At 35.1% G+C, this 288358-nt stretch overlaps 1 protein-coding gene and 2 non-coding genes across 3 annotated transcripts; 1 reads left to right on the top strand and 2 right to left on the bottom strand.

The window, feature by feature from the left end:
• Window positions 1–47538: 47538 nt before the first annotated feature.
• Gycalpha99B (guanylate cyclase 1 soluble subunit alpha 2) lies at window positions 47539–177774 on the bottom strand. The gene is made up of 15 exons (XM_073089532.1): window positions 177595–177774; window positions 128647–128931; window positions 96333–96406; window positions 94885–94967; window positions 92519–92679; window positions 91390–91601; window positions 90758–90936; window positions 74813–74991; window positions 60200–60379; window positions 57723–57861; window positions 54919–55085; window positions 53441–53584; window positions 52803–52957; window positions 50166–50307; window positions 47539–47907 (listed from the first exon to the last, which is right to left on the bottom strand). The coding sequence occupies exons 2-15, from the start codon at window positions 128839–128841 to the stop codon at window positions 47830–47832; spliced, it is 2088 nt and encodes a 695-aa protein (XP_072945633.1). The 5' UTR covers window positions 128842–128931; window positions 177595–177774; the 3' UTR covers window positions 47539–47829.
• Window positions 135858–135929, top strand: TRNAQ-CUG (transfer RNA glutamine (anticodon CUG)). The gene has a single exon. It is a non-coding gene; the product is annotated as a tRNA-Gln (tRNA).
• A 16606-nt stretch (window positions 177775–194380) lies between the features above and the next one.
• Window positions 194381–194452, bottom strand: TRNAW-CCA (transfer RNA tryptophan (anticodon CCA)). The gene has a single exon. It is a non-coding gene; the product is annotated as a tRNA-Trp (tRNA).
• Window positions 194453–288358: the final 93906 nt, after the last annotated feature.

The raw sequence follows: 288358 nt of genomic DNA, 5'->3' as shown, positions 1-288358 counted from the left end.
TAGTGCCGTAAAAGTCCCACATAACCCAGCGTCACTCCCATGGAGTCGGGAACCTTATACGGATAAAAACTTTTTTTGGTTCTAAGATATTTTCCATTTAGTTGGCAGTGAGGCGGTGGAAAGCACAGAGTTTTGGGTTTGATCTTTGACCAAGTAAACATCTTTATGGTTATTAAAAGTATTTTTGGTTTGAATTATTACGTACCTACTGGTTTTTGTGTCCATGGTACTTTTGACATTGAATATTCTGATCTTAATCTAGATCTGATATATTCATAACTATATATACATATATAAACTTCATTTTATTCTCCTTTCTTATATGGCCCGTTGTTAATAATCGATCTATCCAATGTTTTGTTTACCAAAGATCTTTATTTTAAAATTTCTTCATAATCATTGTCAAATTTCAATATTCGGTAGTAAAAATGGATAGATTGGTTAATAATAACGGGCGTATTAACTGCCTAGATTTAAGAGATTATAAGAGATGACTATTTCTAAGAGATGAAAGATATATCTCGCAACTTTTATAAAACCTAACAATATTGTGTAGAGCTTTTAATACAACAGGTAGAGGGGAAGTAAAAAGTTTTGTTTCAAATGTATTTGTGGGCGTTGCGGTTTCCATAGCTTCACCTTTGTAATATCACACACAGAAGGTCCTATTGCAAAGCTAATTGTTATAAGTTCTTACAATAATCTTGTCTGTTTATATTTTGCATTAGAATCAGTTTTATAATTGGTAATTAACACTTTTTCTAGCGCAGAGATTGTTTTTTTTTTATAATTTATATATATATTTTTTTATAATATAGGAGTAGCAAACGAGCATGCAGTCCACCTGATGGTAAGTGGCTACTGCCCAGATAGGATTAGATATTCCTACCTAAGGTCGGCCACAGATGCGCCGCTACCCCTGAGGACTAAGCTGGTACGCCTCGGATAAGAATGTCTCCCTTACCACACCTTTCAAACCAGAACACAGCAGCGCTTAATACTGCTGTTATGAGGTAGAAATAGGTGTGGAATAGTCGAACCATAAAGGGTTCTACTACCCTAAAAGCGAACCTTTAGTACCTTTAGCGTGTTGATGATGATGAACCGATTTTTGATCGGATTTCACGCAAAAGTAACTTAACGAGTAAAATAGCTGCCTTAGACTCGAACCCAAACTTTTAAATTTTACGGTAGAAATTTGTACAAGGCTATCATGGACATAATAGTACTTTCTGAGTATTAAGTGTAATATGTCTTGAAGTATGTAGGAACATAAAATTAGACCGAGCAAGTTCTTGATCTAGATAAGAAGCGGGGAAGCTGTTACTATATTAAAGTTTAAAATCTCATCGTCGTCTCTCTTAGGCGGCTTGCACACTATTACTAAACTGGACTGTAACATTAGTTTGGGGTTAATCGTTCCTTTGTCAACGATTGTTATTGTATCGTTAAGTTCTTTGTATTTAATATTTGATTAGAAGAAATAATGCTTTCCTTATTCATAATCTCCATCAGAGATTTTAAAAGCGAGGAGTCCTCCGAAACGGTGCTGCTTTCAGGCTCAGTCCAGGGCCAGTCAATCCTGGCCCATCCTACACCTTCAAGTGTTAACAACAGCATGCGACCACACATGTTTCTCTTCGCAAAGTCGCTGACGGGCTGGTTCGGACTCACTTTTGCTGGAAACCCGGAAGGCGCCCTGAAGTCGCCGATTATGACAGGCAGGGGATACCGTAGCTCTATTTTGATTCCGACAGTATAGAGCATAAATTAGATATTTGTCTGGCCAATTTTAGTTTGACTGAGAAACCTGCAAGTCATACTAATCTAACCTCGCCACAGGCCAAAGGTGCAACAAAGTTCTGCAATATCACATTACCTTTGATTCTACACGTGCTACTTTCGTTCTAACCCTTACTTTCCAATCTTTTCGTATGTGTGTTACGTTGTACCGCAAAAAGGAACTTTTTAAATTTAAAATGAGATTTGTTTGGAGCGCCATTTTCGAATCACTGTGCGGTGAAGAGTTTCAAATTAAATCTGTGCCGTGTACTGAAATAAATTATAACTTTGTGCGTGTTTCATAAGTCTGTATGGTATTGTTGTTTGTAAACGTCTTTTAGTTAGCTTGCATTAATTTATTTGACATGAAGTGGTTGAAGTTTAAACGTAGAATCCTTCGATCGACTTTATGACACCGTATATGAATTTCTTCCTAATAGCCTTAGAAATGAGACACTAAATGCAGCAGTGACTTCGCTATTGTTCTAATTGTTGATGAGGTAAAAACTTATCCACGGTTTTCCTACTTCGTCTTCAGGGCTTACAACGTTTATGGGACCGACTTTAGGTAGGACTTTTGTCCTATTTGTGCTTGTAACAGTAAGACTCGATTGGGGATGTAACCTCTTTCTAGCGTGAAGCAGTTCTTCCGTTTCGTCGGAAGAGTGTGGAAACAGGCTGACTTACTTATCTGGAAACCATCTTAGTATTCAGGATGGCAAGTGGGATAACGCAAGGCGTAACTGGCTTCAAATAAAATCTCTATTCCATATTGAATTGGCGGTAGTGGCATCATACTATCAAGTGGAATGCTTGCTAGTAAGATGCCACGCTAGCTTCATTTGCTATTTCAACCTTAGATATAAAAGTCTGCCACTTTGTATACGCTTTAGTAAGGAGCTTCTATTTAACTAAGTGGGTACACAATTCGCAGAACACCATCAGCAATGCGGCAGGTTATATGAATCCTGGCCATGCGCCAATGGCAAGTATCAATATTGCATGACAAACGATTATGATTTTAAGATTGGCTTTTGAGATACATAAATGTTACCGACATATAGAAGATATGGTTAGTTGGACCTCTCGATCGCGTGCCTGAGGTTCGAAACAAGATTCTGATTTATGAAAAATTCTGTGTGTGTTTTAACACTTTCTAAATTTATTATCACTTGCTTTCACGGTGAAAAATAAATTCGTAAGGAAACCTGCTGGCTTAAGTTCTTAAAAAATGTTCTCAAAGGTTTATGAAGTTTACTTATTCGCTCTTGACCAGTGTAGTGGATTATGCCCTAAACTATAAAGAGATCTGAGTCCAGTAGTGAGAAAATAAACCGTAGATGATTACAATTTTGTTTGTTATTTTCATAATTAAACCACTCGGCTATTTCAATATTAATACGCCTACACGAAACGAGTAATTTAGACAACGTTAATTAATTAAATTATGAAATATAATTTGATTAGACCATTATGTTATGGATGTTAACTTTCCTAAATTCAAAATTATTATAATCTATATTCGTATCACTATTATAAAATAAGGCTATTTAAAAGTTAACGTCAAAATCTGAAAGGTCATCATAAATGTTGATGATTGTATGACTGTCATTTTTCATTATCGACTTCTAAAAAGTTAAGTTACGTATATTGTTTTTTTATATAAGGCGATATCTTTTAGAATTTCGTGTTCGATTTCAAAAAACAACAAGCAATACCGGAGTAATTTCTTAGAAATCACTAAGTAAAGATGTAACAATTGTACTACAGCTATTATTATTGTATTCCCTGTGTATGATAACGGATATTGTAAAATACAAATGTTAAGGACATTTTGTTAGTTTATTTTTATCGCTGTTAAGCTTACAATCGTATTGTAAAAAGTGCGGAGAAATATCGTTTCATAAGTAAATGATCTAAAAATTACATATTTTTTATATTTTTCAAACTCGAAAATAGATGACACTGACAATTTCAATTATCAAAACTGGTTACATTTTCTTGTTAGGTGTGAGTAATCTTTACTAATCTATGGGTATAAGATATAACTAATTAATATCACTAATACTTACCCATAACCTTACATTATAAAACCGTATAACCTGTTAAATAAGTTTCCGCAGTAAATCATTGAATTCCTACTCGTATATAGATTTTAAATGCTACTAGCGAAAACTAAACTTAGTTCAACAGTTTTAGATAACTAGAACACATAGCACCTGGTGCCTGCAAATTCCAGGTCATATATACGGCTGAATAAGTTAGTTCTAAAATGTATTTGTCTCAGGTGTCGCAGTTAGTAGAGAAGTTATGGAAAGGAATCTTTTAGAAACCCATAATTTATAGATAAGATAGATGCATTTATAATGTAGAACCGAACGTGGTTCGAGTTTGGGGGTATTTCTACGTCATCCACCCGTACAATCATATTTGGATTATGTATTACGTTTTCTTTTAAAATTATAATCCTTACTAATATTATATATCCGAAAGTAACTCTGTCTGTCTGTCTGTCTGGTTGTCTCTTCTTCACGCCTAAACCACTGAACCGATTTTAATGAAATTTTGTATTTTTATCCCGGAAATCCCACGGATACTAGGGATGGCGATCTAAGATCGATTAATCGGAGAATCGATCTTTTGGACCAAAAATCGATTATTTTAATCGATATTAGTAAGGATTGAATCTTAAACTATGCATTGTAACCTGATGATCTTTAGCAAAGTTATTGTCCATGAGCTCACGAAGGATTCAGAGTTGGTACGACCAATTTTCGCCAGATGGCGTCACTGTCATTCCAATGAATGTCATTTCAGTTTTATGTATTTTAGTATGTCATATTATTTTCTTTTAAACGCGGGCGAAGCCGCGGGCAAATAATATAGTAGATAATAATGAAAAGTTTGACTGCTTAATAATACAGTTTATATCATTCCTTCAATTTAGAATAATGAAACGACACCTTATACCTATTATATTATTATGTTAAAATTTCTAAATCTTAATCTTAAAGTTTGAGCTTTAAAGCGTGCCAAAGAATTATATATACATTCATTCATACACCTACAAAACATTACCCTCCCCAATCGGGTAAAACAACATTTTCTTTTCTAATTTGCCTTTATGACCCATAAATAAATTGAAAATCAAATATTATTTCGACTATCATTTCGACATTGAGCAAATTAATATCAATTATTGTCGATCGCTTATATTACAGTTACTGTCAGGTTAATCTAAATTTCACTTCAGATCAACAATTGAAACACGATCGTTGATCTGATGAGCTGAAGGTTGTATTCGAAAGGACTATTCTGGATGCAGAGAACATTTTTTTAACGATAATACGAATTTGGTTTATTATTTAGAAGCAGAAAAACGAATTTGATGTCATCACTTCGTTTACCTGTTTCTTATGGTAAAAACATATTTTCATACGAATATAAAAGTATTATAAAAGTTTTATAGACTGTAACATGAAAATCTGCCTGATGTAATGCACAGAAAACCTGTTAGTAGTTGTTGAGATCATTTGTTAGTTGTAAAATCGGCCCTAATGGGGGAATTTGCTTGCTTCCAAAATATTAAATGTTTTCTGCGCTAAATAAGCAATGTATATTAATGTATAAGGTGGAGCTAACAATATAAAAATGACTTTTAGGTTTAAACCATTAGCCCACATATCAGTCTACAGTCAACCCATTACTGTCCCATAGCTGGGCTCTTCTAAAAGTGAGGTTTAGGGCATTCGGCCGCGCTAAGTGCGGATAAGAAGACTTCACACATCCTTCAGATTTTTATTTTAATAATTCTTAGGTGTACAGTTTTCTTCACATTTTCCTTCACCAACAACTGACTCACTCAGACAAAAACAAAACCAATACCGCAGATATATTAAGAAAACCTCTACCTCTCCCTTCTGTTAATGTTTAGCTTATAAATAAAACGTTATAATTGAGAAACTTCCAGAATAATACAGCCGTTTCGAAAGGTGTATTATTTCAGTTGGTTAAGTTTAATTTGCGAATTAGTTCGGTTTCCCTATAACTTAAGCTATCGGCGAAATTAATTAAAACTGGAGTATCATACCGAGTTAAAGGGATGCCAATTTAACTTTTACAAAGTTTTTGTTGGGCTTATTGTAAATGATTAGCAGTTTTATTGTTGTGTTTTGATATTCTTTAGGTATTCCTTGGGTAAATTTTCGATTCAATCTAACTTTTGTAATCGACTAGTCTAGATTAATCAACGGTATAATATGACTTAGGGTGGTAACACACGAGCGTCATTGACTTTTTACAAGAGCGAAAGTTCATATCAAAGCTATTGCCACTGTTTTTGTCAACGACCGTTGCCTTCATTCACCGACGAGAGGCGTAGCGACATTCGACGACTTTCGTCGACTTGGACTATTGCACGTATAACAGTTCCCTTAAACTTATCTTTGTACTATAATTACGTATATAATAATTTATATTATACCAGCTGACCCGGCAAACGTTGTGTTGCCATATAAATAAAAAAAAAATTAAGGGTGAACAACCCTTATCACTTACGGATTTGAAAAATAGATAGAATATTTGAAACTGCGATGGTAGCGATGTCTGTCGAATCCAATGTGAAACATTCCAAAATTACTTACAAATTAAAAATTAATTAAAAAAACCTTTTCCCACGGACTAAATTGTGAATCTAAACCATTCTCAAGTCTTGAACCTTAAACACCAAATTTTAGGACAACAAGTTTAGGAGGAGTTCAGTGACATACACACGCACATAAGAAATATATATATAAAGATGTAGTGAAAAACCTAACGTTTAAATATTTTGTATTTATTCACATTAAACCTCCATAATAGTGACTGTAAAGTATTACTCTATGTTATTTCCAGTTTTATCTATCGTGTTGTGTGTGATGTTTTTGAACCATTTCTTTATAAATGCTTAAAGTTCTTATTTTGCCGTATGTAAGCTTACATTTCTTATTCATCCTGTGGCATACATGACTCTTCTCCAATACTTTTAGGGGACGCATAGTAGGTATTACATACTACAAATGAAGCGTCAATTTATTTTCTAAATTACCTACAAACTTTAACAAGAAAACACTTTCATTGTTTTTACTTTGACCCGAATACAGTATCGTAAGACTTAACGTTTACGTGTTGAAAAACAATTTGATCTTCTAACGGACATACCTTAGTGAATTTTTCATAATATTACGGATAGCGAGCATAAACTTTTAATGAAAAATCTTTATAATGAAACTCCCTTCGCATATCGTGTTTAGGGAGGCATAAAAATGTGTACTGTAAGTTTGTTTTAACATTTCGAAAAGAAATATGCTGGGCCGTGATTATTTTTGATGGTTCCTTCAAGTAAGTCTTATTTATCGAGGTCCCGTAAATTACGGTAAAAAATTACAAAAGTTGTATCATAAAAATAAAAACACTTACTTCCAAAAAATATAGTAGGAACCTTATCTGTAAGCATCCAAAAAGAATTAATATGTTTTTGGAAATTGGCCATAGATTCTTTGCTAATCCTGATATTGTTTAATTAAAATTAAATGATTCATAAGTTTCTTTTCTTTACACTTTGTTTTAAGTTTTAAATGTGAGTAGTAATGTTATTATGTACATTGACAAGGGCATGACAGGACCACAATTTAATGCGGTAATACGACTAAAAAAAGTTTGGAAAATCCAAAAGTGCACGACTCATAATGCTCATTTAATTATGAAATATAAAAAAAAAAAAACTTAAGTTGTTCAAAATTAATTGCCGAAAAAACAGCTGTAGTAGGAAGAAAGTACTGCACAAGCGCCCCTGGTGGAATAAATGTACATAATATCTATAGATATATACAGTCTTGTAGTTTTCGTTTTTTATTAATTGCAATTAAACGACACTGAATTAATTAATCACTCGCATTCAGTGACCTACAATCGTCGATTAGAATTTTTTAAAAAAATATTTAACTCGAATGATGGATTTTTTCACAAGTTACAGTGTTTTCAGGTTTCACACATGACGGACAGGAAAATTTTTTGACCTATTTTGGTGTTTTTTTCCAATTCTATTGCAGTAAATCAATTTTTAAAAAGTATGGAATTAATCTCCATTAAATTATCTCGACAATAGTATGCAAAATATCTTGATTCCGTGAACTATCAAGGCTATAATAATAAAAATAGCTGCCAAAATGAAGCGAAAAAAATTTTTCGATCGTAAAGCACTCTCTGATGCTTCGCATCATGAGTCGTGCAATATTTGCAAGTCTATGTAATTGTAAATTTGCCTAATTTCATCTGAGGTCTAATGATATAGTTGTAAAGAGATTCTGTGTACCTAATTTCGTCTGCGATCTAAAGATTAAATTGTAATTCCTCATATAATCTGCCTGACAGCACCCTCTGCTCTAGTACATTTAGTATGAGTTTTTTTACGTTCGATTCCGTCGATGGATATCGTCCATACACATCTAGAAGGTGGTAGAACCCTTTGTGGTTCGACCCCGATGGCACCACCGGCACACCTATTTCTGCCTCATAACATAGCAGCGCTTAACGCTGCTATGTTCTAGTTTAAAGGGTGTGGTAAGGGAGACATACTTTTCCGAGGCGGTCCAGCTAGTCCTCAGGGGTAGTGGCGCATCTGTGACCGACTTCAGGTAGGAATACCTAATCCTATCTGGGGTTGATTACAAATGTCCATGGGCGGCAGTAGCCAGTTACCATCAGGTGGACTGCATGCTTGACTGCTACTCCAATATTATAAAAAAAAATTACATGCCTCTCGTGGATTGTTTAGGGACTAACATTTTTCATTGTAATGTACCGGAGATCAAGCTGTCAAGCTGTCGATTCGATTGATCGAGTGCTCGATTGAAAAGTCACGAGGGTACAGAGCGCAACTGCTGTTCTAATGTAGAAATAATGGCTACAATAATGTAGTGTAGTGGAAGAAATGTAAGTATTTAAGGAAAAGTTGTAGCATGGGTTCCCTCACGATATTTTCTTTCTCAGTGCAATAATGTTGTTGGCACTATTTATAAAAGCTGTTTTGTGACATGATATAAAAATTAGGCTATCTGAAAACTATGTCTCTTAAGTTATTTAAAGTGTTCATTGCTTAAAATAAAACTACTAGTGTTATTTTCTTTACATGTATGTCAGCCATTGTTCTCAATGGCATTAAACTTAAATATAAATGATACTTTCCTATATCACTTCAAAAACCTTAAAGAAATATAATAGCTCTATGGCGCATAAAACACAGGTAACAAAGAATCCTGCAGATACAATAAATTTTTTAATCTAGCTCGAGATAAAAGCCTTTTCCTGGAAAGTGCAGTTATCTTCTAAACGTAAACTGAGTTATGTCGATCTGTGTAATGTATAGATGAGATTTATATTGAATCTGTGCAATATTAGCTTTGAAACTTGTTATAAGTTATGTATATTTGGCCACAATTTGACCTCACATCTTCCCCCGAATAGAGAAGACTGAAGCATATTCCCAAGGTTGGGAGAATCACTTGTAGTTCTACGCCAGAGACAATAGTTACCCCCATTCCTATTTCTCCTTTATAACAGCAGTGTTAAGCGCTGCTCACCTGGGTGGAGCCCGACAACAACTCGCTAAGAGGACTCCGGTTGCGTTCCTTTGGAGATCCCGGAGTCCTCTACGCAGCGCCGAGGATAGCCACCGGTGGGGTTTTAGTACGGTAAGAGTTCCACATAAACCAGTATCTCTCCCACGGCACCGGGAACCTTTTGAGTGTTTCCCCCTCGTGAACAAAAAAAAAGCACTGTCGTATTTTGGTTTCCGGGTTGTGGTAGGGAAAATACGACTCTCAAGATACTTTTCAACTTAGTCCTCAAAAGTAGTAACGCATCTGTAGTTGACCTAAGATGGAATCCTATCCTATGTAAATGTAGAATTCTAACTGAGATTAATCTGAGATTAATAACAGCTCAGGGGCAGCAAACCACCTTATGAAGAGTATACATTAACATATGTGTTATAAATTACAAGATTAAAGAAGTAACTAAGGTGGCCGTCCTCAACGCTTGTTGGAGAACTCCGGGATCTCCGAGGGAACACAACCGGAGTCCTCCAAGCGCGATGCCCCGATCGGACTCTGCCCTGGGGGAGCACTTTTGGCCCCTCCCACACCATCTGGTGTTTACGGCGGTACCACACATACCGTCGTCCTTCCCGGGGTTGCTTGCTGGACGGTTCGAGCTCCCACTCTTGCCGCCCGCAACCCCGGAAGCCCCCTTTTAGTCGCCTCTTACGACAGGCAGGGGATACCGACCATAACCATACCTACCAACATCAAAAACTTTACAATGAAGTGAGAAATTCATTTATCATTCTTTACAGAAATTATGAAGTGAAATTACTTTCTTGTAATTAATGTTATACAAGAGGGCTTCGGCTCACTAAATTGGAAACTAAATTGAAGTTTTACTTGATAAATTACTTTGTAACACGCGAACAATATGATATAGAAGTATTATAAAGTCTTCTTAAATGTTATTAATTAAACGAAAATTAATATGGCAGGACAATAAAACTTCGAGGAGGAATGGATAAGTATTTTTTTAGGACTAGCAGACGAGCATGCAGTCCACCTGATGGAAAGTGTACTGCCGCCCAGGAACATCTGTAATCTACCTCAAATAAGATTAGATATTCCTACCTAAAGTCGACCACAGATGCGCCGCTACTGGGGACTAAGCTGGAACGTCTCGGAAAAGTATGTCTCCTTTAGTTGTAAAGGTGTAGACCTTTCAATCCAGTACACAACAGCGCTTAACACTGCTGTTATGAGGCAGAAATAGGTGTGGCGGTGATGCCGCCGGAGTCGGCTAACAAAGGATTCATCAACCACCTTCAAACAGTATTGTAAATGTTAAGTGGGGCATTCCTTAAGCAACTAAAAATAGAAAATATTCGCTCACCTAGGAAAACGCATACAAATTCAATTACAGCGTAGAATGAAAAGAGGCGGGTATTTACGGCGTAAAGCAGGTAAAGCTTTTTTTCCAAGATTGCCACTTTGTATGAAAAGTCACGCTTTGAAAACTGGAAAAAAGTTGACGTTATTTCTTTCAAATGCAAACGAAAGATGTTGATATTTCAATAAAATTAATTGTATAATTTTTTTATTTTTGTTCTTGGTGAAAACTATCCTTAGTGTTAACCTTTTAACCAGCGAACCTTAAGTTCAGGTTAAATTAAGATTTGACTTTTTGGCCTGTTAGTCTGTTTATACCAAAAAGCCAAAAGAAGTTTCCGATTTTGTATAGGAAAATATTTTTTGTTTGCTACGGTATATGTCTAACAGTTTAAATATCGATGGATATGTCCATGCCTATTATTAATAATCAATCTATCCGATTATCGTATTTTGATAATTTTACGCAGAATTTGTCAAATGTTGATGTTAGTTGAAAAACAATGGATAGATCGATTATTAAAAATGGGCAATAAACGGGGCATAATGCCGCTGGAAACCTTAAACACGATTGTCTACTCTGTATATAAAAGACTTCTCACATAGCAATAATCAGATACTCTCTTTAAACGATACTGTAATATTCGAAGGGTCCATACGTGCTGGAGCTGTAAATGTGCCACAAATGAACGCACTTTGAGAATAACTGGAAAATATGTAGGGTTGCCAACTATTAGAAAAAAGTTTAGATAATATTTTTTTGTGTTCATTCTAAAATAAGCGAGCACCGATATAATAGTGAGAAACTACGACTAAAGTATAAGAAAGGACCTGTTTTTGAGTATTTAGAAATAATTAGAAAATTATGGCTTGTGGGGTTGGTTACTCTTGCAAAAGTACAAAAAAACATAAAGCTAGCTTAACTAAATTTGATAAATATTTTTAACTATTTTTGCTAAAAATAACAAACAACTTTAAATATACACATGATACGACATCATGTCAAAGGTTATTTATACTAAGTTTCAACAAAACAGTCGCGTAAAAAACTCATTCTAACGCCGACAGTAACACAGGAACTAACAGTGAACGAGTTGCAGTTGTAATCTGTTCCAGTACTAGTTCCCGTTCCATATACTAGTTAATTGCTGTTCGAACTATTGTAGGATCCGATCTGCGCACATAAATTACCGATTGGCCATAGAGTATGTAATGAGCCCGACAGTACAATAAAAATCTTAAGTGAAACATTAAAACACTCATACTCGTATTAAGCTAATACTATTTGGAATGTAAAGGCGTGCACAAAGATCTTTTTTTACAAATACAATTTTGTACAATAAAAGCGTGCCTAAAATTCATGAAAATTGTAAATTATTTTTACTTAGAATAACACACAACCATAAACATGCACATGATATGAGCTGACATGCAAATGATAAAGATTCCAATAAAACAGTCGTGTATGAAACTCATTATATATACCGACTGTAACACACAGGAACAGTGAATGAATTGCAGTCACTAAATTACTCTCTTAATCTTTAACAAGACAAACAAAATAAATGTAACAGTACATTATGTTAAAAGTAAGTATGTGATTAACTAAAGAGGCGTTGAAAACGTTTAAATTGTGGTTCTCGTATTATAAAGGTCGTAGGCCTAAGTAAAAGGTTTCATAAAGTGCCACCGCAGAAGTGATTTATTAGCATAGTTTTAGCTAACTAGCGCAAAATTTGTTTAAATTAAGTAATTTACGTGAGTGCGGTTGACTACTTTAAAGCAACAAAATTAAAACTTGTGTAAATGATAGATATAAAAACATAAATTAAGTATTCCCTCGGATCAGAATAATGAACAAAAATGTAAAGTTTAATTCTAAAATACATGAATAAATTATGTATTAAACAAACAGAGATTTAATAAAAAACTTTAATTTATATCTACGATAAAATACGCACTCAGAAATATTGACTTCGAAAACTAATTAACACAGAATTTGGTTTAAAGTATTACTGAGTCCGAAGATTGTTGTCTTTTTTATTTAAAACTAGCTGACCCGGCAAACATTGTGTTGCCATATAAATAAAAAAAAAAAATAAGGATGAACAACCCTAAATAAATAAATAAACCCTTATCACTTAGGGGTATGAAAAATAGATAGTAACCGATTTTCAGACCTACTGAATATACATATAAAATTTGGTGAAAATCGGTAAAGCCGATTCGGAATAGTACGGTAACTAACATTGTGACACAAGAATTTTATATGTAAGATTATTTGATACACCTTGCCTCGAAGCCAAATATTTTTTGTAACTAAATTATATAAGGACAGCTTAAATCCAATTAGGTAGATAATATGGCATATCATAAAAATCACCTCTGTCATTACTATACTCTATGGGCCACCCGTTCTGTTTCCGGCTTAAGAGTTTGTGGGAAGTGTTACCAATTCAACGTTAAATTATTAATTTTCATACATACTCTTTATTTCATGCACTCATGCAAACAAAATGAGCATAAAGTTTTTATTTTACTGCAGAGGGGAATGTTTTTCGAACGTATGTATGTAGATAAGAGAATGTCTCATTCTTTGGCACGCTCTACAGCTCAAGTGGCTTGATGGGTTTTAACACATGAGGTTTCGTGGGATTCGTATAAATTGTGGGAGTAATATAGGCTACACGACTTCCCTTTTCAATTATTTTTAAGTAGTTTACATAATATAATTGTTTTATAATGTAGTGTGCAATGAAGAATCTCAGATATGCATAAAATAGCTCCAATAAGAGTCTGACAGATTTTATGTATATCTGACAGCTATTAAAAAAGTTCTTATGGGTTCGCGAAGTGCAATTAGCATTGCATTTTAGCCAGCACGGTGCACTATAGCCTAATCCCTCTCGTTCTGAGAACCCGTGCCCAGCAGTGAGCCAGTAAAGGGTTGATGATGACGACATAACGGTAATAATGTGACGACATCATTCACAGTTGCAATAAAGCTTATCTAGGTTGATTAATCCGAAACAATTGGGCTAATGTGTCGAACGTTACAATCCACAGTACATGTCCATTATATTTAACTGAAACCGCAGCCCGCATAATTAACTGCAATTTCCATTAGGCGAATAATCGCCTGTACTTTTTTTTTTTTTTTTTTTTTTTTTTTTTATATATAACCTAACGATAAGGCAGACGGGCTACCTGATGGAAAGCAGTCACCGTCGCCTATGGACATTTGCAACACCAGAGGAGTCGCCAATGCATCGCCGGCTTTGAAGGAGAGCTCTTTTTACACCCCTCTTGAAGAGCCCCATGTCATAGTCCTGAGGGAATACCTCAGGAGGAAGTTCATTCCACATTTTGCACGTACGCGGCAAAAATGAACGTTCAAACCGAACCGTGGAGGACCGCCACGGGTCCAGTTGATGTGGATGGAACTTCATCCTTCGGCGAGTGGTGCGATGAAGGAAAGGCGACGTGGGCACCAGATCAAACAGTTCCTCCGAACACTCACCATTGTAAAGCCGGTAGAACGCGCAGAGGGAACCTATGTCCCTCCGCAGGCTTAAGGGTTCTAACCGATCAGAGATCGCTGGGTCATCGACGATTCGCACCGCGCGTTTCTGTACGGAGTCAAGTGGGTTAAGCTGGTATTGTGGTGCCCCTGCCCAGAGATGCGAGCAGTACTCCATGTGGGGCCTCACTTGCGCTTTATAAAGCAGAAGGAGTTGCCCCCCAGTGAAGTACTCCTTGGCTCTGTTCAGGACACCCAATTTCTTTGAAGCCAACTTGGCTTTAACTTCCAAATGACCCCGATACTGCACGTCAGACGAGATGTCAACTCCCAGGATCTCTACACTTTTATCAATGGTGAGCGAGGTATTTTGGAACTTAGGCGCTATGACGAATGGGGTTTTTTTAGCGGTATTGTACTGTCCATTGATTATTTTTTTTCTTAAATTTGATTAATTTATCAGTTAATCGGTGTGTACTTGTGTAGCTATGTATCGGTATGTGACTTCATATACCGATATATAGCTATATATTACGATACATAACTACAAAAATGAAGAGGTTTTCAATACAGATTTATTGAGATGTATTGAAAACCTGTTCCTTGTTTTAGTTTGTTAAACTAGTAATTATTGTAAATAGATTCAACTGCATTAAAATAATTATCAAAAAAGTAAATTAGTGTTACCTACGTTACATTTTCGCGGAACTAACGACACCTGTTTTAAATATGTCAAGGTTTGAGCCGCAGGACATGAAAAGAATAAGACATACATACACAGACATTTACCCTTCGTGGCTGGTAATATAATACGGTTCATAACGGTAGTAATGTTCAAAATAGTATTCACAACGCTATGACAGTTACAATAAAGCTTATCTAGCTTGATGAATCCGAAACAATTGGAGTAATGTGTCGAACGTTACAATCCACAGTACATGTCCATTATATTTAAATGAAACCGCAGCCCGCATAATTAACTGCAATTTCCATTAGGCGAATAATCGCCTGTACTGTCCATTGATTAAACTTTCCGCTCACTGTTTATCATTTAATCGACGTGTAGCTATGTATTGGTATGTCTTGATATACAAATATAGAAATGCATTGAAATCCTCCTATTTTTCATATATCTCGTAATTAAAAAAAAGTTTGCATGTAAAAGTTATATTTCTGTAGCGTCATAAGTATTTTAAAAATTTCTCAAGAAAAACTACTCTATATTATGTTTAAAGTTATATTTTGGAGCTCTCCATATTCTTCATCATAGAATTACCTGAATTAGAAGTGAAATCTATATTTATAATTTTGATCTATATTAATCTCCTTGGTGTCTAGTAATTGCTATCCGAAGACCTAATTAGAATATGTCATACTAAAGCATATTCTTTACCACGCCCTGCAAACCTGAACGCAGCAATGATAAACACGTTGTAAGGCAGAAAAAGTAGTATCGATGGTACATCCGGAGTCGATTCACAAAGAGTTACCTTCAAAATATCATAAAAAAAAGAACATTAGACGACATTATACCATTTCCCATTAAATCAAGGGTATCATTATATCATTGCCTCAACAGTGCCGCTAAATTACAGCAATTTCCATTAATGACGAAATTATCACCCCTATACCGCCCATTGTCCATAAACTGAATTAATTTTCGTGACGTCACTGAGCATGTATTGATGTCATTATTACTTCAGCCACGGGATTTAATAAAGCTTTTTAACTTGTTATGATTATTCATGTATGAAATTAATTTGAATGGTTTAAATTTTAATACTGTGAAGCGCTTTGTCTGAAATTAATTTGAATGATACGGGATGCGTGACGCGGATGATAATGTTAAATTGGAACGACGCATATATTTTTATTAACTTAATAACTTAATAATGTAACTTAAAAAAAAAGGGAAAAAATACCTGATGGAAAGTGGTATTCGTCTGTAAACATTTGTAATGCTAAAGATTAAGTTTAAGGCTTATCAATGCATGAAACGATGCGCAAAACCATGTGATTGTAATACAAATTATTTCAATCAACAAGTACAATACGATACAAAAGGCTTAATTGTACACCAAATAATAGATAACAAATAATGGAATACACACGTGAGGTACGCCTGGGAGTAAGGTAAAATAGTAATAACAATTATTGCATATAGCAGTGATAGCCTAGTGGTTAAGAAACGCGGCCTCCCGATCGAGAGGTCCGAGGTTCAAATCCCAGGCACGCACCTCTGATTTTCAAATTTATGTGCGTATTAGAAATTAATTATCACTTGCTTAAACGGTGAAGGAAAACATCGTGAGGAAACCTGCATACCTGAGAGATTTATAAAAAAAATCAATCTCAAAGGTATGTGAAGTCTACCAAGACGCACTTGGCCAGCGCGGTAGACTATGGCCTAATCCTTCTCATTCTGAGGGGAGACCCGTGCCCAGCAGTGGGACAGTAATGGGTTGATGATGAATTATTGCACTGTGAGTGTATCGCGTTTATCAAATTTCAAACAATATATAAATTCAAAACTATTCGAGCCATATTGGTTAATATTAACTAATAAAATGCCTGTTCAGAATTTTGGCGGTGAGAGTAAATATTTTTAGTATCTCTAGATTAACATACGAGTACAATACACTAAGAGAAATATTAAAGTGTGCAAGAACCATATAAATCTTTACTTACGAGGATGTAAGTTAAAAGGTTGAGAAATCAGCCACTGTGCGCCTTCGTCGTCAACCCATGACCGTCCCACTGCTGGGCAAAGGTCTCCTCTCAGGATGAGAATGGTTTTAGGCCATACTCCACCGCGCTTCCCAAGTGCGAATTGATAGACTTCACACACCATTCAGACTTTTATCACTAGGATTTTTTTCACTGCTTTTTATTTGGTCTCAATTTCTACGAATATTTAAGTGCTTATATGATTTTAGACTAATATTATCGTGGAATCCAGATATTTTAATTTGTAACGGGTACTCACGATACGCGGTTTATTTATTTTGTTTTTCCGATATTTCGATTCAGTTGCATTGATCGCAGTCACAGCGAAACTGCGGTGGCGGGAGAAACCGTTGACAAGTACTAGTGGTAGATTAGTCTATCTACCCTACGTCTTGTTTGTTTTTCTTTTTTAGGTTCCATATCACGACACACATCACTAACTATATCTTGACGCACCGAACGTTGCACTCATTCTGATTTGGGTATTTTGCGTGGCAATATAAGTTAAATATTACACTACATAGCAAAAATAAACTAAGTTTTTTATTGTTTGAAAAGTAAATGCCTCATAAAATACTATTTTGATAAAATCTGTCTTAGAACGGTGTCAATTTACGAAGGCGCGTATACAACGCTTTTTCTACTTTATTTTCTTGGTGATAAAGACGAAGTTTAGCGTCATCGTGGATTGAATAAACTTTCTTTACGACTGCTTTGCCATTGGAAAGGGCAATCGATGGAAACCATAAAACTTACGCACAAAAGGCGTGCGATCGTATGTGAAATAGGCTCGCGCGCCCCTACTATTTATATCTTTTTTGTAATATTAATATTATATTTTTAAAAGGTATCTTCTATTTTTTGGGGGTAAGTTGATTTTTCATTGCTAGCTGTATAGTTAAGTTAATTGTTAATCTTCTTAATTAATAAAAAAAATAACAGAATTAAAAATATTTATAAAAACTATTCAGTGTCTTACACCCTTGTAAAATAACACAGTTTAATATTCTTTTTTTGTGATTTTACCTTTATTAAAAAGAAAACTTAAATATCGAAATTAAGCAGTATAGATTTCATTAAACTATTAATTGAATATTTTGCAAGAAAAAAACTAAATTACTATACGGTAGCAATTACTTTTTCAACAATTTAAACATGATTTACTGAAATGAAATATTTTTTTTTTTGTATGGGTCTACGGTGGCACTTACAAATTAAAACTAGTGCTTGTAGCAATAAGATAGTCTTAACTGAAGTAATTCATATTTTAAACAACTTTTCTCGACTTATACCCACACCTTGAAATTACAGATTTTTTACTTATTTCTGACATAAAATATAATGTAAGGATTAAGCACTTAAATGTAATCGCCTGAAGATATTTGGGATTCCACCTGGACCCTTGGGTACTGTATCCAGAATCCTATTAATACGCATCGGTGCTCCGCTCAAAGAGAACCGTATTCAAATACTCGTATGTAGATAACATGAGCTTGACTGTCTTGTAATCCGAACAGTTTTTCGTAATGTAGTTTATATAAAATTGTGGTTAAAAATACAGAGTTCATCAGTGAATGTTTGCTAATATTTAAAAAGAATATAAAGTTTTTTTTTAATATAATATAGGAGTAACAGACGAGCATGCAGTCCACCGAATGGTACGTGGCTGCTGCCGCCCATGGACATCTGTAATCAACTCCACATAGAATTAGTTATTCTTACCTGAGGTCGGCCACAAATGCACCGCTACCCCTGAGGACTAAGCTGGAACGCCTCGAAAATAATGTCTCCCTTACCACACTCTTCAGACACAGCAGCGTTTAATACTGCTGTTATGAGGTAGGAATCGGTGTGGCGGTGGTGCCGCCGCAATCAAACCGTAAAGAGTTCTACCACCTTTAAATGAATGTTTATTATTTTGCGAAAAGAATATCAAATATAACAAAGTTACATAATAACGTTATTCTAAATGTTACATATATTTTACTTGAATCAAGCGTGTGTTTATCCCGCGAAGCATTTTTGGCTTTGACACCCGAATACCCAACAGTATCCCAATAATGCGCATCGTCGCCGCCCACCCATAGGGAGCTCTATATTTAATGTGTGCATATCTCGCGGAAATGGGTCAGCTGAGAGTGGGCCGTCTTGGATCATAGTTTCAGTCTTGTAATCTAGAAGGATTATAAGTCTTCATTTTAACGACGGTTTTTAAATATTTTCAGGGTAATTTATTTTATTATAAAATATATCAATTCCTGTATAACCCTCGGTCGATGAACCAAAGTATTATCAAAATTAGTTTAGTTTCCTGAGAAATTAAATATACACGATGTCTTGTAATTCCACATCACCAACATAGGCTTCAGCGGGAACATATCCCAACGCGAGGCATTTTTGGCTTTGACACCCTAATTAATAGAAAATAAAACGACGTTATTTGTTCGACATCCAAAGGCAGAAGAAGTTTTTATTCAAAGAGTAATAACAGAGACAAGTAGAGTGACAAACGTTCACAGATTATAACAGATACAATTGTTTATTTGATGTTGCCATTAAATATTCTAACACCCCAACTACAGCAAATAAACGAATATACTAAATGACTAAACATTTTTTATTAACCATCTATCTGACTAATTCCCATACTTTCAATACATTTATAATGCTTACTGCCACAAAGAGCTTTTGTTAATATATCAGCAGGCATAGCTGTTGATGGCAAATATTCCAGACTAATAAATTTATCATTTACTACATCTTTTATAAAATGGTATCTAATGTCAATATGTTTGCTTTTTCTATGATGGACATAATTTGCAACCAACTTATTCTGATACTTAACTTATACTGTTGATTCTCCACCATCACTTTAAATTCCTTGAAATACTTGAATACTTCACTTTTTGCTTTGAGAAAATAAACAAAGGCCATTCGGGAATAGTCGTCAACAAGAATAAGGAAATATCTTGTTCCTCCTATTGAAGTTGTCTCCATAGGTCCACAAACATCAGCATGTATTATATCCAAGACCTTGCTACTTCGTGTTCCTACATGACCAAATGGTGAGCGAGCTTGTTTTCCTTCACAACATACTGTACATGTACTTTTGTTAATTATTGATTTATTACTGTATGATAATCCTGTAACTGCTCCTTCTTTCATCACATTCAAGTCTTTCATATTCAGATGGCCCATTCTTCTATGCCACACATCACTGCTTGCTGCCGAAGAACAAGTAAACAAACAATGTTTGTATTCCAAAATCAACTTGTAAACACCATCAATTAAATCCGCCACAGCAACTAATTCCTTGTTTTTATTGTAAATATTGCAGCTTTTCTCATTGAATTCCACTCTGTTACCGTTTTTAATCAATTGACTAATGGATATTAAGTTCGTAGTAAGGTTAGGTACACACAACACTTCTTTCAATGTAACCTCATATTTACAGTTTGGTGTGACAGTCACGATGTCCACATCACCCGAACATAAAACTGGCATAGCACTCTGATTAGCTGCTATAATCTCCTTAATGCTAGGTGTGGTTACTGTATTCCGTATCACGTTTTCATCGTGCGTCATATGAGCACTCGCTCCACTGTCCAAATACCACTCGTGTTTTCCGTATTTTCCACTCAGAAAAACAGCTGAGAATGCGTGTGTTTTCTTTATTTTATCCGAAAAACGATTATTAAACTGATTTTCACGGTTGTTTGATTGATTACATTGGTTTTTGTAGTGTCCAAACTGTTTACAACGATAACATTTTATATTCGTCTTGTCAGATTTGTTGACATTTCTGTTCATAGACATTCCACCGCCATGATGATTTTTGCCTTCATTTTTAACAGAGCTGCCAACTTTAGAATGTTGCTGTCGACTATTTTGCCCTCTACTTAAAAATGCATTTCCGGTTTCACAATCATCGCCCGCCATATCAATGAGTTTTGATTTTATGACATCCGCAGTAATGGCGATTCCGGAATGTTCGATTGCCATTATCATTGGCATGTATTTTTCAGGTAATCCTGCTAGCATCAAACAGCCAATCCACTCATCGTTCACGGAAAAACCTGTTCCAGATAATTTCTGTCCCGTCTCAATTATTTGTGTAATATAACTTGTCATCGATTCACAGCTGTCTAGCCGAATCGAAATTAAATTACGTAGCAATGTTATTCTGCGGGAGAACCCAGAATCATCGAACATAGTTTGTAGCTTCTTCCATAAGTTTTTAGATGATGTAGCTTCCTTTATGTGAACATACAGTGAGGGATCTATTGTTAAGATCAGTTTTGCTTTTGCTTTAGCATCATCCCCGATCGTATCTGCTGTGGGCTCTGATTTTATGGAATTAACCATGCCCTCTAAAATAAGCAAATTCTCCACTGCAAAAGCCCATTCGTGATAATTTTCGCGTCCCTTTAACTTGGGAACGTTTGTCAGGAACGAATTTGAAGCCATCTTTGTAACGGCTAACGCGGCAAGGTATCGCGTCACAAAAAATACTTTTTTGCACTTATTTTTGATCTCCTGAGCACTGATCTCCTAAATACCTATGCTAGCTACCTGACGAACACTTGCAACTAAAACCTAATGGGCATAACTGGGCCCATAACCTAATAGAAAATAAAACGACGTTATTTGTTCGACATCCAAAGGCAGAAGAAGTTTTTATTCAAAGAGTAATAACAGAGACAAGTAGAGTGACAAACGTTCACAGATTATAACAGATACAATTGTTTATTCGATGTTGCCATTAAATATTCTAACACTAATACCCAACAGTTTCCCATTAATGCACATCGTCACCGCCTACCCATTGGGAGCTCTATATCTAATGTGTGCACATCGCACGGAAATGGGTTAGCTGAGAGTGGGCCATCTTGGATTATAGTTTATAATCCAGAAGTATTATAAGTCTACATTTTTACGAAGGTTTTTAAATATTTTCAGAATATAGCCCAATTTTTCTCAGTCTGAGATGTCGCCCACGCCCAGCAGTAGGATAGTAATGCGTTGACGACGATAACGTGAAACCATTTTATATTATCAGTAATAAATAATAGGATTAGCAGTAAATTCGTGTCCCATTATCCTTAGTAAGTAATGAAAATAATTCTTAGAAATTTTATCACATTCACATAAAAATGTGAATGAATTCATGAATTAATACTTTTTCTTGAATAAATACAAGAAGGGAATACTCATGCTTACGAGTGTATCAAATGACTAAGACTTTTGTGGGCGTGAACCAAACAGTTTATTTATAGAATGCGATTTAAAACTTCAAGTGTTAAAGCAAAAATTTCACTTTAAAGCATAATAAAGATAATCGGATAGGTGACTGCAGTAGTAGCTTTTGATGTATGGCTGTGCTTTGGAAGGTACGTCAGGCAAATCCGGATTGTCATTATTAGATAGGATTCGGCCACAAGTGCGCCGTTACCCTAAGCTGAAATGCCTCGGAAAAGTATTTTCCCTTACCACACCTTTCAAAAGAAACACTTCAGCGCATAAAACTGCATTATTAGGCAAAATAAGCGCCTAGATATCTCATCCAGATAGAATTAAAAGCAATAAAAGCTGCATGAGAGCAAATATAGAGCAGACGATCCAGAATAAGATGCAAGGCCTCGCGCCTAATATACCCATATTGATTTTCAAGTCGCTCCGCTGTTAGTTACGAAGGTTCAGTATATTTATATTTGTCTTAGAATTTATCGTTATATAGAGATGTGTTTGGACATCTGAAATCAACTTCAGATGAGACAAGAGTCCAACCTGAGGTCAGCAGATGTGTGCTACCCCTGAGGATTAAATTGGAACACCTCAGACAATTATAATATCTTCCTTATCACATTCTCTAAAGCGCAACACATCAGCGCTTAATACGGCTGTTGGCTTAATAGGATGGGTGGTGGCGCATCCAGAGACGAACCACAAAGGGTTCTACCATGTCCTATGTATTTAAAATTATAATATAATATTGATCTAATATTTAATTATAAATGTAATATTTATCAATCCAACATGGTGACCGTATGAAACGAAATGAAAGGTTTTTACGATAAGTTTAGAATACTGCCCAACTGCAGTCCTATATATTCAATCTCTTTAAAGGCATTTTCCTCATCTACACTCTTGTCTAACCTAAACTAACCTAACTCTCATCTCCCTTTATATAAGCCCAAGTTTCGAAGCGTTTAAGACAACTTAAATTAACTTCCAACGCATTTATATCATTTTTTCAGTATCATAGGCTCAAGTGACAACGGTACCCTAAGAGACAGAGACCCAAACCCTACTTACAAAGAACGAATAATGCCCTTAATGAATAAGATCTTTGACTGTTGTTTCGTAAGCTTGTAATACTTGTTGACAAGTTTATTAATGGTGAGCTATTCGTTCGAAGCTTCATTGACATTAAAGAAAAACATGTTTTGTACTTTACCTTTTCGTTACTCAAATTTATAATGATGAGAAAGATGAAATGGGTACTTTTTGTAGATTTAAAGTTACTATAGATTCTTATAAGGTATCTTGTAAAGTATGGTAAGGGAGAGACTTACACGAGATTTTTTTAGCCCTCGGGTGTAGCAACGGATTTGTTTTGACATCAGGTAGGATTTTGTCTTATTTGGAGTCAATTGACATTTGAACTGATGCGGTTATGCTGCAGTCCATCCAGGGAGTAAGGTTGCCACCATCGAGAAAGGACGTATTCTTGTCTGTTGTTACCACTTTGGCAAAGGGAGATCTTTCGCCGGACTAAGTGATCATGCCCGGGGAGCGGCCGTGCTCCTACAGTCTCAGTTCGGAACTTGTATATATACAAGATGTTGAAAAAACTTCGATAGCGTGATTCAGAATACTCGTGGCGCTATTAACGAGTAGCGGGAATTTCCCACCAATAGGTGACGTAAACTATTAATAACCAGTAATTATGTATTCGGTACACGAATCAGTGTAATGTGTGTAACAATAGGCATTTATTTCTATATACTTATAGGTGCTTATACATAAATATACTCAATTAGTTAACTGAATTCGCTATCATAAACTTAGAAATTCCATAATGCTTCATTATAATTATCTCTTATGAGATAATCTCGTCGGGATTCCATTGATTATACTGTATTAGTAAGTAGGCATTAATATTCAAAGCCCTTTTGACCATTTCAAGCGTATTATGCCTCTGTTAATTAATACTATATTAATCAGTTTTAGTATATAGGCTCATTTTGTTCATATTAATGATGTTTAACTTAAGATGTAAAATTATTTCTTGTTATAATATTTTTGAATTCATTATGTTTATCCTGATATCACCAATATTACAGTAATAATAATTTTTCATCCGTGCCGAAACTCGATTTAAAAATGTCTGTCTTCGTTAGTAATTTCCGAAACGTCATATTAAAATTTTGAATTTATTCCGTTTTATATTATAGTATTTCGGCCAAACGAAATACTAAACAGGTGTAATTTTAGGAGTTTCCATAATTATTGTATTAACAATAATGTCTAGTAAACTTATAAATATTTAGCACCACCTTTGTGATTTAGTAATCTAAATATAGGTACTTATAAAGTAACTTTAGTTATACATATATTATCCATATCTATTTTTTAAATATTGTTTATAATAAGCAGGTTCTAAAGCTCTAATCTTTTTTCAACAAGTTTTGGCGCCCAACGTGGGACTCTAAGTTATTATTTTATCCAATTTGTGTAAACGGAAATGTACAAAAATAACGATTTATTAGAATCCGCATTTCTAATCAAAACGAGCTTGACAAAGAATTTGAATAGAAAATTTATTCCAACAATAAATTGAACGCCATTAAATAAAAATACAGATTTGCATTCCTAATGAAGCGATTTCTTCGACTTAATTTTGTTTGGATGCTCAAAATTTTGCCACGAGATTTATTTTCCTTTACACGCATAGCCTTTCTAATGGCACTTGATTGAAATGAAATTGAAAAAGAATATTGCCTTAGGATGTGGTGGAGACCTTAGAGATAATCAGCAAAAAAGTTATACCGTTGATAAGAAAACTTTCACGGAATAGCGGACGTTATTACGTTATAGACAAGCGTCAAAATGGCCTGTAGACTATTAAAATTAGGTGGGAATTAATGTCTGAGGTGCTCTTGAAGATTTTTCATCACAATTATCATTCGTTTAATTTCGACGCGACATTACTTTGGGATCGTGGGGCTCTTTCGTGCATACATTTACAATTATAGTGGATTTTATCTTTATTTTAGTGTCGTTTTTAATATATAACGAAAATATTTTTGTACGTAATAATATGCTTTTGAAACCACAATGATAGTAGAACTGGGGGGTTACTACCCTCTCTTCTAACAACATTATTTTAATTATATATTGATATTTCGTACCACAACCTCGTTAAAGTAAGATTGTTTTTATAATATTACAATAAACAGTTTTGTATTATGTCGGTCGAAATTATTCATTCTTTTTGTTTGCACGAAATTTAATGTTTTACGCAAAATATGTCAATTTCAGTTGATTTCATACAGTGGTTAAGCGAAAAATGAATAATTCACTTCACAGAAATAAAACAAAATTATTCTAGGGAGGTACAAGAAAAGGTAATGTTGATGCAGTATTGAAATAAAACTTTCCTGAACTATGGTGGTTTTAAAAAAATGGTGGTAGGCTCTCTGTCCTGTTCTTAATAGGCTCAAATCATACTGATTTATTCTTATTTACCGAGGCCTTCTAACTTAGTCCTCAAGATAGTAACGTATCTGTGGCTGACCTCAGGCAGAACTCTAATCTTATATTATATTTGATTGCCTTCTTCCTTATTTGTTAAGCCTTCTTTATTTTTATTATTTATATATTATTATGTTAATATGTTAAATTATTTTAAAGGTACGTTTAGGTATAGCAATTTTTTATCGAGACGACCATGGCGTGGCCGATTCAAATATGTAGGTTACATACATACTTTCTTCATTACATCTCTCTTTGTCAAAAATTATTTCAATATCGCTTTATTAATTCTTGCAACATTAATGAGATAAATTATCGATACAAAGCTCAATGAATTGTTTAATTTTTATCGGTTGAAATTAAGAGGCATATTTTATTCACGATACGAAATGTATTCGGCTACAAATTTCATCAAAAAGCAGAATTATTAATGCATAATAATTTAATTTTATCCCATTCACAGTGCGGTTTCGAGAACTAAACGTGTATTAAATTTGCACGAATTGTATGATCATTGATCATAATTAATTAAATTGTTTCAACGTTATTTAAATGAGGTAGATTCCTTTTCCTATTATATTATTGAAATAGCTAAAGAGCATGCAGTCCATCTTATAGTAAGTATTCGCTGAAGATCATATACATCTGTAACCAATTCTATAACAGGGGTTCTAGGTGAAGCCGATCACAAATGCGTTGCCACTTCTAAGTACTAAGCTGATCACTTCATACGCAATTCATTTGATATCCACATCGTTCCACTAAAAGGCAAGACCTTTTTTTTATGCGATATGCGACCACACAAACCGCTGTCCTTCCCGGGGTCGCTCGCTGGACGGTTTGAGCTCCCACTCTTGCCGCCCGCATCCCTGGAAGCCCCTTTTAATCACCTCTTACGACAGGCAGGGGTTACCATAGCCCTATTCTGGTCCCGGTACTACAGGGACAAAGAGGCACGACCTCCTCACGCTAGAAATAGGTCTGGCGTTGGTACCTGCCCGGTCGATCAATGGTTCTATCATAAAAAAGAAATAAGATCTTCTTCCAACCCTGAACCTGTTATTTGGAGTCGGGCCTCCTCACATTAATATGGCAAACATTTCTGTTTTAGGTCGCCTTTACTGACCAGTTTAAAGGCGGGCAGCCTCTACCTCTCTTCTCTTCTGGTGGGTTTAATACAATATTTACCACATGGTTTGAAGCAGAAATAAGAAAAAACATCTCTATGATATTTGTAATATTATTTGACACTGATTATGAATCAACATATTTATAACCAATAATACTTTAGTATCAAATATTTCTTATATCAATCTATAATAACTGTAAATGTGTACGTTTGGTTAGTTATACATTTAAATTATTGTATACAAATTTTATTTGAACAACCGTTAAAAATCTATTTATGAGAAGAACTATTTACACTACACGATATGAGTATAACCACATGTTTGTATTGACCTCGCAATACGGTAGCGGATGCTATCAACAGAATATAAGTTTCAGAGGATAAATGATAGTTAAAGTGTTTCGTAATTACGGTACACATTAAGGTATACTATAATGATTTTTTAATTAAAACCTAAAGATATTATCTATAATACAAGTGTATAATTTCAGGTTGCTGGTTTTAACCGAAATGTAATTTTGAACTATATAAGAGTAGCAGACGAGCATGCAGTCCACCTGATGGTAAGTGGCTACTGCCGCCCATGGGCATCTGTAATCAACCCCTGATAGGATCAGATATTCCTACCTGAGGTCGGCCATAGATGGGCCGCTACCCCTGAGGACTAAGATGAACGCCTCGGAAAAGTCTGTCTCCCTTACCACACCCTTCAAAACGGAACACAGCAGCGCCCAACGCTGCTGTTATTAGGAAGAAATAGGTGTGGCGGTGGTGCCGCTGGAGTCGAACCACAAAGGGTTCTACCACTAGTGCACTAGTGTTAATAATGCAGGTGAAAAAGTATATAGATACCGTTGAGTGGTGCCGTCTGCTTCCCTTGGCGACCGGTCGTCCGTAATGCAACACACACACTCGCGTCCTCCGAATAGGTCCCGAAACCCTCCGAAAATATGCATATAATATTTATAGCCTGTCCCGCGACGAATTCCGAGTGTCTGTATATCGAATGACATGACACAAACATCGAATTATAAATTTTGAATTTACTCTTTATTTATATTAGTAGATATTTTAGCCAGTCCGAAATACTGAACAACAAGTAAACTTCGAGATATGGAAAGCATATTAGAAAGTCGCATACCGATGCGAATTTCAGTACTCCTGTTAAAAGAAAGTTATACAGGACCGATGGTTCATGTTGACAATAGAACAACGTAGTTGACGCTCCAGGTCTCCTCCTATTGTCTTGCAGACAAATGATGACAAAATGCCAGAAAATTAGAAGATCAATAATATATGTAAGAAGAACATTCATGTAAACCAATATAGAAAGGTTCCTATACACATTTTCTTAGAAACAATATTAAATGTGGTAAACATAATTAAAATATATTAATTATCCATACACTGTTAATACCAAATTCCTCATCATAATGCCATGTAAAATTTCGGAGAACACTCGAATATATTGAATTATTTTCATACAGCGATCCGTAAAATATTATCCAATAGTCAATAAAGTATTACAAGCATAAACTTAACAATCCAATCCAGAATTGAACGTCCATTTCGCTTGAAACTTGTTCGATTTTATTCAGAACAGTTTATTTATATGCAAAGTAAAGGCTTAGTTATATTGTGTACTTCTTTGGATTCAGATCTGAGTATAGTCCGCATAGTGGTGTAGAGTATTTCTAAATATACTTTTTGAAATCCTGTGTGTGTCAGAATAGAATTACTTGTTTAAACATAAACAAAACTTTTGTAAGTAAATCTGAATGCTTTTGCTATGAATCAAATCGTAATCGTGAAGGAACCTCTACGTCCAATGACTATTTATCAAATTTTCGAAGGTGTATGAAGTCTACCAAATAAGACTTCACATTTGACCAGACTATTGAAAAATAGCCTTAAAATTTCTCAATTTGGAAGGCGATCTATGCAGCAGCATGACAATACACGACACAGTTATAGGTGTAGTTTTAAGTATTTTCTTCTTGGCGTTCTTTAATCACACTTGTTGATAAGACATGATTTAAATAAGGAAATTGAAACCAATAGTTTCAATTTTAGAAATTTTATTTTATTTTCTGTCACTTGTGTAATCAAAACAAATCAAACGACAACACACATGAGACAAAGTTGAAGCTACTGAACATTCCAAGGTATTGGACATACATAGATAATTTCGAAATCATTTACTTCTTTCTGTCGCACCCACGTAACAATTCGTCGTAAAGCTGATAGTGTGGAAGACGTCCTACAAAATACAATAACCTATTTCCCTAAGATTTACTAGTTTTGTTCCGTTGTCTCGAGTAGTGTAAAAGACCGGTTTCAGTTGCAAAAGTTCATCACATTTGGCTCTTTTAATGGAAAAACTTTAAAGAAGTTTTGAAATATAGCTCCGTTTATAACATTAAAAATGGTGGAAGAACTACTATAGAAAATGGGATTGCTTTACACCGATTTCGAAAAAGCAGGAGGTACTATGTTTGTCCCTGTAGTTCCGGGACCAGAATAGGGCTACGGTATCCCCTGCCTGTCGTAAGAGGCGACTAAAAGGGGCTTCTGGGGTTGCGGGCGGCAAGAGTGTTAGCTCGAACCGCCCGGCCAGCGACCCCGGGAAGGACGGCGGTATGTGTGGTCACATACCGTCGTGCCCACCAGACGGTGTGGCGAGCGTCACGCTCACCTGGACGGAGCCCGATGGGGCAACGCGCCAAGAAGACTCCGGTTGCGTTCCTCTGGAGATCCCGGAGTCCTCTACGCAGCGTCGGCCACTGGGGGGTTTTAGTGCGGTAAGAATCCCACATAACCCCGTGCCGCTCCCACGGCATAGGATACCTTTTGAAGGTTTCCCCCTCGTAAAAAAAAGAGGAGGTACTATGTCTAACTGTTTGTATTTTAAGTCTTAGTTTATATGTATATAATTTCACTACGGAAAATAATGTCTTTCAAACTTTTGTAATAAGTGTGTCTCATTCTTTAGCACGCCCTGCAGCCTATACAACTTGATGAATTTTAACATTATGAGTCGTTACCTTGGTCTAAATAGTGGCAGTCAATTTTATCGGGGTTATATTTTTAAGCAATGTTTTTTTTGTTTTTATAATACACTTTTTTTTGTTATTTTAAGACAATAATTGAAATCGTTGCTTATCTAAAAAAACATCTTGAATGACAATTACATTTAACCCTTCAACTTTTCAAGCTTATAAACCATTAATCAAATTAAAATGGGATATCTTTAACCAAATTCAAATTGAATTTTAAGGAATTTCAAAAGAGCTTTTTAATAATCTCTAAGCTCGGGCACAGATGCTTAAATCTTTGAAAAGTAAATTGAAAGGCTTCCTTTAAAAGTTTTGTTCGTGGGACAATATGGCCGGATTCTTCGCAATACCTATTTCCTGACTATCGTAATAGTATAGCGCGCTTTGTTCTCATCTGATTATATAAAATTATAGTTAAGTATGTATTGCGATGTTTTCTTTATGAATGAGACTAGTTAAAGATAGTTAGTTAGTTAGTAGTAGTAAAGATAGTTAGTGAGTTAGTTAGTTAGTTAAAGTCATACTAAAATTAACTAAAATTCATTTTTACTTTAAAGGCAGCATGCACTACTACAGTCAGACATGACTGCTAATGCTAACTGGAGTAGTGAAGGTGTAGGCTAAAACATCAAACACGTTGTGATGTCACGTCGTGAAAATCTACGACGTACCTACATCGTAAAAAATCTCGATTTCGTTAAAATTCGTGATGCAAATCTGCGTTATTTCATTTATTATTTAAATCCTAAATATAGTTAATTTATTTAATTAAACCTCCTATAATAGTTATTTCAAAGCGAAGGGAACTTCGTTCCAATCGGGTGTCCCACATGTGACAACCCCGACATTTTTTTTTCAGCGAGAACTCCGTCAATAATGTCTATTCATTTACTTCAATCATGATTGATGGAAATTATTTCAAAAATAATAAAAAATGTCATACGTTACACCGTCGTGATTCTTTTCTACGCATGTCGTAAATTTCCACGACTCGACGCGATGTCATATATATTTTAACCCTGTTGCGATGGTGCCCCAATAACCCAACGTTATAAAGTCTACAATGTAAAAATGACATAAATGGATATTTTACCTTTGTCCATAAATTTAAGTGCTCACCCTGGTCATATATACCACATTACGTTTTTAAGGAGTTATTAAACGGTTTGAAGGCAAACATGTTTATGAAAAGCGTAATAGCATAAACACTTTAAGCAGCGTCCAATTGACCGGGTAACAAGCACTCAACTTTAAACCGTAAATACTTGTCAATAAAGATTGTATAACGTGCCTTAGTGAAACGAAAAAGAGTATTGGAGAGTTTATGGGTTATAAAAAAGGTAAATGGTTTAATGTTTTTGCATGAATTATCGAGTTCGACGTTATCGTTGAAAACAAAACCCTTTGTTTGGTCCCTTTTTAGGTCGCGCTACTGAGCAAGTCTTTCAAAATGGGGAAACGCTGGTAGAGAGTAATCCATGTATTTTCTTTTCTTAAAATATAGAACTAGCATACGATGATGCAGTTCATCTGGTAACTGGCCATTGTTGCTCATGGACATCTGTAATCAACCCAAGATAAGATTAGTCTTACCTGAAGAAAACCTTTGGAACAAGGAACGACTTAGTAGCCATTTCGCATTTTCTTCAGACCACAAAGTTTAGAAACGGATATCTAATATAAGCTAAATATGCCATCCAAAGCACGATGTATGCGAAGCCACTATCGGTAACCCATTCAACTTCCGACGGGATCTGATCCCTTAGTAAAAACGGTTTCAATATACACAGATTTGCAGAATAAGCGCTCTTCTACTCCTACTATATTCATCTGGTACATAAATCTTTTCAGGCAATAAATCAGGTAGCTTAGAAAAAGCCACAAAACCTGTTACAGCTTAGTGGCAGAAATATGGTAATTGGATAGTTTGTATCGGGTGAAATTTGCATGTAAAAGTGGCATCTTTGTTAACTTCAGCGCGGAACAAAGGAATATGAAATTAGGTTTAGACATCGAAGGGTGCTGTTTTATTTATTGCTTAAGTTGCTTTAACAGTAGCAGTGATAGCCGAGTGGTTAAGAAACTCGGGCTCTCGATCGAGGGATTTGAGGTTCAAATCCCAGGCACGCACCAATCACCACGATTGGACCGTCCTGATCAGCTCCGAACTTGAACTAGCCTCAAGCGGAATGATTTTTGGCCGCCCTACATTACATTACATTTGGACCGCGCACCGATCCCTTGTCGCTTTAACCTGTCATTAAAGGTAATGGACTAACACATAATTAACATAATAATTATAAGTGAATGGAGTACTTAGAAGAAGGATTTTTTACCATTGTCGCTCTTGTTTTAATTATCTTAATCAATCAATTGTTACTCCACTGTTGGACACGGGTCTTAGACGAGAGGGATTTAATACATAGACAACTGTCCTAGCGAAGGATAGTTCCGTGAACTTTGTTTTTTTATAAAGGAACAATATAGGTATACTGCGAGTAATTTAAAATGAATCAAATTAGTTGTAATTGGATAACTGCGCATTAGCCTATAAAACTAGTCAACTAATAGACACCAGTACGCTAAAAGACATTTATTCCTCGAGGACTTCAACTGAAAATATAGTCGCGAATATAATAACTTGCGATAACAGCATACCGTGACACACGACTTTAGTAACACTTAGCTAATTGTGTTCCTCGTATTTACTGGAAGTGCTAATTATTATAAATTCGTTCATTGTCCTCGTAACTAAAATTCGTTGTAACTTTTATAAATTGCGACAGAAATATTAAAATATCAATAAAAAAAATTACGATATTAAGCTGCCAAACGATTGGATCGACCGATTGGTAGCTCTATTAGCTCCAGGGGAACCTAAACCACTGTCGCGGGGCGCAGGATTTGCTCCATCAATGCCTCGTAGACTGTTCGGTTTCTTTGGCTGTGGTGGCGAAGCCCTATAGAGTTCCGGAGCATCCGCGGTGGGTAGGAGACGATGCGCAGTCCGTAGCCGTGTACTGGGCGGGCGGAGAGGGAGATCCCCCGTGCTCCAGACTTCACTCCGAGCGGGGTATAGTCGCAGTGGAGTGGGGTCCCTTGGCGGTGTTAGGGTGCTATGTCTCCCCGAATTGCACCTTGGCGGCATTCGAGACGTTCCTGGACCGTGTGGCATACTGTGTTCGGTCCTGTCTTCCCCGACCGGTATTCGTGATGGGCGATTTTAACGCCCACTCGAGGGTTTGGGGAAACAGACGAGACAGTGTCAAGGGAAGGGCAACGCTCGAATGGGCAGCTGGGCTCGACCTACGTCTGCTGAATCGTGGCTCGGTCAGCACGTGCGTGCGGTGGCAGGGAGAGTCGGTCGTAGACCTTTCGTGGGCGACTCTTTCTGCCGAGCGCTTGGTCACGGGCTGGAGGGTGGCCGACGACCTAGTCACGTTGTCTGACCATCGCCACATATTGGTGGACGTAGTGTTACGGCTTCCGGCTGCGGATGTCCGCCGTACAAACGACCAGCCGCGTCGATGGGCAATGAAGCGGCTCAACCGAGACCTGCTCGTCGCTGCTGCTCATGTCGTGGACTGGTCATGCACCGCCGAGGTGGATGACCGGCTCGATCCCGAACGGGAGGCGATCCGGATCAGGGATGACATGGCGGCCATCTGCGATTCCGCGATGCCGCGTGTCAGACCTGGCTGGAGGCGCCCTGTGTACTGGTGGACGGAGTACATCGCACGGCTGCGTGCAGCCTGCCTGCGCGCCAGACGTCAGTACACTCGGGCTCGACGACGCCGGTCATCCAGCGCCGCGGAAAGGGAGGAGAAGTACGTGGAGTACCGGGCCGCAACAACACTGCTTCAGGGCGCAATCGCCGAAAGCAAGGCCCGGAACTGGAGCGCACTCGTGGAGGGGCTAGACCGGGACCCATGGGGACGCCCGTATAGGATGGTTCTCGGCAAGCTACGTCCATGGGTGCCTCCGCTCACGGAAACTCTCGACCCGCTTTTCGTGGACACAGTGGTGGACAGCTTGTTTCCAGGAACCACTGACGAAACGGGTTCTCCCGCCGCGACGCCGGATCTCCCTGAATGGTCGGACGACCTGACGGTCACCAGTTGCGAGCTCGACGGAGCAATCAGGCGCATGGCGAGGCGAAACACTGCTCCGGGGCCGGACGGAATCCCAGGTCAGGCTTGGGTCTTGGCGCTGACAGTACTGGGGGGGAGGCTGCAAAACTTGTACACCGCCTGCTTCCGTTATGGACGGTTTCCATCGGTATGGAGGCAGGCGCGGCTGGTGCTGTTGCACAAGTGGGGCAAGCCTCGGGACTCCCCATCAGCGTACAGACCCATCTGTCTGTTGGATGAGGTGGGCAAACTATTCGAGAGGATCATTTCCACTCGAATTAATCAGCACTTAGCGTGCCACGGCCCGGACCTCTCCGAAAACCAGTTCGGCTTCCGGCAGCGACGTTCGACGGTGGACGCCATCCTTCGAGTCCGAACGCTCTCAGAGCAGGCCATATCCCAGGGTAGAGTAGTCTTGGCGTTAAGCCTAGACATAGTCAACGCTTTCAACTCTCTACCCTGGAGAGCGATTATGGAGGGCCTGTCCGTCCACCAAGTACCTTCATATTTAAGGGAGGTTTTAAAGGCCTACTTGTCGGACAGGCGTATCCGCTTCCCAGGTCGCTATGGGAGCGTTCACGGGAGGAACGTCATGCGCGGGGTACCGCAGGGTTCGGTACTGGGCCCACTACTGTGGAATATCGCGTACGACGCAGTGCTGAGAACGATGCTCCCACCAGGAGTAAGCATCGTCTGCTATGCCGATGACACCCTCGTTCTCGCTGAGGGGGTGTCGTTTTCGAGAACGGCTCGGCTAGCGGAACTCGGAGTGGCACGCGTCATAGCGAAGATCCGCGGGTTGGGCCTACAGGTAGCGTCCCAGAAAACCGAGGCGATATGGTTCCACGGCCGTAGGCCGAGAGTCGAGCCAGCTGAGACCTCAGTGCGCGTCGGGGAAACGGATGTCCGGATAGGCAGGTACATGAAGTACCTTGGCCTAATACTGGACAGCCGCTGGTGCTTTGACGAGCACTTCGACCGTCTCGTCCCCCGAATCCATAAGGTAGCGGGTGCTATGCATAGACTGCTGCCGAATCTCGGGGGACCAAGGGAAGAAGTCCGCCGCCTCTACGCGGGTGTGATACGCTCGATTGCGCTCTACGGTGCGCCGGTATGGTCGGACAAATTGTCTGCCAGCCGACGCCGTGCGCGGAAACTGAACTCCGCGCAACGTACAATCGCAATCAGAGTCGCCCGGGGGTATCGTACCATATCGTATGAGGCGGCGACAGTCCTGGGGCGGTGTCCGCCCCTGGACATTCTGGCGGATATGGACGCACGGGTCTTCCATAAGATCCGCGTCCTCCGTCAGAGGACGGAACCCTTCGACGAAGAGACGATCGGAGCGCTTCGGAGGAGAGCCAGATGGCGCGCTCTGAGGTGCTGGCGCGAACGGCTTCAGGAGCCTAGGAGCATACGCCAAAGGGTGGTTGACGCTATCCTACCGAACTTTCGGGCCTGGCTGAAGAGCAGGGGTAGAGTGACCTACCGCCTTACTCAGATACTCACCGGACATGGCTGTTTCGGTGAGTATCTGAACAGGATACAGAGGGAGGAGACGGCCCAGTGCTATCATTGCGGGCACGACGAGGATTCCGCACAGCACACGCTGCAGTACTGCCCAGCGTGGGAGTCGCAGCGGCGGATCCTCGTCGAAAAAGTGGGACCGGATCTCTCTCCGTCGGCCATCGTCGGGGCGATGGTTCAGCGTAGCGAAGCCTGGGACGGCATGATCACCTTCTGCGATGCAGTCATGTCCGCGAAGGAAGACGCCGAACGAGCAAGGGAGCGCGCTGAACCCGCTCGGAGGAGGAGTCGCCGCGGGCGTACGTAAAGGCCCCAGGCGCTGTGTCCCTGTAGTTTCGGGACCAGAATAGGGCTACGGTATCCCCTGCCTGTCGTAAGAGGCGACTAAAAGGGGGCTTCCGGGGTTGCGGGCGGCAAGAGTGGGTAGCTCGAACCGCCCGGTAAGCGACCCCGGGAAGGGCGGCGGTATGTGTGGTCGCATACCGTCGTACGCACCAGACGGTGTGGCGAGCGTCAAGCTCACCTGGGCAGAGCCCGACGGGGCAACGCGCTAAGAGGACTCCGGTTGCGTTCCTTTGGAGATCCCGGAGCCCTCAACGCAGCGCCGAGGACGGCCACCGGGGGGGTTTTAGTGCGGTAAAAATCCCACATAACCCTGCGTCGCTCCCACGGCGCCGGGTACCTTTTGAAGGTTTCCCCCTCGTAAACAAAAAAAAAAAAAAAAAAAAAAAAAAACTCTATTAGACATGGTCGAGCATGTAGCTCACTTGATGGTAAGTTTCCATGGAAGCGGAAGTATTGAATGAACTATAAACAATAAGTTTGGGGGCCATACCTGAGGTCAGCCATAGATATTATAGACGGTTTTACCTCATACCATTGTTTTAATCACAGAACGGACGAGTCAAACCATGGAGTTTCTCATCTTTGAATACATTTTAGTAATTATATTATTTCTCCCTGTTTATTTATTTATTTTTATTGCAAAATACACACACAACTTACAACGAAATATAAGAGATATGTGCCCTGAGAGGGCGTCGCAAAATACTAGAGAGCAGCATTACATACATATTTTTCAGGTACATTACATTTGGCATATTGTCAGGTTACATTACATTACATACGTTACATAGGACGACGTTTACTATACTAATACTATTTCTTAGGTCGGATTGTATCGAAATTCCGTTTAAAATTTGCGTTAAGTTTAATTATAACAATAACTTTGACGATAGCGATGGAGGAGTGGAGGATAGCGTCATTTGTTTCATTGTGTCATAACAATTTTTAGGTGACGTTGTCAGATACGGAAGTTGACAAAAACAAAAGCTTTAAAAGATCGTCCTGTTAACGTTGAGGATTAGTTATATTGTCTACTTTTTTTTAATAATATAGGAGTAGTAGATGAGCATACAGTCCACCTGATAATAAGTGGCTACTGCCGCCCATGGACATCTGTAATCAACCCGAGATAGGATTAGATATTCCTACCTGAGGTCGGCCACAGACGCGCCGCTACTCCTAAGAATTAAACTGGAACGCCTCGGAAAAGTCTGTCTCCCTTACCACACCCTACAAAACAGAACACAGCAGCGCCTAACACTACTGGTATTAGGTAGAAACAGGTGTGTCGGTGGTGGTGCCGGAGTCGAACCACAAAGGGTTCTACCACCTTCAGTCAGTTGTTAACCGTATCTAACTAATAGTGCAACTCAGGAATTGTTTAACCTTCTGCAGCTGAGGTGGTAGTCTGTCAGACACCGCTAACCGAAAAAACGTTACCATTTTGGAATGCAGCATGATGTTGTGGTGTCTCGCTCAGTACCTTCCTAACATGGTTCGTGCTACGCGATAGTCGCGGCTAGACGATCACACCATGCTTACTTTTCGTGTTACGAGGTGTTAGTGTCTCACAGACGTAAGTACAGCAATAAATACTGGATTCTTATAGACGCCACATCAGCAAGACCATGTTTATTCCCTTGTGTCTATAATACGTGTCCACAGTAGATCAACAAAATTTCCTAAGTATCTTAGACGTAACGTCATTTTCATTACGTTAAGACATTTGTTTATTCCAAGGGATTCGGGAATGATTCCCGGCAGGAACAAACACGAAAAAATTACAATGTTTGTTTATAAGTTTGAGCGTGTCGTATGTATGTTATTTACACTTTATTTACAAAAAAAAACTTGTACGTGTATCCGTGCTGGATGTACTAAGTTTAGGGCTATTTGGTGGTGTGTATAAGTGATCGAACATTTATTTTATATTTTTCCTTTTGGAGATGTTCAACCAAAAAGATCAAATGAAAACTATCTAAAATGAAAACCCGAATACCATTGCGATTGCTACGATTATAGAGCAAAAGTAGTTATGACGGTTCTACCTTTATTAAATTTGTCACTTGATGGAATCATTTATTTAATTTTCTACATACATTAAATGTTAACTATAAACTAAAAATGGACTTATTTACAAAATATATACAAGAAAATTATAAATAAAATAAGCCATCTAAAATTGCCGTGTGAGGCATCGACATATCTGACATGATCTTTTTCATGTCAGATGACCATGGACCCATTGTCTCTAAAGCAAGCGCCGCAAACAAGTAATTGTCTAATAAATTACTATATTTACGACGCTTGAGAGTCTGGGCATGGTCGGCTGCAGCCCCCGCTTTCACTGAAGTATTAGCTAGGTGAGAGGGGGCTAAAGTATCAACGCATCGGGGGCTAAAATATCAGGGTCGTCCGAGACTCCATGGAACTAGAGTGATTCCATCAGGTCCCTTGCCATCGTCTCTAAAAAGACCTGGGGGTTCTAAAGTCGTCACTTGATTAAAAATATTAAAAAATACTATTATAGGTAATTCTAGCATATAAAGAGATTTAATAAAACTTTAGATACTTTGAAAAAAATGTTTACAAAAAGCTTCCAGGAACTCTGAACTAAGTCTAAACACAAACTTGTCTGCAACAAAAACTATTAAAGTGAGGAAAATACATAAGCAAGAGTAACTACTTGGCACGGATAAGAGATTAGTGTGTAAGCTATTGGTTTCGCAAAGTTTCAGCTGCAATAAAACAGGCAATCTCGAGGGAATTGTCTCCGAGCACCTAGAAATTCTGTACGAAGTCGGAACATAAACTTCGCCCGTAACAACGCTATTAAAGTACACGCTCAAGAAGGGATGGCGATTCTTTCAAAAAAATATCGATTCTTGAACCAAACTGTAATAAATCGATTCACAAAAAATCGAGGCCCTAAGAATCGATTCCCCAAAAATCTATCTTCGATCTTTTCAGCTAAAGATGGCGAAGATATACAGGTTATCAAACAAGCACTGAAATAAGTATCCGTCATCAAAAAATGTCTATAACACATTGAACCTACTTCGAAAACATAGACTTTCGATTTTCTAGGATGAAAAATCGATCCATTGAATCGATGCATTATTGGAGATCGATTATTTGTGATTTGTGCCCAAAAGATCGATTCTTCGATTATTCGATCTCAGATCGCCATCCCTATGCTCAAGTATAAGTGCTTGGCACCAACAAGATTGCACATTTTGCGATTTACATATTAAACGTTCTACCGTCTTGCCTCCGAAAGGAATTTTTACCTTCATTTTGTATGTATTTATTGGGGTAACGTACATAAAAATCCTGATTGAGCAATGTATATTGAACGAAACAAGTTATGAGGATGAAGTATGAAAGAAAAAAAGAGATTTTTCTACGCATTTTTTACGTTCAAAAAATTAAATGAAAAAAGTCAGGAGAAAGTGACCAGCTCTTTCAGGTGTTTCGAAATTAAGTTGTTTATTTTTAAAGTTTTGTATCTTTCGTAACACCAAATATATTATCACAACAATGAAAGTGTAATAAAATTGAATTATATATCAAAAATAGTTTCAATTAGATGCAGAGCCTTGTGATAAATTACACGTGATGTAACTATTAGGACAATGAATATTACAATTTTTCGTTAGCTCAAGTGTTTTGTAAAAGAATCTATAATAGTATGTTAGCTAAGGTTGTTAGTAATTGGCGTTGACATACAAAAGTGAAGGATTTTAAAAGGAATGCTATAATATTTTTAGCTTAACGTACTTACTACGGTAGGTATTTTTGATGAAACACGCGTGTAACTTTGTAACACATAATACTCACGGCTGTAATGTTACCGATTTATAACATTACACGAACAACTACACGAGTTTGTTAAACAATTTCTTGGCAACCCAGTGCCATATGAAATAATGCATATATGGTAAATAGAACCAGTGCATTGATTTAAATATTCGACCTCGTATTTAATACCTTAAATTATTTGTTAAAAGTTGGCTCGATTCCAAAATAATGGACAATTCAATTCCAACATATAAGTCTCTGACTTCAGTTTACTCTTTTCTTGCCAATTTCTCGTTTAACCTAGATTTTCTGTTAGTTAAAAATACTTATTGCTTTTAAATAACTTTAAATTTATACAAAAGAGATATAGCAAATAAGCAGTTCAAATCATGCAGTGCTGCCCATGGACATCAGTAATCAACCCCAGATAAGATTTGGTTCCTACCCAAGGTCGGCCACAAATGCGCCGCTGAGAAAACAGCGGTTTCTTGTATGGCGACTCCCACTTACCTATTTTCAAGTTTTTTATTTTTAGTATTTGTTTTTATACATACTCTGTATAAGTTTCAAGTGTCTGTCTATTAGAGATTAAGGTGAGGTCCTGTAGCAGATGGAGAAACGAAAAGATAGCGGAGGCTTAGTAATAGGGTTCCGTTTTTCCTTTGGATACGAAACCCTAAAACGTGTTTCCAAGACCTCATCGTCTTAATCAAAACTATGCCAATGTGACTGCTTTTATTAAAATAATCCACTCATGCATTTAGACAAACGTTTCTGGCGCCTAAAACCAGCGGTTGGACCGTTTGGACTCGCTCCAATTTGGAGGTTCCAAGTTATTTGGACCTTTACTTTATACGCCAACAATAAAGACAAGATTGTGGACCTTCCGCCAGAGGCGAGGTTACGTCTGACCCATTTATTTTGTTTTATTGGTTTTACAAAACGGACCGAAGTGGGACAACGAAATACTTTCGAACCCTTAAAAATACAGTGTGTTGTCACGGACAACAAACTAGCCTTTATGATACAATTTTGATCTAATTTAGCACAACTATGATTGTAAGAGTTATGACCAAAATATGAGTAGATAAAACCACCAACCTTGCCTTCCAAGTCGATCTGCAGACTCGAATCGTGTCAGGCTAGCACGGCTAGTCCACGTGGAAAACAGGAGCGAGAGGGCACGTACAGAACGTCTGTAGGTTCCCGCCGAGCGCAGGACGACGACTGGTCGCACAGAGCGACACTGACAAGACAACTTTGGTGGAATAATTCCATCTACCCACCTAAAGTTGACGTTAATTTTATATTCAGCTGTGATGAATTCAATGCGATGTACACCATGATTCGAATCGGATACATGTAAATATGTCACTGTTAAGTTATATTTGTCACTGTAGTGTTCATCTACTTTTGAAACTTTACGACGTTCATCTTGCTAGGTTTGTTTAACTACTTATGAACGCTTGGGTGTATAGGTGATTTTGAAACCTTAATCTGTTCACCTACTTTTGGCGCTGACTCGACATAGCTTGCAAGCCTGCCGTGCCGCGGCTTATATCAAGCAATTCCTCGTAGAAGACGTTACACTGTCAATTCGATTACAATCACTGCTCTTATACGTACCTGGTCTAACAGTATAGTGTTAAGCCCTGGGTTCTGGATTGAAGTATGTAGAAAGGCAGCGACATTTACTGGTACTAGCGACTTATTCAATGGTAGCAATCTAGCAATGCATCAGTGACTAACCTAATATAGACTTCAAATTGTATTTAGGGTTGAATACAGATATATATGTCTTTACATCTAGTAGTCTATACCATAGCACCAGGTAGACCGTTTGTTAGTTTTCTACATCGATTTCATGAAACAACCTGTGATTGGGTCACTTGTATCTAATCATATGTCTTATACAATAATGTCTTTACATTTAGTAGTCTACAACATAGCAATAGGTAGACTGTTTGATAGTTTTTTTTTTATATATATATAACCTAACGATAAGGCAGACGGGCTACCTGATGGAAAGCTATCTCCGTCGCTTATGGACATTTGCAACACCAGAGGAGTCGCCAATGCATCGCCGGCTTTGAAGCAGAGCTATTTTGACAACCCTGTTGAAGAGCCCCATGTCATAGTTCTGAGGGAATACCTTAGGAGGCAGTTCATTCCACATTTTCTACAATTTCATAAAACAACTGTGATTGGGTCACTCGTATTGAATAAAAGTCAAGCATATGAAAGAAACATTTTATTTTATAGTTTTCACTAACAGTGCATTCACAGTTACAGTTTTCTTACGGCAAGACCCTAATAGAAATATAAATTAAAAACCAATTACATTAATACCCAAAATGCGTGAAATACAAATAGCTTACATAGTGGTTAAATATTCCTAATATATAGAGAGATACAGTACTTCCTACGAAGGCGTGATCTTATGCGATTAAATACATTTAACATATATGGAGCGATTCATATTATATAACTGATAAGTTGACGACCCGCGTGGCGGAGCGGTCACCATACAGGTATGACGCGTAAATGGTTCTGGGCTGGACCCCCGGCTAGACATCTGAATGATGAATTTCGATATCTGTTCTGAGTATGTGTTTGTGTATTCGTCTCTTTGTGTGTTCATGCCACCTACACACATGGAAGCCTAGTATGGGGCTGTGAGTATAGAAAGCGTCTTTTTCATTTCCTCTTTTCTTAATTTTTAAGTGCTTCCTTTAGTTAAAACACGCACATAATATACCGTTCATTCGTCCGCATCCGCACATATATACCGAACCTCAGATTCTGAAGTAATACAATAACTATTGTTTTTTTCATGTTGCATATTTTATTTAAATTATCATTCGTATACCGTAGATGGTAGTATTAAATAAATAATGTATGACGTCATATGCCCTGTCTTTTTTGTTAGACAATACACGTGGTCGCTTTTCTATGCTATCTTTTCAATCCATTGTTTTTGCCTTGAGGATGTGTTGACGCCTTTCTTTGATACAATCTGTTGGCCTAGAAGTCCGTCGCCTAACAAAAAATCATTAAACTCTTTTCAAAATGTTTTTTTTGTTTATTTTGATAGTAAATGACGTTGAATGAAATCAAAATAAATAAAAAAATAAATTTGAATAAAAGTAGAGTCGGCTGACTTGCGAATTAAGGTATCGATATGCACGTTTAAAAAAAACGTAGTTTTGTCGAACAAAAAAATTTTAAGAAAAATATTTTGTGTAGTTTTTTTTTTGTTATCAATATATTATTTTAGTTGTATAATATGAATCACTCTTACCTTAAGTAATTATATGGAAGTCGACGAATTAAGTACAGTCAGAAATTCAAATTTCTAATATTGTGTTCGTACACTAGATGTGTTGCTATTATATTCTAATACATAGATTTTCTTATTAAAATGTACTATTAATGTAAATATATTTGAAGTTACATACACGAAATGTATAACTAATATATCTACTATGCCGACAAGCGAATAAATTTTGTAACACATACGCAATATTCTCTATACAAGTTACATGGAGTACAATTACACATTTAGTATATCTTACTTTGAAAATGGAACGACCAATACAATAAATACATATATTCAAATATTATACATTATAAATATTCAGATATTATACTTTGGAACAGGTACATAATATAACGTATTTTATATAGTAAGATAAATATTAACGACAAAAATTAAATTTTTATAGCTTCTCAAGTAGAATTTATTGTCTAAGATAAGGTACATTTATATACATACACTTTTATGTTGTGTACTAAAATGACTAGAATATGTTATTTAAACTACACGAAATATTTCTATATGCGATATGTGATTTATTTTAAGCATTGTAACATTTATTTAAATAAATTTCTAGCAATTTACTACATAAATAATAAAACTTTAAACATGAGTTTAAGAATAGCGACAAGTTCTAAAAATAATCTTGTATATCCCACATTATACGAGATATAATTGAATCTTTGTGAATAATAAAGAAAGTTTCGAAAGAGGTCGATGGATGTAGGAAATATCCAGCGACAAGTTCTAAAAAATAATAAAATTTAATCTATGTACATAATATGAGACATAATTTAATCTTTGTGAATAATAAAGAACGTTTCGAAAGGGGTTGATGGATATAGGATATATCTCCAGTGAAATAAAGAATACCAGGTTAAAATATTTGTAGATCCCAGCGGAATAGCGACCACTCGGTTGAAATATTTAAGGATCTCATTGGAATACACTTTTCTCTCTCTTCATATCACCTCTTTTTAGCTAAAGTTAAGTTTTCTTTCATTTTGTAGTCATATTTCTCGCTGCTATATCTTTAATAAATTAAATATTCAATGTAAATAGCGTATAGCATTAAAACCGTGAGTAGCCGTTACATAATAAACTGTTATATAAATGTTTCTTTTTTCAATTTTCATCTAGACGCACGGTAGTGCAACCATCAAATTCCGGGAACGCAGTTAATTTCAGGGATACAATAATATATTAATTATTTGCACGAAATGTGTTATATATTTATCATAATCGTACATAACATTTGAGAAATTAAATTTAAATTTCACAGTAACCTTACAGAGCTCTATTTTAATATAAATTATTTGCAACATCATTATAATTATAGTTGTCGAATGAAACGAATAAATATTTAACAAATAACTCACTCAGTGCCGATAATCGGCTTATGTATGAAAGGAATCAACGCTGTGCAATGCGCCGGGTTAATTATGAAATATGAATTTTAATATTAAAAGTTGTATTTTGATGAACGATGAATATTTAATATTTAAATTTTAATATTATATTTCGTGGTACAATTGCTGCTTTTGTATAATTGTCATTTGAAAAGGAAAATACAGAGTCTCAAAGAACTATTTTAAATCTATTTTAAAAATCCAGAACAAAAATATAATTGAATTAAGCGACGAATATTGAAAATACTGATTCATTTAAACTGAAAAAATATGATAAATAATTAATCTTTCCGTAATTATTTCAATTAAATTTTGTTCAATTTAATCGACTATTTACCACATAGATATTATGTCGCTAATTTTAGTACATTCCTGAAACTATAATGAAGCAAAGTTATATTACTGATGAAGAATAATCTAATTTACGTCGACGTTTTTTAAAGTGAAGATCCTTATAGAACATTTTGCTGTTGTAAGCACATTAACTACTTAACTACTTTAGAACATACGCTTTTTGTTAGAAATACGGGTATATTTACAATTCCCGTAGTTAAAACTATTAAATGTAATAAATATTTTAGTTTAAATAAAGTTAATATCCCGTAGATTTCTGAGTATTACAATAATGAGAAAAATGACTAGAAATTATTTGTAAAAAACATTTTTTTAAAATGTTTAATATCACAATAAATAAATTAATGGGATATTTAAATTACGTGTTCTATGACACGTATAGTTTCTTGCGCGCGTTGGTGTTATGTATGTACACTTCTTGAGAGGTCTGTGTGCGTGAGCTTCGTAAAACTTTTTAAATATGGAATAATAAAATGGCGCATTATAAATTTCTTAAGCCCGCTCCACATTCTTGCGAGAACGCGAGAAAAGCACGAGAAACGAGAATGTGGAGTCAATACGAATCGGGTTTTTCTCGCGAGAATGTGAAGCGGGCTTTACGTTTTTGAGAACAACAGAGGTTAATAGAAATGCCACCATTTTAAATTAAAATATTTTAAAACAAGTTATAAGAAGACTAACATGGTGAGAAGAACAATGACAATTTGAGACGGCATGTTTTTATAATGCAGAAACTAATCTAAACCGAGTAAATTACTTAGCTATGTATATTATTTGTATTCAAAATAACACATTTTTCATCTAAACGAAAATAATAAGAATTGGAAGAAATGACCAAAACCCTTATTATTACTACTCGTCTACAAAAAGTCAGAAGTAAGAGAAAACACAGCATACATAACAACATATACTAGTACATAGAATATATTATCATATTATACTTATTTACTATGAACAGTATATCTACTATCTAGATGCATAGGCCAGTTTCACATTACGACTTTTAGACGCACTTAATAAACGTAGAGCATTTTAAAAGCATCTTTGTGTTTTTTGTAGCATTTTAGTGAAATTTACGTGCTACAAAGACATATTTTACGTGCTATATGGAAATTGATTGCTGCGCGGCAAAAGTCCTAGTGTGATCCTCGCCTAAAGCCAAAGTTCAAAATTTCTTAGAATTATGCATTCACCTATGCGTTGCGTTACAGTTATTATCCTAAATAAGTCGTAATTATCCCAGATTCAATTTTATGTACATTGTCTTAAATACATGTAAAGCTTTAAATAGATCACTAATATTATAGCTATACGAAATATTACGTTGGTACGTCAGTTGAAGATACATAGAAAATCGTTGAAACATATACTACCTAAGATAAAAGAGAAATAAAAAGATTTTCATATATACTTACACAATTATTATGATTATTTTCAACCGAAGCTGCAGCAAATATTATTTTTATTACATATATTGAAAGTGCAGTTCATTGCAGTGCAGTTGTGCAGTGCAGTTCGTTGCAGTGGTTGCAGTGAGGTGAAACCGCCCAGTGCGTTATTGGCCTTAGCCCTTATCACCGAAAAGTAAATCACTATTGTGCCTACATAAGCCCGTTAAAAATAATTAATGTTAACTTTTGCCTACCAAAGTTAATTTTCGAATATTTCACTCTAGTAAATAAAACCAAAACTCGTACAAATAATGTAATTCTTCATTCAAACTTCATTTAACTTTATCATACAATTTTTCATCCTAATTTGGTCAAGTATTTAGAAAAGGCCTTAGTTCTTATAAACTGTAGTATGAATATGTATTACTTACATAACCAAAATTTGAGAGATACTACTCGTATTTTTAATTTAACATTATTAAATTACACTAATGAATCAAAAATTATTGACATCTAAATTTCAATTACCAGCGCTATTTCAAATTCTTAGATAAACTCACTACTAGTACAAACTATGTAGAATTTGCTAAATTCATGTAGCGGTGACCAATAACAGTGAGAGTACCGGGTTCGACATCTGGTCAAGCAATTATCTAAATTATGGATTTACAAATCTCTTCTGGATGTTCGTGACACCCACGACAACAAGAATCCTGTGCGACTATGAATATAAAAAGCAATATCTATTATTTATATATTATATTTTATAAGGTAATTTGTGACCCACCCTATTACGTAACAACTAAATGCTAGTCGCAGAATCTCAAAATAAATTTTACACAACTCAAAATGCAATACAACTAACCTTACAGCACTTTTGTTTGATTAACAGACATTTTGCAATTCGAAAAAAGTTAACACCATAATTGATAAGAAATTACTCAGTTGAGTTTAACATACATAAAAATATATCACAAATAAAAAAAACAATAAAAGCTGTCAAAAAAGGCAGCGTATACCCAAATTTTCTAGAAAAAGAATTAGTAAAACAGCAGACGTCTGTTATATCTAGACGCACGGCTATGCGTTCACCAAATTCTTCAGGGAATTGTATTTACAAGAATATTATTTTTTCGCAACAAATTGGACAACAACATTGGAATATCAGTTATTACCTAAAAATAAGAAGGTTTTCGAAAGCACTTTCAAACATCAACTTTTTCATTAAATATGCTTTATTACACTTTGTTTGAAAATAGAAGAATGATTAAAACGGTCCATATATTCCTGAGGTCTTACATAAGATCCGATTCGAACAAGAGTACACCAGATTTATGGACTGTAAACTTACTGTACAAGAGAATACAATTTCTAACAATATAAATCTCTCTCTTAATACAATAGCGAATTTAGATAACTTATTTAAAACATTGATATAACTACGAGAGGCGAGTTTAATCAAGATAATATTCCTTCGAAAGAAATTCTCCTAAACTTTAATCAACAGCTTAGAGAGACATAACTAAGCGTCTAATCATATTTACATTGCTAACGAAACAAATTGTGTTTTTGCTTCTAAATTAAGGAATGCTTGTGAAGTTATATACCTACTTTGACTATGTTGGTTCTTCGGTTACTTCTGATTTAACTGCTCCGATGTTGTAATCTTTTAACGCATCTTGTATGTGTTTTACCTGTGTAACAAAATATACATAATTAATATAATTATTAAACCACAATTAACTTTTTTATAATATGGAGTAGCAGACGAGCATGCAGTTCACCTGATGGTACGTGGCTACTGTCGCCCATGGACATCTGTCATCAAACCCAGATAGGATTGGTTATACCTACCTGAGGTCAGCCACAGATGCTTCTGCCCCTGAGGACGAAGCTGCAACGCCTCGGAAAAGTAGGTCTCCTTACCTAACCTAGGTAACCTTACCACACCCTTCAAACCTGAATACAGCAGCACTTAACTCTGCTGTTATGAGGCAGAAAAAGCTGTGGCGGTGCCGCCGAAGTCGAACCACATAGGGTTCTACCAACGTCAGTTAACTATACAGGGTGAATTTTTAAAACGGGCCTTCAGGGCCAAATCCGAAACTATAAGAATGAGCGAAAAATGCTGAAAGGAGTTACGAGACCGATTTTGATAAAAACTAAAACTGCATCATTACTTTTTTAAAATAACTTTTCCCTAGCCGGGAATCGAACGAGTTCATTTTGAAAAAAATGCACCCTCTATATTATTCCACTATCTGATAGTGTTGCTTATAAGGATCAAAATCTGGAAAGTAATGATAAATGACAAACTAAAGGAAAAGCCTCAATTTTAAGAAAATACATATTTTTTCATATTAATTTGGCAGTTAAGTTCCCGCCATTCATTACTTTAAACATTTTTTTTGGCTCAATGTTTCTTATCATTCGAAATGGACGTTTTGTTTCCCAATAATTTTTATTTTTTATGTCCGACTTAGCTAAGGTTATTTTTAGGACAATTAAAATAGATTTACTTGCTATGTGCGGAGTTTCGTTTAATACAGATGTAAAGTTGACAATTTGCGAGAATTACTTTTTAGAGTCAAATCCGAGTGATTACTTAAAAAAAGAGATATAGAAAATCATATTTAACGTTGAAACGAAGTTGTAAACAACAAACAATAGGAATTTACTATTTAATCAGTTATCTATTTTCATTAAAAAATAAATCCTAAAAACGGCGGTAACTTATTTGCCAAACTATTACTTTCTCATACTAAGCCGTATGTCATAGTCATTACATCGAATAATTAGTTGATTAACCAACAAATTCTTCAATGGTATGACTTATGTCTGTTTCTAAAGAATTATACATAAATCATTTGTTATGTATAATCCTTAAGGATTAGTATGCCAATGTATGGAAAAATACGTATTTTCTTCAAAATTTTCCTTTTCCTTTAATTTGTCACATAACATTACTTCCCAGAATTTGATCCTTATAAGCGACACTATCAGATAGTGGAATAATATAGAGGTGTAATTTTTTTCAAAATGAACTCGTTCGATTCCCAGCTAAGGAAAAAAATATTTTAAAAAACTAATGATGCAGTTTTAGTTTTTATCAAAATCGGCCTCGTAACTCCTTTCAGCATTTTTCGCTAATCCTTATAGTTTCGAATTTGGCCCTGAAGGCCCGTTTTAAAAATTCACCCTGTATATCACAATGTATCTATGTTTTACTTTGTATATGCGGTTCATGTTCGTTCATGCTGAATTGACAGGCTTCTCTCTATGCGTCTACCGCAACCGCATGTCTTATATAATAATTATTTAGATAATTATCTAAGTATAATTAAGACAAATACATATTATATCTATGAAATTGAAACCACATGCGGGAAATAACCCCGCGTGATACGAAAACGTCCCTAAGAACTTGTCGGTATAGAAGGTATTAGTGATAAACATAATACAGATTCTTTAATTTATCTGGCATGATACAGTTTTTTACAACCGTTGCGCTAAGTGTTTTGTACAAACACCTAATTCATTACTAGAAAAGAAACAAAAGAAACTTGATTACATGCCAAATTCATTCTGAATTTACTGCTCTTAGTTTATGCCCTTTATGAGCATTAAGGTATAATTAAAGTCTCTACTTATATAAAGTATTTAATAAATTACGTACGTACTTGTCTGCGTTTTCTACAACGAATTTTTGGGGGGTTGTGGTCAAAATTCGACTACTACTATGAGAAAAAAATGCGTTTTTTTTAAATTAAATGAACGCTACCAAACAAAAAAATGATCTTCGATTATTTGCGAATTTAAAATAATCATAAAAAAGATAAAATACAATTAACTGTTTTTTACGAGTAAATAACATATTTTTCCAATTTTCGCGTTCATATATTTTAGTAAAAGGAATATTTTTCTTTCTTTCTTTTTCTTTGTAATAACTCACCTGCGTTGCGTTCGGGTCGGTCCCGGGATGCGTGTACTTGTGTAGGAAGTAGCATGTCCCCGGGATGTCCTTAGGGAATGAGTTCGGGAGACACGAACGGTCTCTCGGCTGCATGTCGAAGCCCGGGAATTTTATTAGCCACCTGGAAAGACACTTTGTTTTAACAATATCAAGAAGCTTATATTTGTAGTGTATTTTTACCCAACAACGGAAGGTAATGTTTTTTGGAAGTTATGTATATATGTATGCATTGTATGCAGCCTTGTAGATTTTAGTCAATATTTTGGGAGTAACATATTTCTAAGTAGTCAGTTTTATTTAAGATTCTATAGTATGACTAGCTGACCCGGAAAACATTGTGTTGCCATATAAAAAAAATGTTAAGGGCGAGCAACCCTTATCACATAGGGGTATGAAAAATAGATAGTAGCCGATTCTCAGACCTGAATATGCGTATAAAATTTGGGGGAAATCGGTAAAGCCATTTCGGAGGAGTGCGGTAATTAACACTGTGACACGAGAATTTTACATATAAGATTATCTGATCTGAAGGATTTCATTTACATTATAAGTTTTAAGTTAGTTTTGAAATCATTTTATGAAAGATTAGAAAAAAGTTAGTTACATTTTATTTTATGGAACATTAAAAATATAAGTAAATTTAGTTTTATAAACACAGTAGATAGGATAGTTTTGATATGAAATTTGGTACACCCATTTTATTTTTTAAAAAGGGTCGAAAAAATATATTTTTGTAAAACAGTAGATAAATTGACTTAATATTAATGCTGGGTATATTATAAATAAATACACCTTAAATACAAACCTATCAATATTGTATACAGTGTATCTATTTTCATACGATTTTCATTACATTCACTGACAGTTCAGCTTATTGATAAGCTTCCAAATTAATTCAACACACGTGATCGATAATGAGTTACGTATCAAGTTATTCATTAAAACTTGATACGTAACTTGATATCCAGGAATAAATCATTAATATGGACCAATAACAACACTTCAGCTCCCTAACTGTTATCATAATGCATATTTGCAACCTTATCTCTTGTTACTGATACTGGTTGGATTCAATTCATTAATGACAAGTACTCACTGAGATAAAGAAATTTGATTGACGCTTCATAATTTGGCGTATGTATATCGGATCAAGATTATTTAAATAAATTTTTCATCACTTCTTGTTTCATTTAATTATATTATTTAAAAACACTTGTACGATATAAAGGGTTTAGAATGTAACGACACATAACCTACGTAATATAACATATAGCATACCTAAAAACATTTTTTCTGAAAAACTTACATATTTAATAGCTAACTTCATGGTGATGATTTTATTTGTCCGATTTGTATAAAAAATACTCTCATCATTATTTTTAATGCCCTAAAAGAAGTATAACTGTGTTAACAAAAGCCAAATATAAAAAATAACCTTCATAAAAAAATAAGTAAAGCCCTTAAGTAAAACATAACGTACTAAAAACAATTTTACGTATCTTACGTATCATTATTCGTAATGGGGTGTTAATTTTGACCCGATAACCCATAAGCGAAGAGATTATGGCCGCATAATGCTTAACAGCCTGATGCTAACGACACTTAGATTTATAGCCTTGTTTGTAAAATAGGGTCATAGTGCAAAAATGTCATACATGAAAAATGTCATATATGTGTAACTTTGATGGGTTTTTAAACGTAATCACACATAAATACCACATACCACACACCACACATTCCACACATATGGTAAACAATTGACGACCGGTTTTGCGGCCATCATACCGGACTGATGCGCAAGGTTCCGAGTTCGATCCCCGACAAGGCAGACATTTTAAAGATAAATTTGGATGTTGAATAATCGCCTTCCCGCGTGGCAGAGCAGTCACCATATAGGTCTGACGTATAAAGGGTCCCGGGTTCGATCTCCGGCTATGCAGACATCTTGTCGAAATGTCGACATTTACTCCCAGAGTGATTTACGAATACACCAACACCCTTACCAGTAAGGATGTTGGTGTATTCGTCGTTGTGTGTGTGTATGGCAGCTTTGACAAAGAGAATCCTAGTGTGTGGATGTGAGTTTAAAAAGCGAATTAAAAAAAAAAACTCAATAAAAGAGAAGAGTTTTGGTGTCTATTTAAACGGCAGAAAATTTTTCTACATGGGTTGGATGTGGTAACACTTTCGTCATGTTTATTTTTATAGTGTTGCGTTACTACATAAAATGTTCCATGTTGGAAGGGAGTGGTAATGTGTCATTATGGTTCATTATGTAAGCGACGCAATTCATAAATAGTTTCTGCTGTATATTTTTAACCCTTTATCTTTCAAATTTAATACTGGTATAATAATAGTAACCTTAAATTGCTTAAAAATAAAAGATACACATATCAAAGAAATAAACTCTCTACCGTGTCTAATTTTTGACCAAACTTTCAGTATGTTTCAGTATTTCAATATTGATAAGCTTTTATTTTCAGATAGGATGGTGGTTATTATCGCAACGACCAAACAGTATTGCACACCTTAATATAAGTCAACGTGTGGTCTACATATAAGCACTGCAATTGATTTACATATAAGCCATGAAATGAAACTGTAAGCATTACTCACTCGTAAGTCGTGGGACTGACGTTAATCTTCAGGGGTTCGGAGCCAGATTCAAATTTATTGGCGAGTGTGACGTTGTGGCCGAAGAGGCAGTATTTCAGCATGGTCTTGCCGACGACGCCCGCTAGTACTGTCCCGGTGTGGAGGCCTATGCGCATCTGTGCAAAAACAACAAGTAAATCAGCTGTCTACTCAATTTATCTATAAAAATGCGTCTGAGTATACTACTCAGTGCATCCATTCAAAATAACGTGACAAGTGATTTGCTATCAAAATATATTTTGACATACACAAGTTTCAGAATATTACTAATCTTGGACGCATTTATATAAAAATGCGTGGAAGGATTGCGAGAAAGAAGGCTGTTTTTACCAAAAAATATATTTTACAGATGCATACGGACAGAATTATTCGAGGGCTAGTTCTATTGTCTAAAGTATGAATTAAAATTGAAGTAATTTAATTTATTCTAGTAGGTATCTTTTTTTGATTGTTTAGAAAAATAAATATAAATTTATTTATACTTAAATTACTTTAAAGCTATTAATTCTACTATTCCTATAGTAGGTGAGAATAAATATTAAATCAATAATTGCGATCTCACAAAGAGTTGTGTTTAAGTAATTAATAACATAAGTTACCTTTATCGGATTCCCCTCGTGCGTAAAGTGCTGCGCGCAAGTTTCGACCATACGCAACGCCATCCAAGCGATCTGAGGCGCGTGGGTATCGATCTTGCGATGTAACCCGCTCGCAACGCAATATGCGTCGCCTATCGTTTCCACCTGGTTAAAAAGATCCCAATTTAATATTATTGCTAAATAAAAAACCTAAATAACAAAAATAAAAAAGACTATAAAACATACCTATTAATAATAGGGAGAATTAATAGTAAATATTATAAGTATAAAATAAATTAAAATTCCTAAATATATTTAGTAATAAAATAATTATACAGCACAAGGCAGAACAGAATAATATATACACGAGTAAGAAAACTTCAATAATGAATACCACAATATAATAGATATATGTACTCCATACATGGAACACTTCCATTTAAAAAAAAAACACGAAGTAAACAGCAAGTAAAGATCTAATTAAAACGAAATAATGACAAGAAAAAGCCATCAAAGAACAGTCTAAAGAGTCTTATACTAAATTGAACACTAGGTACTAAAGAAAGATTTATAAAAGAAAGAAGACGTATTGATTTAATGAATGTAGGTCAAAGTGTAACATACACGTAATGCAAGCAAATGAAATGTATAATTGTTTTTGCATTTGCATGTTCAACTACTAACTGTAGCTAATAATAAGTTAGCTGCGCCATAAATTCTGCTCGCCGTTTTCATGTCGTTTATTATAGCGTGCTTTATAATTATTTTTGCTACATACAAGTGGTAGTTAAATGACAAATATAATAAAAATGTTTTGTTCAAAATATATTCATTACTGCAATTAAGTTTTTTAGACGACAATGACAGACACTTAATGAGAAAAGTTTAATACTTAATTCCACTGGTGTAAGTTTAAAAATAAGTAGCCAGCTAGCATGTTTTAAGGCGGTAGAAACCTCTGTGATTTGATTTCGGCGGCTCCACCGCCACACCTATACCTATGCCTCTGCCTAACAACAGCGTTAAGCGTTACTGTGTTCTGTGGTTTGAAGGATGTGGTAAGGGAGATACTTATCCGAGGCGGTCCAGCTTAGTCCGCAGGGTTAGCTGCAGATATGTAGCCGTCTTAACGTAGATATCTAACCTTATTTGGGATGATTATAGATGCACATGAGCGGCAGTAGCCACTTACCATCAAGAGGACTGCAGATGAGTGTCTCCTACTATTTTATATTTATCTTCCAATGTTATAAAACATATCATCCTCGTACCGTTCATTAGTTCGTTTTCCTTTGATCTCTTGTATTCTTTGTAGTTTGAAATTTCAAAGCACCTTAAAACTCACCTCATAAACATCCTGCTCCTCACAGAACACATCGAACACGCTGTACAGGTCCTCCAATATCGCTGTCACCATCTACTATTAATAGACAGAAATACGTGTGGCGGTGGTGCCGCCGGAGTTTAACCACAGAGGGTTGTACCAGCTTCAACCTCACCTTATACACATCCAGCTCCTCACAAAACACATCGAACACGCTGTACAGGTCCTCCAGCATGGCTATCACCATCATGGGCGTCGCGGTCGCGCAGATCGACGTGAACCCGACGATGTCACTGAAGAGCATTGTCACATCATCGTGACTCTTGGCTTCTATGTTCTCACCTGGAAGAATATACTTCATAAGAAAAGAAAGAAATTCTGCTTCTGCTACTACTACTGCAGCGAATACCTTTATTCTATAACACGGCACATATTCATGACAGTCATATTTTCTCTTGCTTTATTGTTGAAAAATATCTTTCTAATAATCAATCTTTATCGTTGAAAATTATAATCTCTGCTCTGATCTAGTTTTTGAGATTCCAATTAAATACATTTGATTTCAGAAGTTCAGTAGGACTACCATGAGTTTACAAAAGTATTACTCGCTAGCGACTGCGTAAAATAAATGTATGAAAAATTGTACAGCGCCTCTGGTGGTTACTCGTAGAACTAAAATCCGTAGTGACGTAACTCGATACGTAAAAAACCTATCGAAATCAAATCGCTAGCGAATGTCATTATGATCTATTGCCATACAAATTCGGTCCCATGAGTCATTAATTTGACAGACGTTGTCAAGAAATACCGTAACGATAGTAGTTATGTTATTCACTAGCAAAATGACAATAGTTTTCTATTTACCATTTCTATAGTGGCGTTTCTATGCCAACTCATGGTAATGCTACAGTACTTATAAAACTGACGGTTTTTCTAACTTCAAATTCTTGTCGGAAAATAAATACTGTCGGAAGAAGCATTTGCATCATCTTATTAATTCTCGAACACTACTCATCTGCCATTTGAACTCAACTGGTCACTTTTTAGATCAATTTCGCATTTAGCCGTATAGTGCTTGGCTTTATTAGTATCAGCAATAACAACCTTAACTCTAGGATATTAATCCAGAGATTCCGAGAACTTCCTAAACACTTCACAAAGTATCAAAAGTAAAAAAGAGCTAATATAGAATAACCTAAGTTTATTTTGGGATAGCTTAAGACAGGGTCGAGTAATGGTCCTTTTTCTTCAGCACGAAAATATCCACAAAATCGAGGGCTTAATTCAGTGTTCTCGAAAAGCAATAAAATTGTAGGTATATTAGCAAAGTCTGGGCCTATCTAATGTAAATAATATTCAGTCTCAGGTGTCGGTCGAGTCACTAAGAATTATGACCCTTACGTAATGGTTTTCTAAGCCCTAGATTCGTATGTAATGGATCGTTAAGGGATTTTGGAGTAAACACTTGACGTGTAATAATAAATGTGAAATTGGTCCAATGAGAGTTGATACTGAATTCCAATTTCATAATATTGTTATGATTGATTCGTATTGGTTCAATTACGATACGAGACATTCTGCTTTCAATTCTAGTTTTTCATAATATACTTAGAAGTAGTAATCGAGCATGCTGTCTACATGACAAATGGCTACTGACACTCATGGACATCTACAATCAACCTGACAGGATAAGATTTCTACTTGAGTTCGAAAACAGAGGCGTTGCAACCCCTGAGGATAAAGTTGGGGCACCTCAGAAAAAGTTTGAAGGTACCCTTTGTGGTCCGCTCCGGCGGCACCACCGCCACACCTATTTCTGCCTAATAACAGCAGTGTTAGGCACTCCTGTGTTTTCCGTTTTGAATGGTGTGGTAAGGGAGACATACTTTTCCGAGGCGTTCCAGCTTTGTCCGTTTGGTAGCGGCGCAACTCGGCCGACCTCAGGTAGAAATATCTAATCTTATCTGGGGTTGATTACAGATGTCCATGGGCGGCAGTAGCCACTTAACATCATGTGGACTGCATGCTCGTCTGCTACCCCTATATTATAAAAAAAGTATGTCTCCCTAGCCACAACCTTCAAACCAGATCAGAGCAACTTAACACTGCTGTTATTAGACAAAATTGGTTCGGCGGTGATGGCGAACTAACGCGTAATCTACGATCAATTTCAGGGAAGATTTCCTCGACATATCAGAAATAGTAAACTACTTAGCATGAACTCAATCGATATTGAGTGGTCAATGCCGCCAATGGGTAAGTGTAACTAACAGTCTGAAGTTGAACACGGCTCTTCAAAGGTTCGATTAATTCAAGTGGGAACGCCTCGCCAGCTTTAGTAGTAGCGCAAACATTTTTTACTCTAGTCATGGTCTAGCACTTGCTTTTATTACTTACGGGCTGTATCGCGTTCACTCACGTTAAAAAATGTAACTCGTGAGATTTCATGAGTTTTTTTTGCGCGGAAATCCTATTCCCTTTTAAAATAAAAGTAGCCTAAGTCACGCCTTATAACTTCAGCTAACTGCCAGTGAAAGTCTCTTCAAAATCTGTCCAGCCGTTTCGGAGACTACCCAGAACAATCACACAGAAAGGCAGGCAAAAAATAATAATTGTGTTTTTGTTAATTTACCGTATATACCCTTTCATATGGATTTATTAATGATCTTTGTAATGTCATTTAATTTTATTTGTTAGACCTCGTCAACCCATTATTGTCCCACTGCTGGGCACGGGTCTTTTTTCAGAATAAGATGGATTAGTTTACCGTGCTGACCAAGTGCGTATTGGTAGACTTCACATACCTTTGAGATATTCTAAGAACCGTCAGGTATGCAGGTTTCGTCACGAGGTCTTTATTGACCGTTAAAGCAAGTGATAATTAATTACTAATACGAACATAACTTTAAATAACTCGAACGAGGGGCCGAATTTCAATAACTAGGCTTATTTGTATCGAAGTTTATTTATACAACTTACCAAGCCATAGCCGTTTTGCGATATGCGGTGGGAATATCAAGTGTAAGAGACTGACGTTCTTCTCTCTCTCCTTGTCGACTGATTTGCTGGTTTCCACTATGGAATCTTTCAGTTTGTCCATCCGCTTCCTTAATCCATCCTGTAACAAAAATGCTTATAAGTTTTGGTATACAATATAAACTAACTAATGTTTGTGATGGTTCATGATAAATGTATCTCCTTTTAGTACTCGAGTCGAAATTTACTTAACACACGGATTTGGCCTATTCCTAAATATTCCTTTTGAATGGGTAGGATTAAATTAACACACCTGGTAAAGTACAAAATGGCAAACATCAGTTAACTAAGCAAGTCGCAATGACCCACGTGGCGTAGTGGTCATAATATTTTCTGTGTAACACTGATTGAGTATAAAAAAAAAGCTTTCTACACTCACAGCCCCACACTAGGATTCCCTAAGTCGTGGTTGCTATGGACACATACAGAGACAAATACACAAGCACCCAGACTTAGAAACAAAAACCTAAATTCGTAATTTAGAAATCTGTCTGGCCGGGGATCGAACCTGGGACCCTCTGCACGTTAGACCGGTGTGTTGACCGCTCAGCCACGCGTGTCGTCAAAATTGAGTTCCGCGTTTTATCCCCGGTTAGATCTATCAATTTCATGAATTTAGATTTAATTCTGAATTTCCTTCTCTGTCTGAGAGAAGACCCGTTCCCAGCAATGGGACAGTTATGGGTTGATGATGAGATTTTAATTTATGCGTTAGTCTTTGTTTAATGCACCTCCGTCACAAGAAAAATCGTACTCTGGGGCTGCGGGTGTATACAACGCGTTGTTTTCCTTTTCAGTTATAATAAGTGACAAATGATCCCAAATGATTCTAAACTAAAACTCTTACGTAAGCTACATCCTATCCCATGCGAAATAGAGAATCTACATAAACATTGACAAACCAATCACGTGGAAAGCACGTGGCTGATGTTCTGTCAAAGCTCGGTAGTAATAAATAATTAGAACGAACTAAGAAAATATGTTGATTACGGTCCCCAACCCGACTTCGATCGTTAAGTGGAAAGCATTGAGCATTGAAGGGGCTTACTAAATATAGCTCCACGAGACTTGATTGATTCCCCCGACGTTATGCAATTACCATAGTCATTACTAGGGTTCCGTACCCAAAGGGTAAAAACGGGACGGTATTAATAAGCCTCCGCTGTCTTTCTGTCTGTCACAGGGCTCTGTCTTTGAACCGTAATAGATAGACACTTTAAACTTTACAGAATATGTATAATGGTGGCCGCTATATAGAAAATTTTAAAAATAAAAAAAAACTTCAAAATAAATGGGTAGCGTACAAAAAAACGTTTTCTGGTTAAGATAGACCGATGATAATTTTAGCTGCTATAATAATAAATACTAAAAAATAAAAAAATATATAAAAATTTGGTGGTACGAAACCCTCCGCGTCCGAGTTTCACTCGCACTTGGCCGATTATTTGAATATTGATATTACGACCCGCGTGGCAGAGCGGTACTAGTTTTGACCATACCAGTTTGACGCGCAGAGAGTCCCGGGTTCGATCCCCGACCAATCATATTCAAATGATGACGTAAGATTTCTCTTTCTGGATCTGGGTGTTTGTGTATCCTTGGCATGTAGGACAGTTAGTGTGTGAAAAGCGTCTTATAAAAATCGTGTTTTAAAAACAAACAAACTGTACTTAAGTAACTGTCGTAGAGTAGAAAGATTTTGTATTTACATTTCGAATAGATAGAGACTGACATTTACATATTAAAGCTTCTAGAAATAAAAGTTTTCAACACAATTAAATTAAGTATTCTTTTAACTACGTTTTTAAGAAATACATTTTTCAAAATACAAATAATATAGCGCTAAAGTATAGAACAATAATACGCTGTCAGGGAATTGAACTCTGAACCTTTTAGATAGCGAATCGGTATCCAATTTAACGCGTCACGCGAATTTTCACGTATATAAAATTGTTAGAAACAATGTAATTTAATTAACTAAGTTTTCTTACAAACTTTTCTTACTGAATTAGAGTGATATCAGTATGATTAGATTTTAAAACACTTCTAATTGTCTTTGTTGATTAGGACTGGTTACAAAGTTTCTGAAAAGGAATTTCTCGACTATAGCTTTAACCCTTCTCATTGGTATTACCGAATCCAGCAATAGGACTAACGACTTCTTCTAATAGTGGTACTAATTGAAATAAAAACATAAAATTAATTTATATGAATCACGATAAACTTTTTCAAGTAGCATGCAGTCCACCTGATAGTAAGTGATTACTGGCACACTTGCTACACCGACGTATAATTGTAATAGACTCCAAATAAGACCGAAATTCTGCCTTAAGCCGGCAACAGACGCATTGCAACTTTTAAGCACTTAAACCTTCCTACTGCGCCTTAATTCCAAGAAAACAATTAGAGTTACCACCAACCTGAGCTCTAGCCTGCTCGCTGACCAGGATAACATCCCTCGTAGCGTCGTGTAATGGTATATCAGATATGAAGAGTCCTCTCCCAGTCAACCCCTCCAGCCCGTCCAAAAATGGAGACCCAACGAAGAGTAGAGAGTCAGACTCTGCGCAGAACACCATCTGACCTTTGATCTCGAGACCCTGTGGAAGATAGAAGTCAATAGTAATTTTGAAAAAAAAAATGAAAATGATAATATTTTATTCATATCAACATAGTTACATCAGTGCTTACTGCGCGCGCGTGTGTGTGTGTGTATGTGTGTTTCTGAATGCGCGCATGTGTGTGTCTGAAATGTTATACTTCAAAAGAAAGATGGTGATTTAAATAAGGATTCCGTAACACATAATTTTATTCCATGACATAATTATGGACTTTCATAACAGAAATTATTAAACAACATTAAAGTATCTAATTACAATTCGAACATTACACCTGTCGAAATTACGCACATAATTGCCTCGAATGGTACATTACGGGCAATAATTGTTGCGAGGCTTAAGACTCAAAGATTGAATACTCAAACCAATACTCAAACATACAAATATTAACACATACACAATGAACTAATAAATACTATTTTAAATATTGAGTTATAAGTTTACTTTTGCTTACTTAATACTTAATAATAAGTTAATACTGTTATAAACATTTAGTTATAAGTCTACTGTAAATATGCTATGGAAGAGCGGAGCCACCCAAACAAGCAATAAAACGCTCAAAGGACGGCTCCAATCATTGTCTGCTAAATAACCCTTTTTGTAGACCGTAATAAATATTTTTTTATTTTGATCTTTCGTAAATATCTGTAATTTGAAAACTTTATTCTGGTTTGAATAATGTTAACTTATTTATCTGAAGCTATAGCTAGCTGTAGCTAAGTCAGTTGAACTGACCAATTTAAAGGACTGTACAGTTTAGGCAGTGTAAGATAAATTGAATGTAATAACAATCTTCAAACGAGATTTTCAATATCGTGAATGTCATGATCAAAAATACAAGTACACAACAGACACAGGCAATTCCAAATTAATTATTTAGATATCAGCCCGGAATCCAATTCCAGATCGAAACCAATTCCAAATCCAAAAACTCAGTAAAGATTGTAAGACACGTGAAATTCAAAAAGGTAGATTAGACAACTCCGATTGCTTACACGAAGTCAAGGGGAGTAAAAAAACTTGGCCGCAAACTACAAAGTTGCAGGAAATAGATTTTCTTTTATGGGCGTTTTATTTCCTTTTTTATGTACTTCCAGGCATTTTAAAGCTGACCTCATTCTGAAACGGGTGCTTAGTACATTAAAACAACGTATAGTTCTATCTCTTTGAACATTTAGACAAAATTGTGGTTTTAAAATGCAAATTACCTTTGTGTGGTAGGCTGGTAAAATTACCCCGGAATTTAAAAAAGGAAGCCTTCTATTACTACTATTATTTTGAAATCCTTTGAATCTTGAATCCTTGACTCCGTGCAGAAACGCGCGATCCGAATCGTCAACGACCCCAGGACGTCCGATCGGTTACAACCTTTAAGCTTGCGGAGGGACATAGGTCCCCTCTGCGTGTTCTACCGGCTTTACAATGGTGAGTGTTCCGAGGAACTATTTGACCTGGTGCCTATGTCACCATTCCTCCATCGCACCACTCGCCGAAGGATGAAGTTCCATCCACACCAACTGGACTCGTGGCGGTCCTCCATGGTTCGGTTTACACGGATGTTTCCTTGCCACGGACATGCAAGATGTGGAATGAACTTCCTTCTGAGGTATTCCCGGAGCGCTATGACATGGGGCTCTTCAAAAAAGGTGTAAAAAGAGCTCTTCTCCAAAGCCGACGATGCATTGGCGACTCCTCTGGTGTTGCAAATGTCCATAGGCGACGGTGACTGCTTTCCATCAGGTAGCCCGTCTGCCTCATCGTTTAGGTATAATTATAAAAAAATAATCCAATTCATTGTAATAATGCTACTTAGTTTAAATTTATTGTGAAGGTGGTAGAACCCTTTGTGGTTCGACTCTGGCAGCACCACCGCCACACCTATTTCTGCCTTATTAGAGTAGTATTAAGCGCTGCTTTAATCTGGTCTTAAGTGTGTGGGAAGGAAGATATACTATTCCGAAACGTTCCAACTTATTCCTCAGGGGTTGCGGCGCATCTGTGGCCGACCTCAAAAATATCTAATCCTATCTGGGGTTGATTATAGATGTCCATGGCAGTAACCATTTACCATCTAGCGGACTGCATGCTTGTCTGCTACTCCTATATTATAAAAAAAATATCGTTTGCTGGCAAAAAAACTTTACCTGTAGTTACGAATATGGATGAAGATTTTTTTAATTCACGAAACCCTAAGTCAGAGTTTTATAATAAACTAATCGCGGGAGTCGGAGTATTCGCAGAATTTTATAGATCTTCATAAAAATTGATAGACAGTACATTACTCACTTTCGTAAAATATTAGGGGAAATACCTAGCATAAAAACGAAAAATCATTTGCTAGCTCGCACGTGAACCGCGTGGGGGTAATATCAAAAATATCTCACCCAAGTATTCAACTAAGCTAGTTCTGAAGAACAAAGGCACGTCTCTCCGTTGAATTATTGTAATCAATGGCGTGCCTCATTCAACCCGTCTTCATGAATATATTCAAGAGATCGCTTCATCACTCTCTGATTAGAAATTCTCTGGCTGCCTATTAAGAATATTACGCGGCTTTTTTACTGCTCGTTTGAATACACAAAGGCTAGACGTGATGATATTACGAGTTATTTATAAACTGGGGTCAAATCGAACGGAATGTTAAGGTCGGACAAAGTTGCGTACTAAGATTTCACTAGGTGCAATTAAGTGAAGAAAATAATATTATGAATTCAATACTTTTTGGGATTTTCTTTTTTATATTAATTTTTTACAAAGGAATATGCAATACTGGTGGGAAAGACACCGCCATCTCCCTTTCCTTCCGCAACTTGCCAAGAGATGGCGCATACGTACCTGAATCATGCTATTTAAGTTTTTTCAACATCTTACATATAAACAAGCTCCGAACTAAGTCTGTCATCGCATTTTCGCTGCACAATGATGATCAACTGACCTGGTGGGAGAACTTCCATTGTCAAAGATTCATTACTATACTCGTAGCTGTTGCATGGCCAATCTCTTGATTGAAATCAATCGTTCCTTACTATTAGAACAACGAGAACACAGTAGGTGTGTTAGAAAGTAGAAATACCTGTATTTATTGTATAATCACGCCACGATCAGACCACACAGAGTTTTACCAGCATAATTGCACAACGACAAAACAGCTAACAGTGTATGACTAACATAGTGTCCATAATTCCTTTTGGTGGCGGATACAAAGCGATTTCGTAAGCCCAGGGGCTATCTTCAAAGCAAGCAATTCCGTGCAATATCCGAAACACTACTGCACAACTCCGAAACAATCATGTTCGTACCAATCAATTCTACTGATACAGTCTCTTTGAAAAGAGCTTTGGAGACCGTCTACTCAGAAAATTTGTTAAGCTCCTAATTACTTGTTAATTAAGCAACGTAATACATTTACATTAAAAGTTAAAACAAGCTTTCGTATTCTCAAGGAGACTTTTCATTGAATTCGCATACAGGGTGAATTTTTCAAACGGGCCTTTAGGGCCAAATCCGAAACTATAAGGATTAGCGAAAATGCTGAAAGGAGTTACGAGGCCGATTTTGATAAAAACTAAAACTGCATCATTACTTTTTAAAAAAAAAATTCTGTATTTTTTTCAAAATGAACTCGTTCGATTCCCGGCTAGGGCAAAAGTTATTTTAAAAAAGTAGTGATGCAGTTTTATTTTTTATCAAAATGGGTGTCGTAACTCCTTTCAGCATTTTTCGCTAATCCTTATAGTTTCGGAATTGGCCCTGAAGGCCCGTTTGAAAAATTCACCCTATATATTTGGTGTATATATTTTTTATATTGAAGTACCATACAAGTAAGTGAAAGCCCCAGTTAGATTAGATTTCTACCTCAAAATAGTCTGTAGCTCTTACTACACCTTTCAAACCAGAACGAACCGTTACTGATATTAGGTTTATATAGGCATAATTTTTTAAAATATAATTAAGATAGAAACAGATCGCAATTTTATTTTTTTGGTGTCAAAGTTTTTGGTTACCATGTTGAAAAAGTGAAAATGATTTTCAAGCTCTATCAGGCGACTTATTCGTCGCGCATTTTTTTCTAAAAATAATTACCGTCTCAAATGTAATCATCTACAACGTTGTTTCTATAACTTTTTGTCATAGAACCCAAATAAAAAGTTATTATACACTAAATATATCATCATTTGGAAGCAAATGTTTTAAAACTTTATTCTAGTCATTTTCAAAAGAATGACAACAAAATGATACAATGGTTTCAATTAATTATTTTGTCTATTAAAGTTACGTTTGGAAATTTTCAGTGAACTAGCAGATGTAGGTAACCAGAATCAGAACCATAAAAAGACTTTATGTGTGTTAGTGATTCATACGCTCGCGTAATCCCCAAAACATGCTTACATTTCACCGCCACATGTGGGTACTAAAACAAAGTTCGGTTGCCTGAAAATTTCGTAATAGTTTCACCGTTTCAAACGAAATGCTGAATGGAAAATTCAGACACATGGAGTTTTACCACTAGAAACTAGAAAATCACGAAATACTATTTCAACTGAAATAGAATTTTGAAATAAATCAGAACTATAGACGTGCGGGATTTTGTGTGGACGAAACTCCAATGTTTTGATAATAATATTGTCACTGTAAACTGTTATTATATTTGAAGTATTTGTTAACCACTATAGTTACATATTGTTGCCTTATAATTGCAGTGTACTTTGCTGTACTCTGATTTAAAGGGTGTAGCAACACATTTGTGCCGGATCTCAAGTAGGAATTCAGTTATATATTTTTAATCATGTTTGAAGTTGCTTGCACGTGTCCTTGTACGGCAATCATCATTAATCTTTATTAAAAGTACCCTTAAGATATAATAATCATTTATTTTAAATTTACTAAGAGGCGTGTGTAGGTTGCTCGATTACAACGTAAGTTATATCCAATACTGATAATATTAGACAAAAATCTATAGGTCGAAAAGTTGACTTATTAAATTTAACAACTTGATTGATGAAAGACCTATAGGAATCAGTTTTAAATATAAGTAAGAACCATTTGAACTTTAAAAACATAACCTCAAAATTTTCACAACCCACATCATATTATAAAGGGTTCGCATTACAAATTGATGTTAAGACACACCAAAATTAGAAATGTAAACAAATCCAAGACTCAACCAATTTTACGCTGAGGTAAAAGCCAAGTTTCCAGGTCACTCCCTTGTTTACATCGCATACCACTACCACGAAACTCCATTACGAATTTATTAGTAACGTGAGTACGCTCCGAGTAACAATCGAGTTATCGGAATTACCTCTAGTGGTGTATGTAATTTGTTAAGTTATACGTGGAGTTACGGAAAATGTTGACAATAAGTTCATTCAAACACATGAAATGAAATTGCCTACACGCTTTAGATGTATGATTACCAATTGGGCAAATCGGCTAACCTCACCTAACCCAACCAGTAAAACGTACTCGAGCTTTTGTTTTCCATTGTTCATGAGTGGGTTGAGGAGGAATATTAGAATTGTACGTTTAATCTTGTTTGTTCCGCTATTTGCAAGATTGGAAGCGACATAATATAAAATTGTCAGAAAGATTTGAATTATGTGACGCTTAAGATATCCTAATCAGATATCCAATGTAGAGTGAGTACTATCCACGCAGTGAAACAAGAAACAAAGTTTTACCGAGATGCTTCAATTCGACGCAGATTAGTGAAGAAATGGAGGTATGGATTAAAGGTCTAGTATTTTTGAATATTTCCAAACTGTCCATTACGAATTTTACAATGTTTAAAGAAAAATAAAAATGTACATAAATTTCGAGGGGGGAAACCTTTAAAAGGTACCCCACGACGTGAGAGCGACGCCGGGTTATGTGGCATTAACACCCGCCCGGTGGCCGTCCTCAATGCTTGTTGGAGAACTCCGGGATCTCTGACGGAACACAACCGGAGTCCTCCAAACGCAATGCCCCGATCAGGCTCTGACCTGGGGAAATGGGGATTCCAACTAAGTAAAACCTATCTATGCGTCCATATATTTATACATACATACGTTCATAAATATAATATGAATCCAAAGACAACATTGTTCTATAGACGTTTAATAGAGCTTCAGTTTCGTTCAGAAGCTTTTACGTTTCCCTTATAATAATGTCATTTGTGGTGGCTCTGGTGTTCTGTTCTGTGGGAAATGGGAACAATTGTTGCGGTTTATTGTTTGTTAGTGTTGTATTTGTCTTCCTTTTACGACCGGTTATATCCGGATATTTAGTTTTGCTTGTTTCAAATGTGCGTACTTTTTACTGTACTCGTACTAGCAAAGAGAATTAAATTTTGGAAATAAAAACAATAGTTGTGTGCTCTCGGTCAAAAATGACAATACTTTTTGACGCCAAAGAACCACAGGTGGTAGAACCCTTTGTGGTTTGACTCCGACGGCACCAGCTCCACACCTACTTTTGTCTAATAACAGCTGTGTTCGGTTTTGAAGGGTGTGGTAAGGGAGACATACTTTTCCGAGGCGTTCCAACTTAATGCTCAGGGGTAGCGGCGCATCTGTGGCCGACCTCAGGTAGGAATATCTCGTCCTATCTGGGGTTGTTTACCATTGTACATGGGCGGTAGTAGCCACTTACCATCAGGTGGACTGCATGGTATCACCGATGGATATTGTAGATAAATGTTACTACACCTTTCAAACTAGAAGTAAGGAGCATTACACAGCTATTTATGTAAACACCAGTGTAATGAAGTGCGTTACATAATAGTATGAAAATGTAGATAATTATGTATGAAATGTAACAGGTGTGAAATGTAAGTAGTGGTAGTGGTATAAATAATATATTTATTCATACCATTAAGTACTATTTGTGTTTCCATGCGTTTTATTTTAATTTATCTTTGTTATGTGTATGCTGCTAAATTAGGGCATACATTGGAAAATGCGAGCGCAATTAGAGCATGCCTTTTTTTTAGTTGACGAGGAGGAAAACCTTTAAAAGGTACCCGACGCCGTGGGAGCGACGCTGGGTTATGTGGGACTTTTACCGCACTAAAACCCCCCGGTGGCCGACCTCAGCGTTTGGGAGAGAACACCGGGATCTTCAACGGAATACAACCGGAGTCCTCCTAACTCGATGTCCTTCTATCGGGCTCTGCCCTGGGGGGAGCAATTTACGCTCCTCTTACATCCCCTGATTATTACAGTGATATGTGACTACACAAACCACTGTCCTTCCCGGAGTTGCTTGCTGGACGGTTTGAGCTCCCACTATTGCCACCCGCAACCCCGGAAGCCCCTTTTAGTCGCCTCTTACGACAGGCAGGGGATACCGTAGTCCTATTCTGGTCCCGGGACTACAGGGACAAAGACATGCCTAGGACATGAACTCGCGGATAGAGAGATCGAGTTTCTAGCACTAAGCTATCACTGCTTACACCAATCACGAGTCATTTGACAAAATTACTTCATGTGAAGACTTATGTATAATCGAGACCCGTAGTAACGCCCGGGGTGTTTACCCAGGTCAGGGGTTCAGTCACAGTCACGAAACAAACAATAGTTCTACACGGCACAAAGTACGTGTCAGTATGTCTGTTTGTTCACTGTTCTTGGTCGCTGTTTGCTGGGGAAGATTTAATCAAGGTAGCTCCACTTATGAGTATATTTGTGGGTATATTTGTATAGAGTGTTGCGGAATTAGAACTTCATTTTTATAGTATTTAATAGCAGTGATTGTGTAGTGAAATGGATTTCAATCTCTCACGTAATATAAGCAGACGTTCTAACTTAGTCTTCAAAAAGAACGCTATGTAAAAAAGCGTACTATAAACTAAGTGATTATTTGACTGACAAAACGGTGTGGTCTGTAGTAGTTCTAGCTCCACATGTAACATTAGGCTAAATTTGACATTGTAAAAATGTGTTTTTTTTAAAGATGTGTGTTATGGAGTTCCTGTCGCCGCTTCTTCTCCGTAACGAAACACCTTGCGAAGAGGCGGTAGTTGTATTGACATTCAAAAAGTGTTCTGTAAATAACCTACTATGAATAAAAAACAATGATTTGATTAGATATGAACACATTTTGCCCACTTGTAGTATGACTTTGAATCTATTTATGATTGATTGCTTTATTCTAGCTACATTTATTTCTTAAAAAAAACTATTCCAGTTAATACAACTTGCCGTTAAAAGTATCAACTTCAGATGGAAGTCAATTTTTCTATGATATTGTATATTACTACACTAACACTAAAGTACACACAATGTGATAACACTGATAAAGTGTACACAATTATATTTATTTCTATTTCATAATTATTAATTTTAGTCTTTTATTTTGTAAAACGCAGTATCATTACTACAAATTTATTGTATTATTAGTATTGTCTTAAAAAGGAACATATAATACACCCATGGTCATTCTATTTACCAATAAACCACTAAAATAAACATAACAAATAAAGAAAGATAATATAATTGGTAATTAAGACACCAATAAAAATAATGATATTTATATTTACTTTGAAATAAAATTGCGTTTCTTAATTTCATTACTATGTTTAATACAAAAAAAAATTGATCAAAATAGTCACGTACTAACCGTATATCAAAACGCTCGACCAAATAGAGAACTTACAAGTATTTGACAAACTTAATCAAAATCAATCACAATGGACAATGCCACATATTTATTTAAGACCAGTATCCACAGACCACCATTCACAATCGAATGGGACACACTAGAGTGTCCTTCCACACAAAATAAATTAGGGTTTTGTATAACAATCCTTTCACGAGAACTCAACACCTTTCTAGTGTCCGCCAAATAGAAAACTAGTTTATTTACTTACAAAAGCTTTCTGAGGCTCTCAGGTCCCAAGATTGAATCAAATCGAAACACTCGTAAGAAACAGACGTGCAAACAAACCGTTGTGGTGTTGTCAGCATTTTCGCTACTTATTGGCGCTTTTCGAGTAACGTAAAACCGAGTTAAATCTTTTTGTGAGTACAGTTCGATCTCGTGCGGTGTGGCCAAGAAAATAGCGTATTGTTAGATACATAGTATCTATTATGCATGCTACATAGTAACTATGTAACACTGTTTTACTCACACTGATTGTCAAGTTTTGAATAATGACGCGTTATAAAATGTATGATAAGTAATCAATTATTTACTCACTCTATTGAGATCGATACTAGCCTTAAAAGAGAACATATGAACATTATTAAACATCATATTACAACTATTATAAAATCACTAACAACGAATGTATAATTCTAACATATATTATATAAGTTACATTATGCGTCACATCTTACTGAATCGCGTCTTTATTAACCCACTACCCAGCCAAACATAGTTAAGACTATATACATTTTTAATCCAATTAGTTATAATCTGTGTATCACTTTTGAAAATCGCGTGTCTTGTGGCCCACCTGTTCAGCCAAACATAGTTAAGGGGGCTGCAAATAACTTTTAGACTATGTACAATTTAATCCAATTAGTTATAATCTGTGTATCACTTTTGAAAACCGCGTGTCTTGTGGCCCACCTGCCCAGCCAAACATAGTTAAGGGGCCTGCAAACAGCGGGTGGACTATTTACATTCCCTAACAAATCCACAGTAACGAGCTCATCTCGGCCCGACTTTTATTTTTCGCTCGCTATCCTCTTTGTGGATAAACATCGTGTAATGCTGTTTGCTTAGTTGCTTAATACTGAAAAACTTTGTAGCGGTTACGTGGGATTATCGTTTTGTTGTTGCAAATCCTATTAATGGCGGTTGTTTCGTATATTGTTATGTGAAATTTTTCAACTATTTCAGTTAAATTCTTTGGCGAAAAATAAGAAATAAAAAGGATATTTTCTTGCAAATATGTTTACAAGATGTATTTCAAGTTACATTGTGGTTTGGTTGTAATATCATTTATTTATTGACCGTATTTTTGACGTAAAATGTAAATCCATTTTTGGCTATTACTTTGATATTAAATTAATTAATTAATTAATAGTAGGAACTTCTGTGTATCATCTCCCTGTGTGTCAACAAATCTGATATGCACGGTTCGGAATTCGATCCCGACCAAAAATACATCTAAATAATTAATAGATATTCCTGTTCTGTATCTGTATTTTTGTACTTGTCTTAGTGTGTTTATGATCCTCATGTCACAAAAAAATTAAAATGGAGCTATGAGTGTAGAATATCTTATCTTTAGTACATTGATTTAAAAGGTGAAAGAATGGCGAATTATTAGAGTATTATTACCGGTTTCACTAGCGTATCATCTGTAGTCTACAGTGACCTCTTAAAATTAGTTAGACTTTACATAGTTCAGTACTTTTACTAATCTTTCGATAAAAATGTGATTTGAATATAGAACGATTTTATTTTACAGCGACACTCACAGTCATAGAGTTGTACAGTTCCGCTGACAAGTAATCTCACTCTGGACAAAACTATCTTTCCTACAAAGGACTGTGAGAATGAGGAGTGTTTTGTCGACCGTCGACAAAGAAAGTGTGGCATCCAGATATAATAGCGATATTGTTGGTGTTACGACGATACGGTTCCATTGAATGAATAGATGAGACTTTAACTTATATAACCGTTGCTACGAAGTGAAGAATTCTTTTATTCGGCTGCGGTAATATTTTTTAAGTAAATATATAGTATGTTCGTACATACGAAACAATAACGCATACATACATACCTACATACATATGTAACATGTATTACATATGAGGAGTTAATGAATTCCTCAAAATTATGGGAATGACATAGGATTCATTACTTTTTTCTATGAATTATTTTAAAAGAGCGTCATTATATAAAAATAAGAATATTTTTATAATAATCACTAACTTTCGCACTACAAAAATCTTATTGCTAAGCTTGGCTTATCGAATTGATTGAAAAACTTAAAAATGCATATGATAAGAATTATGCCGGATTATAATATTTCATACTCGACTAACGTTGTTCTTCGGAACTTGATTACATAAAATAACGCCATTTTACATAGCATAGCGTTGTGTCTCCAAGTTTTAAAGGCAATTTCAAGTTTTTCAGTTTACACGGCACTAGTTAGAGCCAACTCCAACTACAGTTACTAGTACTGCATGCAGACTAGTAACAACTACGTCTTGCGTGCAATTGCAATAATGGTTCAAAAGTTTTTGCAACTGCATAATCTTAATTTTAAATTTCTGAAAAATAATACTGACAAAAATAATTGAAAATATATTTCCCATTTCCTCAGACGACTCAGATTATAAGATTTTTATTGGTATAATAAAGAAATCACAATATTAGAATAACAGGATAAATCAACAGGGAGTAAGTCGCTAACATTATTTTTTACTTTGATTATTATCATAAGCTATCATATATAATTTAGTTAATTGAGAATTGGTAGGAGTTACTTACGCCTACGTGGAAAATACACTATGCCAATTTCTCTCATCATCTTAAATGTAAAACCTAAGGGATATTATATAAAAGAAGAAAAACTGAAGCTCATACCGCTGGCCCATTTCGTATGAGTGGGCACGATTCGCCACAAATCGGGTGTCATCACACCCAAAATTGTTTCTGTTCTAACGGATTTATTTAAAATCTTGGCCTGTCCGAACATGATACCTGTTTCTATTTTAGGAGAGAAATATCTATTGGTTTTGTTTGTAAAGAGATTTTTGTACCTGTCACAGGTTCCGAAATGAATATTTGAATATGGAAGATGTTTTTCCCAACATTAGTAAAATCCCATGATTGAAATTAAAACCACTGTAGTATAAACTAATGGACGTTATTAATTTGTTATCTTAAACGTACAACCGGTTCGGGTGTTGTATAGAAGAAGAAAAACTGAAGCTCATACCGCTGGCCCATTTCGTATGAGCGGGCACGAATCGCGACAAATCGGATGTCATCACACCCAAAATTGTTTCTGTTCTAACGGATTTATTTAAAACTAGTTTTCGCCCGCGGCTTCGCCCGCGTTTAGAAGAAAATAATATAACATACATAAAACTGAAAATTCGTACCTTCAACTTTGCTAAAGATCACTTGTACAAATGCATAGTTTACGATTCAATTCTTACTAATATCGATTAAAATAATCGATGTTTTGGATCCAAAAAATCGATTATCCGATTAATCGATCTTAGATCGCCATCCCTAGTTCCCGTGGGATTTCCGGGATACAAACTATCCTATGTCCTTTCTCGGGTCTCGGACTATCTTTGTACAAAGGACAATGCCCATGAAAGTATGGACCGCCGTCCAGAGTTGCATCAAATTGAAACTTGTTGTGGACGATGTATAATTAACCAAATACTACCACCAATAATTATTTTTTAGATCAGCACCCGGGTTCTGAAGTTATTTACCCAAATGTTACATAACCTCAAAAGCAAAAATATAGACGATAGATTGATGGTCGGTTTTAACTGATAGTAGGTACCTATAATGTAGTTCGATTAACATATTCCATTTACTTTTAAAGGCAGTAGGTAAAAAAACCTAAAATAATCCTAAAAACCTAAAATAATGAATTCCGAGTATAAAATACCGCCATTTTAATTTTTAGGAACAACAATCAACATTTCGTCTTATTTTATCTTAAATGGAACCCCCTTGTTCAAAGAAACTATTCTGATCGACAAACTATGTAAAAAAATCAAAAAATAATTTTAATATTACTTTCATTTTGATGCATGAGAAAAATCAGTACCAAGAATGGGCATTCTCATTTCATTAAAATCGGTTCAGTGGTTTAGGCGTGAAGAAGAGACAACCAGACAGACAGACAGATAAACAGACAGACAGACAGAGTTACTTTCGGATTTATAATATTAGTAAGGCCTGGCCTGTCCGAATGTCATAGATGATACCTGTTTCTATTTTTGGAGAGAAATATCTATCAGTTTTTATAGCGAAGAGCTTTTGCGACCAGTAAGTTCCGTAATAAATCTATAGTGTTATTGTTTTTAGGTAGATTTTTTGGGATACAAACGATGGAAACCATTGTTATATCAACGAACGCCCGTTATTAACACTCAATCTATCCAAGTTTTGCCTACCGTAGATTGAAATTTGACAATTCGAAAGTGTCTTTAGTAACAAAAACGTTGGATAGACTGATTAATAATAACGTCGTAAGACTCCATTTTGCGACTAATTTTCAATTCGTACGTATTGATTGATCGTTCATGACGTATTGATTGATATTCCGTTTATTCAGTATACACTAACGTGTAATAATTTCCGAAAATAAACTAAATAATACCCTAAAAGGAGCACTAAAAGATAAAGATTACCAAAAGATAATATTCCCCGACTACCGACGACAAACTTTTGACTGAAACACTCTTGTCTTAACAGCTCTTGAAATATTGTTCGGGACGGCGCGAGAGATAAGGATTATGTCGGATTATATCATTTTTATTCTTCAATTACGTTGTTCTTCGGAAGATATTAACTTATTGTAACGTTTTCACCCGGAAAATAAAAGGCTCAGAAGCTGCCGGTTAAAGTAATACGGGTGAAAATGACGTTTTTATCGTGTTATTGAGACATTTTTACTGCTGTTTTAATATTGAAATGCTTTTGTTGTTGTTGTTATCTTTAACAACATTTGTTTAATTAAAGCTTTAAAATTTTCGAAAGAAATATGTGTGTACCTTTTTAAAGGTGCCGGTAAAACAAAAGTATTGGAATCATATTTTTAATTACATCCCTAATTCAATTAATATAAGTAAATTGCCTTAATGGCACTAAGATAGTTTTTGTCTAGAAAGGTTTAGAATATCTTAACTGTCAAAAAAACAGTACAACTGTCAAAAGTGCAGACTTCAAATGGTACTTTTATTAAATTAAAATACGAATTTATGTTCCCTTACACTTCAAGACGAAGTTTTTGCTAGTCGTTTCTGCGCAGGAAAGAGTCTTATGCTTCCTCGAAATTCAAGATCTTAGCAACGCCATTAATGGAGGTACTCCTTGAGCAAACTCGTGAAAATAGAAGAGGGTGCACAACCATTTTTTTTACCTTTAAAAATATGTTTATTGTCACTAGAGAAATATCGTAGTCTCGGTTTTGGTTTCCGCAAAGTTTCGGGGAAAAAATAGACTTCGGTCAAAATTTTGCTTACGGCAAAAATCTGACAAACTTTCGGCATTCCCGCAACATGCGTTCGTAATTTTTTTCGTTTCTTTCGGCTGTATATCGACTCGGTGAATCAAAAATGATAAATCAATAGAGGTGACTTGTCATAAAGCTTGTATGCACGTAAGTCTATTAATTCAGAGAAATTGGTAAAAAATGTTTCAATTTCCGAAACCGGAAGTACGTTTTCGGTTTTAGTTTCGGCTGAAAAACTACTTCCGCTCGGTCGATTTATCACTTACCTCAGCCAACGAAGCCGAGCCAGGTATCTTCAAGCAGAACATGAAGGGAGTGTTAACTCGCTTCAAAATCTCACGGAAGTCCAAAGGCACTCCTCTTGGACGAAGCAGCCTGAAATACGTGCCCAGAGCTGAACCGTGGGATGAGAGATTTTTGCCGAAGAGACGCATGAAGCCACCTCCTGTTAACAAAAGGTAAGTATTAGAAATTGTTTTCGTATGTATGTTTTTGAAGGTCGTAGAACCCTTTATGGTTAGACTCCAGACGCAAAGCAGGTACACCTATTTTTTAATTAATAGTTTGAAGGGTGGTTTTTGAATGTGGAATCCTTTGTGGTTCGACTGTAGACAAACCACAGTTACACCTATTTTTGTCGAATAATTGTTTGAAGGCTGAGGTAAAGGAGCTATACATAATTGATGCGTTTGAACTTAGTCTAAGGAGTAGCAATGCATATTTGGCCAACTTCAGGTAAGATTCTAAACTTATCTGGGTTCGAATATAGATATGCATGTCCAGCTAAGGCCATTTAATTTATCTAAATGGATTTCTTTGGTCACAATTCTAAACCAGCTCTATCTGTCTCTCTAAACTATTAAGTTAAGATTAAAACTACTTCGCAACAATCCGCTACAAATATGTATGATGGTATATATTTTAAACCATGCAGTATGTACCACCCTCCCTCCCTCAAAGGATGCATGCAGATGCAAAAATTAAAAATATACACCACCATACATACCACCACCAACACGTGTTTCGCTCCAAAACGGAGCATCATCAGGGTAAGTTGACTCTACGACGGTTAATCGCTAATCGCTAATTTTGAGTGTGATGACAACTTAATAGCATGGATTTCCACAAAGTAACGCCTGATACAACTCTCTAAACTACTCGTATATCTAAAACTCTAATTAAGACTATAGTCATAGAGGATTTTCTATTCACATTTTCTTTTTCTTAAATATTATTTCTTTAATATTTGATGTATGGCTTTCATCCATCATAAACAGGTAAATGGATACGTACATTTAATACTCAGATTTATTCATGGTGAATAAAAGATGAAAGAACAGATAATCCCGCTAATATACACGTGTAAGCGTTTTCGCCGAAACCTTTTATTAGAAACATCAACTGTTATCCTTGACTTGTCTTCAAGCAAGGCATTGGCCAAGCGGAAGAGCTGTAGGGCAAGGATAAATATGATGGAATTCTTGTGGTTAGACTCCGAAGGCTCCACCGTCACAAATATTTTCCCTGATAACAGCAATGTTAAGCGCTGCTATACTGCGCTTTAAAGGTTAACGACATACTCAGACAGACATACTCGTCCAAGGTGTTCTAATTTGGTCTACAGGGGTAGCAATGAATCTGGGCCTATCCTCAGGTAGGAATATTATGTTATCTGAGATTGATTACATATAGCCATGGGCGACAATACAATAGCCATTTACCATCAGGTCGACTGCATGCTCGTTTGCTATTTCAATATTATGAAACAGGTACAAGGGAAATTTGAAATTGTTGTAATAACTTCAAACAAAACTTTAATAAGTGCCATATTATTATTGAATATACCTTCTGTGCGATTTGCTATGAAAATGTTATAAAATACGAAAACAACTATACGTGGGTGTGAACTAAGACTCTTAACTTACTAAGACGATTAAGTACCTACTAAGAAAATCACTACTGGAGGATATTAAGTTTCTATAAAAATAGAACATAAAAGCGACTCGTGTGACTTAACAAGGTATTTGTATCACGTCGCTTCTGGTTGGAGCATTTATAAAATGCATGAATCAAAAAGCATACCAAAATGTTCTCCTTGATTTAATTTCGAGTTGTTTGACTTCCACTTTGTATACTAACAGGTGCTATATTTATCTTCTGACTTCAAAGATCAATGGAGGACGCCGAATGAGAACCGGGAATTCGCGATTATATTATTTTGTTTGAGTGGCAGATAAATATTTGTTCGATGTGAATGTGATAGCGTGCACACTTGATCTCATATGAATGAATCAAATTTAAAGATAGATTTTTTAAGGTTGGTTTAGTACGCGCCAAACTGCTAGTCCGCTCTGAAGTTGTTGCGAGCAGTTGAATCATACATTGTGCTATGGCGACGCGATTCATTTCTATATTCAGAGCGGACTAGAAGTTTTACGAAGACTATACTTTGCTAAGTTCTATGATTTTTGCCTAAGAGCAGCATAGCTACGTTGTGTTTTGGGTTGAAAAAAAAACAAACGCATTCCAATTACAATATAATCTTCAAGGCCCTGAGATTGACTATGACCAGGCGATGTCCTCTTCATGTCAAGTAGGTGGATCGAACGATTCGGGGTTCGAATCCCAGGACCACCTCACCCCATCCATGCTTTTACAAAATTATGTGCGTATTAAAAATTAATCACCATTTGCTTTAACGGTCAGGGGAAAAATGTCATAAGAAAATGTAGCAAACACATCTTTAAAAATTTAGCCCGCGGATTATAGCCTGATCCTTCTTACTCTGAGAGCCGGTAAGAAAATGTCTAGTTGTGGGACACCAATGAATGATGCATAATGATATTAAGTCACATCATATAGTATATGTATACATTTCTAATCTTGAGAAAATCCCTCGAAAAAAATATAATGTAAAATGGTAAAATCGTTTGGTCCCTTAATCCGTATTCGCGGGTCATTCGCGTTCTATAAAGGCTACCTCCTATTAAAAACCATATTTACGGGAATGGACTATTCACCGCTTTTAAAAGAGGATTAGGGTTACTCAAATGAACCAACTCCTAAATAAAATTTAATTTTATTATCATATTCATACACATCTCATTATACTATGATAACCACAAACATATGAGAATTGTTCCAACTTAATGCTTAGTGAATGATAAAGGCACTATTCAGTTGGAACCTTTTGTTGCTCAACTGAATTCCACTGTATTCAATTAATTTTGGAATGGGAGTCCAATGATTCAGGTGATCAATTATGAAGATCTTGTTGTCATAATTGCTAAGTACAGACAGCTTGCTTACGTAATTACAGTACATTCCGTATTAGAAATTAATTATCACTTGCTAAACGGTGAAGTAAAACATCGTGAGGAAACTTGCATACCTGAGAGATTTATATAAAAAATATCTAAAAGGTATGTGAAGTCTACCAATACGCACTCGGCCAGCGCGGTCGACTATGACCTAGTCCTTCTCCCTATGAGAGGAGACCCGTGTCGAGCAGTGGGACAGTAATGGGTTGTTGATGATGCATGTTTACTTCTAGATATTACAAAACTTATGTATAAAGAATAAAGGTGTGCAGGCAAACTTGCAATTTTACTTTTACTCGTATTAAATTTTTCTACGTAAACGATTTCAATTTAAATTGAAACAATATAAACACTTAGGTTTTTAAGCTTTCTTAGAATCATAAATATATTTTTACAAGATCGATGTAGCATAGGTGCATGCAGTCTGACATAGTTTTGTCTAGGATATTTGAAGCTAAATCCATATAACAGGGATTCTCTTTGAAGCCAATCAAAGATTGCGTTATCACTCCCGAAGACTATGATGATAATGTCATACTTAAGTCAGCATTCATAATCTTAAGCCCTGATTCACAAAATTAATGATTATAGCGGTAATACATGCAGATTTTTTTTTATAATACAAGAGTAGCAGACGAGCATGCAGTCCACCTGATGGTAAGTGGCTACTGCCGCCCACGGACGTCTGTAATCAACCCCAGATAGGATTAGATATTCCTACCTGAGGTCAGCCACAGATGCGCCGCTACCCCTGAGGACTAAGCTGGAACGCCTCGGAAAAGTCTGTCTCCCTTACCACACACTTCAAACCGGAACACAGCAGCGCCTAAAACTGCTGATATTAGTTAGAAATACGTGTGGCGGTGGTGCCGCCGGAGTCGAACCACAAAGGGTTCTACCACCTTCAAACAACAATGGTTGATGGTTGAACAATACTTGTTCTACCATCTTTTAACTAAATATAAAGCATTGTTAAATTATTAGCCTACTTGTCAAAAACAGTAATACATTGCGACTAAAAGGAAAACTACACATATTATCCCGTACACATAACATTATCATTCCGTAAACCTTAACCCAAATCTCGGCTCATTCAGATGAATTAAGCTTTAGAACAAAAGATTCCAAGAGATTAATGCGGTATTATCTCATTTGCAAAGCGTTTAAATCATTTTGAACAGATTTGCTTAGTGTCTCGTGTAGAGTGAAGAGCTATTATCATCATTACTGAAGTGTTTCTGAGCTGACGTGTTTGTGTGTGGCACTTTGATGTGTGTTTGTGGTAATTATAATGTTATGTGTAGTGGTAGGCGAATCGCGACTATAGCGCCACCTATAACGTAAAAGTGTTTTGCTTTGAAGAGGTTTTGGCTTTGTAGAATTGTGTTTTGGTTTGAAGATATTGTGCAAGGTTACATGTGGTGTACAATTTAGTCTTAGTAACGGATTTATAAGTCAACTCAGATATGATTTAAATTATTTATATGGGGCTGATTACAGAAATTCGTTGATTACATACTGTCAGACAGACTGCATGCTTCTTTGTTGCTTTAATATGAGGTACTAGTGTCGAAAAGTATCTTCATATTATTATTATACCATTTATAATTTTCACAGGTTTTAAGAAATGTCTTTATCAAACATTTCTCAAGCTTTTTTAATTATTAAACATAAGCAATCATCGACAGTAATTAAATAGTTGAAATCAATTAAAATATTAAAGCCAATGTGCAATCGCTGCACTTAATTAAACGATTCAATTACTTGTTCATTTATCAAAATTCGATTCTCGGTCAGACGGATAATATATGAAACGTCCTTCCCGTTAGCCTCGAAAGTACAGTAAGGCAAAAGAAATATACAAAAATCTATATACTCGTATATAAAAATGATATATGTATGGTTATTATTTCTCTAAATAACACACTGTTTTTAATTAAGATTATATAATGAATATTTTTTGATTCCTAATAATGTCATTTGTAATATGTTATATTTATAATTTAATTCAAATATTATTCATATAAATTTTGTTTAAATGGCCGATTTACATTCCTTTTAATATTTTTCCATTATCATTATTGCTATTATTTAATGTTTGTTTTTTTTTTACTATCATTGTTATTTTTAAGATAATAATCCAATTTACTAATTTATAAAATTTTTATCATCATTTTTGTATTGTTATTTGATAATTTTTCTAAATGTTTTGCATGTAGTTTGTACCTCTAACTGAGGTAACACTTATCAAGATTATTACTGTATAGCTGCATCCAATACAATGTTATAGTGTTTACTTTGTTGGTACAACTAATAAATAAATAAATAAATAAATACATACATACTTGTATATTTGTTATGTGTGCATCGCACCCAAAATACAAGATCTTTACGTTCAATAAGTCCTCGAGTATGAGTGGAAAAGCTTTTAAACGTTTATTTACTTAAGGGTAGCTACGAGTGCCTCGTGCAGGAATGAAAATCGGAAAATATTGAAGTGTTTACGAGTTGGGTTACTTTTTAGGCTTGTTTTGTCTATTGTTCGTGTACGGATTTAGAATTTCAAATGCAATAATTATGAATTAGAGGCGTTTTAAAATAACTCACGTAAATGCTTCTAATTTATACATTTTAGTATTATTTTCTTGTAAGTTGTAGTACCTATTACTAATGCCGAAAATTTATTTTCAGAGACTATACACTATGGAAAGCAATATTTTCTATATTTCTTGCTTTTAACGTATGCTTTATGCTTTTAACGTTAAATAGCAATTTTCTATCGCTTATTATTTGATATTTTATTAGATGTTTAACCAAAAAAAAAAGTTGAAAATACCTCAATTTAATTTGCTTTGCTTTTTTTAACCGTTTGAATCATATTATTCCTTTTGTACCGTTTTTTAAAACAATAAAACAACGAATAATTAAACCTGAACGGGAGCATAGACCTCAATTAACACCGTAATTACTGCTAATAATTAAGACCAAAGAACTACTAACTACTTAGACGGCGAACAAGTACCTATAATATAATGGCTCTTTATTATTTATAGCACTCGTTTTTGAAGAACAATGACCAGTTTATTCCTTTAGCGACAACAATACATAATTAAAAACTTAAACTACACTCATGTGAGTGCAAATTCTTTGTGCGGTTTAGCGACCACCGTCATTTATCGCGCTCTATTTTCCTGTCCACGTGCTAAAGGTGATTAAATGCTATACATAGATTAGTAAAGATTACTCACTCCTAACAAGAAAATGTACCCAGTTTTGAGAATTTAAATAGTTGCGTAAAAAGTTTTGCCACGTCTCCGTGCTAAAATGTCCGTAAAATATTTGAAATAATTATTTATTTATTATGTAAATTATGTACGCAGTATTAGTTATTTATTCGTAATTTTTTTCTAAAAATGTTTTTATTTGTCAAGAATTCAAAAAAAAGAACTTACTAATAAGCCGTTTGTGGCTTCATTCAATTTCAAGGCGGCGAAGTATCTTTACTAATCTATGACGCTATATTAAGAATTTAAAAGCAGTGCATATGACACTTCACGTTTTCTACCACTACTTATAGTTCCACTTGAACTTTATTTATTTGTATTGACAAAAAAAGTAGCAGTAACAGTAAAAGTTTAAAAGGTGGTAGAATTTGTGGTTCGACTCACCAGCACCAACGCCACATCTATTTCTTATAACAGCACTGATCAGCCAGAGACATACTTTTCTGAGGCGGTCTACCTTAGTCCTTTGGTATATCAGCGCATCTGTGGCCGTTAGGTAGGTTTCTGATTACAGATGTCCATGGGAGGCAGTAACCACTTACCATCAGAATAAGTAATCAACCCCAGATAAGATTAGATATTCCTACCTGAGCTCCGCAGCTACACCGGACTATGCGAGGGAATAGACCTGTGCAGTTTTTTGAACCTGTGCAGGTGACCGGCTCAAGATCAAAAATCAATTCTTTCATGGGATGTAGCGTGTGTGGCTTACATTAGGTTGATTGAATAATCCTTCATAATTCATAATTCTTTATTTGCATAGAATAATTTAGTGTTAGCAAAGGTCTTAGCAAAGTCAAAGCTACAAATTTTCTCTCATTCTGCCGGGTCGGCATGCAAATTTTGTACAATTAGTAATTAAAAACAATTTACCTACTAACATAACTTAAGTTCTATTCATATCAATGTCAATAATTAAAATAATTGATTGTAATATAATTTAAATATTATACAGTTATTGATGTCAAGAAGCATTCGTTACATTATAAAGTCATTAAATGAAGTTTGTATGTGAATTTTCCTTAAATCTAAATAATCTTTAACACAATAAAAACATTTAATCACAAGCCATAATGTCAATTTGTTTTTAAACTGATTGTATGTCAATTATTTTATGTGATCGGGTAACATATTATAATTTTTTATTGCCATGAAATGAGCGTTTTTTTGTAGAGACTTAAGGCACAATTAGCTTCGCTACTTCTATGCTAAACGAAACGTTATATGAAAATGAAATATAAAAAACAGTTTAAAACTTTACATTAGATCGACTGCATAGCTACTACTATTATGTAAATAAAATAGGCTAAAATCTAAATAACTTCGAAACAGAACGGCAATGCGACAAAATGAAAATGCGATGTGGATACATTTGTGTACGAGTATCTCGACCATAAATCTTTGGACAGTAAGGAAATTGCTCTAAGAACCGCTTAAAATGTTTTTTTAAACAATATACTTTTTTTACCCGACTGCAGAGGTTTTTCGAGCGTATTTTTGTGTGAACGTCTCATTCTTTAACGCTCCCTGTAGCCTAAATGCTTTAACTCGTTATGTTATTACGAGTGTTAGTTATGTTATCATGTTATTATGAGGTGTCGTTGGATTCGTCTAAATTGTGGAAGTACTAGGCTATATTTTTAAGCCTGGTCTGGTTTTTGTTATAATATTCGTTTAAAATCATTTTTTTAAGGAATTAAATTTTGGGAGTTAATGCCGTTGAGTATGATAGCTCATTTTCAGCTCTCTGAGATATACATATAAGATTATATAAGAGGAAAATCTTTTTTGTCGATATGTGAAAAAGGGAAAAGAACTAAAAATGGAGTACAAAAGCAAGAATCCCCATAACCTCATATCGCTTCGCGCCTCGTAAACAAAAAAAAAACTAAATGAGAGACCTACACGAAAATGTTAATAAACTAAGCTAAAAAAAATTAAGTAAGGGCAACGCCAAAAATAATTAATGGAGGCCTTACTTCAATTTTGTTTTTAATGGCTTCTATCCAATAATAACGACCGGAACCGATGGCTACATGTGCTCTCCGAAGACTAACTCCGTAGTCTAGATAACTCTCGTCTGACATAAAGATGGTTCCGGTTCAATCCCAGGCCTCGTCAACATCTAAATGATGAATTAAGACACCTCTGGGCACAATCAATTCTAGTATGACGTTATGAATGTATAAAGCGTTTAACAATCAGCTTATATATAAACGCACCCTCAACTAGTCAAACTTGGCGATATCTCGGTCGTAATCTAGAAAATATGGGATCGTTATTTTTAGTAGCGTCAGGCCTGTTATCATTGCTGTTGGCGCGTTGAATGATACTGAATATCACTAGAACACTTCCATAGGTCTTAGAACGGTGGAATGGCACCCATTCTCCTTAATGAGGGTCACGAGGCCCGCTCAAAGGTTTTTATGCCTTGTTTTCTTTGAAACGCGTATGAAGAATAATGGAGTAAGTTCCAGAGGTTCCCTTCGGGTCATTATCGTTATTGCTCTCTAGGGTTGGATGTTATTAATAAATAACGGCTGTGTTTTTGATAAAATGGTTTTTGGAGACGTTTTTATAGTTGGTTATGAGGATCGTATACTACGATGGATGTAATAAAGTGGCATCATTCTTCTTAATAAAAATATATTGTTAAGAAAACAATCTGCAATTTATCAAGAAAAAAATAATTTTGGACGAGAAGATTACTCTTATGTGCAAACTCGTATAATTATTTATTAAGAAAACGATACGAAACTTATTTCTATGCATCTGTACCCTTAGTATGAGTTTTTACGTTTTTACAAAAATCAGCGCTCCTAGCGGATTGTATCAGAACTGATTGTAAATATGTGAGAAATACGTAATACTGATTGTAAATATGTGAGAAACAAAAAGAGTCATTTTTGTCGAAACGTTAAAACTCGTACTGTACAATTTCATATGCAGTTCAGGATATGAAGGGAAAGTATTCAAATATTCCACTTAAAATTTGTAGGTCATAAACTTCTTTATTCTGCTGATAATCCAGTTTGACTATCTCCAAGGGGTCATTAATAATTATTGCATGCCGTAAAGAAGACCGTTAATCTGACAAGCTTCGTATTACGATGAGTAAAATTAATGACACGTTAAATATTGGGATTTATATACATTATATTTTTTATACAATAGAATGAAGATACGAGTATAAGGAGTCTATTTCTTCGTTTTAGTGTATAAATGTCTATTGTCTGTTAAATTAACACACAATAGAAATAATAAATAATTAATAACATAGCAGTGTTAGGCGCTGCTGTGTTCCGTTTTGAAGGGTGTGGTAAGGGAAACAGACTTTTCCGAGGCGTTCCAGCTTAGTCCTCAGGGGTAGCGGCGCATCTGTGGCCGACCTCAGGTAGGAATATCTAATTCTATCTGGGGTTGATTACAGATGTCCATGGGCGGCAGTAGCCACTTACCATCAGGTGGACTGCATGCTCGTCTGCTACTCCTATGTTATAAAAAAAAGTGACTTAATTACCCTTACCTACATGTGTCAATGAGATGTAAAGATTTGTCGCTGATAATAACAGTGACCAAATAAAATATATTGTTAATTTTGCCTAGTGGAAAACACGGCCTCTCGATCGAGGGGTCCGAGGTTCAAATACCAGAAACGCACCTCTGATTTTTCAAAGTTATGTGCGTATTAGAAATTCTCACTTGCTTAGACGGCGTAAGAAAACATCAGGAGAAATCCTGCACATCTGAGAGATTTATTTAAAAACAATTTCAAAGGTATGTGAAGTCTACCAATACGTACTTGGCCAGTGCGGTGGACCTAATCCTTCTCATTCTGAGAGTTGACCCGTGCCCAGCAGTGGGACAGTAATGGATTGATGATAATGATGATGTTCATTTAGCTCCGTATTTTATTCTGATTCTATACTTTATATATATATATATATATATATATATATATATATATATATATATATATATATATATATATATATTATATATATATATATATATATTAACATGTATGATACTTGGTAAGATTATACAGTCGAATAATGTAGGTCAAATGAAATATACGGAGCTGCAGATAATCCAAAAATAGCGGCTACAGTTTTATCCTCTGTTACTACTTTATGCCATTCTCTATTCGAGTGACCTCCACTGAGAATTATGTAGATTTAGAAGTGACCTTTAAGCGCTGCATAACCCTATTTTAAAATCTCACTAGAACTGACTTTAGTAAAAATTTACTGAACAATGAAAAAAGATATTTTGTCATAACCGACATTTTTACCCGTAGAATAATTTCATCTTTTGATATCTGGGGTCAATGATTCATAATATGTGGATAAGATTAAGCCATCATCATGTGGATAAGATTAAGCCATCATCATCATCGAGCAAGAATCAAATTTTACTTCTATTTTAAGTAGCAGTTTTTTTAAAAAATTAAGCGTAAAATTGAAGAAATCAATCAAAATTGAATTAATTGACAAGAATGGAATCCGTCTGATGTTATATAATCTTTGCCGCCCATGGACATGTGTATCAATATTTCTATATGGAAATATTCTATAAATATGGAGTTGATACACATGTCCATGGATGTCCATATATGGACTACACATACTATATCTATACTACCATACTATATCTATATCGATAAGTTCTATCTATACCCCAGGTGCTTTGTCACTCCTGTGGAGTAACTTAGTCGCCTCATTTAATTCTTTCCTTGATTGATTGATTCCACTCTTCCAACAAAACCTGATTTACGCTAGAACTAAGTGTGGTGGTGGTGCCCTAAAAACGATACTAATTCTACTACCGAAAGTACACTTCACGTTATTCTACATTTTTCACTCTTTCAAAGACATTCAGTAAAATTGTGTACTCGTTCTGAACTGACATTTTAAGTGCATCTACGGAACGATATTTGAAGTCACTATTTGACATCAGAATAGAATATTTGTGCACATCCAGTGATTTTTTGTCGTAACAAAGTTTTGTGACGATACGAGAATTAGAAGCGCGTTAAAATTGAGTTTCAAGATTTATGTACTAAATTAAAGTATGCATTTAGTAAGTTACAGCTTTATAAGTGATGCTTAATAGCATTATTGTAAAATATTTCGTATATTTTACTTAAAGCAGGCATTATTCACCGCTTGCATATTTACAATGGATTAATATGGTACAAATTATTGGATACTTTTTATAGAGAGAGAGAAGTTTGTTTGGTAAAAGTAACGAGGATGTTTTTGGTAGGTATTTTATTTTCAAATTTAGGCGCCATTACATATACATATGTACTAGCTGACCCGGCAAACGCTGTGTTGTCATATAAAAAAAATGTTAAGGAATAACCCTTATCACTTAGGGGTATGAAAAATAGATAGTAGCCGATTCTCTTCGAATATGCATATAAAATTTGGTGAAAATTGTTAAAGCCGTTTCGAAGGAGTACGGTAACTAACATTGTGACGCAAGAATTTTATATACTCGTATAAGATATATCTAATATAACACAGAAGTATATATAATCTACAAAGCCTCTAATTCAAGCTACATTTATATAGGCATTCACCCATCCAAAGTTTAACTATACAGTCACCAACCACAGCACTGAAAGCGCTTTATTGTGTAGCGAACTAGATATTTGTAAGCGACAAATTCGGTCGCAAAACATAAATCTGTCAGCGCATAAATCTCTTCATCAAAGAAACATTTGTTACAGTTCGGAGGTCGGTCTGGTGCAGACAGTAGTGTCATTTCCACCATTCCAATCAGTTGATGAATTGCCATTGATAAAAGGAAACACTTAGCGCGATGTCACTAGACGGAAATCGAGTAAACGATTTGTTGTTTGACTGGTTATTCTGTACAATTTCTATTTAAATGTCATGATAAATATCTACATGACACTTGCTACTATTCGAGTTCCTAGTATGCCACATCTTGCTACTTGTACCTACTTGAGAAACAAAAGAATGTGAAGTCTCCACTTGGCCATACTATACATCATATCTAAGCATTTATCAGGAAACATTATTCAGGAAGGCCGTGCCGAACAGTTGGACAGTAATGACAGACAGTTATTAGGTTAGTTATAGTGCAGGTTTACCGTTACATCCACACTAACAATACCAATTAATTTGACATAACGTAATAGTGTAATTTTGAGTCAGCTAATGTTATAATGATTCATCAATATACCATAAGGTGGCGAAATCAAAACGTAAAAAACAAATGATACACCATGAACAGACATGTCGTAGAAATCAAAACATTATCTGAATACAAAATTTCATCCAAATCAAAAGAGCCATACCCGGAACCCAATTACACGTATATGATTAGCATTTAAATTTTTCTCGGAGAAACTTATAATAGTCATCAAGAATTCATAAACTTCACAGTTCAAGTATGAAACACATACATATTGTTTAAAGAAGCCGTATTTCTAAACATTACCACATAGAAGCCACTTCTCGCGTGAATAAACACGCACTGGCGCTACGTGAGCGATGCTTAAGTGCTTCATGAAGTATTCAGTTTCGCGGATCCCACCGCCCCGAATACATTGGCATTTCTTATAATGACACTTCAATTCATTTCGTTTTTATTATTTACGTAGTAAAACTCTGTACAGCCCCTCTGCCTGGCACGGATCTCTTTTTAGAACGACAAGTGTGGGATATAGTACAAAATGTTGGACACTTGACCATTTACGCCCATTATTAATAATCAATCTATCCAAAGTTTTGTCTAACAAAGATCGATATTTGAAAAATACTTCATATTAGAAATTGTGAAATTTAGATCTTTATACGGCAAAGTATGGATAGATTGAGTATTAATAACGGGCATTAACAGGAGTAGTGTAATGAATCTTACGCCAATCCTTTCTTACCCCCATAGCTGTCCTAAAAAATAATTTCCCATTTAAACTTACAAAAGTCATCAAGGATTCATAGGTTTTAACAGCGCACATATTACACTCGTATGTATTGTTAAAAGAAGCCATACTTCTAAACATTAGTACATAGAACCCACTTCTCGCGTGAATAAACACGCACTGGCGCTACGTGAGCGATGCTTAAGTGCTTCATGAAGTATTCAGTTTCGCGGATCCCACCGACCCGAATACATTGGCATTTCTTATTAAGTCGTTTCAATTTATTTCTTTATTGTTATTTACGTAGTAAAACTCTGTACAGCCCCTCTGCCTGGCACGGATCTCTTTTTAGAACGATAGGTTTGGAATATAGTACTAAATGTTGGACACTTTACCATATACGCCCATTTTTAATAACCAATTTTCATCTACCAAAGATCGATATTTGAAAATTACCTCCGTTTAGAAATTGTGAAATTTTGATCTTTACAAAATTTGGATAGATTGGATTGGGTATCAATAATGGGCGTTAGCAGGAGTAGTAGAATGTATTTAATGTCAATCCTTTTTTTTCCTTTCATAACGCGTCTAAAGAATAATATCCTCTTTAAACTTACAAAACTCATCAAGGATTCATAGGTTTTAACAGCGCACATATTACACTCGTATGTATTGTTAAAAGAAGCCGTACTTCTAAACATTAATACATAGAACCCACTTCTCGCGTGAATAAACACGCACTGGCGCTACGTGAGCGATGCTTAAGTGCTTCATGAAGTATTCAGTTTCGCGGATCCCACCGACTCGAATACATTGGCATTTCTTATTACTCGTATGACGCTTCAATTCATTTCTTTTTTGGTAATTTACGTAGTAATACTCTGTACAGCCCCTCTGCCTGGCACGGATCTCTTTTTAGAACGACAGGTGTGGGATATAGTACAAAATGTTGGACACTTGACCATTTACGCCCATTATTAATAATCAATCTATCCAAAGTTTTGTCTAACAAAGATCGATATTTGAAAAATACTTCATATTAGGAATTGTGAAATTTAGATCTTTATTAGGCAAAGTATGGATAGATTGAGTATTAATAACGGGCATTAACAGGAGTAGTGTAATGAATCTTACGCCAATCCTTTCTTACCCCCATAGCTGCCCTAAAAAATAATTTCCCATTTAAATTTACAAAAGTCATCAAGAATTCATAGGCTTCACAGTGCAAACATTAAACACGTACGTATTGTTTAAAGAAACCGTACTTCTAAACATTAATATATAGAACCCACTTCTCGCGTGAATAAACACGCACTGGCGCTACGTGAGCGATGCTTAAGTGCTTCATGAAGTATTCAGTTTCGCGGATCCCATCGACCCGAATACATTGGCGTTTCTTATAACGAGATCTCAATTCAATATTTTATTTTATTTCCATAACGATACTGTCCAACTGCTGGCCGTGCGACTTTTCTTTGATTTAAAATAAGATGAATGTAAAATGTGAAACCTATTTACACAGAATTTTCATACAAGCAAACTTCCTCGCGATGTTTCCTTCCACCATTCCCATAAATGGTAAATACTTCGAGAAATCAGTCATCAATTTGATCCTAGTCTAGAAACAGTTTATACAGATGTACTCACAGACTATATCTGAGGACTAAGGTAAAAACAGCTAAACAACTAAAGTTGTATAACCACACCTTTCAAACAAACAGCGTTAATTTTAGACTTTTGCCACTTGTACTCGTATGTATCATAACTACGGAACAAGAAACTACCTTATTCCGTGACCATAATGGATTAATGAGAAAAAAAGGTTTTAGTATTATTATTCTTATTGCATGTTCATAATTTATTGTTCACTGTATTTTTCTATTATGAATTTTCCACACTAAAACTGACATCAAACTAAGGTACTTGATAGGTATGTTATTAAAAATTCCTACGCACTTCTCACGTGAATAAACAGCCTAACTTTACGAGAGCAATCTTAAGCACTTCATGAAGTATTCAGTTCTAGATCCTTTTACCCAAAAATTCCGAGCGTTTATTAGAAAAGGGCTTTTAGATACAAAATAAAATCAATAATTATAATGTAACTTGTACACCTTAGGTACAAGTTACATTATAATTACGTGTACGTGTATAGAATTATTTTGTAAACAGTCTTCGAGAGAATTTAAAATTTTATTTCCTTGTTCACAATATTCTTCTTTATTATACCAAATTTTAAAAGTCCGTTAAGTCCATCTAGTATACAGTAATTACTAAGTATTCGTTTTCCAAAGATAAAAAAAGTATTGGCAAGTGTAATTTTTAAATGACGAAAGTCAAAGACAGGTTAGGAAATTTCTATTTTTGTTTTAATAGGATTGAAGTAGTAATAGTATGTATCTAATTACAAGTAGTTACTGCCGTCCATGCACATATATAAACAACAACACGTAGAACAGTTCAACCTGAAGTCGATCATAAATTAGTTGCTACTCCTGAGTACTAAGATGGTCAGATCTTAAGTTAGCCAGCATTTACACCTTTCCAACAAGAGTCCCGTAAAATCAACTCAATTTGTCGAGACGGTCAGATGGTAAGTCAGCTAGTATTTACATGTACCAAGAATCCCAACAGTCAACTAAACTCAACGACAAATGCTACTTGAATAATTTAAGTTGAAACGTCCCGTCAAAGTAGTAAAGTACTTACCCAATTGCACCAGCTCCAACCGTTTATCAGTGATGAAATGCCACGGAAAGGCCTTGCAGAAGCTAGCGACACCGATCCTCAAGTCACCAACTTTGCTGGAAGATGCGACACACAGATCGTTCACTGGTTCTTGATCATCCTTTGGTACCTGATGCAACGGTATGGCAGTTATTTCGTATCTGTAACAAAAGGTGTAGTGTAAATTGTTTTGTGTAAATTCTTGGATCCTCATCATATATTTAAACCTATATAAAGATGTCAAACATTTTAGTCAGCGTGACAATGTTATTATATGCAAAGCAGATACTGCTTTTCATACTGATCAATAGATCTAACCAAGATTTAACTCATGAACCGTTCTGTGTTCGCGCGCGAAGGTGGAGGAAAAACGCTCATTCAAATTCAAAATTCAAACGTACATTCTCACTCTAATTTATGTTTCCAAATACTGGAACTGCGAAAAAATCTGTGGCTCATGCCTGCCTCCCAATTATAGAAAGCCATCGAAACAGAAGTATAGAAACTTACTAAGTTTATTCAGAAAGAAAATAACCAAGAATCTATATTGCTGGCTAACTCTGAACTTGAAGCAATCATCAACAAATCCCAAATAAATCTTCTACAAAACCCACCTAAATCTCCTAGGATCGTTAGTATAGCTCTTCAGTCTTATGTCCGTCTGTGTGTCGTACAGCCGCCGTGCAATGGCTCGTAGGCTTCCGACGAGGAGGTACGCCACCGGCTCGCTCTCAGTCGTCAAGTGCAACTGTATCCTGCCCTCATGTGCCGATGTGCAGACAAAAGCCGCTTCGTACTCGGTTGATTCGTCTCTGAGTACATCATCCTGTTAAGTAAACGATCCAATTCAATTAAAACAACATTGATATTTTCAGAATAAAAAAAATAAACTTACTAGTAGAATTTGTACATTAAATTATAATATACTCATATCTTCTGACTTATGCTTAATTTTAGAACAAGTAAAATGTCGAAAAGCAATAAAATTCTGCGTCAATTTAATTTCATTTCGTATTAATAGAAAATGTAGAAAAAATAAATCTATGGTCATTGTTCAACACAAAACCATTTTCCTTCTATTTCCATTTCACAAACAACGCCATCTGAACTTCGACAACTGTACACACAAAAAGTAAATAAAAAAAATTAAATCATCCCTCGATGCATAAAACATGACTTTATGTTAGATAGCTAAGTAAAGACATCTCGTTACAATTTTGTTTTGTTTACCGCTGCTAATATTTCGTATAGATACTTAATTAATGTTAGTGCTCGAAAGTGTTTGTAATTCACAATGGTGGAGCTGAGTTTGCCGTTATTTGCCAATACACGGCCATATTGACCTGGACGTATTGACTCGACCATATCGGTATCTGTTGGCTTTCATTGCTCATGTTCAGCAAATAAGAAGGCAAATACACGTTTCCATACACCTGACGGTTTTATTATGCATCAAATGATTAAAATGTTGTCAAAGATATTCACACACGTGTGATCAACGATGTGAAAATATCAAAGCGAAAAAGTATTGCATTTTTTTCAAATCATAGCAATTGCATTTATACATTTAGGACTCGCAAGAGAACAAAGACCATTCACAAAACACTTGACATGTTTTTATTTTATGTTCTTTAAGAATTACCGATGGTTATCGCCAATAACGTACGAACAAACTGAAGGATACCGGAACTAACGGATGAATTAGAATTAGGAATACAAAAAAATCTTTATTGAAAGGCCTACCTGATCATGTAACACGTCGTGAACGCTATCCAGTGTGGTCAGGAATTCTATCAAATTGGTGCCTAAACATTTGAACGCCCTCTCCAGTCGACAGTTGTGGGAGAAGGCAGTTAAAATTAAATATTCCCCTAGTTTCGCCATGAAGTCCTTGGTGCTTACACCTGTAACAAAAAAGTAATTGAATATATCTAGAATTAATATGAATATGAAATATTTAATGCGGACTGCGCATTCTTCAACGCCAACTCAAACGTGTGGATAGAGAATTTGGCTTGGGTTGTGTAGGTTTGCAAGCGCTTGTAGAAGTTTGTAGAGGTTTGGACGTTACGGTAAACGTCAAGTGTGCGAACGCATTTTACATACAGGATGCTTTAATAACAAAAAAGATTGTTTTAAATAATACATTAATTTCGATGTCAATATTTACTTCTTACGGCCAAAATTTATGTTTTTTTTTACAATGATAGTGTGTTGATATAATAGAAGATACTTTGGATTATGGACAATTATACAGATCCCGAGAAAACAATAACGAACGAATTATTTTATACACTAACAAATACTGGCTATAAAAGTCAACAGAGGCTGCTAAAAATTCGAGGATTCGAAAATTACACAGTAATAATAAATTAATTAAATTTTATTATATCTACAATTTTACCACGACTAAATACAAAAAGGATTAATTTCAGAATTCTCATTAAATTTATCTTGAACTGGTACGCATTTGGCTAAGAAGAATTATTAGCTGATATTAATTATTCCCCTAGTAAAGTATTATATCTCACTCTCATTTCGGTTAAGCGCAAGATCAAAAAACTTCAGTGGGTTACTTAATGCCTGTGAACGTCTAGTCATGCCAACAAAGGTCGGGGGTCGATCCCACCCTTTTCTAATAAATATTTGGCGGGCGTTACCCACTCGGGTTCAATCGAAATGCGAATTTTTCGCACCACGCATTTGTTTGTTTACTTTTTATGAAATACAGTTTGTAGGTAGAAACCTATGTGGTTCAACTCCGGAAGCACCACTGTCATACCTATTTTAGTCTAATAACAAGTGTTTAGTGCTACTCTGTTCTGTTATGACTGATATGGTAAGGGAGACATAAGTATGTCTCCCTTACCTTGGGTAAATACCCAAGGCATTCCAACTTGTTTCTCAGGGGTACCAAAGTATCTGGGCCCGATCAAATTGATTACAGATGCCCATGGTTGGCAATGATCACTTACCGCCAGACCGACTGAATGCTTCTATTTTATAAAAACAATTAATTATATATGCCATTATAGAATTTTCCTGCATATATTGACTTTATAACAATACATTCTAGTTATAACGAAAAGGTTCATCGAGTGCTAACTAATGACAAAATTTTACCACCAACAGTCCCCCATTCAATTCACGACCGCACCTGATAATGTTTAACATAAGTCGATTACGACACATAAGCTCCGGGGCTATAGATGTCTTACTGACTTTCACTTGAAATCTCTAAAACAAATACCCAAAATCGGAACGATCACCTGAACTTTTGAAACGAAGTTCCACGTCTCCAATCCCTTTGTTAGTGACAACTTTTGTTCTCGAAAACAAAAAAATGTTTGCTTCTCCTTGAACTCCTCCGAGTTAGTTTCCAAGATCCCTTCAAAGATTTGGGTCAGTTCACCCTTTACCTCAAAGAAAGTTTAAAGAAAGCGAACGCTAAATTAACCGATCCCTTCAAAAAACCGAACTTTGAAGCAAAGTTATTGATACGACCGACAAGATGCTTAGAAATCTATTTTCATTATGCTCGCTACTTCACTTTGATATCGTATTTAAGTTGACTTTTGAATTAATGTTGTAAAGTATAATAGTGGCTAGTTAAATAATGTTAATTATACTATTTTTTGTGGCACAATATGATTAGTAAAATTATTGTTATCATTGGTAGATACTTATTTTGATTGTAAGGCTTGATCGATAGAAAATAAAAGTGTTGCCGAGCTTAAACTTAAAATGCAAAATTAACAGAATAAGAAACACACTAAAAGAGAATAAGAAATCCTCATTCAATTTTCAAGCTAATTACAAACCCCTTAAGCAATTTTCACTTTTAGACCTTCAGCTTTTGAAACGGAGATCGAAAAATATTAACTTCAATCTAAAACAGACGTAAAGACGAAGGAAACATTTTTAATAGTTATACATTGTTTTTAAATTCCCATACATGCAGCTTAAACTACTAGTAAAACTGACATTAATACTTATACCCATCGTAGAATGTTCTTTCGCTGAATTTCAATAAGAATTCTCCACTTAGCCTACATTTTTGCTCTAACTTCACACTGTAAACTTTAGCGCAGTAATAAATTTGTACTTACTATCAGTTGCTCGAACTGCATCGTATATTTCTTGTAAATATGCGTAGTTCCTACAAGTTCTCACGTCGTCTGGTAGTCTTCGCCTGGGGAGAGAATTATTCAATTAATCATAAGTTGTAGACTTCTAGACGACAGTAAAGGAATCTTCACATCCATCCGTTTCTATAACTGAAATTGAACTGAACACTTATACATCATTTTTTTTCTTCTAAACTCCATAACTGAATATGTCACATTACGTTAATAGGCTGAGTAATTTTTCATATGTCATATTTATCAGTTTCACAGTAAGTAAGCGATTTTGTAAATTAAAAAAAATCAATGTTTTCAGCCATAACTAGAATTATGTCATAATGGTCTATAACTCAATTCAATTCAGTGCATTCTGTGAAGTCTAACTAATTCCTAATAGATATTCTCCCATTTTTGTGACATGAAAAACAAACTCGGGCAGATTTTCAACAACGGCATTGATTTTTCAAATGTGCTTAAATAAATAGTAAGTTCTATCAGTTAAACCTCCAGCAATAGTTTAATTATGAAAAATTGCTCAAAATTCCAGTGTGTCTCCCGATTTATTTTTTCAGTATTCAAAAAGTAATCTTTATTTTTATTCGTACTTTTTACTTTCTTCCTACCTTTACTTTCAGTTTTTTCATTTATTTACTACTGTAATTTAATTTTATTTGCGTATTGTAATTTAACATCCGTCATAAAAAATGTATTTGGGACTTCCAGTTCGCCTTATTCGTAAACAATATACATACATTAATGTCGACCATTCATCATATTATAACTATCTGATTTCCTATCACGTAAGGCCCCATTCATAACATTACCATTCTCTTCAAATGGATCGCTATTGTTAGTTACATCATCAACGGATGTTGTTTGAGTCACTATACAATCAGGATGTATTAATTTCTTACTATAAGTCTTACCATTGTGAATAGTAATAGTAAATTGTAGAACATCGTATATTAAAACATTTGTATGCATCTTCAAATAGCGATAATCTAGTTAAGCGGTGGTAGCGGAATATTTTTCGCCTACGCTGGAGCATCAAGGATAAATTTCACCTTATGTTATATAATAATGTTATGTGAGCGTAGGAAATTTCCTATTAATTAATTAATTATTACTGTCTCTTCCACAGACCTGCATTTGTACCCAGGTCTGTGGTCTCTTCTTTCAACATCTAAGGATATCATCATAAAAACCCAAATATATCATAAAAAACCTATGAAAGACAATTAGAATAGATAATACCAATTTGCAACAGACTTGATAATATAATTTACGAAAAGCATAATACACAACATGTAGCTTAATTAATACGACCAAATCTGGAAGCCTCGGTAATGAGATATAATCCGGCCAGCAGTGAAAGTTAATTAGCCAGAGGTGAGGTTAATGGCGCATAAAGAATTACGTTTACTGCTACTCACAGACAATTGTATTTGTCGTAATGCTCTGCTTGGTTCTTGGTGAGTGACGTCACAGCTGCGTGGAGGCACTCGTTCTGAAACAAGAAAGAAGATACTTTACATACTTTTTCTTACTATATTCTTCTTTATAAATTAGGCTTGAATTAGACAACTAATCAAATTAACAATTTTAATGCATATATATACTAAGATTTCTTTATACCTTAAATAAAATAATTATAATAATTACTAGCTATGTCTGACAATTTATCTTGTGTTTAAAAGTAATGTCTATAATATTCTGCCTGGGGGTAGGCACTTCTCTCCACTCTACCCACATCCATCGTATAAATTCTCAATATCTATTTTTAATGACCTCCCTCCTACATGACGATGCATATGTTAGAGAGATCAGACCGATCTCTATATCCGGATTTACATAATTTTAAGTCTTCCCCGATAAATGACCTGTTGAACAAGGTATTTTTAATCCGTTCGGTACTTTTAAAGATAAGAGCGTACAAAATCGAGCTAAAGACGGCGACTATCGACGATGTTTGCCGATAGGAACTGCCGCTCGTATATTAGCACCCTTAGTATATATTCGATTAAATTTTGTATATAATTGAGAGCTATATTTTAACTATTCAAATACCTATATTTCAACTAGATAGATTAAAGGTGGTAGAATCCCTTGTGGTTCGATTCCTGCGGCACCACCCTTACACCTATACATTATTTATTACATAACTGGAGCGTTAAGCGCTGCTGTGTTCTAATTTGAAGGTTGTGGTAAGGGAGACATACTTTTCCACCTTCATACACCTGTTATTGACCTAAGATAGGAATATCTATCCTATCTGGGGTTGATTACAGATATCCATGCGCGGCAGTAGCCACTTACCATCAGATGGCCTGCTACGCCTATGTTATAAAAATAAACCTTATACACAATATTTGTATACGATACAAAATTCCCTCACTAAATACAGATGTAACGTTACAATATAGTTCTAATCCCTATTAGCTAGGCACTTATCCGCTCAGCTATACTTTCTCATTATGACTAAGTACGTATTAATCTATAAGCCGTAGAAACCCTTGGAAGTTTAACAATCAATAATATAATGGGGACACAGTTTTGTAGAATTACGGTAAAATATTAGAATGTAATTTAAAATATGGTAAAGGTGATAGAAACAGTACAACGTAGAGTGGTAGCTCGAGCCGTCCAGTAAGCGATCCCGGGAAGGACGGCGGTATGTGTGGTCGCATACCGTCGTGAACGCCAGATGGTGTGGGAGGAGCGAAAACTGCTCCCTCAAAGCAGAGCCCGATCGCGGCATCGCGCTTGGAGGACTCCGGTTGCCGGTTGCATTCCGTCGGAGATCCTGGAGTTCTCCAACAAGCGCTGAGGACGGCCACCGGGGGGGTTTAAGAGCGGTAAAAATCCCACATAACCCGGCGTCGCTTCCACGTCGTCGGGTACCCCTCGTTAAGAAAAAAAGGGGGAGGTACCACCATCGGACCTATTTATTGCGTGCAATTCTTGTGTTTTGGCGGAAGAGTGTAAATGTCGATTAATGGCCGACATACTGCATAATTATGAAATATCATCGTCTTAGCAAATGGCAACACATCTGTGATCGGCTTTAGGTTGGGCTTCTATTAGGAATTTACAGTAGCGGCAGCGTCCACTTACTATCATATGTATTACATACTCGCTTACTGCTTCAACCTTACAAAATTTGTATAATAGAGGTAAAAAAACCTATATAATAATTTGATTCTCTGTTGTGCGTTGTTGTATTGTGGTTTGTAAGGCAGATAAAATTAATACGTGCGATTTAGTCTTCATAAGAATCAACAGAAGCGTTGCTTCTCACCTCAGGTAGCACATTAATTGAAGTTGATTACAATGTCCATGGGCGGTAGTGACAATTTACCTCCGGATAGAGAGCCTAGTTCCTACCTCAATTTCTTAAAACTAACTTTGCACTTAAAAACCCTTTTTGTTTTATTACTTTGATTGCTCCACTCATACACGGAAGGAATGACCTCTTCGTTTCACATACCCGTTATATATAAATAATATTTTAATAGTATATCGGGTACGCGTATTGGCTACGTGCCAGACATGAAATTGTTGGATCAATTACTATAAATTCGAAACAGACATCTCGAAAGGGGATATTCCGATAACGTATTTGTTTTCTATCTTGCAACTACGAGTATTATGAAAAATATAATAACATAATAGGTATGTGACATTTTATACATTACGGAGGAGGAGGAGATATGTTTATAATTTTATCTGCTATTTGCTGTGGTATGTGTAAGAAAAAAATGGCCGGTTTTATTTTTAAATGTAAAAACAAACGAGTGAGCAGTATCTATTCGTAACTTTTAAAGACTGAGGAATGCAATAAACGATTCAGACTCTCGCATACGACCGTCCCTCACGATCGCCAACTGTCTTTAGCACCGCTAACGATAGGATTGCGATAGTTGGTGGCAGTAGGCAGCGGTTGCCATCAACAACTCGCGACAAGCTACAACCATAGGCGATTGATGGCGATCACTAACTAAGACAACAACAGTCAACGGCAGTTGACAGTCGTCAGTAGCAGTAGTCGTTGAATCAACGAACTAGTTAAATCAACCGTTGATTCACTTTCAACGAATCAATGTTAACCCAATAGAAATTAACTAGTTAAATACGTCAACGATGTTGAACGGAACGTTTCGTTATTTTCAACGTAAATTGTGTTTTGTAACGGTGGTCGTTGAATCAACGAACAAGTTAAATCAACCGTTGATTCACTTTCAACGAATCAACGTTACGTCAACGACGTTAAACGGAACGTTTCGTTATTTTCAACGTAAAATTGTATTTTGTTTAGAATTAAACTTACGTTTTTTTTTATAATATACGAGTAGCAGACGAGCTTGATTGTCGGTATAATACCACGATCATTGTGGTGTATATTTGTTAAATTTTAGTTTTTTGTTAAGTTTGTTAAAGTTTTTGTTTCTTGTTAATTTTGACAGTGACATTTCTTTGTTTACATTTTGGACACCTAATTATGAATCACACTATAGTTGATCAACGGAAATTAACGTTGACGTTTCGTTGACGGAAAAAACTTCAACGACCCACCGCTAGTCGTCAGCCGCCATCAGTCATGAGCTACTACCGTCGACTGCTACCGTCTGTTGGCGCCTGTCGTTAGCGACTACCACTGACCATCAGTGATGGTCGTTTACTTACGAAGTAAATGCCTAAAGATAATACGTACAACATGTATATAATTATTAAGGTCATGTCATTAATATTTCAGTAATAAGTTTTAAGACGGAATTAATCTTCGGCATGTATAGATGGATATATGAACGTATTTTCCGTATTAGATAGTAAAGCCGACGGCCAGGAAGCCACACAAGTAGCCAATTCTAACGTGGATGACGCAACTTTTAGAGGAAATACGGCTAAATATTTTATTTTTAAGATAATAATATTATATTCTTTACTTATACTGGATCATGGGTAGCACAATGATAAATAAATCAAATCAAATCATTTTTTTATTAAAAATAGGTTATTTACAGAGCTCTTTTTGAATTTCAATACTTCTACCGCCACTTCACAAGCTGTTTCGCTATGGAGAAGAGGCATACCCAAACTCTGAAATAATAAATAGGTACCCAAAGCCTGAAAAGAGATTTAAATTAATTGTTTAAATTTCTTGTTAATTGTTTATGTGGCTGATCCGGGATTGAACACATACATACATCAACTTTAATTAATAATACATATTTATTCATGAACATTAAAATCTTATTTATTTTTTAAGTTACAAAATTTATTTGTATAACGTACATTATTAAAAAACACAAAAGTAGCAGATTGGTTTAGAAATTGTAAGTATTTATTCTATTTACTTTCCAAGCGATTTATTACTGGGAGTTCCGAGTAAAGAATATTTGAGATCAAAGTAAATGGAATGGCTGGAAACACAAGGGGAGTATAAGTCTTTGTGGTAAAGACACTAAAGAATGTACAGATCATAAATTTCAGTTTTCTTAGGCTTTCGGTATTTGTGTAAAGGTTGGCGTAGAATATTTTTCTATTAACCTTTTCTTATAGTTTGTGTAAAAAGTTTATAAAATAAATTGACAATTTAAGCAACAATGATCGTGGTTTATTATTATGTTATTGAAGTGGCATGCAGATCACTTGATAGTAGTGCCGCCCATGGAAATCTGTCATCAATCCCAGATAATATTAGAATCCTATCTGAAGTTGACCATAGACGGGTTCCTATCTCTGATGACTAATTTTGAAATTACAAATATTTTTTCTTTTGCAGGAGGCCATGCGGATTTCATAACTAAGGGTTATTATGTACGTATGTTTTTTCATACATCTTAACTTTATAACTAACTAGCTGACCCAGCAAACTTTGTACCGCCTCAATATGTATTTATCAAATATATTTCATATAAAATATAGCCAATGTTATTCGTGAATAATGTAGCTTTCGAAAGGTGAAAGAATTTTTAAAATCGGTCCAGTAGTTTTTGAGCCTATTCATTACTATCAAACAAACAAACAAAGTTTTCCTCTTTACAATATTAGTATAGATACTCGTACAATACTTCAAAATTATATTATACTACGCTACAAAATAAAATGTCACATGATGTCAGAAATTTCATAACAGTATTATTCACCGTTCCACTGAAGATTCAGACTTGTTTTTCGTAGAAAAAGGCTGAATTATGTAAATAGGATAAAGCAATTTGCGTCTTGGGGAATTTTTTCATTGAATGACATGAGACGGCTCATTGCCTGTCCTAGGAACTAGGACATTAGACGTGCGTGGAAAAATGAGTTTCACATCGTATATATTAGGTACATAATACATATATGAAATTTCTATCCTAGTGTAGTATCCATGTTATAGTTTTATATGTATCTAATTGTAATAAAATTATTTAAATTATTATGATGAGATTAATTATCAATTTATATTGTCTGATGTTTTTGTAAGTTTTTAGATTAATACTTACACAAAAACTAAAAAGTTTTAAGGTTCGCCAAAACATTTAGATGAAAACGTTAGAGGAACTCCCCGTGTTTCGAATACCATGGCACCATTTACCTACAATATTTTTTTGTAAGAAATCTGAAACAAAACGCTTTAAGTGATCAGCGATATAGATCGAATTTCAGAGATGTTCGTAACATGACATACGTTGACGCCATGCGCATAATTATGTAGGAGTAGACGGTATCGGGTGACTGGAGAAAGATTATTCGCGTAATAAAACTCCTATTAGAAAGTTTACTATCTTCATTTAAACGACATATTATTTGAAAGGTGATTGAACGAATTTGGTTCGATAGGGGGGATATTACCTCCACCTACCAGATGTACTGCATTCTCTTTTTGCTGATCCGCTTTATGACGACCCGCGTGGCGGAGCGGTCACTATACTGCCAGTTTGATGTGCAGTAGTTCCCGGATTCGATCCCCGGCCAGATAGATATCTAAATGATAAATTTTGAATTCGGTTCTGGGTCTGGGTGTTTGTGTATTTGTTAATGTTTGTGTGACACAGGGAATCCTAGTGCGGGACTGTGCGTGCAGAAAGCGTTTTTTTTTTATAATTCTATATTTACAAGAATCTAATGACTATATTTTTACAGCTACACAAGAAGGGAAAGCTTAACCCAAATGATAGTAATTTCTAATTTCATAACTTTCGGAATAAAACATCTGGTCACGTATCATCTAAACACATTTTACACGAATCTGGAAAAGCATAAACGTACATATAACTTAATTAACATTCTTGAGCTGAAAAATATAAATATCTCAAAAATTATAATGTTCCACTCAATTTCCGTCATCTTTGTCGTCAAAACTTTATACGCCTCCGAAGCTATTTTTAAAAAGATCCTATTAAGCTCTTCCCACAGTTCAGCTTGGGGTCCGTTTTAATATCTTAAGAATGAATTAATGAGGTCCCCTGTTTACAAAAATACAACGCTCTTTCGATTTCTTGTTGACCCACTTGTTTGACAAAGATGGATTGAACGACAAGCGAGATTTAATAAACAGCGTTTAGTTTAAAGTAAAGGAATATAAGCAATGTGGTAGAACCCTGTTTGAATCGACTCTGAAGGCACCATCGCCAAACCTGTGTCTGCCTTAAAGAGTTAAGTACAAGTTAGTTTGAAGTGTGATTTTAGAGACGCTTATACGAGGCGTTCAAACTCAGATAAGATCATAATCTGTGTCCGAAATTGAACTTATATTAGAATCTTATCTATCTTAAGTCGGATACTGCTACTTACCATCAGGTACGTACTTTTTTATAATATAAGGGTAGCAGACGAGCAATGCAGTCCACCTGATTGTAAGTGGCTGCTGCCATGGACATCTGTAATCAACCCCAGATAGGATTAGATATTCCTACCTGAGGTCGGCCACAGATGCGCCGCTACCCCTGAGGACTAAGCTGGAACGCCTCGGAAAAGTCTGTCTCCCTTACCATACCCTTCAAACCGGAACACAGCAGCGCCTAACAATGCTGTTATTAGGTAGAAATAGGTGTGGCGGTGGTGCCGCCGGAGTCGAACCACAAAGGGTTCTACCACCTTCACAACTTACAGGGTACTTACTGATTTGGTACTTTTATAATATGAAACATTAAACTGGTACGTGAATGAGTAATCATTATATCGGCCTGCCACGCATAGGGTACCGGGTTCGAACTCTGCCTAAGCAAATACCTAAATTAAGAAGTGAATTATTGATTTGAATCTAGAATTTTGTGAACTTCTCTCTATGCATGTCAACGGCATCAATTTTACTCATTTTTTTTTTGTTTATTTCATTGACCATTTTGGCCTGTTACAGCATAATTACTTACTATGCCTTTGATGTATCGTTTAATAACAGTACTTATGCCATGCAAAACGTAAAACGAAGTCTCCATATAAACTTCAACTTCAATTGTTTTCGACCCCATGGTATAATTTATACCAACCAAATGTATATAAAGTATTTATTTATGTACCAAAGACAAATCTTAGTTTATTTTCAGATATCAACGATGAGTTGTAAGGATTTTATAGGGAAAAGTTATGTTCGACACATTCTTATGTAGTTTACCCAGAAATAAATATACCTTTTTATAAATTGAGGCCACGTATTTTTATTTCAGTCATAGATTTTCATGGGTAGCAAAGGCCACTTTGAACACATGGAAGGCAGCTATATACGAGTACATTGTTTAGCTAAAAATCTTTAACAATTCTTTTTCAAAAATAAATCATTACAGACTTATAGGTAATTTCAATTGATCAGACGGTATTTTAATCAAACCACCAAAACGCTTCCGAACCCAATAAAGGCTGTACGATAAAACTTCAGTCAAACCTCAAAGAGCTTACAAAGTTCAGGTACCCAGGTGTACGCGTTTCGAATAGTTGGGTAATGGTTAACAAAATGGCCGACTCTTAATTAAATGCCTGCGAGGCATAGGAATTATAATGTGAATTCTAGGCAAGAATGGTCAGGGTATAGCCTCGGGCATGTAGGCTTTTAGGTAGGTTAATGGAATAAGCGATGCGTATATCTATGTGGGTCGTGAATCCATTGTCCCACGTCTGGGCGTGGGTCTTCTAGGGAATATTATTATTCCTATCTATCCCTCATATAACCTAACCTAACCCAACCCCACATAAGTTTAGATTCATATCTGATGTCGGCTACAGTTGGCCTGAGGACTAACCTGATATGCCTTAGAAAATAAGTCTTCTATACACCCTTCAAACCAGTACACAGCAGCGCTTAAAATTTCTGTTATTATTGAGATATAGTTGTGGTGGTGCCGCCAGAGTCGAACCACAGAGAGGTCTACCATATTCCTTTTCGAGGTCTTTCCGACGTGACTCTTTATGAATAAAAATATGTCAAATAAAGTAGAATAAACAACGTTTATATCGTTGATTACCTTCAATAATAAAATCAATAAGCTACTAACGGTACCTACTATTAAAACTTCAAAGAAATATACCTGTTTACTGTCAAAAAAGTATCGCTAATGTCGAAGTTTGAACTAAAACTTTACCTGAACCAAAGAATATGAGTTATCAGAAAGTCTTTAATATTACTCCAGCTAAGGGCAGCTCGCACCATGTAACTTTAACGTTAGCTAAATCCAAATCAGCTGTTAAATCTACGGTTAAGCAATTCATGGGTTGCACCATTCTAATAACGTTTGAAGTGGCATCATAACTAACACTTAACGTTAACCTGTCGATCTCTATCTGTTAAAGTTACTGTTTTTGTTAACTTCCGTGTCTATCAACATCAACTAAAAATCGTAGTGACATTTACACAAATGACCTTAATGAAAAAAAATTTGGTGCAACACAGAATGATACATTCCATCGCTGAATCACTGAAGGTGGTGTACCTCTCTGTTCTCATACTTTTTCGAGGTATTCCAGTTTAGTCCTCAGGGGTAGCCGACCTCAGGTAGAATAAAGATGTCGAGTGAACTGCATGCCTGTCTGCTACTCACATATATAAAAAAGAAAACACTGTCGCCACGGTAATCGCATGTTTCGTCAAAGTTATTGTTATTGTTTCGTCAAAGTATTGGGCCTACGGTGCAACCCACCCTAAGTAATTTGCGATGTAAGTAACAGCTGCGTCGATCAAATTTCTCGACATAAACTTAATATTTCAAAGAAGGTAATTCTGTTTTAAATTTTACTAAGAGTTAGTTATATTAATTTCAAAATGGAAAGTTACTTTGACTTCTAAAAGTATTATTTTAACAGAAAATACATAATTTGTAGAAGAGCTACTTCAGATTAGTACAGTCAAAATCAAAATAAACTATTTGTTAAAATATTAAACTAAAGTGGGATTAGCATTCGTATGGCATGTAAAAATATTACCCGTTATTAAAAGCCGATCTATCCAATATTTTAGCTACTAAAGATTTCCATACTATGAATTGTCAAATTAATAACAGACGTCAATTCAATCAAACTGGAGGAGTTTTGGTTAGGTTAGGTTAGGTTTAAAAATTGGTATGTTGCCCATGATAATGAGTTCCCTAAAGCCGTATTTAGAGAGTATTAAGATATTTTCTTATTTATAGAGAATACCATACAAAATATTGGAAATGTAATGGGTTCGTGATGAAACTGTGTAAACAAGGGAACCTAATCAAGGCTTATCATAATAGCGTAGGCTTGAGCTTTTCGATAACTTGATTGACTAACCTATTACGTCAGCGGCTAATTGATAATAATGCTACGCTGCCTGTGTAAGATAACAATAAATTATTATAATTATGTAACGCACTTTATGAATGTAGTCTTTATTTCGAATTCGTACGCGTAAATCAAAACATAATATATAACTTCAAACCCCGATTTTACCCCCTGAGGGTTTATTTTCCAAAAACAATAAAACAACTGTTTCATTATTTCTAACCAGACAGAAATACTAAGTTTTATGAAGCTTCTCAAAATTGGCAGATTTTCAAACAAACTTTCAACCCTTGTATAACCTCAGTGGTGGAATATCAAAAATCCTACCTTAGAGGGTACCTACATCATAAAATGAATCTATTGCCCATTCCATGCTTCCATCTTCAGTTTTCGAGGCTCTGCGATGACGAAACAGTTAGGACAAGACTTATAATACATACGAGCTTTTGCCCGCGGCTCCGTTCGCGTTTCAAAGTAATATTTTCATCCCCTATTTTATCCCTTTGGGGGTAGAATTGATGAAAATCCTTTCTTAGTGGATGCCTACGTCATAACATCTCCCTGCATGCCAAATTTCAGCCCGATCCATCCAGTGGTTTGGGCTGTGCGTTGATAGATCACTATGTCAGTCAGCCACCTTTGAGTTATATATATTTAGATAAATGAACAAATTACAAATCCGGAACTTTTAAGTACAATTTAGATCAAGATTAAACTCTACCAATTATACCCTTTAAATAACCCGCACGTATTTCGAGAATCCTATTAATTACAATCCAATTACCCAGTAAACTGCAAAACAACGAAACATGGCACGATTTTACGATTCAATTGCCAGAAGTTTGTTTCGAATTTTAGAAATAATTTGGAACTTTTGCGAACCCGACATTACGGGTTCTATAACAACGGAAGCGTTTGAACGTACGATCTTATATTTCGAGATGAAACGGGCACCTACTTCAACTATTTCAATAACATTCCCGAAGGATAAATAACTGGAAAAGTTCCTTCCGTCCGGGAGTGTTTTGGGATAAAAGGAACAAAGGTAGATAAATACCACATTTGTGAAACAAAATTTATTTGCGATCAGAAAGAAAATGTTTACAAGATAGAAGTAGAAAGGGAAGGCAGACATTGGATAGATTGATCAATAACTAACGTTATAAAAATTTAATCTATTGATAGGAACCTCGTCAGGAAATTATTTAAAAACCCACTTTTTATAATCCGAGAACCTTAACTTTTCAAAATAAATTAACAGAAACACAATTAAACGCATGAGCAACAAAACCGGCAGGGTAACGTTCTTTACAAAGATCGGAAAATAACTACTCAGTAGACGATCTACAGTGCCCTTTTAGTTACCTAATACCCGCATTCCACAATTAAATTTCTTTACTCTTACCATCATTTCTAACACTATAATTAATATATCATATTTATCATTAAAATAAGTTTTCTTCAATAACAGCAATATCTTGAGAATCTTTCTTCTTAGTTTAATTCAGATTAGAGTTTCCATCTACAGTTACTTCAACTGCAAGTTGAGCTATATTATTATCATTTGAAAAACTTTCACAGCTCCCACGTCTAGTGTAATCTACTAAGTCCAATCTGGTCCCTTGATCCTTTTAGAACTTTCCACATTTGCTGGATTAACTTTTCATGTAATTATGATGATGAGTTACTGAATACTAATTTTAAATAAGATAAGATTATTCCACAATTGTGTGTTAATTGTATATTCTTGTCTTCGTCAGCCTATTATTGCCCAAGTGCTAGTAACGGGTCTTTTCTCAGACTGAGAAGAGCTAAGGCCATAATAAACTGCGCTGGCCGTTTCAAAATTTACAGGGGGACCTTTTTGGGAACCTTTTCGGGCCCGGACTTACACGCTCCCATAATATTTGACGATGTTTTGACCTCCCTTAGTCATAATAAAAACCATGCAAAGTAATGGTCCTCAAAAAAGATTGAAGACCAAATAAGCCGAACTTCAAAAACAAAAGGAGCAAAGTAAATGACATTCCCAATAATTTCCCAGAATTTACCTTCTTCTACTTACTTCACAAATGAATTCACACCTATAAAAGATCGACGCTGCGAAATTATTCATTACATAGGAAACGTACTCCGTAACAAGACTGCAGAGGAAAGCTATTACAACTCGCTTATTACGAGAAGTTTGCGAAGTGACAGCGGCATCACAAATGCTATAAAAGTTCAAAACTTAAATGGCTGCGAGCTCGTGGAATGGGAATTACGTACATAGAATTTTAGATAAATATAAAGATGGAAAGAAGAATGATATTAAAATGAAAGAAAGACGGAGAAGATGCTTGTATCTTATTCAATGAGATAACGTATTTTTTTATTTCAAGCATTTTAACTTTTTAGGAACATCAATCATTTTTATCTCATATTTACTCTTCTAAAGATTTTCAAAAATCTATACCACTCATTTCAAAATGTAATATTGCTAAACCCACCGACTTAAGGTGGCAGAAGTTCACTGACCTACTTTAAATATTTTCCTAAATACTCAAAATAATATGTATATCGCAACGATGGTTATTAATGCATCGTAATGTGCCCAATCAATCATAGTGTTCAATCAATCAATACGCATAATTGGGCAATTTATCACTGACCAGTTGCTCCGAGCAATACGGCCGTTACCACCATGGATTATGCTTTAACTACGAAAACAAGATATTTTGAATGTTTTACTTAAATATTGTATTAGTTGCAATATTGAGGTATCTCTGTATTGTAGATGAAACTCGTGCCCAAAGGAGGGATATAAAAAGGGATAGCATATCATGGTACGAGATCGTTTATATAGTCCCAAACCATGCTACTTTGGATCGACCGCCGTCTTGCTTGCAGATCGACGCCTCTGCTTTACATATACAAAAAGCGCAACTAAGTAATAATGTAACCAGTCTAGATTCCAATCTTTATTCACATAAGTTACTTGTTATCTATATAAAAGACCCTACCCATTGTCCACAATACACGTTGGTAACGGATAACGGTCGAAATCAATGAACGAAAGATACTTTTACAAATGATTCCGATAAATCGTTTTCCTGGTTTTGACGTCCATAGCATACGGTGGACTCCGGTCCCTTCCCGGTCAGTGACAAATCACCTTATTATTGCTTGATCGAATATTGATTAATAAATTAATAAATAATGTGATTGATGGGTTGTAAAGTTAATAATTATGTATTGGAAATAATTGAGATGCGTTTGTATGAAATATATTTTCGCATTGTTTTGTTTTAATTCTAGCAGAATCAGCGTAATGTTTCATATTATATAGCCTACCTTTATATATAAAAGAATAAAACTATTTATAATTTCTATTTTTTGGCGACACAAAACATTTAAAGAAATTTATAAAATATGCCGCAGTTATTCAAAAATAATTCAGATATAAGTTTAATCAAATCGTATTTATTATCGGTTCCACCAAAAAACTCGTGGAATTTTATGCGCGTTTGCAAAAATAAACACTGGACCGGAAATTAACAAATAGACAAGCTAAACGAATAAACTCCAAAGTAATAAAGTCACTGACTAATTTATGTGTATACATTCGATATATCAAGGTGTTGATTTAAATCCTAAACCGAATTGATTTATCTAGTGGATCTATCTGTGAACGATCACACTAACACAATATCATGACGCACGGCAGTGTGTCAGCCAAGTTAAATAGAAAAGGATATTCAGCTTATTCGATATAATTATTTGTATGGCGTACACAAATAAAAAAGTATTTTTAATATAGACTTGGCCCTTGAGAATAGCGTGGTGAGAACTTTAGATAAGTATCTTCGTGGAAACTTTTTCACCTATCTTTTAAGTTCAAGTACTGCAAAGCGAATGGAATTAATAACTAGCTGATCATCCATCGATCGAGCCGTTAAAACTGTTCGTCTCTAATCTTTGTAGATCGATCACAAATTACTCGTACATTAACTTCGAGAGTATGTGCGCTTCAGTTAATGAACAAACCTTTATAAAACTTAGCAGATGCATACTGTCTCATGAGGATAATAATATATCACTTTTAAAATACGAAAACAAATAATACTTATGTACTACCTATTAAAATTAATTAAGACCACCGCATGCCGTATATATAACTATTAATATGTACTCATACATAGGTATTTAGTTTCTAAATATAGATTTTTATGAGTGTCTGATTCATAATAACACAATAACTCTAAGGAAGATAAGTCTAACCTTATTATACCGTTAAACGAAACAATTACTTGAAAAAAGAAAATGAAATACATGAAGTGTCTTGTATTGTAAAGATATCTAGCGCTGCATAATAACGTAATAAAACATACTTTACGTCGCACGATGCTGAATATTATCTCGGGTATAGCCTGCTGTTTGATCGTAGGCCTATAAAGAGAACGGCTATGCGATTTTTACCAAACTGCGGAGGGTAATGTTTTTCGAGCGTATGTAGGTATGTCTCACGCTTTTGCACGCCCAGGAGGCCTACCACCATCTTTTAAAAACCATAATAGTTCAGGAAAGTTTTATTTCCTCCTTAAAACAGTAACATATTCCGTCATACACACTTAAACCCTTATTAATTTTTGGCTTATCCATAGTATAAAACCGACTGAAATTAAAATTAAAATAACATTGTGATAAGAGATGGTAGTAACCCCCCTGATGTCCAAACGGCTAACACATTTTACTAAATGAGATGTTGTTATCTCAATTGTGGACGTGATATAGGCTACATTTTTCAACAGTAGTTTTTTTGTAAATTTTAAATAGTATGTTAAATAAATGTTTTATTAGATATCATGAAATTGATATACAAAACAAAATCTCATAATTCGACGTCAGTAAAAGTTCAAAATTACAAGTTTTACAAAATTCATCATGGCACTCAGAGAGATGATGTAAATTGTGTTACAATGCAATTTTCTGCGAGTGGCTGTCTTCCTTTATTTTTACTTGAAATTAATACCAGCGCATTACAATAGCGAGCTTGGCTACCATTATTACAAGTTGTAACTTTTTTATATCTCGCTACTGGGCTCGACTTTAGCATTCTTCAATGGTATTCCAATGCAAAAAGCAGTGATAGCCCAGTGGTTAAGAAACGCGGCCTCTCGATCGAGGGGTCCGAGGTACAAATCCCAGGCACGCACCTCTGATTTTCAAATTTATGTGCGTATTAGAAATTGTTTATCACTTGCTTAAACGGTGAAGGAAAACATCGTGAGGAAACCTGCATACCTGAGAGATTTATAAAAAAAAATCTTAAAGGTATGTGAAGTCTACCAATACGCACTTGGCCAGCGCGGTGGACTATGGCCTAATCCTTCTCATTCTGAGAGGAGACCCGTGCCCAGCAGTGGGACAGTAGTGGGTTGATGATGATGATGATGATGATGATTCCAATGCAGATTGTCTGTCCCTGTCTTGTGCTTTTAACTCCCCTTGAAGCCTTTGACTACTGACCAATGATAATAATAGGATACTTGCGAACCACATAACATTTTATATATAAGATGTAAAGACGTTACGATGTCCGTCGAAGGACAGAAGTACCTACGAACAAAAATCGCCAACTCACAAAACTCATCAACTTCCAATCACACCAGAAGTTGGTAAATCGGTTAAGTTCTACAAGACTACGAGGCTACGCCCCATATCTTTACTTCGCTCATCTCTTATCGCTTTTACCTAAACAGAAACACGCAGTAAGTGTTCTTCATTTTCTTTATTTCCTATTACACTGGGTGACGTTGAATGGTATTACACTGAATTATGTTTATTTGTCAAATGAGAGTGAAATTTAAGCTGGCTCCGGCTTCTTCATTCAATTTTATGTCGTATTTTTAACGTCTAAGTAGAACGGATCTTTAGGGAAATATCGTGATGTTAATAATAAAGAAGATGAAAGACGATTTTAACGGAATCAAAAAAATGTTGTCAGTTTGATGATAAGATAATGTAAAATTAAAGTATTGTACGAGTACAAATAATAGTTAGTCATATAGAAATACTCGTAGATATAAATAGGTGTGGCGGTGATTCTTGTGGAGCCGAACTAAAAAGGGTTCAACACCACTTGAAACAAAATTCAAAAAAATCAGTACACTCCGCTGATATTGCAGTTAGTTTCATGTAGGTTACCACCGCGTTCGCTATCTAAGCGGTTAGATTGCTCAATAACATACAACATATTGCAGCAACAAATCAGCGCTGACGATATTGCTGATAAAGTTCTCGGTACCATTAAAATGTAATTTTATACATGGTATTAAGCCTCATAAGAGCTCGAATACAAGAGCAGCTTGCTCCGGCAACTGCTGTCAACTATTGCCGTATTCCACTGTCGAAAAGCAAGCGACGGTCGGCGACCATCTGCGCGTATTGTCGCACTGTCGCACGTATGTCTCCTCCCTTATAATTTACTATCACGCATAAATAGCATATTTGTCACAAAATCCATCAAACCATTCTTCACCATTCAACCATTCCATTAAGCCCATTAAAATATAATTTATCAAAACACTACCTGGAATACGCAAATGAATAAGTTCTCACACATACAAAACGTATACGAAGTACGATAATTTCTCATACATACATACAATACACTTGTATAGAACTGTACGATGAATGAGCTACAAATGTGGTATCATGAAATTCATCTTGTGGCATTTGAATAGATATCTCTCAAAGGCTCCGTGTGATTCATCAGAAGCGAAATTTGCAACCAGACGACTGAATTGGAACGAGTGGAATGAATATGTGATATGTGTGATAAATTTCCGTATCACACGAATATAGTAAATATATCTTAATATGACGACCCGCGTGGCAGTGAAGTCATCATACCGGTCTGCCGCGCAGAGGGTCCCGGGTTTGATCCCCGGCCAAACAGAAATGTAAATGATGAATTTTATTTTTCTGTGCCTGGGTGTTTGAGTATTTGTCTCTGTGTGTGTCCTTATCATGGGGCTGTGAGTTTAGAAAACGTTTATTATTATTATTATTTAAATTACGTTGCCGTGAACACATTAGTGTCCCACTGCTGGGTACAGTCTTACGTCGTCGTCACCTTTTATTGTCCCACTATTGGACAATACCCTCTAAGTATGAGAGGGCTATGAGAGAAATTTAGGGCATAGTCGAACGGCGTACTTTTTGGTAGAGTTCACAAACCTTTGAGAACTTTTTTAAACTACTCTCAGTCGTTTAGCTTTCCTAGCGATATTTTCTTTCGTTCGCTAAGTAATAATAATTTAATGTATCACAATTATCAGTATCAACATTGTAAACATCTTAGACATTAAGATATCACTCGAGTTTTATATATTACTCGAGTTTACATACCGTTTAGTATGTTTTTGATGTGAAACATCTATAGCCGCACGTAAAAAAGATTTCTGGCGTGGCGACGATTACCTTTAACTACATAGACAAATGTTCTATAAGGGACAGAGCTATTAGAACAATGTGATAAAAAAAGACAACTAGTGTTTGACCTTGCGTTTCAAGTGTACGCAAACGTAAATATTGACCATGGAATATAGTGACCAATGATTACTTCAGTCAAAACGGGACATCGATTTTTTATGTCAAATACTTTTGATGTGAAACATCTATAGCCGCACGTAAAACCGATTTCTGGCGTGGCGACGCATGCCGGTATATATATACAGTCTATATGCAGTAGTGCGTACGGTGTGGCGACGCGTCGCCATGCGCAATCGAATTCAATAAATAGTCATCGTTATCTGGAAAAAATCGTAATATTTTATTTTATCATTATGACATATTTAGTTCCTATCACAATATGTTCTTTTCTGCATATTACTTTTACAAAATAATGTCGATATTTCACATCTGCCAGGCGTCCCGTGACGGCTCACATTTTTTTACTTGAAAAAATATAGTTAGAAATAATAAAAAACACGCTTTTATGATAAAATTAACTAAAAAGTAGAAAATAATTTTCAATCTAGGAATCATTTAAGGAAAAGTAAATAGTATAATTGTGCAAAAAATGTGGGGCGCTTTATGAAAACTGATAAATGGAGCACCCCATGTTTTTTTCACAATTATAATATTTACTGTTACTTAATTGACAATGGCAACGGTTCATTTCGGAGACAACGGCACGAAGCATCGAAAAAAGGGACTGTCCCGTTAAAAACGGGACGTATGGACGTATATTTCTCATTGATACTCATGCTTGTCAAAGACAATGAAATAATGGAACAGAAGGTAAAAAATGTCCAGAACTGTCGATAATAGTTTTAGTACATCGTTTACGTAGAAATGTTATAGTACAGTTTAACTAAATAAATTATTATTATATAAATATATAATTTGATGAAAGAATGTATCTATACAGATGTATCGACTGGTTTAAAATATACGATTTAAAAATTGTTTATATTTATTATCGTATATTAGTAAAGATTACTCACTCCTAACAAGAAAATGTACCCAGTTTTGAGAATTGAAATAGTTTCGTAAAAAAGTTTTGCCACGTCTCCGTGCTAAAATGTCCCTAAAATATTTGAAATAATTATTTATCTATTATGTAAATTACGCAGTATTAGTTATTTATTTGTAAATTTTCTCTAAAAATGTTTTTATTTGTCAAGAATTCAAAAAAAACTTACTAATAAGCCGTTTGTGGCTTCATTCAATTTCAAGGCGGCGAAGTATCTTTACTAATTTATGTTTATTATTTTCAGTTTTATTTTACACACGACCATTAATTGCAAAGTTGTGTACATTTTATAAATGTACTAGCTGACCCAGCAAACATTGTGTTGCCATATAAATAAAAAAAATGTTAAGGGTGAACAACCCTTATCACTTAAGAGATATGAAAAATAGATAGATAGTAGCCAATTCTCAGACTTACTGAATATGCATATAAATTTTGATGAAAATCAGTAAGAGCGTTTCGCAGGAGTACAGTAACTAACATCGTGACATGCGAATTTTATATAATCTTACCGTGGTCTTTTTGAGGATTAATTTCTGGCTATACAAAGATTGTTTATTAAATTATGTTTAGGTTAATTTATTCAATTAAAGAAATTTTAAAATACCGTATACTATCCTATGTAAATTTTATGGTAATATTTTTTATTATTTACCACAGATATCGAAGAAAATTTAGAGATTAGGATACAGAATTTCCCATATATCGATTTTATTTTATTAAAATAAACTATAAAAAGTTATATTTTGACTAAAACACACTAATTTAAAAATTAAGCAGTGGGATCTTAAACTATAACATACACGTATGAACATCGTGAGCTTCAATAAAATGTCACTTCTGTTCTGTTGATCTATGGTCATATATCAATGAAAATTTTTTCATTGATCTATGACAGTTCAATTCAATCAATGAAAGTTTTTGTCAATGAAAGTGATAAAGACGCAAAATGCATGGTCATGCATTTTGCGTCTTTATCACTTTCATTGACAAAAACATACTTTGTCTCTTTCTGGTTACTCACGTAATCATGGCGGATCGAACACGAAAAATAAACAAAATTTAATAATTTCTCTTCATTTACGTGTGATAGGTGATTCCATGAATCTTGTTTCTTTTTCGAGCATAATTTTTGCATTTATGCATTGCACAAGAAGGCATTTTGAGGCTTAAAATTCAAAATAATGACGTTTAACGTGTTCAGTGACATTCGTGTGTATTACTACGCCGCGCGAGAGCGACTGGAGTCGTTTTAACTCGTTTTACACCACTTGACGTATTTTGTATGTTTTAAGTATTGCCCGCTTATTTTTCTGATAATAAAATGTCTGACCGTGATAATTTAGAGAGTGAAAGTGATCAGCCTTCTGCAAAGAAAGCAAAATCACACTATGACACACCATCAAGTCATCAGTAAGTTAATTATTTTTTTATAATTAAAGTATGCATTTATCTGTGCATTAAGCACGCGTATATTTGGTGTGTTTTGAGCGCCAGCAAATGTAAAATCTACTATCTTGGTAGATTAAAATTCACATAAAAATCATTGCATACAATGTTTTTAAATTATTAATTAATTTTAATGTCATTCTTCTCAGATAATAAATTTATTAAGACTGACAGAATTGTATTTCAAAATCAGCTGATGGCGTGCAGCGCACGAAAGTTTTTTCTTATTTGTTATAAATATGAACATTAAAAAATTAATTAATTTTTCTAATCATAGTGGCATTTATTGTGAAACATTCATTATTGATACTTATAATTTACGATTTTAGTAATATATTGAAATAACTAGCTAAGATTCTTGAGTTTACTAATATATTGGAGCCAATTTATTTTTTTCTGTATATTTTAATAACACATTTTTTATAAATATTTCAGAACCCAACAATCATCACAGGGGTCACAAAATATTATTATTGAAACTGGACGTCACCAAGATCAGTTAAACACAAGACATACTATTAATGTTATGTAAGATTTTGTAAATCTAATAGTACCAGAATATACTAATTTTTATTTAAGCTTCTTTTAACACTTATATATTTTTGATGTGAAACATCTATAGCCGCACGTAAAACCGATTTCTGGCGTGGCGACGCATGCCGCGCTATACATATATGCCGCCACGCTATACGATGGTATATATATACAGTCTATATGCAGTAGTGTGTACGGTGTGGCGACGCGTCGCCATGCGCAATAACTATTACCGAAGTCACTGATTAAACGAATTAAGTAGTCAAGATTTAAAATAAATTCGTAAATTTTTGTATTTAATGAAAATAAATGTTTATTTAATAAATAGTCATCGTTATCTGAAAAAAAATCGTAATATTTTATTTTATCATTATGACATATTTAGTTCCTATCACAATATGTTCTTTTCTGCATATTACTTTTACAAAATAATGTCGATGTTTCACATCTGCCAGGCGTCCCGTGACGGCTCACATTTTTTTTTACAAAAATTCGAATCTACTGTCCAACTAATGGAAAGTGGTCACTACTGTCCATAGCTATCTAAAACACCATAATCAACATGGTTTTAACCTGAAACCGATGCCTTACCACTCTTCTGGACTGAGAATACCACCTTAAAAATAAATAAGTTCGCATCCGCAAAATATGTATTTCTCTAAAGTCTAGGTATTATGAAAATGACTCGGAAAGGTCTGGTAAATATCAGAGATAGCCTAGAAAAGTACTAGACCGAATCTAATAAACTATTCCACTCCGAAGCTCGGAAATTCCCATGAAAGTTATTTTTATTATCATATAGAGATTCCTTAACGTTAAGGGTAGGAATGCGAAAAATATTCTATACAAATAAATATTCGAGTAGGTTTGCAATATAGAAATTATTGCCATATTTCCTGTTTAAGCTTATAATGAAGATAATAAAATAAACCATTAACACCCGTATTCATAATAATGAAAACCAAAGAACAAGATTAGACAACTTCTAATAGACAATATCGATTTTTTGCTTTATAGAATTAAAAATTTGTAAAATTTTGATCTTTGATAAGCTAAAATGTTAAAGATTAGTTATTAATTATCGCTCGTAGTTCGAGTTATATCAATCCACCCAATGTAGACGTATGATTTGAAATCATTTAATATGATTGACGGTGGTAGAACCCTTTGTGGTTCGACTCCGGCGGCACCACCGCCACACCTATTTCTGCCTTATAACAGCAGTGCTAGGCGCTGCTGTGTTCCGGTTTGAAGGGTGTGGTAAGGGAGACAGACTTTTCCGAGGCGTTCCAGCTTAGTCCTCAGGGGTAGCGGCGCATCTGTGGCCGACCTCAGGTAGGAATATCTAATCCTATCTGGGGTTGATTACAGATGTCCATGGGCGGCAGTAGCCACTTACCATCAAGTGGACTGCATGCTCGTCTGCTACTCTTATATTGTAAAAAAAAAAAAAAAAAAAAATGTTATCATATGATAACAAAACATAACCTTTCACAAAATGACGACCCGCGTGGCGGAGCGGTCACCATGCCGGTCTGACGCGCAAGGGGTCCCGGGTTCGATCCCCGGCCAGACAGATTTCTAAATGATGAATTTCTGTTTCTGGGTCTGGGTGTTTGTGTATTTGTCTGTGTGTGTGTCCATAGCACCCACGATACAGGGAATCCTAGTGTGGGGCTGTGAGTGTAGAAAGCGTTTTTTTTTTCACAAAATGTGTGTACTTGTCTATGTATATATAAGGTGGCGCAAAATTAATCATCCTATTTTGTTTTTGAATATATTTTGTACTGATAAAGAAGTGATTTTGAGTAATAGAAATCTTTACCAGGACCTGTAACTTCTTTTTTGCTAATTAGAAAATATGATATCTGTCATTTGTCAAGTGTCTTCCACCAGCGTTGACACAAATTTGCGCCCGATTTTCTGCAACTTTCCTTAAGATTTCCGTCGATAACACTTCGCATTCCAGTCGAATATTCAGTTACACTTGACAGTTACCTGAAAAAGTTACAGGTCTTGATAAAGATTTCTATTACTCAAAATCACTTTTTTTATTCAGTACAATAGTTATTCAAAGGTGGAGGTGGTGGTAGTGGTTGTGATTCGACTCCGGCGGCACCACCGCCACACCTATTTCTATCTAATAAAAGCAGTGTTAGGCGCTGCTGTGTTCCGGTTTGAAGGGTGTGGTAAGGGAGACAGACTTTTCCGAGGCGTTCCAGCTTAATCCTCAGGGGTAGCGACGCATCTGTGGTCGACCTCGGGTAGGAATATCTAATCCTATATGAGATTGATTACAGATGTCCATGGGCGGCAGTAGCCACATACCATCAGGTGGACTGCATGCTCGTCTGCTACTCCTATATAATAAAAAAAAAACATCAAAACCAAAATAGGATGATTAATTTTGCGCCGTCCTGTATTAATCTTATACACAAATCAATTGATATAGACGGGACTTTTACTCAAAAAAGTAAAGTATTACAGGAAGTAATATAGACAATTTTAACCGACAAATATTTAGAGTTACCGATAAATATTTAAAACTTAAACCGCAGTTATTACGCTATCCGCTAATTTTAAAAATCTTGGCTATTTCTGAGTAAATCTGTTTATGTTATCGCGAAATGTTATTAATAAATCATTATAAGATGAGTTGTGTACGGATGAACTAGTTAAAAATTACTTTCGTAATCGGCCAGAAGTTGCGGTAATGTTTATAATTCTAAATATAATAACATAACTCATATTCTCTCGACATTGGTAAAGGTCGAAATATTTAGTTAAAATTTTAGAGCTTTGGAGTTTATTGATGGCTTCGAAAGTACGAGTATTATGATAATTTTGTCACTGATAATACAATTTCGTAAGCAATGCGTGACTTTAGACAAGTACTATTACGTACGTACACCATTACTGCCCCACTGCTGGGCACGGATCTCCTCTCACAATGAGTAGGATTAGGCCATAGTCCACCGCGCTGGCCAAGTGCGTATTGGTAGACTTCACATACATTAGAGAATCTTTTTTTTTTTTAATAAATCTCTCAGGTTTGCAGGTTTCCTCACGATGTTTTCCTTCACCGTTTAGCAAGTGATAATTAATTTTTAATAAGCGCATATTTTTAAAAAATCAGAGGTGACTGGGATTTGAACCTCGGACCCCTCGATCGAGAGGCCGAGTTTCTTAACCACTAGGCTATCACTGCTTACGTACGTACGCGTACCCGTTATCTTATCAAAGACTGTCCAGTAGAAGTCCGTGGGGTTTTAGCTATAGGAGACCAGCATACCCTTTTGCTTTCCCCGCGGCTAAGGAACCCATGCAGGCTTTCTGGATGTAAAAAGGAGTAGTAACGCGTCTATGGCTAATCTCAGGTATGAATCTTATCATCGAATAGCCACTTACCATCAGGTGGACTGCATGTTCGTTTGCTGTTGGTGATTGAAACTGTATCTCCTTCCAATTAGGCGTATATCTGAGTGTTTGTGTCTTTGTGTGTCTATGGCATCCGAATATGAAAAATCCTAGTGTGGGTGTTAATGAGTTAAGAAGTTGTTTTATCCATATATGTTTTATTCACATCAACAGGTTTCAGACCGAAATTTACCAGCTATTTAGTTCATCTTGCCGCTATCTGACTAATGAAACTTGCAAGTTATATTCGACCCACTTTCCAGTGCTCGATTGAGCTGAAATTTCGCATATGTGAGACGGAACAATGCAATATTATTACGGAATGCTTGGGAAACTTGAGGCGTGAATCATCAATCAATTTTGAATAAAATTTATAGCATTTGAGGTAAACCATATTTAATTCTGTGTAAGTAAGTTCTGGCTATATTATTGATCAGCGCCCGAAGATGGTATCCCTTTGTAATTTTTAAGTTCACACAATAACGTCTACCTTTATTGTAAGTTGTTCCCGGCTGTTTTATTTAGCCATATCGTATCTATATATGTATTACTATGCGCATGTTTCATGGGACTGCTACTTACAAAATTTAGCACATTCAAACAATTCACGTATCAGTTCAAATTTATATTTATAAAACAAATGTTGAAGTGTATTTTGGGAAAAATGTTTTGTTTCATTCATTTTATATTTTATTTCTTATTGAGGTCGGTACCAACGCTTAAAATCCCAATGGAATGTCAATCCAAATTTAACTTCAAGTTTAACGAATTAATTACCAACCCAAAATAATTCCTTCAATACAATGATTTAAAGTTACAACCGCACTGATTACTAACAAGAAACCTCTATATTTGTCTATTAGTAATCTTGCTTAGAAAACATCTCCCGTAACATAAAGATCTTAGTGGAAGCGTAAGGAGTCACATCTTCGAAATCTCGATGCGGATATTGATCGAAACTCCGCAGCCATTCCTTCCTTAAATTGACATTGAAGATAGTTCGTAAGCTTTTAGAGTAATTAGAAGATATTTTACTATAGACCTGAATGAAATATAGGTGGTGTGTGTAGATTGAAAGGGGTTAGAGGAAGACAGTAATTAAAGAGATTCTCAGTTAGTCTTCAAAGGCAACATCAGTTATGTTATGTAAGCATTGGCTTTTAGAGTTGATTAAAGTTTCAAAGGTGCAGAAACAGCTCTCCTTAAAAGCCGGCGATGCATTGGCAACTCCGCAAGTGTTGCAAATATCCACAGCAAATATCCATAGGGGACTTTGACTACTTTCAGGCATAAATATATAAAAAGTTTGTTATTAGTGGAAGCACTAAACATACTACTAGTAGTGGAACTACCTAATAGGTGAGTTCGGGATTCTACCTGAATACAAATGTTTACCCCTGTGGATTAAATTAGAGTGCCTCGTATAATTTTGACTGCTTTGCCCTGCTTACCTGTAGTATGAGAAGTAATATAAAGGTTCTGTCGTCTCACGTGTCACACGCCCTGAACAATGGTATGGTATGAGCAGGGCATGAGGGGGGGCCTCATTTGGTTGGAAGCTGTGGTGTAAGATGGACGTGCGTCCGGTGTGTACAGCAGTGAGCCGATTCTTTAACATAAGGTGAAACACAAACAGCACATTACCCTATAACGCAAAATATAACAACGCAACTTAACAATGTTAAAATAGGGCAGAAAAACGTGTAATTAACACAAATATTTATAATCTTGATCTATAATTGGATGTAACGTGTATCAATTTCAGAACGTTTCCTATCCGCTCCCATCTATCCGATCCTGTCCCGAATATCATGACATGTGACACATGTCAAAAAATCATATTCCAACAAGCGCACAAGAGAAATCGGATAGAACGAAACGTTCCATCGAGCGAAATCATGGAAATTATCTAAAACTTCATGAAATGAATTAAAATTAAGAATCGTACTAGTCGTTACGAGTTTGTAAACATAAAAACCTCAATATATGAAGGATAGAATCGGAGTATTCGCGCGTCAACACCGTCAACGCAAACACTTCGAACCACCACAGTGATTATGAATGAAGAAAGCATTGTTAAGAGATGATAACAAAGATACAAAACACTTAAGAATCATTATAAAAAACAAAAAAAAACCCGACCGCTTAAGAAAATTGCCCGTGTCACTCCCACTATTTAGGCGAATCCAACGACACCTCATGTTAAAATCCGCCAAGCCGTTTTGGATGCAGAACTCGCCAAAGCATGAGACATACATAAATTCGAAAAATATTACCCACCGTAACCGAGTACAAATTGTCCCTAAGATCTTAGATAGAACAACTCGGACACATATTTTCCACACATTTTGAGACCGAACCACAATAATTGAAGCACTGTCGTTACTAAGAACAACTGTGCCTTGTACAAAGGGTTTCTACCTTTGAAAGATGAGACGATAAAACGTAGATCAACATATATGATGAAGCGTTTGGCTCGCCGCCGTATACACAAAGCGTTGTTGATGCTTCCAATGCTTTTGTAAGTACTTCTTGTTTGATGGATGGTTTCATGTAAAAATAGAACCAAGCTTAAGCGGATTTCTTTGAAAATGTATAGTTCATACAGTGTTATGAAAACAACCAATGTTGCTGTATAAAAAATAATTACTGAAATATGTGGAAAAAATGTATTATAGTATATTGTTATAGTGTATGATCGAATTTAAATGGACTAAGAAAACTAAGTCATATTTTTAATCGAGCTGAAATCTTAATTTATATCATTTCTGAGGTCGTATCCCACCTAATGCAGATTTTGAGTGACCAATCGGATGTTTTTAAACTTACAATGCTTAATAAGTCTGCATGTATGTTAACCAAATGATGATTATCCGATACCCATCCAGTTCTAAACCAGTTTAAAGCTAACTTCGCATAGGTTATGATCACGAGACATATCATATTAACACAATATTGTAAAAAAAATCTTAAACCTTCACGAAAGATTTCGGGTAAAGATTTAAAAGCTGGATGTAGGTTAGAAAAATATACGACAGAAATTAATAAACCACCAAAAACGGCATAAGCTTTGTCTCCCAATTAAACTTGTAAGTGACCCCAGGGGTTACAGCGTCAGGTGGTTGTTACGAAGTTGCGAACCAATCAGAAGTTGCCGAGTTCCCGCATGAATGTAAGCTTATTAGCGGCTTGCGGCGTATATGAAACTTAGATATTACAATGTACATACTTAAGTTTATAGTCTTGAAACAGCTTGGTGATGAATGAAGCTGTTGATGTTTTTGGTATTAAGAAATTATTAATAGGTGTGTAGATCACTTGACAATCCCAACCGATAATAATTGGCATAAGATAAGAATATTTCGACTTGATCATAGATGCGTTTTAATCGAAACTTTAGGCTTAAAAATAAGCTAAAAAAGCAGTGACAGCAGTGAAAATATCGCAAGGAGACCTGCATACCCGGGGAATCTCAAAAAAAAATCAAAGGTATGTGAAGTTTTTTAAATAGCACTTAGCCATCGCGGTAGACTATGGCCTAATCCTTCTCATTCTGAGAGGAGACCTGTTCCCAGCAGTGGGACAATAATGGGTCGATGATGACACAAAGAAATTTTGAATGCAGCTTTTCTGAGCTCTCTACGCTCTAGGCGTAACGAGTCTATGCGCATTTTGGCTTTTGGCAAAACAAAAACATAATTTAAAGTATAAAAAGCCGAACTACATCACAAGTAAGGCTAAAAGTAAAAAGAAGCAGCATTGGTTTTTCACGACAAAGGGCCTTTTTATAGAGATTGTGTTCAACATCCATCGCTTAATTTCATTTTATTACTACACTTAGGTTTTTGCTTTTTATGAAATATGTATTTAGATTTTTTAATACCAAATTCCTTAAAATTGTGACATTATTAAGCATTATTCATACGGATAAATAATAAATATTAAATGCTCAGTTTTTTTTTTTATATTGCCCGATATGATTTAGAATCATTCATATTGCCCGTAAGATATAATTAATACCGACATTATTACGCTTTTTATCATCTTTTTTTTTTTTGCAAAATAAACCTTCACTTATTTATTCAGGACTTCATTTGAAAATGTATTTGTAAAGTATTTATTATTTGTAAGTTCTATTTTCAAATTCATATTGACAACTCAAGTTAATTCTAGTTAAAATAAATATACTTTAACGGAAGATAACAAAGTTTGGGATTCAGCTTTAACGATTTTCGCTTTAATCTTGTTTGAATTAAATTTTCAGGCATGGCCTGAGTGAGCTGGTATAACGGTATCTTGGAACAAGTTATTGCTTGGATCATGCCAATGTAGAGCTGAGCTTGGTTATAAATTGTGGATAAAGTGAAGATTGCTTACAGCGTCGAATTTAATATTCTGCGTGGAACGATACAATGGAACGTAAAATGGATGTCTCACCTCGATGTTTATATTTCCGGTATTATCAAGAGTTAACACCTGAGTCTTCAACGTAGGAGGTATAAATTAATCATTCATCTTTTGGTTAATTTTGCCTCGGATCCAATTCATACCATATGTTTCTAATTTAATTTTTCATTATGAATCTTTTATGCATAAAATTCATCATTTTAACTATCTTTCACTAAAAGCATATCGTATTTTTGCACGAAGATTTTAGTCACTCATTTCAATCTCTACATTGTAAGTTTGACTGTTTGCACACGCTTAATTACTGTCCAGTTTTATCAATACAATGTTTAAAGTTAATCAGATTATTTTCATATTTTTACACGAAAAATATGACTTAGAAGCAATATATTTCTAACGCCCACATTTCCTAGTCTATCAATTCCCATCACAATCTCCATATACTTATATCCTTTGAGTCATAGATCATTTATCACAAGGATAAATAGGTCAAGAGCGATGACGTAATACTATCTCATAATATTAGAAATATACCAAACAACCTACATCATTCACATTCCCGTCCCGACCTCGTCTCGGGAGCGTACCGTCACGTTTGCGTCGACCTTCGACGTGGCGATAACGTGACGTAACTCGAAATCATTTAGTGCCGTGGATATGTCGCTCTACGAACATCGGCCTTTAAGTTATTAGTGAACATGATTATTCCTAAAATAATGAAATATATTTCAATTTCCAAAATAACTCGTACACGTAATACAAGATGTATTGGAAAAATGCATCGTAATATCTTTAGAATGTAAGAAGAAACGGCTCCCTAATAAGTATTCATCTACTGTAGTCATCACATAGTAAAAATATTGATATCAAGAAAGGAAACAACTTCCCGGATTCCCGGAAAATAGTCGCTTCAAGAATCATTTGAAATTATCCATTAAAACCATAGGACTCAAGGAAACATATGATAACTTATATCTATTGAATATGCTAGAAGATATGCCACACAGTTTTCATAAAATAAATACGTGGTACAAGTCTGCTTACATGACAAAGAAAGGATAAAAAATAACATGACATCACTGAAACACTGTTGTTTGTTAAGAAAATATTTGTTCCAAAATAACAAAAGATAAATAAGTCATATTTATACTCCACGGGTATATTTATAACATTTCTTATATCTCAAACAAGAAATGTATGTGATATAATAATATTATTCTTTACTACCATAGTTTCTTACTTTTTCTTCGTTGCCTGTTGTTGCGTTGGCATACACGCCCGCGTATTTAAATTAAATTTTGTACATAATAACAGATATCCTCTTGTATTTTGAGTTGGTTATGCATGTCCATTGTTAACAATTAAATGATAACCAACTATTTTTTATATTAAAATTACAAATTACATCCCATAAAAATATTTTATCAAAACTTATATACTCGTACTTCATGAATAATATAATCATAAGGTTTCTAATGAAATCAATACAGTCCTGTTTAAATATTTATCGACAGAAATCCTGTTCTGTTGTATTCGGTACGCGATTCCACAGTTCATTGCTTGGTGGTTAAGTAAATACAAAACAGCCGACGAAATAAACAGAGACATAAGGGTCCTAACAATATTGCCCAAAAGATTTTCTGGCGCCATACGTTTTATTGTTATCTTTTAGCGTTTATTTTTATCGTGGTTAAATGCTTCCATTGTATGACATTGTCTTTTTAAGTGTTATTAGTAAATATAAAACTGGCTACGAAATAAACTGAGGAAGGAACATGTGAGAACCGTAAGTGTATTGCCGCAAAAGATTTTTATTGCACTAAGAATTTTATTGTTATCTTTTTTTGACTCAAATTTCAACAGGCAAACGATTATTTGTTCCGTTATTTTACTTAGTTTCATTACTTCCCAAAGAATGTTAATAAAGTAGTATTTGTCAGCTAAAAATAGAACAGTAGTCGTATTTAATTCGGTCACAGATGGGTTGCCACCCCTAAAGGCCGCGCTGGGACGCCTCATATAATTAAGTCTTACCACACCCTTCAAACCAGACCACAATAGCGCAAACACTGTCACTGCGAGTTTTGCTTAAACCAAGGCAATTAGTGTCATGTTATCGCGGCAGTGGTTTGAGAGTATCAGATACGATTTGACCACTAGGGGCATAATACACGAGCGACAGTTTATGTATTATGACTATTGTCGTCGACAGTTGCCACTAAGGGGCATAATACATAAATTAGATCATAATACATAGTTAAAGGTGTAACCGGTATGCTCCCAAACTCGAATAAATTTTATTTTTATAAATTTTGTAATTCAAAAGGTTTTACATATATAAGGATAGTATTAATTATTAGGCATTATCATTAATAGTAGGTATTCTAGACTACTAGAATAATAATGGAATTATACTGCTTAGGTCCATTATGCAAATATTCTAAGCTCTGCAAGGTTAATGTTATATATGCAACCGACATTTAATATAAAGGTGGTAGAATTGAAGGTTAAAGTTTGAAAGGTGTGGTAAGGAAGACATACTTTTCCTAGGCATTCAGGGGTAGCCGCGCGTCTGTGGCCAATCTCAGGTAGGAATCTTATCTGGGGTAGGTCACAGATGTCCGTGGGTGTCAGTAGCTAGTTACCATCAGGTGGACTGAATGCTCGTCTGCGACTCCTATATATAAAATAAATAAAAAATAAAACATTCTGGCTCAACACTACTTCGGTAAATTAGTATAAAAGTTGCGTGTTTAGCGTCATTAGAAGATGTTATCACTCTTAAAGTCCTACTGCTTTTGTCAGAGTTGAGTGACTCGAAATCAGATAAAACTTTACGTAAACTAAAAACCAAACTATCAAGGTGGTATAAGTATTCGTGTTTTGAGTGCGGTGCTACCGTCACACCGTCTATAATGACTTATAAAAGCTGTATCGTAGAGTTGAGTTCTAATTCAAGGTTTAGTGTAGGAGGTTTTACTACTAAATTCCCGTTTGGTTACATGCATCAGTTAGACCAGATACCGAAAAAATAGTGTCATAACTAACAAAAAAGAATTTTTTATAAAGCCTTTACTAACGCAGAAATTATTTTAGGACTACGAGTAAGTTAAAATGCCTCATATACCTATCAAACCAGGAGACAGCTGCGCTTTTAACACTGTTAAAAGGAGAGTTAGGTGTATCGATAGTGCCTACGGAATCGAACCACATGATATTTAAAGAACATGTGGAAACTGATAAAGTTCCTGCCACGGAATGTCTCTTGCTGAAATAAGGGCAGAATTTTCTCTTTCCAAAAATTAAGATAGTAAAAACTCTCTCAATGAATAAAAAAATAAGCTTTTGGTTTTATTTTCTACGAGTACTGAGTAAATTTCTCTTGGTAAAAAAATGTAATACAATGTGTCTTAGATAAAATTTACCTCTTACTATTATATACAATGCCACACAGTACACACCTACTTTTGTTCCATTATATATACATAGGTGGTCCAATAAAGCGCTGAACAAAAAGATTTGATGGCTCATTTAATTTTAATGGGGCTATAAAGATGCGAAGAAAAACGTCACATACGAGAGTTTACAATCGTCGGAAACGGTATAAGGTGGGTTATGCACTGTACGTGAGGGCAAATAAAGCGTTTCATTTTTTCTCTGTCCTTGATTTTTATTGCTGACTTGCTAAGTCGTTGCTTGGAATGTATGTTTAACTGTTATAAAAGATTTAGTATAGTTTTATTTGCTTTTTAGTTAGTATAGTTGTAGGTTTATTATTGAATGAAGGAGCAAATATACCATGTAAATATTTTAGAGAAACTTAGAGCTTAAACACAAAACTGCGATGCGTCGTCGCATCGTAAAAATTTGCGAGCTCCTCAACGCATCGCAAGAACTTGCGAATTGATTCGCATCGCGCATTCCTGCGATGTTTCGTCACAGTTGTTGTTGTTGGTCACCCTGGGAGACGCTATGCCGCACGATATCGCATCGCAGCAATTCGTGTCGCAATTTTCTGCGTTGAGAATTCGCATCGCGTTGCATCGCAGTTTTCTGTACGAGCCCTTAGATAAACTTACTATGCTTAAAAAATAAGTTTATTCTAAAAGATCAAATTAAGTATTTACAGATTTGATGTTTTTTTTAGTATATTTGTCAACCTTTAATGGCTCTACAAACTCTACATAGTCGAGTTTTATTGTCAATTACATAAATATCCATAATCTGTGCAATTATTGTGTAAACATATATTTAACTGTCAGTAACAATTTGTCTTGTGTTTAATATTAAAGATAAAATATTGCCGCGGCAAAATGTTTTTTTTTTCAGTATTGTATCCAAACGGCAACCACGTAAATGTTATAGTGAAAATAATAAAAAATGACTGGTGCTCGGTTCTATATCGTATAAATAAATTGGCGATCGTGTGGACACGTGTATGCAAATTCGCAAAAAATGCCGGGAATTCCCTTTGATATGTGAAAAATTGACACCGATGTACGATCGTGGGCGAATACATCAAACAAATAATTCTCGCCTGTCATCTAACATGGTCGATAATGTAGAAGCGTCATTATAATAATAAGAATAAGTACAAGTCAAAGTCGTCAAGTTCGTTATTCATTACTTGATAATAAGTTAATTAAAATTAAAGTTAATCCGAGTAAGTTGGGCGACGAAGAAGTAATCCAATGAGTACTCACCGATGGAGCAGTTAGTAGTTTCAGCGCTTCGCTCAGATGTTTCAGCGTGAGGGTATTACTCTCCCCCTCCTCCTCATCATGGCCGGTCAAGTGCACCGAGGACTGACGAGACCTGAACTCCGGCTTCTTCACGCCGGAACTGCCGCCATTTGCAAACTGGTGTTGCGAGGACGCGCGGCGAAATGGACACGTCATGTTCGCTGTCAGATTTGAATTTCGAACTCGCAAAAGTGTCAAGTCATATTACGATTCTGACACTTTTCACTCAAACCGCACTGGATGAATCTGAAAAAGAAAGATGGCCGTCAATTACGTAATTCTATGCCCAATTTGTTTTATTTATCTGTGACGGCTCGGAAGCAGTCGTTATTAAAAATGATTGGATTATCTTGTCGCCTCTTTGTTGAGATTTGATTTAAAATGAGATAAATATTGTAATTTATCTCGATCTTGGTCTTGATATTATAACCTATATATTTCGCAATAAATAAAAATTACTTTAGAACTTACCTCAGTTTTGCTTACTTGGCTAACTTTATCAATTGAACTTTTAACTATTAGATCAGTAAGTTTATAACTACTGCACTAACTCTTCAAATATCAAGCTATACCTCTGCCATAGATAAGTATGGATATATCACCGCCTCGTAATTGAAGGAAGCTATTAAATGGCTTAAACGGCTGACAGTTCTGTCAGCCATTTAATGGCTGTCATGGTGTAATCTACGCGGAACTATGCCGATATGCTTAGTTAAGTGGTGCAAAAACACGAAATCGAAGAAAAAGTGCGGAGAAATATCGTTTCATTCGTGAATAATATAAAAACTACATTTTTTTAATATTTTTCAAACACTAAAATCGATGACAGTGACAACTTCAATTGTCAAAACTGGTTACATTTTCTGGTTAGGAGTGAGTAATCTTTACTAATCTATGACCTCTGCATACAACTCTAAAGAAACAAATAGCATACTGTTAGGAACAACAGTAGAAGATAGAACATTTAATTGTCAAATGAGGGTATTAAGTAAAAATGGGCGTATAAAAAGGCACTGATATGTTTCGGGCAGTATTCCGATTGTTGTAAAGAACGTTACTCTGCCACTTTTGTTGTCGAATCTATAATTTGTATGCTTACTTGTAACTTTGTAGACTTAGTGAAGTAAAGTGAAATGTTCTCATTTTATACAAGTTGTTTTAAATAATTTCCTGACAAGTTTCCTAATAATACATTTTCTTTATTCTATTAGGGTTTAGTTTTAGTTCACTTTAATGAACGAATTTTCACTTGACTGATTTTGTTTTAGAATTAAGCATGATTTCTAACAAGTAATTGTCTTACGCACAATATTTGTCAGTAAACATTAAGCGTTTATCAAGTAACGAACTAATTGTTTATTAGCAAACAATTTACGCGATAAACTCTCACGTATTTCGGCAAGACTGTTTTGTTTGTTTCGTTAAAACAAATAGAGGGTATTTTATTTGCTATTTCGAGTTTGACATTTGTAAATAGCTCTCTAAATATTTTAATTATAAATTGTTAGAATAGTATTTACAGTGTTTACTTAAATTTTTCGATTTTGTATTTAATTAAATAATAACATTATTGAATTCGGAATTATACCACACATTTTGTATATATTTTTCATAAAAATAAAGCTGTTACAGTTTTGAGAAAAAGCCTATGAATTAAAATATTTAATCCATACTAATATTATAAATCCGAAAGTAACTCTGTCTGTCTGTCTGTCTGGTTGTCTCTTCTTCACGCCTAAACCACTGAACCGATTTTAATGAAATTTTGTACAAAGATAGTCTGAGACCCGAGAAAGGACATAGGATAATTTTTATCCCGGAAATTTCACGGGAAGTAGTAATGGCGATCTAAGATCGATTAATCGGAGAATCGTTCTTTTGGACCAAAAAAATCGATTATTTTAATCGATATTAGTAATATTAGTAAGAATTAAATTGTCAAATATGCATTTGATCGAGTGATGATCTTTAGCAAAGTTAAATTTGGCAAAGTTGTTGTGAGCCCACGAAGGTTTCACAGTTGGTACGATTAATTTTCGCCAGATGGCGCCACTGCCATTCCAATGAAGTTACGAATTTTCTCAGTTTTATGTATGTTAGTATGTCATATTATTTCCTTTTAAACGCGGGCGAAGCCGCGGGCAAAAACTAGTAATTATATAACTTTTAATAGGTAAACAAAACCCGACAAAATAGACCAAATAAAAAATATAATAATAAAATATTATTTAATAGGTGGTAGAGCCCTTTGTGATTCGACTCCGGCGGCACCACCACCACATATATTTCTGCCTCTTTACAACAGTCTTAAACGCTGCTGTGTACTGGTTTGAAGGGTACACCACCACTTACTACAGTAAGAGAGACAAACTTCTCCGAGGCGTTCCAGCTTAGTCCTCTGGGGTAGCAGCGCATTTGTGGCTGACCTCAGGCAGGAATATCTAATCCTATCTGGGGTTGATTACAAATGTCCATGGGCGGCAGTAGCCACTTACCACCAGGTGGACTGCATGCTCGTCTGCTACTCCTATATTATAAAAAAAAGGATCTCCTAAACTGTGGGATTTACTTAGGACATATTTATCAGTTAGCGGTAGTATTAGAAATTAACTTTTACGGAACCCCATAAATCTAAGATGTCTGGAAAAAGTTCTAGCTTAGACAGGCTAGCATAGTGGATGATAGTCTAATCAATCTTCTCATCAATCGTACCGAGCAAATCGGACATCAATGAATTGTCATGAATGCGACTTTGACATTTAACAAATGTATCAACATAGAGTTAACGAACTAAATGTGTACATGTTGACACTGTAAACAATTGTTACGTTTGCTATAACTATGAGTGCTATGATAACAAAATTAACAATGTCAGTAACAAAATTAACATCATTTTTCTGCTTCAGCCGTTTATATTTGGAATAAATAATGGGAGTAAAAAGTGGCTCATTGTTATAATTGGGTTAAATATGTAAGATTTAGCGGTGTTATTTTTATTTACTGAAGTATTTATTTATTTGTAGTACCTTTGTCCGTATTTTATGTCTAATTGTGATGTGAATCAATATTTTTATTAATGGTTGATAACTTTAAACTATTTCATATTATAACTACCTATACGATTCAGTTCTAGTACCGAACGTTATGTACCTTAATGAATTTAATATATGTAGCAAACTAAAACAAATGTATACATGAAGCACCTACTGTCATATAAATTTTAGTACATAGTACCTAATGATAGGTAACAAATATTGACTTGAGTACATCTAAACTAATCCAAAGTGTGCATAGACCCCGCTGCTGTATAGGTCATAACCATTCTACAAAGTTAACCAACATTTGACGCGATCGGTAGTCGTATGAGTTCAGTAATTAAACGTTACACCGCTAAACCGACAGCAGACTTTAGGAGCTGTGAGCCCTTGAAAACAATCCTCGTTTTGCCCACTTAACTACACCTGCCACCAATTTGCATTGGAGTACAGTAGTGAGTACGCCCCACAACACCCTTTTCATCAATAAAAAAAAACGCCGCACGAAACACTTGCACTGCAAATATAGTGCCTATTACTATGGTGATAAGGGCGAACTCAGGTCAGGTCGACACAATATCGTCTAATGCGTGACCTTATAAGTTTGGTTCATAATTAGATGTCTAAAATTATGAATCAGAATTTAACGCAAACTTGTCGCCTTTCCCCTCGCCACCCTGTTGTTAGACAATCGACAGAACGCCGGAGCGTATCGCGATGAAACGCGGTCCGACCGATCAAATTTTTAAGCCATTTCGTAAAAACGGGACATTTTTGAGTCCCGCGGTTAATGTTGGGGACACCGGGACAGACAACCGGAAAACGGGACGGTCCCGTTCAAAACAGGACGTCTGGTCACTTTAGTCAACAATCCATTACTACTTTACTCGAGAACATGGGTCAAAATGAAAGGCGTTTCGACCATAGTCCACCGCGCTGGTTAATTGGATTGGTAGACTTTAATGTATAAAGTCTACCAATCCAATCCTTGAGAACTTTGCTTTTTTTTAAGTTCCAGGTTGAAGGTTTCCTGCCGATGTTCATCTTCACTAATTCGAATGAATGATAAATAATTTTGAAATGGCACAACCTTGAAAAATCAATGACTTCGTGTTGCATTGCATGCCTTGGACTCGAATCTCCAACTCCCGATTGACAAACCGAATTTCTACCCACTAGGTTAACAGTATCTCTTATACCAGAAGTGAATAAAAACGGTAGTACGTACAAAGATTAAAGCCAATCCAATTAGAAATAAAGAAAGTAATATAATAAGCGAAGCATAGATAATAAAGGAAACGAGACAATGAGCCCGATATTGCAAAACGGATCGAATCCGGAACATACGAGTACAAACTGAAACTGCGCCAGCCTTTCAAATGGTTTTATTTTAAACCTCACACCGTTCAACCAATACCTTTAGAACCCACTCATTTTGGCCACTTACCTACACCTGCCACTAATTTGCATCGGAGCAGCGTAGTAAAGTGTTTCATACCACCCCATCATCAAATCGATAATGGGCTATGGATTCAAAATGCATAGTTCTCGGAATGAGGGCACCTTATTCCACTGCGCTGGGCAAGTGCAGATTGATAGACACACAACCTTGATTATTTTTAGGAACTATCGGGTTTCCAGGTTTTCTCAAAAATTTTCGTTTGCTATTTTAAGCAAGTGATAATTAATAATAATTAATGTTAACTTTACAAAATCAGAAGTGACTCGACCCTTGATTGAGAGCTGAGTTTATCACTACGTTATCAATCATACCATCCCTAGTTATGAATATTCTAGTTAGACCTACAGTAGAACGTACAAATATTGCTACCAGCCCAATTAGCAATAAAGAAAGTAATAAAGAAAGCGAAGCATAGTTAATAAAGGAAACGAGACAATGTGCCCGATATTGCAAAACAGATCGAATACAGAACGTACGAACTGAAACTGTGCCAGCCTTTCAAATGGTCTTGTTTTATTGTTCTATTTGCACACTAAGGAAGATTACTCGCGCGAAGTGCGGTTTTACGTTTCCCTCTTAGATTTGATTGAATGAGACCTAACACTATTGATTGCTACAATCAAATAGTATTTGTAAGGTAGAAGAACCCGTAGATTAACTAGAGTACCACCGCCATACTTATTTTTAGCGTAAAGCAGTTCTGCATTATGGTGTGCTAAGGGAGAAATACTTTTCCGAGGTGTTCCAGCTTAGTCCTCAGGGATAGCGGCGCATCGGTGGCCGACCTCAGGTAGGAATATCTAATCCTATCTGGGGTTGATTACAGATGTCCATGGGCGGCAGTAGCCACTTACCATCAGGTGGACTGCATGCTCGTCTACTACTCCTACGTTATAAAAAATCTGTGTCCGACCTCGGGTAGAAAAATCTAATCCTATCTGGGGTTGATTTCGGATGAGCATGGGCAGCAGTAGCCACTTACCATCAGGTGGTAACGCTACTATGATCGTTTTCAGATGGTATGTCTATACGGAGTTGGTCGCATACGAGTATGTTCATGGGTTGCAGTGATCACATACCATCCAGTGATTTATAAGATCGTTTGCTACGTAAATCTTATAAAAACATTAAAAAAAAAACAAAAGGGGGTTACCTAACCCTGGATATTCAATTCTGGTGGCACATATTCAAATTTCATTTATTCATATAGAATACTTTTTGAAAGTCAACAAACTACCGCCACTTCGGAAGGTGCTTCGCTGTGGAGAAGAAGCGGCGCAAGAAACTCCATACGTGTGCAAATTTGCATCTGTTGGAATATAGCAAAAACTCTAGCCTCTTATAATGTATAATATTCAAGTATATAACCTATATAATATGATAAAGCTGGCAGCTGAAAAACATATATTTTACTTCTTCTGATTTGTCATTCTGTCAATGATTCGATATAATAAAAAGTATCTTTTTGGAGTGAATTTCATTTTATTATATTTCATAGTTTATTTTCTCGTTCTCCTGTGGCCATTTCCCAACAGCATCTTTTAAAGTGTAAATAATATACAATTTTACATAGTGGTATATATAATTAATGATCGATGTTTGAGCTGGAGTTATCATACCATGTGGATTTATCATTTAAGTACTGATTTACATTATACTAAGCTTTTTTAAAAAAAAGTTAATTTTATAGTAGATTTAAATATTTTCTCGAATAGGTCGATAATGTCTTTTGGTACCACGACTATACCTATTTCCACCTAATAATAACAGTGTTAAGCGCTGCTGTTCTGATTTGAAAGACGTGATAAGTTATTATTGATTTGTTCCTAAGTTGATCGAGAAGAAATATTAGATGTTTTCTCCTGTATGTCCCACGATAAGCAAGATCATAACGGAAATTATATAGACTTGTCGCAAAAACTACCTACTGTATCGAATTGCGTTTTTATTGGTTGTTTTATTATGTTTGTATCAATCCAATGTAGAGAATAATACTGTCCTGAAAAATAACATTCAAAGTGTACTTTAATGACACAAACATATGATCTAATTCATTGTAATTAAAAAAGTCCTGTTTAATTCCCTTTAGTGTATATTTTCTGTTCCTTAACCTTTTAGAATTAACAATAGCGAACTAGATACTATTAACTGAAGTAGACAATGCTATCCAGATGCACTAGCCGTCTAGACACTATCACCTAATAATACTAAAATTGCAAATAAAACCCACTTGGAACATTAAATGCAAAACAATCTAAATAGGGCTCTTGAGAAACTTCAGAAAGTACCCAAGAATATCAGCCATTGAAAAAATAAAAGAAAATGCGTATTGCATACTTCTATATACGGTAAATGTATGTCAGTTTGTTACGCTTTTACCCTAAAATTGGTGGTAGGGTGTTTCGACTCCGGCGGCACCACCGCCACACCTATTTTTGTCTAATAACAGCATCGTTAAGCTGCTGTGTTCTGGTTTAAAGGGTACACAAATACTTAATATCACAACATGATTCCGGGATAAAGGTATTTGACAATATATATACAATTAATTGTATTGTTGCTATAAAAGCAACGAGTATAATCATTTAATCGTCTCAAATATTAAAAGATAAAAAATACGTGTACTTGATCTGAAATTGTAAGTACAGATGTAAATTTTCAGCGCTTCTTTCATCGGTCCTATGGTGTAATGGTTAGCACTCTGGACTCTGAATCCAGCGATCCGAGTTCAAATCTCGGTAGGACCTTTCCAATCCGGTATCTTGATTTTTATTAGTTTTGAAAGATAATTGCGTGATACTAATATTGCTATTAAAATTTGCAAGTATTAATACAGTATTTTTTGTACCAGAAAATATTTTATGAAAGAAATGAATCTGGTTGATAAACATTTGATATATCAACATTTCAGTATTAAAATGGAAGCTCAAGTGAATTATTAAACAATAATTATTATGGATATATGGTAGTATGTTAATTATGAAATCACACTAAATGTGTTCAAAATTTATAAAACACCATATTATAAGAAATTATATCAAATTAACTACAGACACTAAGACTTCAATCTTATAAACCCCTCATTTCGCACTGAGGGTTAAATACTAAGTATACTTAGGTTCTGCATGTGTGTTATGCAGCTTACACAAGACTCGAGCGAGCGCTCTAGTGTGCATCGAAGTCAGTACAAACGCTTTAATGAGACTCGAGTCCCAATTAAGCTTGTTCTTTCCTTTGAGCATGTCGAACAAGTGCTTTTTGTCTTTGCGTTTTTGTTTAGCTTATCTATTCAAAGATAACATTTTCATGAATTTTATTTTCATAAAAAAATATTTTGGTGGCTGTTAAATACTACAAAGTTAAGTATTACAATATTAAATACATATAAAAAATGGATTGATGATAAAATCCTATTAAAAATGGAAACTTTGAACTATCGAACTAAGATGGCTCAATCGTTACATGTCAGTCATTAAACCTTTATGGAATCCTTACAATTATCAGATACAGGTCGGCTTATAATTTAGCAATAATTGCTCCAATGGAGTATCTACTCGAGAGAGTATCTACTACTGGAGAGGGACTCGAACCCAGCAGTGGAATATCAAGAAAACGTGCAGAAATAGAGTCTATTCCAACGTTGTAATTACGAGTTTCAAGCCTTACGTGACTCGAGTGTGCATCGAACACACTATAAGCGCATTAATGAGATTCCAGTTCCAATTAACTGTTTGTTCTGGGCTGGCATTGTTCGACACTCTAGCTCTTAATTCAGATATTCCGTGATTTAGTTACTTAGTTTTGATAACGAAATTAAAGTAAATGTAACATTTTGAGTAAAAATTCATGAAATCTTACCCTTTTATTGCGTTATTTATATCAACGTGGTGGAGTGGAGTGGGAAAGGTTGTATACCAATAGATATATGTATACATTAATATAATATTTTAATTGAAGTTTAGTTATGTTGAAGAATATTATTCTTTGCAGATTATATTTAACCTGATTTTCCAGGTAGACAATTTGTATTCAGTTCTATTTAAACTTCACCGAACAAAATCTTTATTTAAATTATATTATAAATTGTTTCTAATAGAAAGATTATATAATCCATTATAAATAACGTTCAGTTAGGACTCAGCGTTACCACGCCCTTCAAACAAATAAATAATAATAATTAAAACAAATACGAGTATACCATAACGGTCTTATCACCTATAAACATTTCTAGGTTTTTCTAAATAATTATAAATTATGTATGTAGTTACAACGCGACAAAAGAACGAGCTATCAGTAATCTACATTTCCTTAGTTTATATTAACAGCGTATTAATAGTAATGTTTAGGTTAACGTACGTTGGTTTACAAGTTATCTTCCTTTATATAGTTTGTGGAAGTATAAATATTCGGTTATCGACATTGCGGTCTTAAATCTATTCCAAGATAATCGTGACCTTTTCATGGTATTTTTAGGAACCTTTCCGTTTCTACATACAATTTTGTTTACAGTGGATCTTCGTTATTTTAATATTAGGGTGAAAAGGTCGACGATGTTTGATTTTCGAATTAATTCTAAATAGCTGTCGTATTTTTAGATCTTTGATTTTTTTGGTCCTTCGAGCGGGATTTTCACAATATTTCCTTAATTAGTATGAAAACTTATATTATTAGTTGTGTATTGCCATACTTTAAACTGTATTCACCACAATATCCCTATAAACTATGGTAACATAACAATAACGTCCTTGATTCGATATGATGTATATATACGGCGTATGTTATAACTTTTCATACATTGTCGAACACTGCTAACAAGATGTTAATTACGGAGCTTAGTATCAAGCCACAAACCAACCTTCGAACCAAGTGAAGTATTGATTTTATCGCGACCTATATACAAAATTAATCTTGCAGTTTGTGCGGTATTGTATTTTATATGAGTTTAAGTATAAATTATCGGACACATGGATTAAATTTACTTAATTTGATAAATTAACGTGGTCTCGCGACGCGGTAATTTTATGCGAATATTTTATTTTTATATTTTTCATCCATTTCATTCCAAGTAAAATCGGATGAAATGGAAAAAACATAAACAATTAATTGAACTTTATTCAATAATTCAACATACCAGTACATATTGGTAGATCCATTTTGTATCCAAGGGCGAAAAAAGGTGTGTTGGGTAATTCAATAATTTAGAATGAAATTCTAGACAGAATTTAGTTTCTATTTTCACGAGGGATTTGATTAGATTTATATTTTACATCCTTTATTTAATGAAATTTATGATTATCATCATCAACAATTATACGGAAAGCTTAATATTTTTTCTACATCGTCATTTATCTTCATCATTATTCTATTCTCATCATTAAAATCATCATCAATGGAAAGGCGGAAAAGATTCGGAGAAGATCAGATTGCACGTAAGTTTTCTGCGTGCAAAATGTGGAATGTACTTCCTTTTGATGTATGCTTGGAGCGTTTGACATATTACGCTTGAAAAAGTGAACATAATTTTTTTTCAAGGTCCACGATCTTTTAGCACCTTTTCTAGAATTCAAATCATCATCATTAACATAGCTACTATGCCTGTTAAGTTTAATTCACTCTTTGTAAAGTTTAGGTACTCCGTACCCTGTGTACGTCGCCAAATATGAGTTTTGAGAGCTTTGAGATTAAGATTTCCAGAAAGTATTTGGTTTTGTTATTACTTACTAAAACCTATACATGAACCTCAACACCAGTTTATAAGGGAATAATAATCTAGATGCCTGGCAGTGCGTCCGCCGAATTCAGGCAATTCCAGTGACACGCACATGACAGCGTCATGGAACGTTACCACTTATTCCTTAAAGGTAACAATCCATCTGTGATATTTGATGACTTGCCATGAAATTAACTGGATATATACATTTAGAAACCTAACCTAACCTACCACCTTACCACGAAAACACCATATTTAATTTATTCAAACATTTGCATAGAAAATTAAATTTGCCGATCAAAAACCAACATGTTAACTTAAACCAAGTAAAAGTAAACCGAGTCATTACATGTCAACAGCAATTTTCTTGAAATGTGCCTACTAAAATTCTCCCTTAAATCTCGTCAGGCCACATCAAGCCAGATTGAGCCTTATATCTACACAGCAACGATGTATTTCATCAAAAATATATTCCCTTACATAAATGAACCATGAAAATCCTGATGTTAAGATTCGCTGTGATTTTACCAAAAATATTTATTCAAAATATCTAGCGACAAATTTAGAAGCCGCGATGGCTTATTGGATTGTGTCTGATGTTCACGTAAATTTGGCATTAAGATATATGTAGGTACTTATTTGTATTTGTTTGACAAATAGCAAATATACCTGCCTTCATAAGTCGTTTATATTTGACAGAAATATGTAAATGGTGTTTCTGATTCCAAAATAACAGCCATTTTCTAAGCTCATAAGCTTAGTTTGTCAACAGAAAAACAAAAGACCTTTTATCACATTATTGCTTTTCTACGTGCACTCTCTTTACGTAAATATATAACACGATTAGAATAAGACTTCCAAGTAAAAATAGAGGACTTGATAGTTTTTTATAAACTTAACAAGAGATTCCCGAAACCTTGTAATCTAATTTATATTTGCTTAAATAAAGATTTTTTTATTTGAACTTTCCATAAGAATCCTGTTCTATACGAAATCGAGTACGAATATTCATAGGTAACAGTGACTAGTTAAAATCAAGACTGCATGTAAAGATCTTAAAGGACCTATGAGAACACCGTTTTTTTTTTTTTTTCAAGATCTGTCAGATATGTAGATTTCGTCATGATTATTTTTCTTTATCGTCAAAGCAAATGAAAATGTCTATAAATATTTTATTACTGCTGCGCTGCGAATTATCTTCAATTGCGAAGAAGCAAAAAACTCCATCATACGTCTTATTGTACGAAAAATTAAGATCATCTTGAAATACGAATTAAATTTCACCGTCTGGTTCGTTGACCGTTCCTAATTAACTGGGAGCTAGCGGCGTCAATTTAATTAAGTACTTATTTATTAATTTTGCCGCGCAAAATTGTCGCAACTTTAATAATTAAGAGCCACTTGCTACACACCGCTGGTTTATCATTTGAAGACTTTGAAATGCAAGAAACTAAGTAATTTACGAGAAGAAAAAATATAAAACACAATAATTTTAACTATAATTTAATTTTAGTATTCTAATGTTATCTATAGAGTTTGGTCTCGGTTTCGGCCAAGTTTCGGCCAAAAACGAGATTTCGGACAAAATTTTGGTTTTTCCAAAAAATGGGCCGAATTTTTCAGCTGAACCGAAACATACGTCCGTGAACTTTTTGGTTGCGTTCCACTGTAGTCTAAAGTTTTATATCAGGAAGCACTACTTTAGGAAGGGCAAATTTAATACAGCAACGAGTCGTATCTGACAAGTCAGGTTTTTGTGTGTGTTTTTATGTAAATATATAATATTCGCTCATGTATTTTTTCTATGAGTGTGTAAATCTCTTAATTGGAGGGTATTGTGTAAAGTTACATAAATTTTAATAAAATTCGGAATTGGCCAAAACTAGAACAGGAGCTGAAGTTACGTTTTTGGTGTCGGTTTTGTCTGAAAACCTAGTTTTCGGTCAGTCGTTATTTATAATATATCTCTCAGTGGTTACTACAGATCCGTGAAATCTGTTAACAAATAAGATATTAATCCTTTATAGCTATCATTACTTGAGTGAGGATAACTTGTTCAGTAAAAGATAGATAAGATTTTTTTATATCTCCGATTTCTCAAAGAAGGAAATGAGCTTCCTTTGTAAGACAAAATCCACAGGACAATCTTCGAGTCCCGGTATTGCCTGTCAAACACAAACGATATATCCTAAGAGGCCATGATATATGTATAGTCGTGTATGTATAAATCACGTGTGTTCTACATTTTATTATGTACTCAAAGACTTCGAAAACATCTTTATTACAACTTTACTTGTAAATTCCTGGCTTGTTAAAAAGTTAATACACTACGCTTGTGCCTTTATTACAGTACCTAATAAAGAAAAGATGAAACATTTATGTAAGTGTAGTAAGGAAGACATACTTTTCGGAGGCGTTCCAACTTATTCCTCAGGGTAGCGGCGCAACTGTGGTCTACAAGTAGGAATATCTAATCCTATTTGGGGTCGATTACAATTACATACATATGTCCATGAGTGGCACTACTGCCACTCGGCTACCCACTTACCATCAGGTAGAATGCATGCTCGTCTGCTACTACCATCTATTTCCATGAGCATATTAATTTATTTTCGTGAAAAGACGTATAAATGACAATTTTAAGTTAACCTTGCCTAACTTAGTGTATCTTATATTATCTAGACTTGACTTGCTCTCATTTTCTACATAATTTTAAAGCCCTTTTTACGCCTACACGTAGTTGAAAATGAGTACCTCTACTTAATTTTTGTGTGTCCTCTAAAACAGGATGATTCTAATACTCGTATCCAAACATTTTAAGATAAATTTAGGTGATCTATATCGGCCGACTTACATAATTTTGTGATCGAAATCAGATATAACTCCTTTCTATATGAACTTTGTCACATATCTCCATGAGAGGTAGCGAAATAGTGAATCCATCGGACTGCAATCGTTTCTTACTTCCATCATCATATAAATGCAAGTATCTATCCATTACGGGCCAAGAGATAGAGCCCTGTGACAGACGGACAGACAGACAGACAGACATTGACAGATGCTTAGTAATAGGGTTCCATTTTTACCCTTTGTGTACGGAACCCTAAAAATGTAACAACCCCAACAACTTCAAAAAAATGTAAATAAAATTACATTTTTCAACACCATTAAAGATAAAAGCGGGTGCTTAGACCATAAAAGTCTGAAATATAAATCGTTTAATTCACAGCCAACCGTTCGCACTTATCGGCGAGATTAGAGCGGGATGGTTGTGGGCTATCTCCCTGAAATAATGCCCATTAGGGAATGACTATTGGATCCTTATTCCGAGTAAAAAACCTTAAAACCCAGCGAACGGCTTTAGAATAAGAATAAGCGCGATTATTGTCGGATCCAACCGTTTTTTGTGGAGAGGATTTATTAAAATCGTGAAAATTCGTGTCACCACAGAATATATTAAATATAGACGAATCACTTGTTTTTTTAATAATATAGAGGTAGCAGACAAGCGTGATGACCACCTGATGGTAAGTGGCTACTGTCGCCCATGAGCATCTGTGACCGACCTCAGGTAGGATTAGATATTCCTACCTGAGGTCTGCCACAGATGCGCCGCTACCCCTGAGGACTAAGCTGGAACGCTTCGGGAAAGTATGTCTCCACACCTATCAAACCAGAACTCAGAAACATTTAACTCTACTGTTAATAAGCAGAAATAGGTGTGACTGTGGTGCCGCCGGAGTTGAACCACAAAGGATTCTACCACCTACAAATTTAAATTGACAATGTGTAATTTATTATTTATATACGATATGTAAGAGTGTATAGTTATACTGATTTGAGGATAATATTTTTGCATTTATCAAGGCTTTCAAATGAGTAATTATATGGGAAGTGATCTCTTAAAGCCAAAACCACCTTAGGATCTGTATGCCCTATTATTGGGCACGGGTCATGAGCCACTACTTCAGAAGGCTCCATAAAGCTACTTAGATGCGGATTAGTTGTCCTTGGTGGATAGACCTTCACTAGTAAGAGACAAACATCCTTTTTAGAGTCCACAATAAAAAATAGATTAACAGTTAGTGAAACCAACGTATTGTCCCGTCGGTCAATAAAAACATCGTTGCAATAAAACGATCAGCGATCGGCTTTCCAAAAGTCCATTACCGATATTGAAAGCAATCAACTTGGTCAAATAATGTCTATTGGAGTATCGTAAATGAGCAAATCGTGGCTGATTGTGACAGAGAATTTGTAATGTACGAGTATTTTATGAACGAGTACAATGTAAATTGATCGTCTTTTTTGTTTTTTTATAGTCATTAATCCGTTTTTGTTATATTATAATCCTTATCAAACACTTACTGTGCCAGTCCTGGGCACAGATAGCTTCTTAGAGTGAAATGGTCATAAGCCATAATCAATGGATTTTTTTTTCATTATATAGGAGTAGCAGACGAGCATGCAGTCCACCTGATGGTAAGTGTTTACTGCCGCCCATGGACATCTGTAATCAACCCCAGATAGGCTTAGATATTCCTAACTGAGGTCGGCCACAGATGCGCCGCTACCCCTGAGGACTAAGCAGGAACGCCTCGGAAAAGTCTGTCTCCCTTACCACACGCTTCAAACCGGAACACAGAAGCGCCTAACACTGCTGTTAGTAGGTAGAAATAGGTGTGGCGGTGGTGCCGCCGGAGTCGAAATACAAAGGGTTCTACCATCTTCAAAATATGCTTTCTTAGGAGAAGGGGTTAGTTAACCCTTCTCATTTAAATTAGAGACTACCAAAAATGGAACAGTTACGGGTTAATAATGATAAAATCATAATTCGTAAAGTTCTAAAATAATAGGCAACCGGTTAAGCGTCTAGAATTATAGATATCCGAGTTTTGCGAGTTTTGAACTTATTACCGGTTCCTTAATTGACACCGTTAAGCGCTGTAATTAGTTTGCGCTCTCTGAATAAGAAATGGAATGAGTTTTGTCGAAGGTCATTACGTAAATGATCCTCTGTAATTAGGTTTTAATATTATTAATTAAGGGAATATTATTTATGTTAATGTCTATCTGAGGAAGGTAATAAAGCTGTATTAATATTTATGAAAATGTATTTTCTTTCCTTGAAGAATTTATAATTTATGAATGTATATTAGTCTTCTTTTTGGAATAGAAATTCTTTTTGGAAGAGCTGTCCTTCAAAGCCGGCGATGCATTGGCGACTCCTCTGGTGTAGCAAATGTTCATAGGCGACGGTGACTGCTTTCCGTCAGGTAGCCCGTCTGCCTCATCGTTAGGTTAAATATATAAAAATATATATTTATTATTTTCCTTTAAGATATCAATATCGTAGCCTTTGCTTTGTAATTATAACCGGTGGTGGTACCACCAGAAACGAAACATGAACGGCATCTTTAAAAAAATTCAATACATTTTTACTAAAAAATGCTTACTATTAAATAGTATATATAGTTATAGATATATAATATAATAAATACCTAAGTCGGTATGTCTATGCGATAGTGATAGGTCGGAATCTCTAGAATGTCTTGACGCCTCATCCTATTCTATCTAATACACTCTACCTAGAGTATAAGACGTCTAGTGCTAATGGAATTGTACAAGTACATATTATAATGAAAAAAAGTATTGTAAAACTATAAACTTCGTCGAACCTAATCGCTTTTGAAAATTAGATAAGAAAAACATGGTAAGTACATACTGCTACAAGTTTTACATTTAATTGGCAATAAAGACGATATTATAATCTAATATATAAAATTCTCGTGTTACAGTTTTCGTTAACATACTCCTCCGAAACGGCTTGACCGATTTTGATGAAATTTTTTGTGCTTATCCGGTATCTATGAGAATCGGCCAACATCTATTTTTCATCCCCCTAAGTGATAAGGGTAGTTCACCCTTAACATTTTTTTATTTATATGGCAATACGACGTTTGCCGGGTCAGCTAGTGAAGTATGTAATATTTTATACGATTTTCGTAGCAATAGTGCTACTTATTTCCCTTTGTAGATATAACTAGACCTTTTTTTATTGACGAGGGGGAAACCTTCAAAAGGTACCCGATGCCATGGGAGTGACGCCGGGTTATGTAGGACTTTTGCCGCACTAAAATCCCCCCGGTGGCCGTCCTTGGCGTTTAGTGGAGCACTCCGGGATCTCCAACGGAACACAACTGGAGTCCTCCTAACGCGATGTCCTTCTATCAGGCTCTGCCTTGGGGGGAGCAATACACGCTCCTCACACTTCCCCTGTTGATTACAGCGATATGCGACACACAAACCGCTGTCCTTCCCGGGGTCGGTTGCTGGATGGTTTGAGCTCCCACTCTTACCGCCCGCAACCCCGGAAGCCCCTTTTAGTTGCCTCTTACGACAGGCAGGGAATGCCGTAGTCCTATTCTGGTTCCGGTACTACAGGAACAACATATAACTAAACCTAGCTTAAATTGTCTAAATTTTTGAATTACCCAGAAGAAATAAACATAACCTATAGAAATTTGTCACACCTAAAGTAAGTTTTCAAGAAGAGTTCTTTTTAAGGACCTTCTGGACTATTCATTTCATACAATATGAATAAATAAATAAACAGGCCAAATAAATAGTGTGAAACTTAGATTTACTATAGTATAAATAAAGTTAAGATTCAATATAGCACAATGCGACGAGCTGCTTAGAGGTAAAATGTGCTTAAAGTTCCATTAAAAGTAATTCGCTCCGAAGAAGTTCATTCTAAAATCTTTTAAGACAGATTTTTCTCAGCTTTACCAGTAACTGTAGACGCAAGCTGATTAACTCTTCACTTAGAGTTGGTAAATTCTGAAAGAAACTACCTTATAATAAATATCTAATCTTATATATAAAATTCTCGTGTCACAATGTTAGTTACCGTACTCCTACGAAACGGCTTCACCGATTTTCACCAAATTTTATATGCATATTCAGTAGGTCTGAGAATCGGCTACTATCTATTTTTCATACCCCTAAGTGATAAGAATTGTTCACCCTTAACATTTTTTTATTTATATGGCAACACAACGTTTGCCGGGTCAGCTAGTATATTATAGATTCCTTTCTTCCACCTCAGTAAGGTCGTAACACAATTCATGAAGTAGTTAACTAGTTTATTTACTTTGTTTAGTAACTAGTTTAACAAAGGTAGAAACAAACCACTTATTTCTTTCGTACTTTCCCCGAAGTACGAATTCGATACTCATTGTGACACGCCTAATACAATTTGTAAATACCCGAATATATAGAGTGACAGCCCAACATCCGAACTACAATATTAGGAACTATCAACTTATATTACTTTATGTATACACTAGCTGACCCGGCAAACGTTGCGTTGCCATATAAATAAAAAAATGTTAAGGGTGAACAACCCTTATCACTTAGGGGTATGAAAAATAGATAGTAGCCGATTCTCAGACCTACTGGATATGCATATAAAATTAGATGAACATCGATAAAGCCGTTTCGGAGGAGTGCGGTAACTAACATTGTGACACGAGAATTTTATATATTAGATCATATATTTATTACGCGTACACATGATGAGACTAATCTATATGTAGGATCTGGAGCCAAGGAAGGTATGTCAGGATTAGGAATTCCCATATTGCAGGGATTAAATAGCCACAATTAAGTAATCAAAAGGTTTATTTACACACTAATCTTACAGGATAGGACAACACTCAATATAATAACAGGTGTACAAATAGTTAAACAAAGTTAAAATAGTTACGAACAGAATCTTAATTCTACGTTAATATAATGGCAACACTACCACCTGAATAATGACGAACAGAACCTTAGTTCTACGTTCGTATAGTGGCAACACAGCCACCCGAATAGTGACGAACAGAGTCTTAGCTCTATGTTCGTATAGTGGTTACACAACCACCCAAATAGAGACGAACAGAGCCTTAGCTCTATGTTCGTATAGTGGTTACACAACCACCCGAATGGAGACGAACAGAGCCTCAGCTCTATGTGTTCGTATAGTGGTTACACAACCACCCGAATGGAGACGAACAGAGCCTCAGCTCTATGTGTTCGTATAGTGGCCACACGTCCACCCAAATAGCGTATCACCTTGTTCAGGCAATACAGCTAAAGCATAGGGTATCGCGCTAGCGATTCCGCTTATGCAATATACAGTGCTAGACTGTACCAGGTAAACCAACAGTTCTGTTGGGAGCAGAGCTCTTTCATGAGTCTTATCCGAAGATAGACTGCCTGCATCAGCCAGGATGAGCTCTTATATAGGGGTAGACCACGCCCCTAATTCCCGCCAAACAGCTCTGTTCAATGGCGTTCGTCAAGTGTTTACTCGATACAGTTCCAAATTTGAATTATTAAGATTAAATCAAATATTCGTTCAGAAATTATCGTAAAGTTAATACAGTGTTCTTTATTTAAAAACTATAATCTAATTACAATGTTTTGAACAGAAACCCACTTAATATCGAATTATATTCTCAACTGCCTGCGACACGGCCAGAACTGACGATTTACACGTCCTCGTGTGGGTCTAAAACATATTCAGGTAAATACCGATCGGCCTTTCTGACCACTAAATAAAAAGAATTTACTTTCTTTAGAAAAAGTCCTGAATCCATCATAAATCATTCTAAAAACAATAGTTATTATAATTAAAGCTGTTACAGACATATCAGATAGCTAACCATCGTTGGCGTCAAATCAAGATAGACAACCCGCATTGGCGTCAAGTCCAGATAGACAACCCCTCATGGGCGTCAAGTCAAGATAGACAACCTGCATTGGCGTCAAGTCAAGATAGACAACCCTCATTGGCGTCAAGTCAAGATAGACAACCCTCATTGGCGTCAAGTCAAGATAGACAACCAGAACAAGAGTCAAGATAGACATCTTGTAAATTGTAGCTATAATATATCTAGTGAAAGAACAATTATCATCATTACCGTCATCATTGACGTCCTCAATAACACTAACTGGACATTCAGGCATTTTTCTTACACGGTCATGAGCATAATTTATTAAAATTTAAAGAGTTTAACAATTAAATAAAAATTAAAATTGTAATGTCTAAAATAAATTAATTTAACATTTTCATGTTTAAAATAAATTTGCCAGATAATTTATTAGAAAAAGACTCACTAATAAGTGAACATTCAGCTCCAGAATTATAACAAAATTAAAGTGTCTCACCAAATTACTTAAATAAACCTGTGACAGGTTGTACTTTACAAGCTTCTACTCGTTTAACTGTTGGTTGACTACTCGATGATTGGCTCCCATCAGCCTTGCTCGTATCATCCGGCCGCCTCTCGGATGAATTTGGGCAACGCAAAGCTACATGCCCCGACTCCCTACAGTGGAAGCAGATGACCTTCTTTGGCGCGGATGTGTAAGGAGAGCTCGAAGAATACTGGTTGGATTTCTCAGCCTTCCTAAATGATAAAACACTTAACTCTTGTTGAAGTTTATGCCTATCAGTTATTTGGTTAGTAAATGCCAAACGGTGAGCACGGGAATCAAACTTGGAAACATGTGCTAACACAGTAGAAACGGCGATTTGCTCTATACTCAGGTTATTCCATTTAGAAGTAAGTGTGGAAACTAAACGACCAGCATAAGCAGCTATAGACTCATTATCTTTTGGTTGGCCATTTTGGAGGTTAATAAGAGTAGCGGCTACAGTTTCGGTTACCTCAAAACGAGAAATAAAAAGACTCTTAAAGTCTAACCAGGTCATACCTGCGTACGATACTTGGGAAAGCCATGTGGCAGCACTGCCCTTTAGGGCTTTACTTAGAGCAATAATAAGGGGTCCACCCTGAAGCGGTTTCTCGGTCAGACATACATCGACGGTATTACTCCAAGCTAGAGCATTAGAATCAGGTAAATCAGGATTAAATTCGGGCAAGCGTATCATAGGCGCAGGGGTAGTAGGCGTTTTAATAGCCTCGATTAATTGAGCCATGTTACGGCTTTGAAGTTCTAACATTGCAAGCCATGGATCCTTAGCCTGCAACACCTGCGCTTGTCCCGATCCCACTTCTGATGTAGGATCTGGAGCCAAGGAAGGTATGTCAGGATTAGGAATTCCCATATTGCAGGGATTAAATAGCCACAATTAAGTAATCAAAAGGTTTATTTACACACTAATCTTACAGGATAGGACAACACTCAATATAATAACAGGTGTACAAATAGTTAAACAAAGTTAAAATAGTTACGAACAGAATCTTAATTCTACGTTAATATAATGGCAACACTACCACCTGAATAATGACGAACAGAACCTTAGTTCTACGTTCGTATAGTGGCAACACAGCCACCCGAATAGTGACGAACAGAGTCTTAGCTCTATGTTCGTATAGTGGTTACACAACCACCCAAATAGAGACGAACAGAGCCTTAGCTCTATGTTCGTATAGTGGTTACACAACCACCCGAATGGAGACGAACAGAGCCTCAGCTCTATGTGTTCGTATAGTGGTTACACAACCACCCGAATGGAGACGAACAGAGCCTCAGCTCTATGTGTTCGTATAGTGGCCACACGTCCACCCAAATAGCGTATCACCTTGTTCAGGCAATACAGCTAAAGCATAGGGTATCGCGCTAGCGATTCCGCTTATGCAATATACAGTGCTAGACTGTACCAGGTAAACCAACAGTTCTGTTGGGAGCAGAGCTCTTTCATGAGTCTTATCCGAAGATAGACTGCCTGCATCAGCCAGGATGAGCTCTTATATAGGGGTAGACCACGCCCCTAATTCCCGCCAAACAGCTCTGTTCAATGGCGTTCGTCAAGTGTTTACTCGATACAGTTCCAAATTTGAATTATTAAGATTAAATCAAATATTCGTTCAGAAATTATCGTAAAGTTAATACAGTGTTCTTTATTTAAAAACTATAATCTAATTACAATGTTTTGAACAGAAACCCACTTAATATCGAATTATATTCTCAACTGCCTGCGACATATATATATATAAAAGCGAAAAGATACTCACGTTCAAAACGTATTAATCAAGGTTTTGACTAAACTGCTGAAGCTACAATCATGAAATTTAAAACATAGATTCATTTTATAATATAGATGCGCACTAAGAACGGATTTTTTGATATTCTACTGATAAGGGGGTTAAATGGGGGTTGAAAGTTAGTATGAAAGTCCGTCAGTTTTAAAGCAAACTGGATAAAAATTGGTATTTAGCTTTCTTATTTAAAGTAATAAAAATCTAATCTAAGGGTTTTTCCAAAATTTCCAAAAGGTGGTTAAATAGGGGTTGACAGCTTTTTTTTAATTTTTCCATTTTGGAAGCCAGCACTATGAAAGTTAGCCATTGCTTTACTGGTTAGATGTAATATAACTTTAGTTCTACCTTTAGAAGTTGCTAATTTGAAAGCCAGCACTACGAAAGTTAGTAATTATTTTACTGATTAGATATAGTGGAACTTTAATTCTACCGTTTTTTGGAAAATCTACCCTTATATGGGTTAAATAAGGGTTGTTAGTTTGTATGAAAGTCCCCCAGTTTTGATGTGAACTATATAAAAATCGGTATTTGGGTTTTCGATAGAAAATAATTAAACACCTATTTCACCATTTTTGGAAAATCAACCCTTAACTTGGTAAAATAAGGGTTGACAGCTTATTTTAAAATTTTCCAATTTGAAAGCCAGCACTATGAAAATTAGCCATTGCCTCACTGGTAAGATATAGTGGAACATTAATTCTATCGATTTTGGAAAATCAACCCTTATTTGGGTTAAATAAGGGTTGTAAGTTTGTATGAGAGTCCCCCAGTTTTGATGTAAACTGTATAAAAATCGGTATTTAGGTTTTCGATACAAAATAATTAATCACCTATTTCATTGTTTTTGGAAAATCATCCCTAAAGGTCGTTAAATGGGGGTTGGAATTTTATTACAAACTCCGTTAATTCGGAAGCAAGGACTATAAAAATTTGCATTTTGCTTTCCTGTTGGAAATAATAGAACTTTTTTAACACCATTTATGGAAAATCTACTCTTAAGAGGGTAAAATTAGGTTTGAAAGTTTGTTGGGAAGTCCGCAGATTTTGAAACAAAGTCTATGAAAATTGGTATTCAGCTTTCTAATTGTAAATAATATATCACCTTTTTTACCGTTTTTGGAAAATCAACCCTTAAGTTCGATTAATAGGGAATTGAACTTTATTTTAAAATCCGTTCATTTGGAAACAAGGATTGTAAAAAGAGCATTTAGCTTTCTGGTTCGAAATAATATAGCTTCTTTAACACCGTTTATGGAAAATCTACCCTTAAGAAGGTAAAATAGGGGTGGAAACTTCGTTTAGAAGTTCGCTACTTTTTAAGCAAAGTCTATGAAAATTGTTATTTGGCTTTCTGATTGAAAATAATAGGACACCTATAAAACAGTTTTTGGAATATCAACCCTTAAGGTTGTTTAATAGGGGATGGAATTTTATTTTAAAAAACCGTTTATTTGGAAGCAAGGACTGTAAAAATGGAATTGGTTGGGAATGATAGAACTCTTTAATACCATTTATGGAAAATCTACCCTTATGAGGGTATAATAGGGGTAGAAACTTCGTTTAGAAGTCCGCTGATTTTGAAGCAAAGTCTATGAAAATTGATATCTTGCTTTCTGATTGTAAATAATATATCACAATTTTGTCCATTTTCACACACAAAATCAACCCTTGAGGTCGTTAAATAGGGGTTGGAACTTTATTTTATAATCGGTTAATTTGGAAGCAACCACTATGAAAAATTATCATTGGACTTAATGAAGCGTCTGAGTCACTGTTTTTTTAGATCAACCCTTAAGACGGCTATAAAAGGGTGTTATGTATACACATCTGTTTCAGAATTTTTAGGAACTCAACAATCAACCACATTAGGGTACTATAAGTAAAGAAAGTTTCTTTAAAAACCGTTATTGAAGTTACTTCCTTTGGCGTGTCTGGAAAAAGAACAGAGTGCAGAGAAGTTTAGTGTAGGGCGAAATTCTACGGGCCGTCGTAACATATATTTTAACATGGGAATGTATTGCGCGTGCTGAAGTGCAGAACAGCGGTTTTTTAGGGTTCCGTACCTAAGGGATAAAAACGGAACCCTATTACTAAGACTTCGCTGTCTGTCCGTGTGTCACAGGGCTCTATCTCTGGAACCGTAATAGATAGACATGTGAAATTCTTACAGAGGATGCATAACGGTGGCTGTTATAACAACAAATACTAAAAATAAAAAAAGTTGAAAACAAAAGGGGTCCCCATACAACAAACTGCTATTCGTTATTTTTCCAACTAACTTTTGAATCGTTAGAGGTAGACAGTTCAAATTTTCACAATGTGTGTACTTTAATGGGTGTTGCAATATTAAATACTAGAAATAAAAAAAAAAATGAAAATTTTGGTTTTACTGATCCCTCCAGGTGCGGGTTTGACTTGCACTTGGTCAATTATTAATAACGCACAGAGCCGCGGGCCACAAGGAAAAGTCGCGGGCCACACACCACCCGTGGGTGTCGGGTTGCCGACCGCTGGTGTTGAATATTAGGTTTCAGAATTTTGCTGATAAAGTACTTATTATTGCTTATGTACATAGGATGTTTTTGAAATTCTACTAAGGAGGTAAAAGAAGTTTTATATGTATGTATACGGGAATCATTTAGGTTCGAACTTAGAAACGTGAAATTTCAGATAACGTCTATTCAAGCAAATGTACGACAACGTGGACGGGTGCAAATTTTATATATGATAATGTGTAAGTTTATTCAAATTGGCCTACATTTTGGTATACTGATTATGTACGTCGCAACTACTTTGGACACACTGCGTGCCAACATTTTGTCCTGCCGTGGGGTATGGTTGTGGTTATGCGTGGATTAGTGATGGTGATGTGATAGACATATAGATCTTGGATTAAAATTTTGGGCTAGAACAGGGCTACAGTATCCCCTGGCTGTTGTACGAGACTAAAGGGGTACTTCTGGAGTAGCGGGTGGCAAGAATGGCAGCTCTAACCGCCCAGCCAGAGATCCTAGAAAGAACCACTGTATGTAAGGCCCCATATAACATGGATGGTGCCTATGGAATAGTGTAAATAATAATTATTGTATTCTACATGAAACTTATATTTTAAAGAAAGTTTATTACAGTCCACTTATTAGAGTTTTAGTGTACGTTTCTGAAGAAAGCTTGACCAATTTAGGTACACAGTGACGAAAAAAAAAGCTTTTATTAATTAAATATTAATGCTACTTTATCGTTAAAATTGTTAAAGGTACAAATTTACGATTACAGTTATTTGTATGTCATATCATCTTTTTTTTACGCGGGCGAAGCCGCGGGTTCTGCTAGTAAACACAATATTTATCAATTATCAAATTCTTTCGCTTATTACTAACAGATTAAAGATATTATATAGGGCATGGACATTGTCGAGATTCTGAAGAATTTGTTTTTTTTACAATTTACATTTAATTATTTACAATGTTAACTTAATAAACAAGAATTAAGATTATGAATGGCAAATAAAGCATAACTAAAGGTATGCCTAAAAGGATACATGCTATTTATTTACTTTACTTTCTACCATATATCATATCGATCTGGTATATTGCAACTTCTAACAAAAAAAATTACCAGGAGAGCATAAAACACTGCACATCAACCAAACCTAAGTGACAAAAAAAAAGACAGCCTTATTTCACTCAGCTATGCAGTAACTTCGGGAAAGTCAACGAAAATGCGTAATTCATTGTGACATTCCCTTCCAACTTGTCATTAACGCTAATGCGCGGGATGCCAAGTTGTCTACAAGAAGGATGGCAACGTAAAAACTATTTCATTCAGTTAATTAAGTTAGGAACTAATCCGTCCTTTTTGCAGCCATGACCGATCGAAACGGCTTAATAAATACTTAGGGTGGGTTGCATCATATAACTTTAACATTCACAGAAGCTTAACCAACCGTCAAATCCATGGTTAAAAATAATTAGTTGCACCATTTTAGTTGAGGGTAAAATTACGTCATAACTAATACTTAACTTTAACCGCTCGAATTCGATTGGTTAAAGTTACTGTATTTGTCAACTTCTCTATCTGTCAATGTCGACTAAAAATTGCGGTGACAGCGACACAAATGACGTTAATGACAAATCAATTGATGCAACACGGAATTTTTACATTCCATCGCTATCGTCAAAGTTACTGTTATATTTAACTTTAACGCAAACTTTAACCGGGTTTTCGATGCAATTCACCCTGTATAGTTGTTGTAGGATTATGGTTCGACGTTTTATTATGTATGTTGTCACCATTCTATCTTAAAACGAAAATGTTTTCAATCCCGTTTCTTTTTTTAATTAAAAATTAAATAGAATTCAGTCTGCACATATTAATTTATTGAGTAACAGTCTGCAATCTACCTTATACTCGTAAGTAAGTAGGTGATTACCGCCGCGGACAAAGATCTGTTATCAAATTCTTATACAGTTGTTCGTCCTAGAGGCGCACACATAATATGTGTCCTTTAAACTAACCCTGGAACGCTACGTAACGTGTATGCCTTTAAACTCCCTTCTAGCCAGAACTTGGTATCCTTAACACATTTTTATAACACCTCAAGTAACTAAAGGTTATATCGATTAAATAAAATAATTGTTATAAAATTAATAAATCTGTTATAATATTATTGTTAAATTATTTTTTATACTTTTTTTTATAATATAGAAGTAGCAGACGAGCATGCAGTCCATCTGATGGTAAGTGACTACTGCCGCCCATGGGCATCTGTAATCAACCCCAGACAGGATTAAATATTCCTACCTGAGGTCGGCCACAGATGCGCCGCTACCCCTGAGGACTAAGCTGGAACGCCTCGGAAAAATGTCTCCCTTACCACACCCAACAAAAAGGAGCGCCTAACACTGCTGTTATTGAAAGAAATAGGGGTGGTGGTGGTGCCGCCGGAGTCGAACCACAAAGGGTTCAACTACCTTCGATATGAAAATAAAAAAGAACAAGAAATTCCTTGGTAAACATATTTAAAGTTTTGTATAAATTCCAGTTAATATAAATATTACCTTACCGTTGTAATTAATCATTACTAACCAATGAAAACGAACAAACTAAATATATAAGAAAATCGACTTCAATTGTACGGAAAATTCGCACAAAAGGATAGGAGACTTCCGGTACGAATCGGAATGGAACCAAATAGGCATGAAAAGTGGTTTTCATACCTATTGAAAACCAACAATGCGAATTGTGCGTGGATTTATAAAGGACCTTTATTAACTAGTAGCGTCATTTGGGGACCGCAGTGAGTGGCCTTCCTTATTTTCAATATATTGACCAGTAATCCAATAATACGGCTGAAGCTTATAATAATACTTATCATCAAAATTATAATAATTCTTATCATCAAACAAGTAATAATTAATTATATATTATTATTTTGATGATGAGTATTATTATATTTTCTTAGTAAATTGTTTTGTGTACTTTTTTTTAATTAAGTTGTTTTTTAAAGCATGAAATATGTTGATCCATATGTTTATGAATATAAATTATGATTATTAATATCGTATATTTTATTTACTATTATAAAAATATTGTTAATAAAGAACGGGAGAGGTACAAAAATATTACCATAAAAACTGATCCAAGGTTTCATTATTAATCATAGAAGTGGAAAGATATTTGTAATGTTTTTTCGGATTGTAATATATTACCCCGTAAACTCTATTCTCAAGGCATTAATTTTGCAAGCGGTTTTCCGCTTGAAAAACTTCTTGCTCGATATCCTTCGCGGAAACGGAGGCGATAAAATTTTGATAAATGGCCCCCAAAGTTTAGAAAAACTGTGACCGATGGCCTTATCTTCGCATGGCTTGAACGCAAAATATATATAAATAAATAAAATAGTACACGGTGCCTGTCCATATCAAGTTCGTCATGCTGTACATCGTATACTTTTTATAATGTTGAAGTAGCTAACGAACATGCAGTGTATCTGATGGTATGTAAGTGGTTACTGCAGCTCATTGACATCTATAATCCTTCCCAGATGAGATTAAAGTAAGTAAAATAAGTCCAAACTGAGGAAGCCCACATATAAGTTGAAACGCCTAGGATATGTATGTCTGCCTTACGATACACTTTTAAGTATATCATAGCAGTGCTTAACATTGCTATAATTAGGCTGAAATGGTTAAGGCAGTAGGTCCTCCGGAGCAAAACTAGCTCATTCATTTCACGTTCTGATAGATATTTTTACCACTATGTATTAAAAAATTGTGCCAGTTTGTTTTCCAAAGTAACTAAAATTGCTAAATTGAATTAAAAAGAACTTTTTACGCAAGGATTGACTTTACAACAGCAGTGTACTCTAGTTTTTATTTCAAAAATTTGGAATTTCCATCTGAAAATCTAAAAACCGTATGCGAGCAGGCTGCGCGATGAAACCAATAAAACCCGAGCATATTTTAGATTCAAACCCAGATTTTCAGCACAGAAGTCCAATAACAATTGACTTTCTTTTTTGTATTCTTCTTTGGCAAGTACACCAATAGTTTATTGCTAAAAGTAGTTTATATTATGCAGAAGACTTTTGGACACAATTATTCTTATTTTAAGAAAATAGCTTAGTGCTTAAGAAACTCGGCCTCTTGATGGAAGGGTCCGAGGTTCAATTCCCAGGCACCTTTGATTTTTCAAAGTTATGTGCTAATTAGAAAACTAATTATAACTTACTTAAACAGTGAAGAAATCGTGGAGAAACTTATGTACCTGATAAATCTAAAATAAAGTTTTGAGAAGTATGTGAAATCTACCAATACGCACTTGGGCAGCGCGGTGGACTGTCATCATCATCATAATCAACCCATTACTAACCCATTGCTGGGCACGGGTCTCCTCTCAGAATGAGAAGGATTAGGCCATAGTCCACCGCGTTGCCCAAGTGCGAATTGGTGGACTATTGGGAGACAGTAATGGATAGATGATTGATGATGAATTTGTAAGACAAGCCGTTATACTTATCACAAACAATTGAATATGAAACTATGTACATAGTACGCAACTTCTAGTTCAAACCTAGACATCTAGTTATAAACTAATAAGGAACTCTACAAATAAAGCCCGACAGCTGTTTGATTTCAAGTTGACAAAGCGGAGTCTAGAACTACCTGCACAAGTGTGGTAAGTAAATAAATTATAATTACGAGTGTTTAGGTAAAGATGAGAGACACTGGTTGAAACTTGGCCTCTGGATGGGGGTCCCCTTATTTTCAAGTTACAATTTATATGTGTGCACTGGGCGTATTTTTTTATAATATAGGAGTAGCAGACGAGCATGCAGTTCACCTGATGGTAAGTGGCCACTGCCGCCCATGGACATCTGTAATCAACGCCAGATAGGATTAGATATTCCCACCTGAGGCCACTACCCCTGAGGACTAAGCCTAAGAGGAACGCCTCGAAAAAATTAAAAATTCATCATTTTTGTTGTTTCACAAAAGTGTATAAAATCTTAAATACTTGGCCAGGGTAATAAAGGGATAGGGTATGGCCTAAACCCCGCTTATTCCGAGAGAAAACACGTACCCAGTAATAGGATAGTCATGGTTCGACGGCGAGGTCTAGATACCTTTAAGTAGTCCAATACAGCCAAATTCAAATTCAAGCCATTATTATTAAATCCAAAAATATTCAAAAATAGTTCCTATAAACCCTTCTTCATACAACAACCTACGACAGTTACATCACCGTACCAATTCTACCATACTAATCTGCCATATTACTTCTCCCTTCTAACTTATTACTATGATTGTGTACGTAATAACCCCTTTTCATCGAAACCACATAGAGATGAATAAATTCTGTCTTATTCCATGTCAATGTTAAACAGTGAACAGTACGCACGCAGCTTTATGTTTTCAGTTTCCTTAGTTATAAACTAATAACGCTCAAACTTCTCTAGTGCACGTATTCCCTATTTAATCAGAACTGAAGATCTTCTCCACAGTTTGATGAAATTTTAATGAAACTTCAATTCACTGTTTACTTCCACAAGTCATTGTGTAGACTGTAGAGGATTCATTTGATTATTTTACAAGGTAGAAGGGTACTGTGGATTTAGAGGAAGTTGAAATCATGAAATTTGTGCAAGGTCTAAATAAAACATGAAAATTTAGGATTATTTTGTGATTTGTGTTTTTGGGTTCTTCGATACGTTTTAACACAAAAATGAAATACATACCTCAAACGCTAAAACTTTTATTTGACTTATCATATTTTGTTTTAAAAGTATGTATACAGGGTCTTTTTAAGCGTGCGTTATAGCGAATAATGCTGACAAAGATACGAAGCTGGTTCTAGTACAAATTAAAAGTACACTTTTTTTTAATATATTGCTCTAGCTAAGGAATCGAACGAGTTTATTTTGTTCCTGACACTTGCTTATAAGTATTTGTTTATATTTACACAACACAACGAATCCATTTATGCTTCTAAATAGCCGAACAAGTCATAATAAAAGAAATTATTTACTTCCAAGAAATAATGTTTTTTATCGACTTTGTATCATCTAAAGTTAAGTATAAAACACTTCAAAGCACCGGATACTATATCTTACGTGTTAGAGGCCTACTCAGCAGATCCATTGCGTTGAAAACAACCCATATCCGCCCTTATCATGCCCGCCCACGGGGTTTTATCTGCGCGGAAAAAACAGGCGCTTCGGCAAAGCCTAACTACCTGCGTTTTATCTGACGCTCTCGAGTTATTTGAGCGTATTTTGACGGAAATGCTTTGTCAAATGCTTTCGTTTATGTTACAGCTGCTCGAAATGTTTTGTTACGATTGCAGAGTAATTTTTCTTCTCTTAAATTTTGTCTACTCCTTTACTATGTAGACCTTTGGGATTTAGGTCGATCTAAGTTTAAAAAATATGAATACTTTTCCGAGGCATTTCAGCTTAGTACTTAGCGGTAGCGGTGCATCCGTGACCAACCTCAGGTAGCAATTTATTCTTATCTGGAGTTGATTACAAATGTCCATAGGCGGCAGTAGCTACTTGCCATCAGGTGGACTACAAGCTCGTCTATATAACGCAGTCATATATAATATTACAGTCAGTAGTGAAAACAGTAATTATTAGCTATCCAAATATAAAATGTACGTACCAATCACCCATCCAATCTCGAGAACTAGGCAAGTATCCATCGGGTTAGGATGTAATTCCATATTTATTGGTCCATCAGAACCCTAACCCGTATTCAATTAACGTTCAACCCTCGCGCTGCTCGTAACATCGGGAACGTCCCGTGGGTTGAATGTTTGGAGTTAATTAGAACATAAATATGTTGGATTTAATATGTGCGATGATTTAAATAGCTAGATTGCCCATTATCGTACACACTATAATGTTACTAACACTACATGTCATAGTAAGTAATATGTATTTAAAAAAAACTATAACTCATAGATTAGTAAAGATTACTCACTCCTAACAAGAAAATGTACCCAGTTTTGAGAATTGAAATAGTTGCGTAAAAAAGTTTTGCCTCGTCTCCCTGCTAAAATGTCCCTAAAATATTTCAAATAATTATTTATTTATTATGTAAAATACGCAGTATTCGTTATTTATTGGTAAATTTTCTCTAAAAATGTTTTTATTTGACAAGAATTCAAAAAAAGAACTTACTAATAAGCCGTTTGTGACTTCATTCAATTTCAAGGCAGCGAAGTATCTTTAGTAATCTATGCTATAACTATACTTTTTGGAAAGATGAAATATGAGAGAGTCGAAAGATTAATCAATCAATAAAGGTTAAAATAGTCTAGTGGTTCCGCCTGTCACTCGGAGGTTCAGAATTTAAATAAGCAACTGGTAGGATTCGATTCTTATGTAGTTTTAATTAACCTTATTCATTATTCGTTCGCTGCTTGTCAGGTTTCTCGAAGCAAATCGAATATTTCTGGGTTCGGTTATATAAGAAATTAATTAAGATTGAAATTCAACACTTGTTAGTCCCGTTAACCCAGTTTTAATAACTGATTGTATCTTGATATAAATTGTTAGAAGTATTTAAGCTATGTTTTTTTTTAATTATCTATACGAAAATATAAGTATGTGAAAAGGTCAAGAAACATAATGAAATTTTCTCTAATACTAGATTTTAATAGACGAGACTACAAAAAATCCCGTTAAAATTTGTGTGTGTGTCATATGTTTACTATCAGTATTCCCCCATTATTGTGATAGGCCACAACACCTCAACAATACGTAACGTGTTTTGTTTTGTCTCAAAATCGAAAATATTTAGATCAGTTTATAGCATGCTTGTGAAAAAAAATGTAAAAATATCAAAGATTTTCAACTCCATTCATTTCTATGTTTTGATATGCCTTCAACAAATACCTGACATACAATGCAGGGAAAAACAACATAGATACGCAAAACTCTGGACAACTTTCATCGGAATTCCTGTAGAATGTACCCGCGTTGGCAGTCCCTGTTCATTGAAAGTTCGACCCCGTACGACAAAGTTTTGCAATACTATGTTAAATAAATACTGCTAATTACAAAGATATTTTGTGTACACTTTACACATTTTTGCGTGCATTTTTTTATTGGTTTAAAAATAGTATGGCAGTCGCTGTTCATTGAAAGTTCGACTCCGTACGACGAAGTTTTGCTATACTATGTTAAATAAATACTGCTAATTACAAAGACACTTTGTGAACACTGTACTCATTTTTGAGCACAAACAAAATTTATATATTTTTTAATTTCTATAAAAATGTATTATGTATAAGTTCAAAGTCCTTTAAGGTCATATAATTATATCTCTAAAGATACTTTCAACCTTTAAACGCCAAAAAGGTTTATTGAAGGATAATAGGTTGAAAGTTGAAATTTTGCTCAGAATATAGAAAAGATCTGAATTACGTGTAATACAAGAAACGTTTTTGGTTTGGCTCAATCGTTAAAATAAACTTTTTTCTGCTGTAAGTGAATTGTATTTGTACCTTGTCCATCCTTGTCCTATCCGCTTATTTTCTTTATAATTAGTTCATTATTGTATCGTGCTAATTACAATAATATGAGATTTTTAAATGAAAATTACTTTAAAAAGCGCACAAAATTATTTATGATTAAAATGACTTCGGTAAATATAATAATTATACCATATATTATAAAGAATATAATATTTTCAAAGACGTGCGAAGTCTACAAAGATAAAATATATAGCTTAAATATCTATTTACAATAATTATGCTAAAAATAATAAAATATTCTTGTAGCGTTCAAGATAGTTTAGCAATAAATGTAGTTTGATTTGGAAAATGAAAACCCCAAGAGAGCTTAACAGAGCTCTTGTTTGCTAACATAACAGTATGTTTGTGCGATTCCAGTAACCGGCTTTGTTATAGTGGTTTTATCTGTATCGCTCACGTTGATTTTATTTATTCAAATATAGCTTTTCAAATACCCATATTTTTAGGTATATTTATAAATACAATTTTTAACGTATTTTTTTTTAATATCACTTAAGTTGGTATTTTGAAAAGTAATTTGTATGAATTTTGGTCTCTCAAGTTGGGGGATCGGTGTTCAAATTCTAAAAACCTTTAAATGACGTGCAATTTATAAACAAATTATCACAAAAAAATATATATTATCTATACCGTTGTGGTGTAGAGTTGAGCCTTGTGTTATATAAGTTAGTGTTAGAGTAGTATTAAGTCAGTTACAATAAAGACTTCATCAAATCAAGACGCGTCTCAATACCTAAGAGCCTGCTACAACACTACATAGTTACATACAAGCGTAAACAAGGGCCGTAGAAGTTAAAATCTTGAATAGAAAAAGATGATATTATGTCTAGCACGATATATCTGACTTGTTTAACTTTTATAACCGAAATAATATATAAACAATATATGTTTATAAACGATGTCTTTGATATAGGAAGGTGACTTTGGATCTCCCACATTGAAATTCCGCTTGAATCCCAGTTAATTATTACTTTCTTTAACAGTGAAGTAAGACATTGTAAGCAAACTTATATTTCTAAGAGTTGTTAAAAACAAACTGTTTGACACTTCGTATCTGTATGAGCAATTGAGCATTTGTATCTATTCACAACTAAGTCTAGATTTGTGAACATTTTCGACCAAATATAAACTGATACTAACTTTTAATGATAGTTTTTTTTATAATATAGGAGTAGCAAACGAGCATGCAGTCCACCTGATGGTAAGTGGCTACTGCCTCCCATGTCCATGGACATTGTAATCAACCCCAGATAGAATTAGATATTCCTACCTGAGGTCGGCCACAGATGCGCCCCTGAGGACTAAGCTGGAACGCCTCGGAAAAGTACGTCTCCCGTACCACACCCTTCTTAACGGAACACAGCAGGGCTTAACACTGTTGTTATTAGGCAAAAATATGTATGGCGGTTGCCGCCGGAGTCGAGCCACAAAAGGTCCTACCACCTTCAAAAGTATAAAGTATAGGGATACAAGTAATATTCCTCTACATATACTCACAAACGAAAATCTACTCCCAAAACAGACTCAACATTTTCAAGTAGTTACCGCAAAAAATATTGTTCCAAGAATCCTTTTCCTTTTGCAGTCTGGTTTCGCTCACGTAACATTTGTAGCAGTTCTCTACAAGTAGAGCTATGACAGCTACATTTTTCAGAGCAATGTTTTTGTAACGTGAGAGAATTACTCTCTGCTTTCTGTTACTTATGAAATTGTTGTAATAGAGTAGGAGCCGCCTCTATATTATTATGACTCTACATCAAGGATCGTGATCGTTAGAAGATGATAAAATTCTTTGTGATTCAACTGGCGGAATCAGCCCTTCTGCTTCTTAATTATAACCGCAGTGTTAAGCGCTGCTGTGATCTAGTTGTAAAGATATGGAACATGCCTTGACAGCCTCTAGACTTTTTAAGTTAGTCCTCAGTAGTGATCTTCGACCGACATAAGATAGAACGACCATCCTGTTTGAGATCCATGAGTGATTGGAACCTCACCATCAGATGGATTACGTTCATTTAATATTTCAATTTCATAAAACTATTAATTATTATAAAAACAAACACACGTCTGCTGAAAACTATATATGATTTCTAAAATATTGCAAATACAATGACACTTCATTTTTTAGAATCCTGCCAAACCGGCCTGCCAAAGAATGAGACATAAATACACTCGTAAGACATTACCCTCCATAGACAGGTAAACGTTTATCAACAGACACGCAAATACGTACCCAAACATCCAAACCCAAAATAAAAATCCAAATTCAACATTTACATATTTGCTTGGCCGAAGATCGAACTTCGAACCCTCTGTGTCAGACCTATACTTATATAGTAAAGCAGTTACTATAACATGTTACAGCTACCAAACACAGTCATACAAATAAATAAATTCTCATTCGATAACTTTGTTAATCAGCGAGTGAAGTAGTAAAAGGCGATTTAATTAATTTGCTACCTACCACACCCACCACAGTATCATTTGTAATTAGTCCGCTTGTCTCCGACAATAATTAGTTATGACAATTAATTGCATGTGAGCATCCATTGTACTGATCTATTTTAAGGATAGTTTTTCTATTGAATTCTATTTCCTCATCCGTACTCATATTAATCAAGTTAAAGTACCTGTCTATTATAAATAATTACTAAGAATATATGAAATGGAACAATGGAAAATACGCCTATTCCCGCTGGTGTAAATCATAACGGAGTACAAATTTTAGCAGCTGATACGGTCGGAAGTTGGATGGGTGACCACTAGTGGTTTATTTTATGCGCGCTTCCATGTTTCAGAAGGTTCGTTGTGCTGCTGTGTTCTGCTTTGAAGGTAAGGGAATGTACTTTTCCGAGGAGTACCAGCTTAGCGCTCAGTCCTGGGGTTGATTACCTATGACCATTGGCGGCAGTAGCCACTTACCATCAGCTGGGCTATATGCTTATCTGCTACTCCTATATTATAATATATACAGGGTGAATTTTTAAAACGGGCCTTCAGGGCGAAATCCGAAACTATAAGGATTAGCGAAAAATGCTGAGAGAAGTTACGAGGCCGATTTTGATAAAAACTAAAACTGCATCATTACTTTTTTAAAATAACTTTTTCCCTAGCCGGGAATCGAACGAGTTCATTTTGAAAAAAATACACCCTCTATATTATTCCACTATCTGATAGTGTTGCTTATAAGGATCAAAATCTGGGAAGTAATGATAAATGACAAACAAAAGGAAAAGCCTCAATTTTAAGAAAATACGTATTTTTTATATTAATTTGGCAGTTAAGTTCCCGCCATTCATCAATTTAAACATTTCGCGTATTAACAATTTTTTAGCTCAATGTTTCAAATCATTCGAAATGAACGTTTTGTTCTTCAAGAATTTATATTTTTATGTCCGACTTAGTTAAGGTTACTTTTAGGGCCATTATAATAGATTTAACTTGCTATGGGCCGAGTTTCGTTTAATACAGATGTAAAATTGACAATTTTCGAGAATGTCTTTTTCGAGTCAAATCCGAGTGATAACTAAACAAAGAGATATAGAAAATTATATTTACTGTTGAAACGTAGTTATAAACAACAAACAATAACAATTTACTATTTAATCACTTATCTATTTTTATTAAAAAATAAATCCTAAAAACGGCGGTAATTTACTTGCCAAACTATTACTTACTCATACTAAGCCGTATGTCACGGTTATAACATCGAATAATTAGTTGATTAACCAACAAATTCTTCAATGGTATGACTTACGTATGTTTCTAAAGAATTACACATAAATCATTTGTTATGTATAATCCTTAAGGATTAGTATGGCAATGTATGGAAAAATATGTATTATCTTCAAAATTTTCCTTTTCCTTTAATTTGTCACATAACATTACTTCCCAGAATTTGATCCTTATAAGCGACACTATCAGATGGTGGAATAATATAGAGGGTGTATTTTTTTTAAAAATGAACTCGTTCGATTCCCGGCTAGGGAAAAAGATATTTTAAAAAACTAATGATGCAGTTTTAGTTTTTATCAAAATCGGCCTCGTAACTCCTTTCAGCATTTTTCGCTAATCCTTATAGTTTCGGATTTGGCCCTGAAGGCCCGTTTTAAAAATTCAACCTGTATATATGAAGCTGTGGATTTAGTTAATAAATAAATACAAGGAAATTGCCTTACACGCAAACGGATACGCACTTAAACCCTATAAATGATTTCTTAATTGATTACTATAATCCCTTATTTCCGCGGAATCATCCAATTAATGCATTCCATTCGATCCCATTGTTTAGTTAATACAGTGCATTGGCAAGGCAAATGTAGATTGTGTTTCAATGGGCGCGGGTAATGGCATATGATTAGTAATTAAGCCAACGCAATTACCGGTTATGACAATAGATTCAATGAGTACTGCCAATGCCGTGTAACTTCGTTTAATGGTTAAACTAGTTGGACACTGTGGCTCGCGCTGCTAATAAATGCAATTTACTTAAACACAAACAAGGACTGAAAATACTTACCATGAGTTTTTACGTTTTGACAAATATGACTGTTTTGGTATTTGTTTACGTATTTGCCCATACAATTTCCAATCAGCGCCCCTAGCGGATTATATCAGAACTATAGTGTCAGTAACATAACTTTAATGTATAATAAATGAATTGACAAAATGGCACTTTATGTTGTGTCTCTCCTTTTTGCGAACATGTGAGGGACACAAAAAGATTATCGTCACTTGAGAACTTACTTATTGTTACGTTTACCCAGTCTACTGAAGCAAACAGAACAGAATAATGGATTGAGTAAACGTAACGTAAAATTGTGGGATGTTTTGAAAACTCATGGTAATGGTACAGTTCCCATGTTGCGGGCACCGCAGTTCTCTAGTAGGATAGAATCGTTACTAAACTTGGTGTTATGCCCGTTGTTAACAATCAATCTATCCAATTTTTACCAACCGGAGATTGAAACTTGACAATGTCTAGTGAAGAAATTCTCAGATGACAATCTTTGGTAGGCAAACGTTGGATATATTATTATTAATAATGGGCATGAAACGCAGTAATCGGCATTCATTGGTATTAAATTTTTTGGAGGTGCCGTTCGAGATGCGCCGAATAGTGGTTTCACCGAATAACCGAATACGAAATAATATTCGGTATAACCTTTACCGAACCGAATATTCGGCTGAATTATTCGGTTTACCATTTCTTTATTGTCAATTTGCCAGTTATGTGTGTTCATTAACACTTCAAAATGTTGATTTGAGTTTTGAAAATAAATGATTTAAGGTTTAAAATAAATGTTGAGTAAACTATAGATTAAGTAATAATAAATGTGATGACTTGAACTTTCAAAATAAATGTTGATTTGAAGTTTAACTGCTTTATTTTATTGGCTTTCTTCAACACGTTATTCATAGGATTTGAGTTTGACTTATAATATAACCTAAATCTTACACAAGAAGTTTTGTGTTTTAGCCCTGTACCATCTCGTGTACACAAGAAAATAGAAATACTCGAACCGAATAATTCGGCTGAATACAAATAGCAAAAAAGATGCCGAATACCGAATACTAAACGAATATTCGGCGCATCTCTAGTTACAATATCTCATCTCCGCGTTTTATCGTATAGTAAATGATCTACAAAGTAGAAGTACGTATGTACCTATTTTTTTTCATGCACGTTTCCGTACTTCGGGGAATATATCAAGCTTTGGATCCCCATTATTAAATCCTTTAAGGGCTATTTGAAAACGTCAAACTCCAGTTTCTAATGCATGCTTTCCCGGTTCTAATGCATAGCTTCTTACACCAATCTACAATGAAACGTCGTGGTGGTGATAACTCCAAAGCATTGTTATTTAATATAAAGACACGTGCCCAGCTCTTATATCGAATATAAAAAGGCTCGCAGCTATAGTGACGCCTGCATCTATAGTTTAGATAACTACCTATACAACTTCCTTAAGTCCAAAACCATATATTTCACTAGAACACAACAGGTATAAACTACTGTTATAAGGTAGAATAACTGTGCCAGAGACCGCCACTTTCAAACGTACAGTTATACCAAACTTAGTTTAAAGTCCTCAAACTCTTGCAATTAAAGTTTATGAACTACTTAGTCCAATTGAAACTTTTAATAGATTCATTTTTAACAACATCAAGTGACTTATTTCCAATGGTACTGTTTGGGCCCCGTTTATTTCTACAGACATTGAACGTATCAGACAGTGAACGTATCAGACATAGACCGTGTCAGATAAAATCATCAAAACAGACAATTCATAGAATATTTTGACAGGAACGACACGTATTCATGCTCTGTGTTTATAGACATTGTAAGAATAAATACTTTTTTGTCTGTGACGGAACGCGTCTGACACGATCTATGTCTGTAGATGTTAAGGAACCCTTATATTTATTTTATAGCAAAATATCTTTATTTATATATTAACACTACTATTACAGAATGTATCTTGTTTTACCACAGGGTTTAACTAGTGGTGAAGTGTGGCTTAAATGGGCCCTGTATCAAAATTTGTTGGGGGCCCAAGTAATAAAGCTCTTTTTCAACTTTCGTAATCTTTGAAGTGCAACATTCTTATTGCACATTGGGCACTTTTTATGATATCTTTTTCCCCGACGAGTACAGTCTAAGAGTTTAAGTGATATTGTGTAAAAAATTAAAAAAAAAATTGCTGACACATGGGGCCTCTTTAATTCAGAGGCCCCGTATCATAATGCGGCTGATACGGCGGTAACTAGGCTACTTATACGCAATTTAACGATGAAGGAGAAATGCAAATATTGCATTACTTCAAAGTTCTCGATAAATATTATGAGATGCATAATAATCTACTAATCCGCCAATTGAGCGTAGGATAGTAATGGGTTAAAGGCAATGACGACAACATTAATTATGTTTGTTTTAAATCTTTTCCATGAGAAAAATATATTTACAATCGCAAAGCGATATTTATTTTGTTTTCGCATCGAAAATGTGGAATGTGCGGAAAAACACTGGCAAAAAGATTACTCTTTTTAATTATTTTTATCCTACGTGCAAAATGGAGGTTGATAAAAATGGTTATTTTTACGTTCATTTTTCGATTACACCTATAAAAAGTGACACTTTTAATAACAGTTTAAAAAATGAACCCAAATATCGATTATTACTCGTATGAAAGGAAAAATCCCGACTGCTTAAAATATAGCTGAAGTCACTCCCACATTTTAGCAACTTTAACGGCAGCTTATAGTTTAATTCGTCAAGTCGTTTAGTCTGCAGGGCGTGCCAAAAAATTGGATATATATACGTACATACAAACATACATACATACATACATACATACCCTTGATAAAACATTACCCTCCGCAGTTGGGGACAGATAAAGTAGCATCTAAACCAAACCTTTGCCCATACATTTCCAATCAGCGCCCCTAGCGGACTGTATCGGAACTGTTTGGAAATATATGGGAAATACGTAAACAAATACAAGAACAGTCATTTTTGCAAAAACATAAAAGCTCATACTAAGGGTACTGACCACAGCTGCGCCTAACACTGCTGTTATTAGATAGACATAGTGTAGGCGGTGCCTCTGAAGTCGAACCACTAAGAGTTCCACCACTTTTTTTGGGACCCGTCTCAATTTTCTACTTCCTCTTTTTTTCTTTATTTGTAAGAACAAAGACATAATAATAGGCAATATTCAGCTAAGCTTAGAAACAAGGTTCATTTTCATACCGAACCCAAAATCAATCTTGCCATGTTTTCACAAAAAGAGCCTACGTTCATGTTTAGATTAATATCATAAGTACACATGGCTTAAATTTTCACATCCTCCTAATATGTTGTATGTGAACCGTCAGATCGTATTCGAGAAAATAACTTAATAATTATTCATAAACGAACAACGCTAAACATATTTTCTTTCATGTTCAGTGAACAAAGATGAGAATTAACGTCTTTAGCAGAAGATTCTCGTAAGTGTACGCATAAAGTATTCGTAAAACAATAATTAGTATGATCATAAAGAAGGAATTAAATATTTGGACCTTTTTACCAGATTGCGTATGGAAAATATACCAGTTATACATTCAAGGGTTAATTTGGTACCAACGAGCTGATCTGATGAAGCCAAAACTTTGATGGAATTCTTAAATGGTTAATAGGAAATCACGCGAGTTTGGTTTATATGGTTTGTTTTGACTAGTATATGCTAGGGAAGTATTGGTTACTGAAGGTGGCTAAAAGTATTTAACAAGATTTTAGGCAACTATACAATAATAACAGCGGCATTTGGCAGGTTATTGTGCCCTCTGAAGCACACAAGCAAGTATATTTAGCTACTGGTCATTTATCCAACTTCCAACTACTCTGCTAAACTCTAATCAGTTTTGATCTATACGAAGTTTTATGATGATGAGTAGCAGACGAGCATGCAGTCCATCTGTTGAGTGGCTACTACCGCCCATGGACATCTGTAATCAACCCCAGATAGGATTAGATATTCCGATCGAATAGGTCTGTCTGTCTGTCTGAAAAAGTATGTCTTCCTTACCATATCACATTACTAGAACACAGCAGCGCTTAACACTGCTGTTATGCTGCATTACTGCTGCAGAGTTGAACCACAAAGGGTATACCTACAATTCATGTGTATAAAACGCACGAAAAGTGCATATATAAAGGTATTGCTAGAAAGAGTTTTTAAAATGTTCTTGTAACTTATCTGTTATTGTCTCAATCTCCTTAGCTATGAAGTACAATGAACACGTGGGGTTTCTATTTGCGTAACAGTGTTTATAATGCTATGTAATGTTACGGAAACGTTATTGTGTAATGTCGGAAGATGGTTACATATTGGAAGGTCAAAGTCACTCAAGATGGCTTCAATAGACTTGAGGTTACCGGTAACTAATATAAGACTTACGTCTAAGAGTTTGTTTTCGATATGGAGCTATTTTAATTAGTCGATTTTTCGAATTTAAAATAAGATTATCATCGAATAACTCAATATCATGCTAAAGTCTAGAAAGACTCCAAAATTATCTTTTTCGAATTACAAAATTTTATTATTTCACGTCGATAGATTTTTCGACAAATTGGAATAAGCTTTGTTACATTATATAAGTTCCATAAATATCTCGATTAATTTGAACGACCTTTCAAATCAAGATGTCATGCCCTTTCACGTCAAAATCCAATTTAATCATACATATATGAAGCGATGCCACTATCTGATATTTTTAAGATAAATTTTGAATTATTTTAAGAGCAGTGAATATAGACCGGAGTTTGAGCACAGATTTGTTCTGCTATTAAATTGGTAGGCCTGGTATACGTATCTAATACTATTGTATCAGCCTAGAGTACATCAGCTTATTATAGATATTTGTAATCAACCCAAATAGGATTCGTTTCACCGGAGGTTGGCCACAAATGCGTTGGACTAATAACTAACATACTGAACATAACAATAATAATTTACAACTTAACATCTCCAAAATACTACCCACTTGGACTAATAGTAATATCTAATTAAAACGCCTCTAAGAGTGGGTTGGATCGAAAGCCTGTTTAAAGTTAGCAGGAAAGTTAAATATAACAGTAACTTTGACTAAAGCGACATAACATACGATGTAAGCGATGTGTAACAATTCTGAGTTGCACCAATTCATTTGTCATTAATGTAATTTGTGCCGCTGTCATCACAATTTTTAGTCGACGTTAACAGATACGGAAGTTGGCAAATACAATAACTTTAACCGATCGAAATTGAGCTGTTAAAGTTAAGTGTTAGTTGACGTAATTTTAACCTCAAATAAAATGGTGCAACTAATTAATTTTCTAACAATGTTTTTGATCGTCAAATACAAGTATCGACTTGTAAATGTTAAAGTTATATGATTCAACCCATCCTAAGTATACCTGTCACACCGTTCAGCTAAAATAGATGCATAAAACTGTTATACAGCAAAGAGGATAGGTATTCCCAAATTATCAACATACACGAAAACAGCGTTCAATTTTCATAAGCGTGCCAAAAGAACCGCGCCCCCACAATAGGATAACCTTGGCTGCCAAATAATTAACTTTGCCGTAATGTCATTACCCCAATTAGAATGACATCATTTCTATATTTTAATGCCGAATTTTAAAGGTGATCTCATTGTGATTTAATTTCAGTGCCACTACCGCACCTATTTCTACCTATTATAATATAGGAATAGCAGACGAGCATGCAGATCACCTAATGGTAAGTGAATGCCGCCTAAGGACTCATAAAATCTACCTCAGATGCGCCGCTACAATCCGCCGCGCAAATCCGACAGCCGGACGAAACTTCGGATTTCTTGCGTCGTTTTGTTCAAATACTTGTTTTATATTTAAAAAAAAGTTGTTTCATACGCATATGCGAACATTTCAGATCCCGTCCGTCCCCTGATCCTGAAGTTCGTCACAATTAAACCCAGGATTCAACTATTGTCATACCAAAATCTGGAGGCACGGTAGTGTCACCGCAAGTCTAACAAAAAAAAAAGCGGCACGGACGTAGCATTTTTTTCTCGTATTATTTTTTTAGCCCACACGCTAAAAAATATTTTAATTATAACCTCATTTAACCTTTACTGCTCCTGTATGTTTCAAGGTACCGTAATTAAGCAGTTTAAACCAGATTTTGTTGAGAACGCCCACTCTAATGTAACATGCGATGAAAACACGCACATGATTTGTTTCTAGAAATTTAATATAAAATAGTACAGTATATATAGTTCATCATTGTATATGATCATTATCATCATCATTATCATTATTATCAACCCATTACTATCCCATTTCTGGGCACGGGTCTCCTCTCATAATGAGAAGGATGAAGCCATAGTCCACCGCACTGGCCAAGTGCGAATTGGTAGACTTCACATACCTTTAAAAACTTTTTTTTAAGATTTCTCAGGATACAGGTTCCTCGTGTTTTTCTTCACCATTCATTCATAATTCTAATACGTATTGTATACTAGCATTGTTACAATTACTATGAACTTCATTTTTTTAAATTTTAAAGCTTTATGCACAAACTTATGGGTGCTGGCTGGTCCGCGAGCCGAATGCAGATGAATCGACTTAAGATGCGATGTTGCACGTCTTAGGGGACGGCAATTCAATAAACATTCATTCTTGAGCGGCAAAATTCAACCCGAGACATTCAGCACGTTAAAGAGGAAGGGCCTTTTTGCCCTTGTGGGCTTGGTGGGCCCTTTGTTTTTACGTTGACCTATTTTCAGAGGGTATTACGAGTATCTATTAACAATATTAGTCCGTAACTTTTATAAGGTTGCCCATATATTCTTTAAAGAGAGAATGTCAATAACATGGACGTAGGTAAAGAACTTTAAGTATATACAGAATCGAATTGTTCAATTTTTTTTTATATACACATGTACAAAATATTACATTATGCGACCATCTACACTAATATTATAAAGAGGAAAACTTTATTTGTTTCTTTGGTTGTAATGAATAGGCTCAAAAACTACTGGACCGATTTTAAAAATTCATAATTAAGATAGGCTATATTTTATATGAAATATATTTGATAAATAGATTTTGAGGCGGTACAAAGTTTTCCGGGTCAGCTAGTAGGAAATAAAGGTAGACTATGTCAAATCTAATATATAAAATTCTCGTGTCACAGTTTTCGTTGCCATACTCCTCCGAAACGGCTTGACCGATTTTGATGAAATTTTTTGTGCTTATCCGGTATCTATGAGAATCGGCCAACATCTATTTTTCATCCCCCTAAATGATAAGGGTTGTTCAACCTAAACATTTTTCGGGTCAGCTAGTATTATCTATAAGTGACAATAAGACTTAATTTTTGAGAAAGCATCTTCAGCCTATGATATTGATATGATATAAAATATAACCTATACTTCTATTAAGAGCCACATATTAAAAAAAATAATAGTTACAAGCTTGCGTGACATGTGTACCACTCAACCCTTGCAACAACATGACATACGATTGCGCTATTTTCACTAATAGCAATGACATCACTTCACTCGTATTTCCTACTGCTGCTACTAATTTTCCTTTATGACCTTCGTTCTGCATAGTAGTTATCATCATCATCAGTGACATCATAATTATTTCAGCATATGTCAGGATGTCAGCCAGAATCATAGTAGCCCGATATTCTAAATCTATGTGTCCAAGACACTTGCATTACTTCCAGACACGAGTTGTGTCTGTTAAAATGTTGCGAAAATATGATTTTGAGTGTCACGGTCCTAGTATGACATGTTCGACACGTTGTGGTTCGCATCCGGCGGCACCACACTCACACTTGTTTCTGTCTAATAACAGCAGTATCAAGCGCTGCTGTATCCTGGTTTGAAGGGTGTGGAAAGGGAGGCGTACTTTTCGAGGTATTCCTGCTTAGTCCTCAGGGGTAGCGGCACATCTGTAACCGACCTGAGGTCGGTCATGTCTAATCCTATCTGGGGCTGATTACTGATGTCCATGGGAGGCAGTAGCCTCTTATCATCAGGTGGAATGCACGCTCGTGTGCTACTCCTATATTAGATAAATAGGACCTAATACCGATATAATTCAGAGTCTAGTATACAAAATTGAAAATTTCTAAAAAGATGAGATCTGTACAAGAAAGTCCGTTCATAGTAGGTATTTCATACTTTCGAAGCGTGTTTTATTCTAACAACAAAGTATGCCAAAAGCAATAAAAACAAGCGCCAATTGACACCAGGAATCGACAAGCATGCTTGTATCGCAAATTGGGGCACATTACGTCACTCAATAGATCCAACATATCTGCAATATGAAAACTGAAGATTATCCGCAGCTATTGCGTAATCCCATCTGAAACAATTTCAATTAAAATATGCCACGACAGTGATGCTCAATAGTCAACTAGTGTGGAAGTTTCAAACTAGTGACTTTATTTCAAGTCATATAGGCATATGCTTATCTATGTACTACTTATAATATTAATGATTTCTTTTTATAACGCGCAACAAAAACGTATCATTTTCTTCACTTGTAAAAGGATCTTCTGGTAGTCATGCCACTCTGAAACACAGTGGATTCAAATCTCGGCTACAACTAGAATAATGATATTATTTTTTTTACAATATCGGAGTAGCAGTCGAGCATGCAGTCCATCTGATGATGACGGCGACTGCTGCCCGTGAACATCTATAATCAATCCCGGATAAGATTAGATTTCTACCTGAGGTAGGCCACAGACACGTCGCTGTGATTGAGAACTAAGCTAGAATGTCTCGAAGTATGTCTCCCTTACCACGACCTCTAAACCGAAACATAGCAACATTGAACACTGCTGTTATTCGAATCGAACTGTTGTTAGTCAAGAGTGTATTCTCTGTATCCACGACAAAGGAAACTCTCATGTGTGTACTCATAATAGTACTAAAAATATTTTTATTGTAATGTGATCAAGTGTATAAGGGTACATGCACTGTAGCACTACCATGAGTTTACAAAAGTATTACTCGCTAGCGACTGCGTAAAATATATGTATGAAAAATTGTACAGCGCCTCTGGTGGTTACTCGTAGAACTAAAATCCGTAGTGGCGTAACTCGATACGTAAAAAACCTATCGAAATCAAATCGCTAGCGAATGTCATTATGATCTATTGCCATACAAATTCGGTCCCATGAGTCATTAATTTGACAGACGTTGTCAAGAAATACCGTAACGATAGTAGTTATGTTATTCACTAGCAAAATGACAATAGTTTTCTATTTACAATTTCTATAGTGGCGTTTCTATGCCAACTCATGGTAGTGCTACATATTTCAGTTACGGCTCCTGTTATACGTGAAGTTGATAACATCTAAGGCTGGCAAAGATGATCTAATATCAGATAAACTATATACCAATTTGCTACTTTCATCATATAACTAATATAGCGTATACAAGATTGTATCATGTCCAATAAAGATAAATTAGTTAAGTACTGAGTTACACAACAGTGCAGGAACAAATCGATGTCCATTAAAAATATTAATGCATGAACACGCTCAACATTTTTCGGGTAAACTTTACTTGCAAGAATTTTCATAAAGCCTTCTGTAATTAATAATGAATAACTGGTCGATATTACGATTTCAAATTTTTTGTTAACCATCTAATTTTAAGACCTTATAAAAGATGCGTTGCATGTGACCACATTTGATTTTTTTTTTCATAAAGTCGAATCTATCCATTTTCTGGATTTAATAAATCGTCTCTCGTAATTTTATAAGCTTCTGGTGTTCTATATACACTGTCAATTTGAATAGCAATGACTAATTTATGAAACGACTAATTGATCAAATGCATAATTGATTAAAATGATTAATGTGTATTAATTAAGATTGTATTAAATTGTATAGGACAAATTGTTTTATCCCTATCAGAATATAGAAATATTTTCGTTAAATATCCACACTACCCCAAAGAATTACGTTATACTATCTTCATATACAATCTTCTTAAGTTTCACGTTAAGAAAATGAAAAATAATTATATAAAGTTTTCCTTCAAGGATTTTTGCAGAAGTGATGCGTAGGCCGACGATGCTCTTCAATGTATAAAAAAACAAGCTTAAGATCGTCTCAGTAGAAAAATAAACTTTTTCAGAAGAAGTTTAAACTACCATCGATCATACTACTGCAAGAAAGCGTACTATAATACCATAATTGAGTTTCTCAATAACGATTCTTTATAGTAAAGTTTCCGATTCTTCCAAGACCTAATTTTGTGATAATAACTAGTATATTGTGCAAACATTTTATAGGAATATGCCGTGAAAATGGTTATGAAGCCACACCTATTTCTGACTAATAACAGTGTTAAGCGCTGTTGGTTGGTTGGTTTACTTAGGAATAGCCAAACTCAGGTAATTCAATTTTGTTTCAGTTTGAATACAGCACACCACTCTTCCGTGGATTTCATGTCCGTTTGTTTTTTCATAGTCAAAAAAGAATTTCAGATAAAACATATCTCCCAAAAAATAATATTAATCAGAATTGGCAGTAGATGGGTCACATGTGTCACAGGACTCAGAAACGATGACATACGATTTTCGGAAGAAAGCTACGAATTGACAGATTACGGAATACCCCATATAGTTGATTTGCCGTTCTTAAGGTTCGGGGCATTTTATTCCTAAAGAGCCCTTTTTTATTTCGATCTACTGTTCAACAGTAGATTGAAATAAAAAAGGGATATACGATTATTTATCGAATTAATAATGAAGGATAGGAAAAAAAATACCGATAAAGTTTCAAATTAATAAATATTATAATATTCATTTTTAAGAAACTTTGTTGCTTAGATACATATGAAACATAATATAAAGTAGTCATAACATTCAGTTTTATGTTCAGTATTCAGTATTCCGATAAAAAATAATAGTAATTGTACATAAACAGTACAAAAAGTTGACGTTTATTATTAGTCATTAGTAGTCATTTCTGATGTTCATGTTCATGTTAGCTATAAAAACATGCAATAAAAACTCGTACTAAAAATAAATTGATTACCCATTGTTATCTTACTTTGAAATTGTGATAAACTTGAAACGCTGACAATAATTGATAGTTCTACATGTCTTGGTAATTGAAAGAGTAATTACGTGCTATTTATATAGTTACTGTCATAGATATACTTGTTACTGTACTATAATTCATAAAATTGATTACTCTAACTCGATGATGACAAAAGAGAGAGTGTAGCAAAAAAAAATAATATGAGGAACTCGTAATAATAAGTATTTTATTACATTTAATTAAATGAATTATTATGTTGTCCAAATAATAATGTTTTATCACAATATTTGAAAAAATACATTATTTACTTTAATATTTTATACCCTACATTGGTAAAAATAAAATTATGACAAAGTTCATAAGAATATTATTTTAAGACGTCGCCTCTTTTCTTATTATTTTATAAAAAAATGTAAATATTTCGTTTCCTTTCTAGATAAAAATCCCGATCTTCATTACTCATTAACTGACTTCAACAAAGGAGGAGGTTCCTTTTTTTATTTACAACAAAATTCTGAACAACGGGTTCGTCCTATTTTTTATTTGTTTTTTATTTAAAATTGTATACATAATTAGTTGGATATGTGAGGCATAAGACATTAAAATATCCACCGACTTCGTCCTCAGTGAAGGTTTTTAATGATTTTCCATGATCTTTAAAGTATTTTACATAAAACAATTTACATAAGATATTATAAAAAAAATTTAAACCCGAGGATAATGAAGGTCTAATATTTTGAGACACTTTTTAGATAATATATTTTTAAAAATAATACACTGATAAATAAATATTTCACGAATACGACGTAAACATCAATGAAATAAATAAAATAATTATTAAATATACTTATGTATTTTTATGATAAGGATAATAAAAAAATTGAATGCAGTTTAAAGTTGTAAAAAACTAAAAATAAAATGTGAAAAACGTAAATACATAAATAAAGTAATACACAAATATATAGCAAAAAATATAACCATGATTTATAAATTAAAAGTTAACATAACTACTAACCTTTAACCGTCGCAAACTTTCAAACTCGCACAACAGGAACAACACAACACTTAAAAGCAATAAAAAACAAATCAAACAAACAAATACATGGAACAAAATAAACAAAATCTTCAAACACGACCACAAAATGTTTACATGCACGAATTGTATATGCGTCACGGATGCCCGTAGCGCGACATACGTAGCATTCGTAGGGCAGTCTACGCGGTACTGTTGCTACGTTGGGCAACCCGCGCGGTGTGCGCAAGCTTAGGCACTTTGCGGACGGACGACACGACTTTACCACTCGTATTGTCGCAAAGTCGCAAGTGTTATTCGTTTTGCATACTATTTAATTTCAGCTCTCTTAATGTCGCAAAGTCGCAAGTTTTACTCGTATTGCATACTTTTTGATATCTATAAAAAATAAAAATAAGTCCCAATTCCACCGCAAGATGGAATTAGTTCCATATAGTAAAGTACGTTTACATCCCTGCGGTTTTTATTACTTCAATACTTCGTAAAAATGTATTTGATATTTTTGTAACAACTCATAGATAACACAAAAATGTCATATTTTATGATTTCAATAGAATTAAAAATACTTTAAACTAATTTAACGTCCCCGACAACCTAATTTACTCCACTGCCGGACATAAGCCTTTGCCAAGATGTGAGACAATATTCGATCCTCCGATGTCCTACCCAGCCACTATGACCCGCCTTCTACAGGTCCTCAGTCCAGTGAACTGGAGACCGTCCCATACTAATAAACTAATTAAGAACCCATCAAATAAAAGTAAGATAAAAATATCACTATAAAAAACACCGAAAGCATTTTTCCAGACACCTATTACTTATTTCACCAAAAACGAGATTACTTAAACACATTACAGCCATACTTTTCAAGGCAGATTATGCTCTGTACGTCTTTACGAAACATTGTTAACTCCATCCAATTTTGTGAAAACCTTAAGAGACTCGGGTAATGTTTTCCTACACGCACATAAAGCTATTACTCGCATTCTTTTCGCACGTGAAAAATAAATCATAAGAGTTTCGTGTCTTCTATGTTGAACTTCATTTCTACTTTATCCATTTACGGATGAATATAATGTAATTTGTCAAACTTGAAACGCGATCTGGACTTTTCAAACAACATTTTGTTTGGAAAACGTAAGAGGTTTTATAATAAGAATCATTAAAGTATGGTCACATTAATAAAATAGTGATACATTACTAAAGTATAATGATAGTTTTTACCCGACTGGGGAGGGTAAGTTTTGGAGCGTATGTATGTATGTCACATTCTTTGGTATGCCCTGTACCCTTACCATGAGTTTTTACGTTTTGACAAATATGATTGTTTTTGAATTTGTTTACGTATTTGCCCATACAAATTCCAATCAGCGTCCCTAGTGGATTGTATCAGAACTCTATCTATAGTGTTAATAACGTAACATTAAATGTCTAAAATGACAAGATGTACTCTAAGTTTTGTCTCTCTTTTTTGCGAACATGTGAGGTAGACAAAAAGACTTGAGCTTACTTATTCTTACGTTTACTCAGTCTACTGAAGCAAACGGAACAGAATAATGGATTGAGTAAACGTAACATAAAATTGTGGGATGTTTTGAAAACTCATGATAAGGGTACTGGTACCCAAATAACGGGACAAATTTTAACAGATTTTATAATGGTGTGTATGGATTAAATTGTGGGAGTGACGTAGGCTATATTTAGAAAAGTCGAGTTTTTTTCTTTTTATAATTGTTTCGGCGATAGAACACATTATCAATATGCATAAAATGGCGTAAATAAATGATTATTTTTTGTAAAATAAGTGTTTCAATTTTTTTTCATATTTCAATAGTAATACCATATTAAATTTTAATATTCGTCGAAATTAAATGAACAAATATCAAACCACGACTTTCAATTTTCATTTCACTAAAACTATGACATAAATAGAATATCTGCAATATGTGTAACCCACTAACCTTCAGACGCTACGTGACTCATGCTAAAAGATTCCACGTTTTAATACTATATCTGGTACATTTATGGCCGAGAGTTAGTAAAGTTAACCTTAGCCTTTTATTTTAGGACGAAACCAAAGTATAAAAACGGTACCCTATATCAAGACCTCCGCCTATCACAGGGCTCTTTATTTTTAAACGTAATGGGTACACTGATACCCGGAGCGCTATGACATGGGTATCTTCAAAAAAGGTGCAAAAAGAGCTCTCATACAAAGCCGGCGATGCATTGGCGACTCCTCTGGTGCTGCAAATGTCCATAGGCGACGTTGACTACTTTCCATCAGGTAGCACGTCTGCCTAATCGTTAGGTTAAACTAAAAAAAAATACACATTTGATTATTTTACCGTTTTAATTATTATTAGGACCGTTTTAATAATAATTATTATTATATAACAACTTCAATTAGAGCTTAAAAAAATCGCCTGTGTCCAATCGTCGTTTTATTGTGAAATATATAATTATATAGCAATTAAATATATTGGATCATAAATCGACAACTGGTCAGGTTAAAGGAGACATACTTTTCTAAAACAGTTTAGTCCTCAGGGGTAACGGCGTATCCGGAGCCTACCTCAAGTAATTAAGTATCTAATCTTATCGGGGGTTGATTATACGAGTAGATGTTTACGGACGGCAGTAGCCACTTATCATCAAGTGGACTGCATGCTCGTCTGCTATTCCTATATTATATTTTTTTCCATCAACCTACCAACTGATAACCATTTTGACGACCCGCGTGGCGGAGCGGTCACCATGCCGGTCTGAAGCGCAGAGGGTCCCGGGTTCGATCCCCGGCCAGACAGACTTCTAAATGATGAATTTTCTGGGTGTTTGTGTATTTGTCTCTGTGTGTGTCCATAGCACCCACGATACAGGGAATCTTAGTGTGGGACTGTGAGTGTAGAAAGCGTTTTAAAAAAAGATAATAAATGAAATAACTCGGAGATGACACTTTTCCTCCCACGTGCAGTCTATTGCAACTATAGTTGAATGTCTATAACAATGATACACGAACATCAAATTACAGTATTTTGACCGCTTTAGTCTGTAAGCTAATCTATTATAAGCAAACGCAACACCCGAAACATTATGACACCCCTGAGGACTAACTTGAAGTGCCCGTTTGCCAATTTGTTTTCGTATAAGCGCCCCTGGCTCATCAATCTTTTGAATATCATTACTGGGACCAAACATTTTCTATTTAATGTTCTCTCTGAAATATACAAGTTTGAAATTGATATTACTTTTAGAGTACTATTGGAGTAACTTATTTCTAATTCGGTTTCATATCGGATATAAGAAGTATATGAGCAATCATTTGTCGGATTCAAATAACATAATAAAAATGAACTTTGTATAAACCACACTTATAGTAAAATTAACTGTTTTCATTTAATGGATTTTAAAACCCTTTATTATATTATAATTGGAGTAAATATTTACTATACTAAATAATCTATATAATAACAATAAAAATATGTTACTAATTAAATTAAAAATAACTAATATTAAAAAACAAATTAAACTTATAAGATTAAGATTTTCATTTAATTGTAAAGCGTTTCTTAAATATTTTCAATAGTAATGACTTAATAGGATTAGTCCCATTATATGACGCCAACGGGCGTCTACAACTACCTGTAGAACAATAGAATAGAACATGGATTTTACCTAAAGACAGATACGTTGCCACTGTAGATGTAGATAACGCATTTGTAAATCAGCCGGCATCCGTTTCCTTGAAACCGAAACGCAAAAACTGTTTCACGTTAAAAATAAGTGTGACGGTGGTACCTCCCTGGACCACCTATACTGGTTCTACCACCCTTTTTTTAACTAAAATAATAATAATGAATAAATAAAAAGCTATAAATAACGCTTTCTACACTCACAGCCCCACACTAGGATTCCCTGTGTCCTGGGTGCCATGGACACACACATAGACAAATACACAAACACCCAGACCCAGAAACAGAAATCTAAATTCATCATTTAGATATCTGTCTGGCTGGGGATCGAACCCGAGACCCTTTGGTCAGACCGGTATGGTGACCGCCACGCGGGACGTCACACATAATACATTACACGATAAATTTCCAACTGCACATAAAATAAAGACACAACTAAATTATATTATATTTGAAAATAAATTTTAAGACGAATTAAGTTTCGTATTTTAAGGCAAGCAAATTATTATATTAATCCACTTCATTTCGTTTGAATTTCAAATTTGGTTATGCAAATGCCAACGAAAACAGATTTACTCGTCAATTTCAATAAACTGATTCGAAGAAATTTGTAAAGAAAAATATAAAGAGTATGTAAGGTCCCTTACCGACTGCGTTGAGTAATATTTTTAAGCGTATGTGTGCATGAGTCATTCTTTGGCATGTCCTGTAGAACAAATGACTTCACAGATTTTAGCCTAATATGAGGAGGATTTTAACATATCCTTGGATTCATTTATTTTTTTTGCGGTTGTTTTGGCGTTTGTTTTTATAATGTGTTTCTAGTTAATGGCCATTTGTTATCCCCTATGCCATAAATGGCATGGATATACAATCCATGCCATTTATGGCAAAAGCAAGCACACAAACACTCGGATACATGAGCTAAATTAAAATCTATCGTTTAAATGTCTGCCTCGCTGGGGATCGAACCTAAAACCCTCTGTATGCCTGAAGAATATCTATATACTCCATAATTATCATCACCATAATACTTTTTTCGGCAATAATATTAAAACTTTGATGTATAATAATTTATTAAACAAGTATTGATCTATTAAAAAAGGTTTTTTAGGCTGAGTAACAAAAAACGCAAAATAAAATAAAAGTATAAATAGATATGTATAAAGTGATAATTCATAAGTGAAACTTGCAAAAAATCATACTACTAAAATTGTTAGTAGACTTACTTATTATTATGCTTTCAATAGACTTGAATCCAATTGCTTACTTAAAAGAAGTTGGATTCAAACCCATTGTATGAAATTTATAAGTAGCAAACTTAAGAAACTTATTATATTTCCTTAATGCAATTCACAGCTATAGAAAAAATACAGAAAACTAATTCTGGATCACAATCATGGAATCTTTAACTTTATTGCATTTTATCAGGATTTATTTTACAATAAACGTAGTTTCTATATACATTTGCGAGAAAACTGTGCCAGTTACAATTGTATTGTCACATCCAATGAGTTGACAGGAAAAAGGTCTTTAAAAGCAACACACATAAGGGCTGAAATTGTTTGGCGTGTTTTATCAAATTGTTCGCTAAGGTTTGCACCAGAATTGCGCACTTTGTCATATTTTCTCGTTCCACTTGTTTTAAGATGCTCCTTGTTTGAATATTTTATGAATCTCTGAATAGTTTCATCTGTTTAAGTTATTATAATAATGGTTATTTGAATTTTAAAGCATTTGTTTCTTTTTCTATAATATAAAAATGCCTTTTCTATAATATGCCTATGTAAATGCCTACTGTTGTCATGCACATTTGTAATTAACCCAAGATAAAATTAGATTCCTACCTGAGGGCAGACAGACAGCGGAGGCTTAGTAATAGATTTCCGATTTTACCCTATGGGTACGGAACCTTAAAAAGCAAATTAAAAGTTTAAATGTGCCCTGTTCGCATGGTTGATTAAAAACTATCGTTAGAAAGCCTATAGCTGTATGAGGTATCCCTCATTTATCCCTCATTTTATTAAATAAGACAGATACATTTGATGTATAATAGTGGCACTATAAATTAAATGACTCTTTCTTTGGCACGCCCTACTGCTTTAACGGTTTCTCGGATTTTAACGTAATAAAATTTAACAAAATAAAATTATATTTAGTAGGTACCTACTACCAAATTGAAATTTGACTAATGTCCCATAGTGTCATTTTTTATTTCTTTATTGCCGATATTTCGACTCAGTTGCATGAATCGTGGTCACGGCGAAACTGCGGTGGCGGGGAGAAACCGTTGACAAGTACTAGTGGTATATTAATCTATGTACCTTATGTATAGTTAGTTTTTCTTTTCAAGGTTCCACATTACGACAAACAATACTAACAACATCCTTACGTACCGCAGTCAGCACTATTTGTGACTCGCCTAACCCAAATAGCCGTACCATAGTAAAATGTCTCAATTCCGCGACAATTTACTCTAAAATCATATATTCCCTAGTGTGTTACATTGCGCTAACAAGTTAACATCAATCATCCAAATTTCGTAACACATTTAATTAATTAATCACGTGACTTCCTAAAGTCCTATTACGATCACACCATTAAACCTGCCATGAATATTAAGTATGGTAACAATGGATCGCTACAATTATTGCTTCGGGACCGACACCTGCGCTGCCATTGTCTTCGTGTATCGCTCGTAATGTTTGATTAACTGAGCCAATTTACCTATAGCATCATGATTTAGAGGCAGTTGTTCCTGTGTAGCGATCGGATATATGATATGCAGGGTTCTGTCTGATATATAAATGTTAGATATATGAAATTTACCTATAATACTAGTTAAATAATAATAGAAACTTCTCTAATTTCCCTTAGGGTTTACAAGTTAACAATTAACATCAATCATCCAAATTTCATGACACATTTAATTAATTATTCACGTGACTTCCACGTAAAGTCCCATTACGATCACACCATTAAACCTGCCATGAATATTAAGTATGGTAACAATGGATCGCTACAATTATTGCTTCGGGACCGACACCTGCGCTGCCAATGTCTTCGTGTATGGCTAGTAATGTTTGATTAACTGAGCCAATTTACCTATAGTAGCGTAATTTAGAGGCAGTTGTTCCTGTGTAGCGATCGGATATATGATATGCAGGGTTCTGTCTGATATATAAATGTTAGATATATGAAATTTACCTATAATACTAGTTAAATAATAATAGAAACTTCTCTAATTTCCCTTAGGGTTTACAAGTTAACAATTGACATCAATCATCCAAATTTCATGACACATTTAATTAATTATTTACGTGACTTCCACGTAAAGTCCCATTACGATCACACCATTAAACCTGCCATGAATATTAAGTATGGTAACAATGGATCGCTACAATTATTGCTTCGGGACCGACACCTGCGCTGCCATTGTCTTCGTGTATCGCTCGTAATGTTTGATTAACCGAGCCAATTTGCCTATAGTAGCGTGATTTAGAGGCAGTTGTTCCTGTGTAGCGATCACAAGTATGTTATTCAGGGTTCCGTCTGATATATAAATGTTAGATATATAATTTTTTTATTTTTGGCTCTGGTCTGAGTTTTTATATGTCTATGACAATAACGACTTCTAGAGTTTAAGTGTGTGGGACATATTTTTTTTTATAATATAGGAGTAGCAGACAAGCGTGCACTCCACCTCATGATCTGTGGCAACTGCTGCTTATAGACATCTGTAATCAATCCCAGATAAAATTAGATAGTATCTGAGGTCGGCCACACACGCTCCGCTACGCCCAAGGACTAAGCTGGAACGCCTCGGAAAAGTATGTATCTTTTATCCACATCCTTCAAACCAAAACAAAGCAGCGCTTAATACTGCTGTTATTAGGCTAAAACAAGTACGTCCATGTAGTATCTATGAACTGAATCAGTCAAGAAGAGTTATTAGCTCTTTTGTTATAAAGTTTTATAAAAACGATATATATTTTATTATAGAATAACTTCTGACCTCAATCACAAAAGGAGTTTCTAAGACGACTTTAGAGCTCGAGGGAAACTCAACAATGAGGATTATTTTCTTGAATTAAGACCATCATTTTGAATCAATGGGTATTGAGTTAGTAAACGGTTTAATTCATTTTCGCGTAATGCGCTTAATTTTTTTATTATGTTTCAAATAAACGAACAATACCTTTTTTTATAATGTACAAGAAGTAGCAGACGAGCATGCAGTCCACATGATACTGAGTGGCTACTGCTGCGCATAGACATCAGTTTTCAACCCCCAGTTAGGATTAAATTCCTACCTGAGGTCGGCCCCAGATGCGCCGCTTCCCCTGACGATTAAGCTGGAACGCCTCGAAAAAGTATGTCTCCCTTACCACATCCTTCAGACCAGAACACAGCAGCGCTTAACACTGCTGTTATAAGGCAGAAATAGGTATGGTGGTGGTGCCGCTAGAGTCGAACCACGAAGAGTTCTACCACCTTCACAATATTCAAACTACAAAACAGCAGCTTAAAACAGTGTTATTAGATTAGGTGCAGTGGTGCCCATACGATCAATCTAAACTTCTTCAACCCTCGAAATTACTTCCATATGAAAATATTTGCAACTAATCCGGAACACCGTTAACAATAATACTTACATGTAGTTCCAAAGATCGTTACAACTTTGTCGTACTGATTGTAGTAATCAACAAGTTTATTGTTTTGTTACCAACGCGGGATTTCGTTGGTCTTTACGTGGGAAATTCGTGTTTGTCGAGATTTGTCGGAGGTAGGCATTTGTCGTAGATTTGTCGAACATAAGAATTGTCGGACAGGTTTAATCATCGATGAATTGGTCAACGAAATTAGGTTTTATTGTATTGGATTTATTTATAAAACAAAAAAGCATGTTATCGCATTAGCGAGTGATTGGGAAACGGAATAAGTTTTTGTTTTGGAAAAGTATAAGTTTGTAAACCTGATAGCAAGTACTTCTTGAATAAAATCGAGGATATATGAGGATGCCAATACGTACGTTGATACCCTGAGTGCAGACGTGGAATCTAACATGCCGTTTTAACTAAATTTCATTCTTTACTTTTTAAATGGACAGATAGTGTAATTAATTAATTATCAGCAGTGGTTAAGAAACCCGGCCTCTGGATCGAGGGCCCGAGGTTCAAATCTGGGATTTGGAGTTTATAATACACACAAAACTTTGAAAAATCAGACGTGCCTGGGATTTGAACTTCAGACCTATCGATCACGAGGCCGAGGTTCTTAATCTATCCTATCACTGCTTTTTAGAAGATACTATAAGAAAAATTCTATAAGATTATTGTAAATAGGTAACTATAATTAAAAAACTAAAGTCGTTAATCCTGGCTATCCTGATGAGGAGTATGGGACAACATTATTAAAATTGTACACTGTCATCGGTTCTTGAGAAGTGTTTAAAATTTTGGAAAATAAAAATGGACTTCAAAAATTCCGTTACATACATACATACTATAGGTACATATAGGTCGAGCTAATAAAAGCGTAGTAAAATCGATTTAATAGTTTTTGCGGAGTGCGTCTATGTAAAGAGCAATGTTTTTTGCTTCTGCAACCTCGCCAACATCTCAATGGTTGGTTTAAAATACCTTTAATACACCGAGATAATCCACTTATAGTAGTTTGTAATAGTATAGATAAACTATCCTACAACTTTCTATTACAGTCCCGACAAATCCCTGTGCGGAGTCCGCCTTAATCCTGTTTGCGTTAAATGATTATCAACTTTACACCTACTTCCCTGGGGACTGGTCGTTAATTAATCTTAACATTGGCACTAGGTTTGAGACTGTAAATTAAAAATAATATCTATCTAGTTTAATTCAATTAAATTTTATATAACGAGTTCCTTTTTTTGGTTTACGAGGACGAAACCTTCAAAAGGTAACCAGTGCCGTGCGAGCGATGCAGATTTATGTGGGACTCTTACCGCACTGAAACCCCCCACTGGCGGTCCTCGGCGCTGCGTTGAGGGCTCCGGGATCTCCAAAGGAACACAACCGGAGTTCTCTTGGTGTGTTGCCCAGTGGAACTCCACCCAGGTGAGCTTGAGCACGCCACACGGTCTGGTGCATACGACGGTATGCGATCACACATACAGCTGTCCTTCCGGTCGCCGACCGGGTAGTTCGAGCTCCCACCCCAGAAGCCCCTTTTTAGTCGCCTCTTACGACAGGCAGTGGATACCGTAGCCCTATTCTGTTCCCGGAACTATAGGGATAATATAACGAAGTCTAACATGGAAGAAATATCTATTCGAGGCGTTCTAATTTTGCCCTCAGCGCTTTTGTGGCAGAGCTCAGATAGGTACATAGTTAAATGGACTGCGTGTTCGTTTGTTACTTGTATATTAAACAAATTAGCAACTATTACTAAAGGAAACCCGACTGCTTAAAACTGCAGCCTCTGACCAAGTAAGAGTAATTTAAAGTAACCATGGAATATAAATGTAATCCGACCTTAGTAAAAAATACGTGATTTAATTTAATTACAAATTACAAAAATTAAAACGTTCAACAACGTAAAGCGTTAATATTACGTGCATGTACAGTTCACATGCAATATGCACGATGCACATGCAAGCCTCAGGCGTGACCCACCCTATCTAACTTCACAATCTGATTAATTACTTCACAATATCTCGGAATTTAAATAATCTGCAATGCACTTAAATAAGCCGCAATGCTACCTATATTCTACCTATTACATAATACTCATATAGTATTTGTATCAATTCGCAAAAAAGAATGTAATATTTTTTGGTTGATAATATTTTATCTCAATTATCTATGTTCACGTTGGCTCTCAACAGTTCGATATTTGACAATTTTATTGAGACAAAAATTGACAATTTTTAAATTTTTTAAAGGTGGTAGAACTCTTTGTGGTTCGACTCCGGCGGCACCACCGCCACACCTATTTCTACCTAATAACAGCAGTGTTAAGCGCTGTTGTGTTCCGGTTTGAAGGGTGTGGTAAGGGAGACAGACTTTTCCGAGGCGTTCCAGCTTAGTCCTCAGGGGTAGCGGCGCATCTGTGGCGGACCTCAGGTAGGAATATCTAATCCTATCTGGGGTTGATTACAGATGTCCATGGGCGGCAGTAGCCACTTACCATCAGGTGGACTGCATGCTCGTCTGCTACTCTTATATTATAAAAAAAAAAATACTTTCGTAAGCAAAAAATGGTTAAGTTTAATTATAACTAACAAGCGTAATTAACACAAAACAAATAAGACGTTTTTCTCATTAATTCGTCTGTTTTTTTGTGTTGTTTTCTTTCGTAGCTGTTGATGAGCTTTTTACCGCTGTGTTGCATGTTACCAACGCGTAAAAATGTCTTTGAATTTTCTATAATAAGTTAATTTTGGACACAAGGCAAATGGATGTGGCAGCAGTGTCTTGTAGTCAAATTTGATGATCCAACAGGAATGAAACTGCGAAATTCTCTACCACCTTTAACCTCCTGGGACCCAGGAAAAAAAGTTGTTAGGAATTTGAATTAAATTTATCCTGACCAATACAATAGGTAACAGAATTACAGGAAAAAATATAACAAAAAATTTAAGTCGGAAAATATGGATTTTCTCAATGTCATATATATAACACGTGAGTTCCCAATTACAACTATTATTTGTGTCATATATATATGACATAGAACATTAATCATATATATTAATGTAAAATTTTGGTAATATGAGAAATGTATTGTAAAAAAATACTGTCTGTGTTGTGTACAATTATATCTTAATCTATAATTTTAAACAGTCACACTCAATTGAAAAAAATGATTCTCACAATCACATTCAGCAGTAAACTTAACTGTCTGTTGTCTTGTATATTTTTTCTAACATATATCGCAGTCATCAAATAAACTTAAAATATGTTCCGTTATATAATACTATTTAATTATTTAATTATTTAATAAATTTGCGGTACGTTCTTATTATGACACAATTGATAACTGAACACAAAATATGGTTACAAAAAGTATAAATTGGTGATTAATTTATTTTTTTTGTTGAATTATAAGAAACAATTATGTTTTATTGAAATATATATTGCATTTAATACAATATGCTCTTGTAGTTGCTGTATTTTGGTTTTCTGCATTTATTTGGAACGTTGGAGTAATGGACTAAATTATGTACTTTATGATAACGGAAACTTTCGGTTGACATGGGTTTTATTTTAGCCTTCTATTAATATGTCTTCGTCTTCGAACTGCCAATCGAACTCGAATTACTGTCAGATTCAGTGTAATGACACAGTCCAGTGTGTTTGTTGTCCAACCACCATGTGAGAACTATTTATCCTAGCTAATGATTTCGATATTCCCGTCGCTTTTTTCATAAGAAAACTCGCAGGTCTTTGCAAATCTGTTTTAGTTGAATAGTTATCGTTATATGAAAACCTCCTTTCAAAAAGTCTTCCAATTTTGTATTAGTGAAATAATGAACACAATAAAAATGTTAATCTGATATAAGTATTTCGCAAATTTTGCGGACTGCCGATTCACCCAAAGTAAATCCTTAAGGCTCTAGGATGGCCCCTTCCATTAATTATAATTGAGGACCCGATAAAAATATCAAAACCTGCACAACTTTCTACTTCAATAAACCGAATTCGAATTCTAATTCGAGAAACCAGAATACGAGTCATTGTTGCCATCATGACATTGTAATGTTACGTCTTCTAGGTCATCTTCATCAGTTAAGTCTAGCTTTGAGTCGTCTAGCATAGCGGATATTTCGTAATTGCGTAAGCTCGTAATAACAAACAAGAATAACATTAAAATATGAAGTTCGAGAAAGAAAAATGTTTATGTCATATGAGTATTACACTGGGACTCTTCCATTCACAGTAGTAATTGGGAACTCATGTGGTACCAGTGTGACATAAAACTTTCATCCGATATTTCATAATTTTTAATGTAACCTACAAGCATTGCAGACTCATATTTAGTAAAAATGATTTATTATAAACGATAAAAATACATATTTTTTATAAAAACATCGACATTTTAACAAAAATCTCAAATTCACTTACTACTTGTTTCCGACCGTGATGACCATCGTTTGGTTAAAATTCACAATGCAATAAAATAGTATCATCCTATCAGCTAATCACAGTTTTAAATGGTGGACCAACATGTTATCTATTGAATAAAACTAAAAGATCTCGTAAATATTGACAGATGGTGCTGTTACATTTTTTTCTTTTCTATGTAATATATATATCACGAAAGATCCCAGGAGGTTAAAACGATTTATACTCAGTTAAGTCTATATTTAAACTATTTTTTTGATCGGAAACAGACTTAAAAAGATAAGAGACAACCTTGGCAAGTAGACCTGACAACTTGGCAAGACTCAGACGTTCTGCGGAAGTCACGACTTGGCAATCAGATTGGCAAACTGTTTCAATGGAAGTCAATTTAAGGTGACTTCAGAACGGAAGCAGGGTAGCAGGTGAAAAGTAGACGATCTTATGCTCTTACGTTACGTTTTCTAGGAATTGAATGACCTGTAAATTTTAAGATTCAACAACTCTTTTTGAAAAATTTAAAGACTAATAAAATTGTATTTAAAGTTGTTTTTGTTTTTGAAGGTGGTAGAACCCTTTGTGGTTCGACTCCGGCGGCACCACCGCCACACCTATTTCTACCTAATGACAACAGTGTTAAGAGCTGCTGTGTTCTGGTTTGAGGGGTGTGGTAAGGGCGACGTACTTTTCCGAGGCGTTCCAGCTTAGTCCTCAGGAGTAGCGGCGCATCTGTGGCCAACCTCAGGTGGGAATATCTAATCTATCTGGGGTTGATTACAGATGTCCATGGGCGGCAGTAGCTACTTACCATCCGGTGGACTGTATGCTCGTCTGCTACTCCTATATTATAAAAAAAAAAAGGTGGACTGTATGCTCGTCTGCTACTCCTATATCATAAAAAAAATTAAAGATCTCGATAATAAATCGAGTAACGTTCAATCTATATTATGTTGACCTACCGAAGATCGAAGAGTGTTACAATATGAAAAAAGTAGTTAAGATCTATTAGTAATACTAGAACACGTTAGTCAATAAGAAAGACCTAAATCTACTCTGTGCGACCACATTTGCTATATTGGATGAAAGAAAGGAAAAATAATTTGACTAGATAAGTAATCTATTACACCAATATATACCATTTTCTTGGCATTATTTTTGTTTACAGCACACAATGACATCATTTGTAATGTCACGGTAAACCTAAAGGAACATTACACCTTACGACAACGATTTTAAATGACGACAAGTCGTGTTAGTGTCATCATAGCCAAAAAGAGTTCCGCTACATTTAAATTTTGTTATTAGGAATCAATACAACGAGTTTTCGTTCGCCATATAAGTATTAATTAGTAAAATAGTAATCGAAATGTAGTGAGCTCTAATATAGACCTCACAAGAAGCAACGTTCTATAATGGCTTAAGAATGTCCTGCTGTTTGGTTTTAAGTTAGCAAATATCGAGCAGATTCTTTATATTATACACACTGATTGTATGTTATTCATTTAAAGTAGCATATGGGCAATAATGAGCATGCTGTTTATTTCATGATATGTGGTCATTGCCGTCTATGACCTTCAATAACCGGATGGGTTACTGAAACTGTATCTAGATTGGAATATCGGATACTATCTAATATCAGCCATTGCATTGCTCACCCTGGAGGCTAACGTTGAATCATGCATATGCGTGCCTACTCCTAGAACTAAAACAGCAGCGCTTTAAGAATAGCAGAATAAATAAGAAGAGAAAATGGCATTGCCGTTTTAATTGTTTCTACTAAGTAATTTCGTCACATCATCACCAACCCATTACTGGCCCACTGCTGGGCACGGGTCTCCTCCCAGACTGAAAAGGATTAGGCTTCCATCCATTCATCCATCGCGCTGGCCAAGTACGAATTGATAGACTTCACAAATCTTTGAAAACTTTTTTTATGTTAATTTAAAATTTCTCAGGTATGCAGGTTTCCTCACGATGTTTTCCTTCACCGTTTAAGCAAGTGATAAGAATTAATTTGTAATACGCTCATAACTTTTGAAAAACCAGAGGTGCCTGGGATTTGAACCTCGAAATCAAGAGGCCGAGTTTTAACCACTAGGCTTTCACCGCTTTATTATTTAACGTAACTTAAGACACCAACCGTCCATCGGTCGGATCGTAGCACTAAAAGTAAAGCTCCTTAATTATGTTTGCTCGAGTGTGACTAAAGCTTTAAGGGAAAGAAGGTGGAGGCAATTACCCCAGTTTTATTAACACCTTTACTGCGAAACCTTTATGACAATCCTAATTACGTTCTTCAACGTAAGCGGAATACACGAAACGTAATTACACCTGTTTCGGCTTGTTATGCCACGATGTCACATTAATTTTGCTACGGTGTCATGTGTAATGGGTAAATTTACTTATTTATTTATTGTTTGTACATAGGTTATGTACAAACGGGCGGTCTTAAAGCATAATGACTTTCCACCAGTCTTGATTATGGTGCTACATCTAATATATAAAATTCTCGTGTCACAGTTTTCGTTGCCATACTCCTCCGAAACGCCTTGACCGATTTTGATTAAATTTTTTGTGCTTATCCGGTATCTATGAGAATCGGCCAACATCTATTTTTTATCCCCCTAAGTGATAAGGGTTGTTCACCCTTAATTTATTTTTTTATATGGCAACACAACGTTTGCCGGGTCAGCTAGTACATATATAATAATATATAATCTGTAAAGACTTATTATAAAATATTAGTCATATTAATATTGTAAAACCCTTATTAGTTCGATTCCGGATACACAACCAGTACACATATTTCTGTCTCGTCAGTTGTGGTGCGATGCTGTCTTCCAAGTTATGGTAAGGGAGACACGTATCCGAGGCATCCAACTTAGGCCTAATGGGTAGCAAGGCATCTATGGGCAACTTCAGGTAAGACTAATGTTATCTGGATTAATTACAGATGTCTATGAGCAGCACTTGCCACTTACCACCCCTTTCAAAATATTGTGTAGAAAAATGTGCTGTTGATATCAATGGAGCCTTAAAATTTCACATAATAATTAATGCTATCATTCGTGCTCCCTGTATTTAATGCTGTCACAAAGAAATTACGATAAGATTTATTTTCCATCTTTCCTACGTTAACAAAAAAGATATTTTTTCTCTCTTTTATTTCAAGCTTTCCTCTCTTTTACAACGACTTAGATGAAAAGTTTTGTACTATAACAATAACTTTTGAACTTCTACACTTTTAACTTTATATATTGAGCTATTAACTGGTGTAAGACGTTTGAGGAGTTTTTCTAGTAGTATTAAAGTTTTTTGCCGCAATTAAACCCTAATTGATCATGTCAATTATATGATTTACGATTTTTTTACTCATAGTCACAAACTAAAATTTCGCATACCGTGGTTTACATGGACACACTAAGTAGTTATATATTTATAATATAATAGCCTGCCATAGGTCGAAATTTGGCATATTTACAAGACGGAAATTGTTAAAGTTTAAAGTTTAGTACAAAAAACAAATACATAAAGTATAAACAGCCATTGCATAAATCTAAATTAATTATTTACTTGTCTGGCTGGCCGAGGTTCGAACCCAGAACACTGCGTATCAGACTGGCATAATGACCACCTCGCACACAATTTTAAACAAACCCGTCTATGAAAAATAAGATCTGACCGCATAAAAAAATCTGAACAGATTTTCTTCAATCTTAGAAAAAAAAAATCGATCAAGTCACCTATCAAACAAAATAAAGGTTAGAACTAAATCAAATCGTCAATTACAAGAAATCACGTAGTCACGTAGTGTTGCAAAAATCAGTACCAAAATCGTAGGAACTAAATAACACCGTCACAAAACTTATAATTATAAATAAAAAAAATATTACGAGTATAAACTTATAAATAAAACAATAATTATCTACTAAAATATAAATAAATTCTATTAAAAAAAAGGCTTCCAAAGAAATACTTTGACCCCGACGTGATTTGAACACGCAACCTTCTGATCTGGAGTCAGACGCGCTACCGTTGCGCCACGGAGCCATTGATTCAACTCGTCGAAATACATCAACCCATTCATCTGTGACATCGCACAACTATGAGTACGAACAAATGTACTGTAGTTATATTATTTTAACATAAATAAAATTAGATTCAATCAATAAGTTAATAGTGATGGTGATATTTTTTTATGGTAGTGTTTATGTTTTTATATTATTATGTATATACATTTTGTAAATAAGTTTCGATTACTTTATAATTTGTTTTTTTCTAGTTTAATGAGAATATTTACTGTCGGGGTCAAACCATAGTCATTTTTTGTATTTTTTTAACATGTGTTTTATGGAGTTTTTTCGTCGCTTCTTCTCCATAGCCTTCCGTAGTGGTAGTAGATTATATTGACGTTCAGTAAAAATCTGTGAATAAAATATTATGGTTTTGAAATTTTCCAGCTTATAAAAGTTTAATTATTTTTATATGTGGAGGTTAATAATGAGAATTCCAGGTTGATACTTATGTTATTCTGCATAGTATTATCACATTTTCAATTATATATTTTTAATAATAATATATGCAATATTGACAAAAAAATGTAGCAATAATTATTTTTATACAAGTAAAATCTTGTACCACAATTTGACGAAATTGTGACCGACCTCTCAGATATAACTCTAACCCTATGATGACCATCACTTACCATCGTGTGGACTGCAGTTTACTTTTCGGTTCACAAAGAAAACTTCTGCAAAATAAACCCACATAAATGCGAATACAAAACAAACCTGAAAAAATACGAAACAATTTCGGTAAACGAATCCGTCAATTTCGAAACGGACAAGACACTCACTACTCGGAAACCCCATACAATCGAGAGGGGATCTATAAATAATGGTGAGTCGAAGGTCTTCCAATATGTGCCGAAACTAACGTTTTACTTATAAATAAAACATAAAATTCACGATACAATATCAAGTATAGATGTGTTTACTACTGGCGGCGTGCCATAAATGCTAGGGTTGTCGATATGCGGTTTTTTCTTGATTTTACACTATTTTTAGAAATAATGTATATCTATAAGGTTCCCTGTGGTACACGAACAGACGGACAGACAACGGAAGCTTAGTAATACGGTTCCGTTTTTCCCTTTAGGTGCGTCCGAAGGAATCATCCGAGTTCTTTCACCTTTAAATTGTAGTTAGTTCAATTATTTGCATGATATTAATAGTGCTACCTATTTTAGGCACAGTTTAGTTTAGGTATACTAAGATTTCATATTTATTTTTAGATACCCTGACATTCTATTATTTCTTACCTATATTTTAAATAATTTTACAATATATACTATAAAATATAATAAAATTTTAATTTAATATAAGATATTCAGAAATTAAAACACAATAAACAGAAATAATGTATATCGAAAATGAAAAAAATGATAACCCTATTTTTAATTTTAGTAGACGAATTAAGATAACAAATCTTTAATTGTTTTCCTAGAAACTCTCTAGATTTCTTTAACAACTAAGTTCTAACTAAATTGTTCGCTCAATCTTACGGTCAATAACACAAAAGCGTCCATTACTTTGTCTAGACAAGTAAAAATATGTTTATGTATCAAGGAAGAATAATTCTTACTCGCTCTTGAGGTTAATAAACTATTTGAAGACTTCTCTATATATCAAATATGTAATATTCCTTTATATTAAAGGCTTCTAATACAAAATTCGGCGACCCGCGTTGCGGAGCGGTCACCGGTCTGACACGCACAGGGTCCCGGGTTCGATCCCCGGCCAGACAGATATCTAAATGATTGATTTAGGTTTCTGTTTTTGGGTCTGGGTGTTTGTGTATTTGTCACTGTGTGTGTCCATACACCCACACCACCCACATAGCACCCACGATACAGAGAATACTAGTGTGCGGTTGTGAGTGTAGAGAGCGTTAGCGTTATAATTATTATTTTTGGTTGGACTTTGGTAACATCGCAACAGTTAAGTTTTTTAAATTTGTAGAAAACGAGCATGCAGTCCATCTAATTATTAGTGGTTATTGTTGATTACATCTACGATCAATCAAAAAGTTTCTAAAATGTCTTTCAAGGTGCCGATGAAGTATATAAGGTCCTGACAGCGAAAAAATTGCTTAATTTGTTTTGTGAAATCAATTTGCCTCAAAATAGTTTTTTTTTCTGTAATTATTGCCTTTTAATTTATTGAATAGTTTTTTTTGTTGTCATTCGTTAAGTATGTAGTGATGTTAAATATATATTTACTCTGTCGTCTACTCAACCGTAACAATATACTCAAACATACTACTTCTGTTTTACTAAGTTTCAGATAAGATTTTTATCGTGCATCTAATTGTTCTAGAATAGAGAATTTGTATTGTTATTCCCGTAGTAGATACAATACATTAGCTATGCATTAATGCTAGTCGCATGAATAGTCATGTAGTTAATCCGATATGCAAGTCATGTGCGGCATCGTTTGAACCACAGTGCGATTAAACATATACCACACGGATCAATTGATAACAGAATGATAGACTTGAGTAGAATACGTAATACTATCTGAAGGTGGTAGAACCCTTTGTGGTTCGTCTCCGGCGGTACCACCGCCACAACTATTTCTACCTAATAACATCAGTGTTAGGCGCTGCTGTGTTCCGGTTTGAAGGGTGTGTAAAGGAGACCTACTTTTCCGAGGCGTTGCAGCTTCGTCCTCAGGGGTAGAAGCATCTGTGGCCGACTTCAGGTAGGAATATCTAATCCTATCTGGGGTTGATTACAGATTTCTATGGGCGGCAGTAGCCACTTACCATCAGGTGGACTGTATGCTCGTCTGCTACTCCTATATTATATAAAAAAAACTACATAGAGTTAAATGGGATTACACTTATAGATGCTTGTAGTAATTACTTTCAAAAGGGCAAAATCTGAACTGTTTTATGTGACAGGCATTGCCTAAGGAAGGTGAACTAAAGTTTCAAAAAATATGTCATTGTAAAGGAAATTAGTATTAAAATTTATTGTTTCCTTTAAACTTAATAACACTGATGTTTACTTCCTTGTTAGGGCAATTGACAGTGGCCAATTTAAAGTTTTAATTTTTTTGATTCTAACTGACTTTATATAAAACTAAAATAGAACGTATTAACTGAGGTAATCAACGAATACGTTGCTTTTTTATAATATAAGACTACCAGACGAACATGTAGTCCACCTGATGGTAAGTGACTACTACCGCCCATGAACATCTTTACTCAACCCCAGATAGGATTCAATATTCCTACGTGATGTCGGCCACAGATGCGCCGCTACCCCTGAATACTAAGCTGGAATCCCTCGGATAATTATTACCACCCTTACCACACCCTTCAAACCAGAACACAGCAGCGTTTAACCCTGGTGTTATAAGACAGAAATAGGTGTGACGGTGGTGCCGCTGGAGTCGAACCACAAAGGGTTCTACCACCTTCAGACTTTCTATCCTAAAATAAAATTAAAACGAGTCATCTTAAGATAAATAGTCTACAGTAGGACTTAAGTACCAATATTTTCCGTGTAAATAAAAGTAAGCACTTAATACTTTCTTTTCAAGTGCTGGAGCTTATTTTCAAAAGCTTCACAAAGCGAAGAAATTACAAAACAGGAAGGAACAAATTAAGCCAATGTCGAGAAGTCACAAAGAAAAAGTGCTTCTTTATAAATGAACTTATTTTTCCAAAGTTTCCAGTATTGTTAATCATGAACTTTTGAGTTTAACTCTGAAACACCAGTTTCGATACCAACTACATTATTTTTCATAAACATATAATATTTATATGTAGTAAATTTCCTTCGTAAGATCACTCCTAAATAAATAAACAAAACCTAATTATATATACGTTTACTGAGATAGAAGTTGTTTTATTCGGATATAGAAAATAGATAATATATCTTTTTTTTCCGAAAAAAGAAATAACCTAATTAATATGTGGTTTAAATCTCGTTAATACTTATACACAAAACAGGGTTGTTTAAAATGCGGGTTGCACGCACATAAAACACCACAGCGCCATCTTTTATGACATAATGGAAGCTCTAATAGTGACAAACAATAGCGTATTTTCTAGCGTATCTAGCTTAAGCTTTAACGTATAACTGCGCTGTCAATAAAGATACTCGTGCGTACAGCGCCATCTCTTATCGCATAATAGAAGCTCGCTTCAATAGTGACAAATACTTGCGTATTTTCCGGCGTACAGTCATAAACCTGAACTAAAACTGCACTGTCTATAAAGATACGTACAGCGCCATCTCTTATCGCATAATGGAAGCTCGCTTCAATAGTATCAAACACTAGCGTATTTTCTAGCGTGTCTGGTTTAAGCCGAGCTAGAACTGCGCTGTCAATAAAGTTACGTAGAACGCTTCAATGGTGACAAGAACTAGCGTATTTTCTAGCGTATCTGGCTTAAGCTGAGTTAGAACTACGCTTATCGCACAATAAAAGCTCGCTTCAATATGAACACACTAGCGTATTTTGTAGCCTATCTGGCTTAACTGCGCTGTCAATAATATACGTAAAGCGCCATCTCTTAAGGCATAATGGAAGTTCGCTTCAATAGTAACAAACACTAGCATATTTTGTAGCGTATCTGGCTTAAGCCGAGCTAGAACTGCGCTGTCAACAAAGATCTCGTCAGAACGCTAGAACTTAATTCCCTTTGAGAAGCCAGCGTAATCACATCAGTAGCTTGCTACGTTCTAAATAAGAACTTTAATATTTCCATTTTCATCTCCTTTTTAAGGCGCTTTATATTTCATTTGAAATTTTAAAAGGGAGGTGAAGATGGACTTTAATATATTTAAAAAAAAATCGTGTTTAATTAAGTATGTTATTAAATTAAAATAAAGAACAAATGTGCATGCAATGATGTCAATGATGATGACTACCCGTATTTAACATATAATAGGAGTCTTACCTAAAACACAGCGGTAACAAGCTAATATAACAACGGGATCTCATGTAGGCTTCCGTTGGCGAGAAGGTGTGGTAAGAGAGGCATACTTTTCCGAGGTATTCCAGCTTTCTCCGCAGGGGTAGCAGCGCATCTGTGGGCGATCTCAGGTATGACACTAATCATGTCTGAAATGGATTGCAAATATCCATGGGCGACAGTAGCCACTTACCGTTAGGTTGACTTCCCATTATTAGGAAATAAGAGTACTACTTTTAATGTGTACAATTACTATTCATACAAGGTTACATGTATTTTGTTTTTGACGACTGTTATTTGTTGATATGCATTATATTTATTTTTGACTAAAATATCAGATACAACTGAATAGCAAAAATATTCCCGAATATTCCTATGCAAATTTCCTGAATATTTTTCATGCATTTGACACATTTCACATGGGTCGACTGTCGCTTGTCATTGGAGGGTGGATTTTTGTCTGACCATTAAACGATACAAAAATCCATGCAATTCTTTTTCGAAATTGTTTGCACGAAATATTTGCAAAACTGAATTTATCGTTTATAACGCGTTTATTTCCATCCTACGTCTAAAACAAATAAAAAAAAACAAACACAATTTAATGAGATGAAAATTAAATGTATAGAACACGAGAAAACCCCTTAGGGCATTCTAAAAAGACACACGACCCTTTTCTTTACCAGGGTTGGTTGTAATGAGACAAAAATTACCAGGACAGATGGTGTGACATATTTTCATAACATTATCATTATTTATTTAGCTCTACCCTTTTACCTTTTACACAAAGTACGGAACTCAATCTATTCGCTATATTAAAACACCTGGTCTCGCCTACAATTATTCATAAGGGAATCTTTTGTGTAAGAACTTTACGAGTTAATTCTACATTATATATGAAAGGTTGTAAGTAAATAATGAATTAAGGTTGCGGTTCTATAGCATAACTAAGTATTGTTAGACCAGTGCCTACCGGTAACGATGTACGTTAAATTCTCAAGTGTTAAACAAAAAATGCGTTATTTAAATAAATTGTTCCATATTATTCATTATTTTTACACGCTTTATATTAGCTTCACTTGTATGTTTGTCAGTGAGTAACTCCGTTTTTCAGTAGAAGTATCCTGCATATATGAAAGAATGAAATAGAACACCAAAAGCTTTTTAGTTGATTTTATCATAAAAAGTGTTTTTTTAGTTTTTTGAACTATATTTATTATATAATTGAAGTAACTTAGGAACATTAAGTCCGCCTTATTGTAATTGGTAATGTGCTAAACTTCCATCATTTACTTCCATCAAGTCGTGTGTGTACTACTTTAATTTCACAATAATGTATACTCTGTTTTGATATAAATGTGTTAATAATAAGATTTATCGATACTCTAAAGTAGCGACGCAATTATTTTAGTTTCAAATACGTCCTTTTTGTTCTTACCGTACATATAATCGATTCTAGATATAAGCCCTGTTCTACGCGTACTTATACATATATTTTATTATTTACTGGCACCCAGAAACCAGTACTAGTAGAGCAAAGCTAACCATGACATAAACATACTCAACCTAAAACTCTGATTTTATCGGAATTTACAACTTTATGTAAACTGTAAGTTCCGGTAAATTCAGTGTATACAAAAAACCCAACAAAGCGTGTAACAAATAAAAACCGTTAGGGATTACAATTTCTCTGACAAACGCCTGACAAAGACATCTTGAGCTAAATGAGATAAATGAATGTAATGCGACAGCTATTACCATCACCGTCATATAGACATAGGGATTCTTTTAAAACTCCCGTTTTTCCCTTTACACCCTCCCTTTAATTTGACCGTAACGCGGATGATTTGAAACCTGCAAGATGATTCACATCTGACATGCGATGTGCGAAATATATATTTTTAGGTTAATATACGGAATATGACTAGAATTTAAAGACATTGATTAAGGATCAGGCAGCAGCAGCAAATAACAGAAAAGACTTTGTAACTTATTCAGTCAAGCCTGTGTATTGGAACAGATGGTGTACACTTTGTTAGTGTAACTAATAAACAAATAAAGATTTTCGCAATAAAATTATTAACTTGAAATTGTGTGCGTAACGTAAATATATATTTTCTATTTCTTTGTCTTCCAATTATTTCAATCAGTATTTAAGGAACTATCACTTAATTAGTGTACAAAAGATGGAAACAGTAGAAATAAATCCATATTATTGAGAAAAGAAACCAAAAAAGTAGATTTAAATTTTAGTACAAGTCATATTAAACCATGTATTAAGATATTATTCCAAAACTGTATCAAATTACCCACTAGTACTTATCATTTTAGTATCTTTAATATAATTAACTTTCTCATAAATAACACAAACGTTGAATTTAATAAAAATAAAAAGCTTTTAGTAAAGTAGGAATACGTTTCTTAAGCATAAACTCGACTGAAATTTGCACTAACAGAACTCGGAAACTGATTAATTAACACGATAAGTAAAGTAACTGCAAGATGGATTGCACTTTAAGGTATGAGCTGCTACATTGCAGTTTAATATATCATGTGCCACTAGTAACTTTATATGTTTTACCTTCTGGTATCTCGAGTCTCATTTTAGAGTTTCTATCTATCGTTATAATAAATCATTATATTTGAATATGATAGAACCCAATGTGGCACGTGTCGGCACCATCGTAACACTTGTTTGTGCTTACTAACAGCAGTTCAGAGCGCTGTTACGTTCTGGTCAGGGTCTAGTCTGGTTAGACCTATTCAATTTTGTCCTCAGAGTTAACAGCTCATCGCCTCAGGACATGGTTGGACAAAGGCGGCAGCGGCAACCTACTCTCCTGTGGACGCCACGTTAATTGATTTTTTTATGATTAAAAAATACCTATTACATCAATCAGACTCCTTACTTAAAATTTTAGAATCGAGTGACTAGACAAACCTGATTCATTTAAGTTGTCATTACTAAAATAATATTAAAAAATTATATAATGGAAATCAAAATAATACTCATTTTGTATACATCGCTAGATACTTACCAATACATTTTGATGTTGACTGTTCAATACAGTCAGATATCGCCCATCCTAAAGTCGTCATTACCTCGTCGCTCCATTCCTACACACTCCAAATGAACGTATTTATAAGAGAAATAAAGTTTGTTTTCGAGTATTTCGAGTGTAAACCTCCATGGTACCTCTTACCACAGTGTCATTGACGAATATCTGACATTTCTCATCAAGTGCCATTTTTGAAGCGTTTTGCCCGTATCGCCCCATATCATCCGTTCCCCGCGTTAATGAGCATTCGTATCTTGTCAATAATGCCTATTTTCGCGTGTACCTTACCTCCAAACATTAATGTTGATGTAAAAGAAAATGTTTTGATGTTCGAATTCCAAATTTCATATTTTTATTAGATTTATTTTGTTCGAGTCATGTAATTTCAGTTCCAGAGGATTTCTTATCGAATACTATAATTGGATTTTGTATAATATTATAATGAAAATCAAGTAGTTCTTGTATAAACTACAAATGTGATTAAAATATAACTTATTATGAGGTGCAGATACCTCTTACGTCAGTTCAACTATTATCATCAGATCAAAACGTTTGAACTAGATATATATTTATTTATTTTAATAACTATTCTTATTCTACTATGACTGAGTTGTATTGGAGGACTGCGGTTGTCTTCCGTCGGAGATCCCGGAGTTCTCCAACAAGTGTTGAGGGCGGCCAACGGGTGGGTTTTAGTGCGGTAAAAATCCCACATAACCCGGCGTAGCTCCCATGTCGTCGGGTACTTTTTGAAGGAAAAAGAAGGTGTTTCTGTTTTTGTTTTTGTGAATGCTTACGACCGGAATGGTAGTGGGTGTCGTGTAAGGTTAACAATGTATTTTTCATTAATATTTTTAATTAACGCTATCTAAAAACGGGCGATTGTCCAATACGATTGGTGAATGAATAAAAGATAAGTTCATTCCAACTATGCTCTTTTAGTGCCAGAACGTATTTAAGAATGCCAATTTTTGAAACTTGCACCTTTTGCCAATTAACTTTACTACTTTAGAAAGCTATAAAGTTTTATTTTAATATATTTTTTAACAACTTAAATTGTAATTGGACTGAGTGGCACTTTATTTCTACCTGATAGAAAGAGTTAACGATGCTATCCTAATTTGATTTAATAGGCAAATAGGGGGAGTTGGGGGAACGCATTAACTTTTATTCTGGTTTGAAGGGTGTGGTAAGGGAGACATATTTTTCCGAGGTGAGGTAGCAGCGCGTCTGTGGCCGAATTCAGGTAGGAATATCTAATCATCTGGGGTTGATTACAGATGTCCATGGGCGGCAGTAGCCACTTACCATCAGGTGGACTGCATGCTCGTCTGCTACTCCTATATTATAAAAAAATCTTGCACGAGGTGTTCCTATATAAGGTAAAATAGTTGGAAATGAGACGATGTGCAGTACAATTTCATAGAATTACTTATTCAGTTATGTCGTTGCCGTGTCGATGTCGTGTCGGTCCAATGAAGAAGACCATCGTCGTTAGTATCAAGTAATTAGGGCGTAAGTTGATTAATCATGTCGTGCCCTGATAATGTATTCAGCATCAAATTAATAGTAATAATGTAATCCTGCGATTAATTATTATAATTTATCCATTACTAGATTATATAAACATTTCTTTTTTAATTAAGAAGGTGGTAGCGTTTGCATAAGTGGTAAAGGTGGTAGAAACCTTCACGGCTCTACATTTAGTATTTATTGTACAAAAAGACAATATCATTTCTAATATGAAAGATGTGCACAATTAATTGGCTTACATACATAATGACAGACTTAATTTATTTATTAGTTTTGTTTATTTAGCTATTGGCATGGTAAAGTAAATTAAATAAATACATGAAATCGTAAAATAGAAAAATAACGAAACACTGAATTATGTGTGAAAAAATCTGTATGCAATCCCACCTGAAATTAATTTCCCTCCCGCCTTGAACAACACGAAATTAACTAATGCGATAAGATCCGCATTACAATAAATAAAGGTGGCACTTGTTATTTTAGTATACTTAACATTTTTACAAATAAGTTAAATATGGTAAATAACAAGAATTGTAATAATAAGTATGTTTCACTTTCCACACCTTTCAAAGTGGAGCACAGGAGCAATTAACACTGCTGTTATTAGGCAAAAATAAGTGTAGTGATGGGCGGTGGTGCCGCTGAAATGAAACCACAAATAGTTCTACCATCTTATTCTATATTAAAAACTTGAGAATAAGAATTAACACTAAGGAAAATTTCAAAAATGATAAAAAATATGTAAGCAATTTCCCTCCCGCCACGAACCACTTCTCGTAGTAATGTGATAAGTTCCGCAGTAAAAACTTTTGGATATATTTTGTTTATAATACTTAAGTAGCAATTTGGCTTGCAGACAGCCTGATGGGGAGTGGTTACTACCACTTATGGACATGAAAAGTCAACCTCCGATAAGATTAGACTCATACCTTAGATTCGCAACAGATGCGGTGCTGAGGACTGAGTTGGAACGTCTCGGATACGTATGTTTCCCTTACCACACCCTTCAAAACGGAACACAGTACTGTAGCGCTTAACACTGCGATTATTACGCAGAAATAGGTGTAGCAATCGTGCCTCCAGAGTAAAGCCACAAATAATAAGAAATAAGAAAATATATGAAAAATAATAAAAAATATGTAAGCAATCCCACCTAACATCAATTTCCCTCCCGCCCCGAACCACTTCTCGAAGTAATGCGATAAGTTCCGCAGTAAAATTATTAAAGGTCGCAGCGCCATCTTTATGGTGCACTTAACTTTTTAATTTACGACAACTCCACACGGCTGAGGTGACCACTTTAAGATGCTAAATTGGATTTTGACTCCACCGCGATTATTGTAAGATGTTAAATATGAATGTAAGTTGTGTAATACGTTCATTTTACTATAGTAGGAAGAGTATTTAATTAAGGTGTGATCTCAGTAAGACGCACGTGTTTCGTATTTTATTAGTATTACACGCAGACGATTCCGCATTCAATACTTGGTCAGGCACGTCTTCTAATGAGAAATCTAAATACTTACTTATTAGTGTATGTGACGTGTATGTATGTCCATAAGGCCTTTATTTTGGAATGATAGTATGCTATAACTGAGCTATACCTATACCTATAGTCAGAACAATACATAAAATAATTCATACAATATATATATTTATTGTAAAAATTAAAAAAAACAACATTATAGTAACATTATTCGTATTATTTTCAGAAACTTCTTGCATTTGATAGACATAATGGGGCCACATAAAAAATATTGGTGTCCCATTTTAGGGCATCCGCCATATTGGATTTAGAATGACGTCACCAAGCTCATCATGAACTGTCGTCCAAACCAAACGTCAATTGGGTTTAACTGGTTTAAAATTCAGTTTCAATTGGTCTTAACATACATACGAACTAAAACGTGAGTAGAGAAAAGAGAAAGTAACAATTAGTATCACTTAATGAAAAATCAATACAGAAATAACCTCAAAGTATCGTGTTTGGCAATTATTCGTTAACGGTTAGGAAATTAGTTACCTCATAAACATCGGGTACTAAATGGTATCATTAAAGACATAATTGTCTTTGTAGTGTCTGAAAGGGCATTGTTTATTACGGAGATTGGGGACACTGGGGTAGTAATTAAATATGTAAATTTTATGTAGGCAGACATTGCGTTCTATTTGACGTATTATAATTGAATAGAACATATTATGTGTTACATGTTCAAAAACATAATAAATTGAATTTTAAAGTCTGTCACACCACACCTGTAAACTGTACTGTAAACCTAAACTGTAACATGTGTAACTGTATCCTGTACTGTTAACCTGTAACACGGTGTTAAAAAAACTTTGTGCATTTGTAGTAACTTAAGCAGCTTTTAAACTAAATTTAAACAGATATATCTATAAAGATTTTATATGTAGCGACCTGATTTTTTATGACAGAGGTGATGAATGGATATCATAAATGATGTTAATATAGCCGTGAAATACAATAAAAATGCGACTTACATAGAATGTCCAGTATCGTAATTATCATGGAAACACAAAGAGGCCCAAAAGCCAAAATTTCAAATCCATCATTCAAATGTTTACTTGACCAGGGATCAAACCCGGAACCTATCTAATGTCTCATAAGTGACATTATGCGTCAGTACGTCACATTGACATGATATCATAATAGCCGTTTGTAGAGTAAAACGATGCGATAAATTACAAAAATAATATTACCCAAATGTACCTAAAGGCCAAGTGTGACACCAGCTTAAAGTCCTACAAAGTTCAAGGTCTGTATTTGAAATGACAGTAAACACAAACAGTTGAACAAAGCGTTTAACGACGATCGGTTAACGTTACGTCGTTTCATGTAATTACGAAGTTAAATATCGTGTCTGTATTAATTGATAGCCTAGTGGTTAAGAAACGCGGCCTCTTGATCGAGAGGTCCGAGGTTCAAATCTCAGGCACGCACCTCTGATTTTTCAAAGTTATGTGCGTATTAGAAGTTAATTATAACTTGCTTAAACGGTGAAGGAAAACATCGTGAGGAAACCTGCATACCTGAGTATTCTTAAAAAAAAGTTTTCAAAGGTATGTGAAGTCTACCAATTCGCACTTGGCCAGCGCGGTGGACTAAGGCCTAATCCTTCTCATTCTGAGAGGAGACCCGTGCCCAGTAGTGGGACAGTGATGGGCTGATGATGATGATGATGACCGTATTAATTACCATTTATTTAATGAGCTTTTTATTAACTTGCTATGACTTTGAAAGAGGTAGAAACCTTTATAGTTTGATTCTGAAGGCACCACCGCCACATCTATTTCAACCTTATATCAAGAGTGTTAAGCGCTGCTGCATTTAGATTTGAAGAGTATGACAAGAGCGATATACTTAGCTCATAGTTGAGGCAATCAAACTTATGGCAATCAGGTACCAAAACCTGCCTACAGCAGCTGGGAATCTGATCTTGTCTAGGATTGATAATAAGATGTCCATGGGCGTCAGTAGCCTATTACTTTTCGAACCTGCGATCAAAATTAAACCATAATGAATCGTTTATAAAAATAGGATTTGGCATTCATTGAAGTTTATGATGGATTGTCTTCAAATATAATAAATTACATTGCATTGTTGGTACGGTACAAAAATCATAACTTTGGATACTATTTGCTACAAAGCGATTAATTTGAAAATGCGGTGCCGTACATTTTGAAATAAATAAAATACCAACGCACGGAGACGCTTAAACCGATCCTTGAGTTCGAAGCTTAAATTTTATATACTATTACTTTTACTATGCTATGTAACATATACAGGGTGAATTTTTAAAACGGGCCTTCAGGGCCAAATCCGAAACTATAAGGATTAGCGAAAAATGCTGAAAGGAGTTACGAGGCCGATTTTGATAAAAACTAAAACTGCATCATTCGTTTTTTAAAATATTTTTTTCCTTAGCCGGGAATCGAACGAGTTCATTTTGAAAAAAAATGACACCTCTATATTATTCCACTATCTGATAGTGTCGCTTATAAGGATCAAATTCTGGGAAGTAATGTTATGTGACAAATTAAAGGAAAAGGAAAATTTTGAAGAAAATACGTATTTTTCCATACATTGGCATACTAATCCTTTAGGATTATACATAACAAATGATTTATGTATAATTCTTTAGAAACAGACATAAGTCATACCATTGAAGAATTTGTTGGTTAATCAACTAATTATTCGATGTCATGACTATGACATGCGGCTTAGTATGAAAAAGTAATAGTTTGGCAAATAAGTTACCGCCGTTTTTGGGATTTATTTTTCAATGAAAATAGATAACTGATTAAATAGTAAATTCTTATTGTTTGTTGTTTTTCAACTTCGTTTCAACGTTAAATATGATTTTCTATATCTCTTTTTTTAGTAATCACTCGGATTTGACTCTAAAAAGTAATTTACATCTGTATTAAACGAAACTCCGCCCATAGCAAGTAAATCTATTTTAATGGTCCTAAAAATAACCTTAGCTAAGTCGGACATAAAAATATAAATTATTGGGAAACAAAACGTCATTTCGAATGATTAGAAACATTGAGCCAAAAAAAATTTTAATACACGAAATGTTTAAATTGATGAATGGCGGGAACTTAACTGCCAAATTAATATGAAAACATATGTATTTTCTTAAAATTGAGGCTTTTCCTTTAGTTTGTCATTTATCATTACTTTCCAGATTTTGATCCTTATAAGCAACACTATCAGATAGTGAAATAATTTAGAGGGTGCATTTTTTTTCAAAATGAACTCGTTCGATTCCCGGCTAGGGAAAAAGTTATTTTAAAAAAGTAATGATGCAGTTTTAGTTTTTATCAAAATCGGCCTCGTAACTCCTTTCAGCATTTTTCGCTAATCCTTATAGTTTCGGATTTGGCCCTGAAGGCCCGTTTTAAAAATTCACCCTGTATATGTATATTTTTAACATAGAAATATATTTTTTTATTAAAGGTGTCTTCCTTTAATAAAACACCATTACTCCCAGCATTCCTTCTAATTAGACTTTTTTAACCAAAAAAATATGCAAACGTCACGTTGTTTTCAAAGAACCCGACTAATAAGATTTCCTGTTTTTCATCCAAAAAAATGTAAATGTGTAAAGCTTTAACGGAGGAAAACATTTAATCTCAAAATGGGTACCAAGTAAATATTTTGCGAAGTAATTAATTAATGGAAGTAGATGTCACATCTTCGATTTCCAAAATATACCTGACAAACTTCGTTATAAAGGTGTTCTATCAAAAAAAATTTCAATATGGATGTAGCCAATTAGCATGCAATCTACCTGATGATTAGTGGCCATTGCATAGGCATATGTAGACTTTGTCCCTGTAGTTCGGGCACTAGAATAGGGCTACGGTATCCCCTGCCTGTCGTAGGAGGCGATTAAAAGGGGGCATCCAAGGTTGTGTGCGGCAAGAGAGGGGTCTTGAACCGTTCAGTAAGCGACCCCGGGAAGAACGCCGGTATGTGTAGTAGCATACCGTCGTAAACACCAGATGGTGTGGGAGAAGCAATCGGCGTCGCCGGGTACATTTTGAAGGTTTCCCACTTGTAAAGAATAAAAAGGCATATATAAACTTGCAATCAAAGTCAGATAAATTAATTAGAGTCCTACCTGAAGTCGGCTACAGATGCGTTTCTAACCCTCATGACTAAGTTGGAATGCCTCGGAAAAATATGTCTCTCTTACCACAACTTCGACGTCGGAGGCTCTACCGCCACACGTTTTTCTGCCTACAACCTGCAAAAATGAAATAAGGGAATTACACCTTTGCAATTCCATTTCAACATAGTCCTTTAGGGGCAGCAAAGCATGTGTGACTGATCTCAGGCAAGACTCAAATGTAGGGCTAATTTTATAGATGTCCATTTACTATTAAACTAGCTATATTATGCTAATTTTCTATTTCTTTTCTATATAACATCTTCCAACCTTGTAAATAATAGTTTTATGTAATAAAAGCATTACATGATCCTCACTAATGCCTACCAATGACCCACAATATCTCATCATTATCCTCAATTAACTGGTAGAGAACGCCAGAAATTAAGAGCGGCTACTGTATTACTCTACTCTAGTATCCATTTAAGCAATAAACAGTATTAAATAATAATAATATCTTACCGTAATTCAGACTGGCGTCTAAACCACATGGTAAGTACGGAATAAGTTATTAATAATAACCGGCTAAGTACGAGTCGGACTCGCACACCGAGGGTTCCGTACCAATTACCAAATAAGTGTATTATGGCAAAAATATTGATTAGAAAAGTCTCTATAATATACAATAGTAGCAATTATATTCTGAAAATATTTAAAAGGTATTTCTTATAGCTCTAAAGGCACGGATATCCTATTAAAGAGAGAACAGTTGTGCAAATTAGCAGGCTTCACTCATACCCTCACTTTTTTAAATGTGTCCCTTTTAGAAATATAATTCTTAAAAGGTATGTACCTTTTTTTTGAAAAATCTTAGTTGCCATGCCTGAGATTCGACCTCGGACTCTCTAATTGAAAACCGAGTTACAACCATTAGTCTATCACTGCCTTAACATTTACTAGGCTATATAAATTCTAAAGATAATAATTTAAATACGGAACCCTAAGTAATATAAGCAAGCTATTACAATATAATATAATGGGAACATAATCTTCAGTGTATCATAATGTAAGCATGTTTATCCGGTGGAAAGATTATATTAACTTAAACGTTAACGATATTAGGATTTACAGACGAGAGTAACGCTGGCTAGACTTTCATTATAAGATTTTACTTTACCTTGCAATATTAAAAGGCTACCACCCCTTTAGTGTTTTTACAAAACGCTTGCAACAAATTTTTGGAGACGATTTATTTTTTTGTGATGTTGAGATTGAGTTAATCTCAATTCGATTTAAAGTTTAAAATTTGAAACATTGATATTTGATTTCAATAACCAATTTATCCCCATGATCTATCCATTCTGCATATCAAACATTGAAATTGGTCAATTTTTGCCTAGTAGAATTGATTAATTCTTTTCTTCATCTAAGGAATTTATTGTAAAGTCATAAAAAATTAAAACCGTTATTTTACCTTCATGTAATTGATTTAAAAGCTACATAGACTTAAGATACCTTCAACATTAAACACATAATTTAACATTAATCATTTAATGATTTTTACCATAATTGTATCGTAATAAAAATATTTCTCTAAACTTTATCGCCATCTTAGAAAACGCTCATCAGTATCCCATAAAACTCCACACAATCTGCTTGTGTGTGTGCTATGACATCTGTTCTGCTCGCACATCCATTTCTAATCTCATTTTGGCAAAAACAACGCAAAGTATTCTGCCTATCAGCCGTTCTGTCAGATTTACTACAGATAGTAAAATTTATGACTGTTTTAGGATTCCGTTCAATGATGGGAAAACGTAATCTTATGGAATCCCTCTTCACTTACGTATAATTTTATGGAGATTAGGTAAGCCAAAACTACTACTTACCTAGCCTAGTTATTAGCCTAGTTTAAAAAATCATTTATGAGTATAAGTAAATCTTAAAAAGTCCTTGTTTATGCTATGCTATGGTTGGTACCAAAATACCAAACTTTTGTATTTAAATACCAAGTTTTTAGAAACTTTTGTATTTATTACCTAAAAGGAATTTGACAAGACTTTATAGCGTTCGCACTCCTCGAATAACATCGTAAAGAAATATCAGATATCTAGATTTTGTGACAATAGTTTCCTTCGCCGTAAAAATATGTAATTATTAAATACTTTTCAGTCATTCATTGAGATTTGTTCATATAACCAGGTCAAAGACGTACGGAACACTAATGATCTGAGCCCCACTCGCACTTAACCTTGATTTATGCTAGCCATTGGACCTTCAAATTGGCTTTATTACAGAACTTCGAGGATCTTGAACTTATTGCCAATCCAATATCATTTTGAAACATTAGTACCTAATCTACTTATGGCAGACCATTATTTTATTTGTAACCTTTTTTATGTCCGCTACTGGGATTAGGACTTTGGGCCCGTTAACATTAGTTAAACCGACAGTTTTACCGTTATTGGACTGCCGATGTTTTCAGTAACAGACAACAGTGTGTTTTGCTTACCTTCTAAGTCATATTGACGGATTCGTTGTCAGAATTCTATTGGATTTAGATCATTATATAATGAAACAGGTTGAAATCGTAAGCCGCCATACTGGCTAGATAAAACATTTTTATTGGAGATTTCTACTTTTTTTGGGTGCACCGTAAGAGGAAAATGTTTGGTGATCTCCAGTAGTGGAATAGTGGTTAATGACGAGATATCATACCATACACATTCTCTGAAATACTCATGTTTATAATATAGTTTCTTGTATGATATTTTATGATTATCTTACATTTGAAGACTAAGTAGGAACACTTCTTTTACCAAGACTTTAGTAATAATTGGACAATTAATTTAATAGAAATAACTATAATCCCATGCGTCTTAATAAACACTATTACTGAGCTATTACTGGATTATCTTCGTATCAAAGCGTGCGTGAATTAGGGCGCCCTTAGAATATTCCAGGAAAATTAGGCGTGAAAGTGTCCCGAGGGAAATGTACCACATGACCCGATCTGACCTTTGGTGCAAGGTTAATTGGTTAATTAGCTTAATGACCTTTTGGCCTGAGGAGTTTTGGAGCTCCCGAAAAAATGTACCGGCCTCATTAGTATATTTCCGGAAAATATTCAGATATTTCTTTGTATTGTCTTTTTTATTGCCATCTTCTCCAAATTAATTTTTTTTAATAAAAATGTAGGTAATATCCAAATTGGAAATCGACAAAAAAATTGTATTTCGTTGATAGCTTTGAATAAGAATTTTAGTTGTTTAGGAAGAAAATTCCTGCATAAAATGTATTTATTATACGCGTATTTATTATTATTTCTGATAATATTACAATTGTTTGTTATATAAAGTTGCAAATATACGAATCAACTTCACTGCTATACATTGAAATCCGTTACTAATCTCAGATAAGATTGCTGTCTTATCTGAAGTCAGCCACAGATAGCTACCTCTAACTGCATAATTTAAAAGCCTTGAATGTATCCCTCACCACACCGACTACTTACCAGGTGAATTTAGATAATAACTGTAGATAAAATAGCGTAGACTTCCTACAGATTACCTACAACAAACTGTAACTACAAACTTTGTAGCGAGATTTAAAATGTTAAGACGACACTTTAACACCATAAGACCTTGTCTCTGCTACACAAAGTTGAAGCAAAAGCAGAAACTATCATATCCAAGGGAATTTGACCCTAATTCGTATTTGCCATAAGGCCGCAATTTCTTTGAGATTTACGTGATAAATGTACAATCTTTGTTACAGCAAGATTGAATTCTCGTATGAACAACGTATGAATTATTGAAAGCTTTAGCGGTATTTTCTGTATTAAAATTCGATTTTGTATAAGAACAGTATAAGAACTGTTTTCACTTACTTATTGCAACTGAAAATAAAGTTGTTTTATTACCATTGAAAATAAATATTCGACTTCAGTATTTTTCAATTCAATCAAAAATCAATATATAAACATCATCAATACTGAAACATTTAATTTAAATAACCCGTTAGATTTCTAAATAATAATTATTGTTATTGAAACATTTTTATGTGTGTGCAACTGTACATTTGTACGGGAATATCTGTAAGTGTCTAAACCAATACAGATCGAGGTATCATGTTAAAATGGAGAAAGTTGTAACATACGCAAGAAAAAAAGTATTTCGTGTTTAAAATGCGTATGTAGAACTCATACATAAAAATAAAAAATCGTATCAGAAATTACGAAATTTTGTTCGTTAGGCAAAACATTTCATAACTAAATTATTAAATGTATATCTGTTTTTTTTTGTTTTTATAATATAGAAGTAGCAGACGAGCATGCAGTCTACCTGATGGTAAGTGGCTACTGCCGCCCATGGACATCTGTAGGTAATCAACCCCTGATAAGATTAGATATTCCTACCTGAGGTCGGCCACAGATGCGCCGGTACCCCTGAGGACTAAGCTGGAACGCCTCCAAAAAGTCTGTCTCCCTTACCACACCCTTCAAACCGGAACACAGCAGCGCCTAACACTGCTGTTATTAGGTTGAAATACGTGCGGAGGTGGTGCCGCCGGAGTCGAACCACAAAGAGTTCTACCACCTTCGAAATATCTGGTTGGTAGAAGAACCCGGAACTAGCCACTCGTATTTTATAGAGACCGCTGCACAACTTATTTCGTTATAATAATATGATAACATATTGAAGTTCATACATAGTATGTTAAGTCGATTAGTCATAAATTCCTCTCAAAGCACCTCAGGACAACCACAAAGTCGAAGTTAACAAGTTTAAAACCACATCCGTTCTCCAGTAAATAGATTACCTTTGCACTTGACTTGTCTGATCACAGACGATCAAGTGGAAGCGATGAAAAATTGATGGCACTTTCTACACGCATAGCCCATATTAAGATTTTTTATATGATAGAAACATCAAGACTAGCTTAGTCTCATCCCTGTTCTATGTTTTATTTTCTTTTTTTTTTAAATATAGGAGTAGCAGACGCGCATGCAGTCCACCTAATGGTAAGTGGCTACTGCCGCCCATGGACATATGTGATTAACCCTAGATAGGATTAGCTATTCGTACTTGAGGTCGACCACAGGTGCGCCACTACCCCTGAAGACTAAGCTAGAACGCCTCGGAAAAGTCTGCCTCCCTTACCACACCCTTCAAACCGGAACACAGCAGCGCCTAACACTGCTGTTATTAGATAGAAATAGCATTTAGTATTCTCACATACAAAATAAATATCCGGTTCATTTGACCTTTGAACTTATATTTAAAACTTATTTCTTTATACTAAAAATGTTTCTCTGGAAATGTTTCGACAGAAACATTTTTACCGAAACAAGCGAATTCACCTGTAGTAAGACTATCGGCTTATTCCTCAAAGGCCTTAGATGAGTAAAATACATAGATAGATCACTCCTAACAAGAAAGTGTAACCAGTTTTAAGAATTTAAATTGTCTCTTAAATAAAGTGTTGCCATGTTTACGTTCTAAAATGTCCCTAAAATTATTGAAATACTTATTTATTACGTAAATTGGGTAGTATTAGTATTATACGTAATTTTTCTCTAAAAATGTTCATTTGTCAAGAATTCAAAAAATAAATGACAAAAATTATCATTTTGTGGCTTCATTCAATTTCAAGGCGGTGAAGTATCTTTCTACCTTACTTATCAAAGTCAAAGACATATCGCTTTCAAAGATTTCAAAAAGTGTTTCAACTTCCACCGTCTATCTCTTTTCTAAGTGGTTTTCCGCGTTAAAAGCTTAGATGTTATGTAATATCCCTTTGTAGTGTCTTATCTTTTTTAATAATATAGCAATCTCAAACGGGAATTGAGTCCACCTGATGGTAAATGGCCACTGCCGCCCTTGAACATCTGTCATAACAAACCCCCTTTGATAAGTAAAGATTCTTCGCCGCCTTGAAATTGAATGAAGCCACAAAAGGCTGATTTGTCAGTTATTTTTTTGTATTCTTGACAAATAAAAACATTTTAGAGAAAATTTGCTATTAAATAATTAATATTGCGTAATTTACATAGTAATAAATAAGTATTTTAAATATTTTAGGGATATTTTATCAAGGAGACGTGGCAAAGCTTTTTACATTTTCTTGTTAGCAGTGAGTAATCTTTACTAATCTATGTAAACCGCAGATAAAGTTAGATTCCTACCTCTACACAGGGCCGACCTCTAATAGCAAACGCATCTGTATGCGTTATTACGCCTGATGACTAGGTTGAAATGTCTTAAATAAGTATGTCTTCCTTTCCACACCCTTCAAACTGGAACACAGCAGCGCTTAACACTGCTGTTATTGGGCAGAAATAGGTCAAGCGGTAGTGCCGCCGGAGGAGAACCACAAAGGATTCTACCACCTTCCTCTTCTTATGGTTCTTCGAGATTCTTATCGTAGGAAGGAAATAGCTTCTTTAAGCAAAATATATTTGAGTAAAAGGGTATTCGGATGGAAGGTATATTGCTTTAGAACATAATAATTTTCAAATATTTTTTCTAATATATCATGTTTGCCCAATCTTATCTATTTTGGGAGTCCCATTAAATTGTAATATTTCGTTTTAATATTGGGTTCTGGACTACTGTAATAATAAAATCAATTTAGATGTTATTTCATTGTCTTTTAACCTGACTGCCGATTTTTTACTGTCCCTTTGTTGGGCACGGTCTCCTCTAAGAATGACAAGGATTAGGCCAAAGTCCACCGCGCTGGCTAAGTGCGTATTGATAGACTTTACAAACCTTTGAGAACTTTTTTGTCTCTCTAATATGCAGATTTCTTCAGGATGTTTTCCTTCTCCATTAAAGCAAGTGATAAATAATTTGTAATACGCACATCACTTTTGAAAAATCAAAGGTGCGTGTCTGGATTCGAACCTCGTATCAGCTTGTAGACTATCACTACTATGATTAAATGAATATAATAAACATTTAAGATTATTCTGTAAGTAAATTCAACGCAGACATTTTAATCAAAATACAAAATTCGATTGGCATCAACACAAATTGAAATGGAAATGGACAAGTTAAATATCTGGAACATTCACAGCGTCACTTAATATCCGATAACCGGGAATCCGGGAATAAACGAACGGGATTACACTTGCGATCTCGATACAAGTACTCTCCAATTAATATCGCTATATCCCATTCGTTTTAAAAAACAAGTACCGTTTTAATTCAATAATTGGACAAGTAGGAGTCGAACTCGCACTCGGAGGGTTCCGTAACACATTTAAAAAATATATCTAAATATATAAATCCTTTTTTATTCAAAAAGGATTTATTATAAAGAAGCCCGTTTCTTGTATGGCAACCCCCATCTTATAAAAAATGCAAATGTCTATCTATTACGGTTCAAGAGATAGAGCCCTGTGAGTTGTGACAGACGGATAGACATACAATGTGCAAAGAATAATATTGGATTTAAAACGACACATCTCTACGTTAAATCATGCAATTTCATGACAAGGGTATGCAAAATATCAGTTCAATTATTGTGGTTAACTGCTTAGCAGTGATAGCTTAGTGGTTAAGAAACGCGGCCTCTCGATCGAGGGGTCCGAGGTTCAAATCCCAGGCACGCACCTCTGATTATTCAAAGTTATGTGCGTATTAGAAATTAATTATCACTTGCTTAAACGGTGAAGGAAAACATCGTGAGGAAACCTGCATACCTGAGAGATTTATAAAAAGAAAAACAATCTCAAAAGTATGTGAAGTCCACCAATACGCACTTGGTCAGCGCGGTGGACTATGGCCTAATCCTTCTCATTCTGAAAGGAGACCCGTGCGCAGCAGTGGGACAGTAATGGGTTGATGATGATGATGGTTAACTGCTTTAAAATTCTGTTTCAAGATTTGACCCTCGCATAAAACAACTAACAAAGCAAGTTAAGTAAAAGCTTGTAAAATTGCACTACAAAACATAAATCACTGTGAAGTGTATCGCATAATAAATGTCTATTGCGATATTTTCCTAGGCCCGGTGGCCTGGAAACTTTTAAATTGATAGATACGGCATAGGGATGTGAAAATAATAAAAATAATCGACTATAATAACCGATTATTTTTATGTCATAACGATTATTCTTAACAAATCGATTATTTAAATTAGGGGTTGACAATGCGCTACCTATGTTTCTTGAAATTTAAATTAAGAATCAGAGAGCAAATTTCGTGATGATTTTCTTCTTTTCGGGCACTATTAATCTTTTTGCTAGCCAATTTTTTATTCAGTTTCAAAAATCGAGTATTTATTAAGTAATCGATATTTTCACATCTCTAATGACATTGACTCACTGAACTTACCGTGACTGAAGCGTTCAGAGTAAAGAAGATATAAAGTATTATTTGAACGAACTTCAGTAGCATTACCATGAGTTGGCATAGAAACGCCACTATAGAAATGGTAAATAGAAAACTATTGTCATTTTGCTAGTGAATAACATAACTACTATCGTTACGGTATTTCTTGACAACGTCTGTCAAATTAATGACTCATGGGACCGAATTTGTATGGCAATAGATTATAATGACATTCGCTAGCGATTTGATTTCGATAGGTTTTTTACGTATCGAGTTACGTCACTACGGATTTTAGTTCTACGAGTAACCACCAGAGGCGCTGTACAATTTTTCATACATTTATTTTACGCAGTCGCTAGCGAGTAATACTTTTGTAAACTCATGGTAGTCCTACAGCATTAGAAATCCAACTCGATGTTTCGTAAGTAAAGTTGAAAATTGCTTGCGTTTTGTCTTAATAGGGATAGAACTTTGTTGTGCATTGTTCAAATTAAGAATATCTTTCCGACTTATTGACTTAAATAGAAATTGGATTAAAGATGGCGTGTAATACAATACTTGTTAATTTGTAGAAAATATTTATTTTATCGTCCGTAAACTTTGTCGGTGGCCTGATAAGCATTTTACAAATTGGTCCCCCATTGTGTGGAAACTTTGTACAGCAGTAAGACATAAAGTCGTTTGCCACCAAGTTTTCTATATAAGATTGGAGTAGCAGTATGAAGTTTACCTAAAGTATGCAGCTGCCCATGGGCAGTAGTAACCTGTAACCAAGTCCATATAGATCAAAAGTTCTACATAAATCCGATTATAGATTCATTTCCAGTCTTGAGTAGGAAGATGGTAGTATTTAAGTCAGCTGGCATGCACAACCTTCCACCAAATAGGAGAAAAACTTCCTCATAACAGCAGCGTTAAGCGCTGCTCTGTTCTGGTTTGAAGGGTGTGGTAAAAGAGACATCCGAGGCATTCCAGCTTAGTCCTCAAAGGTAGCGGCGCATCTGTGGCTGACTTCCGGTAGAAATATCTAAGTCCATCTGGAGTTGATTACAGATGTCCATGGGTGGCAGTAGTCACTTACCATCAGGTGGACTGCATGCTCGTGTGCTACTCCTAAATTATAAAAATAAGGCGTAGCGGAGAATTCATTCTACCACCTTTCAAAAAGTTTGCAACTTAATTAGACACTATATCAAAGTAATCTAAATTTATTCTACAAGCATTAAAACAAAGGCTAAAATAAAATAATAAAACTAACTAAGCTAGTATTTATTCGTGGCTGCCTCTTATAAACACGACTTTATTACGTTGCCCCGGAAACTTTTTATTCGGTTTTCTTTACACGTACAATTTATTTGGATAACCCGTTCTATTTTAACTTTTCACTCGATTTCAGAGGCTTATATTTTCGAGCTTATGTATGCGTTTATGCCTCATTCTTTGGCATGCCTTGCAGCCCAAATAACTTGACAGGTTTATAATATTATGCGGTGTCTTTGGATTCGTCCAGATTGTCGCACAGGAATGTAGGTATATTTTGAGCAGTTTGGTTTTAAGTTGTAATAATATTTCTCTATTAATTTTATCTCACTGTATAATAATGCCACTAACTACTTTATCCTCTGTTTATAAGTATTATTTTCTGTTACGATCATGCGCCTGATCCACCTGATAGTAAGTAACTTGGCGATCTACTTCAGATTGGCTACAATCTAATTGCTACTTCCGAAGCTTAAGAAGTTAGACCTTTAAATGCACACCATATCAGAATGCACCAAAGTAGACAGACAGTAATACCTTAATTCTGAAGGTGGTAGAACCCTTTGTGGTTCGACTCCGGCGGCACCACCGCCACACCTATTTCTACCTAATAACAGCAGTGTTAGGCGCTGCTGTGTTCCGGTTTGAAGGGTGTGGTAAGGGAGATAGACTTTTCCGAGGCGTTCCAGCTTAGTCCTCAGGGGTAGCGGCGCATCTGTGGCCGACCTCAGGTAGGAATATCTAATCCTATCTGGGGTTGATTACAGATGTCCATGGGCGGCAGTAGCCACTTACCATCAGGTGGACTGCATGCTCGTTTGCTACTCTCATATTATATAAAAAAAAAAAAAAAAAAAAAAAAGAAACCTCAATAATCGAGTAACGAAGGGTTGTACTGAGAAATCTCAGGAAAAAACAAAAAAAATGTATTTCATTCAATGGCCTAAACCCTTTCCACCCTGAGAGGAAACCCGTATTTCTGGGAAATGGGACAATAATAGCTTGATAACGACAATAATTATAATTATCACCTATCTTAATAAGCGATGATTCAAGCATATTAAACGCTCGATATCTATTCTGTAACTCCGCAGCCGTTAGCACGGAAATGGATATTCCAATACAATTAGTGTCCATTGCGGAATGATTGAGGCAATTTGATTTCAAACTGCCTATTCAAATGTCAATAATCGTTTCACAGTTAAATGGATCGAAATGGCATTATGGCTGTATTGTTCGTTTACGATGATAATGTTTATTTCTGTGATTTAATTGAAACTAGGATAACGTTAATTATAAATACTATATGAACAATATAAGTAAATTATAAAGACATTATTAAGGATCAAATCATATTTTATAAACCACATAAAACACAATTTAATTTTTTTGTAGACTCCATAATTGGTTGTTCCTGTTATTAATTTAAAATAGTAAGTATTAGTAAAGTGTATTGCTATCCCTAAGGTATAAGATGGAACGCCTTGAATAAATATATCTTCCTTAGGATGTAGTCCTTCAGACCAGAACACAGCAGTGCACTGCTGTTAATAAACCAAGATAGGTATGGCGGTGTTGCCCCCGGAGTCGAACCACAAAGGGTTCTACCTGCCGTTAATTACAGTGACTACAACTTTCTATTATAGGTATACAAAGTTAATTGTTAGATAAAGTCAAATAAAAGCTTATAAAAATATTTATACCCTAATTCTGTTTGTTTCAATATAGTTATAAAATTCGCTAAGCTATTCACAAGCGAATGTAAATGCAAAACTTTTTATTGTGCATGATAAAAGCAATAAATTCCCAACGCCACGCGTAAAGCTACCGTGAATACTTAGACAAAAAAGATAGACTAAACCATTGACTTCGTTGACACATTTCATTGCAAGAGCAGTGAAGCATCATGTAGCACCCTACAAGTATTATGGAAGCTTTCCGCAACTTGTCAATAGATGGCGCTACGCGTTTCTGAAACATGCTATCGGAGTTTTCTCAACTTCTGACATATATTGCTTCAAACTGAGACTGTTGAAGCATTGTTGCTTGTCAAAGCTTCATAAATTTATTATGTGGAGAAAGCATTTGACTTGGTTTGCAAAGATTTGCAAGCCCTAGTAGCATGGCAATTGATCCAGACAAACGTTTGTAGTATAGTTTGCAACAAACTACAAGCGTGCGAACGCGGTATAAGATGTGAGTACCTACTACAAACGCCAGAATTTCAATATTTTTTTAAGGGGTTGTGTCTGTTATTTATTTGTCTGATCATGTATAAAACTTTTATGAGTATTGTTATTCTTTTGTTTATGATTGCCCAAATAACAACGACATTATGATCTAAAATATTTTAGGGTGAAAACAACGATAGTTCGAATGAAGATGTGTATTAAGAAAATTATTTGAAAATTCATGTGAGCACTAAAAGAACTGAAAAATGTAGGATGCTTTATACAAATTAATTACAAATTTATTTTCAGTTTTGTTTTTAATTATTTGCTTTATTAGCACGAAATTAATACATTTTTTTTTTCTAATGAATTATAATGAATAATATACGTTATTCTATGTTAATTGTCTATCTTAAAGATATCACGAACGTGGTAGAATCCTCTGTGGTTTGTTTACGAATTTGCCCATACAAATTCCAATCAGCGCCCCTAGCGGATTATATCAGAACTATAGTGTCAGTAACGTAACGTTAAATATCTAAAATAACAAAATGGCGCTTTTGTTTTGTCTCTCTTTTTTGCGAACATGTGAGGCAGACAAAAAGACGAGCACTTGCTTATTGTTAGAGCCAGTCCACACGGCGCGTTGCGTTGCGTTGCGTCGTCGCAACGCAAAGGTTCTGACGCATAGCCGGCCACACGGGCGCCAGCAGCGTTACTACGACGTTGTCGTAACGCTCCGTCATCGCAACGGCGACGCACCGTTGTGGCGAGCATTTTAAGTAATCGTCGGAGTCATTCTATTGAAAGCATGGATCGGAAAAGTCGTCTGGCATTGCTGCTGTTATTACGTCACCGTCAAAATACGTAAAAATAAGCGAGATCAGCTTGCGTGTGCGTTCCTTATTAACGCATAAACAGCTGAACGTTGCCGCTCCGGCGACGCAATGAGTACTCCCCCGTCCGCTTCGTCTCGGGCGCTGCAGTTCAGTCGCGTGTGCGGTGCGTCGACGCAGCGCATCGTGTGTACACTATGATTATTAGTATGTAAAACGACGCAGCGACAGCGCTGCGTCGACGCAACGCTGACGCAACGCGCCGTGTGGACCGGCTCTTACGTTTACTCAGTCTACTGAAGCAAACGGAACAGAATAATGGATTGAGTAAACGTAACATAAAATTGTGGGATGTTTTGTAAAGTCATGGTAAGGGTTTAGGTAAAAATCTAATCTTTTGGGGTTCATTATAGATATCCATAAGCAGCAATAGTCACTTACCATCAAATACCAATCAACAAATCGTATACTCCTTCTATAAAAAAAAAAAAACACTTTTTCGTAAAATTTGTAACACAGGCTTGCTAGTTAAGTGTCCACAGACAAAACACAAACAAGCACTTACAACTAAACTGAAATTTAAATATTCCCTTAAAATGTTAAATGAAATTCAGAGTTAAGTAAACAGAAAAATTGTTTCCACAGCTCTATTTACCTGAACTCGGAGACATGGTGACTTTTTTCAAAAAATAACGAAGTGTTTACAGTTTGAGCGTTGTAAATATGAATGAAATGTTTCTAGTACTCATGAAAGTGGTTTTGAAATAAGTAACTTTAGTTAGCATCCCTGAAAAAGTGTGAAGTAAAAATATAATAAAAAAGTATCATTAATTTTATCTATGCTGTGAGAGAGCTTTTAGAGAGATACTTACAAAGCAGTAATAACCTAGTGGTCCTCCTTTTAATCTAGTGGTCCGAGGTTCGAATTCCAGGCAGCCACTTCTGGTTTGGTGGGGGGAAAACATTAACAGAAAATCTACAATACTAAGTTCTTACAGAAATGTTCTTATGAACTTTACTACACTTATAGCTGTCTGGCCGGGGATCGAACCCGGAATCCTTTGCGTTTCAGACCGGTATCTCCACCCCTCCCCTACGCGGGTCAACATATATTTATAATATATTAGTAATTTATCATCATTAATTTATTTTATTAAATTACCCATCCTAAACTAAAATACCTACAAATAAATAGTAACAACCCAAATACAAAGATTTGGGTTATTGGTAACCGCGGTGCAAACTTTCCACGCTGCCATCAAAGGCTTTGCAATATCTGACCTAAATTTTCCCCAACATAAACGAAGTAAGACCGTATTTACCCTCTATCAAAGGAAATTGGATGTTTTCCGTGTAACATGTAAGAAACTATTCGGAAAATACTTTTATGACATAATTATATTTTTGTTAAGAAATGATATAACCATATGATATGGAACGAGATACTCGTATATTGTAGTTGTCATTACATTATCATCAATCCATTATTGTCCCAATACTGAGCACGGGTCTCCTCTAAGAATGAATGTTATAATATAGTCGAATTTAATTTTAGAAGATATTTTTGTAGGAATAAGTAGGTAATGTAAAACCTTTCTATCAGTTGACCGCATGCTCATTCGCTAGTTCTATGCATTAAAAAGTAATATATTAATATCAGATACATTAATTTCCGAATTGTTAATACCCTAATAAGGCTTAGAACTCACAAAGCAGTTTTAAGCCGCCACCGGACGCGGAATTACTGCATTAAAATCGCAATATAAAAATATAGGTAAGTACTATTACCAATTTCATGGCTGGTTTAAAGCGGTTTAAAGCTGCAACGTGTGCGGTTTTCTACGGTTTCTGCTGCTAGAGTGGGCTTACAATGTCTTTCCATCCAACTTGCAATCGTGTTCATCGAGTTTTGAATAACCGGACTAAACTGCGATCTTGTAGATATACAGGATGAATTTTTAAAACGGGCCTTCAGGGCCAAATCCGAAACTATAAGGATTAGCGAAAAATGCTGAAAGGAGTTACGAGGCCAATTTTGATAAAAACTAAAACTGCATCATTAGTTTTTTAAAATATTTTTTTCCTTAGCCGGGAATCGAACGAGTTCATTTTGAAAAAAATGACACCTCTATATTATTCCACTATCTGATAGTGTCGCTTATAAGGATCAAATTCTGGGAAGTAATGTTATGTGACAAATTAAAGGAAAAGGAAAATTTTGAAGAAAATACGTATTTTTCCATACATTGGCATACTAATCCTTAAGGATTATACATAACAATTAATAACAAATGATTTATGTATAATTCTTTAGAAACAGACATAAGTCATACCATTGAAGAATTTGTTGGTTAATCAACTAATTATTCAATGTTATGACTATGACATACGGCTTAGTATGAGAAAGTAATAGTTTGGCAAATAAGTTACCGCCGTTTTTAGGATTGATTTTTTAATGAAAATAGATAACTGATTAAATAGTAAATTCTTATTGTTTGTTGATTACAACTTCGTTTCAACGTTAAATATTATTTTCTATATCTCTTTTTTTAGTAATCACTCGGATTTGACTCTAAAAGGCAATTCTCGCGAATTGTCAACTTTACATCTGTATTAAACGATACTCCGCCCATAGCAAGTAAATCTATTTTAATGGTCCTAAAAATAACCTTAGCTAAGTCGGACATAAAAATATAAATTATTGGAAAACAAAACGTCCATTTCGAATGATTAGAAACATTGAGCCAAAAAAAATGTTAATACACGAAATGTTTAAATTGATGAATGGCGGGAACTTAACTGCCAAATTAATATGAAAAAACATGTATTTTCTTAAAATTGAGGCTTTTCTTTTAGTTTGTCATTTATCATTACTTCCCAGATTTTGATCCTTATAAGCAACACTATCAGGTAGTGGAATAACATAGAGGGTGCATTTTTTTTTCCAAATGAACTCGTTCGATTCCCGGCTAGGGAAAAAGTTATTTTAAAAAAGTAATGATGCAGTTTTAGTTTTTATTAAAATTGGCCTCGTAACTCCTTTCAGCATTTTTCGCTAATCCTTATAGTTTCCGATTTGGCCCTGAAGGCCCGTTTTAAAAATTCACCCTGTATAAAATACCGCTGCGATCTTGCCCTTATCTTTAAACGCTTGGTCATAATAAAAAGTAGAGTACCTGCTTGTTCCTACTTAAATTATAAATAAGTGAAGTACGTAAAATTACACTCTACGCTTTTCATTTTAAATAGTGAACTATACTCCACTCATACGATACAAGGACTTTATGTCTGCCACGTGGAAAGCCCGAAGTGATGTCTTGCTTTGATCTCAAGTCCTATAGTCCGAAATACAACCGTGTCGAGAACTCAAGTTTTCAAAGCAAGTGTCATTGTAACGCCACTTTTCTATTTATATGTGAATTTGGGAGCTAAATTTAAGAGAAACCTTACCAACCCTCGAGACACGATAATTGCTGCTACTTGGTCGGGCGGTGTTTTAAATTTGTAGCTAAATGCCAAATAACGGAACCCTTATAATTTCGCTCTATCCGTTTGGGGATTTGTCCTCTACTTGGTCCGTCTGGCCATATGGCAGCCGTTTTATTTAAGCAATATTGATATAGATTTAACTTAGGAAGTATGTAAGTGTTTTCTATGTAATGCAGATACAACTTAAACGAATTGTAAAAATTAATTTGTTACATATGCACTTGTGACGCAATCAAAATATTATTCTTCCTTCTACACTACAACTTTGGAGTACAAAATTCTGGAAAATGTAAAGTAAACGAATTTAAAATTACCTACTAACTATAAATTGGTATGAATAAGAAACTTTGGTTAACTTTTGAGTGTAGCGCAGCTAGCATTTGTGGCGTATAAACTTATTTTTGCGTTGATAAAATTATTTCTTTCACTATACACAGGTACATAGGGACTTGGCTACTTTTATTCTTTCTTTTATTACATAGACACGATCGCAATATATTTTTTTATAATATAGGAGTAGCAGACGAGCATGGAGTCCACCTGATGGTAAGTGACTACTGCCGCCCATGGACATCTGTAATCAATATCAGATAGGATTAGATAAGGTCGGCCACAGATGCGCTGCAACCCCTGAGAACAAAGCTGGAACGCCTCAGAAAAGTATGTCTCCCTTATCGCACCCTTCAAACCAGAACACGGCAGCGTTTAATACTGGTGTTATGAGGCAGAAATAGGTTTGGCTCGAACCCGATTAGAATTATATTTATGCCATGGTCATGGTTTAAGAGGAGGTTATTCCTCCAAGAGTTACGAAGCTATATCAAAATGCAAATAGGTATGAAATTGTCCAAGAAATTGAGGATGTTGGGGTTAAACGGGTAATTGCGCTTTTAATATAGGGTTGCAAATTTACGGAACTTGTACTTTCACGCCCTAGATTACACATCACCCTTAAATACGATTATTGTAGGCATCAACCCAACCTACCCTCAAAATCCTACGGATTTTGTAATCGACGCCCTTTAGGGTAAATGTAAACCACAATCAATTTATTGGTTCCAATTGTAAAGGATTCTGGGATTTAACCTATAATGTTACATTTTGTTGAATTGGAAATAAAATTTCTTTGTACTCGGGAATTTGGGAAATTTTGTCTTTAATCAATCATTCCTTTCATGGGAATAACTTTATATACATTTCTTGTATATTTGAAGGAAAATTTTCTACAAAGTATATTTTGTGGTAACATTTCGTATATGGGAAATGATAAAGAAGTAAATTGTAGGGATATCTGCATTACTGAGAGTTCTTCATGGCATCGAGGTTCTTTAACGAATTACAGTCCATGTACCCAAAGGTTATCTTTTAAAAAAATCTTAACACAAATTCTGTTTTTTTTTCTTCAAATATCTTGACCAGTATATTTAACGATTTAGAATAGAGATCACTTCATTAAAAAGCTTTTACTGAGCGTCAAAAACACGATCAAAGCGTTAGCTTATAAACTTCTGCACAAAAGATTTTATGAAAATCCCTAATAAAAGACATTTGGGAATGACAAGGCAGCTCTAAAATCGCTCCCATTATCCCGAAAGCAGCCTTCGGGATCTTTTGTATTGTATAGAAATCGGATAGGGATAATTTATAAGGTTGTGCGATTTGAAAATTATATCCCAAACTTTCCTGCCCAGATTATTATGATTTTAAGAGGTTAGGGCGGGGAATTATGGACATTTAAGTGGATAATGAAGTATAGATAAGGTCCTTTCAATATCAATCAGTGAATTATACGAGTATAATAAGTTTGGCAAAATGTTGATTTTTTTTTTAAAGGCAGCGACAGCCTATTGATTTGAAAGTCGGCCTCTCGATCTGGGGATCCAAAGTTGGAATCCCAGGTTTTAAAAATGAAATGAAGAAGTTTTTTTAAAAGATAATTCTTAAGGGTTTATGAAGTCTACCAATCTGCACTTGGTCATATAGGTTGATATAGGTGATATAGGCTATGTTTTTATTTTTTTTATTTAATATAGGAGTAGCAGACGAGCATGCAGTCCACCTGATGGTAAGTGGCTACTGCCGCCCATGGACGTCTGTAATCAACCCCAGATAGGATTAGATATTCCTACTTGAGGTCGGCCACAGATGCGCCGCTACCCCTGAGGACTAAGCTGGAACGCCTCGGAAAAGTATGTCATTTGATTCAAGTCAGTTGGTTGAAGTCTTTTGCATGAAGCAATTGCATTGGGAATCTATTGTCTCGCACCGGAATAATTCCGTAAGTGAATTCCGTTCTACTATTGCATTTTATAAGCGTTTTTTTTATTTATGTAACGTCTTAGGTAGTAAGTGTCAATCTTTGCAATTTTAAATTTTAAAATTTTAAACCAATTATCTACAACCGATTGAGATTAGTGACGTCGTTCTAAATCCAATATGGCGGATGACCGAATTTGGGAGACCAATTTTATATGCACCCATAGTGTGTCAAATAAAAGGGTTTTTTAAGGAATACAAAAACAAAATGATGCTACAATATTTTTTTTAATGTGATTTAATTATTCCATTTAGCTTTATTACTTATAACCCAAATGGCAGAATTGTTAAAATACACGATAGAACAAGGTTTGATTTCCAGGCAGATAAAAATTGAAATGATAGATTTTATTCCAAATGTAATTTATTTTGGACGGTTTCCATAATTTGAAATGAAGTATGAAAAATATATTTTTTGAAATTGATGTTAACATATAGAGAAACTCGATTAGTAAATACTGATTCCATAAAATTAAAATTGGTAAATACTTTCAGTAAATAAGTGTTTCTGTGTGTAGATTGGATCACAGCTTTAACAAGTGGGTCGAGGTCCCGGATACCGTTATAATCCCGTTGTTTTGATCCCGTTTATCCCGTATTAGGGAAGTGTCAGAATTGCAACATAAAACGAGATTGCGATAGCGTGCTTTTCAAACTCAAACCATAGATTAGTAAAGATTACTCCCTCCTAACAAGAAATTGTAACCAAGAAAATGTAACCAGTTTTGACAATCGAAATTGTCACTGTCATCTACTTTCGTGTTTGAACAATATTTAAAAATGTAGTTTTTAGATCATTTACGAAATAAACGATATATCTCCGCATTTTTTTTCGATTTCGTGTTTTAGCACCACTTACCTGCGCATGTCGGCATTGTTCCGCGTAAATTACAATATGACAGACATTAAATGGCTGACAGAATTGTCAGCCGTTTAAGCCATTTAATGGATTCCTTCAATTACAAGGCGGTTAGATATCTATACTTATCTATGACTCAAAACTATTACAAAAGCTGATGGTTACCTGATGGAAAGCAATTACTGTGGTGTACAGACATTTGCAACGTGAAAAGAGTCGCAAATGCATAGCCGGCTTTGAAAAGTATTAATAATTTGAAATTATATAGAAGTAGTTAACGAGCATGCAGTCCACGTCATGGTAAATGTCCTCTGCCGTCCATAATCTATAATTAAGCCCAGATGAAGATAGAGTTCTGCCTGAGGTCGCCCACAGATGCCTTGCTTTCCATGAAGATCAAGTTAGAACGCTTCAGGTGCAAGTAGAATATGTCTTCCTTACCACACGCACAGCAAAATTTAACACACCCGTTATTAGATAGAAATTGATGTGAGGGTAGTGTCTCCGGAGTCGAACCACAAAGGGAATGTCTACCACTTCAAGGAATGTACAAAAGAACCTATCTTTACCTTTCTGAAAGTATTTTTTGAAGCGCTATTTTCTATAAAGTGTTTTATTTTATAGTTTGTCGAATATTGGTAGTGTATATGACAATAGCTTGAAGACCGCCGATTATCTTGCTCGTTTGTGATGGGATCAGCGAAAATTTGCAATGAAACACAGATGGCGATATAGACGATTTAATTCCCGATATAATCAAAGTAAAAGTCAATTATTAAAGCAGCTTTGAAAGTTTTGTCGAATATATGGTGAATGAATGTTAATTATATTAGTGTTCGATTTTTTTAGTTTTTTTTTGGACTGTCGCTTGTTTAGTATTGCTAAATTAATAAGTAGAAGATCTACAAATGAGAATATTGCTCGTATCATAATCACGACATAATTTAGAACTTTGAACGAAAAACGCAACGTAACATTAATTAATTGCTAAACTTTTCTATACTACGATTGAGGGCAACAATCGCTAAAAAGTGATACACATCGGGACAATCTCCAAAACGCGAATCACTTGAAGTTGCTATAACTAAGTAGTAGTTATAAAAGATGACCTGCATGATAAGAGTCCATCATACCGATCTAATAAATAATAAGTTGCGGATTCGATAATTCCAAACAATGGATCTAAATTTTTTTTTGCTCTCGAATTGTGTGTGTACATAGCGTCCACGTCATAGCGAATAGCCACGCCATAGCACCATAGCGAAATAGCGAAATTGCACCACAGTCTAGTAAAAAAACAGAAATTTAATAAAAACATACGCGTCCGAATCCAATACACATTAACCGATATATTTTCGTTTCTGCGCAAATTACGACCACAAAGGCACACCGGCTAAGAGCAGCAATTACGGGGTTTGCGGGAAAAATTGCCTGAGGTCACAATAATACAATTTGCTTTATTGTCGGGCAAGGGAAGATAAACAGAGCGATTGTGTAAACACGAACAATATAATTATGTTCTACACTTGTACCTATCTCTTTTATTTACGTAAAATAGGTTAAGGTACTAAACGTGTTGGTGTAAGGCTTCTTTATGGGAATTTTCGAAGGCAGCGTTATTAGTGTGACGTCATAATATAATATAATGTTGCGTTGCGGTCACGTGGTATGATGTAATGTCACATGGTTTGTTACGTATAATGCTGGTTGCATTGCTCTACTACTTTCATACTAGAATTATGAAAATATTTATCGAATTTTTTTTAATAAAACGTGTTGGTTTAAAGCTTCTTTATGGGAATTTTCGGAGGCAAAGTTGTTATTAGTTTAACGTCATGATGTAATGTTATGTTACGCTGTGGTCGCATGGTATGAAGTGACGTCACGCGGTTTCTTTGTTATCTAGAATGTTGATTACATTGTTTTACTACTTTCATGCTTAAATTACTATCAAAAAAATTTTAAAGCAAATCTCTCTAAATAAAGATTTAAAAAAAGTTTTTAGTAATTTTGATAATGTTTATTATACTTGAAAAATATATTGCAGCAATTTAGCATGCCTTATTTATTTATTTTTATGTTAAATATAATATCCGGCATATTTTCAAAGAAGTTTAAGACTAGCTCTTGTGCTGTTCATTAAGGTTTCGCTTATGCTTGATTTTCAAAAGCTTTGATTAAACAACTTAATTTAACCTACTCTTTACTTTACTTTAAGATTTGAAGGATGATGGAAAAACTGACTAAGCAACCCGAAAAAGAACTCATAATTTTAGCAAGGGTTACATTACAAACAAAAATCCTACAGGATTTTAGTCATTACATTACAATTTACAATACAAAGAAACCATATCCCGCATTTAAACGATTGAATATTTCTAAAATTCTCGAGAATGTGTACAAATGTAACCCATTGAACAGAACAGTCGCATTTGTGTAACGATATTGCAGATCATTTTTATCCGGTTACGCGCCACATCGCCCATGGGAAATGTATGTAAAGTCTTGCAAATGTGATGGAAATTTTAATGAAAGCTGTGGAAATACTTTCCAACGCCAACACACAACGCCAAAGCCTAGCTATGCAGCCATTGCATTGATCTGCTCTAATGAAAGATATGTTACATACATTCATAGTGTGTTCGAACTGAGCTCAGGTAGGAACTTTATTTTGCTTCAGATATGGCTCATATTCTATCCTAAGTTAGTTACGAAATAGAAATGAGATTGAATAAAAGCTTTTGAGTTCAATGACCTTTTTTATGATCGCCGCACGTATGAATACAGACAGAATGATTGGAGTTACGAGGCCGATTTTGATAAAAACTAAAACTGCATCATTAGTTTCTTAAAATATCTTTTTCCTTAGCCGAGAATCGAAGGAGTTCATTTTGATAAAATACACCCTCTATATTATTCTAATATCTGATACTGTCGCTTATAAGGATCAAATTCTGGGAAGTAATGTTATGTGATAAATTAAAGGAAATAAAAATTCACCCTGTACATATTACACATTGTATGAGATTATTATTTATTTAATAAAACAAATTGGGTTCTATTATATCTATAAATATGTCAATATTAGTGATTTTTGTAACTATACTATTTTTATCAAAAAATGTTTTTTTGAGTCAAGTCGAGAACCTCTTCAATAACTTTTAACTTACTTCTAATAACATAAGACATACTTTTTTATCCCAAACTAAAACCTTCCGAGGCCCTCCGTAAACCTTAGCGACGGCATTAGTAAGATGTATTGCGAAAAGATTTATTCAGGCTGTTGAGAAGGACAGTTTATTCGACGCGTTTCGGTATAAATGCTAACACATTCGGCACCTTAAATCAAATGAAACCGTTTTACCTTTACAAACCTTGTGGTATAAACAAAAGTAATATAGGTCCAAACAAAGCGATGTAGGGTCAGTGTGTTATGACTTGTCCTATATAAAGCGTATCGGCGATAAGCTATATCGATTGAATTTCCAAAATTAATAATGTATTATGCTCGGGTTTTTACACGCAGTTTTCTTGTATGTATACTCCTTAGGCATAATTCCTGGTTTTTATATTCAGAAAATGGACATAGAAAAAAGATTAAAATATAACAAACATAGATTTTGCGCTGTATGACGTCACTCTTCAACGTGACACCTCAAAGTATCGTTATACCCATTCCCAAAGATGCTTTTTTAGGGTTTCATACCCAAAGGGTAAAAACGGAACCCTATTACTAAGACTTCGTCGTCTGTCCGTCTGTCCGTCTGTCACAGGGCTGGTATTATAATAAATACAAATAAGAACCATAAATCATATTTTAATATAGTTCTTTTAATTTTATTATACGTTGTTTACGTATCATTCATCATCACCCCAACGATCCACCCAACAACCTCATCTATTGTCGTGTCATATAACTAAGTATTGTTGAGATTTATTAAACCACAGAGGATTCTACCATTTATAATATTTAACGGAGTTATACGTAAGCTCTTATATATGTCCGTTAAATGTTATTGTCTATCGCTCTACGCCGATAGTCAGACAGGTCCACAGACAGATTGAGGGTCACTATACTGAGAAATTGAATAATGAATGAAGGGACAAAGCAGTGAGACGAGGATGAGTACGGTTCACAAAACATAACGTTACAAAGGCACTTTTGTTTTATTTATGTTGGCTGTACTGTTGGTCATCACGTATACTAAATGAAAATGCTACTGGAGATACTATGAAAAAATAACACTAATTTTATTAGTAAGATCACAGAATCGAAAAAAAATTCAAGCTTTTTTAAATATACTTTTTGATTTCGTTGTAATTAAAACTATGACGTGATGAATGAAAATGACAAAGCGGGAATCAAAAAACTGTAACTCTTATATCTTACTTTTAAAACCAAAACATATAAGAGCTACAAAATGTATACCTCCGGACGACGAAGAGTTCTAATAATTTGGAATAATTAGAAAAATCTAAGATTTGATGTGAAACATCTATAGCCGCACGTAAAACCGATTTCTGGCGTGGCGACGCATGTCGTGGCCACGCTATACGATGGTATATATATACAGTCTATATGCAGTAGTGTGTACGGTGTGGCGACGCGTCGCCATGCGCAATCGAATTCAATTAATAGTCATCGTTATCTGGAAAAAAATCGTAATATTTTATTTTATCATTATGACATATTTAGTTCCTATCACAATATGTTCTTTTCTGCATATTACTTTTACAAAATAATGTCGATGTTTCACATCTGCCAGGCGTCCCGTGACGGCTCACTTTTTTTTTTTTGAGTTGGCAAAATCCCCACTACTACATATATTTCAAATTTATAACAGCAGTGTTGACTGTTAAGCGTCGCTGTGTTCCGCTTTAAAAAGTGTGGTAAGGGGTCTCCCATATGTCTGTCTATATGTACTTATCAGAGGCATTCGAAATCGTCAGGCGTAGCAACCCATTTGTGGCCAACTTCAGACGAACCTTGTCTTATTTGAGGTCAATTATTAGTCACTTACCATCATGTGGATATCACTATCGTTTGCTACCTCAATATAAATAATGAAGATAATCCATTACCCTAAGTAGTTTTTATTTATACGAGAACCAACTTAAGCTTAAACCCTAGTGTTCAGAAAACCGTTCTAGTATGTACACCGTACATTTAAATGATTTATTTCGCTGGCTCACGCGAGCACGAGACAGATGAGCTGTTTATGTGGGCTTCGTCGGTGAAAAATAGTCTTGTACGTAATCGCTCATGGCGAGCTGGAACCCAATGAAATATCGACTTACATGTGAACGGAAGTTTTTAAACCACTCAGTTTTTTTAAGATTGAGCTAGCATGCAGTGCACTTGATTAGTGGTCGCGGCCGCCTAAGGACATACTATTACTTTAATATTATAATAAACTCGTACTGTAAACAACTCCATAATATAGAACTTGGCTTCTACATGAAACCGTTGTCCGAAGCCGATTACAAATGCCACTCCTGAAAAATAAGATGGTGGCTTATAATATTTAAGTCATTCTGCAAAAGGGTCCTTGCGTTTCAGTCCATCCTTGCACTGAAACGTATGAACTTTTTCACAATAAATTAATCTAACCGTTTAAAATGGGTAAAAATTGAGTTCAAAGATTCCATATCCAAATACATACATACAAGTCAAGCGAATAAAAACGTGAAAATGAATTCAAACTATTTTAACAGCCTTTTAGAAAAAAATAAGCCGATGTTTATGAATCTGAGTCCGTTTTTAGGGTCTGTATGCTTGCCTTTGTATGCGTTTATAACATTGTTTTAAATACAAAAAGCAAAAGTGACTTTATCATTTAAATAAAGCCATTTAAAAAGTGTAATCCACTTTGTGTTTTACGTCAAACGGATAGAAACGTATTTAATTTAGATAAGCGAGATTTACGGTCCCCTACGTCGCTACATTATCATAATTTCGTTTTGTTATACATAATTTTCCGCATATCGTATTCACAAATGTGAGCCATTTTATTTCATTCGCTGGAAGTGGAGTTAATTGAAACTGCACTTGTTTTGTTTTACATTTTAACGGCACTGAGTTTAAATTCACTTTGTTATTAAAACGAAAGCTGGCTAAATTATAAGCTATTAGATAGTATTTCACGTTTTTGGGCCTTTGTAAATATAAATGTATGTTTTTCTGCCATTCCGTCATAACAATGTTTATCAATTAATATATATTATCAATCTATAACTTTTCCCTCCTAGGAATAGGTCTCCTCTCATAATTCAACCAAATAATATTGATAGACATCACTCACCTTTCAGAAGAATATAAGACAACTATCACGGAAAATACCAAAACTGTCAAGGAAAATACAAGAAAACCTACATAGAATTACTTGTAATGTTTTCGTTCGCTATTACATTTAGTGAGAATTAATTACCACGTAAATCATCATAATTAATATTACCAACAACATATTTTTGATCCAATTTTGATCTTAGGGAACATCTCAGTATAAGAAAACAATAGGCTATAGTCCATCAATATGCCTAAATGCGGTTTGGTAAACTTTACATACTTTTTTACGGAACTCATGTAGACATGTAGCTAACCTCACAATCTTTTTTCACCGTTATAGTAATTGATTTTATTATTTTAGCTTATAACTTCGAAAAACCAGAGCTTTGAGCTCAAACCGGTACCTGCATATCATTTCTCACACACTACTTTTTCGATACATCTCATTACAACTTTCACGAACAGTTTCTGGAAAATAAACACAAATAATACATATATGTCTCCGTATTGACAAAATCGCAGCAATACGTCAATTCATATCGAAATTGGTAACTTATTCCCCAACTTTGCGGAGGGACACAAAAGGTAAACAGGATAGGACGTTGTCAAGTTGGATAAACTCGTTTCGGGAACGCTGACGAAAATGTACCGAAGCGGACAAATTGGATAAGTTTCAATAACTTATTCGTAACACCTTTCGTATTAAAGCTGGTTTTCTAATAAATATTTTCTATTCATAGAGCACTGCGGTTTTTTTGACAGTCCAAGTTGACTTATATTAAACATAATACCCTAAATAAGTAGTTATGAGAGGAGACTCGTGGCCCAGCAGTGGGATAGTAATGGGTTGATGATGATGACGATTCTTTATATCATCTCATAATAAGAAGGATTATTCCAAAGTCCACCGCGCTGGCCAAGTGCGTATTGGTAGAATTCACACACCTTTGAGATTTTTTTTATATAAATCTCTCAGGTATGCAGGTTTCCTCACGATGTTTTCCTTCACCGTTGAAAAATCAGAGGTGCGTGCCTAGGATTTTTACCTCGGACCCCTCGAACGAGAGGCAGATTTTCTTAACCACTAGGCTAATAAATAATAAAATAATTATTAAATGCCACATTTATACAAATGTTGATCTGAGATTACAAATATAATTTTCAAATGAATGACTATCTAAATCATGTATGTAGCAGACAAACTTAAAATCCCTTAAATTCAAAAAAAATCTTCTATATCTGTGTGGGCCTTAATAGGTTAAAAAAATGATGCGACTTTCATTAAACGATATAGGTCATGAGAGTAAGTTTACATAAGTTATTTTTAATAAAAAAAACTCGATTTTAATCTAAAATTCCTGTAAGATGTGACCAACATAAAAAAATCTTTTCAACCAAATGTGATGTCGTTTTCGGCGAGTAATTTCAATTTATATTTAGTACGGAATTAAAAGAGGAATTAAAATAACTATAGACAGTTTGAATCTTAAATTTTAAACCTGCAAAAAATAACCATGATAACTAATCAGTTTCAAACGGTAAATTCCCAACCACCATCAGATAAACGCTTCGCTTCACCCTATCTCATGTATGAAAATAGGCATGTCTCATCAAAAGCGAGTGACTAGAGAAGCATGAGTTCGAAAAGTTGTTTAGGTGACTTATAAGAAAAGTTAAAGTAATATTTTGTTTTTACAATATAAAATGATTTATTTTACAACAAAAATAACGAAAAATAAATTCACATAATTAAACGTACAACAGACATTTCATCATTAAGACCAGGATCTCATCCAGACAACCATAGAATTGTTGTGTGCTGATTATTCATTATATAAATTAGAAAAAGATATAATTTATAGAAATCGGAAAATGAGAGAAAATACTCATATAAGCAGAAAAAAAATACATTTAAAAAACAGATTAAAAGAACCACAAACGTATTATAAAATCGCAACCACGACAAGAAATATGTTCTTGTCGTGGTTCATCAACACTAACTTATATAAAAGACCTAAACGACACCTGATGTTTAGTTTAATAATTCTACAAATTTCAGTGTTATTTATACTTGGTCACAGATGGCTGAAAACTACGTTCAAACGTCTGGGATAAGTATGTTTCCCTTACTATATCTTTTATACTTAACCGCCTACTGTATGACATATCACTAATGTATGTGGGAGTCTAGTCATGCTTGAAAGGTAGCTGAACTATTCAGACCTTTTTATCTTAAAAGACTCTGAAGAACTTTGTCTAAGAAATATAAAAGAAATTATAAAATTTCTGACACTATATTACTAAGGTACTTCCAGCTAATGATAAAAATAAAATAATACTCTACTCTCATAGCCCACATTGAGAACTATGTGGCGTGGGGGTAATATATGCACTTAAAAAAAGTATTTTTTTTTATAAAAAGAAACATACCTGACTGCAGCGCTTAACACTGTTGTTATTAGGGAGAAATATAGGGTGGTAGAACCATAAAGGGTTCTGCCACCTTCAAAATTTTAAGGACTGATTGATAGAGACCAAGATGTCCAAACTTTATTCTTTCCGGTCTGTACCTGTAGTCTCTGATACTTTTATCCAATCTCATTATAGACACCTCGAGTTTGAGAAACAATGTTTTATCTCTTACGATATTTTACTTAGGTCACTGATATTACCCCTTAAAAATTAACGGGCCAAGCCGAACTCATTTTCTGTGGGTACTATTGGGTACCCTTTTTTGACGTTCACGAAACTTGTATGGTCTCTTGCAATATATATAATTCAAAGTTCAAACCAATACACCATTTCCCCTTCTTTACAAGCAATGCATTTAAATACCGGACCTTAACCTTGTTATCTCAGTCCTTGTATAATATTAACCAAGTTATTCAAGCTGAGCCGAGCTGACCTGGATTCAGTTAGCTGTCGATAGCATCTGCATATTTAACGCTCTCGAACAATTGCGGTCGCGCGACCATTCCCACTATTCTCAACGGATCCGGACACTGACGTTGGTATCTTTGTAACTTTGCAAATTAATTGGATTGTTTGAAGTGTTTTTTTTTGCATACATATTTGGTGCAATACCTCCCAGTATTTTATACAGGGTAAGTAAGTATCTATCTATTCCAGTGGTCTCGAGAATACCTTTATGTTCCACAAATACTTTTTTCGGATCTCATTGTAATACCTCATACTTAACGAAACTTTGACAAAACTTTCTTTTAAGATATTGTTCCCAGCTTACGGTATTACCAAACATTAACGGTTCAGACCTAAGTGCCCAAACATCATCCTCTACGATGACCCTATTTCGACCTCCACAGAAACCTGATAAACTGTGTTCAATATATACCTACTTGTATCATCTCATACGATATTTATCGTTTAAAGTTCAAACCTTTTTTCCCTTATTTACAAACTATGCATTTAAATACCCGACCTTAACCTTGTTATCTCAGTCCTTGTATAATATTAACCAAGTTATTCAAGCTGAGCCGAGCTGACCTGGATTCAGTTAGCTGTCGATAGCATCTGCATATTTAACGCTCTCGAACAATTGCGGTCGTGCAACCATTCCTACTATTCTCAACGGATCCGGACACTGACGTTGGTATCTTTGTAACTTTGCTAATGAATTGGATTGTTTGAAGTGTTTTTTTGCATACATATTTGGTGCAATACCTCCCAGTATTTTATACAGGGTAGATAAGTATCTATCTGTTCCAGTGGTCTTGAGAATACCTTTATGTTCCACAAATACTTTATTCGGATCTCATTGTAATACCTCAAACTTAGCGAAACTTTGATCAAAACTTTCTTTTAAGATATTGTTCCCAGCTTACGGTATTACCAAACATTAACGGTTCAGACCTAAGTGCCCAAACATCATCCTCTACGATGACCCTATTTCGACCTCCACAGAAACCTGATAAACTGTGTTCAATATATACCTACTTGTATCATCTCATACGATATTTATCGTTTAAAGTTCAAAACTTTTTTCCCTTATTTACAAACTATGCATTTAAATACCCGACCTTAACCTTGTTATCTCAGTCCTTGTATAATATTAACCAAGTTATTCAAGCTGAGCCGAGCTGACCTGGATTCAGTTAGCTGTCGATAGCATCTGCATATTTAACGCTCTGAACAATTGCGGTCGCGCGACCATTCCACTATTCTCAACGGATCGGCACACTGACGTTGGTATCTTTGTAACTTTGCAAATTAAGTTAAATATTTCGGTGAATTCGGTACATTTGTAACTGTGCAAAGGAATATAACATTTCGGTAGATTTATTTTGCTTAAACAACAAAGATTTTTCTGTTTTTCCTCGCAGCTTGTAAAGGTAACTTATCCACTAAACTGAAGCAACGTTCAATGCGGTCGGAAATTGGATGGGGGTGACCACTAGAAACTAAAATATGCGTAAACTAAAATATGTTGCTATTTGATAGTATTTTTACTATCATCGGTCGCTTTGAGGGAAAGATCTAACACCAACCAGAAAACCATAGAAACTAGAGAAAACAAAGACCAACATAAAAGGATTTACAATGAATTCTATTTCAATTAAAAATGTTAAAAATTAAGTATGATTAACGGTTTAATAATGTCATGAATGAGTAAAGAATATTGATAAATCCCCAAAGTCAAAGTCCTTTACTATGAAAATTCCGTCAAAATTGATTTTACGGGTTGCGACATAAGTTTTCCCTCTATTTCCTAACCAGGGACAAGGTAAAATATGCAGGGCTCCAATAAAATTCTGGCCGTAACGTCCGAACCTAATACAAGGTATGGCCACTGCGCCTGAATAATATATGTCATTGACGTACTACTGCCAATGTACTTTTCCAGTACATTATTCACAGCTCCCTGCCTTTTTATAAGGGAAGAGCAAACAAGAATGCAAATTGTTACGTTGAATGGTTACTACGGTCGGTCTTTTGAAGGTGGTAGAACCCTTTGTGGTTCGACTCCGGCGGCACCACCGTCACACCTATTTCTACCTAATAACAGCAGTGTTAGGCGCTGCTGTGTTCCGGTTTGAACGGTGTGGTAAGGGAGACATGCTTTTCCGAGGCGTTCCAGCTTAGTCCTCAGAGGTAGCGGCACATCTGTGACCGACCTCAGGTAGGTATAACTAATCCTATCTGGGGTTGATTACAGATGTCCATGGGCGGCAGTAGCCACTTACCATCAGGTGGACTGTATGCTCGTCTGCTATTCCTATATTATAAAAAAAAGCCAATCATAAATATGTTATAAAGCAATATAAACTGTGTGGTCGAGCGCCATTTATTTTTATTTTAGCCATAAACTGGAATCCATTGACTCAATACTTTATTGTTTTATGTTTAATGTTGGTACTTTGTTTTCTTTTTAATATATGAGTAGCAGACGAGCAGTCAACATGATTGAAAGTGGCTACAGCCGCACATAGACATCTGTAATCAACCCCAGATAAGATGAGATTCCTACCTAAAATCGATCATAGAACCGCTGCTATCTCAAAGGACTCACCTTGAAGGCGTCGTAAAAGTGTGTTTCCCTCAAATCAGAACACAGCAGCACTTAACACTGCCGTTAATACTCGTAGGCAGAAATAAGTGTGGCGCCTATGCCGCTCGAGTAAAATCACAGTCGGTTCTACCAACTTCATAATTGATGTTTGGTATTTGAAATATGAAGGTACTACTACCGTATTAGTATCTTTATTTTGGTAGAATTCAGTAAATCAAGAAAAAAAGCGTAGGTGAAACTTCCAAAAGTTAATTCCGCAAAGATTCGTGTTAGACCCATAAAATAAAATTGCCTTATAACGGGAAGAAATCTCAGTGAAATTGGATTAGTACTACGGAAGATGGACTATAAAGATAGCCGGATACAGGATAAGCAATTAACGAACAGTCGTAAAAATGAATTGAGGGGCTCGTATACGTGTTCTATGTGTTGTTTGGTCTAGTGACCTTCAGAACTAACGAATCTAGTTTCAAGAGAACAGTATATGCAATATAACTTTTTTGTACTTTACTATACGGCATCACTCGTAAGATAGTACTTAATGTCATACATAAAAATTCTCGTGTCACAATTTTAGTTACCGTACTCCACCGAAACAGCTTTACCGATTTTCACCAAATTTTATTTGCATATACAGTAGGTCTGAAAATCGGCTACTATCTATTGTTCATACCCAAAATAATAAGGGTTGCTCACCCTTAACATTTTTTTTATTTATATGGCGACACAACGTTTTCCGGGTCAACTAGTAATAAAATAATTATTGGAACAATCCGATTGTTAAACTATGTAAACACACTTACTATGCGCATATTTTAAGTGTAATCCTTGATTGGGCTAATAATTTTAAATCATGATTTTTGTTAATATATAAAGTTCGATGATTACTATTAAATAATAACAATATGGAAAATTCCTCCATGGAGAGCCTAGTATAAAATTCTGGCCGTCACTACCTCTGTATGGAGAGACGAAATCCGAGCTTTGAATCCCAGGTCACCCATCTCTGATGTTCAAAGTTATGTACTAATTAATATTAATTTTCAATAACAATAATAATAAAAATAACAATGATAACTATAAAAAGAGTAAATAAGTTAAAAGAGTCGGACATGGGCATATGAACCTATGAATGTCAAATAGAACTAGCGTTCAAAGTGACATCGCCCATAGATACATAACTAATAACCATAAAGCCCGCTCGAGAATCTCGCGACAACGCGAGAAAAGCACGAGAAACGAAAATGTGGAGCCTATACGAAACGGGTTTTTCTCGCGTTCTTGAGAGATTCTCGCAAGATTCTCGCGATAATGTGGAGCGGGCTTAAGGACTAAGTTGAAATGACTTCTGTAAGTGCTTCTAATTACACCTTACAAACCAGAACACACTAGCGCTTATCTCTGCATTACAGAAATAGGAATTCTGGTAGTGCCTCCATAATCCAAATAACAGAGTACCGCCATCAAATACAGAACAATAAAATATTGAGTCAATGGATTCCAGTTTATGGCTAAAATAAAAATAAATGGCGCTCGTTCACACAGTTTATATTGCTTTATCAATAAAAATGACATATTCTTGTCGAAATGGCGGACATATTAAAATTTTATAACACGTGTGCCGTACATCAAATTCCTATCTAGCAACTATCTGGGATTTAGGTCCGTTATTAATAATCTATCTTAAACATGTTTTACAACCAAAGATTGATATTTAACAATTTCTTCACAGTAGATTGAAATTTCGATCGTAAAAATTAGATTACTTTATAATATAGGAGTAGCAGACGAGCATACAGTCCACCTGATGGTAAATGGCTACTGCCGCCCATGGACATCTGTAATCAACCCCAGATAGGATTAGATATTCCTACCTGAGGTCGGCCTCAGATGCGCCGCTGCCCCTGAGGACTAAGCTGGAACGCCTCGGAAAAGTCTGTCTCCCTTACCACACCCTTCAAACCGGAACACAGCAGCGCCTAACGCTGCTGTTATTAGGTAGAATTAGGTGTGGCGGTGGTACCGCGGGAGTCGAACCACAGAGGGTTCTACCACCTTAATTGGAATAACAGGCGTAAAAAGTCCATTACCATCATTTAAACCTTTAAAACCAGTGTTTTGGCCATGAATCAGAAAACTTGCTTTTCTCTTCTATGGTTTTGACATACAGAGCACTTTTATATAGATATTTTATAGATCAATTTATTTCGACAAATTATAGGTATTTACTATATTAGTCCTATGATTATTCTTCTGCATTCGATTTTATTTTACCCTGCTGGATAAAATATTTGTCTCCACAATTGAGTATACCCCACCACACTGTTTAGTGCGTATTGGACTTTGCTTTAGGTATTACACAATAAATAAACCAATTTAATATATGCTTAATATCAAAAATATCATTATTAAAATAATACGCTTCCGATATCACCCAAAAATGTAACAAAATATAAAATAATGTACAAAAATTCGGGCCAATTGATTTATATAGCACTCGAAGACCTTTTTGCATCAATATCTTCCAGCATAATAAGATCTATTAAAAGTTGCCGACACTTTGAATTCACTTAACAGATAAAGAGAAGAGGAGGTCTCGGAAAACTGGTGAATATATATTGAATTAATATATCAAAAGGTATTCTTCAAACCAAAAAGGACAACAAAGACGTGATAGAATCTTTCCGGATATCGACCGCATTCGGTATTTCTGCTTGTATGTTTATCCTTTTATGTAAGAAATAATAGCATGAAAAAGATATGAGAAAAAGAAAAAAGAAAAGGGTACCCACAAAGTTTTCTAACGAATTTTCTCATTTGGGGTCGTGTTTCGATATTATGTCGGTCTATACAGATTTTATTTATTTTATTGATTAATTTTACATACTTAAGGGACATAATATATTTCTGTAAACATAGATACTATATTTATAAAAATAAATAAAATGTGTGATTTCAGCTACCTCCAATCCTATTTGAAATTCTGTACTGATATTAATGATCGGCAGTTATTATCATTTCCATAAAACATAATTATTGAAATACCGTAGTCAAATCACAAGAAGACGATCATAAGGTCTTATTTCTTGCCGCGCGTGTGTACGCTTGCACGCGCGTCTCACTCGCACGCGTGCTTTTTGCATATTATGGTTTCATATGCATGCAGTCGCGAAAAAACTGCAATGAAATGAAATAATTTTATTTTGTAATATTTATTTGTATAGGCCTTTTTTTGTTGACGAGGGGGAAACCTTCAAAAGTTACCCGAGTGGGAGTGACGCCGGCTTATGTGGGACTTTTACCGCACTAAAACCCCCCCCCCCCCGGTGGCCGTCCTCGGCGTTTGGTGGAGAACTCCGGGATCTCCAACGGAACACAACCGGAGTCCTCCGGACGCGATGCCCTTCTACCGGGCTCTGCCCTGGGGGGAGCAATTTACACTCCTCTCACATCCCTTGGTGATTATAGCGATATATGCGACCACACAAACCCAGCGTTTTGTGTGGTCGCATTACGCTATAATCACCAAGGACAGCTCCTTCCCGGGGTCGCTTGCTGGACGGTTTGAAATATTTGTATAGGCCGGCGGAGGTACTTACAAATTGTCAGTTACAATATTTTTCCATTTACTACTACCGGATCGGAAGCAGCGAGCTAACTCACATGTGCGCATATAACACGCATACGGGAATACACACGCGCGACTGGAAAAGCCAGTGACATTGCAGTCAAGTTCAAAACCTACTTCATATGTGAAATAAAAACAAAATTGAGATGGAGTCTTAATTCCAATACGACGCCAGGAAAATGCATACGAAGCACTTCAGGATTATTACTACCCATTACCCCTGACCTAATTTTGAAATATACAATTTTCATACTTTACTGTAGCACCCTCAAACTTATTTGGCATTTCAGCCAAGTACTCATCGATTTTAAAATGCATATTGTACTTTAAACAAATTAAGTTCATTATTTTAATCTTGCTTTACTTTTATTTTATTAGCATTGTTAATGTTAGCGATAACAGTAGTGTTAGCATAGTGGTATATACTTCGGCCTTCTATATCGGAGGTCCGGATTCGAATACCAGGCCTATAATTTTTGAAATTCTCTCTTTTTATATTCTACTGATGAACACGGATAAAGACCGAAAGATTAGAACTATACGACATTGGAAGATCTGCTTACTTATACTGCGTATTCTTCATATACAGCGTATACTTCATTACGCTATTGTAAAGTGGTGAAGAATATTTTAACGTCGTCTTCATCATGCTAATCAAAAGTGAACTGATCTTTCTATTAAAGTTAAGTCTTCTTTTAAACTTAAATTTGACAATATTAACACACCAAGCGACGTCCATAACATTCATAACTCTATAACACAAAGCAAAACACGAAAACAAAAATAATAATTCCAAGAAAATTCCCATTCATTTCAGACAGCATCCGTCTATAAATACATAAAGGCACCGATACTTCATCCTCAGACTGGAAACAGAGTTATTATTACGTGAATAAAATAAAACATGCGGTAGTCCCACTTTGACTCCGACCGTATGAAATACGATTTCCTGGCTATCTTGTTCATAATGTATTTGTTACACACGTACTGTGTTGCTAGTTTTTTGAATTCGATGTAATATATTTCGATATAAATAATGCTGTTTATGCTCACAGCCATAATATCCTGATCTTTGGGTTTTCCTCAAACGTAAACCAGAATACAAACATGCAAAGAAGAAATCTATCTATCTATACATTTTAATATATTTGCCTAGACAGTACTCGAACCCTGAACCCTCGGTATATTAAATCAGTTGGGTCAATATAAACGCTTACAACACTCACAGCCTCACACTAGTATTCCCTGTATCGTGGGTGCTATGGACACACAGAGACAAATTCACAACCACCCAGGCCCAGAAACAGATACCTAAATTCATCATTTATATTTCTGTCTGGCCGGGGCTCGAACCCGGGACCTTCCGCGCGTTACCAGTAGTGTGACCGCTCCGCCACGCGGGTTATATTAATTTTGAACCGATTTCAGATATCTGCGTTCGATTATCAAGATAGGCTTCTTCCAATTCTGAAAAAAGAGATTAAAGATAGCATGTCTTCTATATTGTATTTCATAGTGTAATAATTGCATCAATTTCAATAAATAGTTCACCCAAGAACATAACACTAAAAACTGCATACTATAAAAGCATACAACGGAAGCCTAAGGGTTTACGGGTCTAACCTACCATAGTTCTCTAATCAGAACAGTGACAATTCCCAGCACTGTATCTAGGCAGTGACCCATAAAGAGAATATAAACGTTATGGTCGTCGTTAAACTTGCCTCTGCTATTTCTTTTACGTGACAAGTTTGTTCAATGATGACACTTCCACTTGAGATTTCACTGAGAGCACTCAACTTCCGAAACATACGTATACATAAAATATCTTTATACATATATATCAGCTTCCCTAAGTTTATGTCCGCAAAACTTACAACGTAGTGAATGGATTGACTTAAATGTTTAAACAACGTTCTATTTATATAGAGTTCTTCAAGGTAGAACCCTTTGTGGTTCGACTCCGGCGGCATTACCACCACACCTATTTCTGCCTAAAACAGCAGTGGCAGGCGCTGCTGTGTTCCCTTTTGAAGGGTGTGGTAAGGGAAACATACTTTTCCGAGGCGTTCCAGCTTAGTCCTCAGGGGTAGCGGCGCATCTATGGCCGACCTCAAGTAGGAATATCTAATCCTATCTGGGGTTGATTACAGATGTCCATGGGCGGCAGTAGCCACTTACCATCAAGCGGATTGCATGCTCGTCTGCTACTCCTATATTATAAAAAATATATAGATGAGAATTTTACATATTTTTTATACAGAAATTCCTACGATAAAATTAGACTAAGCTACGAAGTTACTTAAATGTTTATCGTCAACCCAATACAGTCCCACTGCTGGACACAAGTCTATTGATGTGAAACATCTATAGCCGCACGTAAAAAAGATTTCTGGCGTGGCGACGATTACCTTTAACTACATAGACAAATGTTCTATAAGGGACAGAGCTATTAGAACAATGTGATAAAAAAAGACAACTAGTGTTTGACCTTGCGTTTCAAGTGTACGCAAACGTAAATATTGACCATGGAATATAGTGACCAATGATTACTTCAGTCAAAACGGGACATCGATTTTTTTATGTCAAATACTTTTTACTTGAAAAAATATAGTTAGAAATAATAAAAAACACGCTTTTATGATAAAATTAACTAAAAAGTAGAAAATAATTTTCAATCTAGGAATCATTTAAGGAAAAGTAAATAGTATAATTGTGCAAAAAATGTGGGGCGCTTTATGAAAACTGATAAATGGAGCACCCCATGTTTTTTTCACAATTATAATATTTACTGTTACTTAATTGACAATGGCAACGGTTCATTTCGGAGACAACGGCACGAAGCATCGAAAAAAGGGACTGTCCCGTTAAAAACGGGACGTATGGACGTATATTTCTCATTGATACTCATGCTTGTCAAAGACAATGAAATAATGGAACAGAAGGTAAAAAATGTCCAGAACTGTCGATAATAGTTTTAGTACATCGTTTACGTAGAAATGTTATAGTACAGTTTAACTAAATAAATTATTATTATATAAATATATAATTTGATGAAAGAATGTATCTATACAGATGTATCGACTGGTTTAAAATATACGATTTAAAAATTGTTTATATTTATTATCGTATATTAGTAAAGATTACTCACTCCTAACAAGAAAATGTACCCAGTTTTGAGAATTGAAATAGTTGCGTAAAAAAGTTTTGCCACGTCTCCGTGCTAAAATGTCCCTAAAATATTTGAAATAATTATTTATCTATTATGTAAATTACGCAGTATTAGTTATTTATTTGTAAATTTTCTCTAAAAATGTTTTTATTTGTCAAGAATTCAAAAAGAACTTACTAATAAGCCGTTTGTGGCTTCATTCAATTTCAAGGCGGCGAAGTATCTTTACTAATTTATGTTTATTATTTTCAGTTTTATTTTACACACGACCATTAATTGCAAAGTTGTGTACATTTTATAAATGTACTAGCTGACCCAGCAAACATTGTGTTGCCATATAAATAAAAAAAATGTTAAGGGTGAACAACCCTTATCACTTAAGAGATATGAAAAATAGATAGATAGTAGCCAATTCTCAGACTTACTGAATATGCATATAAATTTTGATGAAAATCAGTAAGAGCTTTTCGCCGGAGTACAGTAACTAACATCGTGACATGCGAATTTTATATAATCTTACCGTGGTCTTTTTGAGGATTAATTTCTGGCTATACAAAGATTGTTTATTAAATTATGTTTAGGTTAATTTATTCAATTAAAGAAATTTTAAAATACCGTATACTATCCTATATAATTTTTATGGTAATATTTTTTATTATTTACCACAGATATCGAAGAAAATTTAGAGATTAGGATACAGAATTTCCCATATATCGATTTTATTTTATTAAAATAAACTATAAAAAGTTATATTTTGACTAAAACACACTAATATAAAAATTAAGCAGTGGGATCTTAAACTATAACATACACGTATGAACATCGTGAGCTTCAATAAAATGTCACTTCTGTTCTGTTGATCTATGGTCATAGATCAATGAAAATTTTTTCATTGATCACTGACAGTTCAATTCAATCAATGAAAGTTTTTGTCAATGAAAGTGATAAAGACGCAAAATGCATGGTCATGCATTTTGCGTCTTTATCACTTTCATTGACAAAAACATACTTTGTCTCTTTCTGGTTACTCATGTAATCATGGCGGATCGAACACGAAAAATAAACAAAATTTAATAATTTCTCTTCATTTACGTGTGATAGGTGATTCCATGAATCTTGTTTCTTTTTCGAGCATAATTTTTGCATTTATGCATTGCACAAGAAGGCATTTTGAGGCTTAAAATTCAAAATAATGACGTTTAACGTGTTCAGTGACATTCGTGTGTATTACTACGCCGCGCGAGAGCGACTGGAGTCGTTTTAACTCGTTTTACACCACTTGACGTATTTTGTATGTTTTAAGTATTGCCCGCTTATTTTTCTGATAATAAAATGTCTGACCGTGATAATTTAGAGAGTGAAAGTGATCAGCCTTCTGCAAAGAAAGCAAAATTATACTATGACACACCATCAAGTCATCAGTAAGTTAATAATTTTTTTATAATTAAAGTATGCATTTATCTGTGCATTAAGCACGCGTATATTTGGTGTGTTTTGAGCGCCAGCAAATGTAAAATCTACTATCTTGGTAGATTAAAATTCACATAAAAATCATTGCATACAATGTTTTTAAATTATTAATTAATTTTAATGTCATTCTTCTCAGAGAATAAATTTATTAAGACTGACAGAATTGTATTTCAAAATCAGCTGATGGCGTGCAGCGCACGAAAGTTTTTTCTTATTTGTTATAAATATGAACATTAAACAAAAATTAATTAATTTTTCTAATCATAGTGGCATTTATTGTGAAACATTCATTATTGATACTTATAATTTACGATTTTAGTAATATATTGAAATAACTAGCTAAGATTCTTGAGTTTACTAATATATTGGAGCCAATTTATTTTTTTCTGTATATTTTAATAACATATTTTTTATAAATAATTCAGAACCCAACAATCATCACAGGGGTCACAAAATATTATTATTGAAACTGGACGTCACCAAGATCAGTTAAACACAAGACATACTATTAATGTTATGTAAGATTTGGTAAATCTAATAGTACCAGAATATACTAATTTTGATGTGAAACATCTATAGCCGCACGTAAAACTGATTTCTGGCGTGGCGACGCATGCCACGCACATCGCACGCATACGATGGTATATATATACAGTCTATATACAGTAGTGTGTACGGTGTGGCGACGCGTCGCCATGCGCACTGTGCGATTCACTGTGCGATTCTCTCCATTAAGTAGTCACGCTTTGAAATAAATTCGTAAATTTTTGTATTTAATGAAAATAAATGTTTATTCAATAAATAGTCATCGTTATCTGGATAAAATCGTAATATTTTATTTTATCATTATGACATATTTAGTTCCTATCACAATATGTTCTTTTCTGCATATTACTTTTACAAAATAATGTCGATGTTTCACATCTGCCAGGCGTCCCGTGACGGCTCACATTTTTTTTTTAGAGTGAGAACGATTTAGAATATACTTCACCACTCTTTCCTAATGCGAATTAATATGCTTCACATACTTTTGAGTAGATTTGTAAGGGATTTTCAGATGAGTAGATTTCCTTATGATGTTGTCTTCGCCATTATGATAAGTAGTAAATAACTTCGAATGATTCGAAGCTTGGACCCGATTGGATCACTTTTCAACCCCTACACTATGACTTACTTCCATAACACCTAAATACTGATTAAACCACGTACCACACAATAAACTACTGACTACCGAAGATAGCACCCAATACTCTAATGAGGCACCTATGTATAGCGGTTTGTACCATGCCAGGTCATTAGTGCTTCAATGGCCGCCTAACTAGACACAAGCCAGCCGCTCTCAGCGCCGTTATGAGGGCCATTCATCATTTTAGTGCCACATTCCTATTATACTGGTATCTAGCTGGTATCTTTGTACAGGTAGTAATTAACACTTTAAAAGAAGATATCGATATGAATAAGGTGACTGAGGACCTTTTGAGCTAAGATATACTGAGATTATTACAAACGAATTTCAAATGCATATAAAGGCAAATTTCACTCTGAAAAGAGATTATTTTTACCCGAATGTGACAAAAATTAATATTTTCCGAATGTAGTCTTCCAACCATTATTGTTTCACTACTGGGAATGGATCTCCTTTAAGATTGCGAGTGACTTCACGCATCTTGAAGAACTTTTAAAAAAAAAATACGTGTGGCACTCGGAGACTGCCGCGGTAAAGCTATTGCATAGCATTTTTTATGCTATGAAAACGCTCAGAAGGAATTCCAGAAATACAATATATTCTTCCATAATCATCAACATTTACATTAATACATCTTTATCCACTATTTTATCATATCTCCATTATATAAGACATTGCAAATATCAGCTGACATTTCATAACTCCAAGCAAGACTGAACATTCTAAAATATAAAATAGAAAAGTATTTAATAAGTGACATAAAGTATTAACAACCAGCAATATAAATGGATCAATGCGATGTGCCTGTGACATTTGGCCGAATGTTACAGGTACATCGCATTTTTCATTAATAAATGCACTTTGTTTATTCATATTTAAAACACTTTGTACACAAATTATTTGTACCATAAATCATAATGGCGTTTTGATTTTGTGCTGTCAAGTCTGTCAGTTGTAATTGTACGTTTAAAAATAACAAACACTCTTTTACGTTATTTTATCAATCCAGAATTCAACATAGCTTATGTTGATAAAACATATTATTTGTATAATATGGTAATATAATTTTGAATTTTATAATGGGAATATAAAATATACTTCACGCAATTTTAAGATTTCTGCACGGATTATAAAAAAATGTGTATTACTGCCATCTGTGTTCAAGTTGACGAATTAAGGTTATCAAATAAAATAATAAGGAATGTAAAATAATACTTTATTCAATTATATCCATATTTTTCTATTGACAGTCAACAACTCGGTTGCCTGGAGACTTGATATCCAACAGTCCTCCACCGCTATTTTCACTTACACCACCAGGGGCGCCGGCAGCATTTGGTCAAGGTGACGGCGCACCAGTATGCCATTTTCAGTTCTGACTTCATAATGGAGTCTACCTAATCTTCGGATGACGACTCCGAACTCCCATTTAACTCTTGGGTTGGTGTAACTGCGGACTTGTACCTTATCACCTTGTCCGAACTCCTGCGTTGGCGGTGCATTGTAATGTAATCTGGATAGTGGGGCGGATTTCTTAAATAAGGCATGCATATAGGTTCTTACCTCTCTGCCGAACATTAACTGATAAGGTGATAACTCTTTTGTATTAGGTGTACGTCTCAAGCGTGCCTTGACAGTGAACAGTTTATCAAATAAACTTCCGCTCTTGCTGATATAAAAGAACATTCAGGTATTAGCCGATTATTTTCTTTTTGTACATTCAAAAATTAAAATTTTAGCTTTGTATATATTTCTTCAAATTCGTACCTGTATTTTATTTCCTCTTCTAAATTTTCTTCTTCTGTAAGCCATTCAATTTTTTCTTGAATCGCGTAGAATTTGTTCAAATTTTCTTGTAAATAATTCAGTCGTATATTTATTTCTTCAATGTCAATTTTTTCTATTCCCGAAATGTAATTTTCGGTTCGTTTCATTAACCCACGTAATGTGGCTCGTATTTCCTTATTGTTTTTTAGTTCATTCGACATCTCGTCGCCAATTTCAAATAAAATAATAAGGAATGTAAAATAATACTTTATTCAATTATATCCATATTTTTCTATTGACAGTCAACAACTCGGTTCCCTGGAGACTTGATAGTTGGATATCAAGTCTCCAGGCAACCGAGTTGTTGAAAGGTGTTACTTATTTTCGTTACGGAATTTCTCGATTCGGTCGCCGCGCTCAAAGCCCGCGATAAAAGCTATGCAATAGCTTAAAATCTTAGATGTGTAGATTTCTTCTAAAATATTAAATAAATCCTTAAATAACTATACGAAATGATCATGATCATGTGATGTTTGAATTTAAAAAATATCAGGCGTGTAGGTTTCTTCAGAATGTTTTACTTCACCCGTATATTAGGTGGTAAATAATTTCCAATACGCAATAAATCTGAAAAATCAGAAAATCGAACCATGGACTGCCGATTAAGGGACCACATTTCAAGTACTACACTATCACTGTCTTACGACCGAAGATAGTACCCGATACTCTAATGAGGCACCTATGTATAGCGGTTTGTACCATGCCAGGTCATTAGTGCTTCAATGGCCGCCTAACTAGACACAAGCCAGCCGCTCTCAGCGCCGTTATGAGGGCCATTCATCATTTTAGTGCCACATTCCTATTATACTGGTATCTAGCTGGTATCTTTGTACAGGTAGTAATTAACACTTAGTTAGTGTTGATAAAAGAAGGGATCGATATGAATAAGGTGACTGAGGACCTCATGAGTTGGGATCTATTGTGTTTCTATGATCAAGCCATTTCTGTCCCACTGCTGGGCACGGGTCTCCTCTTAGAATGAGAAAGATTAGGCATTTTTTTTTTCCATGTCTCAAGTATGAAGGTTTTCCTTACGATGCTTTCCTTCACCGTTTTAAGCAAGTGATCATTTCTAATAAATTAGAGGTGCCTAGTATTTAAACCTAGGCCCCTCGATCAAGAGGCCGAGTTTCTTAACCACTAGGCTACCACTGTCTATAAAAATGTTAAATGTTAAAATAGATAATATTAAAAACACATCAACACACATCATATAAGAAAAGTATTTTGCCTGACACGCTCCAGTCAATGTAAATGAACCCTTATATTAAACGCCTATTAATATTTAAACATATGTACGAGTATACGTTCAAATAAAACTTCCAGCGAATACAGGCCAATTTGGTGGTATCTATTAATGTTTTCCTTCAGAATAGAGGCTAAAATGACGGGGTAAAGTGAAGTTCAATATTGTTTTAGGACGCTCTCACGTTACAGACGTCAATTATATTTCTTATCCCTGAGAAAAGATAAAGGTTGTTCTATTCTTCATATTTTGTCAGAAGGATAATTATGATGGAAATAAATGGGGTGTGAAAATATTTTTGTTTTGTATTCCTGGTTCGAGTCGAAATATATTTCTGGTATATTGGGTAATGGTATATTGGGTAATGGGCAATTTATTTGCACAAACATTTTATCACAATATAGAATATACGAGACATAATTAATTATGAGGGAAACCTTTAAAAAGTACAATGATGCTTTGGGAGTGACAGGGGTTATATGGGATTTTTACCCCCCTAATACCAGTATACAGGCAGTAGACCGTAGCACTATTTTGGTTCTGAGACTACGGGAATAACATGCGGATCTGCACAATCCACTTTTTATCAGACGTCAATGATATCCTTAGATACCTGTAAGTAACTGCGTCCTGCTTCATCACCATTATACTTACATACATACTTTACTAGCGGAATTAGGTCTAGAAGGTATGGGTCCTCTCTAATTCTAGTAAGAGACCCGTACCCTTAGTATGAGTTTTTACGTTTTTAAAAAAATAACTGTTTTTGTATTTGATTACGTATTTGCCCGTACATTTCCAATCAGCGCCCCCAGCGTACTGCATAAGAACGGATTGGAAATGTAGGGGCAATACGTAAACAAATACAAAAACAGACATTTTTGTAAAAACGTTAAATCTCATACTAAGGGTACTGTGCCCAACAACGGGAATGAAATTGGATGATGACGAGGTGTAATTTTTGTGATGACTATAAGTACGCACCCACGGATTGAAACGTATTGTTTCATAACACAACCCTTCCGATACTTAACTTCCATAAATACAAAATGCATAGGCACTATTGGCAAACTTTTTATATCGAAAAACCATTTCCGTTACATACCCGAAGATGGCCGTTGAACAATATTTACATTGGAAAGTGGACCTAAACGCCTAAACGTAGGCAACTGAGCGTTTCCCAAGTGCCATTCTGAAACATCCGCAGGGCTATCGCTAATGGAAGGCAAAGATAAGTTATTGTAGAGACGTTGGAGTTTGACAGGGCATAAAATTTCGACCAGAAAGGTGTCACCGCCAACCCTAATTCTGGCGTGAAGCAGGTTTTGCGTGTCGTTGGAAGTATGTCGATACCGACTGACTTACATATGAGGCGAGCATCTTAGTCCTCAGGAGCCCAACGCATGATATCGTCTTCAGTGGTTATAAGGTGGTAGAACCCTTTGTGGTTCAACTCCGGCGACACCACCACCACACTTAATTCTGCCTCATAACAGCAATGTTAAGCCCTACTGTGTTGTGGTTTAAAGGGTGTGGTAAGGGAGACGTACTTTTCCGAGGCGTTCCAACTTAGTCCTCAGGTGTAGCGGCGCATCTGTGGCTGACCTTAGGTACGAATATCTAATCTTATCTGCGGTCGATTACAGATATCCATGGGCGGCAATAGCCACTTACCATCAGGTAGACTGCATGCTCGTCTGCTACTCCTATATTCTATAAAAAAAAGAAAAAAAAAACATCAGGTGGCAATGGCTAATGTTTTTCAAGCTTGTTTATACCTCCGTTGTATGATTGTATAAAAAGTGTCGTTGAATTCAGCAAAATTGCGAAAGTAACGTTATATTTTAATCAGTTATATTTTTTGTTACTTTGTTATAATAATTTAAGTAGCTTAATAATTTATTAACCAATATATTCATATTATTCTTGTAATATTTGTGTACCTCACGAATTTTATACCATTTTGAACCACTATATACATTAATTTGTCTATGTTACAATTTCCCCTAGAAACTCAATATTGTATTGCAGCGCGCGATTCTGGGCCTAATGGAATACAGTTTTTATAGTATCACGTTACGAAATCTGAAGGCTCGTTACTGAACGCTTTCGGCGTGTTTTAATACAACCGGTACACAACGAAAGATTCACGCACGTTATTAAATCGATCGTTCTGAAATGTCGATCTATTGTAGATAAAACAAAAGATAGATTGATTATTAATAACAAGCGATATTAGACATTGTCAAACGTCGATTATTAGTAAATCAAAATTGATAACATCAATCAATCTATTAGTTAATAAATAATAATAGGCGTCAGTCACATCACGAAAGGTCTACGTTCAAAATTTTCAAAATTTGTTATTTTTTGATCCAGCCCACACCAAAGAACTCTTCCGGGGCACAGCGGATGAGTGTTTCTATTTTGGGATGACAAAATGACTTCGAATCGCAAGACCGAATCACCGAAACGCTCTGTTGAAACCATAACAAACCATAATATCGATGGTCGTCCGCCTTTTGTGCAATACGTAGAAAACCTCAATTTCATTTATAAACTCACTGTTTAAACCATGCTTCAATATGCTAAACACGTATATTAAATGAGTCACGATAAAATCACTCGAAAATATCTAACCCAGGCAACAATAGTCGTAATTTTCGATCGTTGGGTATCGAAATGGAACTATATGTGAAAATTGAACTAGTCGCAGGAAATTTAAATCCGTTTGGATGTAAAAATGTCTGATTCCATCGAACGCGGATGCATCGTAGGGTTGCCAGTTCCAAACAATGACTTAAATATAAAAAAAAGTGTGTGTGTGTCAGCTACGACGCACGATTGGAGTTTACTCCTTACGAACGATAATTATGATATATATATCGAATAGAAAAAAAGGGTAAATGAACGCATCTGCTAAAATGATAAGAGAAACAAACATATATCTGTAATTATTCGGATTATTTATATTACTTCAATAATGCGTATTACATAAAGTATGTTACAAAATAATATAAATAATAATAATAATATACAGTGAGACTACGAAGTATCGCGCAAAGAGGAGACCCCGAGAATGAGATACGCTGTGTAATGTATTCCATCTCATTCTATTACAGATATATATATGTTTGTCTCTTTCTACGTAACGCCTCAACTTTTCGTGTTACACTTGATTTTACTCCTCATAAATTGTTCGTACCGGGCCTTATAACTCAAATCGTTTCTTAAGGAGTAAACTCCAATAAACTCCAATAGTTTCAAATTAAATCAATTCAAAAATATTTTATTCAAAATAGTTTCTTTACATAATTCTTTTTGATCGTCAATATACCTACTGCCTCTTCACAAAGTGTTTCGTCACGGAGACGAAGCGGCGAAAGAAACTCCATCACACATCTTTTAAAAAATAAATGTTACGTGCAGTGATAACCTTAACCTAATGGGACATGTCGCAGAAACGTCGGCAGACAACCAGCCAGATGGACCGATGACATCATACGAGTGGTGGGAAGAGGCTGGATGAGGACAGCGCGAGATCGGGACTTGTGGAAGTCGATTGAGAAGGCCTACATCCAGCAGTGGGTGACAAAGGGCTGAAGAAGAAGAAGAAGAATGGGACATGTGGAGCTGGAGCTTCGGACCACATCGTTTTATCAAATAATCACTTAGTTTATAGGACCCTTTTTATCATAGCATTTGTTCAACGATCAGTTTAAACTTTTTTCTGTGAGTTTCAAGATGTGGTGTGTGCTGTTTAACTACCAATATTATAATCACACATACACCTATAACGCGAATTGTATAAAATGCAAAAAAGCTAAAGTACAAAATTTTGTACAAACTTTAAGTGTCTTTTTTAATTGAAGTAATATAATGCCTAGTAATAAAGATTACAAGCCACATTTAAAATGACCAACACTCGTAAGTAAAAAAAAACATCTTAATAATTTCTCGCCAATCAAATTTCAAAATTTTACAATTTAATGGACGTTAGTTGAAATTTTTTTGTAAAATTCTGTAAAATTTGTAAAACTCTGTAAAATTTGGCAAAAATTGGTTAAGATTGATTAGTACTAATACGCGTAAAGTTTAACAACCAGTTTTGCGTACATGAGCAGTAAACTATGGCTTCAGGCCCTTATAAAAAGATTATAGAAAAGCATTAAAAACACGAAAATAAAACATCATAAGTTAGTACGCAAACATTTCTTTCAAAAGAATGCTCTTTCTATATTAAACCTAACAAGACCTAAGTACCGAGAACTGAAACATATGATATGCTCCGAAATTATTTGGGTAACCCACTACCCAACGACATACTTTATTCACCAGTGAAACGAGGTCAGTTGCCCTAATTCGTGTTACATAATGAATTTCATAAGCGTCCTTATTAGATTCAGCATATGAGTATTTTGTAATACCACAAGGTTTTTAGTAAAATCCTTATCCTTACCAATATTATAAATCCGAAAGTAACTCTGTCTGTCTGTCTGGTTGTCTCTTTTTCACGCCTAAAGCACTGAACCGATTTTAATGAAATTTTGTACAAAGATAAGAGAAAGGACATAGGATAGTTTTTATCCCGGAAATCCCACGGGAACTAGGGATGGCGATCTAAGATCGATTAATAGAATTAATAGGAGAAATAGGAGAATATAGGAAATAGGAGATAATAGAATTAATAGGAGAGATAGAATTAATAGGAGAATCGATCTTTTGGACCAAAAAAATCGATTATTTTAATCGATATTTGTAAGGATTGAATCGTAAACTATGCATTTGATCAAGTGATGATCTTTAGCAAAGTCCATGAACTCACGAAGGTTTCAGAGTGGGTACGAAAAATTTTCGCCAGATGGCGCCACTGTCATTCCAATGAATGTCATTTCAGTTTTATGTATGTTAGTATGTCATATTATTTTCTTTTAAACGCGGGTGAAGCCGCGAGCAAACACTAGTATGATAATATAATATATGAATGAATACATGAATGTTTAAAGGCTTCTTTGCAAAAATGAATTCTAAACGAATTGTATTGAAGTAACTTTAACAGTTAATTTAATGTTTGTTGTGCTGTTTTAATTTGTAAATTACGAGTAAATGTAAACTAAACAACAAACAACATTTGATAAAAAATATATTTTTATATGATTCAGAATAATACGCAATTTTCTTCCTTTTTTTCATTCCTTTTCATCTATCTTAACGTCGGACGAATTTTGAAAATTACTTTATTGACTTTGAAGGGGCTTGCTATGATTTTAATGGACGAATCGTCGAGCTAAAACACGTGACTTTTACATTAATCTTTACTAAAAATAATACAAGGCAATACTTAGATATCTAAGACAAAATAAGTTTGTTGCGTAACGCGTAAATATTTAATTATTTGATTAAATTAAATCCCGTGTAAAAATTACAAATTGTAGACACCATAAGCACTAACGACACAGCTTAAGTATTCAAACTCAGGCGGCAGAAGCCCTGGATTGAAGCGATGGCGATCATCTCGACGTTTGAATGAAACGGATATTACATTCGACGTTTCATTTCCAATTTTCTATACACAATCCCGCGTCGTTATTCGTGAATATTCGTTTTTATTTGCCACGAATTAATGTCAATTTTTGTGAGAAGCAAATAGATTATGCTTATTAAAGAATTCTAACAAAAATAATCCTTATAAATCAACCCCTAAAAGGGGAAATTGGGGTCGGTGAAATTTTGTATTATTATTTTATTTTACGCATACGAAGGAAATAAAAAAACGCGTATCCTAGTATGATGTAATTCCTAAATAACATAAGGCTTCGGCTCTCGACGACATTGGAGTACAGTGTGAAGTAGCTTTCCGTGTGTCACCTACGTCGAACAAAGTAAGTTTGCGATCCTGAAAACCCTGTACTTAGGGCTCGCACATCTGTCACTAGCTTTACAGTTCGTAAATAAGTTACGGCGCCAGCAAAGTAGCTACTTTTAGAATCGGCGATTCACGTTCTATCGAATGCAGTAATGCTGTAGATCCGTAAAGAGCTGCGACTGGCGATCAAACTCTGGAGGATGTGCTGTTCATCGTTGCCATAGATTAGTAAAGATACTTCGCCGCCATGAAATTGAATGAAGCCGCAAATGGCTTATTATACTAAGTTCTTTTTTTGAATTCTTGACAAATAAAAACATTTTTAGAGAAAATTTACGAATAAATAACTAATACTGCGTAATTTACATGATAAATAAACAATTTATAATAATAATTTCAAATATTTTAGGGACATTTTAGCACGGAGACGTGGCAAAACTTTTTTACGCAACTATTTCTATTCTCAAAACGGGGTACATTTTCTTGTTAGGAGTGAGTAATCTTTACTAATCTATAATCGTTGCATGTAACTTTCGAAGAGGACCTAATGCCGTCGATTGCTGATATTAAATGTAGCATATCTCTTGGAGGCCTTAGACAACATTTTACCACACCCAAACGGTGGTAGAACCCTTCATGGGTAGGCACTACAGATACACCTATTTTTGATGAGTGATAGATGTATTAAGGGGTGAACATTCAACCACGTATTTCAACCAATTCCTCAGATTTTTTGCCTCACCTATTTAAAAAGGTGCTAAGATAATCAATCGTTTAATTAAAGGATTAAAATCATAAAAAAACTACTTGTGATCCCATATACAAACACCACGCCCACGGCATTAATTTAAACATTTATTATTATAGCCACGAGGGATTCGCCCAGCGCTTCTAAACCCAAAATCTCACGTTACTTAACTACAAAGGAACCCACTCATAACCGTTGAATCTTTCAGTTAATTAAAATGACAAACTCTGGTCTGAGCATCCGCGCTCCGTACAAAGTAAATATTGTCCCATTTAGGGATGGCGATTCTTTCCAAAAAATATCAATTCTTGAATCGATTTGAATCGAAGTGCAATTAATCACAAAAAATCGAGGCTGAAACAATCGATTCTCCAAAAATCGACCTTCGATCTTTTCAGCTCGAAAAAGCGAAGATAGAAAAAAAGGTCATCAGGACCAAACAAGCACTGAAATACGTATCCGTCAGCATAAATCAAACAATCGATTTTTTGGCCCAAAATATCGATTCTTCGATTAATCGACCTCAGATCGCCATCCCTAGTCCCAATTTTCAACAAGCTCCTGATTATTAATCGTTCGTTTAAGCCCACTTACTTAATCAAAGGGAATTTGATTCTTGCTGTCCCCAAGTTTCGGATTTACATAATCTAAGTCTTCTGGTACGCTGAAGGTACCTGTTATGGCTTGAGATACGGAACCAAGTAGTTAATCGGTTATATTAAGTTAAATGAAATTAACTTGGAATCCCGGAAAATTATTCTGAATTTTATAAATCCTGGTAAATAATAAATAATTTAATAATAATGGCAAATAAACACGCAGTTCACCTAATGTAAGGTGGTCACTACCGCCTATATATTATAGATTTCCATGGCTATATAATTTGGTCACAGCTGATAGAAATATTCATTATGGTACTGTGATGTAGCTACTACTCCTGAGAACTAAGATTAAACATCTGCAAAAGATGCTACACCTTTTAATATTAAACACAAAAGCAAATCCACACTGTCTATAAGTTAGATAGATATAGACGACAGTACCTCCGAAGACAACCTTTAAATACTAGGTGTATTTAAAGGTTGTATCAACATTAACTTTAGATCTTTGTTCTTATAGATGGAGTTGATGATAAAAATATTAAAAGTAACAAAGATCAATGAACACAAAATGACTAATTAAAGCTAGAAATTACAAATTTTAATTCCCAGACATTTAATATGTAAATATACCTAAATGCACTAACATAATCTGAAACTCCGAGAGCACTCCAGTTCGCAGCATCCGCTGTGCAAAGTGCTTAATGGATGCTATTTCCGATCCAACGTAGATTTTAAACGAGTTTCAGATATTACCTCAGATGGATGCAGGTTTTACTACTGAGGAAGGCTTGAAGTATTACAGCACCTGCTTAAAAGCGGATGAAGTTTAATAAGGCTTAAGTTATCACATCGATCTAAAGGGGGATTCACATTGATCTACTGTTGCATGGTCGCGTCGCTAATCTTTGAACACAGTTGACTAAAATCGCCGAGTTGTCTTTGACAATATTGGACGGAAGAAATGTCGCGTGCAGTTATTAAAATAGTGTTTAAATAAGCTAGAATATGAGAGAATTAGAAGAACGAAACCTTGATGCAGCGGACGTCTGGAAATGGTCATTTATATTGGTACGCTCAATTTTAGTCACCCGCCACGCGGCCAAGTTGAAGCTTTGGCGCTTCCGAATTTAATTAAGTACGGCCTATTCCCTATTTATACCGTTTATTTTCGGACTGCAGCATCACCATGCAGCAAAAACTGACCAATTACATTATATAAATTATGTATTTTATAAATTTTGTAAGACTCTAATGTAATTTAATTACAGCCTATTACAGAAGGAACAGTCATACATGGCCACCGCTGTAGGCTTATTTGGAATTCCTCATCTAAGTGTTTTACCCCACTTTTCAAACCAGAATACATCAGCGCTAAACTCTACTGTTAAAAAACAAAAATAAACGAGGCGGTTACATTCTACCACCTCAAAAACAATGCGAATATCGTTCAACGTTGTTTTCGGGCCTTGTCGACTATAAATCACGTGTCGAATTTTATCAGTTAATAGAATCAACTGAGCCGTGATCTATGACGGGGGTTATTAGAAGCAATTTACTAACAAAAGCAAGCACTCAATTATAAGTACACTGGAGTTATGTATTGGAGTGAAGAAAATATAAGAATTCTTAACTAAAAACCTAAAATAAACGAAGTAAGTAACTAATTTAATTACCATATTATGCAAGACTATATATCCATCATATTCATTACATTTATTTCTAGCGTGTGTGTGTGTGTGTGTGTGCAATTGTGCATTTTATTGGAAGGGTGTAGATGCTGGCTTACTTAGATATGAGACGATCATCTTTGTCCACCGGGATGGCAACACTTGTGATCAGGTAGAACCACTGGTTTATATGAACATGTTTAAAGATGTCCATGAGAGGTAGTGATTAAGAGGACTCGGTTGCTACTTCATTCTTATTAAAAAAACACCACTTGCCGGATGTAGGTCTTCCCTTGAATAAGGTTACTATAATCAGCGCCCTTAGCTGTGTTTGTTGTGTAGCATCATCATCATCCAAAATGACCGCTTTGTACTCATAGCTTAAAACATTTATTCCATAATGTAACATAATAAACACGGAAACCCACAATCCTTCGACGTCCACATCCCATTATTAGATCGTTAGCTAAACTGGTAATTTGGATGTCTGCCCGAACGGAAATCAACCTAACCGTTCGGACAAGGATTCGTCACAAGCGACAGTGTGCGGAACGACAAGCGACGAGCGAAAAGCGACGAGAACAAATATTTAGAAATATATGAAGCGAGCTATTGGAACAAGTGATAAGCCATAGCGGTGCGCGGTGCGGCACAAATGAAGGGCGGACAACAATGGTCGCTGAGTCCCAAGCCGACCGGTAAAACCATCTCCAATTGACGATGTAATTGAAAAAATATTACTACACAACGTTTTTAATTAAACATTAGTTTTATATTTACATGTGATGAATAAAAGTATATAAGTACTAACTACAGCCTTGTCACATTTTAAAACGAAATGAAAAATTCGACTTATCACGTACTCATGCTACGACGAAATATTAACAAATTAAAGACTCAATTTTGTTATTTTTAATTTTGTATGTACCTACCTAGTTTTACTGCTCTACCTAGACAAATCTAACGACATCTCATATGTTGACCCTACAAGCCTTTTACGTCACATCCCATATAATAAATAAATATACATAACCATGCACTAATTTCAAAAATAGGCCTCCTTCTGTTGAGTTGAATAATAAAAATCAAAAACAAAGTAACCACGCTTTACATTTGAACATTATATCATTACGAACAAAAGACACAGAACAATATGCAAATATTTCAACATACTTGTAGCTAAGCAACAAATAATTTAACAAACGCGCCGCACTTATCACATCAGCGTCCCACGAATAGGGTTTGAAATTAGAAACAATTAAGCCACAATGTTGCCCAATTTGCGCGGAAAAGCCACAAAATTGAGGTAACATAACGCAACGAATTGCCACAAAAAGCGAGTCGTCAGAAACGAGAGGCAATTGTTTTACTGACATTTAAATGCCTCGGCGTTAGAACGAAATATTGTGTCAGAACCCATTTGTTATACACGACTTGCATTTCTTAAAAATCCAAAGATGCCAAATAGAAGTATTCAATACTACCAATTGACATCTGTAACCAAACAATAACGGGAGACCTAGCCAATATAAATCACAAGCCTGATATTTGATAAACTCAAGGACTAAGTTCAAATGATGTCAATGCTATCAAATTCCTCAATTACATTATAGCAGCTCCGCTGCTAAGAGACAGAAGTAGTTGAAAGCCTAGTGGTTGAAACTCGACCTCTCAATCAGGAGATCAAAGGATTGAATCCCAAATTTGCTTCAATGTTGTATAGGTAGTAAAAAATCATTGTCATTTGTAATAACGGCGAAGGAAAACAGGACTATGGCCTAAAGCCCTCTCCCTCTGAAAGGGGCCCCCTTTCCAGCAATTAGACAGTAATAGATTGACTACAACGACCTTCACAGTTTTCTACCATACGATGATTGTATGTTCATGGAATAAAAATGTAAATAAAAATCTCATTATTATCTGACAACATATCAAATACGAGATCTAAGAACCTTTTATCGAGTAGCTGTCATTCCCAGATCAACAATCGTTATTTTATTAAACAACAGTGAAAATCTTAAACCCGTATCGTTTTATACACACTTAATATATTCTTGAAGACGTGTAACATAATTAAAAAATATGTACATTATAAAAACAAAAACCCTTGAAAATAGCCTATAAACTTATCACTCCAAAAATTTATTTTGTTAAAATCCGTCAAGCCGTTTGGGCTGTAAGCCGTGCTAAATATGAGACAGACATACGGTCGGTAACCCCTGTAGTTGGCTAAAAATATTTCATTTAATGTATAGTTTTCAACATAAGATAGATTCGATGTGGACAAAGAACCGTAAGTGCGACCATGCATTCACACCTATATTCATAGTAATTAATATATCTTTGCACTGTCTATCTGAAATTGTTATTAATAATCTACATTTTTATATCATATACTTAATTGTTTTAAAAAGGGCAAAAAAAAAGATAATACTTGAAGTCAATTAAAAAATCGTGTCGTAATCGTAAACTGTAAATAGAATTACCCGTTCCAACAATAGGTATGTGACTTTTGTCATTTAATTGGCGCTATTATCCCGATGCCTGGTGTTCGTCACTTCTCTAATATTTTATTCTTGACAGGGATAAGTAAGGAAGTGTGGACGTGAATAGTTCTTGTGAAGGCGTTTTTTCAAGAGGAAAAACGTTCTTACTGTAAGAGTTATTACTGACGAGCTGTGCTCCGTGTTTTCACCCGCGTTAAAGTGCAAATGGTTTGGAGATTTAATAGATTTTTTTTTTTGGACGGAACCCTCATATTTTTTTAAATAAAAGTAGCCTAAGTAACTCTTTATAACATGAACTATCAGTGAATTTCCCGCCAAAATCAGACCAGTGGTTTCACAGATTAGCCAACACAATCAGACAGAGTGGCAAACATATTAACAATTTTTTTTTTATAAGTAACGCATATACTTCAAAATGATTTTAAGTAAAATCTTTTATTTGGACATTACAAAACACTTCAAGTTTATTTATTTGTATGTATTTTTATAGATATTTTATATTCGTGGGTAAAATCATCCTGTATTCTGGCTGATTATATATCGTGACCCGTAAATATCATTTTCGATTCAAAACGTATTCGTAACCTCTCTATAACTGACGGCTGTCGAAAATGACGGCCACAATTTTTGGGATGCCAATACGAACATTTCGGTATTTTCTGAAAAATACCGTTTTTAACAAGATTGTCAATCAAACGCATATATTTTGCAATGACATACGTCCGTTATTAATAATCAATCTATCCAATGTTTTGTCTACAAAAAATCAAAATTTTAAACATCTAATAGGGAGCAAATGTTAAACTTCGATCTTGGGTAGTCAAAACATTGGATGGTTAGGTTATCAATAACGGGCGATAAGCTGTAGTTAACTTAAACCAACAGTCAAACTACGATCTAACCTTCATGTAGGGGAAAGAAGAAGAGTTATAAAACATGACAAAAGAACCGGTAATATCAACTAAATCCACGAATCAAATATTCACATTTTCACACAATTATCTCCCAACTCACCGGAATTAATGCGAAAATCAGGCGAATTTGCATCGCAGTCTTTGTTGAGTGAAAATCGTTTTGCGACGAAACAAATTGGAACTTTGTATGGTGTGACAAATGTACCGTTTATCGGAAACAAGACAATTTGCCACGAACGAAATCAAGGGGAACGATCGTGCACGATTTGTTGTCGCTTACACCAATAGTTTTTCCGGCCTCGCTGTGTTCGAGCCTCATTTCTCTGGCTGACGTCTGAGACATAAAAAGCTGGTGACAACCCTACCGGATGGATAGGCAAAATAATACATTGTTTTTTTTTTCATTCATATGTTGTAATTTTCCTGTGTCGTGTATTAAAACTATTACAGAACTAATAATATAACTGTAAGGGAAAAGAAATATGAAACCCTGAGAAGTTCTAATTACAATTTACTTAAATTTCATGTAGATATCACACTAACAATAGTGCAAACTTAACTATGTATATATATGTAACAATTTTTGGCTTGTATAGTTTTAACTCGTAACTACTGATCTCAAGTTCTCAACCATGCGAAGCGGACAACTTACTTTTTTAATATTGACAATACGTTTAACATTTAGTGTTACCATGATTTTAGTTTTAAATCTTCATTGGTGTAGACTACCTGGTTAAGCTGGCTCTCCTTTGATAAAGACCACATATTTCCATTTTCATTTAAACACATCGCAAAACATTTTGAAATAAAAAATCCAGTAAATTCGTTACATTAAGAACTTTTCAAAATCAATCAGTTATATGCAAGCTAACGTGATAACCGAATTAATTAAATTATTTCTTTTTATCTCATTATATTGGTATTATAAAATTCCAGTCCAGTTCAACTTTCTTCCAATAATGAGACTAGTGGGAATTTTCCAGTAGCACTTAGGTAGCCGATCTTTAGCTTTAATAAGTAATTGGTTTATTGGTCGTAGCTCGCTTAATCATTTATCGTAACTTGGAGAAAGTACATAACGTATAATGTTGTTTGTTTCTTCAGACTAAATTACGATTTGGTTGATATTTCTGGAAGTAAATGTTCCTTACACAAGACTTTTATTGTTGGCTCCGTTATTTGTGGGAGGTCGTGAGGGAAATAAATACATCCTGTAGCTATTCGGGTACTTGTTACGATTTGGGGGACGGATAAAATAAAATGGGTCGTTTCTTTCATTACTGTGTCTATTTATTTTTTTCTAACGAGGTTCTCCGCGGTGCCTCGCGCGTTTTTTACTGACGCAAGATCCTTTCAAGATTTCGCGGTAAAAACTAATCTATATGTATACGAGTATTCTCTGTCTACGTTCAGGAGTTTGCGTCATATTCTTGTCTAAATTTCTCCAAGATTCTCGTAGAGACGAGAATGTCCGAAATTACGTTTTATGTTTGGTACCTCGCAAATAAGGTTTTTTATTGCACTGTTAATTATATATTGAAATTATTATATACACAACCATTTGATTTACTTTTGATAAATATTATAAATAATGGTTAACACATTTATGATCCGAAAATGACTTTTTTATACAGCGAAATGCATCCAGGTGAATTCGGTGTTTTTGAAGTTTCCAATACAAATTTCGCATACTTGACCAATTACGTTGGGAAATTAAATGAAAACTAAAAATAAATATATTAAAACACTATCGATAAATATGGCAATCAATATATTTGAATTTGACCCTGCGTATGTGTATAAAGGTGGTAGAACCCTTTGTGGTTCGACTCCGGCGGCACCACCGCCACACCTATTTCTACCTAATAACAGCAGTGTTAAGCGCTGCTGTGTTCCGGTTTGAAGGGTGTGGTAAGGGAGACAGACTTTTCCGAGGCGTTCCAGCTTAGTCCTCAGGGGTAGCGGCGCATCTGTGGCCGACCTCAGGTAGGAATATCTAATCCTATCTGGGGTTGATTACAGACGTCCATGGGCGGCAGTAGCCACTTACCATCAGGTGGACTGCATGCTCGTCTGCTACTCTTATATTATTAAAAAAAAAAAATGCGTGTGTGTGTTAAGGTTAAAGAAAATGAATACATTTTAGTCTTGAGGATTAAAGCAGCCGTGACCGACGTCAGAACTCAAATCCTATCTGGGGCTGATTACAATCCATGGGCGACACTAAACGCTAACCATCAGGTGGACTGTACGTTTATTTGCAACCTCTATATTACAAAACAACCAAATTGTTTACAATTGGTTTGAAACAAAACGACATGTTAAAATAAAGATTACCGATCGAAAATACAAACGTACGTTTATTGGACGTTACAAAACAAAGCGTGTTAATGATATGGAACAAATTGTAACGATTTTTACGTTTCAACAACTATATACGAATATTTGTTTAAAATCTCGTTTTGTTAACATTGTTTTTGAGATATACAACATGATTGGGAAGTTAACTCGCACTATTTAAAGTTACGTCGAAGATATGGGGTTTGATTCCGACGGCTACATCACTGATTCGAACAATAATTATATATGACTAGTATATATGTACTTCTCATGTGTCCGAAGGTGGGCGTAAATATCTGCAACACAGTTTTATAACTATAGCAGCTGTTTACGAGTTTAAGTTTGCTTGTATGTATAGAGTATATGATGATGAATAAATCTTTTTTTGGAATTAAACAAACAAACCACCAAAGTGTTTTCTTACGTGAAAAGTTAGTGGTTCGTGTATGAAAGCACAACCGCCACACCTATTGCTGCCTAATAACTGCAAGGTTAAGCGTTGCTGTGTTCCTCTTTGAAAGTGGGAAGGGAAACACACTTATCCAAAGCATTCCTTAGTCAAAGCAAACTTAGTCCTCAGGGGTAGCGGCGAATCTGAGGCCGAACTAAAATAACCATCTAATCTTATCTGGGGTTGATTAATAGATGCCCAGCATGCAGTAGCCACTTGCCCTTAGGTAGACTGCATAACCATTTGCTACGTCTACTATAATTATTAGACCTAAAAAAGAAGTACTTTAATTAAAAATGCGACAACATACTTAAAAGAGCTTAATGTAATTTAACTCAAATAGAAGCGTCGCCGTATACAATTTAATCAGGAATAAAGTTAAAACGGACTAATAGAATCAAGAGATCTCGACTCCAAAACAAATCCATGAAACAACCGGTAATAGGATAAGAACGGAGGAATTAGCTAAAACAAAAGTAATCTATTATTTGTGCAGCTGAGTTCGAACTAAACCAAACCGGGTTTACGCGCACTACAGTTTACCTATAGCATTGTCTACACTAATATTATAAAGAGGAAAACTTTGTTTGTTTGTTTGTTTGGTTGTAATGAATAGGCTCAAAAACTACTGGACCGATTTTAAAAATTCTTTCACAATTCGAATGTTACATTATCCACGAGTAACACAGGCTATATTTTATATGAAATATATTTGATAAATAGATTTTGAAGCGGTACAAATTTTGCTGAGTCAGCTAGTAATAAATAAAAACGAAGTAATTATTAATATTAGTCGCAATGTAAACTTTACGTCTACAAGCTTAGAACGTGTCAGGCACGTGCCGTGGTAATAAAACATATTCTTCTATACAAAGTGTATTGATTTATATCATTTTTTTAACGACGGGGAAACCTTCGAAAGTACCTGATGCCGTAGGGGGCAACCCGGGTTATGTGATATTTCACTGTACAAAAACCTTCCAGTACCCTTACCAGGAGTTTTTACGTTTCGACAAATATGACTGTTTTGGTATTTGTTTACGTATTGACCCATACGATTTCCTAGTTCTGACACAAGCCACTAGGGGCGCTGATTGAAATTTATATGGGCAAATACGTAAACAAATACCAAAACAGTCATATTTGTCGAAACGTAAAAACTCCTGGTAAGGGTACTGGTCGCTGTCCTCACCGCTTGGTGGAGAACTCTGGGATCTCCGACGGAACACAACCATCCTCCAAGCGCGATGCACCTGTCGGGCTCTGCCCTGGGGTGAGCAATTTACGGTCCTCCTACTATACTACCGTAGGTACCTAAATAAATTCGTTTTTACGGTAGCAGACCTTTATGTATATCAACATTAACGGCACCATATATATAACGGATTTGTAAGTATTTCTACCATATAACAGTTTCTGGGTACTAAATTACAGCCCTTGAAAAATAAAAACCAAAAGCCTGAGTTTAACAACTGTTATGCCACAATAGATGCCAAATGCTTAAAGTCCAAAGTACGAAACCCGGTACGGAAAGTTCGGAACTAGCCGTAAATAAACTTTTACGGTGACGAGAATAACTTTTTCAGTTCTCTACGAAATACTCTCATGCTAACTGTAACTATACAAAGTTAAGAGTGGAGTAGCTTCACGTACATACCTTTTCATCGTCATCAAATAATCAAATTGATCGTTTAAATTATTGGTATCCACTATATAGAATTACAATTATTAATAATGTTTATTGGTTTGTTGGTTTATGTTTATTGGTATCCACTATATAGAATTACAATTATTAATAATGTTTAATTTGATGACATCTCTTTAATTATGTATTTTTAAATTTGACGATTCCTGAATGACATATATTTGACTTTGCCATGTAATAATGAACAAGATACATAAATTTTGCACGCCCATTGTGGTAGAACATAAGATAATTGTTATAAATTTAAGATCCTTGTAAAATACTATGTTCCTGCAAATAAATGATTTGATTTGATTTGATTTGAGCAATGTATTCGACCAAAAAGCTGGAAGGCACCACCGCTATATCTATTTTGCTTTTGACATCAATATTAGTAGAGTTATGCTTTCAAGACCGATGGAAACACGTTCAACGGACCTCAGGGATGTCCAAAATTTGAAGGTGGTAGAGCCCTTCGTGATTCGACGTTCGAGACACCACCGCTGCACCTATTTCTACCTAATGACATCAGTATTAAGATCTTCTGTGTTCTTATTTAAAGGGTGTAGTAAGGCCTTCAACTTAGTCCTCAGCAGTTGCAAAGCATTAGTAGGCACTTCAGGTACCTTAATCGTTTCTGGGGTTGATTATAAAAGTCTAAGGCATCAGGAAGATGAATTCACATTTGCTGCTTCAAGTGTAAATAAACAACTCACAACAAAATCAACTATTTGCTTTTATTAACATACAAGTTTTTGCCCGCGGCTTCGCCCGCGTTTAAAAGAAAATAATATGACATACTAACATACATAAAACTGAAAATTATAACCTTCATTTGAACGCCAGTGGCGCCATCTGGCGAAAATTGAAACCTTCATGGGCTCATGGACAACAACTTTGATAAACATCATCATCAATCCCTACTAATATCGATTAAAATAATCATTTTTTTTGGTCCAAAAGATCGATTCACCGTTTAAACGATCTTAGATCGCCATCCCTAGTTCCCATGGGATTTCCGGAATAAAAACTATCCTATGTCCTTTCTCGGGTCTCAGACTATCTTTGTACAAAATTTCATTAAAATCGGTTCAGTGGTTTAGGCGTGAAGAAGAGACAACCAGACAGACAGATAGACAGACTACAGAGTTACTTTCGGATTTACAATATTAGTAAGGATAAGTGACCACTTATCATCAGATGGACACAGCCCACTCGATGACTATAAAACACAGTGCGTATGTTCCCTAGCGTCACACTTTTAATTAGATCAACTTGTGAAACCTGCCGCATGAATTATTCAATGGGCAGAGTGCTCCAATTCGGCAATAATGAGGGATTCACGGAAGAGATGCCTTTAAACATTTATTGCACCCATGCTACCGGGATGGTTTTTAATTGCTTAATTATTACACTGTTGAGAACATTTCCGGGATAGTACGAAGTTTTCTCTTAAATCTGGGGTGCGTGAAAACCGATTTAAATAATTGGACAAGTGAGAGTTCAAGTCGCTTATGAAGAATTCCGTACAAATATATATGTCTATAAAATATTTTTTATTTAACTATGTAGTCTATTTGTAAAATAGAATATATAAGAGTTAATATAGATGTCTACGGGTGACAATGTTTCCGTACCATTAAGTGCTGAATTTATAATCTCTGATGATGATTCTGAACAATTAGATAATCATACTGATCATTCTATATTTATTTATTACTGTCAGAATACAAAGAAAATTTGTATCATATCATGCTTACAATTCAATTTTATTTCTATTAATTCGGAGAGTAATAAATATTTCTCAGAATTTTCTAGTTTTGGTAAAGTTTCACAAAATGAATATAGAAGCGTCACATTTTCAGTACAATTTAATATTTCTGTTCGTAATTAATAATTCAACAATTTTCACTATTACTTTATTAATTAGTAAGTTCTAAGAAAATGTAGGTATTTATTATAATTCTGTTACTAATAAATATTCATCAGAAAAGCCGTATTTTGGTAAAGTTTCACAAAATAAGTAAAGATTATTTTGTTCTTGACATAATTTCAGCAAAAATTAATAGATGTCTTTTCAATCATGAATTTTTCATAGATGAAAGTTTCATATTTTTCTAAGTGACAAATCATTTATCAATATTTACTATTGTGATAAACATCAATAATATAATCAATAAAAGAATAAATTTATTAAAATTAAACAAAATAATAAAACAAAAAAGCTTATCTGTATTATTTATAAGTATTTTGATCTATTCTAATTATACTATTCAATTAATCTTGAGATTTAATAATCAAATATTTGTCAGGTTCTGAAGTTATTTTTTTTAATTATATTTTCTTATGCTACTACTGATTATGTTGTATGTTGTTATGTTGTAAGGTTTATAAGTGCTTATTCCTCCGTATCCTAAAGATCTACTATTTCGTCGAGTTGAAGCTAACTCCCCCTGTTCAATCCCGAAATACCCTTTGCTACTTCTATAAACACAAAAAAGTTACGAAACTCCCAAAACGGAATCCACGACACACTTCAGATTGAACGATTCCTTTGTTCAAATACGATTTAGCTTCTCATTTCCATCTCCCGGCCTATAAAAGTCTACCTAGGTTAAATCTGGCAGCAACGCCGCTCTAGGATTTACATAGCAAAGATCTCGCGAATTCATTTCGATTCAACTAACTCGAACACCATTTGCATATTTCAAAATTTTGTGTCTTAATAATGGATAAATATTCACATTGATTTAAATATCCTGCCATAACTTCCATAGTCTCTAATATCTCATCGCATATAAATTTATTATTTTTTTTTATTAGTTTCGCAAAGGTTTACTATGTTTTTCTTCACCATTTAAGCATACGATAATTAATTAATTACACATTTGTAATAAACCCATTATTCTAACAATATAAGGGGCATGGGATTTGAACCTTGGATTCCCAGTGAAATTAGAGATGCCTGCTTGTGTTTTAAATACCTAAACTCAGTATTAAAAGCCAGTTGAAAATTTCACAGAATATCGGATCTACTCACAAATGAACCAAAATGCATGCGTAATGAGATCATAGTACTCAACCGAATATTCGGTGCTTCGGCCGAAAATGAAGCCGAATATTTGGTATACGGCCCAATCACTATTCATGGCATCTCTAATCCTAACCAAAGCAGAATACAACGCAAATTTCATCGTAACGGGTCACGAAAATCTAGAAAATTTTACGCAAAGCCTACCTCCACGTTATACCTAATCTGCTTTCATTTTGCACTTATACACACGAGTATAAAGGTGATAGAAACTCTTCGTAGTTCGACTTCAGAGGTACCACCTTTACACCTATTTATAGCTAACAATTGTATTATTAAATGCTAGTATATAATAAGGGAGATACACTTGGACGAGGCGTTCCAGTTTAGTCAAGGGTAGCAAAACATACGTGACCATCAAGTAATCTCTAGTTATATCTGAGGTTGATTATTGATTCACATGGAAGGCAGTGCCCACTTACTACGCGAAATGCCAGCTGGTTTGCTACTTCTTTATTAAAAGAAAAAATATTTCACTTACACACAACACAATGTTAATTCAGATGGAAAGTAGAAAAAACTAGTAGTAAAGCGAAGGTTTAATACAAAGCCTCAATGTAACAAAGTCTAACGAGCAATTTCCGTTAGACGACACCAGCCTTCAATATCCGTTACGTTCTAACGATTCTCTTTGTGGAGGAGTTTGAATGGATTTTTCGAAATCATAGAAAACATGAAAATTCCTGTACAGTTTTGGCGCAAACTTCATATGAGACATGCTTTATTTTCAACCAGAGAGGTGGAAAAAATCCCATATGGTGGGTATTTTCTCAGAAATAATTTTGTTCATAAGATCGTATGATGATTATTAAATTACATATTTTTTTTACTTTTTGAAAATTAATTTTGAATTATTTTATAATAATACTAGCTGACCCGGCAAACGTTGTGTTGCCATATAAATAAAAAAATGTTAAGAGTGAACAACCCTTATCACTTAGGGCTATGTAAAATAGATAGTAGCCGATTCTCAGAGCTACTGAATATGCATATAAAATTTGGTGAGAATCGGTAAAGCCGTTTCGGAGGATTACGGTAACTAACATTGTGACACGAGAATTTTATTGTATAAGATTAAAGTAGCAAACGAGCTTGCAGTCCACCTGATAACATTTTACAACAATTTTTAAAAATATAATATTACAGTGTCTTTTCTCAGTTTTTGTTGTGTATCTATAACTAATATTATGTCTTGTCGTACGTACCCAATATGATATACTTCATTAACTTTAATAAATAAATGTAATAAATGTACAAATATAAAATAATTTATTTATTTCATTACAATTCAAAGCAAATAGACTCGTTTACTGAAGATATACAAATATACATAGATTTACTCACTCACTCACTCATTTCTTCCTGTCGTTTTTATGTGACGGCGTACGCACCTTTGGCTTTTATCTTTTCCTCTTTCCTAAGGTGTAATCTTCAAAGATTGGCAAGAACTTAACCCCACTTATGAGTGGTCGTAAAAGACTAACACTTTGGATAAATTTGGAGTGTATGACATTCCTCCACCACTACTACGTAAGCGTAAGGTTGGTAAACATACCATAAAATTCGCCAAGTACGAGTCGAACTCGCACATAGAGGGTTCCGTAACACTAAATGTTCATTTTTATATAAAATATGTTTTATCGTTCTTATTTGTATTTATTACCTGTAAATGAATTGTAAAAATTTCGACTATCTTCCTACTATGGTTCAACAGTTAGATCGAAAAATGCCGAAAAATACCGGCTTGTTGTATGAAGACCCCATGTTATAATCAACTCTATTTTATTTTTAGTATTTGTTGCTATAGTGGCCACCGTTATGCATTCTCTATAAAAAATTAAAGTGTCTATCTATCACGATTTCAAAGGTAGCGCCCTGTGACAGACGGATAGAAAGCGGAGTCTTAGTAATAGGGATCCACTTTTACTCTTTGAGTACGGAATCCTAAAACTATTGATCTCGCCAAAACTTAAGAGATAAAAGTTTCCTGGGGCGGCAGTCTCGACATTCGTAACGAATCTGACGTTAACTATCGATCGCTAAATCTTAACGAAAAATATCGCTTGCAGAAATCTTCTTTACGACAAATGCAAGTCTCGACTACTCAAATTCCACGCAAAGTCGGTACTTGAAACGTCGGTACGATAGCGAAATCCGTATTCATAGCAGTGACAATTTATATCAAGAAATGTTGCAACTTAAAAAATGTAAGGCAGAATTGGTGAAGTTAATTTAATAAAACTAATTAATTAATTTTGGCAATTACTAAAAAGTATGTGAAATATTCTAAGTAAATATGTTTTTATAAATCTGATTCATTTTAGTGATATAGTTTTAATATATCTAGAATTGTAATAAAATCAGTGGACATTATAATGTATATTACTGCAACACTAGCCAATTTGACGTTTGCTATGTGAATCTGTTTGAAAGGTTATGGAGACAATGTCAACATTGTAAACTGATTATACGCCAACAAAAAAGTGGTTCAGTTTTTTGGAGTCAGTGTGTTGCAACGGCCGGGGTGTTCGCAAATGACATCTACGTCGAATTCCAAAAAGTAAGTAGAAAGTACTTTTTATAATATTAATCCCTTAATATAGTTAAAATTTTGTATGTGATTACCTAAAGTTTGTCAACTATCAACAGGCGGAGCCCTCCAACATGTACGCTGAAGCAGATAAGGAGCAAGCAGAAGCCACAATGCTTTTGGCAGAGGCAATGAATAAAATGGGGATGTCTCAAAAATAAGATGGTTAAGAAGAAAAACAATAATGTTTTTTTATTGTGTCCATATTTTGAGAATAAACATATATTATGCTCAAGAAAATTTGTTGATTTTTATAGGTGTCATCACCCAAGACTCTAAGGGTACCCCTTATCAGCACCTAATATATTATAAATGAATCAATGAATACAGTACAAATATTCTTTATTGTAAATCAAAAGAACATGATAGCCTCAGAAACACAACTTCATCCAAATGTTATTCATTACGTCGATTTCTCATGATACGTCGCCGCTTTACCGTTTTGCGACGATGCTCAAGCTCAAAAATATTATAAGCTAAATACACCTAAGTTAAATATGACTTTTTTTTGGAAATAATTGTAGTTTAAATACCTTAACGATCGTAACGATCACTTATCGGGCTGTCAAATTTACACGATAAATGTTTTGCGAATATCGTAAAGTTGACAAATGGATTCGATATGATTGCGATGACAGTCGGTAGTTTTCACAGTCGAGACTACCAAAAATCGTTAAATTACGATCGGTAAGACTTATCAACCGAATTCGGTCGCTAAGCGATCGCTATCTATGTCGAGACTGCCGCCGCTGAACATCCAAACTATTTATTTGTATGAAGATAAACAGAATTCGCAAACTATCCGATTATCTGAAGGGAATCGCAGTAACGTATCTTACGTTAAGAGAGCGGCTTACGCAAAACGTATGACGGTGTTACACAAACAAACGAATATAAACATTTTGTTTTTGTGTTAACTGTGTGGAAACGTTACATAGAACGCGCTTTCGCTTTCGTTTAAAAAGGAACATGGTACTGTGTTGTTATAACTAAATTTATCTGTGTTTGTATTTGTACTCACACAAAACGAAACCAAAGGACACAGAGAGCAAATTTTACTAATATAATAAACATTTTGAAGAACTACTCTTGTTACTCTAATACGCAAAAGTTACTGAGCGGAGTTGGATATAAATAAGCACAAACGTAGATTATAACGTGGATTATCACATAGGATATACTTTGTAGTAGTTCACCAATAAGATGGGAGCACCTATATATAGTATTTAGACATATAATGGGCTACAGCTTCTGATGATATCATTGCTTCTTAGATGGAGCTACAAGTTTCTGAATCACGCTATCGAAGTTTTCTCAATGTCATGTACATATACAAGCTCCGAAATGAGACTGCCGAAGCAAGCCGCTCTCCGGGTATGACCATCTAGCCCGGGAGTTCTTCCTTGCCTAAACAACCATGAATATCGAGTATTTACAGTAACCACGAAACATCAATATCAGATATATTTCACAAAATAGGGTTTTCCACGCAAAAACCCTCATTAAAATATGACACCAACAAAATGTCACCATAAAACACAACCGACACATCAAGAAATAGTTTTATCTGCAACTATAAAAATGACATTTGTCAATTTTATCTATTTTCAGCCAACTAGAGTAATGTGAGGAAGGAATTTCTTAGCTGTCGAGAACGGTAGCTTTAAGAGTTGTCACAGAAAAATAGCTTCAGATAGAAATTCTATTGGCTGCACTATTTCATCGTGTCGACTTACTGAAGGGGTTATAAAGTCTGAACGATCTATTTATCGTTCAGATAAAATATCGGTAATTGGCGTGTGATTTTAGAATAGTACGCCAATTTAAAGATTTCAGGAGCAGATTTTTTTATGAAAAATTATACTTTTTAAGCTAGTTGAGTCTATAAATAATAAATAGACTATAAATAATCTGCGTTTCTAATTTTACGTTCACGTTTATATACAGAAACGAGCTTTTGCCCGCGGCTTCACTCGCGTTACGAAGTAATATTTTCATCCCCTATTTTATCCCCTTGGGGGTAGAATTGATCAAAATCCTTTCTTACGGGTGCCTACGTCATAACATCTACCCGCATGCCCAATTTCAGCCCGATCCGTCCAGTGGTTTAGGCTGTGCGTTGATAGATCACTATGTCAGTCAGTCACCTTTGAGTTATATATATTTAGATAATTGGCAAATAAATAAAAATCACGCATATTTACCGTTACTTAGACATAATCATGTCGGGTGCAATTTATTATGAATTTATTTAAGGTTTTTAGATAATGGCGTACCTTTAAGAAATTCCGGGCTCATAAACTCTTTGACAGAACCATCAAGAATATAATGGCTTGATTGTGATGATGATTTTACAATTAACTTCACTACAATTCAGCAAACCAAAAACCAGTTCCGAAATCAGTATCCATATAAACGCACCCAACAATCTCACGACTCAAATATGACAGTCACGTACGAAGTTGAGAACGTTGCCACGATTTCTGATATTATTGCATTTGTTACTTTAGTCTTAATGAACTAAGTTGGAGATCTTATCTTGGAAGGAGAGGATTACGAGACTTAGCGGGCTTTGGTTTTAGTATATTATCGGGAACGCTTTCATCTGTTCGTTGACTTGTGACCTCGAAGTTACGGCAGTATCAATCGGAAGGGCAAAGTTGGCATGTGTGCATAATACATACATATGCGTACGCAGCACAAACATTTAGACTCAAAAATAATACCCCACCCTCGGGATCTTTATGTCGCAAGTTGTATAGACACAAAAATACTCCAAACTGGAATATAAATTAGAGTTAAATCAAAAATACATATATGGCGACTTCCTATGGCACCACCGGGCACATGTTTCTGAATCAAAGTTTTCTGAACATCTAGCATATATATAAACATGGAACTGAAACTCTTGGAGCACGGCCGCGTCATTTGCTAAATGCGCAACACTATTTACTATTCGGGTTTCCAATGAAACCAAAGGTGACCATTTATACAAAAGTAGTCAAGTAGGCAAAAAATGTAATTATGTAACTAAATTTTCTATAATAAGTAATTTAGTTTTTACAGTTAAATCGATGACGCAATTTAATTAAACCGCATCTCCAACATTCTACTCAATTTTAGATACTACTAGCTGACCCAGCAAACGTTGTATTGCCATATAAATAAAAAAAAATTAGGGTTGTACTACCCCTAACATTTAGGGGGATGAAAAATAGATGTTGGCCGATTCTCATAGATACCGGATAAGCACAAAAAAAACATCAAAATCGGTCAAGCCGTTTCGGAGGAGTATGGCAACGAAAACTGTGACACGAGAATTTTATATATTAGATTGACACTATTTCAAATATGAATATATTTGGTACACCCGTACCAAAACAAAGATATAGATCTCATAGAGTGAGCATAACTGTAAGTTAAGACAAACTAACCGACACCCAACAATACGTAATACTCAAAGAGCATAACTAACCATTGCAGCGAGCGACGGCGAACTAACCCAACTCTTTGATAACTTGCACTGAAACATTGCTGCCAACTTTAGTCACTGTTTGTTACGATTATTTCGACTGTTTATTTGTTTGTTTGTTTTTGAAATGGAAACTAGGTGATTGTTTCGCTTTGCTTATGATTTGTATAAAGCTCAGCTATAGCCTTTATAGTTCCATTTCGACGCAAGTTTCTCCCACACACCATCTTATGGTGAACCATTAGCGTCCCATTGCATTGGCATGGGTTTCCTCTCCAAGTGAGACCAGATACTAAGAAAACCCTTTAGAATCTGTTCTGATCTGTGTTAATTAATTTATAATCTACACATAATTTAAAAAAATAGTGATACGTGAACCTGGGACCCCCAGAATCAGAGGCAGAGTTTCTAATCACCATTTAGCACTCCGTCACCACACTTCACCTCATCGCTCCAATTCGAATTCACGTAAGGCGTTAGTGAAATTAATTATCTTTTATCTTTAACTGTGTAAAGTTTACTTAAATCAACCCGATCAACAATTTTAAACGATTCGTATCAGTCAATACAAAATAATTGATATGCCTTTTCCATTCTAAACTGAAATCCGTACCCAATAGTAAGACACTTGTTGTTTGATGATATTTTTTTTACAAACAACCTATGTTTAAATGGTAACACTAACAATATAATCACCACGCACACATTGACACCTTTCTTACAATACACAATACAAAAGGTATGTGTTATTTATTTAGTGAATAAAATATGAGGAGGCACCATTAACAGTGATTTAAAAGAAATCAAGCATGAAGTGAATCTTGATAAAATAAAATTAATGACCTCGTCGACTATATCCATTATTGCGGCTTATAGATATTCTAAGTCATTAGTTATTTACTAACGCATAAGTATATAGTTATGCGACAAACACGCTTATGTAAGAAAGCTTCCGCCTACGTCTTTGGTTTTTTTAATATTCAAGGAGCAAACGAGCATTTTTTTATAACATAGGAGTAGCAGACGAGGATGCAGTCCAACTGATAGTAAGTGGCTACAGCCGCCCATGGACATCTGTAATCAACCCTAGATAGGATTAGATATTCCTACCTGAGGTCGGCCACAGATGGGCTGGTACGCCTGAGCACTAAGCTGGAACACTTCGGAAAAATATATCTCCCTTACCACACCCTTCAAACCAAAACACATCAGCACTTAACACTGCTGTTATTACCTAAAAATAAGTGTAGCGGTCGCGCTATCGGAGTCGAGCCACAGAAGGTTCTACCGTCTTCATAATACTACTTGTTTGTTTCTTCACCTAAAATAGGGCTAAAGTTTAAATATTCCACGAACCTAATCAACGCAGAACTTCCTGTTTGCGAAGCATTTGAGCCGAGCACTCACAGCCTTATTTACGGTTCGTTAATTAACTTAACCTCATTGCCTTTCGACTTCAAGTAAAAGTGAAACATATGTTAAATATGTTGCCGGCTTCTGCGTATTACATTCTTGTTACTACGACCACAGATGCGCCGCTACCCCTGAGGACTAAGCTGAAACGCCTCGGACAAGTATGTCTCCCTTTCCACATCCTTCTTACCAGAACACAGCAGTATTTTAACACAGCTGTTATAAGCAGAAATAGATAATGCGGAACTGCCGCCAGACTCGAACCGCAGAGGGTTTTACCATCTTCATAAAACTATTATACTTGTTTTCTACTTCTATCACCTTAAAATAGGGCTACAGTTTAAATATTCCACGAACCTAATCAACGCAGAGCTTCCTGTTTGCGAAACATTTGAGCCGAGCACTCACTGCCTCATTTACGGTTCGTTAATTAACTTAACCTCATTGCCTTTCGACTTCAAGTAAAATTGAAATATATGTTAAATATGTTGCCGTCTCATCCCTATTACGCTCGTGTTACGAGCATGTTGTCGTGTGTTCAAATGTATAATAAATATAGTTCAAAAAACTAAAAAACACGCTTTTATGATAAAATCAACTAAATAGTAGGAAATAATTTTCAATCTAGGAATCAATTAAGGAACAGTAAATTGTATAATTGTGAAAAAAGCGTGGAGTGCTCCACTTATCAATTTTCGAAAAGCAGCCCACGAGCCATTATTGAATGTGTGAAATAATTTATGAAAGAGAACTGTATTCTGGTTTCTTATTGTGGTTAAAAATAATGCATGAAATGTCTTCCAAAGGTTGCAATATCAACTGACTTCAGGCAGACCTCTTATTCTTCTGTTAGAATGATCCTTAATTTCCAGGAAGTATTAAGTATAGGAGAACTACATTATAACACCCAGCCCTTTAGTTCCCATGGACGTCTACGAGAATACTAAGAAAATAAAACCAACAACAAAGACAATAAAAAAACACAGATATTAACGTGTTCAACTAAAGCTTTTACCGACTATGATCAATAACCTCTTTCTGAGAAAACCTGTAATGTACTTTTAATTGATTATCTGACCGAAGGTACTTCCGCTTTTTACTCCCTTCAGCGCAACAGAATTTTTAAAGCCATTTCGTCGAAGAAAATTACCAACGTGACCACAAAAGCCTTACAAGACCCGTACCCAAGCAACGTACTTACCCAAATTAGAATGACATTTCGAAGGTAAAAGTAATTGAAGGGTAAAATTGCTCCACGCTGCCTTTTTCAATTTCGAACGGAAAATATAAAATACCCTTCTGGAAATCACTTGACATTTAAAACCTTATTTGAAGGAGCATTAGGAAGATATTTCTGTCCAAAAATTTCCATTGGATTGTAGTAATTTAAAAGGAATATTTTCGTAAATATAAACAAAAATTTTTCAAAAAAAACAATATCCTTTATTTGACTAGCAAGATGTACTACTAGGACTAGTTATGGGTTGTCCCTGTAATTCCGGGACTAGAATGGGGCTTCGGTATCCCCTGCCTGTCGCAGGAGGCGACTAAAAGGGCTCTTCCGGGGTTGCAGGCGGCAAGAGTGGGAGCTCGAACCGTCCAGCAAGCGACCCCGGGAAGGACGGCGGTATGTGTGGTCACATACCGTCGTAAACACTACATAGTGTGGGAGGAGCGAAAACTGCTCCCCCAGGGTAAAGCCCGTTGGGCATCGCGCTTGGAGGGCTCCGGTTGTGTTCCGTTGGAGATCCCAGAGTTCTCCAACAAGCGTTGAGGACGGCCACCGGGGGGGTTTTAGTGCGGTAAAAGTCCCACATAACCCGACGTCGCTTCCACGTCGTCGGGTACCTTTTGAAGGTTACCCCCTCGAGAGAAAAAAAAAAAAAAAAAGAACTAGTTATGGGTAAGGTCAATATGATATTATTTTGGGTACTACTTCCTTAGCGGTTTAAAGATGATTTGGAACAAAATATATACCGGTCTCAATTCTCGTTAACAATCTATGAAAAAATAACGCCACAGTATTTATCTTAAAGCATACCTTTATTTTTCCATTTTATGTGTTACGCACTTATTTCATTTTTTTTAAATATGCTGAGAAACGTTAAATACGTTAACCGAAAAATATTTTTTTTAAGTAACTTAATTAGGCTTTCTTTCCGTATTTCACCAAAGAGGCAAATGGTATTTTGGTAGCAATTCTCTTAGATAGACACGTGAAAAAGTAAACATATTTTAGAAACCGATTTGTTTAATTTATTTCAGAATTTTATCGTATGTTTGCCGTACTTCGTAAGCTGTAACCTGTATTCTGTGTGAGTATTATATTTCTCTTATTGGAGTATTACCTAAATCTATTGCAGAAGAATAGGAATAGCTGCATTCATAACGTAGACATATAAAAAGAGATCACTACATATGATTTCTTTTTTATAATATAGGAGTAGCAGACGAGCATACAGTCCACCTGATGGTAAGTGGCTACTGCCGCCCATGGGCATCTGTAATCAACCCCAGATGGGATTAGATATTCCTAGCTGAGGTCGGCCACAGATGCGCCGCTAACTCTGACGACTAAGCTGAAACGCCTCGGAAAAGTATGTCTCCCTTACCACACCCTTCAAAACAGAACATAGCAGCGCCTAACACCGCTGTTATTAGGCAGAAATAGGTGTGGCGGTGGTGCCGCCCGTGTCATTATATTAAAAGCACACTCATATACCTTGAACATCCTTTCTATGAAAATTGGTACGACATAATTCAAAGTTACCTTATCCGAAATATGTTCAGTAAGCGAAAACATTTTTCCACATTTTCATCCAAACGTTGATTACCTTGGATATAAAGTTGAGGACGACTGACTAAGCCGAAAGTTTACGAGCGATCTATAAGAAGATTGGTCTATTTTATAACCGTATAGTAAAATAACGGTTGATAACTATGAGAGAAAATTATAGATAACAAACTGTGTTGTAACAGATAAAAGAAAGATAATGTAGACTCAATAAAACATAATAAGCTTGTTTTATGTATTTTTCATGTTGCAAATTAAACGTATTAGTAAGATATAGGCGTTCGGTACCTATATGTTGACAGAAAGAACAAAATAAGTAAAAATAATTTGTACAAAGTTTATTTATAAAAGTCTCCTTATCATCAAATCGATTACCGAAATAATTTTCTACTTAATGTCACTTACTTTTGACCAAAAACTAAGTTAAAATGTCTCATATTAGTAAAAGAAGACAAACACAAATGAAGAAGCTGCCTTTTTATTACTAAACTAAACTTACTTAATTACCTTTCTTTAATATTATATTAATATACCGTTATTGAGATTTTTTTTATCTCAGATACGTCTTGACAGTTTTACGAACAAAGTTTAACCTTTAGTATGTCACTGTATGTCTACCCTTAGGCCAGAAGGTTATTATAATTTTGTACATCGCTTGTCCGTATTCCTACGAATAAAACAGGTAACAATAAAATTTGCCTCACTAAAGGTCTTCCACAAGAGAAACGTAACATGGGAAGGCAACTTCGTGAATGGAGGGAGCTATAGCAAGGGACAATAGAGCTCGCCTGACAGCTTCCTGCGTAACGCGTATATTAGGCATAGAACCCTCACACCGCGGGATGGTCGGCGGTGTGGCCCCCTTGTCAACGAGAGTTGAGTTTGAGGTGCCCAGAAGAACGGCTTTCCCCTTGGCCGTGTGGGCCAGAGAATCGTCTGATTTCCGCAGGGGCGGTAGTGAGGAGTGACAGAAATTACCCGCGACAGCTTTGGCCAGCAACCAGAAGGCTCGACTCCCGGAGGTGTTTATTTATTTCTACCTAATAACAGCAGTGTTAGGCGCTGCTGTGTTCCGGTTTGAAGGGTGTGGTAAGGGAGATAGACTTTTCCGAGGCGTTCCAGCTTAGTCCTCAGGGGTAGCGGCGCATCATTGGCCGACCTCAGGTAGGAATATCTAATCCTATCTGGGGTTGATTACAGATGTCCATGGGCGGCAGTAGCCACTTACCATCAGGTGGACTGCATGCTCGTCTGCTACTCTCATATTATAAAAAAAAAAAAAAAAAAAGGTGTAACTAAGTCGTCGCTCGCCAATTCTGCCAATGTGCCTAGACTTCATCTTGGCCATATACTTCTTTGCTGAACGGGAGGCAGCGTTAAGTGCGGTTCGTAGCTTGGAGGTCTTCGGATCCTTGCACGCGTGCGCTGATGCTCAGGTTTGGTAGACCTCTTGCTTATGACTTGATGCATTTGCGCAAGACCCATCAAATCAGGAATAACTCCGCCCACCGACTGACACGACAGAGTTTGGAATGAAGCAGGGTAAGGCGTAAATGAACACTGAATATACTAAAGATATTTTAAAGCTATACTGGCTTCGAAAATATCCCCCTAATTAGAATTAAGCTCCAGTGCTCGAAATGAAATAGATATTTTTACATAACAGGTAAAATATTCTATCATAATGAAGACAACTACAGCCTTCAAAGTTTCAATGGACTTATTAATTATTCTGAAGTCACCGTCGCTATTTAAGTGGGTTAAGAGTATACTATTAAATAAGACGATTATTTGTTACTTTTAAGTTCGTTTTCATTTTGCATTTACTGCCATTCCTTTGTATATTTTATTATTACAGTCTTTGTTATAGCAAGAGGATTCTTCTACTCATAACATCAAAATTTTACTCTACGTATTGGTATTAAAAATTCCTCCTTAGGACAAATTACACCTCGTCCAAGTGTGTCTACCACAAATTTCTAATACAGCCTTTTATATTTCTAAAAGATAAATAAGGTATAGTAATAACGAGCAGTCACTCATTGTAATGTTACGTCCATGTTTTTGTATGTACATCACGTATTTCACTTTATATTAAACACTACAACATATAAATAAAAATCGTATCATCATCATCAACCCATCACTGTCCCATTGCTGGGCACGATTCCCTTCTCAGAAAGAGGAGGATTAGGCCATAGTCGACGGCGCTGGCTAAGTGTGAATTTGTAGACTTCACATACCTTTGAGAACTTTGTATCTTTTATTTGATCTCTCAGATACCTAGGTGGTCCTCACAATGTTTTCTTTCACTAGTAGAGCAAGTGATGATTATTTTTTATAATCCGCACATAACTAAAGGAGAAATAACTTTAAAAAATCCGAGATGCGTACATTTGAAGGTGGTAGAAACCTTTTTTTGGTTCGACTCCGGCGGCACCACCGCCATACCTATTTCTACCTAATAACAGCAGTGTTAGGCGCTGCTGTGTTCCGTTTTGAAGGGTGTGGTAAGGGAGACAGACTTTTCCAAGGCGTTCCAGCTTAGTCCTCAGGGGTAGCGGCGCATCTGTGGCCAACCTCAGGTAGGAATATCTAATCCTACCTGGGGTTGATTACAGATGTCCATAGGCGGCAGTAGCTACTTACCATCAGGTGGACTGCATGCTCGTCTGCTACTCCTATGTTATAAAAAAAATTGAACCGTCGATGGAGAAGCTATCACTACTTGGTATAAAAATGTACGTATATTTAAACCCTCTTATCACGGTACTTAACCTTGTAGGATCTAATCATTGCCGAAACACGTAATTTTGCGGCCCCGGTAATTTGTGAGTCCGTAACTCGGCGGTTATTACCTGAGGGTTTTGGGATTTAAATTTACACGTAAGGAAATTCACGGTGAGATAACGCTGGGTACAAGGGTAATCTTGTTCCTTGAGACCCAAACACAATGATGATTAATCATATATATAAAATTCTCGTGTTACAATGTTAGTTACCGTACTCCTCCGAAACGGCTTTACAGATTTTCACCAAATTTTATATACATATTCAATAGGTCTGAGAATTGGCTACTATTTATTTTTCATACCCCTAAGTGATAAGGGCTGTTCACCCTTAACATTTTTTTTATTTATATGGCAACACAACGTTTGTCGGGTCAGCTGGTCTTTTCATAAATTTATCAACACTGCAACTTCTGATTTATTGTCATAGTTTGTACTTAGCTCTTTCAAATACAAAATCCACAAAAGCCAAATCTATTAACATACGTAAATGTAGATATTTATCAATACATTCATTCTCAAAGTTAGAAGGATTGGCCGTCTATCGCGCTGGACGAGTGCGAATTTTTAGATTTCACACACCCTTGACTATTTTTTTTAAACAAATTTGTTCGCGATGTTTTACTTTTTACTTGATTGTGAATCTTTCTTACGGAAATGTGTGTACTTGAAAATCAAAGGTACATTTATTTTTAGTTTTTTGTCTGCATTTCAATATTAGTGATTGGACATTGTTCGAAAGTTCAGCGGTCCGAATCGGATCTGTGTTAATTGTTTTTTCAAAGAAATATGTACATTTTTATAGTATAGAAATAGACAAAAATGTCGTCATAAAACCGCGACTTTCATATACTGAGCATAAATATTCTATAGAGGTAGGAAAAGTAAACATACATGAGGTTGTGTTACTGTGGGGACTAGGTTGGAATGCTTCGGGTAATGCGTCTCCTCTGCAACACTCCTTGAAACACTGCAACAATGATCACTGCTATTATTGGATAAAAATAGGTGTAGCGGTGGTGCTTCCGGATTCTAAAAATACTACTGTGTAAATACTGTGTAAATTTCATTATTTTCAAATATTGCCTCACATATGACTTCACAATATAACGAATTTTTATATGTACATCAAATGCTGTTATGAATCCCGACTTCAGAACAATTTCAATTTGTACATGTGCATTCTGTTCTTTATTGCTACTCCAGAGGCACTGTGAAAAGCAAATAAGTTCGCAATCTACATGCTTCTGAATTTCAAATCCAACATAAAGGAACATTACGTCAAACAGGAATATTTTCAAAGGCACAATCCAACATGTCGGTTGGAGAATTACCATAAGAAAGATGTATTGTCAGAGGCTTTCGAGTTTGCATGTAGTAAATATAGTTCACTTCGATACAACTTGTTTTTCGAAACAAAGACTCTTCGTTTGTTTTAGTTATTTAATTGTGTGACCAAATATAAATAGTGAATGGTAAAACGTATATAAGTTTTTTAATTGATAAAAAAACATTCATTTACTCTGGAGTAATATTGTACGAGTAAAATTTGCTATATTATTTTGCCGATTTTTGGGATATTTGTACATATTTTGTATTTTTAACCGACTTCAAAAAAGGAGGAGGTTTCTCAATTCGACCGTATATATTTTAATTTAAAGTAAATTGTCATGTCAATAGTATAGATTAGCGTTGACTTGTACAATTACCTATATTATTTATATGTTTTTAATCAAATGGAATACACACCTAAAAAGTAATAAAATGCAATCAATATAAAAATATTAAAGCATCGACTTTCACTAAGTATGTGTTTTTATCTAAATAAAAATTATAATCAAACGTAAAGTTTCCATAAATGCGTAGAAAAGTAAATAAAACTTTACACTAAATAAAAATGCATTTTATTAGAAGGCTTTCTACGTCTTGTGTGAAATTGTAAATCGCAATAACAGAGGTGAGCAGCACCGCATTCGGAAGTTGGCTCGGCACCGTTGTGGGTAAATTTCATGCGCGCTTCTATTCTCCGGTGGGTACGTTAAGCCTTCAATCCGGTTGCCGGCTGTTATCTTTGAATAGCAGTCATTACATCTTGTCAAAGGCCTTAGGATGCCATTATAACATGCGAGGTACTATTTTATAGGTATATGTCGAATTCACAAACATTTTTATAATGTAGGACTAGCAGACGGCCATA

This window comes from Epargyreus clarus, unplaced genomic scaffold, assembly GCF_041222505.1.
Source record: "Epargyreus clarus isolate Ecla_fem2 unplaced genomic scaffold, WU_Ecla_fem_2.2 ptg000029l, whole genome shotgun sequence".
Lineage (NCBI taxonomy): Eukaryota > Metazoa > Arthropoda > Insecta > Lepidoptera > Hesperiidae > Epargyreus > Epargyreus clarus.
The sequence above is the reverse complement of the archived record's forward strand: the minus strand, read 5'-3'. Positions and strand labels throughout refer to the sequence as shown.

What these genes read in the sequence shown, in the direction of transcription:
- Gycalpha99B (XM_073089532.1), bottom strand. Translation starts at nt 128,841, where the DNA reads ATGACGTGTCCATTTCGCCGCGCGTCCTCGCAACACCAGTTTGCAAAT. An exon ending in GCTCGGCTTCGTTGGCTGAG is followed by an intron (nt 60,380 to 74,812) that starts GTAAGTGATAAA and finishes TATCTTCCACAG; the next exon opens with GGTCTCGAGATCAAAGGTCA. An exon ending in AGGAGCTGGATGTGTATAAG is followed by an intron (nt 53,585 to 54,918) that starts GTGAGGTTGAAG and finishes CTTTTTAACCAG; the next exon opens with GTGGAAACGATAGGCGACGC.